A 259,169-nucleotide genomic window follows, 5' to 3' on the forward strand; every position below is an offset into this window, starting at 1 on the left:
AAGTCAAGGAAAAATCACATGGCCTGCAGATCCACACTGAGGAAAGTCTACAGGTACCTCAAGTAATACCTGGCCAAGAATACTTTCCCCATGAAGACTGCAATCGTGCCCAGCACACAAGTACTCACTTCTGTTGACCAAAACAGTTTTGAAGTGTCAAATACTTTGCAACTCTCCAAGACAATTTTGTAACAAAAACAAATCTAAATACTGCAAGTATTTATTATGACAAAACTCAATAGGACTTAAAAACCAGTTCTTATTTAAGAGAGATTCCAGAGAAACTATTATAATGAACTCATTAGAAATAAAAATAAACACAGTGGCTGCCATTTAAAGTAACCATGTGCCAACTGTTCAAACTCAACTGTATCTGGCATGCCAGACCTTTCCTCCTCATTAGGTAATAGTGATATCTGTGCAGTAACTAGGAACCTTTTTTCTTTTAATATTGACCATTAATTTACAATTGCATTGGTTCAGGAGAAAAATTTAACTACAGACAATTCTACTCCATCAATGTATCAAATATGAACAATAGGCCTGATGTTCAGTTGTGTCAAACCTCTTTGTTTAGAGAGCAAAAAGGATGAAAAGCAGCCAGATCTGTGGGGGGAATCTGCAGCTGCTCAGAGCTGGCATAGCTACCCCCTGTGTTCCTCTCTCAGCCATGGCAAAGCACAGTGCATGGGGGACAGTGGAGGCTACATGCTGGCTCTGTTCAGCTGGCATGTAGTCCCTTAGGGACCATCAGACCTGACTTCTCTAATTTATGCTGCGGCCCAGATGGTGGAGATACAACCTGAGAATCAGGAAGGCATAGTCTATTTCCCAAAACTTCTATCCCATGCTATGATGAGAAGCTCAGCATAGCAGAGAACGTCCACCAATAATTCACCTACATGTATATGCTGTGTATGAATTTACTGTTGCTTTTGTGTTTAAGATGTGCATTATTAACCCTTGCAATAAAAACATTGCATTATGCCACTCTAATGATATTATGGATTACAATAATGCTGTTACAGTATTTTGGATTATTCTAGAATCTATAATCATATGTAAACTAAGCACAGCTGTTTTTAAAAAAGCTATTAAGGTTAAAGTCAAGCAGTCAAATTAAGAAATGGCATAATTAAGCTTGCCTATGCAATCTTAATTTGGTCCCATTGTGTATGCATTATGATAGTCTTTAATTACATGGCTGTATCAAATGCACAAGAGGGGAAAAGTAAAGTTTTTACAGGCAACCTTAATTTTAGTATTTCCCAGCTTTTGAGTGCTTGACTTTACAGCCTTAATTTTCTTCACATTGTATGCGATTGCTTATTTAATTTAAATAAAAGCAAGGAAAACTGAAAACAAATCCCAGCATGTGGAATCCTATTGACATTCACATGGGTCATCAGCAGGGTTGGAACCTTTTAAATCCACTACAGATCTCTCCCACATGAGCTAACAGAGTAACTGATAATTGCAGGTTGTCTTCAGTGTGGATTAAAACTCTAGGGAGCTGGGACCCTTTGCCAGTTTTATAGGTATTTCTTGAAAGCAAAGAATCAAGACACTCAGGATTCTTCAGTTCCATTCCAGGATCTGGAGGGCAGTGTATTCTAATGGTCATCAACCTTCTGCCCATTTCCCCCAAACTTGACCCCCTTTTTTTTTTTTTTTTTGCACTGTCCCTATCCCAGTCCTGCTTCTTCCACCCTGGCTCCTTGTCCTAGTTCCATTCTCCTCACCTGGCCAGTCCCAGTCTCCAGTCCTCAAGCTTCTTAGCCCAGTCCTAATCTAGCCACTCACTCATGTCCTAGTCACCCTCACCTGGCTCCCAGTCCCATTCTTTTTCTCCAACCAGTCTCCCTCCCACAACTCCAAGTTCCAATCTACTTGCCCATCCCAGATACCAGTCCCCATTTCCCTCTCCCGACCACTGGCCTCCACTCCCAGGCTCCCATCCCCTCTGCATTTTGAAGTGGGTACCTTCGTCCTCCATGTAGCCTCAGCATAAAGACAGGGTCCTTGCTTTCCACTCCAATACATGGAACTGGAGCAGACCCCAGCATACTGCTACAATTGCAGGGAAAGACCTGATCAGCTTTGTGTTGGAGCATGCCCAGCAAAGAGAAACTTTAAGAAATTTTGCTGTGATGCTCAATAGAAGCTTGCTAGAACATGTGCAAACTGGGATTATTTTAATAATCTGGCCAAACTTTTACAGACATGGCAAAAGGAACATACCTAAAATAAAGGCTTCCCGTCTATCAAATTTCAGTTGCTGCCCTCCAAAGCGTGGGGTGTTGGAGCATTTCAAAAGGTCACCAGAATTTTTAACAAAGGACAAAATTATATTTTACTCTAACCTTGTTCTCAAACACTGAACGGTTTTGGATTCAAAACAAATTTCAACCTGAGGCAGATGCCTGACCTGGAAAACTTCAGCTCAAATAGTTAAAATTTAGCAAAGTTCTAAGCTACTAAAAACAGGGTCTTAAGCTATTAAAGCTGTGCAACACTTACTAGTATATCAGAACTTTCCAAGAAAGTGAGGGAGGGACTGTTAGCCATTTCTTTTTTAATATCAATTTCCAGACTCTGATCTTAAAAGGTTGATTTTGCTTTTAGCATGGGCTGCAAGATTTCTGTATAATTGGTTGATATTTTAAATGTAGTGCCATTTGAGGAAATCCTTGGCTACTCATGAAGGGAAGGTTTTATTTCAAATTTCCAATCTTGACCTCCCAAAACTTGCTAATACAAGACTTGACTAGCTTTATATTAACCTCCACAAATTAAGTTTCCTGATCTTTCAGAAAGAGTAGCTCATCTCTACCTATTTGTTTTTAAAGCATCTTTTTATCACTTGTTTGTGGCTGTTTCATTTTTTCCTCCTCCTCTGTATAAAGCTATTCTAATTAGAACAGTTTTGACAAATACCCTATTCTTGCACTCAGACATAATGCTCTGATTAATCTTTGTCAATAATACTGTACCCATTTGAATTGAATGGACCTTCAAGAATTATATTTAATGAACAGTAAAAGAGCACAAAGTCCCTAATGACCAACAGTACCTGTTAAGTAAATGAAGTGCTGTTTGCTGTTGCCAGGAAGCGGACTGGAGAAAACAGCTGCTGCTTATTAATAAAAACCCATTTCATACAACCTTTTTAAAAAAACTTCTTGCTTGGCTGGAATATCTGAATCTTCTGAGTCTGACTTGCTAGAATTGGGTATTAGGAGCTGGTCTATGTACTTACTATTTTCCACTCTGAGCAAATTCAGTTGCCTAAAATGAAGGAATATTTTAGCTGGTGAGTAAAGTAGTATGTTACAGGCACAGGAAAGAGAATTGATGATCTAAGGAGACTTTGGTCCAGATGCTTATCTGCCCAGTGAGCTCTTAGACCACAGAGTTGTTTCCCAAGGGAAGTAGTAGAAGGCTTATTCTCAGTCACTCACAACTGGATGCAACAAATGAAAGAGTGGAGTGGAAGGGATTGACTACATGACCTAATAGGCTTTTGGAATCTAAAATTTGATAAACAAGTGAACACTTCTCTCAAAGTGATCAGTTTATGTGACCTCTCAATCCTCATCCTCAAAGGAAACCTTCACAACACCTTCAAAAGATGACCCTGGGAGCTTACATTCATAAGCTAGACACTAAAAATCTGGGACTGAATAGACACACTGAATTTATAGTTTATCACAATATATAACCCACTAACAACCCATCCTGATGGCTTCCCCACCCCTTTCCTTTTTCCCCCCTTGTGCTTGAAGGGGTGTTAACAGGTCACTTCACCTTGATTGGTCCCTTGAAATGTGTTAACTACTTATACTAAGCAATCTGTTCCCGGTACTTCTCTGTGAGAGAGTACTTTCAACTAAGCTCTGTGTAAGCTCAAAAGCTTGTCTCTCACCAACAGAAGTTGGTCCAATAAAAGATATTACCTCCCACATTTTGTCTCTCTAATATATTGGGATGGACACACCTACAACACCACTGCAAACAATGCTGTCAAAGCATTTTAGCTGGGTGTGTGAGAAAATTATCCACACTAAAAGAGGAGCTTTCCAAGATTAAGTTTCATAATTGAGGTGCCTAGAGGCAGCTCACATCTCCATGAGACCTTGGCAGCTCAAGTGGAGTATGCTTGTGTACAATGAACCATTGCATCAGTCTAATGCAAGCTCAGACAGTTGTGCATTAGCTCATATTGCAGAGGTTTGGGAGAAGGGGATGTGGGTTTTTTTTTTGTGGGGGGCGGGTTGCGTTATTTTGTGCCTTGTATTGCCATAAGGGCTAGAAACACTTATTTTAAATACAGCAAAACTGGATGTGTCCACCAGAGAAGTGCAGGAACAGCTTTCTTGGGACTGTTTACCTGACATGCTGGAATTACCTCTGAACCAGTTTTCCCTGCCAGCTTGGGACTCCAGAACCCTGCCTTGTTGAGCCAGACACACTAGCCTGCTGCAACACAGACCCAGGGTCTGGGCTCCACCCCCAAAACTGCAGACTTTAACCAAAAACTGCTCAGCAGGTCACCTATCTCCAAACCCCAAATACATCCATTTTACTCTGTATAAAGCTTATACAGGGTAAACATAAAATGTTCACCCTCTATACCACGGATATAGAGATGTACAGCTGTTTGCTCCTCCAGGTATTAATCACTTACTCTGGGTTCAATAATAAACAAAAGTGATTTTATTAAGAATAAAAAGTAGGATTGAAGTGGTTTTTTGTTTTTTTTTCCCTCTCCTGCTGATAATAGCCCACCTTAACTGATTACTCTCATTATGGTGGGTATTGCAACACCCATTTTTTCATGTTCTCTGTGTGTATATATACACATCTTCCTACTGTATTTTCCACTGCATGCATCCGTGGAAGTGGATTTTAGCCCACGAAAGCTTATGCTCAATAAATTTGTTAGTCTCTAAGGTGCCACAAGTACTCCTCGTCTTTTTGCTGATACAGACTAACACAGCTTCCACTCTGAAACCAGACAGAACAAAGTAAGTCACCAAGCAAAAACATGCAACTCTAAGCCTAATACATTAAGAAACTGATCACAGACTAGACTCCTTCCTAGTCTGGGCCTAATCCTTTCCCCTGGTACACTCCTTGTTAGTTTCAGCAGACATCTTAGGTGGAAACTAGACAACTTAGGTGGAAACTTTCTCATGGCTGGTAGCCCCCTTTTATTCTGTTCTACCCCCTTTTATAGCTTTGGCATGATGCGGGAACCTTTTGTCTCTCTGGGTCCACATCCCTCCTTCTAAATGGAAAAGCACCAGGTTTAAGATGGATTCCAGTATCAGGTGCCATGTTCACATGTCCTGTGAGACCCCAGTCCCCATTCTTCCAGGGTTGGCCCACACATACCCAGGAAGGTTTGCAAGTAAACAGTGCCATTTACATCCTAGTCAATGGGAGCCATCAAGATTCTAAACCACCATTAATAGCCCACACTTTGCATAGTTACAATAGGACCTCAGAGTTATACTTAATATTTCTAGCTTCAGATACAAGAATGATACTATTTGTATGCATGTATGAACACACTCAGTAGATTATAAGCTTTGTAGTGATACCTTACAAGAGACCTTTTGCATAAAGCATATGCTAGTTATATCATATTCACGCTCATAAGCATATTTCCATAAAACATTATGGAGTGCAACACCACAGTGATGAAGGAAAAACAGAGGTGGGGTTCATTGGCACAGAAAAGGTGGCTGTTGGGAGAGTAATAAGATGTAAGATCTGAGATGTAGCCAGGGCCACAGTTGTTGGTGAGGACAAGAATCCTGATCTTGAATTGGAAAGCCAGAGGGCTTCAAAATGGAGGAAGATAACATGGATTAAGCATTAGGGCAAGAAATTGATTTCAGCCCCTGTGTTCTGAATCAGCTAGTAGGGAGTGAGATGGGAAGGAGGGAAAACAACAAAGAAGTTGCAGTAGTAAAGGTATAAGAGGTTGGATACTCTGTTCCTCTCTTCTCCCCTCCCCCTCCCCCTTTACCACTCCCCCCTGCAACTCCTCCAGCTTCCAGGCACAAAGAAGAAGATTCCTTCAAAGAAATTGTGCCAGACAAATTTGATCAGACTCCAGAAGTAGTGTATGAAGGGACTGCAGTCCGTGCTGTCTGGACTTGAATAGTGTTTGTTCAGTGCCTTGCAAAATCTTACTGGAAAAATTAATTAAACTTGCTTTAGCTAAAGGCACTGGTAAATGAAAAGAAACTGCCAGCAGGACTCTAACCAAATGGCAATGGTGTAAGGTAATATGTGGAAGTGGCATGGGGATGGGTTTACTGGACTTCTGCAAGGATCAGAGTTAAACCCAATTTAATTTAGCATCTTTATTACTGAGCTGGAAGATGGAGTAAATGTGCAGAAGATACTGACCTGCAAGATGTTGGGAGGACAGAAATATGAAAGGGGAACAGTAAATGTTAAATGGGAGAAGGAAGTAGGAGCAGAATAAATCTGGAAAAGATGTGCTAATACATCTGTGAAAAATAATCTATCACATCAATACTCAATGGCACAGTGATACTTGGAAAGCAGCAGCTATGACAGGAACCTCTTACAAAAGGAATGATATGGAAAGCAAGCTAGATAATCAGCTTGCCACCTAATGTGATGGCAGAAACAAAGGCCAATAGATGGCTGCATTCCCAAACTATCTGCCTGTTGAGGAGAGAAGGATAACTCTCCTCTGGGGGCAGAGGCCTGTAGCTGGGCTGGCTGCCTGACTAGCCCACCCCCCTGCACCTCAGGAAAGAAGTGGGCCTTAATTAGCTAGCTGACTCTTGTAAAATAGGGCATCAGGGATGAGGGTGAGGGGACTGCAACATCATCCAGGAAACAGGCATGCCTGTGTGGTGCTTTCGATGGATTTAACATAGAATTTAACACAATTGCACAGCTTCCCTGGGAGTAGGAGCTGGTACCATGATTCTCTGTTGGCCCTCTGCAGCCACTACTGAAAGCTGAGGCAGGGAATGCAATAGCCAAGAGGGCAATGAAGTGGGCTTGTACAGCTTGTTACACTTGACTAAACTACACATATGTTTATCCAGTATCTAAAGGGTGAATAAACATCAAGGACCTTGTTCTTTATACCTGTCTGTCAATGTAAATGGTAGCCTTACATGGGAATAAATTGTATCTGTACTCACTTCAAGGCCACTTTACTCTATCAGAGTAGTCATGAGTAAAGTCTCATGAGTGTAAGTGAGACTAAGGCTCCAAAAGTATGAAAACAACAAAGGGGTGGAGGATTTTTTTTAGGCTGCTATAAGGTCATAAAAACAAAGTAATCAAAATAGATTGAAAAAAAGGAAGATACAGGGTAGGATTTGCAAATGCACTGACATGAGTTAGAAGACTAGGTCTCATTCCCTGTGTGACTAAGGTGCCCAAGTCCTATTGGCTTCAACCTCACTTAGGCACTTTTTGAAAATGTCACCCTTACCCTGTTAAGAAATATTTCCTAGGAGTTAGGGCTTCTCTAAAATGGTAAGAGATCTATTAGTGTCTATGGAGGTAGTGGAAGAATTGTTGTCAGCAAATAAAACATAGGGAAAAACCTTCTACAGGAAGGTTTCAGAGTAACAGCCGTGTTAGTCTGTATTCGCAAAAAGAAAAGGAGTACTTGTGGCACCTTAGAGACTAACCAATTTATTTGAGCATAAGCTTTCATGAGCTACAGCTCACTTCATCGGAGGATGGTAATGTAATCTAATATGTCTGTCTCTAATTTCTATGATTGCTTGGGGGGAGTGGGAGATAGGGTTATTAAAATGTATTAGATAAATACAAAAAAAGTGGCAAACTTTTATTTAAACAGTATCAATGAAAGTAAAAAGAAAAGGAGTACTTGTGGCACCTTAGAGACTAACAAATTTATATGAGCATAAGCTTTCATGAGCTACAGCTCACTTCATTGGATGCATGCAGAGGAAAATACAGTTCGGAGATTTATATACACAGAGAACATGAAACAGTGGGTGTTACCATACACACTGTAACAAGAGTGATCAGGTAAGGTGAGCTATTACCAGCAGGAGAGCAGGGCGGAGGGGAACCTTTTGTAGTGATAATCAAGGTAGGCCATTTCCAGCAGTTGACAAGAACATGTGAGGAACAGTAGCCGGAGGGAGGGCGGGGGGAAATAAACATGGAGAAATAGTTTTACTTTATGTAATGACACATCCGCTCCCAGTCTTTATTCAAGCCTAAGTTAATTGTATCCAGTTTGCAAATTAATTCCAATTCAGCAGTCTCTCCTTGGAGTCTGTTTTTGAAGGTTTTTTGTTGAAGAATTGCCACTTTTAGGTCTGTATTCAAGTGACCAAACAGATTGAAGTGTTCTCCGACTGGTTTTTGAATGTTATAATTCTTGACGTCTGATTTGTGTCCATTTATTCTTTTACGTAGACACTGTCCAGTTTGGCCAATGTACATGGCAGAGGGGCATTACTGGCACATGATGGCATATATCACATTGGTAGATGCGCAGATGAACAAGCCTCTGATAATGTGGCTGATGTGATTAGGCCCTATGATGGTGTCCCCTGAATAGATATGTGGACACAGTTGGCAACGGGCTTTGTTGCAAGGATAGGTTCCTGCATAAGTGGTTTTGTTGTGTGGTGTGTGTTTGGTGGAGAGTATTTGCTTCAGGTTGGGGTGCTGTCTATAAGCAAGGACTGGCCTGTCTCCCAAGATCTGTGAGAAAGTGATGGGTTGCCCTTCAGGATAGGTTGTAGATCCTTGATGATGCATTAGAGAGGTTTTAGGTGGGAGCTAAAGGGGATGTCTAGTGGCGTTCTGTTATTTTCTTTGTTGGGCCTGTCCTGTAGTAGGCAACTTCTGGGTACTCTTCTGGCTCTGTCAATCTGTTTCTTCACTTCAGCAGGTGGGTATTGTAGTTGTAAGAACGCTTGATAGAGATCTTGTAGGTGTTTGTCTCTGTCTGAGGGGTTGGAACAAATGCGGTTGTATCATAGAGCTTGGCTGTAGACAATGGATCGTGTGATGTGGTCTGGATGAAAGCTGGAGGCATGTAGGTAGGCACAGTGGTCAGTAGGTTTCCGATATAGGGTAGTGTTTATGTGACCATCGCTTATTAGCACAGTAGTGTCCAGGAAGTGGATCTCTTGTGTGGACTGGTCCAGGTTGAGGTTGATGTTGGGATGGAAATTGTTGAAATCATGGTGGAATTCCTCAAGGGCTTCTTTTCCATGGGTCCAGATGATGAAGATGTCATCAATGTAGCGCAAGTAGAGTAGGGGCATTAGGGGACAAGAGCTGAGGAAGCGTTGTTCTAAGTCAGCCATGTGGGTACCCATAGCAGTGCTGCTGATTTGAAGGTATACATTGTCCTCAAATGTGAAATAGTTATGGGTGAGGACAAAGTCCAGCCACCAGGTTTGCCGTGACATTATCGGGGATACTGTTCCTGATGGCTTGTAGTCCATCTTTGTGTGGAATGTTGGTGTAGAGGACTTCTACATCCATAGTGGCTAGGATGATGTTTTCAGGAAGATCACTGATGGATTGTAGTTTCCTCAGGAAGTCAGTGGTGTCTCGAAGATAGCTGGGAGTGCTGGTAGCGTAGGGCCTGAGGCGGGAGTCTACATAGCCAGACGATCCTGCTGTCAGGGAGCCGGTGCCCGAGATGATGGGGCGTCCAGAATTTCCAGGTTTATGAATCTTGGGTAGCAGACAGAATACTCCTGGTCGGGGTTCCAGGGGTGTGTCTGTGTGGATTTGTTCTTGTGCTTTTTCAGGGAGTTTCTTGAGCAGATGGTGTAGTTTCTTTTGGTAACCCACAATGGGATCAGAGGGTAATGGCCTGTAGAAAGTGGTGTTGGAGAGCTGTCTAGCAGCCTCTTGTTCATATTCCGACCTATTCATGACGACAACAGCACCTCCTTTGTCAGCCCTTTTTGATTATGATGTCAGAGTTGTTTCTGAGGCTGTGGATGGCATTGTGTTCTGCACAGCTGAGGTTATGGGGCAAGTGATGCTACTTTTCCACAATTTCAGCCCATGCACATCGGCGGAAGCACTCTATGTAGAAGTCCAGTCTGTTGTTTCGACCTTCAGGAGGAGTCCACCCAGAATCCTTCTTTTTGTAGTCTTGGTAGGAAGGTCTCTGTGGGTTAGTATGTTGTTCAGAGGTGTGTTGGAAATATTCCTTGAGTCGGAGATGTCGAAAATAGGATTCTAGGTCACCACAGAACTGTATCATGTTCGTGGGGATGGAGGGGTAGAAGGAGAGGCCCCGAGAAAGGACAGATTCTTCTGCTGGGCTCAGAGCATAACTGGATAGATTAATAATATTGCTGGGAGGGTTAAGGGAACCACTGTTGTGGCATGTAGTCGTTTAGATAGTTTAGTGTCCTTTTTCTTTTGTAGAGAAGCAAAGTGTGTGTTGTAAATGGCTTGTCTAGTTTTTGTAAAGTCCAGCCACGAGGAAGTTTGTGTGGAAGGTTGTTTTTTTATGAGAGTATCCAGTTTTGAGAGCTCATTCTTAATCTTTCCCTGTTTGCTGCAGAGGATGTTGATCAGGTGGTTCCGCAGTTTCTTTGAGAGCGTGTGGCACAAGCTGTCAGCATAGTTTGTGTGGTATGTAGATTGTAATGGATTTCTTACCTTCAGCCCTTTTGGTATGATGTCCATCTGTTTGCATTTGGAAAAGAAGATGATGTCTGTCTGTATCTGTATGAGTTTTTTCATGAAGTTGAAAGTAAAGAAAAGCATGATTAATGACAATTAAAAGTTAGCTGGAAATGATCATTAGTTATTTGGATTTCTACAAACAGATGGATAAGTAAAGTGGCTCTCATAAGCTCTAGGCTCCCTTTGTGGTTATTTAAAAACAAAATAAAACAAAGACAAACGGGAGTAGCTAATTAAACCTTACAGACCATAAGAAGCGAGTTTAAATGCCTCACCCTCCTTCCCTAAGTAGTTCTCCTCTACACCACCTCTCTCCCAAAAGCCCTCATAAAGAGAACTTTCAATGTAGCCTGAAATTATTTGAAACCTCATAGTCTGATTTGACCCTGTAAGCAGCAATGTCTTCTTTTAAATAAGAACTGTCCTATTAGTGAAATTGGATTCTTTACACTATGGAAAAAGTGATTTAGCAGAAATGAATAAGGTCTTGACAAGGGTCAATATGAGCTAAGAATATTTTACAGTGAAATTTCACAGTCCAAACTATATTGGCCATTTGACCAGAAAGAACTGGAATGCGAAATGACTGTGCAAACAAAATAGGTTAGAACTGTATTTGTTAATCAGGTACAGGGCTACCTTTAAATTGGATATGTGCATCAACTGTTAAGGGAGCCAAAAAAGCTAAACATGGCATGGTCACACAAACAGATAATGCTTGAATATACCTTGCAAAGGTAGAAGATTGAGGGAATTTGTAATCACCATCTTTTTATAATCAGTATTAAAATGAAAATGGAAGTTAAAAGAGAAAAGCAAAAACAAAAACAAAAAAAAACCCAACAAACCCACACTATAACTTGAGTAAGATAAATCAGAATGAGGGAACCAAAGGAAATGGAAGACAATGACTGTATATGCTGTAGCCTGATTTATAGATTATATATTAATTATATTGATTACTTAAGAATCCCCAGTTATCACTTTGAGGGTTGACAGGTGCTTGTCCCAAGATAAGGTCAAATTATTATATAATTGGGAACAGGAGCAGCGGAAATGCCCTAAAAGTGGGGGGATCCCAGGTGCCCAAACTGTGGCCCTGCCTCCCCGCACTGCATCGCCTCTTCCCCCAAGGCCTCGTTCCCATGCCACCTCTTCCCCCCAAGACCCTGCCCCGTGCTTGCTCCTCTCTGCCCCCTCCCCCTGTTGCTCACCCTTATGGCCACTAAAAAGTGGGGAGTTGTGGTCCCCTGGCTCCCCTTGTTCTGGCGCCCTGGTTGGGAACCCCGATATGCACAGTTGCAACAATTCACGCTATAGAAACTCTTCTATATTTACAAATAGTTTATTAATACATTTAACACAGTCACAAACACCCAACTCAGTACGGTAGATAGAGATACAACAGATTGTATCTCTGCACATCCACATACTCACACCGTCCCTTGCAGAACAACCTGAAATGTTAGTCATCATTTTCTTCATCACCATCACCCTCTCCCTAATCACGAGTGGCCATCATTCTGGCACCTCCTATGGACTGCATCTCCTTCTCCTACTGTCCCTAAGCTGGAATGCAACTTTTATAATATGATACACTGACACCACTATGTTTGATGCATATTCAGTAGGGGTATTTCCCCTTTTCCTTATTTGTATTCCCTCACCTTACTACTGTTGGAATATCTTTCTTCTATAGGTTAGTATATCAGTGATTTCAACTTATTATTATATACGTCAATTCATTACCTTGGCCCTCTTGTGGTTAGGAATTTGTGGATGTAGCTCATGTACCTGTTATGCACATCAATTCGTTGTCATGACACTCTTGGGGTTTGGTCATGTGTCTGTAGTCAGAAATTCCCCTTAAACCCTCTATTTTCAGCTCCCCAGTACTTGGGGCTTTCCAATGGGCCATTTATCTGTTCAAAGTTTATCTGTTCAAAGTTCATAGGCCTCAAGCCTTATGCTAATTAGGCGAAGCTAATGTCTTACAGGATACAGGCCTGTAGGTTCCTTGCATTACTGCTGAATATAATAAAAGCGGAATATAATGCAAAGCAGTGAATATAATAAAGGCAAGCTAGCCCACTGGACTACAATGCAAAGATAAAGCATGCTGATTAACAACAAAATATTATACAATTAAGAGATTTATTGTACTTTATAAAGTAAGAGGCAATAGGAAATCTCTGTGAATGAGGAATGTATCGTAGCTTTGGTATGAAATGCTTAACTACAAAGAAAGATAGGTAAGGGTCAGTCTGCCTGGATTCTAGACATGGAAGAAAATAGCTAAAAAAACTTCCTGAATTATCTGAGTAAATGATTTGGCCTAATCCTGAAAACATTCTAGCAGAACAAGTAACCCCACTGAAGTCAATGTATTTCTAGTCAAAGATGATAGACATCAGATGCCAGATCCTCAGCCAGTGTCAATAGCAAAGCTCTGCTGAAGGCAATGCAGCTATATCAGTTTCCACCAGTCGAAGCTCTAGCCCAGTGTATTCAGAGTTCAAACTTTTTGATGTACAACACGAACACTGATGCTGTCCTGAAATAGTCTGCAGGGAATCATTATAAATGATTCAGAATTAGCATTAAAATTATGTCCATCAAACAAGGGCACATTTCTGGGTGTAAACATGCAGCAAACACATGAGATGCTGCAAAAGTTGATCTGTTTAACTTACATTGGAACTCAATGACTTTGAAGACGCTACATTGTCAAAAGAAAATATATTTGCTAATTAGCTAGGGATATACAGTGAAACAGAGCAAATATATTAAAACTGTTTTGGCAAGATTAGGCTTTTGGTTTAGTAAGTGATTAATTCAGTGCAGTGTAAACAAGTTAGGTAATGAGACTATGAGCCAAATATAGTCAGACTAGGGGGGAATGCTTATTCTCCCTTCTATGTATACAGGGATTTATATGCACTAGCTAACTCTTACTAAACCACTGTAAGAGTTAGATATGTAGAATAATCCCTTGTAAAAAGGTCCCTATAGCTTCAAAGGACAAACAATGTAAGGGCAAAGAAAGGCTAACTCTAAAATCCTTGTCAGTGTTGCTCAGAAGTGAGAGAGAAAACAAGTCACGGGTGTGTGTACTGAGGCCCTCTACAGTAGGGGTAAGGTTGCCAGGCATCCAGTTTTCAACCAGAACACCCAGTCAAAAACGGACCCTGGTGGCTCCAGTCAGCACAGATTACAAGTCCGGTTGGCGTAAGTCTGACAGGCTCCCTACCTGGTTCCACATGGCTCCCAGAAGTGGTGACATGTCCCTCCATCTCCTAGGCACAGGGGCTGCCATAGGGGCTCCAGACAATGGCCCTTCCCTGAGCGCTAGCTCCGTAGCTCCCATTGCCTGGGAACCGCAGCCAATGGGAGCTGCAGGGGAGGTGGCTGTGGGTGAGGCAGTGTGCCGAGGCTGTGCCTACGCCTAGGAGCCGGAGAGACATGTCACCGCTTCTGGGAGCCACCTGAGGTAAGTGCCACCCAGAGCGCGCACCCTGAAACCCTTCCCACACCCCAACCCCCTGCCCTAGCCCTGAGCCCCCTTCCCACTCCAAACTCCTCGGCCCCATTCCCCAGCCTGGAGCCCCCTCCTGCACCCCAAATCTGTCATCCCCTGCACCACTCCAAACCCTACAACCCCAGCTGGAGCCCTCACCCCGCTCCTGTACCCCCAACCCCCTGCCCCAGCCCAGTGAAGATGAGCAAGTGAATGAGGGTGAGGGAGAGCGAGTGACAGAGGGAGGGTGGATGGCATGTGGGGAGCCTTGGAGAAGGGGTGTGGTGGGGTGGGGCCTCAGGGAAGGGGTGGGGCAAGGTCTTAGGTTTTCTGCAATCAGAAAGTTGACAACCCTAAGTAGGGGTGAAATCCTGGCTCAGCTGAAGTCAATGGTAAAGCTCCTATTGACCTCAGTGGAGCCAGGATTTCACCCTAAGACTATAAAGCAGTAGTTCTCAAACTTCACTGCACCGCAACCCCCTGTGACAACAAAAATTACTCCAGACCCTAGGAGTGGGGACTGATGGCTGAGCCTGCCTGAGCCCCACCACCCTGGGCAGGGGAACCAAAGTCAAAGCCTTAGCCCCGCTACCCCAGGTGGGGATGAAGGCAAAGCTGAAGCCCGAGGGCTTCAGCCCCAGGTGGAGGGCCTGTAACCTGAGGGCGGTGTGACTGTGGCTTCAGCTTCAGGCCCAGTCCCCAGCAAGCCTAATGCCAGCCCTGGCTACCCCATTAAAATGGGGTCATGATCTATTTTGGGGTCCCGACCCACAGTTTGAGAACCTCTGCTATAGGGTTTTCAATATTAAGTGACAGAGGTAGCTTTCTCACTGTTTCAAGCATTAGTAAAAAGATTTTCAGAATTTCATGTACAGTTTAATTTCCCATATTATAGGAATGACCCTGATGCACTAGAAAAAGTATGTCAAAGGCAGTTGAAGCTCATAATATCTGAAAGCGCTTTATGAAGGCAAAAAAGGACAGACATCCTCAGAACCAATTTTCAGCTAAGTTAAAGATCATACCATATCTGATTCAGAACAATTTCTACCCTACCTGCCCAGAGGAGCCATCACTGGTCAAAGGGCAACCAGCTTAGTGTGAGTTTGGGAAGTGCATTTTCTTTTCTTTAAAATAAAAAAAAAAAAGAAAGAAAGAATTGGTCCATTTAGCTTATGCCATAAGAGGCAAAGATATTGATCTCCTGAAAGTACAGGATAGTATACAAGGTCTTAAAAGAAAAAGGTACAGATTGCTGACCACAACTGGTGCAGCATACTAACTTGAAAAAGGAACATAGGCTGAAAATGAAGAGCAGGTTAGTTTTAAAGCAGTCCAGGCAGATTTCCTTTACTCAGGGAGTATCTGGAATAAAGTGCCAAAGTCTGCACTGGAAGAAAGCACTGTACAGCAGCCCAAGAGGAAACTCAGCATCTTAGCAAAAGAAGAGACAGAAGAGGATCACCGTTGACTAGAGGGATAAGATTAAACTTTCTTACATTTATAAGAGCAAATTCTAGAAAGAATATATAGCAGGCCAAATTCTCTACTGACTTCAGTGGAACTGATTCAATTTGCATCTGCCCCCAGCTTCTCTTATTTTCCTGTTGCATGATCCAATTAGTTGTCCTCAAACTAGCACCACAGAGTCACCTAAAAGAGGTTCAGATCATGAGGCTGAACTGAGGACATGGTCCATAGAAAGTGCTCTGTTTCAAAACATATCCTGGGAAAAGTTACCCATGAGAAGTGTATCCGAAATACAAAATACTGAGTTGTTGGCAGAGAAATAATAATGTCCTCACTCTTTAGCTTGGTGAAGTTTAGTGCAATGCAAATTCATACAAATCTCACAGTGCTCATGAGTCACAATAATAAGCTGTTGCTTCTCATTTCCTACTGACAGAAAGCCTTTTAGGAAGAGGCCTTACAGCTGATGCACCTTTCCTAGCTCTGCACTGCTGCTGCTTCACTTCTTTTCCAGGAAAAACACTGAAGATAATGCTTTCTGGTTTTTCCAGCACCCACAGTAAAGTAAGTGAACTCAACTTTAACTCATCTGTTTGCAGTGTTTTCTGAAAACAATGCTGGGGGGAGTTTCTCAAATTACATTATGGTGACATTAAAGAGATGCATCACTATATTAGTCAGCCCCAATGTGACATCAGCCCTTAGCAGGATTCCAGGAAAGGGCTGACTGGGAGGGAATAATGAGAGTAAGGCCTACCTTCCAGAGTATCCAAAATGCAACCCTTCTGCCAGGTGGTGTTGGTAGCACCAACGGCTGGTTTCAATACCTACAATTTCCTCTTAATATACAGACTGGAACTGGTTCAAGTCCCCAAACAGAAACCTTGGAAAACTACACACCACATCTGGGTGCCTCTGAGAAGCAATACTTCCTCATTCAAAAGCACAGAGTCCCCTAGGCTATGTCTAAACAGCAAAGAAAAACCCACAGCTGGCCCATGCTAGCCAACTCAGGCTCACATGGCTTGGGCTGCAGGGCTGTTTCATTGCTGTGTAGACTTCTAGACTTGGGCTGGAGAGGGTGCTCTAGAGTCCCGCAAGGTGGGAGAGTCCCACATTTCGGGCTCCAGCCCAAGTCTGGAAATCTGCATAGCAATGAAACAGCCCTGCAGCCTGAGTTCCTGAGTCGGCTGGCACAGGCCAGTCACGGGCTTTTCTTTCCTGTGAAGACATCCCCCTAGATCCATAGACTTTTAGGCAAGAAGGTACCATCATGATCATCTAGTCTGACCTCCTGCACATTGCAGGCCACAGAACCTCACCCACCCGCTCCTGTAATAGACCCATAACAGGATATACTGATTAAAAGAGGAGCGAACACAGCATTAAGTGGGGGGAAACACTGCAACAATGAGTCAAAAGTAAACACCCACCCCACACTATCTTGGGCAGCAGTCCTTTGCCTCAGTTTCCCCCCTTGCTGTGTGAAAGTCTGATGGATGAGTGTCTCTTTAACCAACAACTAACCTTTTCCCTCTGCTGCAACCCACTCACTGTTGGTTGCTTGAAGCCAGGGAAGTCCCAGAATCCAGGGATGCGTTGGAGAACGGGGGGCTGAGCAATGCCTCCATTGTTGCTCACCATTGTCACTGCCATCTCTGCTTGCTGCGGCCTCCAGCAGCATTGCTTTGTTCTGAGGTTCCACCACTTGATCCAGTTCTTACTGACTTCAGTGGTCACCAGGAACCTCACTGCTGCAGCCTCTGCATTGCCTTTCACCACAACCCTGTCCCCATGTCAAGTCCTGGGGGCTCAACCCCTTACTTAGACTAACTTATCAGTGATTTCAGCTCTAGTGATCGCTAGACTCAATTTCTTCAGACTTGTTTCTTCTTAATCACCTATGTTTCTAAATACTACATGAGGAGGGTCAAATGGAATCTAGTATCTCTAAACAGAGTCCACACCATGAGGTAGGAACATCTATTCCCACCCACTACGTCCTGCACATACAGTTGACATTACTACCCCCATTTACCAAGTGAGGTGCAGTTTGAGTGACCCACTGAATTACAGTTCAAAACATATGTTTCAAATGTTCATGTCTGACTAGTGAATAATTGTGAAGGAAATCTTAGGGACAAATGATTAACTGCCGCAAATCTATACTTCATATTTTTGAAACTGGATCCAGATCACCTTGTTTTACATTTACAACCAGCTATGAATAATAATATACTAAAATCTGAGGAAACTGATATTGCTTGAAGCAAATTCTGTCTCATGTGTACACAAAGAATAATTCATAAACTGGAAAAAGTTTTTAATATAAACCAACACAATGCTGATTCAAGTAAAACAGAATATTCTAGTCAATGTCATATCTGAGTGTGTCATGGATGGCTTTGCTTTGCCTTTGTTATGAAAGATTAATGGCAATGACTTAATATGTATTAAGAAACATAATGTAACATAAAATATTGTTTTCTAGCATCTTGAATTTCCATGAGCAAATATTATGCTTTGAAGTACTTAATTTATACTAATAACACCATGCTTTGTGTGTTCCCTACAAAAATAAGTTAGAAGAATGTTAATTAGTTTGCAAAGTCGTATACTAGAAAGCTAGGAAACACAAGAATTTAGGTTTTCCATGCAACCCTAATTCTGTCCCCTTATCCCTATGCATTATTATACAGTCTTTATTACATGATCACATACTATGTTTTCCATTATTTTTGCCTCATTCAGTGCACAGGATGCATGGTGCTCAGAGAAGGAGGCAACTATTCAATATTTTTCTCCCCATTACTTAATCAGTTCCCCTCAATCTCATTTAGTACACACTATCCATTGCCTCTTCAATGAACTTCTGCCAGGCCAAGTTGATAGCAGCAAGGGCCGGGTTCAGTACACAGAGGTTCCCTCTCATCAAAGCAAATGCAAAATTGGCTCGAGTCCCCACCCAGTGACCTGGGAATATCTTACACGCACCCCGGGCGCCTCAAAGAGGCAATACTTCCCCTCTCGCAAGCACAGAGTCTCGGAGGAGCAGAGAATCTTTAATAACATGAGGTAAACGACATCAGCATTAAATTGGGGAAACACTACAACTAGTGTTCATTAACCAAACCATGAGCAAAGACCCACCCCAGCAAATTGGGCCACATCCTTTCCCTTGGGTTCTTGAGTCCCAGAACCCAAACATCTCTTGAGTCCAGCAATCCACAAATCACCCAAAGTCCAAAAAGTCCAGCCCCAGAGTTCAAAAATTCATCTGCATAGTGTTACTCCCCAGTCTGGCTAAAATGTGCCTGTGTGTGGGGAAAGAGGTAAGGGGCACCTTATGTGTCCTGAAGCTGACTGCCCCACAGGGCTCCGCTCCACTGTCTCATGAACGGCTCCGCTCTGCACAGCTCGCCTCGCCGTCTCACGAACGCTCCGCCAGCCTATCCACAAACAGCACCACTGCACTCTAAATCTTCCAACTCCCCACTACTTGACACAGTGCTCACTGATTTCAGCTCATAGTAGTGGGAGCCTTAGTGCTGGTGCACCATAAGGCCAAAGTGAATTCAGCACAGTACCTGTCGCAAGACTCTTAATAGACCCAAAATTAGCTCTGATATTCCACAGTAGAGACAGAGGTACAATTGGTGTTTCAGGCCCACACCACCAGGTACTAATACCTGTCTCAAGCCTCTCTCAATTCACAGAGTTTTGGAACCCATGTCCCTTGCCTAGCGAGTGCTACTTAGTTGATGGTGAGTCCCTCCATCATAACAAAAGGCCAAGCACAGTTCCCATAATCAGGGTAATAACAATTTATTCTTCCCGCCCCAATAACAGAGACACTGAGGATCCCACAACAGCCAAAGTGACCATTTGGGCAGTTATGGCCTCATTCTAGGCGGGGTGGGTGTGCCTATGCAAATGAGATCAGCCCCTGAAGTTATTTTCCACAACTTGCCACACCTCACCACCAGATGTCAGGGTGGAGCTCATCCTGACTCTGCTTACAATAGAATTATTAATTTCCTCGTGGTCTTTTTCTAGAGAGCTCCTCACTGTCATAGGAGTGCCTCACAAACATTCATCAGTTCTCTCCTGTGAGATAAGAGCATTATTATTCCTCATTTACAGAAGGGGAAGCTGAGACAAAGACTTCCTGGAGGCCATTAGTAGCAAAGCCAGGGAGTTACTCAACCGAACTTCCAAACCCTGTGCTCATTCTTCCAAAGCACACTGCAGTGCCTGACACTTCAGTTGCCCTTGTGGGTGTTCAGCATTTCTGCAAACCAGGCCCTGATATTTCGAGCTGGGCACCCAGAAAATGTGGACCATAGAACTAGTGGCCACCTGCCACATTTTTGGTTTAAATGACTTGCTTAGCATCTCAGCGGACGACTGTGACAGAGGCAGAACTGGGGTTTCCTGAATGGCATTCATATTCCTTAGCTGCAGCCTATCCATCTTTTCTTGCCTTCATTTGCCCTGATCTCTGCGCACCTTCCAATTTCTAGAGCGCAAGGCAGGCACCTACAAACAGTGTCATTCACTACACAGCACTGTTTCATTCGCTGAGCACTGTCCATCCTGTATTCTAAAGCAGGCTGTCTGCTCCTAGGGTTCCTGTACAAAGTGCCAGGTTTCAGAGTAGCAGCTGTGTTAGTCTATATCCGCAAAAAGAACAGGAGTACTTGTGGCACCTTAGAGACTAACCAATTTATTTGAGCATAAGCTTTCGTGGCCTACAGCAAATACGCTGCATACATCCAATGAAGTAAGCTGTAGCTCACGAAAGCTTATGCTCAAATAAATTTGTTAGTCTTTAAGGTGCCACAAGTACTCCTTTTCTTTGTACAAAGTGTGCGGTTGCTAATGCTGCTTTAGTAGTGATGTGGACCCATCCTTATATGAAAATGTCCATGTTCGGTTATTTTGGCACTTTGCCAGAATTTTGCTGTGACCAAAAGCAACAGAGTGGAAAAGGAGATTTTCTGATTTCTGACTCGGTCACATCTGAATGGATTTTCTTGGGAGAAAAAAAAGCACTTTTTTGTCCTTACTGCTTTCTCCCTGCCAAATTTCAAAGGCCTGTTGCAGTGGAGGAATTACAGATTCTGTAAAAAGGTCACAAGACTCTCTTTTTATAATGGAAAAAATGTAGACAACCTAACTGTAGTTGTTGTTTTTTTCTCTCCTGCTGGTAATAGCTCACCTTAACTGATTACTCTCGTTATAGTGTGTATGGTAACACCCATTGTTTCATGTTCTCTTTGTATATAAAATCTTCCTACTGTATTTTCCACTGCATACATCCGATGAAGTAGGCTGTAGCCCACAAAAGCTTATGATCCAATAAATTGGTTAGTCTCTAAGGTGCCACAAGTCCTCCTGTTCTTTTTGCGGATACAGACTAACATGGCTGCTACTCTGAAATCTAACTATAGTGGCCACTACCAGCTCCCCGCTACAGCGTGTGCGTGTGTGTGTGTGTTCCAGTTGAAACTGTGGAGCAAACTTAAAGTAGACAACAGATAATTAATCAAATTGGGATCTGAGCAAACATTTAAAGTACATATAACATCTCTACTATTGTGAAAAATATGATGGGATTTTAGAGACGTGTCATTACCATTGGTGTTACCTGGTGCATAAGGCCAGGTTTGGGCCCTCTGCTTGAGTCTGAATTTCAGCCTAAGATTCTGAGCACCTGTAACTCCAGGTGAAAATTAATAAGATTTAAGGGGGCTCAGCATCTCACAGCATAGGACCCTTAAATTTAGCACCAAAAAAGCCTACTCTTGATGTCTGCAATGAAACAGGACTAACATCTGAGTAGCCATGGTGATTTGTTTGTAAATATCTAGATCGAATAGAAAACTGAGTAGTGATGCTTTTTTTCTTTTTCTTTTCTTCCTGAGTCATCCATAGCTGAGGATCCCTAAAATAGCTATTAGGTCGCTTCCTGCCACAACAGACTCTTCTAACACAGCTGCACAGCATTCATTTGGAAGTGCTTGGTAAAATCACTCCACTAGCAGTAACGGTATTTCAGTCTTAAAGTGTGTATTAAATGAGAAACAGCAAGCAGAATTCAATTATATTAGCTTTGAATGTGAATATCTTTCCTTGTCATTCACTTTTTAACTGACATCTGCTGTCTGGTCAAATGCATTTTTGTTTAAAGCCACAATTTTATTTTATTTTTCTAACTCTTCTTCTTTCTTTACCTCAGTGTAGCTCCTGGAGGGGGAACATTGAATCTCTAGCAGGAAAACTAGTGACTTTCTGTAGCAGTATTTGATCTAAAGGGGATTTATTCTGTGTGCAAAGTAACTTTTATTCATTATTGGGAGCTGCAGAATAGAACCCTGAGGGGCAAAATCTGCCTTTAAAGGCATCCAGGCAACTCCCATTTATTGCATGGATATGTGACAAACTCTCTAGGGTTCTTTTTTACTGACCAATCTACCATTAAGCAAAAAGTAAATAATAGTCACTGTGGGTAGGAGCCCCTAAAACCCAGTGTTTAGTTCTCCCTCTCTTGGCTCTTCTGCAGAAGTTAACACAGCTGAGCCCACATCAGTGGATTTCTGCTGTGGTCCCATACTAATAATGATGCTGATGCACAAAGGATTTGATAAGGGGAACTGGGTGGTTGTGAGGACTGGTGGGCAATGGAGCCTTCCACCTCTAGGTAATCTGACTGAATATGGTTCAGGTCGGTAGTGACTCATATGATGGCTGTCCAAGACCATGTCAAATGATTTGGCAAAGGCTCACTGCCCTGCACGTCATACCAACCCACATCACAAACACCATCACACATGGCTGAGAAAGCTGTGAGTGAACATGAGGCACAATCTACTTTTTCATACTTGGAAGTGGTCCCTCTAGATTAGGACTGATTTTAGGCTGAGTGGTGTGGAGAAAGCATGGACAGTAGAAGTACCCATTCATTTTTTAAACAGATGCTTTAGGTTTAGAGGACTAGCGCTCTGTATTACAGAGTGGCTGGCCCCTTTAAGTCAAGCAGGTCCAGCTCGGCTGATGACTAGGCAGGTGCATCCAGGTTTGGCCTAAGGAGAGGCTGGGTGACACCTGAGTTAGAGGATAAGAAGAGAGCCGCACAGTGCCAGATGGGATGGAGAAAGTTGTAGAAGTATAGCCCCAGACAGGGCAGGGCAGGACCCGAGCGAGCTCGCTCCTGTAGAGCATACCCTGGGATGGTTGCCAGAAAGAGTAACTGGAAGGTTGCTTGGAACATAGGGGAAGAAGGTAAGCCCAGGGTGGACAGCTGAGGAATATAAAAAGACTGTGATATCCTCCTATCCCAGGCTATCATTCTGGCCAACTATTTCATTTCTGAAGGAACACTGAGGGCCTAAGGAAATGGCGGTGGAGTATCTGAAGAACCTGGGGTAAAAAGGAGGGCTTGTCTGAGAATTTTAAGTTGGGGCATTAAGGCTTGCTTCAGGACTGTGGGCAGTGTTATCTGGAATATAAATAAATCTGCCACAGGGTTGCTTTCTATGTGGAAAAAGGTGTTAGTGGAGTCATTGCTGAGACATCTGGGGTGAGGTTGTCTAGTCATGGCTCTGGCCTGGTGCGCCACAGTTGGCCAGCAGAAGGTATTGTGAGATTGCCCCCCTCTGAAACAGTCTAGCATAAGCAGAGGGCTTGTTACGAGACTTCCATAAGCAATAAATGTAAGCTTTATTTTAAGTACTCTTTTTAATTTGTGGATTTCCTTACTCCTGCCATACATCCTTAAAGCTACATGCACAATTCAAAATGTGGGATTTTTGTTGCATAACTCCCATAATGCTAATGGCCTCTACTTCATGGGGAGGATACATTGCTTAGGCCCTAGTCCCAAACTGTATGCAAATTTAATCACCAAGCTGCCCGTTCACCAACGTAATTGATGTAACTCTAACAACGTCACTAGTCCCATTTAAGCTACTTGCATGATTAAGTACTTGTCTAATATTAAGCACGGGAGCAGTCCTATTGGTTCTGAATGTAAGTACCTTGTTGAATTGGGGTCTTACCCTTCCTCAGAATAGACTCAGACTTTAAGGTCAGAAGGGACCATCATGATCATCTTGTCTGACCTCTTGCACATTGCAGGCCACAGAACCTCACCCACCCACACGTGTAATAGACCCCTAACCTCCGGCTGAGTTACTGTAGGCCTCAAATCACGGTTTAAAGACTTGGAGTTACAAAGAATCCACCATTTACACTAGTTTAAACCTCCAAGTAACCTGTGACAAATGCTGCAGAGGAAGGCGAAAGACCCTTGCCGCTAAGCAGGAGCCAAAGTGCACTCCATTCTCCATATCCTCTTTCAGATATATACCAGGAATAGAGATTCATACGGGTGGGAGTATTCAAGCATTGCTGTGGGTGGGACTCACTAGTTAAAGGCCTCAACAATCCCAGTGTTGGTGAATACACCTATGCACTTGTGAACCACTCCATCAAGCTCCAATACACAAGCTGCAGCCAGTGCTGCATGGCTCAGACATAGGGGCTGGAACTAAGTGTGCTGCCGCATCCCCTGGCTTTAAGTGGTTTACATCATATACAGGAAGAAAAGGAGTACTTGTGGCACCTTAGATTTGTTAGTCTCTAAGGTGCCACAAGTACTCCTTTTCTTTTTACAAATACAGACTAACACGGCTGCTACTCTGAAACCTGTCATATACAGGGTTTACAGTTTGGTTTAATGGCTCTCAACACCCCTACTATATAAATTATTCTAGCACACCTGGGCTCAGGTGCACATATCCAGAGAGTGAAAACCAATGTCCAGGTGTTCCTTTTTCCTTACACACTGGGTAAACCATCACATGTGCTATGGGAGCAGCCAGGAAATGTAGCTGCATCTCTAAGTGCTGTGACCCAGTAGCCATGGCAACTACAGTGTTATGACAAATTACTCCAATGCTTGTTTCAGTCAGAAGCAGGACTCCAATAATTTACACTGTCCCTTCCTGTCCATGGAATCCAGAGCATTGTGCTACATTACTGCTTTATTGGCTCCATAGCTAAACAGGCACAAAAAATAAGGCCCTGAACGTGGTCAAGTTTCTTTGCAACTCCCACAAGATGACCTAAATGCTGCATAGATAGACCATTGACAAAAATGCATCAATTGGCTAATATCCATGCCAGAATTTTGTTCAGTTGTCTGGGTTCCAGTTTGGGTAGTTCTGGGTATAGTCTCGGGGTCCTTCTCAGTGGATGTGTGTCTAGCATGCTGGGATTCATGATTGACAAAACCTAAGCTTTGTCAAGTTTCAATTCCAGATCCGCTGTCAGAAGAGGCAGTGACTGTATTTCAGAGCTGTATCTGGCAATTTGAGATTGTTCTCGATGGGTCGAGTGATTATATGGCAAGAGACTGACCACTAAAAAGAAACCATCCTTGATATCTTTATCTGCTATTTTGTTAGACTAGCAATAACATCACAACTTGTTGGGAACTCTGCATCCTAAGTGTTTTTGTTACCTACTATAATTAAACAAAAATAACTTTAAAAATAAAGCCAAATGAAGCAGGGCCTAATAAACAAATATATTTAAATAAATAGAGCTATGCGGGTAAAAGACAGTTACAAAGATAAAGATTGTACCTAGGTGAAAGACATTTATCTCTTATGATTATTTTCTCTCCAAAGCCCAATTCCAGAATGAGTCAAATGGCAAACAAAAGTGAGAGATAAGGAGAATACTGTGTTCTAAAAGGTCACAGAAAAAAATAACATTAAGGAAGATTGCACTGGAGAAAACGTCGTCAGAATACATGGGTGTTTCAAAATAACTGTTGTTGTATACACAAAAGGAGAGTTAATTTACTTTTTCCTGAAACAGCAAACTTGAAAGGATGCATATGTTGATCAAACTATATTCTGAGAGGAAAGGGGAATAGTGATCTTTATTTAAATGTATTTGTCTTCCTTCCCTCTGCCTTTTACTTTTGCTTTTCTCTTTTCTGTGGTCTTCCCTTATTTGTTGCTTTTAGAGGGTAATCTTTAATTTTAATGTTTTAAAATACATTTGAAACTGATCTTATTGTGTCTTGAGTGCTTCTATTTAGCCTGTGGAGTAAAAGCACATCAGATTTGTATCTCTTTAGTATTTATTATGATCACCAGCAGCATGGTGGCATGTCCAATAGATAAATCAGGGAATAGTCAAGAAGCTGGGGTTCTATTCCCAGCTTTGCTGCAGATTTCCTGTGTAGTGTCACCTTGGACAATTCATGTAGGCAAATAAACTGCATTATAGAGGGTGAAAATCTGTTTTCCTAAGATCTAACTGCTATACATTCAGATAATCAGAACTTACAATTCTATCTGAAGGATAAAGTGCAAATATTAGATTAGCTTTTCTGGTGATATATTCATCAAGGGCTAGACTGAATAATGGTTGCACACAGGAGTAGCCACACAGCCAATAGCATGTTTCTTTGTATAAGAAAGTACTTAACCAGGCGTCTGATCACGCAATCACAGACATGAAGGTCGCTATCTTAAAACAAAAAAACTTCAAATCCAGACTCCAGCGAGAAACTGCTGAATTGGAATTCATTTGCAAATTGGATACTATTAATTTAGGCTTAAATAGAGACTGGGAGTGGCTAAGTCATTATGCAAGGTAGCCTATTTCCCCTTGTTTTTTCCTAACCCTCCTCCTCCCCCCCCCCGGATGTTCTGGTTAAACTTGGATTTAAACTTGGAGAGTGGTCAGTTTGGATGAGCTATTGCCAGCAGGAGAGTGAGTTTGTGTGTGTATGGGGGTGGGGGGGGTGAGAAAACCTGGATTTGTGCTGGAAATGGCCCACCTTGATTATCATGCACATTGTAGGGAGAGTGGTCACTTTGGATGAACTATTACCAGCAGGATAGTGAGTTTGTGTGTGTGTTTTTTGGAGGGGGGTGAGGGGGTGAGAGAACCTGGATTTGTGCAGGAAATGGCCCACCTTGATTATCATGCACATTGTGTAGAGAGTTGTCACTTTGGATGGGCTATTACCAGCAGAAGAGTGAGTTTGTGTGTGTGGGGGGGGGGGGTGGAGGGTGAGAAAACCTGGATTTGTGCTGGAAATAGCCCAACTTGATGATCACTTTAGATAAGCTATTACCAGCAGGACAGTGGGGTGGGAGGAAGTATTGTTTTATGATCTCTGTGTGTATATAAAGTCTGCTGCAGTTTCCACGGTATGCATCCGATGAAGTGAGCTGTAGCTCACGAAAGCTCATTCTCAAATAAATTGGTTAGTCTCTAAGGTGCCACAAGTACTCCTTTTCTTTTAACCAGGCGAGTAAGGGTTGTACAGTCTAGCCCCAAATATATTTGCAATATGCTCTCCACTTCCAGCCCCCCTTTAGCTGACATATCTATCCTTGCCAATTGCTATAAATGTCTCCACCTTTCTCCCCGACCCACAGGTAACTTCCTTCTCTGGATTTTTGGAAACTCTGGAAGCTGAGCTCTTCTTACTGCTTCCTGTATAACAGCAGCTATCAGGGAGATCAGTCACTAATTCTGTGGCTGACAGTTTCTGCTGCCTGACTGCCTTCAAACAGCTGTTCCGCAGCAATGCAGGCTGCAGCCTTCATCATTGAAATTAGATACACATTTCCAGATGAAAAGACTTGTGCTATTTGTCATTAATATTTTATTTGCCAAATTTAGTCTATTTTCATCTGTTCACAAACATGTTTGAATTTCTAAGAACTTGCTCACTTTCTGTAAACATGTGGATCAAATTTATAAACAAACTTCAGGCTTTGAGAAATCTATTAACGGATCCCTTTGACTATTTGCTATTCATTATGGGTGGTGTGCCATTGCTTACCCTTACCTAAATCATGTGGTATTGCTTCTGCTCCCTAATTGCATGACTGGAACTTTTAAAACAGGAGAATAATGAATAGTAAATAATACATAGCAGAGACCCTTGCTTGTATGTGACTGTTCCTATTTGCACAGAGAACAGCCATTTCCCAAACATTGGTATGAACAAATAAGTCATTCATATGAATACTTGCAAATAGCAAATCAAAAGGGGTGTGGTCATAAAGCAACCAGTCACTCAGAATGTGAGTGCATATTCATGACAGTTTTCTCGCATTTGCCCAGCTGTAGCAACTGCTTAAAGGGCTTATATACTGCAATCTGATTCCCTCAGATGATGGCACACAGTATGAAGCCAGCCAATTCATAACAACCTTCTACGCTAAAGGGAGCTTCAGAGACAGTATGCTCCAGAAACATTACTGCATTGTTAACCAGTGATTGGTTATATGTTGTAGTGTCAGATCACCTTCTGGGGCAATGCTTTGTTTTCGAGACTGGAGTGTTGTCAATAGCTTACCACCAGTTCAGCTGGCTGGCCTACAGTTCAAATGTTTAGCTGTTGGTTATGACTATCATTGGGTTATTTAAGTCATCCCATGCCTGCAGACTTTCTCATTCCATCCACACAAGTTCATGAACAAAAAGTGAGCAACATAAAGCAGAACATGAAGGTGCCTGTTGGAAGACATATAATAAACAATACTAAGTGGCAAATCCCACCAATTTGCCCTATGCAAATTTCTTTGGCCCAGCAGTACAAAGGATAATACCTCATTATTGTTCCTAAAAATTTGTATGCCTCTTAAAGAAAGGAAGGAAGGAAGGAAGCAGAACAAATACATGAAAAAAGTTGTTTATGCTGAGATACCATTTTTGTTGCTCAGGATGCAGTGAGGGTCCTTATGTCACTGTTTATTGGAAAACCTAAAATTTTAATGAAAGATCACACGCACAAAATATAAAGACCAAAACATCCTACTTCATATTCTATTGATATAACCCCTTTAGAGAAAACTCTCAGCTAACAGATTGTTGTGAGTCTGTAAACTCTGAAGTAAGTATTAACATATTAAGAAAGTCTCTGTTAGGCTAAATCCAGGAATCTATCAAAACTTTAACCCTTTAATTCTCCAGTATAATGTCTATATGGTGAATTCAGAGTACCTATTTCATAAGAAATTCTAGAATCAAATCTCTGAGCATGCAGTCTGTTTCAAATATGTTTAAGACTTAAAAGTATAACCATGCCCAAATGAGCAGTGTTTTACAAAAAGAAAGAAAGAAAGTGCAATCAGTTTAAGATCCTTGTGACATCATTTTCAAACAACACACAGTCAACCTGTGGAACTCTTTGCCAGAGGATGTTGTGAAGGCCAAGACTATAAAAGAGTTAAAAAAAAACTAGATAAGTTCATGGAGGATAAGTCCATCAATGGCTATTAGCCAGGATGGGCAGTGATGGTGTCCCTCGCCTCTGTTTGTCAGAAGCTGGGAATGAGCAACAGGGAAAGGATCACTTGATGATTACCTGTTCTGTTCATTCCCTCTGGGGCACCTGGCATTGGCCACTGTTGGTAGACAGGATACTGCGCTAGATGGACCTTTGGTCTGACCCAGTATGGCCGCTCTTTTGTTCTTTCCCAAACAAACCTGTAAAAGAATCTTAAAGGAGCCACCAGTGTTAAAATCTCTGTTTTCTCCCGTTGCAGTTGAGCACAAATATAATATACCTTTTTTTGACAGAGAACTGGCTTGCTCTATCTTCTTTCTTGTTAGGCATTTACCTTGAATCAATAAAGAATTTAAATCACAAACATTACAGACTTGGATCCCCCCCTCCACTTTTAAATTTAAGTATTGAATGGGGCCAATATTGCACATATTACAGATTGCATTTATTCTCCTCATGCTTCAAGTGACTGAAAGACAAATGTGAAGTGGTTCATGCAGAAAGAAATAATCAAATACACAAATACACCGCTCTATCATGCCCTTGATAAAAACACTTCACTCCTATTTACATCCCAACATAGTGAAGCTGCTTTGGTCAGTCAGGGAAGAATTTTAAAGGAGCTGTACAGGGTTGAAATGAAATCTCGCAGGCTCAGATATTTTTGTCACTATGTTCTGTATTTAAACCATTTGTCTATAGGTATTGACCACATCTGTAGTGTATAATATACCATATTTGTAGATAGTGAGATCTGTGTGATAAATTGCTGTATTCATATACTTTCTCCATCTCTATGCAACAATGTCTAGCTTTCCAAACTTTTTAGCACCTTCACACTGTTGCCTTTTCCAATGGTATATCTGTTTTGTTTCTCACCTTCAATATATACCAACTCTTAAAATTGTGACATTCGTATGTATAGTGAAGCTGATTAGATGACTTTCAAAAGTTTCTAAAATTAGGTATATTTTCCTCTCCAGCAGAGAACTGATTATTTAGACCCAAGATAATGAACGGTTACGGGCTTTAGAGGCTGCGGGCTCTGAAAAACAATGCCCATAAAAATGTTTTAAATGACCTCTAAAATAAGAAAAATATTTTTTCTGTAACATATGAGGCATATGCAAAATACATGATGAATTGTGTAACATACAGGTTTTATTAGCCTTCATGTGGGATAACCTACGTAAATCATTTGTGACTGAGTTTCACCACTCATGAGTAATTCCAAACACATGCTGTAAAGACCTTTATAACCCACTGTCATAGTCTCTCTCATTCACTCTGTGTGTGCATGTATGTGCATGCCAATATTACAATGGGAAAGGAAAGTGGGTAAAAAGGTTAAAGGAATGGACTTTCAGTAAAAGGAAAGGATCAAAGAAAGACAAATGGAAAATCTGGGGAAGATTGCAATTTTATTATTTGTCTACAGTAGTGCCATAAGACCCCATCTGGGGTCAGGTCCATTATACAAACACATGGTAAGAGACAGGCCCTATCCCAAATAGCTTAAAACAGAAAAGAGAAAAAAGGAGGATTGGGGGACTGAGGCGAAAAGAGTTGCCACAGCAGGTCAATGTCAGAGGCAGGAATAGAACCTTATTCACTGGACATGCTGTCTCTTAAGATGTATATCAGACTTTTAATGTTAAATTCCACTCAGGGTCCTATAGGATTCTAGAAATTTTCTTGCACTAGGTTAGAGTATTCATACGGTGATTCCAGGACATTTAAAGTATTTATATCAATTTCCCAGATTAAGGCCATGATTCACAAAGGGAGTAGTCCCACTGAAGTCATTGCTTTTTTGTGCATGCTTGAAGTTGTGTGCTTAAGTACCTTACTAACTTAGGGCCTGAGATCATGTGCAAACACAGCTTCCCAGGACTGCGAGACTAGTATTTACAAACAGAAAAATGTTTCTCAGAAGCCCCAAGAGTCATCTAGTTGTTCAAGAGTTGGTTGAGAACAACCACTTACCTTCCACACGAGAATAACAGTAGAGAAATACTGCAGAGTTCAATATATAAAACACTTGGGGAAAAAAGCGGAACAGGGAAGAAAACCTGTATTGAATTGTTGTTCAGCTATTTCTCTGCTGACTTACAAAATATAAATGCACTTGCATATAGAAAAACATATCAAATGCAAAAACTAATGCTAGTGCAAGTGCAATGTACTTGAACCTAAAAGTAAGAAATTACAAAAAGTAGTGGAGTTTTAAGTGCAACAATAATTGCCAGTCCAGGACCTTGGTATTCTGAACTTTATAGATAAAGTCAGTACCTTATTAATTAAAGAAATTGGTTACATTTAGTATCAAGCAACTAGGAAGAACAACAAGGAAATAGTGTTCTCCTTTTTCAAATTCAGCCCACCAACCCCAACACTTGAGCCATTGATACTAGGGTGGTAGAAGCATTGGAGAATACTATAGGGACCTGTATTGCGGAGGCAGAGGGTGAGACTAGGATGTAATTATTTCCCTGATCCTATGGCTGTATTTTGTTATGGTGATTAATGCCTGCATTTTATGTAACTTGCGTTGTGTAACTAACCCTGTGGCCTTTCCCTTCCCGTGCTGGTTGGTGGCTCTGAGTTAATGAATGGAAGAGGTGCCTGGAGGTTGGACCTGGGGGGTTGGGCTAATGCGAATTTTGCTGCTGAGCTTCCTAGGAGACGCTTGCTGCTGCTGCCACTTCCTTCCATCGCTGCTGCCTGCCTGAGTGAAAGTCCTCCATCTACACCCTGACCACAGCCCCTCAGCCCCAGCCAGCACTTTCTCCACCGAGTCACGCCTGGCCCACACCCTCTGCCCGTTCTGCCCTGCACCCCTTGCGGGCTGCCCTTGGGAACCACCTTCTCTGGCGTTGCCAATGGAACTGTACGGAAAGGTAAGGCAGAGGGGGCAGCCCCTCCCCACCCATCCAGCGTCTCTCTCCTTAGCCAGTCTGGCCCTCTGTTGTCTTGCCAAGCAAAGTGCCCACCCAAATAACGGAGCTTTGTTTGACAAGCTAGAAGGGGGCGGTTAGACCTCAATCCCCTCAGCCAGCTGAAATGCGGTCACCTTGGGAAACAATGTATAAACGCTCCGGGCTGAACTGGTAACACGGTGGCTTGTAGGGAGATGAGGCGTTCGGGTTGGTTTGGGCGGGGCTGGGGGGGGGTGTAAAACCAAGGTGTCAAGCGTAGCGCTAGGTCCCCGGCACTGCTGGAGACCCCCCCGGCTGCTCTGTGGGGCTGCTGCAGCGGGGCTACTCGTCCCACTCGGCCACTTCCAGCGCGCCAGCTGGGAGCGGAGTTTGCAGCGCTCCGCTCGGCTGGGTGCGCAGCCCCAGCGCCTCTCTGCCCAGCCGCTGGACTGGGCGACACCCGCGCTGGCTTCCCCAGCGCCTCAGCACGCGGGGCTGGAGGAGGAGGAGGAGGAGGAGGAGGAGGTAGGCGGGGCCCGCGCGGAGCTTTCTGGGAGTTGTAGTTCGTGCCCTTCCCAGGTCGCCTTTGCTCCCTGCCGCTGAAGGGAGCAGCGCGGACTACAGCTCCCATGGGCGGGCAGGGCGCGCCCGGCCAGCCGTGGGAGCGGCCGGAGGGACAGCTCCGGTGCTGATCCCGCCGCCGGTTTGTGAGCAGACGCCGGGGGAGCGCGCGGGGCGAGCTGTGGCCGCGCTCGCTGCTCGGCGGGACCCACCCGGCACGGGAGGCAGCTGAAGGGCGCGGGCCGAGGATGAGGCACGAAGCTCCCATGCAGGTACCTCGCTGAAGGGGAGCGAGTGGAGAGCGAGCAGCCGCACGCTGCCGCCCCGGCGCTGAGGACACACACGGGGGGGCGCTTAGGCCAGCCGCAGCCGAGCAATGGCGTTAGCGTTCGCTCACCTTGCGCTGCTGCGCAGAGCGGGGACCGAGCCCTGGTCTTGTGAACGCCGCTGCGGGCTTGGGCTCCGCGCCTGGGAGCGAGTGAGTGTCGCTTCTGAGTTCCTCTGCGGTGGAAGGCACCGCACACCCCACATCGCCCCTTCGGACGGCTCTGCCTGCCTGCCCAGTGCTTGGCCGTTGCCTGGGTCAGTGGCCCGCTCGCCTGAGGGCAACCCGCGCCCAGCCAGGCTTTGCACAGCTTGGGGGGGGGGGGGGGGGGTGACGACTGACTGCAAATAATTCCCGTGCCTAGAGGCGCTGAACTCAAAGAGACGCCTGCTCGCTGCCAGTGCCATTTCCCCCCTCGGACGGCGCTCGCTGCTGGAGAGGCAGGGGGCAGCTGTACGCCTTCTAGCACCCTGGCAGGCACTGATGTCCTTTTGTGCCACTCGCACGCGGGGGTAGGGCACGGGAAAGCCCTCGATATTCAGCCGCCCCCCGTGCTTGTGTTACTTTTTAAGATTTATGATCAGATATGTGTGCTGCATTAGGAAGCGCATCTATCTCTTCAGTTATTAAGCTCCTTTGTGAATGAATCTAAACTCCTCTGCAAGTTAATTAATTATAAGTTGGGTTTTTTTTTTCTTTTTGGTGGGGTGTGTGGGGGAGAAATATGCAATGAGTTCTTCGCTGCATGCAAAGCAAGTTAACTGGAAATGGCTATCTGTTTATCAAATAGGCAGTTATCCATCTGCATCAAAGGATGATGTCTTGTTGATGGAATTTGAGATAAGAATAGGATACCCCTTTCTTAATTGTTTTTATGTAGGGAAAAATCTAACTCTTTGCACAGGAGAAAGAGGTGGATATTCAGGTATTATTAATTGACATTGACATGCACTGTTGTTTTGATAGCCTCAGGGTAGTTGTTGTTTCAAATCCATATACATTAAATTACTTAATTTATTTTAGTTATTTGTATTATTTATTTATATTGCCATAGCACGTAGGAGCTCGAGTCATGGACCAGAACTCCATAGTGTACATCTGAACATAGGATTTTTAATGGAAAATCAATCATGTTTACGTTAGTAGCAATGAATCATATTGATGTTTTATAATTTAACTAACCTCTTTACAGTTGTGCTGTAAGTTATGTTTTGAAGTGCAGCCATGGCAGTATATGTTCTCTTTCAGTATTTATGGTAGTGTTGCTATTATTTTGTGTAGCTTCTGTAACAGTAGAAGAACTTCAACATGAAAGGGGTGAAATATGAATCCTTTTAATATAAATGTACAAAAAGACAGCTAAAATACTGGGTAACACTGCTCTGAATCCCACAATTGAAGCTGGATTTATTTGACTTTGAAAAGTGAATAATAAACCTATAAACCCTTGTTAGATCAACTGTTTATATGTCACATGCTGAAATCTTTCAGCCAAAGAGGCACATTAAAAATAAGCCAATCTGCTGTAAGCATTTCTATCAGTTTTCTGGGTAGAGAGCAGAGTTGGTTAAGATGCTGTTTAAAATACAGAGTTCTATTTGGTTGGTACATGAGTATTTTCACTGTGTTCTTTACTCTTAAGTATATTTACATATTAAAATAATATTTTGAATTAAATGATTTTGGAGATCCTTTTGCAGAAAAATAGGTTTGTATATTACAATGAAAATAGAAGATTTTGCTTGTCAGTGGAAGAAAGTGAATGTTAAGTTCCTATTGGATTAGTTATGTATCACAGATATTGGATTTATTGGGCAAAAGCTTGTTAAAAATATAGAAACAAAATGATTGTACAAAAACTAACTAAAGACAATTATAAAGAAATAAAAATCCAGGATCTATAAACATATATTTGTCATATTATGTTAAAAATCACATCTTGATTTTTATATGAGCAGGCAAATATGAGATTGCTACTGCAAATTATAATTGTCCATTATCAAAATGAGTGGAAAAGAGTGCCTTAGTATAAAAATGACAAAAAGGAGCTATAAACAAGGGTAATTTTTTTCTTAAAGGTTGGTGAAAGGACAAATGTATATTTCAGCATATCTCATCCAAAACTATAATTGCACAGCATCTGGGTTTCTCCAAGATATGAAAATGCAATCAGGCAGATTAATTCAGATTAGTTGTCATTTCCCTTTAGAGGCTTCAATTCAAATGCTTCCTTCCACCACCACCACGTCTAAAAGATTTTTATTAAATTAAATCACAAAGATTTTTATTAAATCTTCAAGCAAAATACAGTTCTGCTGTGGGGTCTTCTCCTAAAGAGACATTTCTTTTTCTAACTCTAATTTAGTACAGTTCACAGTCCTTGTCCAAATGAGATTTTGGATTGACTGAACTAATTGCCCGCTTTACTTATTTTATCTGTAAAGGAAGACTTTGTTACCAGGTTTTGTCTTAAACACATGATCTCTCTTTAAGCTCCACAGTTTTATAAAACAGTCTGTTATAGAGTAAATGTAATTCTCTATTGCTAAAATATCTCAGTTTCAAAGAAACAGGAAGAAAGATGAATTGTGTCTATTGATCAAGAAGAAAACCAAGTCACCAGGCAGCATAAGAACTAGTTTTTCCTTTACAAATCAACTAATAATTAAAAACATAAATCTAAAAATATAATAAAAAAGATGAGATAATGGGCCATCTCAGTGGTACTGATCTTTTTTGCATGCACAAGATCCTGGTTTAAATCCCAAACAGTCTATTTATCTTTGGGCCAACGAGGTCTAAGATGCCTCGAGAGGAAGGATTCTCAATGCTTGTGTATAAAACTATATGCAATATACCTATGGGCACATACATCACTGCCCTCTGCCAGATGGAATCAGATGTACTCAGGAGTTTGTGATGATTTTTTTTATTACCATTTTTGTCACAAGTTTAAAAAGAAAATAGATGTCTTAATATTACTAACAGCTAGGTGGAGGATTGTGGTTTTGGAAGCAATAGTGCTGAATTCTGTTCACTGTGCCACATAAAAGCAGTGTGGCTGGCATGTGAGGTGGCTGTATGCATGCAGACATGGATTCAAGCTGCAGTGGGGGAGGTTTAGATTGGATATTAGGAAAAACTTTTTCACTAAGAGGGTGGTGAAACACTGGAATGCGTTACCTAGGGAGGTGGTAGAATCTCCTTCCTTAGAGGTTTTTAAGGTCAGGCTTGACAAAGCCCTGGCTGGGATGATTTAACTGGGAATTGGTCCTGCTTCGAGCAGGGGGTTGGACTAGATGACCTTCTGGGGTCCCTTCCAACCCTTATATTCTATGATTCTATGATTGTAGGAGGTGAATAAGCATACATTGTTCAATCCCGATTTATATAGCTGGTTAAGGAGTGGGAATAAAGGCTTGAAAAGCAGTTTTGCCTGGTTAGAATCATACTGGCTGAGATTTGGGAATGTGATGCAAGGGGTAGACTGTTATATTAGTGATGAATAAACAGATTTGGAAGAAATAGAAGTGCTAACCTCTTTTCAAATATCATAGAACTGGAAGGGACCTTGAGAGGTCATCTAGTCCAGTCCCCTGCACTCAAGGCAGGACTAAGTATTATGTAGACCATCCCTGACAGGTCTTTGTCTCTGCTCTTAAAAATCCCCAATGGTGGAGATTCCACCATCTCCCTAGGCAGTTTATTCCAGTGCTTAACCACTCTGACAGGAACTTTTTCCTGATGTCCAACCTAAACTGCCCTTGCTGCAATTTAAGCCCATTGCTTCTTGCCCTATCCTCAGACGTTAACAACAATTTTTCTCCCTCTTCCTTGTAACAACCTTTTATGTCCCCTCTCCGTCTTCTCCAGACTAAACAAACCCAGTTTTTTCAATCTTCCCTCACATCTTTCCTGAAATGTGGCTCCCAGAACTGGACACAATATTCCAGTTGAGGCCTAATCAGTGTGGAGTAGAGCAGAAGAATTACTTCTCATGTCTTGCTTACTATACTCCTGCTAATACATCCCAGAATGATGTTTGCTTTTTTTGCAACAGTGTTACACTGTTGACTCATATTTAACTTGTGATCCACTATGACACCCAGATCACTTTCCACAGTACTCCTTCCTAGGCAGTCATTTCCCCATTTTGTATGTGTACCTTCCTAAGCGGAGTACTTTGCATCTGTCCTTATTGAATTTCATCCTATTTACTTCTGACCATTTCTCCAGATCATTCTGATTTTTAATCCTATCTTTCAAAGCACTTGCAACCCCTCCCAGCTTCATGCCATCTGCAAACTTTATAAGTGTACTCTCTATGCCATTATCTAAATCATTCATGAAGACATTGAACAGAACCGGACCCAGAACTGATCCGTGCGGGACCCCACTCATTATGCCCTTCCAGCATGACTGAATCACTGATAACCACTCTCTGGGAATGATTTTGCAACCATTTATGCACCCACCTTATAGTAGCTCCATATAGGTTGTATTTCCCTGGGTTTTTTTATGAGCAGGTCATGCGAGACAGTATCAAAAGCCCTACTAAAGTATTTTCCTCATATCTCCCAACAGTTCTCTCTAGCTTTCCTGATATTCTGCAAATTCAACTGGAAGGTCTCAATAGTTTAGGCTGCTGCATTCAGGGTCTGTATGATCATAGAATCATAGAATATCAGGGTTGGAAAGGACCTCAGGAGGTCATCTAGTCCAACCCCCTGCTCAAAGTAGGACCAATCCCCAATTAAATCATCCCAGCCAGGGCTTTGTCAAGCCTGACCTTAAAAACTTCTAAGGAAGGAGATTCCACCACCTCCCTAGGCAACGCATTCCAGTGTTTCACCACCCTCCTAGTGAAAAAGTTTTTCCTAATATCCAACCTAAACCTCCCCCACTGCAACTTGAGACCATTACTCCTTGTCCTGTCCTCTTCCACCACCTAGAATAGTCTAGAACCATCCTCTCTGGAATCACCTCTCAGGTAGTTGAAAGCAGCTATCAAATCCCCCCTCATTGTTCTCTTCTGCAGACTAAACAATCCCAGTTCCCACAGCCTCTCCTCATAAGTCATGTGTTCCAGACCCCTAATCATTTTTATTGCCCTTTGCTGGACTCTTTCCAATTTATCCACATCCTTCTTGTAGTGTGGGGCCCAAAACTGGACACAGTACTCCAGATGAGGCCTCACCAATGTTGAGTAGAGGGGGACGATCACGTCCCTCAATCTGCTCGCTATGCCCCTACTTATACAATCCTGCACCCTGCTGGAATTAGAGGCATGCAATGCATTCTGGGGCATACCTGATCTCAGGAGGCCTCAGAGCAAGTGAGATCAGAAGATGGCAATTGGCTTAACAGGGAATGCCAGATCTGCTGAGTCCTTACCAGGGACATGGCAGGTCATGAGATCAGAACAATGGACCTGTTGAAGCTGGTTGAGCTGCAGAGAGAAGGGGGTTAAGAGGGAGTCAGTAAAAGCAGTGTGAGTTTATCTCTACTAAGGAAGGAAATAAGCATATTTTCCTCAGAGCTTTTCACATCCTGCTGCCACCAGTGATGGCTGTACTCATACAAAAGCAAACAGAACAAGGCTATGCTGGCTTCTACTGCATTAGAAATACATCAAAATAAAATGGAGAAGGACAACAGCAGAAGGGGAAAGGAAATGCTATTTCCACGCTCTTTTGAGGCTGCTACAAAACTGTGATGAATAAAGCCAAACAAAAGCCATAAAAGTAAAGCAGTTAACATGGCCACATGTCTCTTAGCATTCAGCAAAATTATCCGATCCTTCCAAATTTATTTAACTTTCTGTTAACACAGGAATTGTTGTTCCTGGAGAGATACATGTAAAATTTTCCACACATTTTAAATGACATTGTGGGATCTTGACTGCCTGACTGGCTAGGGGTATGTTCACATATTGTACACAGAATGTTTAGTTGCAAGGGTAGGTTTCTTGCTGAGGATGCAGGCATGCATTTCTGTGCTATGGACTAGACTGCTCCTCAGAATGTGTCTGTCTTAAACAACATTAGTGGAGCCTCTTACAAAGATTGTGAGGCTGCCCCCCATGATTTGTTGACAGGAGGTGCAAACGGAGGCAGGTACTTGCAAACTTGTCTGCTTTGCTGGAGAAAACATATTAAGGTCACCTGTCTAATAGTACTTTGCAGTTCTAATAACGCCTTCCATCTATAGCGGTCACTGTGCTGTACCTACATTAATGAATGAAACCCCAAAACACCTCAGAGGCAGGTAAGCATCCTCTGATATTGCTAAGTATTGTTATCTCCATTTGACCCCTGGGGAAGCAAAGCCACAAAGAGGTTAAGGTCACATAGGCAGTCTGTGTTAGAGTGAGGATAGAACCCAGAACTCCTGATTTCCAGGTCTATGCTTTAAACACAAGACCATCCTTCTCATCATGATTATGCCAGCCCGCCATAGAGGGCATGAAGGGATCTTGTGTATGAGTCTCTTGGTCACATTTTAGCCATTTTAGAAAAGAGATGGAGCTTGCACATCAAGGCCAGATTGAGCAGTGATTTACATTCCATATATTCCCATTAGACTGGGACCGCCCAGACTGTAAGTCATGTCTGAACTTGGCCTATTATTTCTCATTGCTGAAACTGTTTTTACCATTGTTCTAACTATGAATATGCCTGACTATTAATAGAAAAAGTAAAGGAACCACCGCATGCTTTCAGGTGTGAGGAATTATCATGTCAATGGGGTGAGTGGGAGGCTGTTTCTTTGTAGTAAATAGTAGTAGTAATTCTTGAATCATAGGGTGTCATTATATATACACATAGAAAGGAAATGCTGTTCTTTGAAACATTCTGTAAATCATTATAACTGAAGAAACCAACTAGTGTCTGTCCTTGCGAGGGGGAGAAACGGGATTCTTCCTACTCACAATAGTAGGCTTTGCTTTTCTCTTAAGAAAATATTTTTTATAATTATATAAAAGAAAATATTTGTAAAATATATGAAGGAATGAGCCCAGACATGTCCTGGCCAATCAGCAATGTTGGCCTTTTCATCCTATTTTGCATGGGGACTTCATTCTGTATGGCACAAGTGCAGAGTGTTCTGTGCATATAAAGGTTAGATGAAGTGTTAAGCATCACAAAGAGTTCAGGCAAACTCAGTCCTGCCTTAATGAGAACATTGTTGCACAGCCATCAGTTTTGTCTAGGAGTAGGTCCTGTAAGGCCAAACAAAGGAACATGACTAAGTACCTCGTTAGCATAGTGAGTGTCACACATAAATCCATCTCTTCAAGCACCCTCATTCAGGGATTGGTTCTTGACCCTATATTATTTAACATTTTTATCAGAGACCTGGAAGAGAACATAAAATCATCACTGATAAAGTTTGCAGATGACAAAAATTTGGGAAGTGGTAAATAATGAAGAGGACAGGTCATTTGTACAGCATGATCTAGATTGCTTGGTGTGCTGGGCACAAGCAAACAATATGCATTTTAATAAAGCCAAAATGTAAATGTGTGTATCTAGGAACAAACAATGTAAGCTATACTTTCAGAATAGGGGACTCTATTCTGGGAGGCAGTGACTGAAAAATATTTGGGGGTCATGGAAGATAATCAGCTGAACATGAGCTCCCAGTTTGATATGGCCCAAAGCGCTAATGCAATCTTTGGGTGCATAAACAGGGGAATCATTTGGCACTGGTGCGATCGCCTGCTGGAATCTGTGTCTAGTTCTGTTGTCCACAATTCAAGAAGGATGTTGATAAATTGGAGAGGGTTCAGAGAAGAGTCACAAGAATGATTAAAGAATTAGAAAACATGTGTTATAGTAATGGAGTCAAGGAGCTCAATCTGTTAGCTTAAGAAAGAGAAGGCTAAGGAGTGACTTGATTGCAGTCTATAAGTACCAAATGGGAACAAATAGTTGATAATGGGCTTTTCAGTTTGACAGAGAAAGGTACAGAGTAATAAAATCCAAGGTCTAGATGTTGAACTAGACAAATTTAGACTGGAAATAAGGTATAATTTTTTTTCCCTATGGGGGTAATTAAACAAACAATTTACCAAAGCTTGTGGTGGATTCTCCGTCAGTGTATTTTAAAATCAAGGTTGGATTTTTTTTTTTTTTTTTTTTAAGAGAAGCTGTAGTTCAAAAGGAATCATTTTGTGGAAGTTCTATGGCCTGTGTTATACACTTATATAGGAGGTCAGACTAGATGATCACAATGGTCCCTTCTAGCCTTGGAATCTGACTCTGTTCTCAGCCCATGCCATCACACTTTTACTTTGTATTTGTGGGAATAAGAAAACAGATGCCCATATGATTTGAGACTTACTTCCATGCAGTGCATAGGATTATGCCTACTGTTTATGCTTTCTTATGCCCTGTGTATACTGAGATTGTGGCCTCCCTTCAAGCCAGAGGGGAGGAACCACCCTCTCTGCCCAAGTGGGCCTAGCCAGACCTGTGTTGCCCCTCCCACCGGAAGTGGGTAACAGGAAATATAAAGGGCAGGGCCTCCAGCTCAGTTGGGGCTGAGACATCAGGGAGGCAGATGAATTCTGCTAGCTCCTGGCTGCTGACACTGCTGCCAAGCCCAGCGACACCCTACCTGATGGGGAACATGGTGTCTTTCGCGGACCCGCCAGGACTGCCGCTGGCCACCTACCTGAGATGGAAGATGCTCCATGGTTCCAGGTACACCTGGAAGGGAGGGGAGGAGGTGGCTCAGGGACAGCCGACTTCAGTCTAGCTGTAGCACTCCCTGAAGCATGGTCGGCATGTTGCAGATGGATCCCTGTTGATGGACCACTCTGCCACTGTTATGGCCCTGGGTTGGGGCCCGGTGGAGTAGGGTGAGCTCAGGCTCCACCCCACCCCTGGGGTGGCAACTGCCCCTCACCAGGCGAAGAGGCCTGTGTTCGTCAGCTGTCCGCCGGAGCTAGGACGCCTGACCCCTGGGGTTTTTGCGCTATGCCTGCACCAAGGGCCCAGGACTAATTGACTGCTGGATTTGTTCTGCCTCTGCATCCAGAGCTAATTGACTATTGTGTTTGCTCTGTTCCTGCATCAAAGGCTCAGAGCCAGTTGACTCCTGGGTGTTTGCTCTGTCCCCGCATCAAGGACTTGGAGCCTAAATGACTTGTGGGTGTTTGCTCTGCCTCAGCATTCAGAACTCAGAGCTAACTGACTCCTGGGTTTGTTCTGCCCTTGTTCTACAGGCTTCAGAGCTGATTGGCTCCAGAGTTTGCTGTGCCCCTGCTTAAAGAGTCGAGGACCCATAGACTACTGGGTTTACTCAGCCGCTGTTTAAAGGGCCTAGGGACTATAGACTGTTGGCTGCTCTCTGGCCCTTAGCCTGGGGCAGCCTATGGACTCCTGGGAGTCCCTGTTCCTGCCTAAGGGCCGGAGCCAGTTGATTATCAGGGGGTTTAGCCCTGTTGGACCAAAAAAGTACCTAGTGCTCAAGCACCGTTATGCCATTAGTATTTCAATATTTTTAAAAATTGAGAAGCTTAGATGGAAGGTGCCATTTAAGTGCAAAAGAGAAAGTAGCAGATTTTCACTCTTTTACAGAAAGGGAAGCATATGAAGGCACCTTTTTTATTCATGTGCTTCTTACTCTGGTGGATCTAAAAGTATCTGCTGAATATTAAGCTGTTCAGTGAACAGTTAATGGAACCTGTGACAGGGCAGAACTCACCACCACGGCACCTCCTGCTGGCCATCCTGGGAATTAGCTCTCATTTCACTGGAGTGAGTTTGTCTAGTGGTGTCTTGCCCATTGTCATGCTCACATCCACGTCTAGGACCCACATCTCTTCCTGGACCATGGCATCCTCTTCTAGACACAGGCCTCCAGCGGTGTCCCAGTCGGTCCTTTCCCCCCTTCCGAGGAACTGACGTCTTTAGTCCAATTGCTTGCCTCACTGGCAAACTGCAGTCCTGATTCTAGCCGCTTGTTTTAGTAGCAAACTGCAGTCCATTCACCAGCCACTCCCCTTAGTGGCAAGTGGGGGCAAGGGGAACCTGGGCCCACCCCCTACTCCAGGTCCTGACCCAGGGACCCTATAGCTAGCAGCCACATACTGCGCCTCCTCCAACTCTGCCATCTCCTTCCCTGGGCCACTTCCCCACAATCCTAGCACCTTCTCCGCCCTTGTACCAGGGCCTCAGCCTGGAGCTTTCTCCTACGCTGCTGACCCTCCCCTTACCAGCACTACTCTGTCCATGGAACTCTGGCCTTCTAAGCAGTCAGTCAGTCAGTCAGTCAGTCAGTCAGTCAGTCCTCCTCCTCCTCCTCCCCCTTTAGGGAATGACTGCCCCCTCTTCTGCTCAGCATCCCCTTCTTATATGGGCCAGCCTGGCCCTGATTGGCTGTTACAATAAAGCTTCTCCTGATTGGCTGGTACTATAAGCCTTTTCTTCATTGGCTGCCTCCCGCGCAGCCTTCCCAGGGTGGCTTTAACCCCTTACATACCAGTGAGGGACAACCGCCCCATCACAGAACCCTATAGGAAATAACTTATTTTGTACATAGTTGTTGTGAATAACCAAGTGTCGACTTGTGATCATGAGATGCTCTTTATGTGTTGCTAAAAGTAAAATTTATCTGATGTCTGACATCCTTTGAATGGTCTAAGCCCATACTCTAGGAAGAGATGTACCTAAAGGTACCACGTCCCTGCGGCCCACTGCTTCCTGCAGCTCCCATTGGCTGAGAACGGTGAACCGCGGCCACTGGGAGCTGTGGGGGGCCATGCCTGCAGATGGTTAACATCAGCAAAATGTCTCGCGGCCTGCAATCAGATGACCCTGATGGGCCGCATGTGACCTGCGGGCTACAGGTTGCCCACCAATGCATTAGGCTGTTTGGCATGTTGAGGTTTTGAAAACAGACAAATTTGCTACAGCCACTATCTTCTTTGTCTTTTTTTCTTCCTATTGGTGTATTTGGCACTGACTAAACATCCCTGGAAATGGAAGTTCTTTGATTATCCACAGAACAGTGCCCCATGAGCAACACAGGCAGTAGCTATGCCTTCAAACGCCTCTGCTAATGTGTCTGAACCCTAACAGCAAGGGAACCAATTCTAGGAGAGAGAAAATGTATTTCATGGGGTGTAGTCGTACTTCGAGAAATGGGATATTTTGTACTTCAGAGATTTTTGGGAGCATAAATTCCCAGCAGTATGCAGTTAATTAAGGGGAGCACTGTGTATCATTCTCTGTAATCCTCCCATGCTTCCCACAAATTTGCCAAGCTCAGAAGTAGGAAATCAGTCATTTCTTTTGCCTTCCAGATGCATAGCTAGAATAAGTATGCATACGCTTAATCTCCAGAAATAAAAAGAGGGGTGTAATTCTAGTATGGATATGTCCAGTTTGCCCAGTACTCTGTCTGATATATAGTACTTGTACTCCAGGCCATGGGTGGTAGGTATAATAGGCCAGGGGAGGCTCTGCCTCTCCCCATGCTGCCATGGCCGCCGGACCCCCAGTTGCGAGGTTTGGCGGTGAAGTTTTCACTTTATTATGCCCCATGCAGGTTCTGGGGCAGCTGAGGAGGCAAATACTACCTCCTCAGCCACCCTGGAACCTGCATGGGGCATATCAAAAAGCGTCTTCTACAGATGCTTTTCCCTTGGGTGGAAGGGCAGGTTGGGTCCGGGGAGGGGAGGCATAGCTGCAGCCAGCCCCAGGCTCCTCCGCTCGGGGCTTTGGCCACCCCGGCCGGGGAGGGGGGCTCTCTGGCCATGTGTGTGTATCGGGGGCACAGGGGGTCTCGTGGCTGAGGCCATGGATATAAGGGGCGAAGCTGAGGGCTAGCCTTCCCAGAGTGGGGTCCACCTGCCGCCCATGCTCCAGGCTTCTGATTCTCTAGTGGAATGTCGCTCCTCCAGAACTTCTATTACTCAACCACTGTAAGAACCCATGGGCTGAGAACTGGGGTCTGGAGGGTTTGATGGCAGCTCTGCTTCCTTCCAGGGACCCAGGTATGATTGCCACCAAAAGGAATTGAGAGACTAAGCTGTCCAAAAAATCCCATGCAAAGGGGCATGAGCAACAGCCCTCCGTGATTCCCTGATTGGCTGGCACACTGTATATAAACCAGGAAACCATTCCTGGGAGTTGTCTCAGTAATGCAGACCTCTGGTGTGCTTCTGCCTTACACCCTGCTTGCTGCTCCTTGCTGCAACTGCCTTGATCCCTGACTCTGAACCTAGGCTTGGCTCCTGATCCTGGTTTACTGTCTCTGGCTTAAAACCATTGCTGACGCCGGTGAAAGACCCTGTCCCAGCTTGACCCCAGTTCTCGCCTCTTGCTCTCAATTTGTTAATGGACTCTGACTCTGCAGTTTCACCTGGCCTGGCCTCAGATTGATCCCTGACCTTCGGCCCCGATACTGAGCAACTCAACACATCTGTATACCTTTAAGTGGGGATGGGGATGACAACTCTCAGGTGATTAAAGTCAAGAAAGAAAATGCCTCTTCTGTGGATCTAGAATTAGTGACCATTGGGTTCAGATTTATTCCAATTGGTATTCCAGCAATAGATGGAGCCAGATGTGATGCTTTTTTTGGATTTTGTGTGGAACAGAGTACCTAAGGTGAATTGACATCATACAGGCCATATCTTATGCTTTGTCAGATGGTTTTTTCAATGGTGATGGCTTGATGTTCTTGTAAACTACGTACAGCTAAAAGCTGTAAATGAGCATAAAGCTATAATTAAATAGATAAACAACATCTGATTTTCCTTTTTTGCATATGTTTACTAAGAAATCTAGTCGTTTAAGATAAGGTGGAGGCATGAAAGTGTAAAGGTTTTGTTTGTGTTTATTAAAGAAATCAGAAAGATTATTGATGTGTGCTGTTAGTCATAATTACTGCTTTTCATCTTAACGTCATTAAACATTACCTAATTAAGTCTCATCATGACACACCTGCAAACTAAGTTTTATAAGTTTTAAAGCCAGTATTTTCAAACTTACATGCCTAAAGTTAGGTACCGACATTTACATTTACTCAAGAACCTTGGTTAATGGGAGCAGCGGGTGCTCAGCTGCTCTGAAAATCAGGCAGTTAGGTACCTGTGAGCCAGTGGCATTCCCACTGTGCGACAGATCTACACATGCTATATAAGGTCCCTTTGCTGGAGTTTTTTTTTAGTGATAACTTAGGCTGAAATTCATGTTCTGTTTTCTCCCAAAGCCTGGTTAGTAGACGATCCTACAGGAAACGGTAGCCCCGGTGCCCGGGTTGCCTCTTTAATACCCTGGTGAAGTTGACAAGGCATAATTTTCAAAGTGAGTCAGCAGAATTTTCTCAGCAGCTTTGTGCAGGTATCTGACTCCTGCTAACAGGGTGGGTCAACAGAGAGCCCTGCATCTTTAGGCAAGGTTATGGATCCAGCCATCCTACAGAAGTGTCTACATGTGGATTCAAGTGCCTAACGCTAGGCACACAAGTTTGTGAATTTTGACTTGTGTCTTTAAATTTGCCATAAACAGTCAACATCAGGGTTTGCTGACTTTCCTTCCTGTCTGAAATCACAATGTATGTATACTGTAATTTGTATTGTCAAATCCAAGCATTCAAAAATCATACCTGGCCCCCAGAATAATGTGATTGGCTTAAAACTCATCAGATTCTAAATAATCAGGGCTTAAACTCTCATAGAGTATTTCCTGGGGGTCCCTCTTCTCCCCTCCCCACTTCCAATATGCTATGAAAACTCCAGAGGATTTGAAAATATTTACCAGAGCTCCCCTCCAGACAGCTGCGGTTGAATTTAAGCCCTGTAAATAATGATAAATGTATAACAGTGTTTTTCTTTGCTTTTTGGTGTTAGAGCCTCTAGGCTACACTCTGATCATGTTTTTCCAGAAGTGTACCTCTTTATATATGAAAGCTGGATTCTCATGTAATCACCTAACTCCAGGACTTGGGGCCTTAAGAGAAAGACTCAAGACTTTTGATAAAATCATTAGAGTTTTCTATATCCTCTCTTTAGGCCATCCAATAAAGGGGGTGACAATTACAAGTTTTTAAGTAATTCTGATTCTGTCCAGTAGAGGGCACTGGTGCAAACACACATTCAGGCTGATGCATTAAAAGCCAAGGAGGATTTTTCCTTTTTCCAGTCAGTCATTTCAGTGGGAGGTTAAGAACAGGAGTAAAGATAATTCTGAAGTCTTACATGACCCATGTGCAAACCTGTGAATATGTACATCACTTGTGTTCTAGAATGTGGGCAGAGATGTCAGTGGGAGACTGATGCAAGGCATCAGAGTAGTGATTATTGAAAGTGTGTTCTGTAGCATTAGCAATCCTGTCACATTCAAACCACTATATTGAAAACAACTTTTCAAACAAGTATGTTTGGAAGTCAGGAAGCCTGACAGTGTCCCTTTCAAGGTCAGGACAGTAATATCTGAAATATCTTTTGATTCCTCTGTCGAAAGAATTACTATTTGCTGAATTTATTTTACAGAACATTTCCAGAACACTACAGTGGCACATTTGGAAACTGTAGAGTACTGAACTATTACTGTAAAATGCTGTAATATTTTTGTAAAGGTGCTGCAAATAAACAATTTAGTTTAGACTTTCTGCTGATAATACAATGAACTATGTGGTTGCTTCTGAATGTGTAAGTAATTCATTCACATTCTTAACTAAAGATTTAAGATTTTGAGTTTGTCTGAATGGTCATGTAAGCCAAAATTTTTCAAACCTGGATGCCTAATTGTAGGTTCCTAAATCTATAATTAGGCTCATCAATAAAAGTGGACTGATTTTCAGAGGTGCTGATGGTCTGTAACTCCCATTTATTCAGTTGTCTAAATGTGGATTTATGAGCCTAATTTTAGGGACCCCTCTTTGAAAACATAGGCCCTTGTCACCTGTAATATTGTACTGTATGAACACTGTAGTTCATTAATATTGTGTCCAAAATTCTATTACTGCATATAGAAGAAGAGACTGAAAGGGAACAAAAGGAAGAGACACTTTGTCAAAAGTATTTACCGAGTGGGTGAGAGACACTGTGATAATGAAAAGGGTAGTGGCAAAATGCTTTGGGTAGGAATCTAGCTATTACGAAAGACTGTGACCTTTCTACATCAAATGGGTTCTGCAGTTTCTTCGGATCTAAAATAGATTAAGATTATGGCACAAAATGACACAAGCAAGGATTGCAAAATTAAGGAGTGAATATACCCCTGTGTTCTACGTTGCATAGTTACACACAAAAAAAAAAACACAAATTGCTTCCTTATTTTCCCCTCTTATATACAGAAACATATAGTACTTTTCTCCAGGATTAATTTCTGTATTTTTATGGTAATATGTTGTCACATTCTTAACATTCTGTGAAAAGAGTTGTTGGGTTTTTTTTTTTTTTTTTGTACTATATTCAGAAATTGACCTGGTCCTTTTGTTGGGGTTTCTTTTCTTTTCTTTTTGTTTTGTTTTCTTGATACTGATCAACAGTTATATTTAGCCCTGATGTACCATCTTCCTGATACTGTAAGTTTTTTGCCATTATCTTTTGCAGTGGGAATTATTACCATGGATACCAGCATCATAAGAAAGACTTAGGGTCTCTGTGAACTTGTCCTTGAATTCATTGATATCTATTGCCAAGGAATCCAATAAAATATAAAGGTCTCTGATTTATAAAGTACAAAAGACCATAAAAAATCCTTTTTATTTTGATTTACAGATGGCATCTGCTCAAGATTCCAGATATGGCCAGAAAGACACGTCTGACCAGAACTTTGATTACATGTTCAAATTGCTCATCATTGGCAACAGCAGTGTCGGGAAAACCTCCTTTTTGTTCCGTTATGCTGATGATTCCTTTACATCTGCATTTGTAAGCACGGTCGGGATCGATTTCAAAGTCAAAACTGTTTTCAAAAATGAAAAAAGGATTAAGCTACAGATTTGGGTAAGCTGAAAAACATATGTCCTCTGAATGTTGTGTGTAGTCGTGACACAGTATACAGCTATTGTTCTACTTCAGGGTATGCTTCTTTCCATGTTCTCTGATGTAGATTATTTCTAGTACTCTGTATAGTAATATTAATATGTCTGGCATAGTACTGAAAAGCACTAAGGGCCAGATTTATTAAGGGCTAACTCCCACTGTAATCTAAACCTAAATACCTTTATAAATCTGGCCCTAGAGCTCTGCATTATCCAATTGACTAATATATTAAAACGTGTGGTTATTTTTTTGCTCAAATGCAGCAGAATTCCCATTCTGTAGCAGATCCCCTGAGAAATACAACAGGAGACATTCATGGCATATTCATGTGTGTACAAATGAGCTATCTTAGATGTACAGTAAATACTGAGGACTATCCTGAAATACCAGTAAAGGTCTGCCCTTCCCACAAAACGAAGGAAATTCTGAATCCATGAGCTACAGTAGAGGTCGATGGAAAGAATTTTCTTTCCACTTACATGGCTGGAAAGGAGCAAACATGTGGAAAAATAGAAGAGACCATTTGACAGTTCTGCTGCCTGGGAGCTTGCAGACACCCCTCTGTGTAGATGGGATTGTGCAGTTCAGGAATGGGAGGAAGCATGTCAGAAACAGGGAAGTCTGATGCCAGGGGGCAGGTGTTCTCTATGGCAAGCTTCTCTCAGACCCCCCAAGGATATTCCAGTGGCTATTTAAGCAGAAGTTGCTGATGCTCATAGTTACATTAAGTCCTGCTCCAATCCCTTTGCAGAGATTGGCATTGCCCAAGCAGAGGAGACAATGTTAGCAGAGCTCCTAAGGATCCATATTGCCAAGGCTGGGGAAAAATGGCTGGACATCCCCTTAGCATTAATGCTTCCTTTCCATGTAGTTCACGGTGATCTGAGGAGTTTAAAACCTTGCCCCAGGTCTCCTCCATGAACCCTCCCTAGTAAGTCAGGCTCTACTGAGAGGAGCATTGAGGCCTTGTCTATACAAGAAAAATGTCTCATGTTAGAACACATTAACTAACATGGTATTAAACTTGATTTCACCTTTAGGATGGACAAGGACAAGTCATGTTTAAAATCATGTTAGCTGATCATCGCTAACCCTGCAGTGCCCCAGGGTTAACTATGACCTGACCAGCTAACACATTTTTGACATCATTGTAGATAAAGTGTATTAATAGGTTTTCTAACATGATGAAAATCCCTGGGTAGAAATGGTGAATAAAGCCACCCATTGTTCTGTGGTCCCCCTGAGACAGGGCCACATCATCTTTGTCTCTTAATTTCCTTGCTTTTATCAATTTAGGTCATATCCTTAACATGATTATAACATACAGTGCTGACATTAGTTAATTGCTTGCAGTGCATGCTCTTTCACAGTAATGACATGGCAAGCTCACAGCAGCACCTTTGGAAACTATGGTGATTACACGGTAATTCATGTTGACACCACCTCATTATCTCCTGATAATAGAGCAGTAAAATTGCATTTCCATTGTAGTCTTTATACAGTTCTCCTTGATTTTTTTTTTAAATCACAAAGTGGCCTCTACAATAGAAATAATTGGTCATGTCTCTCCGAGCAAAAGCAGCAACATTCGTTTACAACATTATAGTAATGTGTATAGTTTGACACCAACGTATTTCTCATCATACTTCTTCAGTGTAGACTATGAATATGTACTTGGTTTAAAGGAGTCTATTAATCTAAATGAGCTACAAAGTGACATACAGAAGCTGGCTTTTGGAGATGCACTCTAGCCACCTAGAATAAGCCTCCTGTTCTATCAAAACAGGCACCTCCATTGTTGTGGTGGTTTGCATTACAGTATCCTCTAAAGGCCACTATACTGAGATAGGAGCCACCATTGTGCTCAGCACTCTGTGAATACACCATATGAGATAGCCCCTGCTCCAAAAGCTTGTAATCTAAATGGACAAGCCACCCAAAGGGTGGGAGAGGAAACCGAGGGGAAATGACATGCCCAAGGTCACACAGTGGCAGAGCCATAGAACTTAGATCTTCTGATGCCTACTCTAGGGCTCTCTTCACTAGACCATGCTGCCTCTCATCATTTGGTTGTATGAAACTTTTAATACCGTATCTTAGAAAACCTTGTCACTGCACACTGAACTAATATAGTGTCTGCTATTTTAGATTTAGTGTTTTGCAGTATATCATTTGTGTTGCCCTGGGGTATGCTAGAGTAAAACTGTATGGCTGTTGAGCCCCTGAAACCCTCATAAATAATATATATACACACCAAGAATAGTATGGCTGTCAATACAGTTTATGAGAGGAGGTAAAAATAATCCATTTATTTAAAATGTTGCTCCCTGGAATAGTTTTGGAATATTCCAGGGAGAAACATTTTAAATGAATGGATTATTTTTACCTCCTCTCATAAACTGTATTGACAGCCATACTATTCTTGGTATGCAGTATCTAGATATGTAGCATCATACTGTATTGTACTTTGTTACTTTCATTTGACTACAGAATGTCTTTTTGAAATGAATGGTATTCCTGCACCATTCAATTCAGTTTCAAATGGCATGTTAGTAACTTTGTGTTGACTACATGAAGCATGGAGCTGGGTGAATCAGACCAAACCTGATCAGATGTTCTTTCTAGGTAGATACATGTAGTGGCCTACTAATGCTTCCTTGGACATCAGTGGCAAAACACTGACTTTAACTATATGAAATCAAAGTGTGCTGGCAAATCTCACTTATTTTGACCAAATAAACCAAATTGGAAACTAAAAGCAATTTTTAAGTATTGGTTCTGAACAATGAGATGGAGACTAAAATACTTTGCAATGAGTAGCACATGGAGTTGCACTATGCTGTTCTTGCGGGCATCTAAAATGTTATACAAGTCACTAGAGCCACCAAAGTCCCTTCTTGGAGATGTCATTTGTCCCATATGTTCTCATTTATTGTGCTTTAACCATTCATTTTGACATGTTTAGGCCTTAGTTCCTTAAGCTGCTTACACATGTGTAACTTTAAGCATGTTAGAAGTCCCATTGCAGTCAATGGAACTAGAATATTGACTTGATGTAAGTGGGACTAGTCACATGCTTAAAGTTAGGCACATGCGTGAATACTTTGCTGAACAGTGGCCTTAACAGAGCCTAATTGTCTTCCCTATATTCCATCAATGTTCTCTGGTGCCGGTAGGTTTGTATGCCTCTCTTTTACCCAAAAAGAAAAGGAGTACTTGTGGCACCGTAGAGACTAACCAATTTATTTGAGCATGAGCTTTCGTGAGCCACAGCTGAGCTGTGGCTCACGAAAGCTCATGCTCAAATAAATTGGTTAGTCTCTACGGTGCCACAAGTACTCCTTTTCTTTTTGCGAATACAGACTAACACGGCTGTTCCTCTGAAACCTCTCTTTTACCCAGTCTATCAGTGCTCAGAATCCTTTTTAACGAATCTACTCCTCAGTGTTCTAAATGAAACAGACTGTAAATTTCCAACGATAAAAAAACCCCAACACCACAGAAAACACCAACTTACATTAAACTAGAGGTAAAATGTCAAGTGTATATTAGTAACTTGGTGGTAAAATCCATATAATGCTGTAGTCAATAAACAAAACACGTAAACAAATTAACAAAAAACTATTAATTATTGAGAAACTTCATTTGAAGTTTCTGGGACAAATTTATTTCTTGTGCTAAGACATGGCAAAAAAGGATAAGAAATCCTTTAAGGGTATGATTAACACTTAGAAAAAAAATCCCTTTCTTATCAAAACATGAATAACACTTAGGAAAAAAATAAGTCCCTTTTCTTACAAACATCTGATGCAAGCCACCTCACATTTGGTAAAAACAAATTGTCCTCTGGCTAGATTCTGCCCTGTATTATGGCTGGCCTTGCTGGGTGCAAGGCATCAGGTTTAAGGTGCTCGCAATTCCTGCTCAGCCACAAATCCCAGAAGGAGCCAATGCAACCCCATTAGTGGGCAGTGCTGGTTGGTGAAAAACATGACCTGATGGTCAGATGATATATTCATCTAGTGCCTCACCTGTGCAGCTGTAGCATGTGCTGCTACTATGAAACCCTAGTCATAACTTAAAGCTGCCCTCTGTTTGGTGGAATCATTGTGGGAGGGCAGCAGTGCCATCACAACTTGCCTTTGCTGTGGGTGAATCTCCTCTGGGGCCCAGCTGCCCCTGCTACTGCAGGGCAGTGAACCTAAATCAGTGGGACTACTAGCTTGAGTAAGGCTTGTAGAGTTGGGCCTTTTGGACACACTGTCATGCTATTCCATGTTGTGCTCCCTAGGCATTGTCCTGAGCTCCTCCATCTAAGTGCAAGTCACTTAAGGGTCTTTCATTTTGGCATAGTGGATTTCTCAGTGATATTTGAGTTCATGAATCATTGTTTTTCCAAGCTGTTTTTGTAGATCGTGTTTGAGATGTTTGGGGTTTTCAACAACAGATGCTAAGAATTCACACAGGGAAGAAAAGCCCATTAGCTTGCACATTGCATGCTAATAAGATATCCCTAAACAGATAAATATTATGCTTTTATGTTACACAGAGAACTGTCATTATAATCTCCAGGGAATATTTCATCCAAATGTAGCATGGGGGATTTCAGTAACTTCCAGAAATCGTCTATTTCATTTAATTAAGACAGAAGTCCTCATTTTCCACCTGCCTGTTCCAGAATTTGCCCCTTGCCCATCTTCTTTTATTTTATTTCTATTACAGTAGCACCTGGAACACTATAATCAAACTCAGGGACCCACTGTGCTAGGGCCTGTACAGACAAATAGCAAAGAAGTTAGTCCTTCCCCAAGGGTACTCCCCATCGACATGTCAGAGAGGAGGCAATAGATGGGAAAGAAAGACTGTCGAATGTGGGGTGGGTGAGAAGATGAGGTAACAAATGAACAGTTTATCAGTAAAATAGAAGCTTCAGCTAGCCATTCGACACCACATGGTAGCGATTGACAGGCATCCCAGCAGAGGTAGGTGTAAGTGTGCATTTAAAAGGGGATTACGATGGGGGATGGGGTGGCATGGGAGAAAGAACAGAGAAGTTTGAGGAAGAAGAGGATGGCTTTCTCCCATCTCTAGTTTAAACTAAGAGATGGGGGAAAGCCGACCGCTGCAGAGGCGCATGTGGATCGGACAGAGACTTCTCTTAGAGGAGAGTCTATTGATAAAGATTCTCCAGGTTTTAGTCAGGAGGAGGAGATGGAAGAGGATAAAGTATGGGCCAGATCAGATGAGAAAGATTCACATAAAGAATCTGACACATCAGAAACAGGCAGACAAATAAACAGTGACAGGTTTTTAAAGTGCTTGTACACAAATGCTAGAAGTCTAAATAATAAGATGGGTGAACTAGAGTGCCTCGTGTTAAAGGAGAATATTGATATAATAGACATCACAGAAACCTGGTGGAGTGAGGACAGTCAATGGGACACAATCATTCCGGGGTACAAAATATATCGGAAGGACAGAACAGGTCGTGCGGGCAGGGGAGTGGCACTATATGTGAAAGAAAATGTAGAATCAAATGAAATAAAAATCTTAAATGAATCCACATGTTCCATAGAATCTCTATGGATAGTAATTCCATGCTCTAATAAGAATATAACAGTAGGGATCTATTATCGACCACCTGACCAGGACAGTGGTAGTGACAATGAAATGCTAAGGGAGATTAGAGAGGCTATCAAAATAAAAAACTCAGTAATAGTGTGGGATTTCAATTATCCCCATATTCACTGGGTACATGTCACCTCAGGACGAAATGCAGAGACAAAATTTCTTGATACTTTAAATGACCGATTCTCAGAGCAACTGGTACAGGAACCCACAAGGGGAGAGGCAACTCTCGATCTAGTCCTGAGTGGAGCGCAGGATCTGGTCAAAGAGGTAACTATAACAGGACCGCTTGGAAATAATATAACATTTAACATAATATAATAACATTTAACATTCCTGTCGTGGGATGAACACCTCAACAGCCCAACACTGTGGCATTTAATTTGAGAAAGGGGAACTATGCAAAAATGAGGAGGTTAGTTAAACAGAAATTAAAAGGTACAGTGACTAGAGTGAAATCCCTGAAAGCTGCATGGACACTTTTCAAAGACACCATAATAGAGGCTCAACTTAAATGTATACCCCAATTAAAAACACAGTAAAATAACTAAAAAAGAGCCACCGTGGCTTAACAATCCTGTAAAAGAAGCAGTGAGAGATAAAAAGGCATCTTTTAAAAAGTGGAAGTCAAATCATAGTGAGATAAATAGAAAGGAGCATAAACACTGCCAAATTAAAGGTAAAAATGTAATAAGAAGGGCCAAAAAGGAGTTTGAGGAACAGCTAGCCAAAAACTCAAAAGGTAATAAAATGTTTTTTAAGTACATCAGAAGCAGGAAGCCTGCTAAACAACCAGTGGGGCCCCTGGGCGATCGAGATACAAAAGGAGCACTTAAAGATGATAAAGTCATCGCAGAGAAACTAAATGAATTCTTTGCTTCAGTCTTCACGGCTGAGGATGTTAGGGAGATTCTTATGTTCTTAAAAAGAAAAGGAGTACTTGTGGCACCTTAGAGACTAACCAATTCTTAAGCAGGTGATCAGAGCGGATACCATTAGCTAAGAAAATGTGGGAGCGTGCACGTGCTAAATTTTCCTTTTGACAACAAATAATCCGTGCAAATCTGTCTTTGTGCAAATCACACTGAAGAAGAGTTTATGGGTGTGTCCCTGCAATCCAGATAGAGACAAAACAGAAGTCTGTACAGTTTGCCTGTGGAAGAAATGTCAAAATGTGCCCTGTTTTGGGGGTAAAGTATACACAAATCCACTATCCACAGACCATATGTTGTTTCCAAGAACACAAGGCTAGTGTTTTATGCGTGTAGATTCAGGGCCTTATATCCTTGGTGAGGTGCAGAACACTATCAACTTGTGAGGAGCTTAGTGGGAAGAGAGTGTACTTGGCACCTGCAGGAGAGCCTTAGCATCTTTCAAAGTCTGCACCAACACAAGAGACACAAATTATCCATCTGCATTTAAGAATGATTCTGGCTATTCCAATATTTGTATTGCTTTAAAATCTCTTTATTAGAATAAAATGCCTATGTCTTTAACATTCCGTACATCTTCACTAAGGCTAGCACTAGAAGAAATGGTTTCAGCACTCGAATAGTTCTAGCTTTTGCTGCTGAAACTGCCTTTTGTAGTGTAAAGTTAACACTGTTTACATTTCCCTGACATTTCTTCTCTCTCGCTATCAACTTTTCCTGAGATTGAGACACATTGACTCTCCTGATGTGCAAAATGGTAAGACGTGTAAAGCTACTTGGTTGTCTAAAGTCTATTGGAAGACAAGCTTCAGAATGTTCATTTTCTGCTTTATGTAGCTATAAAGAGCATGGTTATTTTTGTTTTCATATCTTTCCATTCTTCCTGCTTTACCTTCAGAATATTCTTATTTGTGTAGATACATATTGAAACTTCTGATTGTCTTCCAGCTGGACCATCCATTACTCCAGCTGAAGTTGTGTTGCTAGGGAGTTGTGTGGCTTCAGGGATTGGTAATAAGTACAGACCCTCTCAGCTCTAGGGTGCTGGTTTAAATCAGCCCAGGCTAGTAGTAATCAAGAGTTGTGTCCACCTGATGGCTGGTTTGGTGGTCTCAATCCAGTCAACATGTGTCCACACTGCAAACACCAGGTTCCACAACTGGTACTAAAGCCCTGATCTTGCAAACACCTATTGCACATGCTTAACTTTAATCATGTAAGCAGGCCACTGATTTCGTTAGTGTTAGCCACGTGCTTAAAGTTAAGCATATGTATAAGCGTTTGAAGGATTGTGGCCTAAGACACTTTGGAGTTGGAGTGTGAGGATGCTGCTGCTATTCTGTAGATAAACATCAAGCCAGCAGCTTTCACAAGTACTAAGTCCCACTTCTTGTCCATATTCATTAGTGTTTTAATGGATTTTGAAATTCTTGTGTGGAAGAAATTTTCCTCATCTGCTGCGTAGTTCTAGATGCATCACATGTGTTTCAGTTCTCCTGTGATTGTGTCATGCTGTATATCATAGCTGCACTTCTTATACTCCATGATAGAGCCCTTCATCATCAACAAAGGGAGAAGTCTGTATTCAGAGGCCAGGACTAATGTGAAATAGAAGGCAGTGCTTAGCATAACTAAACATCTCATTAAGGAGCAGAGACATAGGTCATCTTAAACTTGCTGTTTAAGTGAAAGTGTCCATGGGGGTTCTTCAGTAGAAACTTTACTAATTTAAAGGCATAACGTGGTCATAAATGTAGGCATAGGCACTGACTCTGTGGGTGCGCCGAGGCTGGAGCACACACGGGGAAAAAAATAGTGGGTGCTTAGCACCCACCGGCAGCCTCAATGATCAGTTCTTCCCCATCAGTGCGTCCTTTCCACTGGCGGGTCCCACCAAACAACGCCTCCCCCTCCGTCCCAATGCCTCCTGCCTACCATGATCAGCTGTTCAGCGGCGAGCAAGAGGTGTTGGGTGGGAGGGGGTGGAGCAAGGGTGGGACGCGCTTGGGGGAGGAGGTGGGAAGGGGTGGGGCAGGAGAGGGAAGAGATGGGGTGGGGCCTTGGGGGAAGGGATGGAGTGGGGGTGGGGCCTGGGGCGGAATTGGGGGTCGAGCGCCCCAGAGGAAAGTGGAAAGTCAGTGCCTCTGAATGTAGAGCTGTCAAGGTTCCTTTCCCACTCTGAACTCTAGGGTACTGATGTGGGGACCTGCATGAAAACCTCCTAAGCTTACTTTTACCAGCTTAGGTTAAAACTTCTCCAAGCTACAAACTATTTTACCCTTTGCCATTGGACTTTCACTGCCACCACCATACGTTTAACCGGGTTACTGGGGAAGAGTTGTTTGGAAATGTCTTTCCTCCCAAAATCCTCCCAACCCTTGCACCCCCCTTCCTGGGGAAGGTTTGGTAAAAATCCTCACCAATTTGCATAGGTGACCACAGACCCAAACCCTTGGATCTTAAGAACAATGAAAAAAGTGTTCAGTTTCTTACAAGACGAATTTTAATAGAAGTTAAAAAAAAAGAATCATCTCTGTAAAATCAGGACGGTAAATACCTTACAGGGTAATTAGATTCAAAACATAGAGAATCCCTCTAGGCAAAACCTTAAGTTACAAAAAGACACAAAGACAGGAATATCCATTCCATTCAGCACAGCTTATTTCCTCAGCCATTTAAAGATGTCATAATCTAACGCATATTTAGCTAGATTACTTACTAAATTCTAAGACTCCATTCCTGTTCTATCCCTGGCAAAAGCATCACGCAGGCAGACCCAGACCCTTTGTTTTTTCCCCCACTCCAGCTTTGAAAGTATCTTGTCTCCTCATTGGTCATTGTGGTCAGGTGCCAGTGAGGTTATCCTAGCTTCTTAACCCTTTACAGGTGAAAGGGTTTTTCCTCTGGCCAGGAGGGATTTTAAAGGTATTTATCCTTCCCTTTATATTTATGACAAGAGCTAAAAGGGTCCATGCTGCAGTAAGACTCAGCCAGATTTCCTCACTGGATTTCTGGGAATCAGGGGTAGCTCTGCCAGAATTTTAGGGGATGTCTACACTGCAATTAAAATCCTGCTGCTGGCCAGTGCCAGTTGGCTTAGGCTCAGGGGCTGTTTAATTGGAATGTAGATGTTTGGACTTGGGCTGAAGCCTGGGCTTTAGGACCCTGCGAGGCAGGAGGGTCCCAGGGTTCAGGCTGGAGCCCAAACATCTATACCACAATTAAATAGACCCTTAGCCTGAGCACCGTAAGCCCAAGTCAGCAGGGACGGGTCAGCTGCAGTTGTCTAATTGCAGTTTTAGCATTCACTGTGTCATGACTCCTGCCCCAGCTTTGCCATGACCCCACCCTCAACCTACACCCCTTTGGGGAAGCCAATGGAAGAACCATCATGTACCAGTAACTCTGCCTCCAGTAACTTTCTAGCTTGACCCTATTCATGTACACAACTATCAGGAGAACACTGCACATGCTCTTTGAAAAAAATGTGGCAGCAGGGAGGAACAGGGAAGTGTATCTAGAGCTTAATATGAATAGAAATATTGTAATTAGTTGGTTATATTTCAGCAAGGTAATTGAAGTATATTTAAGATACCTGTACTGCTGCAATGAATGGATAATCTGCAAAGGGAAGGAAAATCCATAACTGTATGCTAATAAGATTTGTGGTGCACAACTAGAACAGAGCATTTCTCTCTCTCTCATTATATATGTAGAGAACTATTTGAAGAATCATTTCCTCTGGGTATTGTTTGGCATAGAGGCTTCTTCAGTTCTCAGTTTAAAAATTAAGGTCCAGAACTTTGGGTGAGGTGAATATTTGCAGAGCATGAGTCAGGGTGGTGTGTAAGGGTTGTTTAAAGCTGTCCTTTGCTTTCTGGTGCAGCTGTGTCAGAGCAGTTTGAGGTCAGCTTTAAATGAAACTGGGTTGAAAGGGGCACAAGTGACCTTAACTACAAGCCAGGATTAGTGTGGCATAAGAGCACCCCCTTTTATCTAACCATGCCCCCTTTTCTCTACTATTCTGGAAACAGGCCAGGGTGCATGGTATATGAGCCACTGAATGCATCTGTTGAAGTGAGCTGTAGCTCTCGAAAGCTTATGCTCAAATATATTTGTTAGTCTCTGAGGTGCCACAAGTACTCCTTTTCTTTTTTGCGAATACAGACTAACACGGCTGGTACTCTGAAACCTATAAGAGCTCTGTGCCACTTCAGGATAATCCTTACACTAGCTGATCCTCCATGGGCCAGGCATTTAGCTTTTATGAACCCAAGCACAATGAAGGACTAGTGCAAAGCAGCCATACTCTAGATTTAGCTCTGTATCTAGACCATTACATCTCCTGATTGATTAGTGGTTACTTAAGAAATATCAGTGAAAATATGAGGTTTGTGAGCACTGCACCTGTTCCTAATAAAGAATTGTTTATTGCCTGTTTCTGCTGCAAGAGAAGATAATTTGCACCGGCTTGACTGCTCTGAATAATAATATTGTGCCATTTTACCAATCCAGCAATAAAGGCAAGTAAATAGAAAGGCAGGGATGACTTGCTTTTTAACCCAATACAATTGTTACTGTATTTGCTGCTTATTAGCACCTTTTTGATTTTTCTCCACAGTTTCTGGCTAGACTGAACTTGTTTATAATTTTATTTGTTTCTCAGGGCATGTCTACACTATAAATTTAAGTCAACCTATGTTAGGTTTCCTGCTAGTGCCATGCATTAGGAGCTCATTAAATCCTGAATGAAGTAAAGGCTTCCAACAACAGCAGAAGCAAAGAAGTGTATGATAGTCCTGCTACTGCTGAATATGGGGTGGGCAGCCTGTCACCACCTCGGAGATATTTCTGAAGGATGGGAGGTAGAGTGGGGTCAACTTGCTAGCCTCATGAAGAGAGAGGCTGGGGGCAGAATCTATCCACTCACTTTCTAACCAGGCAGCAAGTGGAAGAGTGTTAGGTGGGATACAGGTCAATCAGATGCCATGAGGTAAGGGAAGATCAGGAGACCTGTGTTGTAGGTGGGGAAGGAAGGTCTCAGCCAGACTTTTATTGGGAAATTAAATAGGCAGGAATATGTAGCAGTGCAGAGATTCTAATAAAGATTAGAGAAAAAGCCTACAGTGCTGTATTTTATTGTTTAGCAATACACTGAGCATGAATTAATACAGTGCAACTCACCCCCTGCCATGACTTGAAATCTACATATGGTTGTTAAACTGAGTTGCTTTTGTTTAATCAGCATGGAGAGTATAGGGACAATATTGGTTTCATGACCTAATTGTGCATTTAGTTGTTTTTTTTTTTAATGGTAGAGAAGTATCTCTCATGCTGGGAGAATTGAGAGGAGGAAAGTAATACAGAGAGAGGGCCAGATAGATCTGTTGCAGTCAGTGCTAATGTACAGCAGCTGAGGGCAATCTCTCCCATAGCCCATTGCTTGTCTTAGGTGCCCTTGAATTAGATGTTTGTAGGTTTACTTTTTTTGTGTGTGTGCCATGGGAAGAAATTGTAGAGGTGCTTTGGTATTGGGCTGAGATAATGGCAAAGCAAGATGCCCCAGAGTATAGTCAAACCAAGTGCTGACCTAGTGTGGGAATGCAGAAAAAAGACACTGTTAGAAACAAATTTGGTACTTGATATCTGTAACGCTATCTTTTAATTGACTTTCAAATAATATCTGAACTATCTTTTCACCAGTCAAATATGATATGTCCTTGCTGCCTTCTGGGAAAAGCTCCCTTCCTCCAGGACCGAGGAAATGAGACCACTGTAGCTGTCAAAGTCAGGACCATGGGCACCTGTGAACGAGCCATAATCCTTAGAAAACAGTAGAATCACAGGAAATAAGAACGTTTTGACTGCATGGCCCCTCACAACAGCGTTTTTTTGAGAGCTATCTCCGGGTGATGGCACAAACAGGCATGAAGGAGCTGAAGGTGAGGTGTGTCTGGAACAGAACTTTTCTACTCTCATGCATACTGAAGGAAATGGTGTCTCTGAGAAAGGTATCTGACCCATTCTGGGACATGCTTAAGGTGCCTGTCTTGGTGCTGTGTCTCTAGTTCTCAAAGAATTTCAACATGACTTAGCAGGTATACACATATCTCGCAGCTACAGACTGAGTGCTTTCCTGCACTTGCTTGTAATAAGCTGTGAAGTATCTTTATGGTCTCTTATCCCTCTAAAATGACAGGCTTGTAAATCATAGGCTCATGCATTACAGTATTTAGTGTAAATATTACTGATCTCTCTACAGGGCCCCGTTCTCTCACCACAGCATATAAAGTCAATAGGACTTACTCATATCCTGCACTACACGTGGACCCAATCTGATGGCTGGCTCTCGTCAGCAATGTCCATTCTCCACAAAGCCTGCCTCATTTTTTCTGTCTTTCTGAATATAGTGTTCTGAAATGGCATGGCAGCAGTCAAGAGACTAGAGCCCTCAGGGTTTGATTCTCCATCTGCCTACCACCTCGTGTAGCCATTTATAAATCACAGTGGAAGTGTTTTGCATGTGCTTTACGTAAGTACTAAATCATAACTTAACGCAGTAACCTCATTTAATATCAAAGACTAATGAATAATTAAAAATGAGGAATGACGTATCTGGCTGTGTTCATTCTGCCAACTTTGTGATAAATAAGTGGATGGCAGAAGATCTTTGAGGACAACTGTTTGGATTGGTTTTGGATAAGGAGGTGTGTATATTTTGGATATACTGAGTAGATGCTGGAGAAACTGTTGGGGATGGCAAAGGATGATATTTAGAAGTATCTGAGCCCAGCTGCTCTCTTTTCCCTCTAGTGATTATGATTTTGTAAGGTTATCAAATACATTTCTGGCCCTCACCCCAAGCAATAAAGTACTGTTCCTGTGCAAAGCGGAGGTTGCAGCACAAAGTGAACTACCATAGGTGTGGTTACAAACTCAAGGCAAAGGCACAGGAGCATGACACGACAGTTAAAGCACAGCAGAGGGAAGCAGTATATTTTTTCTAAGCCTTGTTTCTCCTTTCTTTCTCAGAGATCATTTTTTTTAAGCTTTAGGGTTTTTAGGTTTTTTTCCCTCTGCCTTCATTTATTTCCCTGTCTTGCAGCAAGGCCATACCACAGCAGGTATGCCTGAGTCAGAGGTAGGTGGGTAAAAAGAAATATTTTCATTTATTTTTAATGCTCAAACATTTCCAGCTAAACTCTGTCTCCTTTTAACTCCTTTTGGACAAAACCAGCCCATAGCTCTGTACAGAGGGCTTCCAAGCAGTGGAATAGTGCAGTTCCTCTGTGCACTATGTGGGTGGCAAAACTTGGGGTGGCTGCACAGAAGTTTTACACTTCCCTGGCTGAATCTTCCTGATCTCACCAGAGGGAGTCAGAGTCCATGCATGGACTCTGAGGTACTGAATTAAAATTGCATGGGGGTAACCATAATTCTCGCATTTTCTGCTTTTTGAGAGCTTGACTTTACAGCCTTCGCAATGTTCTTTTAACAGAGCTGCTTAGTATGGAATATAAATAGGCCAAATTCACCAGTATACTCCAGCACCACAAGGAAATCTGGTTTAGCTTATTGGTGAACGAGGCCCATAGAGCATATGTTGCCTACCTTTTAAAACATTGGACATTATTTTTGTCTTGCTACATACAGCAATTAAAAAAAAGTCACATATAGTAATTTAAAAAGTGCTTCAGGAACAAGTACTTCAGAACATCTTCTGCTTCTTTTGTCTCATTAAAGATAACCACTGTGCCAGTTCTACAAAAGCTGGCTAATCTGGGGCTTTTATGGCAGTCTAACAGTTCATGCCCATATCATAGGTTTGATCAGTGGCACCTCAACAGTGTTTTTAAATATGGGCAGCTGACTCCTTGTTTTCAATCCGATTTAATTCTTCTTTGTAACTGAACCCTCACTGCTCCCTTAGAAACAACCTAAAAGAATAAAGGAACTCCTTCTTGCTCACTGTGACCCATCTTCCTGGGACCCAAATAATATAATATTTCCAGGGGTGCCAGACTTTTGGCATTTTGGAGACCTTTTCTGGAAGGGTGGCTTTGAGTGTGGAGTGCACATATGTAGTTTGTTTTTTACATTAAACATCACTCACCTCCTGAAGGCCTTGATTGGCAATGTTATTTAATTGCCTGTGCATGCAAACAAACAATCACTCTGTCATCTGCTTGTCTTGCACTGAAATAACATCAGAAATTCTAAAAATAAGCAAGAAGTGTAACAACTTGGGAGAGATGTTAGATTTATCTCCAGGTGTAACGGGAGTTGGACAACCCTGCATAAAGTGAAAAGCCTTCCATTTATCAGGTGACATGACCAGTCAGCAGCAACACTGTAGTAGGAAAGACAAGCTTGGAGTACTACAGCAGAAGACATTTCCTTTTCTCCTATATAATTAAACGAAGGGATGTACTCTGATCATGGCCTGAACAGATTTTTGTAAACGCAAGGGACTGTGTCCCACATTCACACTGAACTTCTCGACCTATGGTTTGCTCATCATTAATCATGCCATGAAAGGGACATCAGAAAAGTACATAATAATGACTGTACTGATTTCTGTGTCTATTAAATTGTAAATAACTAATATTCAGGACCAGAGCCTCAGCTGGTGTAAATCCGTGTCATTCATTGCCAGTGGGACTATGCTGATTTACATCAGCTATAGATCTCTCAATGGGAAAACAGGGGGCAGAGTGTAATGGAGAGGTGGACCATAAATTTTGTGAGTTGGGAGCAAAGAGACCAGGGATGTCATTTCAGAAAAATTCTGTGGGAGGAGCAAAGTTTGCTTTCCTAATGACCGTGTCTGAAGTCTGAGACGCAGCGGGAGGGGAGCAGTGGAAGACATAATAGAGCGCACAGATCTATGAAAAATCTGGTGATGGGGGAAAACCAAAGTCTTGCAGGGAGGGGGGGAGGGTGGGCTGCTCCCCCTGCCTCAGAACAAATAATGCCCCTGAAAGGGGCACACATGACTGAGATACAGAAGGGTGAGAGGACGAGAGACAGCTGTTGCTTTTAACATGGGCTGTATGTTTTCTATTTTCTTTCATCACTTGTCTAAAAATCTATAGACTCTAGAATTAATGGCCATCAGAGCACTTGGAGCAGGGCTGAAGTAGCACAAATGATATTAAATGGAAGATGCCCCATGATAGAACAGTATCATCTGTTCAGAAGCCTCTTGTTGCTTGGTGCCACTGTCGAGATGATGCCAATAGCTAATGACATTATGGCAATTTTTTAATTAGACACAGGCTCCTGTGTTCTAACCCTGATTTCCATTCTCTCATGAGGAAAAGGTCTCTGTCAAAGCAATTCAGTGACGGGTCAAATCCCTCCCTAAGCATCGCGGTCATGCTAACTACAACAGCATCAAAACCAACATCATAAATACAGCCTGCTTCAAGATGCTCCTTTTTTGGGGGGGAGGAAGGGAGAAGGGGCTTAATATATCCTTATCCAAATACAGGCCCTGATCCTGCCATGCGTGTGGGTAGTTTCCTGTAGGTGGTCAGACAACCTTTGCTTAAAAAGAATGCCCTGTGGTACCTCATGAGACCCACATGAGTCATTGGGCCAACATAGGTACCAGGGTCAACTCACAGGAATCTGATTGTAAATTCAGGACCATTATCACTCAATGAAAAATCTGTTTAGTCTTTTTTAGTAGGGTTTGTGGAACAGAAAACTCAAGGGAGCCTTCATAACTTTAGTAAACCCTATAAATTAATTATTACTGGCACTTTCCCTGAAAGTTATATATACACATTCTGGGGAAGAGATCTGAATGGGCCTGGTGAAGATTGGTTTTGAGTGAAGAGTACATTCTCCACTATGGACAGGGCATTACTATTAATTTCCTATTGCAGGTTGATACATTTAAGATAACATATAGCTTGTTAATCGTGCCCAAAGATGTTATCCAAGCCGTTTGCTTCCCAACACCTGTATGTCAAAAATATCAATGGGGAGCATTGGCTCCTTCCTGCATTGTCTGTAGACTTGCCAGATTATCCAGCTTTGTTTTGTTTTCAGAACCAGACTCGGTATCTGCTTTTTGGTACAGTCAAGAACCTAGTGTCTGTTAAGGCACTTGCAAATTGGATTAAATATATGCTTTTTCATAGCTTTTTTTCTTGCTTCTTTTTAAATGGTCTAAAACATTTACAAGGTTTTGATGAAGGGATGTCTCCTGCCTCCTCAGCTTTTTGGAAATATGTTTAGATTATGCTTGGTAAAGGACCAAATGGGATTTTTAAATGAGGTATGAGAATCACTTATATCACATCTGCCTAAAGAATCTCCAGGCAATAACTGGAGGAGGAAACTGTGAAACGAACTGGCAAGAGCTTCCTTGTTTTCTTTGGAAGTGAATAGGAATCTATTCTATAACCACGATTTAGGAAAAAGATATGTAATTAACTCCCTCAGTGGTGTATTCTGCTCACCAATCTGTTTTCTATCTGATTTGTTTATATTTGTCAGAGAACACTGTGTAATGCCTGCTGCTGTTCTTTTCTTTGTTAATTAGCTGACCCTTAATTCAATTGTCTCTCTCTCTCTCTCTCTCTATATATATATATTTTACATTCATTAAGATTTAATATATTTAAGATTTAACAGTAATTTTTTTTCTAAAAGCCATTCATTTTTCTTGAGTGCTAGCCAGGATTGTACAACAACTTGATATCCCATATAATTTAAGACTTCAGAAAATGATTGGCAGGTGATACTAATTATTTAAAGTTTCTCTTTTTCAATATGTTTAACAGACCTTGGTTAGTCTACCTTTTTTGCTGCCTCTTTCCTAAATGGTTATAAAGTCTGTTTCAAATTTGAAAGGTTACAGATATTGTTTTTCTGATTCCTCATAAAAACAACTTTTTTCCTGAGTTCCAACTAGGAACGCCTTGTCGAAAAGGGACGTTGCTGACCAGGCCACCAAAAGTCCAGTTAGCAGCGCAGTGGCACTATGGCAGGTTCCTTGCCTGCCCTGGCTTCACACAGCTCCTGAAAGCGGCCGGAATGGCATGCTCCTAGTGCTGGGGCGGCCACAGGGGCTCCACATGCTGCCCCGTCCCTGAGCACTGGCTCCACAGCTCCCAATGGCCAGGAACTGCAGCCACTGGGAGCTGCGTGGGCAGCACCTGCGAGCGCAGGCAGTGCACAGAGCCCCCTGGCCCCTCCACCTAGGCGCCAGACATGCCAGCCACTTCCAGGAGCCGTGCGAAGCCAGGGCAGGCAGGGAGCCTGCCTTAATGCCATTGCGCCACCAACTGGGAGCCGCCTGAGGTAAGTGCCACCCGGCAGGACCCCACATCCTGAACCCCCTCCTACACCCCAACCTGCTGCTCCAGGTCGGAACACCCATCCCACACCCTAAGTCCCTCTCAGAGCCTGCATCCCCTCCTGCATCCCTGCCCCAGACCTGAGCCCACTCCTGCATCCTGAACCCCTCATTTCTGGCCCCACCCCGGAGTCTGCGCCCCAGCTGGAGCCCACACCCCCTCCCACACCCCAACACTCTGCCCGGTGAAAGAGAGTGAGAGCGGGGGAGAGCGAGCAACAGAGGGGTTGGGTGGAGTGAGGGGGGTTGGAGCCTCAGAGAAGGGGTGGGGCAGGGGCAAGGCTTCAAAGAAGGGGAAGGGCAAGGGCTTTCGGTTTTGTGTGATTATAAAGTTGGCATCCCTAGTCCCAACAAGCTCTTACCCACAAGCTTAACCCTGACATCAGTGGGAACAGATGTTAGGAGCTGCATTAAATGGTTTTGGGGTTTTCCATGTCATGCTAATATTTACAGGTAAATCTTCTATTTTTGTGTTTGGTGCTTCTAGCAATAAAAATCTGTTGCAAGTGAAAGCCCTAATTTATATACATGGGTCACAATTCTGTGACCTTTGCATGTGTTAGCTTCAGTCAGGTGAATCATCTCAGTGAAGACATTGGGACTGGTTCAGTGAATGAGGGTTACATAAGTAAAGGTTGGAGGACAGGTTCCTCACTATACACCTCTTTGGAATTATTGTGGGGAAGTTCTATGGCCTATGTTATACGGGAGGTCAGACCAGATGATCACATAGTCCTTGCTGGCTTTGAATCTATGAGTTCAGCATCTGCAATCAGTCAGCTTCAAATTAGTATTACAAATCCAGATTTTGCCATCAATGTGTCTCTTTAGAGGCAGATCTAAATGCATTTCTACCTCTTCAACAATTAATTACTTGTGGCAGCTGCCTTTCTCAAATAACATTATGTACATGTGTGATTATGACACATGCAATTAATTATGACACAGGACTTGGCAATGTTGTTATGATCAGTGAGGGTAGCACAGAATCCTCCTCTAGTTTCATAGAGGGCTACCTGTGATCAATTACAAAGTTTAGTTTGCATGTCCTCTGATGTTACTTACATGACTGAGTTCATGTGGGGAATAATCAGCAGGAGCAGATGAACTATTGACAAACGAACATATTTTCATTAGTGTAAGGAACAAGGGAACATAAGAAATCTCACAAACAGGACTTTTCCTCTTTTATATTGAAATCCAATTTTTTTTGCACTATATAGTTGGTCCCTTCTTTCTGTAGAAACAAATTTAGATTTCTGTTTTACTTGCTTATGTGCATTACTTATGGTCATCTTCTCTAAAAGAAGATTTTGTGACATTATTACCCTTTGCATGAAATATGGTAGTTTTCTTGAAGTTCCCTCTTCATTCCTATTTCCCTCTGTTTTTGAAACCATTAGCACTATAAACCTGGAATGTCTGGCTATATACAGAAAATATGACAAAAGCCTAAGGGTTTAGAAACTGTGCACAGAGACTGTGAGTACAGCTAGTTTGAAAAAAGGAGGTAAATCTCAGTATCTTTATTCTTGTTTTTCCATCAGTTTCATTATCATCAAATATTTCCTTCTAGCTAGGTACCTGCCTAAAAAGTTGGGAGGAGAGAGAGGGGAGAGGCTCTTGAAATTTTCTAACCTTGTTTTAATTTTTCATATGCAGACCAATACACTAAGCTAAGCCCCAAGGAGATGCAGCTGTGCATCATGGGAAATGTATTCCAGTTGAGGAGAATGGGAGCATGTTGAACTCAGAACTATAATTCCCATTAGATACCCATTGCCCCAACCTGAAATGTTTTGATTAGGGAATGACCAAAGTAAACACTTCAGTGTTTCTGAATCAAAAATTTTCTGAACTTTTCTTTCCACAAAATATTTCAATATTTTGACTTTGCATCCTGATTTGGTACCAAGACAAATGTCAAAATATTAGAATTTCACATGGGGTGGACATTCTGATTTTTTAATTTGTGCTACTATTGACTCCTACTCATGGGATTGAATTAAATCAATAGAGCTAGTCCACTTCTGCCAGTGAAGTATTTGGCCCATGGACTTCAACTACAAGACCATCCTTCCTCTTATACAAACAAAATTGATTCCAGCCCATTTGGGCCCCAGGAAGAGCAACTTGTTTGGAATTCTAGAGATAATTGTTCATCCTCCCCCCTCACTTATAGCCAAAATGACATGTTATTTTATAAAATTGGTTAATGCTTCCATGAGTTATGACAGGTTGACTGGGGTGAAGAGGAGTGACAGGGTATGCTGTCAGTTGAGGGATGATGAGAGGGAGTACAAGGAAGGGCTGTCTCAGATGGGAAGACGGATATTGGGACAGGAAGCAGCAGCAGCAGCAGGGGATGCTCAAATAAGGCCCATATATAATATGGTAAATAATAAAAAGTTCAGGTCATTGATACAGAGTGATATGGATCACTTGATAAGCTGGGTGCAAGCAAACAATATATTGTTTAATATGACTAAATGTATACATCTAGGAACAAAGAACATGAGCCATACTTACAGTATGGGGGACACTATCTTGGGAAGCAGTGACTGAAATAGACTTTGGGGTCCTGGCAGATAATCAGCTGAACATGAGCTCCCAATGTGATGCTATGACTAAAAGTATTGATGCGATCTTTGGATGCATAAAGAGGGAACTTTCAAGTAGGAGCGAGAGGTTATTTCACCTCTGTATTTAGCACTGGTACAACCACTGCTGGAATACTGTGTTCCATTCTGGTGTTCACAATTCAAGAAGGATGTTGATAAATTGGAGAGGGTTCAGAGAAGAGCTATGAGAATGATTAAAGAATTAGAAGACATGCCTTATAGTGATAGACTCAAGGAGCTCAGTCTACTTAGCTTAATGTGACAGTCAGGTTCTAGATACCCCAACAAGAAAACAGGGGGCATGAAACCCAAAGAATAAGCAATTAAATAAAATGATTGTATACAATGTTGTCATATTATAAAATTATATCAAGTAAGATCTTTTTTGAAAGCTTGATGGTCATTATGAGATATGTGTACAGACTGTGGCTATGAATTTATGTATTTGTGTATATAAAAACCAGCTCATAATTTGTGCTGCAACATTCAGCTTCACATCACAGCAGGGTGGTGGGCAGTCAGGCAGGGAGGGGCTGCCTCCCCAACCAGATGAGATTAGCTCCAAGCACCTAGCATTGCACAACCTAGGAAAAGACAAATGTTGGGAAAACCATTCCAGTTAATGGGAATATATTGAGACATCCTGGCTATGAAGTTGAGAGGGAATTGCACCTGTCCTGAATCACCATTTGTCAACATATTCTGAGAAGGTGGGGAAAAAAACAAAATGGAAAAAAACACTTTTGAAGAGGAAAAGCAATTTGAAGAGAAATATATCTGGAAACTGAGGGACAGCATCTAGGTGAGAAGCTATCTGTGAAATGCTGTTAGGGGGCATCCTGGGAAATGGTTTAAAGGCAACAGATAAGTTGTCTTAGAAAAGGGATTTTTACCTCATTTGAAAGTGTGAAACCTGAGGTGGTGGTGTTATGTGTATTTTCTGTGTAACTTCTGTATGTTTGCTTCCCTTGCTATTTCATCTTTAAATCTGTGGTTTTTCCATCAGATAAACTTGTTTGTTTATTTTTACCCCCAAGCAGTTCTCTGGCATGCAGACTGTGGAGTGTGTGCGCCAAAGCAAGCTGATGTCTGGGGGGGCTTGTTTCACACCTTCAGAGGTGTCAAACCAGAGGGGGAAAATCCAAGTGTCTGGTAGTTAAGAGCTTGGGGTGGACAGATTTGGGGAGACTCAGGACCGGAAGAGTTGTTGGCATCACACTGAAAGAAGTAACTAGGCTGGTGGAAGCCAGGGTGGGACCTTTGTGCTTGTGGGCTGGCTACTGGCATCAGGGCTCTGAGCCGTAGCAGCATAGATTTAAGGTTTCCAAAGTTACAGGGTAGGCAGTGATAGAACCTGTTACTGTTCTGGGTGATCCTCAAAACGTCACACTTAAAGGGAAGGTTAAGGGCTCACTTGATTACAATCCATACGTGCCTACCTGGGGAACATATGTTTGATAATGGGCTTTTCAGTCTAGCAGACAAAGATCTAACACCATCCAATGGCTGGAAGTTGAAACTAGACAAATTCAGACTGGGAACAAGACAGGTATTATAAACAGTGAGGGTAATTAACCATTTTAACGATTTACCAAGGGTTGTGGTGGATTCTCCATCACCGACAGCTTTTTAAATCTAGGTTGGATGGTTTCTGAGATATGCAGTAGCTCAAAAGGAATTGTTCTGTAGCCTGGATTAGACAGGAGGTCAGATCCAATGACCACAGTGGCCTTGGAATCAATGAATCTTCCTTACCCTACGGTTGAGCAGACTAGGGCACAGAAAGACTGAATGGTTTGCCTAGGATTACAGAGAAACTCTCACTTTCCAGCCTACTCTCTTCCTTCACACACTGTGGAATTAATAGCAATGAAAAAGGACACTAAACTTTCTAAACTACTACATGCTACAAGGGGCCACAGCAATGGTTCCCTCACCCCACCTAGCAATATTGTTAACCTATCCAACTATACTCTCAGCCCAGCAGAAGCAGCTGTCCTATCTCGGGGCCTCTCCTTCTGTCCCTCCACCCCCACGAACATGATACAGTTCTGTGGTGACCTAGAATACTATTTTCGACGTCTCCATCTCAAGGAATATTTCCAAAATACCTCTGAACAACATACTAATCCACAGAGGTCTCCCTGCCAACACTACAGAAAGAGGGATTCTAGATGGACTCCTCCTGAAGGTCGAAACAGCAGACTGGACTTCTACATAGAGTGCTTCCGCCGACGTGCATGGGCTGAAATTGTGGAAAAGCAGCATCACTTGCCCCATAACCTCAGCCATGCGGAACGCAATGCCATCCACAGACTCAGAAACAACTCTGACATCATAATCAAAAAGGCTGACAAAGGAGGTGCTGTTGTCATCATGAATAGGTCGGAATATGAACAAGAGGCTGCTCGGCAGCTCTCCAACACGAGTTTCTACAAGCCATTATCCTATGATCCCACTGAGAGTTACCAAAAGCAACTACAGCATTTGCTCAAGAAACTTCCTGAAAAAGCACAAGATCAAATCCGCACAGACACACCCCTGGAACCCCAACCTGGGATATTCTATCTACTACCCAAGATCCATAAACCTGGAAATCCTGGGCGCCCCATCATCTCAGGCATTGGCACCCTGACAGCAGGATTGTCTGGCTATGTAGACTCCCTCCTTAGGCCCTATGCTACCAGCACTCCCAGCTACCTTCGAGACACCACTGACTTCCTGAGGAAACTTCAATCCATCGGTGATCTTCCTGATAACACCATCCTGGCTACTATGGATGTAGAAGCCCTCTACACCAACATTCCACACAAAGATGGACTACAAGCCGTCAAGAACACTATCCCCGATAATGTCACGGCTAACCTGGTGGCTGAACTTTGTGACTTTGTCCTTACCCATAACTATTTCACATTTGGGGACAATGTATACCTTCAGATCAGCGGCACTGCTATGGGTACCCGCATGGCCCCACAGTATGCCAACATTTTTATGGCTGACTTAGAACAACGCTTCCTCAGCTCTCGTCCCCTAAAGCCCCTACTCTACTTGCGCTATATTGATGACATCTTCATCATCTGGACCCATGGAAAAGAAGCCCTTGAGGAATTCCACCATGATTTCAACAATTTCCATCCCACCACCAACCTCAGCCTGGTCCACTCCACACAAGAGATCCACTTCCTGGACACTACAGTGCTAATAAACAATGGCCACATAAACACCACCCTATACCGGAAACCTACTGACCGCTATTCCTACCTGCATGCCTCCAGCTTTCACCCTGACCACACCACACGATCCATCGTCTACAGCCAAGCTCTGCGATACAACCGCATTTGCTCCAACCCCTCAGACAGAGACAAACACCTACAAGATCTCTGTCAAGCTTTCTTACAACTACAATACCCACCTGCAGAAGTAAAGAAACAGATTGATAGAGCCAGAAGAGTTCCCAGAAGTTACCTACTACAGGACAGGCCTAACAAAGAAAATAACAGAACGCCACTAGCGGTCACCTTCAGCCCCCAACTAAAACCCCTCCAACGCATTATTAAGGATCTACAACCTATCCTAAAGGATGACCCAACACTCTCACAAGTCTTGGGAGACAGGCCAGTCCTTGCCTACAGACAGCCCCGCAACCTGAAGCAAATACTCACCAACAACCACATACCACACAACAGAACCACTAACCCAGGAACTTATCCTTGCAACAAAGCCCGTTGCCAATTGTGCCCACATATCTATTCAGGGGACACCATCACAGGGCCTAATAACATCAGCCACACTATCAGAGGCTCGTTCACCTGCACATCCACCAATGTGATATATGCCATCATGTGCCAGCAATGCCCCTCTGCCATGTACATTGGTCAAACTGGACAGTCTCTACGTAAAAGAATAAATGGACACAAATCAGATGTCAAGAATTATAACATTCATAAACCAGTCGGAGAACACTTCAATCTCTGGTCACGCAATCACAGACATGAAGGTCGCTATCTTAAAACAAAAAAACTTCAAATCCAGACTCCAGCGAGAAACTGCTGAATTGGAATTCATTTGCAAATTGGATACTATTAATTTAGGCTTAAATAGAGACTGGGAGTGGCTAAGTCATTATGCAAGGTAGCCTGTTTCCTCTTGTTTTTTCCTACCCCCCCCCCCCCCCCCAGATGTTCTGGTTTAACTTGGATTTAAACTTGGAGAGTGGTCAGTTTAGATGAGCTATTACCAGCAGGAGAGTGAGTTTGTGTGTGTATGGGGGTGGGGGGGATGTGAGAAAACCTGGATCTATGCAGGAAATAGCCCGACTTGATTATGTAAAGAGTTGTCACTTTGGATGGGCTAGCACCAGCAGGAGAGTGAATTTGTGTGGGGGGGTGGAGGGTGAGAAAACCTGGATTTGTGCTGGAAATGGCCCACCTGTTGATCACTTTAGATAAGCTATTACCAGCAGGACAGTGGGGTGGGAGGAGGTATTGTTTCATATTCTCTGTGTGTATATAAAGTCTGCTGCAGTTTCCACGGTATACATCTGATGAAGTGAGCTGTAGCTCACGAAAGCTCATGCTCAAATAAATTGGTTAGTCTCTAAGGTGCCACAAGTACTCCTTTTCTTTTTGTGAATACAGACTAACACGGCTGTTCCTCTGAAACATAGCACTATGACTCTGTGAAGTAATCACCATATGGCTTTCCTGTGTAATTGCTAATGAGCTTATTAAAAACTACAAGACAAAATTACAATTCTGTGTGATTTTGATTTACATTAGGCAGGGCTTTTAATTAGCTGCAAGCACTTCATAAAATACTGCAGCCTAATAACTTTTGCAGTGTGAAAACTTTCCAGTCTGAATTGAAAATGGTGATTGTAGAGGTACATCCAGCCTTCGCTTGTCTGGGAGTGCTGTAACGCCCTCGCTAGGGCAGAAAACTGCATAGCCTTTCACTCAAGCTGAAATTCACGCCTCTGCAGAAGGCCAGCACAAAGACTATGCACTACTACCCAACTCTCCTGCTGGTAATAGCTTATCTAAAGTGACCACTCTCCTTACAATGTGTATGATAATCAAGGTGGGCCATTTCCAGCACAAATCCAGGGTTTAACAGGAACGTCTAGGGGGGGGGAGTAGGAAAAAACAAGGGGAAATAGGTTACCTTGCATAATGACTTAGCCACTCCCAGTCTCTATTCAAGCCTAAGTTAATTGTATCCAATTTGCAAATGAATTCCAATTCAACAGTTTCTCGCTGGAGTCTGGATTTGAAGTTTTTTTGTTGAAGAATTGCAACTTTCATGTCTGTAATCGTGTGACCAGAGAGATTGAAGTGTTCTCCGACTGGTTTATGAATGTTATAATTCTTGACATCTGATTTGTGTCCATTTATTCTTTTACGTAGAGACTGTCCAGTTTGACCAATGTACATGGCAGAGGGGCATTGCTGGCACATGATGGCATATATCACATTGGTGGATGTGCAGGTGAACGAGCCTCTGATAGTGTGGCTGATGTTATTAGGCCCTGTGATGGTATCCCCTGAATAGATATGTGGGCACAGTTGGCAACGGGCTTTGTTGCAAGGATAGGTTCCTGGGTTAGTGGTTCTGTTGTGTGGTATGCGGTTGCTGGTGAGTATTTGCTTCAGGTTGGGGGGCTGTCTGTAGGCAAGGACTGGCCTGTCTCCCAAGATTTGTGAGAGTGTTGGGTCATCCTTTAGGATAGGTTGTAGATCCTTAATAATGCGTTGGAGGGGTTTTAGTTGGGGGCTGAAGGTGACGGCTAGTGGCGTTCTGTTATTTTCTTTGTTGGGCCTGTCCTGTAGTAGGTGACTTCTGGGAACTCTTCTGGCTCTATCATTCTGTTTCTTCACTTCCGCAGGTGGGTATTGTAGTTGTAAGAATGCTTGATAGAGCTCTTGTAGGTGTTTGTCTCTCTCTGAGGGGTTGGAGCAAATGCGGTTGTATCGCAGAGCTTGGCTGTAGACAATGGATTGTGTGGTGTTGTCAGGGTGAAAGCTGGAGGCATGTAGGTAGGAATAGCGGTCAGTAGGTTTCCGGTATAGGGTGGTGTTTATGTGGCCATTGTTTATTAGCACTGTAGTGTCCAGGAAGTGGATCTCTTGTGTGGACTGGACCAGGCTGAGGTTGATGTTGGGATGGAAATTGTTCAAATCCTGGTGGAATTCCTCAAGGGCTTTTTTTCCATGGGTCCAGATGATGAAGATGTCACCAATATAGCGTAAGTAGAGTAGGGGCGTTAGGGGACGAGAGCTGAGGAAGCGTTGTTCTAAGTCAGCCATAAAAATGTTGGCATACTGTGGGGCCATTCGGGTACCCATAGCAGTGCCGCTGATCTGAAGGTATACATTGTCCCCAAATGTAAAATAGTTATGGGTGAAGACAAAGTCACAAAGTTCAGCCACCAGGATAGCCGTGACATTATCGGGGACAGTGTTCTTGACGGCTTGTAGTCCATCTTTGTGTGGAGTGTTGGTGTAGAGGGCTTCTACATCCATAGTGGCCAGGATGGTGTTATCAGGAAGATCACCGATGGATTGTAGTTTCCTCAGGAAGTCAGTGGTGTCTCGAAGGTAGCTGGGAGTGCTGGTAGCGTAGGGCCTGAGGAGGGAGTCTACATAGCCAGACAATCCTGCTGTCAGGGTGCCAATGCCTGAGATGATGGGGTGCCCAGGATTTCCAGGTTTATGGATCTTGGGTAGTAGATAGAATATCCCAGGTTGGGGTTCCAGGGGTGTGTCTGTGCGGATTTGATCTTGTGCTTTTTCAGGAAGTTTCTTGAGCAAATGGTGTAGTTTCTTTTGGTAACCCTCAGTGGGATCAGAGGGTAATGGCTTGTAGAAAGTGGTGTTGGAGAGCTGCCGAGCAGCCTCTTGTTCATATTCCGACCTATTCATGATGACAACAGCACCTCCTTTTTCAGCCTTTTTGATTATGATGTCAGAGTTGTTTCTGAGGCTCTGGATGGCATTGTGTTCCGCACGGCTGAGGTTATGGGGGCAAGTGATGCTGCTTTTCCACAATTTCAGCCCGTGCATGTCGGCGGAAGCACTCTATGTAGAAGTCCAGTCTGCTGTTTCGACCTTCAGGAGTAGTCCACCTAGAATCCTTCTTTTTGTAGTGTTGGTAGGGAGGTCTCTGTGGATTAGTATGTTGTTCAGAGGTATTTTGGAAATATTCCTTGAGTTGGAGACGTCGAAAATAGGATTCTAGGTCACCACAGAACTGTATCATGTTCGTGGGGGTGGAGGGGCAGAAGGAGAGGCCCCGAGATAGGACAGCTGCTTCTGCTGGGCTGAGAGTATAGTTGGATAGATTAACAATATTGCTAGGTGGGTTGAGGGAACCATTGCTGTGGCCCCTTGTGGCATGTAGTAGTTTAGAAAGTTTAGTGTCCTTTTTCTTTTGTAGAGAAGCAAAGTGTGTGTTGTAAATGGCTTGTCTAGTTTTAGTAAAGTCCAGCCACGAGGAAATTTGTGTGGAAGGTTGGGTTTTTATGAGAGTATCCATTTTTGAGAGCTCATTCTTAATCTTTCCCTGTTTGCTGTAGAGTAGATTCGTGTTTTTTGGAAAATTGGAAGGTGTGTCTGAGGCTTGTTTTGTGCTGTTACTTTCTACCATTGAGACGCTGTAGTAAGTGCACAGTGTTTTTGTTTAGTTCCATTTTTAATTATGAGGCAATTATGGGAGTTTCTCATCGCTCTTGTTTTATTCTTAAAGGGTGAACTTCATAGTGACAGGAACTAAGTGGGACTTAACTGGGGCATAGGTGTTGAGTTGTCCCTCTGCTCGTGATGAGTATTGCCCAAAGTGAGTAAATCTGTTTGTTTATAAGAGTGGTGTAAATCTCAAATGTTAGCAAAGAATTCACCAAATTGTCCACTTGGCCCATTACACAGGAACATATTCTCACAATGGAGGATGTTTATTCCTACCCTGCCTAACAGAATAACTGATTTCTCTGTTCCAGCAGAGCTTAGAATAAAGTATTTATAGTTTTAGTATGAGGATAACTCCTAAAAATTAAAAAAAAAAACAACAAATCTTTAACAAGGGCCAGAATCACTGAAGACCATTGCCATATATTGTTGAACAGACATATGACTAGTTTTATTTTGAGCCCTCAACATTCTTGTTTCTGACTGAAAGGGTTGGTACCTTGCAATTCAGGCAGAGAAAGCAATGACAGCAGTGACCCTTGGTGCTAAGCAGGGGTAGTCAATAATTTTTTTGTCAAGGTCCAAATATCTTGCTCAAGGTATAGTCAAGGTCCAGACTCTAGAGGAACATTTTTTCAAACCGCAATAATAATAATAATAAGTAAATAAAAAGATTTTACGATCAAAAGTGTCTGGTGGTCCGGATTTGGCCTGTGGTCCGCCTATTTACTACCCCTGTGCTAAGGTATTCTACATATTTCATGTTGTAGTCTCTGCAATATGAAGATAGCAAGCAGAGTAATTGATATGGGAGAAGATTAAGTGGACTGACATGTAGGGGTAGATTCAGCACTGTTGTAATCAGGTGTAATTCCTCTGGCGTAAGGGGAACGCTACCCTCTTACCCAAGGGCTGAATTTAGCCCTTAAAGTCAGATTGAAGGCAGTGTTATTAAATCAGCAGTAAAACGGAGAAATAAGATTTCTGATCACAAAGCAAGAACTAACCAAGATTACCAGTGCCTTTGTTTTGTCCAGATACTGCTGAATCACTGGCTATTGAAATCTTTCCTGGCCCCAGTCTGCGACACTTTTTTATATCCACTGATTTTTAAAGGCTTCAGAACTGAATGCTGGCGATCATCACTATGAAAGTGTATAGCATTTCCACAACCCCGCTTTTAAAATAAGAGTTTCAGTAAGGAACATGTTTGGGAAGGTGCATGATATCAGCCAGAAAATCTAATTAACAGAAGGAACTTCCAGCATGTGGGCCCTGATTCAGCAGAGCACTTACACGCATTCTTAAGTGCCTTGCTCAGAGATGTTTTCCTGGGGCCTGGACAAGGAACCCGCCTCTCTGTGTTGAAAGCTGGGGTTGAACTGGGAAGATCAAAGGTTCTCTCCACATTTCAGAGTATCTATAAAAGAATTGGTCTGCTGAACTGACTACAGGAAATAATTGTAGAGGGGATTACCATAGGAAAGGAAAATGTTAATGGCAACCTGCACATGTAAATCTCATGGTTAATGTAGCCCCTGACCAAACAGTGGTACAGAGATGTTCAACAAAGTTATAGGGCTCAAAATGGAACCCAATGGCATGTGAAAAGAAATACAACTACGTAACCAAATCAGCTAGAAAAATAAACTCCTAGAGCTGTAGTAGGAATAATGAAAATACCAGTTGGCAACATTTCAAGGACCCTTACGTTTTAGTTGGTCTCTTGGTGCAATATAATCACTGATGTACATTTCCTTTGACAGAATAAGCATAAATTTACAAGTTCTTTCCAACAGAATAGGGTATTGATGCTTTTCTGCCAAAATAGATCAATGTATACACTTGGATTCTGTATCAATCCAGAGCTGTAAACTGTGGTGTAAACAGTTTGGGAGTAATTACACTAAAAGCTCCCAAGCACAACTTTGCCAGGCCATACCAGATCTCTTTATCAGAGGCATTTTGTAACTATACCAATTTTCTCTTTATGTTAGCAAGTTTCTCTGTCAACTGGCAGAGTGCAGAGTCATCTATTCTATAAAGCAGATCTGTGGTACTTTGTTATTCACAGGTGAGTCAATCCAGCTGAGCACACACTTGTTGAGCAGTGGGCTAGAGCTTCAGCTGGTAGAAATCTGTGTTGCTCCATTGATTGCAATGCTGTTGTTCTGGTTCACACCAGTAGGGGATCTGGCCTGGTACCTGTTTAGCAAATTAGCTAACAAGCTTGGAACACATCTCTCCTCATTCTGGATAAGCCCTGAGGAATCTCAAAAACTATGAATGTGAAAGTTGGCACTTTATTCTGATACAACAACTTTATCCAGAAACTTGATACAATAGACATTGCACAGGTACAATTTTATCATTTAGCCAAATGACTGCTTCAGAGACAAATGGAATTTCCCAAGGGCTGACTTAATTTAAGACATAGTAAATTGACCTGAGAAAAGGGAATACATGGGTAGCAGATGAAAACAATTGCCCACTTCAAATAACTTATATTAGCTAACAAACACTACAAAAATGTAGTAAGTCTACCTAGTTATGACCTCTTGAAAAATATCACGCCATGCACATAATTTCACATTGTTCATCCTGCAGGAGTTTAGTATTTATTAATGTTTTCAGTCATCAGGTTAAGTGCAGTTGACTAACTTCACAATGCAAGGATTTCATGTGCCTGCAGCCTTCAAGCCACAAGTCTGAATTTCCTGAAAAGGATCATATATGTAATTTAAGCACAACTGTTTCAAGTTAAAGGCCTAATCTGGTATATTAAGATGAGATGATAATATATTGTTTATATTAGCAATATTGTTTGTGACCATCATTCTTCATGGCTGATTCTGCGTGCTTTAATATGCGACAGCACTATGCCAAGGGACACTTTAGGAAGAATCACTTTAACTGGATGATCTGGCATGTATTGCCTTGGACAATCAGTTCTTTTGCTGCTCTAAAGCAAGTTGCTGTCATGGGAGCAGGCTAATATTGGAAGCACTGAATGTTATTGACTTGCCCATGTCCTGACACTATTTATGCAATCTGACTCATTAAAATCTGCTCCTGTTAGAAAGCCGCAAATGAACCACAGCTGCCTTTCCTTTTAGAAGCTATCTTTTTCCAGTATGTTAGTGACTCATTCAGAGCCGCAATTTTCTGAGGGAAATATAAGCCAAGCAAGGAATCACTTTTGCCCATTGATGTCCTTGAAAGTTGCACCCATATAATTGAGGGCAACAACTCATAGCTTGATGACACTAGTCCTTCCTGAATTGGTGTTAAGTTTGTTTTCTTGGTTTCTCTCTCAACCACTGCTCCCAAGGTTTCCATTTGCCATAAAACTAAATAAGTTGACTTAAAATATTTGTTTTAAAATTAGGAAAATAATGTATTCCTCTGCTTTAAGCAGCTCTGAACAATGGCTGGTCACAAGAGCTTGAGAAGTCATATTTTTAGCTTGCATAAACAGGACCGATCTACCTGTTGTTCTGTTCTTTTCAGTGTCACCTTCACAGCTGCAGCAATTCAGAGCCTTCTTTGAGGATGGCCTTAGCTGAGAAATCCTCAAAGGAGGCCAGAGTCTGTGGTCAAAAGCCTGAGGTTTGGCAGATATGCTGGCCTTACAGTAAGAGAGGAAGGTTCAGGAGCCATGCTGGGGGATGCTGAATATCTGGGAGAAGGAGCTGAGGCATAAGGAAAGGAGAGGTGAAACTGATAGTTCATGAAACCTTCTTAGCAAATTTTCCCTGACATCTCTAGTTGGGTGGAATGCTAAATGTGCTGTTCTTTCAAAAACTAATGTAATTTGATTGTATTGGACTAGAAGTCTCAACCAGAAGTCTTACCTTTAAAGAGTGTGCATTGTTTGTTTACATGATTATGTATGTATAATATGAAGCCCCAGGCTGTTCAGCATATGGAATATGTGTTTCTGCAATATCAGCCCCGTTCTTGCCAAAGTCTGTGAGCAGGCCCTGCCTTTTGCTCACAACTTAACTTTGCTTTATAGCAGCAAAGCTTTGACCATTATTTTAGTTTAGGCCTCAGGCCTCTAATACAAGGGCTTATGTTTCAGGCCCTCTTCCTGCTACAAATACCATTGAAAATAAGGTAGGATCTGAGGCGAAAAAAGGGAAAGAACAAATTCAAAATTACTTAAGAAGTTAGATGTCTTCTAATCTCCAGGGTCTGATGAAATACATCCTAGAATACTCAAAGGAGCTGACTGAGGAGCTATCCGAGCCATTAGCGATTATCTTCAAAAAGTCATGGTAGACAGGAGAAATTCCAGAGGACTGGATCAGAGCATATATAGTGTCAATCTAAAAAAAGGGGAATAAGGACAACCTGTGGAATTACAGACCAGTCAGTTTAACTTCAGTATCCAGAAAGATAATGGAGCAAATCAAGCAAGCAATTTGCGAACACCTGGTAGATAATAAGGTGATAAGTTACAGTCAGCATGGACTTGTCAAGAACATGTTGTATCAAACCAACCTAATAGCTTTCTTTGACAGCATAACAATAAAAACAATAACAATAGCAGAAAATATGGAAAAGCCTTGTGGATAGGGGGGAAGCAGTAGGTGTGGTATATCTTAACATTAGTAAGGCTTTTGATACTATCTCACATGACCTTCTCATAAACAAACTAGGAAAATACAGCCTAGATGGTGCTTTTTTTAGGTGGGTGCATAACTGGTTGGAAAACCATTCCCAGAGAGTTGTTGTCAGTGGTTCATAGTCAAGCTAAAAGTGCATATCAAGTTGGGTCCCACAGAGATAGGTTCTGGGTTCAGTTCTGTTCAGTATCTTCATGAATGATTTAGATAATGGCATAAAGAGTACACTTATAAAATTTGTGGATGATACCAAGCTGGGAGGTGTTTCAAGTGCTTCGGAAGATAGGATTAAAATTCAAAATGTTCTGGACAAACTGGAGAAATGATCTGAAGTAAATAGGATAAAATTCAATAAGGATAAATGCAAAGTACTCCACTTAGGAAGGAACAATCAATTGCACACATGGGAATTGCAAAATGGGAAATGACTACCTAGGGAAGGAGTACTGCGAAAAGGCATCTGGAGGGGTCATAGTGGATCACAAGCTAAATATGAGTCAAGAGTGTAACACTGTTGCAAAAAAAGCAAACCTCATTCTGGGATGTATTAGCAGGAGTGTTGAAAGCAAGACTCTACTCTGTGCTGATATGGCCTCAGCTGGAATATTGTATCCAGTTGTGAGCACCATATTTCAGGAAAGATGTGGACAAATTGGAGAAAGTCCAGAGGAGAGAAGAGAAGACTGGGGGAGAGGGGCATGATAACAGTTTTCAAGTACATAAAAGTTGTTATAAGGAGGAGGGAGAAAAAAATGTTCTTCTTAACCTCTGAGGATAGGACAGGAAGCAATGGGAGCTTTAAATTGCAGCAAGAGAGATTTAGGTTGGACATTAGGAAAAACTTCCTAACTATCAAGGTAGTTAAGCACTGGAATAAATTGCCTGAGGAGGTTGTGGAGTCTCCGTCACAGGAGGTTTTTTAGGAACAAGTTAGACAATCACCAGTCAGGGGTAGTCTAGATAATAGTTAATCCTGCCTTGAGTGCAGGGGACTGGGCTAGAAGACCTCTCAAGGTCTCATCGAGTCCTACGATTCTGTGATTCTACTTTTAAAATGCATTCCCTGTTTATAGTACTTAAGTGAAAGGAATATTTAACCTATGTTTCTGAAGCTTTGTTCAACATGGTTTACCTTTCTCTATATTTGCAGCTATACTGTGTTCCACATTGGCTCAGCTACACTTTTTATTGACACATGTTGATCACAGGTCATTTTTCTCAGACCAGTTAGTGTGTTGAGACTGAGCAAACACTTCTGGCATAAATATACTTGGTCATACTTGAATACACTAATTTGCCCACACACTCATGTGTCTACCTCAAAGGCTGCTAGCATGGATATTTATGGAAAAGTGAGGGAAAGAGGTACAAAAGCAATCAAATTAAAATTCAGAATTCAAGAACTCGTTCATGAGTAAATTTTCCCACTGTTGTCTCAGCTTTGCTCCCCAGCAGATAACAATTAAGGAAAGTGTTTTTTTTAATATTGTATAAATATGTTTATGTTCTGTTCTCACATCCAGAGCCACGGTCCTACATTTCATACAGTCACAGCCAGTCTGAACTGATGTTATTTCTTTTCAATGGGAAAACAGTAGTGATTTTAGCAGAACAAATCTCTCTGTGCATGGTGAGCTTGCAAAAAATATTGGCCTGGTTCTAGCAGAGAGGAAGCTAAAAGTAATTCACATTCTGTGTGGGTGCAGTGAATGGGAGGCAGTGGTTATTGAAGCTGCCTCTGATACCTGAGAATACAGGTTACGGTGATGACGTGAGTCACTTGATCTAATGTCACAAACAAGCAGAAATGTAGCAAAATGGAGTAAGTGAACAGACCGAGGTTCAGAGGTTTATCTTATTCTGGGGTTCCTATCATTTGGATGATCCAATATTACCAGTGTTTGCCTATTAGTCCTGTTGCCATCTTCTGACAGTGCATCTCTGCCTGTTGTTTCCCTCCTTGTCATGTGAGGGAGGGGAAAGAGTATCCCCACTCCCACCCAGTGGACTTAATTAGAAGATGAGGGAGACTAATCTTCTGGAAAAGAAGCCTTGTTTTTTAACGGGTATAGGGGATATAAGTCTTCCAAATCCAATACCCTTTCCTAGGCAGGGATGCGGGGGGGGGGGGGGGGGAATTCCTAACCATGCTGCTACAAACCCTGTAGGCTCTTCTGTGTCTAACAGGCCACAGGCTCCCCTCACACCCACACATTCCCTTAGTGGATTTCTGGTGAAAACAGCCTGGTGGTCTTCCTCCCCTTCCCCTGACATCTTTCAGATGATGTTGGCTGGTCCTCTCTTTTCTCAGGGATCTTCTGTTATCTTAGGTCTGCTTAGTCTAATTTTCCATCTATGAATCATGGCTGGTGTGAAGTGTTATGACATTGTTGGACTGATAGACAGATCTGGACATCAGAAATCTTAAACAGTTAAGCAATTGCAGAAAAATGTTTGTAGTGATGCATGGATTACTTTGTATATGAATACATTAACCAGCTGTCTTATTTCCTTAGCATGAGAAGTGAGCGGATTTTAAGAAAATATGATTTTTAAATGGATTTCAAGTGTATTAATTACAAGCCTTTGGGATTCTAGTTAACTGTGACCAGAATTACTGAAAATCACACTGATCAAGTGGCTGTAAAGCTAGAATGGTAGTTGCAGCACCATGTTCTCCAGGAGAATAACAATAATACCTATTTCTTAGAGTGCTTTTCATCTATACATGTAATTGATTTACACTCTAATTTATTGATTGTATAATGACGTGCCTAGTTTAAGAAAAATAGAATCATAAGCACAAATGCAATAATTCTGCTTATGATTGATCATCCTGAAATTGTTTATTCTTGTGTGCATGCTCACACTTTCGCTCTTTTTGTCTCTCCCCATCTTTGTGTTTTCTTGTTGTGATGCTTCATGGTGGCTGTACTGCTGAAAAGGATCTGGGGGGTATAGTGGATCACAAATTGAATATGAATCAACAATATGATGCAGTCAACAAGGAGAGGAAACAACAGGCAGAGATGCACTGTCAAAGTATAGCAACAGGGTTAATTGTCAATATCATTCACAGGAGTGTAGTATGTAAGACATGGAAGATAACTGTCCTGTCCTATTGATGAAGCCTCAGCTGGAGTATTGTGTCCAGTTCTTTAGGCACCACACTTTAGGAAAGATGTGGATAAATTGAGGAGTGTCCAGAGGAGAGCAGCAGAAATGATAAATGGTTTAGAAAACCTGACCTATGTGGAAAAAAGAGTCTTGAGAAAAGAAAACTTGAGGGTGGGGGGACCTGATAATGGTCTTCAAATATGTTAAGGGCTGTTATAAAGAGGACAGTGATCAGTTGTTCTCCGTGTCCACTGAAGGTAGGACAAGAAATCATGGGCTTAATCTGAAGCAGGGGAGATTTAGGTTAGACATTAGGGAAAACTTTCTAACTATGAAGGTAGTTATGCCTATTCCAGAGCTTTCTTAGGAGGTTATGAAATCCCCATCGTTGGAGGTTTGTAAGAACAGGTTGGACAAACCCCTGTCAGGGATGGTCTAGGCTTACTTGATCCTGTCTCAGCGCTGGGAACTTGACCTTCATGACCTCTCGAGGTTCCTTCTAGCCCTACCTTTCTGAGATTCTATACACAAAATTAAATCAAGCTCACTTAAACATGTAGGGCCTGATCCAGTGCATACTAAGTTCAGTAGAGTTCCATCGACCACAGCTGGCATTAGATCAAACCTTGGCATTAGATCAAATCCTACCTTATAAATGAGTCCCTTCCATCCCCTTTGGAACATTGTTGATGATAGCACAGCTTCTGCATACCCTGTGCTCAGGGAAACAAACAATAGAGGGGAAATCCTGATCCTATTAAAGTCAATGAGAATTTTGCCATTGATTTTTCTGGGGTGAAAATTCTGTCCCTAGTAAAAATTTTAGCTCCCCGTCCCCCCTAGCATAAGTGCAAAAGGGAGGATGTTGCACCCTTTCCTTTAAACTTGGGACCTAGGCAATATGAGCTACTGTCTGATTTTCCTTCTTTTTAAAGAGCAATAACGTTAGACATTTTTAGGACACCAATATGTGGCACTCAAATGTCCCTGTATGATGACTGCATGATTATCAGTTGATAATGGGAAGTGATGTGCTCTTCCAAAGTGTCCTTATTTTGTGCCTGTAATAAAAAAGAACCTCTCTCAAGAACAAATCCTGACACTTTTCAGGCTGCAAAATATACCCCTAACCATTACAGTTCAGGATTTCCCATCTACAAGAGCTAATATCATTTTTGTTGCTAGTTAGTATTAGGAATTTCCATTCCCAACTCCAGGAGGCACTTAAGTGATTGAGTTAGAAATCAAAGGAAGTTAAAACAAGTAAAAATAGAGCAAGAAGAAAGCAGAGCAAATCTGCTAGAGGAGTTCCATTTCAATGTATACAGTTATGAATTATTCACATACCCTCTTTAAGCCTTTTCTGTGTGTATTGTAGCGAGCCTTCTAGAGTTGTCTGTTTTTCCATTATAATCTTGTGTTCCGGACTCAAGAAGATTTGCACAAACCTTGTCTCAGGTTTTCTTTCAGGTGGGTTCTTACCTACGGAGTTTCTCCTTTGAGTTTTAATTTTGAACAAGCACCTAACTGCAAAGAGAAATTCAGTTGAAACTGTTGTGTTGCAAGCTAAAGTAGACAAAATTATCAAATTCAACTTTGACTATAAATCTACCCAGTCATTTGTAACATGCGGGTAGCTATCCAGGCAGCTTGGTCCTGCCAGAAAAGTTGTCGGTCATATTAAAACTGTTTCTTAGAGTATTTCTGACTGAAGTAGCCTTTACACTAAATACTGATCTACTTCCCCAGCACTCAGAAAGCCCTAGGATTAGGAAAGAGCAAAATGCTCTTTTCTGTTTGCCACTTTTCCTGTCTCTGGGTTGTGCCAGATGCAGAAACATCTTTTTCAACATAGAAATAAAATTCAAAGTGATCTTCAGGGCCATCTTTCCAAACATAACCAATTTATTTGAGCATGAGCTTTCGTGAGCTACAGCTCACTTCATCAGATGCATACCGTGGAAACTGCAGCAGACTTTATATATACACAGAGAATATGAAACAATACCTCCTCCCACCCCACTGTCCTGCTGGTAATAGCTTATCTAAAGTGATCAACAGGTGGGCCATTTCCAGCACAAATCCAGGTTTTCTCACCCTCCACCCCCCACACACAAATTCACTCTCCTGCTGGTGCTAGCCCATCCAAAGTGACAACTCTTTACATAATCAAGTCGGGCTATTTCCTGCATAAATCCAGGTTTTCTCACATCCCCCCCACCCCCATACACACACAGACTCACTCTCCTGCTGGTAATAGCTCATCTAAACTGACCACTCTCCAAGTTTAAATCCAAGTTAAACCAGAACATCTGGGGAGGAGGGGTAGGAAAAAACAAGAGGAAACAGGCTACCTTGCATAATGACTTAGCCACTCCCAGTCTCTATTTAAGTCTAAATTAATAGTATCCAATTTGCAAATGAATTCCAATTCAGCAGTTTCTCGCTGGAGTCTGGATTTGAAGTTTTTTTGTTTTAAGATAGCGACCTTCATGTCTGTGATTGCATGCCAGCAATGCCCCTCTGCCATGTACATTGGTCAAACTGGACAGTCTCTACGTAAAAGAATAAATGGACACAAATCAGATGTCAAGAATTATAACATTCATAAACCAGTCAGAGAACACTTCAATCTCTGGTCACGCAATCACAGACATGAAGGTCGCTATCTTAAAACAAAAAAACTTCAAATCCAGACTCCAGCGAGAAACTGCTGAATTGGAATTCATTTGCAAATTGGATACTATTAATTTAGGCTTAAATAGAGACTGGGAGTGGCTAAGTCATTATGCAAGGTAGCCTGTTTCCTCTTGTTTTTTCCTACCCCCCCCCCCCAGATGTTCTGGTTTAACTTGGATTTAAACTTGGAGAGTGGTCAGTTTAGATGAGCTATTACCAGCAGGAGAGTGAGTTTGTGTGTGTATGGGGGTGGGGGGGATGTGAGAAAACCTGGATCTATGCAGGAAATAGCCCGACTTGATTATGTAAAGAGTTGTCACTTTGGATGGGCTAGCACCAGCAGGAGAGTGAATTTGGGTGTGGGGGGTGGAGGGTGAGAAAACCTGGATTTGTGCTGGAAATGGCCCACCTGTTGATCACTTTAGATAAGCTATTACCAGCAGGACAGTGGGGTGGGAGGAGGTATTGTTTCATATTCTCTGTGTATATATAAAGTCTGCTGCAGTTTCCACGGTATGCATCTGATGAAGTGAGCTGTAGCTCACGAAAGCTCATGCTCAAATAAATTGGTTAGTCTCTAAGGTGCCACAAGTACTCCTTTTCTTTTTGCGAATACAGACTAACACGGCTGTTCCTCTGAAACCATCAGCATAGTAACCTAACTTTTTAATGGAATAAACGTGACTTTTAAGCTGAAAATCTATATGGATGTTTTTTCCAGGAAATCTAAATGTCTCCTAGGTTTTTAATTAAGAGTTTTTGTGGAGGCGCTGATTTGCAATAAATCAGTTATTGTTCAGTGGAGGCTGTCTAGGACACTTCTCCTCCCTACCACCTCCCCCACCTCCCCAGCAGTAGGAAGCTGTAGCTAGGTATATTTTATTGTCAAGAAATCGGTCCTTTACTGTGGTCACCTGAAGAATTTCTAGAACAGAGCCTGTCCTATAAAAGACTGCCAGACTCTGTACAGCCTAATATCACGAAGGCTGTACAATGAGACATGTACCTTTATCGAGTTAGTAACAGAGAGTGTAGGGTACATTTCTTTCATAATTGATATTTTAGGAGTTTGGTGTAAATGCATCTGATTTCTCTGAAATCTGATCTACTGTAGCTAACGCCTGGAGAATCTGAAAATCTGCTTCTCTGACTGTTTGGTGTCAAGATGATTTGTACAGTGATTCCATCCAAAGGGAAATAGAAAAGAACACCATAGCTAAATGAAGAGAAAATCCTTTGCATCATATTAAAACAATTGCTGCTATGTAGCTCTCTTTCCACTAAGGAAATAAACAAATTGAGATAACGGGCATTCCAATGTGCTACTAAAGAAGCTGCATGTGTATGATTTATTTGTAAAAAAAACTTGTTTATAAAATAAGTAAGAAATACAGTAGGAAATTTTACAGTAATAAGTAAGGAAATACAGCAATACAGAGGAATTGCGGTAACATTGGGAATCTTTCATAGTCTGCATTTCTCTGAAGATGTTGTGAGCTTGACCCTGCAACCTTACAAGAAGACCTGTCTCTAATTATGAGGTTTGAAAAGTAGTCCCACTGAAGTCAGTATAAATAGAAAATGCTGCAAAATCTCCACAGAAAAAAATATACATATAACTACCTGAAAACTCACTTCTTCTCCCTCCCCTACAAAAGTGAATATAATAATAAAAAATAACAAATGAACCTCCACATTTACTCTTTAATAAAGCCATCAAGATGTGGACATATTTTTCTCTGTAACCAAACGAAGGGTAAGAGCAAGGTAACAGAAATTAACTCCTCCTTCAGAGGAATTGATTTCACTGTTCTTCTTCAAACAAAGAAACCCAACCAAAACCAAAACTTTTGCAGAGAATCTCTCCAGTCTACAACCAAAATCCTGAAGAAGGAATGTTAACTAGACTTTAGCACTACCTTACATCTTGGATCCTAACCTTAAAAAGGAAAGTTACTTCAGTATTTTCTGTATTCCCTGTATCTGTTCTAGATAATATCTATTTTAGGACTTACCTCTTTAATGTATTTGTTCTCACAGCATCCCTGTGAGGTAGGGAAGTGCTAATATCCCCATTATACGGATGGGGAACTGAGGCACAGAGAGAGCAAGTGACTTGTCCAGGGTCACCTAGGATGTTCTGTAGCAGAGCAAGAGTTAAACCCAGGACCTCTGCAGCACAGGTGTGTGCTCTACCCACTAGACCATCCTTCCTGGAATACAGCAAATGTTGATTTCATGTGGCATAGTTACCTAAGGCACTTGAGCAGGTTTTAAGGGTGACTCTGGTTCTGCTTCTCAAACCCGGTAAATGATACGAGCCAGATGCCGGGGAAAAGCTGATCTTCACAGAACACAGATTAGGAATGGGTGTGCGCAAAACTCACTTTTGCACTCCCCCAGATCTGGTGCTGCCTCTTGACTGGGGTTGAGCTCCAGGTACCAGGGCTGCTCTAATCTATGCTAGTCAAAAATGACACCAAAGTCCAAAACCCACAGTTAGAATTGGGGTGCACAAAAATCTGGCTACCAGCAGCAGAGACTGGAAGTGGCCTAAGAACCTCTAAGCTGCAGGAGGATCACCCTTGCACAGGGGTGATTCACCATGGTCTTATTGCACTACGTTTATCTAGGGCCAGATTGCACTGGTGATACTGTGCAAAGCAGTCACACTTCACTAGAGAATCTGGACAAAATATTTAAAAAATCTTTGTAAATTTTGCTCTCTCTAAAGCATGTATTCACTTCATGCTCACTGCTACATAATGATGAAATTTAGCACTGAGTAGGTCCAAGCTAAAGCTACAGAGTCCTGAGTGCATTTGCAATCTGAACTTTTCCCCTACCCCTTAGGTGGCTCCTTGGAGTTAATGCAAGGATTTTCAGAGTGTCCGCCTACAAAATGATGCAATTTAACAAGCCAACTGGCAGCATGGGGAAGGTTGATTACATAGCTGAAGTTTGGGGACACTGCTTTGAGACATTGGATACATGGAGGGAGGGGGGCTCATGGGAGAGGATATTTACAGAGGTAGATTAGCTAATCCAATGGAGTTTTTGCAAGCTTAGGCAAGGGGTAAAAATGTAATTTAGGATAACGAAGACCTACCCCAAAAAAGGGCAAAAAACCCTAAACTTAAAAGAACTGAGCTAACACATTTTTATCACTGTTACTGATTGACGATGCTATAAGAATTAGTAGGGGAAGCAAAAGTGGATGGGAACCTGGGAGGCAGTGACCATGAGATGGTCGAGTTCAGGATCCTGACACAAGGAAAAAAGGAGAGCAGCAGAATATGGACCCTGGACTTCAGAACAGCAGACTTTTACTCCCTCAGGGAACTGATGGGCAGGATCCCCTGGGAGAATAACATGAGGGGGAAAGGAGTCCAGGAGAGTTGGCTATATTTTAAAGAATCCTTATTGAGATTACAGGGACAAACCATCCCGATGTGTACAAAGAATAATAAATATGGCAGGCGACCAGCTTGGCTTAACAATGAAATCCTTGCTGATCTTAAACACAAAAGAGAAGCTTATAAGAAGTGGAAGATTGGACAAATGACCAGGGAGGAGTATAAAAATATTGCTTGGGCATGCAGGAGTGAATTCAGGAAGGCCAAATCACACTTGGAGTTGCAGCTAGCAAGAGATGTTAAGAGTAACAAGAAGGATTTCTTCAGGTATGTTAGCAACAAGAAGAAAGTCAAGGAAAGTGTGGGCCCCTTACGGAATGAGGGAAGCAACCTAGTGACAGAGGATGTGGAAAAAGATAATGTACTCAATGCTTTTTTTGCCTCTGTCTTCACGAACAAGGTCAGCTCCCAGACTACTGCACTGGGCAGCACAGCACGGGGACGAGGTGGCCAGCCCTCTGTGGAGAAAGAAGTGGTTCGGCACTATTTAGAAAAGCTGGACGAGCACAAATCCATGGGGCCGGATGCGCTGCATCCGAGGGTGCTAAAGGAATTGGTGGATGTGATTGCAGAGTCATTGGCCATTATCTTTGAAAACTCATGGTGATCGGGGAAAGTCCCGGAAGACTGGAAAAAGGCTAATGTAGTGCCCATCTTTAAAAAAGGGAAGAAGGAGGAACCTGAGAACTACAGGCCAGTCAGCTTCACCTCAGTCCCTGGAAAAATCATGGAGCAGGTCCTCAAGGAATCAATTCTGAAGCGCTTAGAGGAGAGGAAAGTGATCAGGAACAGTCAGAATGGATTCATCAAGGGCAAGTCATGCCTGACTAATCTAATTGCCTTCTATGACAAGATAACTGGCTCTGTGGATGAGGGGAAAGCAGTGGACGTGTTGTTCCTTGACTTTAGCAAAGCTTTTGACATGGTCTCCCACAGTATTCTTGCCAGCAAGTTAAAGAAGTATGGGCTGGATGAACGGACTCTAAGGTGTATAGAAAGTTGGCTCGATTGTCGGGCTCAACTGGTAGTGATCAATGGCTCCATGTCTAGTTCGCAGCCAGTATCAAGTGGAGTGCCCCAAGGGTCAGTCCTGGGGCCGGTTTTGTTCAATATCTTCATAAATGATCTGGAGGGTGGTGTGGATTGCACCCTCAGCAAGTTTGCAGATGACACTAAACTGGGAGGAGAGGTAGATACGCTGGAGGGTAGGGATAGGATACTGAGGGCCCTAGACAAATTGGAGGATTGGCCCAGAAGAAATCTGATGAGGTTCAACAAGGACAAGTGCAGAATCACTTTTGTGAGTCTGATGCATATTTTTTTCTTTAAAACCCCACAGGAAACAAATACACTATAAATAAAACAGAATATCAACTGTTTCTTTTTCATAGAATCATAGAAATTTGGGACTGGAAGGGATCTCAGGAGGTCATCTAGCCCCTCCCCCTATGCTGAGACAGGGCCAAGTACTCCTAGACTGTCCCTGTTGTAGCGGGAAAGAGTCCTGTGGCACCTTATAGACTAACAGACGTATTGGAGCAGAAGTGTTCGTGGGTGAATACCCACTTCGTCGGATGCATCCAGACATGCATCTAACGAAGTGGGTATTCACCCACGAACGTTTATTCTCCAATATGTCTGTTAGTCTATAAGGTGCCACAGGACTCTTTGCCACTTTTGCAGATCCAGACTAACACAGCTACCCCTCTGATGCTTGACAGAGTCAGTCACTGATTCGTGAAAGACTAAAACGGAACTAAATCATTTAAATCTTACAGTCCTGATTCGACCTATTCTCACTAACAAAATATCACGTTGGTCTCATTTTACCAGAATCATAGTCAAATTCAATTACTCATGTTGATTTTTGGGGGGTTTAACAGAATTGCTTTATAGTTAATAAATGTTACACAAATTTCCAGTCTTAGTTGAATTATTTGTTTTAACAGTTGTGGGTAATGAAATTAGGTGCAGAGACTTGAATGCAAATCCATATAAATGATTTAGCTCCAAAGAAATCTTTCCCCATCCTTATATTTATGTTCTTGTCCAATAATATAGATCTAATACTATAATGATTTGGCAACTAGTGACTGTGAGAGTCAAGAATTCCTGACCTTGAGATAGCAGCAAGATATGCAAACTTGCCAAAGGCATTTGAAAAAGAGCAGTGTGTTATATTGGATATAAAATATAAATTCTGCACAACTCCTGCATTGTTAATTATACATATATCGTGTAGCCATTGCTATATTTTTCATTCAGAGGGTAGCAGTTGTATTAGCACTAAATCTTTTCTCCCTTTTCCTCTGTATTTCATGGTTCATAGTACGTATTTAGTAGTATGGTTCATAGTATGATATTTTGTAGTATACTTTTTTTGTAAGACAAAGTAAGCTATCTATAAGTCAGTGATTGTCCTGCCACAAATTCATTATGTTGTCTATTGCAGAAGCGATTTCTTATTACTTTGTTTACTATTTGTCTTCAAATAAGCATATTCACCCACACAGTTTTTAATCACTCTCCAAAATTCAGATAGACTGGTGTTCTGTGTTAGTAGTTCCTTGACCCTGCTACAGTTGTGTAGCTACTAAGCTTTTGGACATGAATGTGGATCAGAATTTACTCAAACTTCAGGGGGGTTGATTTTGGGTTTTGGTTCAGACACATTTTTTGTGCAGAGAGAATGAAAAATGACCTTTCTGTGAAATGCAATGTCTTTCCTTTTTTTAAAAAAATAGGCTATAGCTCATATTTGTGTATAAAGCTGTCAGTAAGCTTGTTATTTCATAGCATGATCTTATAGCACAGGGGTGGCCAACTTGAGCCTGAGAAGGGGCCAGAGTTTACCAATGTACATTACCAAAGAGCCACAGTAATATGTCAGCAGCCCCCCATTAGCACCCTCTCCCCCCCACTCCCAGCGCTTCCCGCCCACCGGCAGCCCCGCCAATCAGCACCTCCCCTTCCCTCCCCGCACCTCCCAATCAGCTGTTTTGTGGCGTGCAGGAGGCTTTGGGGAGGGGGGGGGGAAGAGATGGCAGGCTCAGGAGAGGGGGCAGGAAGGGGTGGAGTGGAGGCAGGGCCTGTGGCAGAGCCAGGGGTTGAGCAGTGAGCACGCCCCGGCACATTGGAAAGTTGGCACCTGTAGCTCCAGTCCCGGAGTCGGTGCCTATACAAGGAGCTGCATATTCACTTCTGAAGAGCTGCATGTGGCTCTGGAGCCACAGGTTGGCCACCCCTGTTATAGCAGAAGTAAAAACCGCTACATTCAAAGATTTTGAAAGGGACCATCTGACACTATCATTGGTTAATTTACCCTCATTATATTAAATCAGTATCTGGATCTTCTACAGTATCTGATTTACGGTGCTTTTTCTCACATTCCAGATTCTACTGTGTAGATTTTAAGAGTCATCTTTGAATTATAACAACAATAAAACACCTGATCCAAACCCCATGGAAGTCAACAGAAACACCCCATTGTCCTCAGTGGGCTTTGGATCAGTCCCACAATCCAGGATAAGTATTACAAATGCTAAGTGGATAAACGATAAATATCAATATAGCAGTAGCTTCTATCATTTTTTGTATTGTTGTCAGGTGATGCCTGAGCATCGACACAAGTGTATAGTCTCCAGTAGTCACAATTCCTTGTGGGTGAAATGACTTTCCTCTCTGTCACCCTAAATTCATGACTTGTGACAGAAAGAATGAATTTAGGGCCCAATGCTACAAGGCGCGGAACTCAGCCCAAGCCAGCAAATCACTTAATGTATTTAGCTTTAGTTCTACTGGCTTCATTAGGACGATTCACGTGCTTAACTTTAAGCATATGCTTCAGTATTTTGCTATATTGGAGTAGTGTTTAGTACCTTGTAGGATCGAGTCCTTAATGTGAATACTGACACTTTGCCCAGGAGACTAGCCATCAGACCTCTTTTGAAGTAGAGAAATCTATTTATCATACATAGGTGTTGTGTTTATACAGGGTTTTGAAGATACTGTACCAAATACTGTACTAGAGCTAAGTGTTAATAAGTAATTGCTTTATTATTTATCAGAGGGAAATGAAGTAAGCCAAACATTTATGATCTGCATAGTCTGGTTTACTAAATGGGTTGTCCTTAAATTTTCAACACCTTTAGTAGAGGTGGTCTCTTGGATATTCATCATTTGATAATTGAAACATGCGACAAGCCTGATTCCTGTCCTCACTCAGGAAAAATGCTGTGATGATTTGAGGGATCTTTCTATGTAAAATTTATGAATTCTGTTTGATTTTATGAACCTCATGTATAACCCCAACCCTCTGTGTAAACCCTCAATGTAACTGAGATGATGACTGAGTTTGAAAGAAAAGAAGAGGATGGTCTTGTTAAAATACAGGCCTCGGATTCAGGAAATCTGAGTTTTATTCCCTTCTGTGCCACTGTATATGAGAAAATCACTTAATTTTTCTCTCTCGTTTATTGCATCTGTGAGATGGGAATAACAACACTTGACTACTTAACAGGGCTGTTGCGAGGCTTGGTTCATTAATAAGCCTACGATTTAGTCACGGGTATTTTTAGTAAAAGTCACGGACAGTGACCTGCCTGTGACTTTTACTAAAAATACCCCTAACTAAATCTTAAGTGCTGAGGGAGGGCGGCTCAGGGCCCCGCCGCTGCTGCTCCTCCAGGTGGGGGTGGCCTGGGATAGTTTCTGGGACCAGTTGCCTGGGGTCACCAGAGGAGCAGACAGTGCAGCTGGCCCAAGCTGCTTGTGCAGCCCTGGGATCAGTTGCACCAGCCACTGCAGCTGCGGAAGTTACAGAGGTCCCGGAAAGTCACAGAATCCGTGACTTCCATGACCTCCATGAAAGACTCAGTCTTATTCATTAATGATGACAAAGTGCTTTAAGAGTCTCTCAGAGGGAGGAGAAAGAGAGAGATTCCCATTGACTTTCCTGGGCCTTGTATCATGCTTATGATGGAAAGAATTGCATCATTATTAATTATTTTAGTATTCAACACTGAGATGGAAAGGAAGAGAGACTGAAGTACTGGTGCCTTTTGTCAAAGAGTAAGGCTCGCATTCCTATGCACCCAAAAATTCCAGTTCAGTTTGTTAGAATGAGGAAAAGGAATGTAGTATATGTAGCCTAATGCTAAAACAACAGCATTGAACCAAGAAGTCATGAGCCTTTTAAGGACTTAAGTGATATTCTATATTGCAGTGAATTTCACCCTTTGTGCCTTGTTGGATTTCCCCCTGCATTATTTTTCTACATTTTACCTTCTTTGTGACATTTTTTATTTGGAATTTTAAAATTCCAAATCTTATGAATTGTACATTGAGAGATTTTCATGGGCGATTGAGAGTTATAAAGCCATTTTCCATGATCAGTCAGGACACCGTATTCTATCTACCAACCCTGAGAAATTCCTCCACCCCTTTTTTTTTTTCCTCTCTCTTGGTTTAAGTTTAATGTTCAGATATAAAAACTAGGGTGCCAGTTTTTGTGTTTGAGCCTGTTCAAAATATATATATTTTTGAGAGAGATGACAGTATAGCTGCAGAATCAATCATTCTTCAGAGGAATTATTATTATCTAGCTTATTAGTCAAATGGCCATCTCATGTTCCCAGCAAAAGACTTGTTCATTTACAGCATATTATAAAAATGGGTACCTATGAAGTTCCAGTTGTTCTATTTTAGATAAGCATGTGCAAAGTCTTAATAAAAGAAAAGTTAGAATCCACAATCATTCTGAGGTTAGTGATTTTGCTCAAAGTTAAATTAAACTCTGCTGGGAGATGGGAGTCAGTGCATGGATGTTTGGAAAGACTGAATTGAGTGTGGTATACATGGCATTATTTGTGAAATAAATTCGTAATTAATTATTGAGCTACTCTTGTATTTACCTGTATTTTTATGCTGTTGAATTCTGTGTTCCTTCATTAGGAGGCTCCCAAATTCAAGCCACTTAAACCTCTAGTGCAGTGTGTTAACAGTAATTTTGCTTGTGTAATCTTTCAGTAAATCCTTAAATTGTCATGGCTTCAGGCATTGCTGATTTGGAAAAAGCCAAACACCCATTTAAAACCTGCTTTGAACTCTTTTGGAAAGAGTACTAAAACTAAGGTGAGAGAAACACAGAAATACACATATGTTGTGATCTGTAGGACAAACAAAACAGCTGTTCTCTCTTGCGAATGCAGGCATTACGGTGGGGCGGATACCAGCAGCAATAAAACATCAAGGGCTTTCTTTTGGTAGTTTAAGTGCCTGGATCTCATTGTTTGAATAAGCCTAGCTTTCATGGGACAAAATGTTCACTTTTAGTGACATTTGTGGTGTTACAGATGTAATTTAGAGAAGAATTTGGCCCCACACATTTTATTTATAAAAAGAAAAGGAGTACTTGTGGCACCTTAGAGACTAACCAATTTATTTGAGCATGATGCTCAAATAAATTGGTTAGTCTCTAAGGTGCCACAAGTACTCCTTTTCTTTTTGCGAATACAGACTAACACGGCTGTTCCTCTGAAACCTGTCTTTATTTATAAAGTAGCACTAGTCATAATTTGTTTAGTACCAACACAGTACTCAGCACCATACAATACCCAAATGTAAAGACAGGCCCTGTTCTGAAGAGCTTACAATCTATGTGCAAAATTTTCAAATCTGGGTACCTAAGGTTGGGCTTCTAAATTTGTGTATATGCACCTAAATAGAAGGGAATTGATTTTTTTCCATCCTCAAACTTTGAGAACCTGTAACTACCCCCTGAAGTTAATGAAAGCTTCAGGTGCTCAGTACCAAATAAATATTTGTGAAACAAAGCAACCCAGTAGCATCACTTCAGTAAATGTTGCATATGAATTTACATCACAAACCATATTTTTCATTAGCCTAGAATTTCACCATAAAAGTGGTTTAGGACAAAGGAAGAAATTGGCACGGCCATAAAATGTCCCACATTTAAAGCTCATTTATCCTCTTAGATCAATATTAAAAGTCTGAAAATTAGGGTAGATTTCAATGTTTAAGGGACTGAACACAGTCTCCAGGCTTAACTTTTGAATTGCTAGTATTCTGGCATCCTCCAAAACATATGCATCCCCAGATCCAGCATTACCTTCACATTTGTGATAGCAGGTTTCTGCAAAAAGGCATTGTTTGATTAAAGTCAGGTGGATTTCACAAATATGTGGTCTGTACTTATGCTGCTGTTTTAAGCAAGCATCTCTGGAGTCTATATGGAGATGTCCATAAATAATTCCAGCAAATTCGTCTCCTTTCTTCTCTCTAGAGCAGTCAGTGGGTGAGTGAGGTTGTATGTGTAGTGACTAAAATTCACTATCAGAATTTCACTTTTTTTGTGGTATCTCTGGAAAGCATGTTAGATAAAGGCCCCTTTCTGTGGCTAAATCCTGGTTATGCTCTTCTGGTCAAGATTTCCCTTTGGCTATCAGTCTTTCATACACAGTCACATTTTGTGAGCTGTGGGATGATGATTCAGTTATGTTTACCAGACAAAAGAACATGTCCCACACCTTAATCAAATCATAATAGAAATGGTCCTTAATTTTTATCTAGGCTCAAAGAGCACACGGCTGAGTGTCACATAATGCAATTACTCGTTGATATGCTGGTCTATATTATGTCCACTGAAAAAACAAGTACGAATCCTATTCAGTGACTAGAAAATAAAGTCATGCAGGGGAAATAAACACACGTGCCTCTATAATAGCACTTTTGTACCATGTTGAAGTATGGAAATGCACAGTAGGGCACTCAAACAACCTTAACTCCACTCTGTAGTTCCCCCCACACCTCCCTCAGATTCACTAATGTGCCCTTAAACTTTAGTTGAATCTAAGCTGGAACCACTAATGGTACTTGTTTTCTATGCCTTAACGTGGTTGGATTTCTTTTTAACCCTGAATGTCCTGGATTAATAATGCTTGGTTTGTGGATATTTATGACATCCCTATAACTTATTTTACCCTTTCATTTCTGATACATACTCTCAGGCTAAACTCCATTTTAAATGGAGTTTTTTTGTCTTGTTTATATTTCATCAGCAATTGTGTATGCATGTCTATAAAATACAAATGTTAGTATATATGAACTGGTAGTATGTCTGAATTTTGTTCCTCGGGTTCTCGGAAGAGATCAACCAATACTCTGAGATTATGCGTGGGGATCTTCAAAATGACAGAGTACATCTCTTTCTTTGGCCTGATGAGATAGGTAGATGAACATTCACAGAAGAAAATGCTTTCAAGAAAAAAGGAACATAACATGAACTATTACTGTAGACAAAACAGTAGTAATATGAGGGAAGTGGTCTTTATATAAAATCACAGGGTTTTTTTTGTTGCTATTATTCAAAACAAATATATATTGAAGTTATAAAGCTGGGAACAAGGAGAGGAGTTCCCACAGGCAGTATTGCCAATGGAACATGGAGGCCTGCAGGACTCTGTATTTAGCTTTAATGAAGCTAAATTTTCAGGTTTAGCAAAGAAACTTTACAGCAATATAAAAGTAAGCATGTTTCTCTGAATCAAAATATGAGCTCACAGTTCTGGTTATCAGTTTGTTTCGGACACTTATGTGGCAATGATTTGTAAATCTGTTAAAACTTCTTACAGAAATAGTTATAAAAAAATTAGCTGAAGTATTAACATAACACCTATTACAATTAGGGCCAAATTAAAATACTATAATGTCCCAGGCATAGCACCCCTATGCACCCACCTCCTGCCATAGACCTGTCCCCTGACCCTTAATGGGGTGGCCTCAGGTTCCAAAGTTCAGATTACTGGGTAGTTCATACCTTTTTAGAGCTATTGTTTCATGGTGCCTGCAAACTAAAGCCTAATCTGTACAAAAACTTGCATTGGATTAAACAAACCTATTTACTTAAACCATACGAACTTCTGTGTAGACACTTATTTCAATTTAAGTGTAGCTTATTCCACTTCAGTTTAAATCTGTTCCTAATCCATTTAAAATAAACTGAAATAATGGTTTAAACTGTAAAAAAGCCTCTTACACCAACTAAATCTGTTTAAAGTAACACCTTTGGTTAAACCAGTGCAACTCTGTCTAGACAAGCACTCAGACAGGCTTTTTTTAAAAAAATGTTTTTAAGCTTCTCTTTAATACATGAGGGCTAGAAACTTATTTAAAAACAAAAAAAGCCCAGAAGTTGAGATTCTGATCTCATCCAGGAGCTGGGCTCCTTGGCGTGGGCCTATAGTGCCTAATGCTTTTATCCAGCTCTGATTATAGCCATGCTTCTGTTGGAGCTTACAGTTGGTCATTTTTCTGTTTGCATTAGATTATAGTTTGCCACATCATAAAGTAATGGGAAAGTTTGATTACTTGAAAATACCTGTAGTTTCAAAGTCACAGCTAATGGATAACAGTAATTATTGTGACAGATGCAGTCTTACATCTAAATGCTGGCTTCAAAAATTGTAAACAATCAAGCTGCAACCAATAAATATCACTGAAATACTCTCTCATTTGTTCAAAACTTGTAAAAAACATCTGGTAATCTTTGGTGAATGTATAAAATATGTGAGGTTAGATTGTTCTTGGCAGCAAAAAGTGCTTAAAGTCAGGCCTTCCTACTTCCTGTAATTTCTCAAAAATCTTTTCATATAGCACTTCTTTGCTACCCAATCAGTGTGATCTTTTATGAATGTCATGATTAAGAACAGTAAGAATTCTGTTGATCAACATTTATGCTTTTGGATCCTTGTAAAAGATTGGGTTATTTCTTAATTATAGGTCCTTGGACTCAGTTATTTGTTAAAATACATTTTGGTATAATGGGGAAACAGGCCTGGATATAACACAATTATCAGAGCTACAGAGCCATGAAATCCTCTCTAATTGTCTTCTGCTTGATGTTTCTGTGCGATTTGTATCCCATAATCTACTAGTCCACTGATTGTCTGATAAGAAATGCAACAATACTGTAAAATTAAGGTCTTTGGTAAGAGGGAACTAGGACTGAGAGATGTTCCCACTTGCTTTCTGAAAGGGCCTTCTGTAGTTATAGGAGAGGGGGAAAAAATCTTCAAAATTGAGTAAAATCATATCTTTTTAGTGCTGAGCCCTATAGTTCAGCAGAGCTAAATTGAAAGAGGTATTGGATCTTTTGGTTTCAGGCCCACCAGTGCACTGGCACATTTGTGGAAGGAAAATATTTGCACCTGGGGCATATCCTCAGGTGAGGGAGCTAGCAGTGTTTGGGTGAAAATGACTTACTTGTTGCATAATAGTCCACAGAGCACCATTGGTAGCAAAAGGACAGGAAGTACAGCCATCCTCCCAACTGGAGAATGTTCAAACCCAATTTTATGTTGGAATGGAGATGGGTTAGCACTGCATGTATAATCCCCTCCACCGAATTCCACTTTAGTTTTCTAATTTTCTAATCTGTACTGGTGCATGTTTTCTTGCATCTAAAGCTGATTCAGTAGTAAAAAGGAAAAACAAAATCATAATAAATATGTTAGTGCATAAAAGCAATAGTTTACTTTGATATGATTCCTGGATCATATTCATGAGTAGTCAGAAAACTGTTGGTCATTCGTGAAAACACACAATTAAAAATATGTCGGCATTTATACATTTTAGGATATTAGCAGTTTTACATGCTCACTTTGTGCTCCTGTAGCTCAAAGTCCTTTATCATCTAAACTGTTATCTTCCCTTATCTCTTTCATTGCCTCCGCCTCCCTGGGCAGTTTTCCTACAGGTATGAGAAGGATTTTATTTGTTTGTTCATTTAGAGATCAATCCTGCAAGGCACTGAGCACTTTGACCCTGATCCAGCAAAGAATTGCAGCACAAGTCAATGGTTTAAGTTAAACATGTTTAAGTGCACAGGCTGAGGACTTTGCATGATCGTGCCCATATATACTGATTTTTGTCAATGCCTCTTGACAGTTTCCACAGTTTTAACATATGCTAATGTCATAAAGATACTACTCCTGGGGGAATTCTGCACCACTGTGTATGTGCAGAATTCATGTGCCGCACTGATTTTTTTCCCCCCACACAGAAAATACATTTTGCCGAAAAGATGCTACAGTTATGTCTTTTGCCCACCAGGGGCCACTGTGATGCCAGAACAGAGCAGCCTCTCCTGAGTGAGAGCAAGCCCCAGCTATGGATAGGGAAGAGAAAAAAGCTGCCTTCCTCTCAGCGCCCTGCTTGTGGGGCCAGGTCAAGAGGAATTGGATATGGGGGACGGACAGCGTGGGGCACATGAGGCTGCTGGGGTCCTCAGACTGAGGTTCAGAAGGGCTAATGGGGGGACAGACTGGGGCAGGGGCTGAATGGGAATGGGGTGCAGGGACACACGGGAACAGGGGGATGCCGGAGGGGGTGCAGGGCCAAATAGAGGAGAGTGGCTGAGTGGGGGTGCAGGGATACATGGGAACAGGGGGAGGAAGTGGCTGAATGGGCATGAAGGGCCACATGGAGACAGGGGGAGGGAGTGCAGGGACACTTGGAGATGGGACTATGGGGGGGGCTGAGTGGGGGTGCAGGGACATATGGGGACAGGGCAGATGTGCCTGACTGAACGAGAGAGGCTAGGTGTTAGCCAGGGTCTGCATGGGGGAGGCTCTTACAATCCCTACCTGCCCCAAAATAAAACTGTTCCATACTTCTCCAACGTGCACTTAACAGCCCTCCAAGTTCACACCCAAGCTCTCTCTCAGCAATGGCTTCCCTCTCCCTAAGCTCCTTCGTTACCCCTGACTCCCCCAAGCCTTTGCACGGTTTCTGAAGGATGCGGTAAACATGTTTCCATATTGTAGTTTAAATTATTCAGAGTTCTGTATTAATATGCCTAGTAAGGAACCTATTTGTCAAAAAACATTTGCTGAATCTTTTTTGTTGTCTATATTGTTAGAGACATTTTGTATTTTGAAATAAATTACAAAAACAATTGAAATTGGCATGTTATTTTGACAAATAAAATAGGCAGAATTTTAAAATATTGTTCACATAAATTTTATTTTGGCACGGAATTCCCACAGCAGTAGGGATACCATTTAGAACTTTATATAGTTCAACCTTGCTGTGCAGATCCTCAAACCAAGCCCTGTAACATGGAGAAATCTTGTCTGATGGATAAGAAATGGCCAGGCCATGTTATATTTAGGAATTTACAAATGTCAAGAGATGCTGCTGCAGTCTAAAGGACTGCTAGTCACAGCAGCCTGATGCATCTCACAAGACAATTGCTGTATAAAAAAATGCATATGCCCTCTCGGAGAATGAGCGTCATTCTTCCTTTGGCAAAGATCTTAGATCCTCATAATGCTCCAGTTCTGTGGAGAACTTTCAAATTAAAGGACCTGCTTTCTTAAGCTGTAGTCAAAAGCAGGCCAGCACTTTTCAAGAAACAATATTGTCATCCTCTCTTTGAAAAAGGGACTTCTGTTCAGATTTGACTAGGTTTGGATTCTGAGCTCCCTTCATCTTGGATTTTATATGATGAAAGGCTTATCTTATGGGTTAAACTTCAGTATATCACCTACACTTTGTGCATGCACAGAAATTTGCCTGTGTACACTAGGCACCCAGACTTTGTATATTCAAACACTTGTGCAAACAAGGTGCTTAGAATTTGCACATGAAACCCATTGGGACAGAAATTTTGCAGGTGCCAGTTCTACTATATGCTTGCCCATATGTGACTTCGTGCACAGAGGCCAAGATTTTCAGAACTAAGTGTCCACAGTTATTCAACTAAAATCCTTTAATTGCCTAAATAAATGACTATTTTCAAAAGGGCAGAGAACCCAGCAGATCCCACTGAAGGTAATGGGAATCTTTGTGCACTCACTGATTTGAAAAATCAGGCCCTAACTTTAGGCACCCATTTTGAAAATCTTGGCTAGAGATGGGTGCCCCTAGGTTTATGTGCACAGAGAGTCTTGGCTGAAAGTTTGGCTGCAATGGTGTAATTAGGCACAACTCCTATGATTTCAGTGGGGCTTTGCCATTTACATTAGCTGAAGATTCGGCCCTAGTTTTGGTATAGTTACACAGATCTGGGAGATAAACAAAAACAAACAAAAAAATGCTTCTGTCTCCTTGGAGCTGCTGCAGCTGCTTTTTGCCATCCATTGCCACCAAGCTGCTGCTTTGAAGCTGACACTGGTCAGCTCTTAGGGAGAGATCATGGACATCTTTCAGAGCCGTGTTAGTCTGTATCCGCAAAAAGAACAGGAGTACTTGTGTCACCTTAGCGACTAACAAATATATTTGAGCATAAGCTTTCACGGGCTACAGCCCACTTCATCGGATGCATAGAATGGAACATATAAGAAGATCTATATATACACACACACACAGAGAAGGTGGAAGTTGCCACACAAACTTTAAGAGGCTAATTAGTTAAGATGAGCTATTATCAGCAGGAGAAAAAAAAAGACTTTTGTAGTGATAATCAAGATGGCCCACTTAGACAGTTGACAAGAAGCTGTGAGGATACTTAAGTTAAGGAAATAGATTCAATATGTGTAATGACCCAGCCACTCCCAATCTCTATTCAAACCCAAGTTAATGGTATCTAGTTTGCATATTAATTCAAGCTCAGCAGTTTCTCGTTGGAGTCAGTTTTTGAAGCTTTTCTGTTGCAAAATTGCCACCCTTAAATCTTTTACTGAGTGGCCAGAGGGGTTGAAGTGTTCTCTGTACCGGTTTCTGAATGTTATGATTCCTGATGTGAGATTTGTGTCCATTTATTCTTTTGCGTAGAGACAGTGCGGGTTGGCCAATGTACATGGCAGATGATGGCATATTTCACATTGGTAGATGTGCAGATGAATGAGCCCCTGATGGCGTAGCTAATGTGATTAGGTCCTGTGATGGTGTCACTTGAATAAATATGTGGACAGCATTGGTATCGGGCTTTGTTGCAAGGATAAGTTCCTGGGTTAGTGTTTTTGTTGTGTGGTTGCTGGAGAGTATTTGCTTCAGTATGGGGGGCTTTCTGTAAGTGAGGCCTGATCTGTCTCCCAAGATCTGTGAGAGTGAGGGATCATTTTTCAGGATAGGTTGTAAATCTTTGATGCGGTGGAGAGGTTTTAGTTGGGGGCTGAAGGTGACAGCTAGTGGCGTTCCGTTATTTTCTTTGTTGGGCCTCTCCTGTAGTAGATGACTTCTGGGTACTCTTCTGGCTCTGTCGATCTGTTTTTTCACTTCAGCAGGTGGGTATTGTAGTTTTAAGAATGCTTGATAGAGATCTTGTAGGTGTTTGTCTCTGTCTGAGGGATTGGAGCAAATGTGGTTGTATTAAAGAGCTTGGCTGTAGACAATGGATTGCGTGGTGTGTCCTGGATGGAAGCTGGAGGCATGTAAGTATAGCGGTCAGTAGGTTTCCGGTATAGGGTGGTGTTTATGTGGCCATTGTTTATTAGCACTGTAGTGTCCAGGAAGTGGATCTCTTGTGTGGACTGGACCAGGCTGAGGTTGGTGGTGGGATGGAAATTGTTAAAATCATGGTGGAATTCCTCAAGGGCTTCTTTTCCATGGGTCCAGATGATGTCGTCCTCAATGTAGAGCAAGTAGAGTAGGGGCGTTAGGGGACGAGAGCTAAGGAAGCGTTGTTCTAAGTCAGCCATAAAAATGTTGGCATACTTGGGGCCATGCGGATACCCATAGCAATGCCGCTGACTTGAAGGTATATACTGTCCCCAAATGTGAAATAGTTGTGGGTGAGGACAAAGTCACAAAGGTCAGCCACCAGGTTTGCCGTGACATTATCGGAGATACTGTTCCTGATAGCTTGTAGTCCATCTTTGTGTGGAATGTTGGTGTAGAGGGCTTCTACATCCATAGTGGCCAGGATATCTAAGAGGCTTGATGGAGTCCTCACCATCCAGTACTCTCACCTGTTGGGGAAATGGGGAACAGCAGCCCAGAGCTGCCTAAGAACTGCAGATGCTTAGAGTCTTCACTGGCGAGGGAGGATCTAGTGGAAAGCAAGAGGAATGGACTGAATGGGCCTGGCCTCAGTTTTCTGACAGTATGGGGCACATGGTTGAAATTCAGTTAAGTTTTGAGTGTGGGGGCAGTTGGCTTTGTTGGAAAATAAAAGGACAAGACACTGAATGTGCCTGGGGTCACCCTGACTGACTGCCGTCAGGTACAGTTGGGTAAGGGAGCCTAGACAGAGCTAAGGAAAGGAGAGAGAGCTTCCTTCTCTTTAAAGCTTCAGACGACAGGGCTTATATTTAAATAATTAGGAATAGGAACATGTTTTCATCTTTAAATTAATAGCAGAAGTTGACCAGAAATTTGAACCTTCAAAAATGTTTTCTAGGTTCAGTATTCTGCTGAAGAACACTTAATTCTTTTTTTAATTCTTGAAGTGTTTGTAACAGTAGTTGGTATTTAATATGAACATTCCTAGACTTTGTTCCAAATGAGAGAAACTTAGCTGGGGTTTAAAAAACCAAGGTGTTTGTATAGAGAACATCTGTTTTAAGCCATAAACTAAGCAAAGAGATACATGTACCAGTTCACACCTTTCTCCTAAATTTAGCATTCTCTACCAAACCCTGTTCTTTCTTAACCAAATCTGACTATTTTTTAATGTTTTGAGACAGGTTATGTTTACAGTTTTGCACATGTGGCTGACAAGACCTTAGCTGTTGAGAAAAGACTTTGTTTTGCTTAAATCAGTTTGCATAAAGACAGACAAAATCTGAGTGTGCAATTAAATGTATAATACATGGTTTTCATAAGCCAGCAACACATTAAATACAGTATGAATAACAATGTAAAACATTCCTAAAGCCTGGTATCAACCTAAAATAATGGTCACATCATTGTGAAACAAAGTAGGCCAGGGAGATTCCTAAGGATTTATTTTTTTTTATGAAGTTTAAAGGACTGAAAGGAGAATGTAACCTAATATAATCCATAAGCATAAGGAGTAATAAAAATATGTAATTTGTGTCCATGCCTTGACATTAATTAAAAACAGTCAGCTAGCAACAACGCACCTGATATAAACTGTAACAGACTCATTAGTAACTGATCATTAGTGCATCTGTCTTGAAGGCTTCTCTTTCACTGAAGGCTTCCTTCAGGACTTGCCTGGTGCTTGCAGCTGGTTCATAATTCAGGAGTCTGTTTGCTCACTGATTTTTAGCAGCTGGACATATTATACTCTTCTGGCCTGCTTTAAGCTTGCTGTCTGTAAAATGGCAGATTGGTCCTGTGGGGACTTAAAGCAACTCTTGTACTTTACAGTATAGGTATGATTACATTCAAGACTCTTTGAGAGCCTGATCCCACTGAAGTCAATGGAAACATTGGGAGTACTTCCACTGACTTTACTGGCAGTTGGATCTTCAGACATGGTCTACTTTAAAGGGATCTCACGGTCACACCTGAAACCATCAGTAGATCTTACTTCTGTAGTGGTATCAGGGTGTGGTGCTCAGACCCCCATATTCTCGTTTGCAGGCCTTCCTCTTCATTTTTAATTTACTTCAATAAAGTTATTTTTAGAGGTATTTTTTGACCATTGCTGGCCCCTTATATATTAGCTTCCTCCAATTCCTTTCCATGACGAACCCATTAAAGTTTTTAAAAATACTTTTCTATAGGATTTTCGATCTGTACATCTCAAAGTGCTTTACAAAGGTATGTGGGTATCATTTATCTCCTTTCTACAGTCAATGAAAATGGAACACCTAGGTGAAATTATTTGCTCAAAATCACACACCTGGTCAAAGGCAGAGCCAGAAATAGAATCCAGTTGTTCTGCCCTCTTCACTTTGTTACAAGGAGGAGGAAGGGTGTGTTACAAATAAAATTATACTTAAATTGAATTGTCTCAACCACTCAGCCCAGGTATCCCATTCACTTACTCATCCATAACTGTACATTTATTTCTTATTCAAAATGAAGGGATCGTATAACTGGCTGTGGGGTTCTCTTTTGCCTAATGACTGTACAGTCATTTTTCATTAACCTATACAATATAATGCAAAGCCATGCAGTCTGATAGGCTACTACCATAGAACTCCGCATTAGCATGGCAGCCTTAATTTCTCACCATATTATCAGCCCACTGAACTCTGAAAAATGACATGTTAATTAAAAAGGAAATTTAATATTAGTGGGGGAATCTGGCTTCAGGAAGCAGGAGAGGAGGTATTGAGAAGAATGAGGTAAAGTGGGGTGACAAAGTGAGGAGAGATTCAGAAACTGTCCTATATTATGAGGATATGCATTACGAGTTCTGGAGAGAAGTATGGTAGTTAATCAAAGGTTTATCATAGATAATCATAGAGCAAGAATGAGAGGATGGGATATTTCAGCCTCTATAATATCTTGATGCTCCCTCTTTTATTTGGTAATAATGACCTTGACTTTCAGTCTCTGGGTTAATACTTTAGTTCAATGCATTACTCTTACCTCATAACTAGGAAGCACCTTCAAGTTCTCATCTAATTATCTGGGCAGTCAGCAGACATCCAGCCTCGTGCTCCTAATTTGCATGGAGAAAACAGTTAAGTCTGCCAAATGAAAGTCAAAAGCCTTTGAGGGGAAGGTGAGAAGTCAGTCAAAGAAATGAAAGGTTTATCACAACTTTAAACCAAATACAGGTCTGACAGAGCAAGAACACATCTATTTTTAGGTTATAAATTGCTCTGTGGGCAGAACAGCCAGTTTTAGAAACTCCATTAGATTGCAAGTACCCTTAGAGGTCACCAGAGCCAAGTGTAAGAGAGATGCATTGTTTAGAGTCTGGTTCCACTAGAAACTAAAAGGACTCATTCTAACTGTTTCTTATTTTTCTAATAGGATCATAGAAATGTAGGTCTGTAAAGAACTTTAAGAGGTCATCAAGTCCAGCCCTCTGTGCTGAGTCAGGCCCAAGAAAACTTAGACCATCCCTGACAGGAGTTTGTCTAACCTATTATTAAAAACCCCCAATAATGGGGATTCCACAACCTCCCTTGGAAGCCTATTCCTGAGCTTAGCTACCCTTATAGGCCATGACTACACGTACTGCTGCAGCGCATCGAGTGAAGATGCTCCATGCTAACAGGAGAGAGCTCTCCTGTCAGCATAAAAATCCCACCCCCATAAACGGCATAAGGTATGTCGATGGGAGAAACTTTCCCGTCGACATAACACTGTGCACACGAGCACTTACGTCGCTCAGGAGGGTGGAATAGTCACACCTCTCAGTAACATTAGTTTTGCCATCATACTCGGTAGTGTAGACATAGCCATAGTTAGAAAGGTTTTCCAAATATCTTATCTGAATCTCCCTTGCTGCACATTAAATTCATTACTACTTGTCCTATTCTGTGACTACAGAAAAATTGATCAGTGTCGTCTTTATAGTAGCCTTTAACATACTTGAAGACTTATCAGGTTCCCCCCTCAGTCGTCTTTTCTCCAGACTAAACATGGCCAGTTTTTTTAACCTTTCCTCATAAGTCAGGTTTTCTAAACCGGTTATCATTTTTGTTGCTCTCCTCTGGTTCTCTCCAATTTATCCACATCTTTCCTAAAATCTGTCACGCAGAAATAGGCACAATACTCTAGCTGAGGCCTCACCAGTGCGGAGTAGAATGGGACAGTTGCCTTTCATGTCTTCTATACTGTTGATATACCCTAGAATGATATTAGCCTTTTTTGCAATTACATCATGTTATTGACCTGTATTCAATTTTTAATCCACTATAACTTTTAAGCAGTACTATCACAAAGTCAGATATTTCCCATTTTGTAAGTGTGCATTTGATTTTTTCTCTTTGTAAGAGAAGGTCTTTACACTTTATTGAATTTCATCTCGTTGATTTCAGACCAATTCTCTAATTTGTCAAAGGTCATTTTGAATTCCAGTCCTGTCCTCCAAAGTACTAGAAACCCTTCCTAGGTTGGTATAATTTGCAAATACTAGAAGCATTCTCTCCACTCCATTATCAAAGTCATTAATTAAATCATTGACTAGTACTGGATGCAGGACTGACCCTAACAGGACCCTACTTTGTGACTCTGATGGAGCCAGACACTAGCTCTGGTCCATCTCTAATGATGTCTAATTTAATATTTGTTTAATCTCTCTGTGCCTCAGTTCTCCCATTATAAAATGGGGATGATTCTCTCACCCTTTGTCAGTAAACTGTAAGGCCTTCAGGACTGGCCCTTCCTCTGTGTTTAACCAGTGACTAGTAAAATGGGGAACTGATTTTTTTTGAGCTTCTAGGTATTGTCACAATACAAAAAAAACCAAAACAAAAAAAAACCCAACAACAACTGTGATGTTATATAAAGTTTGGATCTAAATTTGATCAGGTTCACACGCTAGTCCTTAATGAGCTACAGCTGCAAAATTTCTGGTAATATTTATTTGGCTAAGGAACAAAATATGGTGTAATCTTTGGCTGTGTCAGGGTTGCTTTATTTCTAGGGCTGTACCAAATTCACGGTCCACTTCTGGTCAACATTTTGGTGTTGTATTGCCACCCTTACTTCTGTGCTGCTGCTGGCAGGGTTCTGCCTTCCGAGCTAGGCACCAGGCCAACAGCCACCACTCTCTGGCTACCCCGCTCTGAAGACAGTGCAGAAGTAAGGGTGGCAATACCACGACCCCCCTAAAATAACCATGGGGCCCCTTGCAACTCCATTTTGGGTCAGGACGCCAATTTGAAAAACGCTGGTCTTCCCCGTGAAATCTGTATAGTATAGGGTAAAAGCACACAAGAGACATATTTCATGGTGGGAGACCAGATTCCACAGTCCGTGATGTGTTTTTCATGGCAGTGAATTTGGTAGGGCCCTATTTATATCACTGCTGCAGAGCAACTGTGAAGCTAACTAGTTTTCCACTGGAGACTCCTTGAGTGATGTAGGGTCACTGTAGCATCTACTACAGCTGTTCTCATTGGCCACTAGACAGTCTGTGACAGAAGGAACCTAGGACATGGTTGGGACATCTCTGGAAGCCATTATGGCCCCAGCTGCTCCACTTTACACTGTGGCTGGAGCAGAGACCAGATGGGCCAGGTTCAGGGGAGTGCAAAGGACATCTTTGTGCCTCCACCCATTTATCTTGAGCTGCACTAAGTATTTGTCAGCCACAGCTGGGGCTCAGTCCCAGTATTTGCAGGTACTTTGAAAATGCTAACTGTTATAAATATTGGCTATTTCAGTATTAGTCCCCTTCTTTTGGCTATTAAGAAACGAGACCAGTGCTTTATTTCATGCTTCAGTAAGGGCTTGGAGGCTGACAATGGTACACATGATAGAATTTTTTGACCCTGCTTGTTATTCTTCTTGAGTTTTCAAATGCCATGCGTGAGCACATATGTATTTCCCCCCCACTCTTTTGCCTCCTCTCTTTCTTTGCATTAAACCATCCACACCTTTTTTCCTTATGTGGTGTGTGTAATTAGATGTTTCAGCTTTTATTGCTTGTGCACCAGGTCTGAATCTAAAAGCAAGTTGTTTGGGGTGGTGGAGTGGGTGTTCATAATCTGTAAAAACAATGTTACATGCTTTTTTAAAGAGGCCATTTTTAGTTAAAAAATGTTTTAATAACCTATGCTAGACTTTTGGGTTTTTTTTTAAAGCATGGAGTAATATTGCAATATTATACTTGATGGCATTGTATGCCATTAAACATCTATTAGGATTTTCACTATAAAGTTTAATTTTCAGAGATTTATAGCTTATCTAAAAATATGTTGCATGCTGAAATTTGGTATTTTGAAGGGGAAAGATTTCCAAGCTCTCAGTGTATACTATAAATATTAGAGAAGAAATATCATTAAAGCACAGGACTATAAATCGATGGTACGCCCACATCTTGAATACTGCGTACAGATGTGGTCTCCATCTCAAAAAAGATATACGGCGTTAGAAAAGGTTCAGAGAAGGGCAACTAAAATGATTAGGGGTTTGGAACGGGTCCCATATGAGGAGAGATTAAAGAGGCTAGGACTTTTCAGCTTGGAAGAGAGGAGACTAAGGGGGGATATGATAGAGGTATATAAAATCATGAGTGGTGTGGAGAAAGTGAATAAGGAAAAGTTATTTGCTTGTTCCCATAATATAAGAACTAGGGGCCACCACATTAAATTAATGGGCAGCAGCATTTAAAACAAATAAAAGGAAGTTCTTCACACAGCGCACAGTCAGCCTGTGGAACTCCTTGCCTGAGGAGGTTGTGAAGGCTAGGACTATAACAGGGTTTAAAAGAGAACTGGATAAATTCATGGAGGTTAAGTCCATTAATGGCTATTAGCCAGGATGGGTAAGGAATGGTGTCCCTAGCCTGTTTGTCAGAGGGTGGAGATGGATGGCACGAGAGAGATCACTTGATCATTACCCGTTAGGTTCACTCACTTTGGGGCACCTGGCATTGGCCACTGTCAGTAGACAGGATACTGGGCTGGATGGACCTTTGGTCTGACCCAGTACGGCCATTCTTATGTTCTTATGTCTGGGACTTGTGAAGCTATATGCAGTTCCTTCCAAAGACATGATAAATGATCTTGGGCATATCTCCATGCCCTTCCCTTTGCCTAAAGCATTGTTCAAGTGATAGTCCCACAGGAGAGGTGTGTGAATGAAACCTGGCTCACATGGTCACCATAAATGTGAACTAGCAGGTTCCCTTCATTTTGAAGCTTTGTCCATACTGCCATTAGGTTTGCCTTGACTTCCAGATTCACAGGCACTTGAAAAATCCAACTGAACCTCCAGAAAAGTAAAATTCTCTAGTTCCATTGCTTTGATCATGTCTTTTTCACTCCCTGTCCCCCCTCCTTCTCTTTCCATGTCCTGGGAGTCTTTCCTTAAATAGAGAGGTATTCTAGTGCTCGAGTTCGTCTTTCTCGGTCTTTTGAGGTGGCTTGAACTCAACCCAGGTAAAACTGAGATTATGGTGATAGGCAACTCGATGAAATGTTAGTGGTTATTTCAGGGTATTTCCGGTGACGTACCCTCAGCTCTGGAATTTGCCTCCTCTTTGGTTAAAAAGAGCCTGAGTTTGAGCTCAGGGCCCAATACAAGATTATTCTCTTTGGCCAGGTTTTCATAAAAGGATAACTGACAAGGATTTGAGTGGGTTGAGGGGAAAGTGCTAACCCTGAGCAGATGGGTAGGAAGGTCAACTAGCCTAATAAAGGGGAACTAAAATACTTCCTTTCACCTAGACATGGGAACAGGTGATTTTTTATACTTATTATGTGTTTCCTCTGCCCCTCTTCTCAGCCTACATGCATCAACATATGTACAAACACCACTCGGGAATTCTTAATGGGCAGGGTGGATACACTGTCCAACTGGCAAAAAGAACCTCTACAATATGCAAACATATACAACAGCATCCAGACTGTTTGGATGACTGCATATGCTTCAGTCCACATATAGGAGAAGGGATTAACTCCTTTATGTGTTGCAAATCCCATTGATCTTGATTTGGGATATCAGCAGAGGTTCTGCCAGTTAATGTGCAATGCAGAGAAGCTGGGTGATTCCTTGAACCTTGCCTTCACTGGATCTCCGAGTTTGCAGATTAAGCATAGTTGAGCCAACCAGCCAGTAGGACTAAAGCCAATGGGATTACATGAGTATGAGAGTAGAATTTGGAAATGTGAGTTTTACATTGACATCTTTGGTCAGTTAGCAGTTAAAATCTTTTGTTAAACATTTTTAAAGTGCCCTTTTTATTAGTCTTCACAATATTGAACTTTTGACTGAGCACTCACTCACTGTCATTCATTCCCTGCTGTTCCTCTACTCTAGTTCTTTAATGAAGATCATTGTCAGATCTGATAAGATACAACAGACATTACTTTTATAGTCTATCACAAGAGAACTGAAATGGCACCATAGAAGATCTATATATCTAGTTTCTCTGCTCTCCCAGGAAGATGAATTGCCATGGTAACACGGTAATGGAATAATAGGTCAAGTTTTATAATTTTTCCTCAGGCTTACTTTATTACATTTTTGCTTAGAAAAAAGACACCAGTATAAAATGCAGACTTCAGCATTTCACAGTTTAAACAAAACAAGAGATGATCTTCTGAGCAATCCAGTACTCATGAATGAAGGAATCCGACCAAGTAACATCAGTCAGTAGCCATGTTTGAACTGATACAAGGATTGTCTTTGGGTGCAGGTGCACATCAGTACATTAGTATAAAAATTGGGACTGCTTTTAAGATGCAGATGTGATGAAATATGCTCAATCTTTTCTCAAAAACAAAGCATTATAAAAACAAGGGCTGGAAGTTTCATTGTGTTGATGGAATTAACTGTTCCAAGTAAATTCAATCATAGCAAACTGTACTAAAATATAACATTTCACATTAAGATGTTTGATACTTCAAATATGCCATTTGTCTTTGATAACTCAGATTATTTTGAGTATTTTAACAATCACACAGCTGTAACTTTCTCTGTATATTCAAGAAGCTCCTAAATCTTAGGCAGAATAAAATAAGAGGTTTCTGAATGCATTGGACCCCAGGTAACACTGGTATGTTTAACTCTTCTATTTAAATAGAAAATTCTTTGTAACCTCCCTCTCTTTGTAAATATCATATTCATTCCACATGACCATGTCTTTAACATATAACATGTTTCTGATTGGATTTCATATTAATATGAATTTTAATTATGTTACTGCTGATACTGGTAGTGATGCCTGTAGTAAAGGTTGTGTGACGGGGTTGGGACTCACCACCACAGCGCCTCCTGCTGTTGACTCTGGAAATTAGCTCAGTTCATGCGGAGTGCCCTCTGCCGGACGTGTCCCGTCCGTCTCTCACCCTAGATTGGTGTCTCAACCTGCGTTTCTCCCAGATCGCGGCATCCTCTTCAGGACGCTGCCCTCTGGCAGTGCCCACTACTCTGGTCTCACCCCCTTCCAAGGGTTTGGTGTTATCAGCAGTCTTTCTCTTAACCCCAGCCACAGTGGCCAACCACACTCAAAAGTCTAACCCCTTTTGGCAAGGGTCGGTGCAGTCCATGATGGCCACTCCTAACGGCCAGGTGGAAGTGCAAGGGGGGTACCCAGGCCCGCCCTCTACTCTGGGTCCTGACCCAGGGACCCTTTGGCGGCAGCCTTCCTGCCTGCCCTCCTTCTCTCCCTTTGTCCATCTCTCTCCCTGGGCCATTTCCCCCTCAGCCCCTTTGCACCAAGTAGGCCCTTTTTGTCAGGGACTATAGGAAACAAATCAAGTATGAAGTGAATTATTTCAATAGTTCTAAAGAAGTATAAAGGTTGTATATAAGCCTTCCAGTATTGCAGAATTTTTATAATGGCTAAAGTTAATAGCATATTTGTCAAGGTTCCTCCCCCACTCTGAACTCTAGGGTACAGATGTGGGGACCTGCATGAAAAACTTCCTAAGCTTATCTTTACCAGCTTAGGTCAAAACTTCCCCAAGGTACAAAATATTACACCCGTTATCCTTGGAATGGCCGCTACCACCACCAAACTAATACTGGTTACTGGGGAAGAGCTGTTTGGACGCGTCTTTCCCCCCAAAATACTTCCCAAAACCTTGCACCCCACTTCCTGGACAAGGTTTGGTAAAAAGCCTCACCAATTTGCCTAGGTGACTACAGACCCAGACCCTTGGATCTTAAGAACAATGAACAATCCTCCCAACACTTGCACCCCCCCCTCTCCTGGGAAATGTTGGATAAAAAGCCTCACCAATTTGCATAGGTGACCACAGACCCAAACCCTTGGATCTGAGAACAATGAAAAAGCATTCAGTTTTTTACAAGAAGACTTTTAATAAAAAAAAGAAGTAAATAGAAATAAAGAAATCCCCCCTGTAAAATCAGGATGGTAGATATCTTACAGGGTAATTAGATTCCAAAACATAGAGAACCCCTCTAGGCAAAACCTTAAGTTACAAAAAAGATACACAGACAGAAATAGTTATTCTATTCAGCACAATTCTTTTCTCAGCCATTTAAAGAAATCATAATCTAACACATACCTAGCTAGATTACTTACTAAAAGTTCTAAGACTCCATTCCTGGTCTATCCCTGGCAGAAACCAGCATACCGACAGACACAGACCCTTTGTTTCTCTCCCTCCTCCCAGCTTTTGAAAGTATCTTGTCTCCTCATTGGTCATTTTGGTCAGGTGCCAGCGAGGTTACCTTTAGCTTCTTAACCCTTTACAGGTGAGAGGAGCTTTCCCCTGGCCAGGAGGGATTTCAAAGGGGTTTACCCTTCCCTTTATATTTATGACACGCCCCCCAAATCTCAGCTAGGGTGAAACACTGGCTGGGATTTCTTCCTGGAGCTCTAGGAAAACAGAGTTAATAAGACACATGCATCTCTAAATATACTACCAAGTACATAAAGACTAACAATATTTTCCACATCTCAAGGACGATTTTAACCAGTTGATTCTGGGAAACTTTCACGGGAGAGTGCATCAGCCACTTTGTTAGAAGCTCCTGAGATGTGTTGGATGTCGAAATCAAAATCTTGGAGAGCTAAACTCCACCGAAGAAGTTTTTTGTTAGTTTCTTTGACGGTGTGAAGCTACTTCAGTGCAACATGGTCGGTTTGCAGGTGGAAACGCCGTCCCCAAACATATGGGCGTAGCTTTTCCAGAGCGTAGACAATGGCGTAACATTCTTTTTCAGTGACTGACCAGTTGCTTTCCCTCTCAGACAGTTTTTTGCTGAGAAACACTACAGGGTGGAATTCTTGATCAGGTCCTTTCTGCATTAAAACTGCTCCCACACCACGCTCAGATGCATCTGTGGTTACTAGGAACGGTTTGTCAAAGTCTGGGGCCCTTAGTACAGGGTCAGACATGAGTGTCGCTTTAAGCTTGTTAAAGGCCTTCTGACACTTTCCGGTCCACTGAACAGCATTTGGCTGTTTCTTTTTGGTTAGGTCTGTCAGTGGGGCAGCGATTTGGCTGTAGTGTGGTACAAATCGTCTGTAATAACCAGCCAAGCCTAAGAAGGATTGAACCTGTTTCTTTGACTTTGGGACAGGCCACTTTTGGATAGCATCCACTTTGGCCTGTAGGGGGCTGATAGTTCCTTGACCCACCTGGTGTCCAAGGTAAGTCACTCTGTTTAGGCCTATTTGACACTTCTTAGCCTTAACAGTTAGTCCTGCCTCCCTTATGCGCTCAAGGACTTTTTGTAGATGTTCCAGGTGGTCTGCCCAGGAATCCGAAAATATGGCCACATCGTCAAGGTAGGCGACTGCATATTCTCCTAATCCCGCTAGGAGACCATCTACAAGTCTTTGGAAAGTGGCGGGTGCATTTCGCAGCCCGAAAGGGAGTACATTAAATTCATACAGCCCGAGATGTGTGATGCAGGCTGACCTTTCCTTGGCAGATTCATCTAGCGGTACCTGCCAGTACCCCTTGGTTAAGTCCAAGGTAGAGATGAACTGGGCCCGTCCCAGTTTCTCTAATAGTTCATCTGTGCGTGGCATTGGATAGTTGTCTGGGTGAGTTACAGCATTTAGCTTACGGTAGTCTACGCAAAAACGTATTTCCCCATCTGGTTTGGGAACTAGAACCACTGGAGATGCCCATGCACTTTCAGAGGGGCGGATTACACCCATCTGTAACATATCCTGGATCTCCCGTTCTATAGCAGTTTTAGCTTGAGGAGACACCCGGTAAGGTTGGACCCTAATTGGGTGAGCATTACCTGTGTCAATGGAGTGGTATGCCCGTTCAGTCAGTCCTGGGGTGGCTGAGAACGTTGGCGCGTAGCTAGTGCACAGCTCCTGGATCTGCTGTCGCTGCATACGCCCAAGGGTCATGGAGAGGTTCACCTCTTCCACACCACCAGCACATTTCCCTTCGTAGTAAACACCTTCAGGCCACTCAGCGTCGTCTCCTCCCTGGGCTGTAAACTGACAAACCTTTAATTCTCTGGAATAAAAGGGCTTTAGAGAATTAATATGGTACACCTTAGGCTTCCAGTTGGAGATGGGGAATGCTATGAGATAATTAACAGCTCCCAGGCGCTCCTGGACCATGAATGGCCCTTCCCACGATGCTTCCATTTTATGGGCCTGGAGCGCCTTTAAGACCATGACCTGGTCTCCTACTTTGAAGGAATGCTCTCTGGCATGTTTATCATACCAGGCTTTTTGCTCTTTTTGAGCATCCTGTAAGTTTTCTCTAGCAAGGGCTAAAGAGGTTCGGAGGGTGTTTTGTAGGTTGGTTACAAAGTCCAGAATGTTAGTTCCTGGAGACGGTGTAAATCCCTCCCATTGCTGCTTCACCAACTGCAATGGCCCCTTAACCTCACGGCCATATACAAGTTCAAATGGGGAAAACCCTAAACTGGGATGTGGTACAGCTCTGTAGGCAAAGAGCAACTGCTGCAACACTAGGTCCCAATCATTGGAGTGCTCATTTACAAATTTACGTATCATGGCCCCCAAAGTTCCATTAAACTTCTCCACCATGCCATTTGTTTGATGGTGGTAAGGAGTGGCAACCAAGTGATTTACCCCATGAGCTTCCCAAAGGTTTTTCATAGTTCCTGCCAGGAAATTAGTCCCTGCATCTGTGAGGATGTCGGAGGGCCAACCTACCCTGGCAAAAATGTCTGCTAGTGCCTGGCACACACTTTTAGCCCTGGTGTTGCTTAGAGCTACTGCTTCTGGCCATCGGGTGGCAAAATCCATGAAGGTCAGTATGTATTGCTTTCCTCTGGGTGTCTTTTTCGGAAAAGGACCCAGAATATCCACAGCTACTCGCTGAAATGGAACTTCAATGATGGGGAGGGGTTGTAGAGGGGCTTTGACCTGGTCTTGGGGTTTTCCCACTCTTTGGCACACCTCACAAGACTGGACATAGGTAGAAACATCCTTGCCCATTCCCTCCCAGTGGAATGACCCCCCCAAACGGTCTTTGGTCCTGTTCACCCCAGCATGGCCACTAGGGTGATCATGGGCTAAGCTCAAGAGCTTGGCCCGGTATTTAGTTGGAACTACCAACTGTCTCTGAGGATGCCAGTCTTCCTGGTGTCCACCAGAAAGAGTTTCCTTGTATAAAAGTCCTCTTTCTATAACAAACCTGGATCGATTAGAAGAGCTGAGAGGCGGTGGGTTGCTCCGTGCCGCCGTCCAAGCTCTCTGGAGGCTTTCATCTGCTTCCTGTTCGGTCTGGAACTGTTCCCTTGATGCTGGAGACATCAGTTCCTCATGGGATTGTGGACCTAGGCTTGGTCCCTCTGGAAGCGATATAGGGGATGGAGCTGTTTCTGTTGACTGTGAACCGCTCTCCGCTGGTGCACTATGTTGGGATTCAGGCTCCGGCTGAGCCTCTTGTGTAGGGTTATTGGCTGCTGCCAGTTCAGGTTCAGTGGGGCCCTCTGGTGTTGAGGTTGCAAGTACTGGATTCAGTGCTGGCAATGGGTCTGGTGTTGGTTGTTCGGCTGGTTCCGGTTCTAGGACTGGTTCCATCTGGGTCTCTGGGACTGGATCCACTACTGCTGTTGCAGACATTGGCCTGGGGTCCGGGTCCATCACCTCTGACTGGGTCCTGATAGAAGTTTCCGGAACAGAGCTAGGCCTCACGGCTTGTTTAGCCTGGCTGCGGGTGACCATTCCCACCCTCTTGGCCTGCTTCACATGATTGGCCAAGTCTTCCCCCAACAGCATGGGGATGGGATAATCATCATAGACTGCAAAAGTCCACATTCCTGACCAGTCCTTGTACTGGACAGGCAACTTGGCTGTAGGCAAATTGAAAGAGTTGGACTTGAAGGGTTGAATCGTCACTTGGATCTCTGGGTTGATTAAATTGGGGTCCACTAAGGAAGCATGGATAGCTGACACTTGTGCTCCGGTGTCCCTCCACGCGGTGACCTTCTTCCCGCCCACACTCACAGTTTCCCTCCGCTCCAAGGGTATCTGGGAGGTATCTGGGCCTGTGGACCTCTGGTGTGATTCCGGTGCAATGAACTGTAATCTGTTGGGGTTCTTGGGGCAGTTGGCCTTTACATGCCCCAGCTCGTTACATTTAAAACATCGTCCAGCTGACGGGGCACTGGGGCGAGGAGGGTTGCTGGAGAACGGGGTGGTGGGACGATAAGGGGTCTGGAGGGTTCTTTGGGAGGTAGGTGGGGCTTTGGGCGGCCCCCGGTAATAGGGTGTGGTCTGGGGTGGTCCCTTCTGGTCTCCGCTCCAACTGCGACCAGTTTTCTTCTTCTCTGCCACCTCCACCCATCTGGCTCCAATCTCTCCTGCCTCAATTACAGTTTTGGGTTTCCCATCTAGGATGTATCTTTCTATTTCCTCAGGAACACCCTCTAAGAATTGTTCCATTTGCATTAGGAAGGGCAAATTTACTGGAGATTCAACACTTGCTCCTGATATCCAGGCATCCCAATGTTTCACAGTGTGGTAGGCATGTCGGGTAAATGACATGTCTGGTTTCCACCTTAGGGCTCTGAACCTCCAACGAGACTGCTCGGGTGTTATCCCCATTCTGACTCTCGCCTTGGATTTAAACAGTTCATACTTGTTCATGTGTTCTTTAGGCATTTCAGCTGCCACCTCAGCTAAGGGTCCACTGAGCTGCGGCCTCAGCTCTACCATGTATTGGTCAGTAGAGATGTTGTACCCAAGGCAGGCCCTTTCGAAGTTTTCTAAGAAGGCCTCAGTATCATCACCTGCCTTGTAGGTGGGGAACTTTCTGGGATGGGAAGTGGTACCTGGAGAAGGATTGCTAGGGTTTGTTGGTATATTCTGCTGGGCCTTTATCCTCTCCACCTCCTCCACATGCTTCCTCACTTTTTCCTTCTCCTCCTCCACATGCTTCCTCTCTTTTTCCTTCTCCTCCTCCACATGCTTCCTCTCTTTTTCCTTCTCCTCCTCCACATGCTTCCTTGCCTCCATTTCCCTCTTGTGGGCAGCCTCCTGTACCTCCTTCTCCAGCCGCATGAGTTCTATCTGTCTTTCATGTTCCCTTTGTTTTTCCTCAGCCTGAAATTTGGCTAATTCCAGCTGTAGTCGAGCTGAGGATTTGGTCATTCTAACCTCTCTGTTTTTAACTAACTTTACACCCGAGGTTTAGAAATAAACAAACAAAACTTGGCTGTAAAATTTTGCTGTGCTGCAATAGAATACCTATTCTCTGATTGTGTTTGTCAGCCTACAGAAAAAGACAATTCCCTTGTCTCTGCTCTGGGCCCAAATTAAAGCAAAAAACCTCCAACTGCTTGGAAACCTGCTTACCCAGCCCAAAGAAAAAGCAAATGGGTAGAACACACACCCCCTATTTACTTTTAGGAAGAAAAGAAAAAAAAACCTCTGGGTTGGAAGACTGTGAATTTCCCTGCAGGAGTTAAGTACCCTGCCTCCAGGCAAAGAAAACCTGCAATTCACAAGATAATCCCCTTTTGTCTCTGCTTGGCCACAAAGCAGAGAGAAACCAAGCTGCTTTCAGTTTCAAAGCTGCTTTCTGCACTTCCTAAAAATTCCTTTTTAAAATCTGTATTTCTAGTTCAAAAAATCTCAACTGGATCTCAAAGTAATTTCAGGTTAATCCCACCACTATGCCACCATGTCAAGGTTCCTCCCCCACTCTGAACTCTAGGGTACAGATGTGGGGACCTGCATGAAAAACCTCCTAAGCTTATCTTTACCAGCTTAGGTCAAAACTTCCCCAAGGTACAAAATATTACACCCGTTATCCTTGGAATGGCCGCTACCACCACCAAACTAATACTGGTTACTGGGGAAGAGCTGTTTGGACGCGTCTTTCCCCCCAAAATACTTCCCAAAACCTTGCACCCCACTTCCTGGACAAGGTTTGGTAAAAAGCCTCACCAATTTGCCTAGGTGACTACAGACCCAGACCCTTGGATCTTAAGAACAATGAACAATCCTCCCAACACTTGCACCCCCCCTCTCCTGGGAAATGTTGGATAAAAAGCCTCACCAATTTGCATAGGTGACCACAGACCCAAACCCTTGGATCTGAGAACAATGAAAAAGCATTCAGTTTTTTACAAGAAGACTTTTAATAAAAAATAGAAGTAAATAGAAATAAAGAAATCCCCCCTGTAAAATCAGGATGGTAGATATCTTACAGGGTAATTAGATTCCAAAACATAGAGAACCCCTCTAGGCAAAACCTTAAGTTACAAAAAAGATACACAGACAGAAATAGTTATTCTATTCAGCACAATTCTTTTCTCAGCCATTTAAAGAAATCATAATCTAACACATACCTAGCTAGATTACTTACTAAAAGTTCTAAGACTCCATTCCTGGTCTATCCCTGGCAGAAACCAGCATACCGACAGACACAGACCCTTTGTTTCTCTCCCTCCTCCCAGCTTTTGAAAGTATCTTGTCTCCTCATTGGTCATTTTGGTCAGGTGCCAGCGAGGTTACCTTTAGCTTCTTAACCCTTTACAGGTGAGAGGAGCTTTCCCCTGGCCAGGAGGGATTTCAAAGGGGTTTACCCTTCCCTTTATATTTATGACAATATTAAAAACATTTGCAGTATAAATACTGTATGTGCAAATACTGTAAATTTCTGATTTGGAAATGAGCAATGACATTCTTCTAACTAGTGTTAAATGAATTATCTGTTAGAAGACTAAATTATCTTGGTTGCAGAATAAATAGGTAGAAGGATGCTGTAACATAATGTGCATAACAGTACCAGTTATCACATAATATAATCAGAAAGAGTCATTGGTAGGGCAGTTTTGTGCATCTGAATTAGAATCCAGAGTACATTCCACCATAGTAAAGGAGGAAGATTGGAGAAGAGAGACAACCAAATTGCAGTGTAAATATTCCTCCAAATCTTATTCCATGCCTCTTCTGATCAAGGAGGTACCAATGTCAATTTCCAAAGCCAACTGTGGTTTCGTTATGCGGCATATACACTTAAAAGTAAATTGCCTACACATAATGAGGCTACAGGAAGAGGAGACCTCTTTGCTTTCAAGAATTTAAACTGAGGAAATTATGGGAGTCTACTTTATTTACTAGTATTCACTACTACTATTTGCTATTTATTAGTAATAGCAGCAAATATATATTTTATGGTAGTCTCCAGTTTGGACTCGGACTTGATTGTGTTGGGTTCTTGTACTTTGTAAAGGTCTCATAAGCCAGCTAGTTTTCTCAACATGTGCCTGTTAAATAAAAAGTATGAAGGTATAATTGTATTCCTCAGCCAAGCAAGAAAGCCAATGGATCCATCATTATTAGAGGAAGGAATATCACCTTATTTCCTTCATGTTTAAGCAGTTTCCTTATATTTTTTTCATAGAAAAAGTTTTAATTTCCCATAGTTTTATTGGCTTAATACCCTTTCTTTACTGTTAGAGTAAAAGCCTGCCCTATAGCAAGTCTACAGTATTACTGTCCAGAATAGATATGGAATCCAGACACTTTTTGACAGTGACTGTGTATCTGTCTGTTAACCTGAGATTTGTATAGGGGGAAATATATTAGTCTCATAAGCAGGAGAAAATATTATTTTACTTCAGGTGATTCACACTAAAACCTGTCTGCAGATCATACAGTGAAAAATTCTAGTGATAAGTCACCAAGACAGTAAGCTCTATATCCAAGATTTTGATAACTTCATAGCCAGTATTTTAGAGCCTTTCTGTTCATTGGTTTAGGCTTTCTCAGCTATGTCAAAACTGAAATATGTGTAAAAGAAAAAAGGGAGAGAAACAAGTGGACTAAAGTTTGTAGATAATTAATTTTATGTAAAGATGGGCCTCAGCTGCAGATCTGGATTGAAGCTTTGCCAGATTTAAGGTAGAGGATGCTGTTTTGGATCTGGACTTTTTTGTTTAGTCATTTATAGATGTAGGAACCAGTTGCAAAAGTTCATGAAGATCAGAAGTGGCCCAGTGTTTGGGAGTTGTCAGATCTGAGTCTTTGACATGGACCTATCTCTAATTTTTCATTGATGTGTGTTAGGGGGCTTATTCCTTCACCCACTTACTTCCTTGGTCCTTCTCGCATGAACAGAGAGCAACAATACCCGAAGTTCAAAGGTGCAAACAATTTAATGTTTATTGGGGTGAACTTCCAGCAAGGATGATTCCAGTTTCCTTCCTTAGTGTCCTCCTTCCCAGCTCTGACACCCAGGTCTTACACATGTGTCTCTGTTCCCATTCCTGCCCTTAGCCAAACATGATTCCAGTTTCCTTACCCCCATTCTCTGTTCCCATTCCCACCCACCCCCCACTCACTTCCTGATTGACTGCAGACTATATAGTAAAACTTGAGTGCTGCTTAGCTTTACCTTAACCAATCATTTTCCTGAAATATAACGAACCGATCCTAACATATTGTAACATGATTATTTTCAGAGTAACAGCCGTGTTAGTCTGTATTTGCAAAAAGAAAAGGAGTACTTGTGGCACCTTAGAGACTAACCAATTTATTTGAGCATAAGCTTTCGTGAGCTACAGCTCACTTCAATCCGATGAAGTGAGCTGTAGCTCACGAAAGCTTATGCTCAAATAAATTGGTTAGTCTCTAAGGTGCCACAAGTACTCCTTTTCTTTTAACATGATTATGTAACCAATTATATCCCATCACCTTAATTAGTTTACACCCAGCAAAATTAATTATACAGCAGACGGAAACAATCACAGAACCAGACAGAGATTATACAGACAAACAATAACAAAGTGGGAACTATAATGACAAAACAATGCAGAAGGGAGGATTTCACATCACAACTATTGATAAGTGAGTTCTTGCCAGACAGGATGCTATCAAACGAAGTTTCCTTTTACATTTTGTAGGCACTTCCCTTTCTCTGGAGGTGATAGGCATTATCAGGACAGGATTGTATTCCTAACAGCCCAATAGCACCTTCTTTCAATGTGACTAGTTTGGAATGTGAGGCTGTCACCAGTCGTTTCCCAGCTTATGGCTGCCTCTGCTGCTTAGCCAAAGGCCTTAGCCTAAGGACAGGGCCTCAGACTGTCCCAGTAAGAGAAGGACCTTACACCGGCAGACAGTGATTTTTGATTCTTTCTTTTATACCTCTATAACTAGCCAAGTGATAAGAATACACCTAAATTCTTAGAGTACAGGCCTTTACCGACAGGCCTGAATATCTGTATCCTAACAACGTGTTCAGAAAGCAATATTTCTAAAATGAGTTTTCAACGTATGGTAAAGATGGGTGACCATAAATAAAACTGAATTTTCTAGTTTTCAGATGCTTACATGTGGCCCTCTTAATAGTATTCTCATTTCTGTTGAATCTTACAACTCTTTAGGAACCATGAAAAGTTTCATTGGGCTAATGTGGGAATGGTACAGCATTGTGTTTGATTGTGTGACAAATGAATACAAATATCAGTAGAGCTATAAAACAGAGCTCCATGAAACTCCATAGTTTTTGTTTGTGGCAGTTCATGCAAACCTTGTATTAAATTCAGTTCTCATGAGTTCCCAAACCCATGAGTTCATCTCTGAACTTTGAGAACAAACCCCAAACTCCAGGAATTGCAATTTTACACATTGTTCAGACCTCACTGGAGGTACTCCTGATCAGGGCCAGCTCTAGGATTTTTGCCGCCCCAAGCAAAAAAAATTTTGGCCGCCCCCGCCTTTTTTTTTGTGCCCTCCTGCCCCTGGCTCCACCACAACTTCACCCCTTCCCCAAATCCCCGTCCCTGCCTCCTTCCGCGGGCGTGCCGCATTCCCCTCCCCATTGCTTCCTGCGACTCCCCCCCCGCAACCCCCACCCTAGCTCCCCTCTGCTCTGCCTGCTCCCCTGAACATGCTGCTGCTCCGCTTCTCCCCCCTCCCTCTCAGGCGAGGGAGAGACAGCGCGTTCAGGGGAGCAGGCGGAGCAGAGGGGAGCAAGGGTGGGGGGGAGTGCAGGAAGTAATCGGGGGGGGTTACAGGAACCGCTCCCCGTCCCAGATCACCTCCACTCCACCACCACCGCCTCCTCCCCCGAGCACGCCGGTTTCTCCCTCCCTCCTAGGCTTATCAGCTGTTTGGCGCGTGGCAAGCCTGGAAGGGAGGGGGGAGAAGCGGAGCGGCGGCAGCACGCTCAGGGGAGCAGGCGGGGGTGGAGCGGAGGCGAGCTGGGGCGATGGGGGCACATTTCTAGGGGCGGCATGGCCAGCGCCGGAATGCCGCCCCTAGAAATGTGGCGCCCCAAGCACCTGCTTGTTTTGCCGGTGCCTAGAGCCAGCCCGGCTCCTGATTTATGCTGGTGTACTTCTCAGTGGCATACTTTTCCTGTTGCGATGTACACCATGGGAGCTAGTAAGGACTGTGCTCTATGGACACTGCTAGCCTATGATCGATAAATTCTAGTGCATGAAGCCCGCTGGTATGTCTAGAACAATGAAGTATCATGGGAAATTGTATGTCTACATCAAAGGTCTGATTCTCCTCTCATACTGGTGTAAATCAGGAGTAACTCTACTGAAGTTGTGGGGTTACTCTAGTGTAAATCTAGGTAAATAAGAGGTGTATCAGGCTCTAGCTTTCTATGCTTGTTTTCCGTGCAAGGTCATTAAAATTAAACCTAGACTGTAGTGACTGTAATTTGACCTGAATTCCCTCCTAGTGTTCTGCCTAAGAAATTGTTTGTGTATGGTAATCAGATCTGTTACATTTTAAAAAAAAATGATCTTCTTATAATTGATTTATGAAGTGGGTGGAATTTAATTTCTTCTTTATTTGTAGGATGATTGATGTACATGCAGAAAAGAACACTCATTTAAATATATTTTCTCTAATGAGGTGGTACTACTTGTACCATAAGAATTATTTTAGAAAATATTCCAATTAATACATTTGTCGTTTTTGTCAGTTTCTTTTACTAGGGAACAGCTGAAGCAGTCCTTTCCATGTTCTAGCAAAAATAAATTTTTGTACTATTAAAATTTTGCGATGATATAATTCCCTTACAGCATTTGTTTAAAAAACAAACCAGAATTAACTTAAGACCTCTGCAGTTAATGGTACAGTAGGTGTAGTAAAAGTTCATACTAGACGTTGCTTGATGGAATTTCAGTGAAATGTTCTATTTGTGCAAGATTTAAGGATACCTTTGGGGTCTTTAAAAATCCAAATAAGTGTTATTTTGAAACAGAATGATTATATTATTTCCTGTAATATATTTTAATTATTATTGTTAACATTTTTATTAAACTAGAACCTTAAAACCTTAACCAAAATTGGGCACTCTATATTAACATAATAAGTGACGGTCCCTGTCCCAAAGAGCTTGCAATGTAAATGGACAAGATAGACAAAGGCTGTGTGTGAATGGAAGTATTATTATCCCCATTTTACAGGTGGGAGACTGAGACACAGAGATTAATTGACTGGGAAAGCTAGGAATAGTACCAAGATCTCCTAAGTCCCAGTCTAGTGCCTTAACCACAGGACAATCCTTCATCTCTTTAAAAAAAGAGAATGAAAAGCTGCCCAGTGACTTGAATGGAATTTCAAAGGTGTGAAGATGAAAATTTTTCAAAGTTCACTTCTGATTTTCAGAAAGATACAAATCACTTGACAAGGTAACATTTATATAAAAGATTATTTTTGTTGTTTTAGGACACGGCAGGTCAGGAGAGATATAGGACAATTACCACAGCCTATTACCGGGGTGCAATGGGCTTCATTTTAATGTATGACATCACGAATGAAGAATCCTTCAATGCTGTGCAAGACTGGTAAGTAAAACTTGGAACTAAGCACTAGAACTAAGGTGAGAGACAGAGTATTTGATTACCACTTTATTCCTGCTGCTTGCTGTTATGATGTGAACCATTTCAGGAAACAATTCTCCAAGCCCGGTCAACTCAAATACTAATTTACATCTTGTCAATATGGATTTGATTTTGAGGTTTCTCGAGTCACATTGCAGAAACTGGCCCATGAATGATTTGGGGGTCGGAGAGGAGGAGGCTTGTATTTATTACTTAAGTGAAGCATTGCCTTCTGTTTTTCAGACTTGTCATTTCCTTTGCCCAAAAGATAGCTTTTAGTTTTCTGTTTTGAGAAAACACAATGAATGCTGTAGGACTTGTTGCGTAAAATTAAGGCTATGATTTAGTCATGGGTATTTTTAGTAAAAGTCATGGACAGGTCATGGGCAATGAACAAAAATTCACGGCCCGTGACCTGTCCATGACTTGTACTATAAATACTCCTGACTAAATCATAGCCTTAATTTTGTGGAGCTTGTCTTCTGATTTATTTTTCTATCAATGTTCTGTTAATACCGCCAAGGCCAGCTGCCAGGGGCTGCCCACCCACTGCTGCTCCAGCCACACCCGCGACTGCCGCTGGGAGGCTACCGATCTGTGGCTGCTCCCACCGCCCTGGGACTGCTGCTTGGGTGGTCCCCAGACCCAGCCGCACTGGCCACTGCTTGGACAGTCCCTGCGGTTAGCCGCCCAAGCAGTGGCCGGTGCGGCTGGCCCCAGGGGCTGCGGAAAGTCACAGAATCCATGACTTGCGCGACTTCGGTGACAGATATGGAGTCCTACATATAATTTATCACAATCACTACGTTTTCTGGGGGGTTGATTCATATTTTAACACTTGCACTTTTGCTTTCCATAGTCTATTTATAGAACTACGTGAAATAGTGTATTAGCATGTAGGCTAGCTGGTAAGGGCAGCACTTGGACGTTCTACAATGTGAATGCTCTGAAGAAAACGGTGACACCAGTTGTGAAGCTTGTCTTCTGATTTATTTTTCTATCAATGTTCTGTTAACCTCATTTACTCAACACTGCTATCCTAGTGTTATGTCTGAAGAAGGAACAGGACAAGCAAAATTTTCTATTAGTTATGGTACCATCAATGTTAGGCAATTTCTGTGGCATTTCAATGGGGTGTAATTCAATGTAGAATTGGGCTTATGATTATCAAACATTTTGTAGTCTGAACCAAGAATCTATCCTGTTCCCCATCAATAATCATATCTACAACATGTCAGGATATCTCTGGCTCTTTCTTGAACATTCATACCTTTTGTTATTGGATTGTAATGGGAAATTTGTGTAAATCACCTCTAGGGGCATTATGGGGAAAGAATCTCTTTCAGCTCCCTCATGAAAATTGTACCTCTGGTTATCCACTTTAAATCCTCTGAGTTCTAAAAAACTAAAGCAAATTACAATCAGCATCATGGTCATTTCATCTTCTGACAGGTTTCAGAGTAACAGCCGTGTTAGTCTGTATTCGCAAAAAGAAAAGGAGTACTTGTGGCACCTTAGAGACTAACCAATTTATTTGAGCATAAGCTTTCGTGAGCTACAGCTCACTTTATGCTGTAGTTTCTTTTGGTAACTCTCAGTGGGATCAGAGGGTAATGGCTTGTAGAAAGTGGTGTTGAAAATAACAGAACACCACTAGCCGTCACCTTCAGCCCCCAACTAAAACCCCTCCAACGCATTATTAAGGATCTACAACCTATCCTGAAGGATGACCCAACACTTTCACAAACCTTGGGAGACAGGCCAGTCCTTGCCTACAGACAGCCCCCCAACCTGAAGCAAATACTCACCAGCAACCACATACCTCACAACAGAACCACTAACCCAGGAACCTATCCTTGCAACAAAGCCCGTTGCCAACTGTGCCCACATATCTATTCAGGGGACACCATCACAGGGCCTAATAACATCAGCCACACTATCAGAGGCTCGTTCACCTGCACATCCACCAATGTGATATATGCCATCATGTGCCAGCAATGCCCCTCTGCCATGTACATTGGTCAAACTGGACAGTCTCTACGTAAAAGAATAAATGGACACAAATCAGATGTCAAGAATTATAACATTCATAAACCAGTCGGAGAACACTTCAATCTCTCTGGTCACGAGATTACAGACATGAAAGTTGTGATATTACAACAAAAAAACTTCAAATCCAGACTCCAGCGAGAAATTGTTGAATTGGAATTCATTTGCAAATTGGATACAATTAACTTAGGCTTGAATAGAGACTGAGAGTGGCTAAGTCATTATGCAAGGTAACCTACCTCCCCGCCCTCCTCCTCAGACGTTCTTGTTAAACCCTGGATTTGTGCTGGAAATGGCCCACCTTGATTATCATACACATTGTAAGGAGAGTGATCACTTTAGATAAGCTATTAGCTGCAGGAGAGTGGGGTGGGAGGAGGTATTTTTTCATGCTTTGTGTGTATATAAAAAGATCTTCTACACTTTCCACACTATGCCTGCGATGAAGTGAGCTGTAGCTCACGAAAGCTTATGCTCAAATAAATTGGTCAGTCTCTAAGGTGCCACAAGTACTCCTTTTCTTTTTGCGAATACAGACTATCAGGGCTGTTACTCTGAAACTTGTGAAGGTGTGAGGATACTTAACTTGTCAACTGTCTAAATGGGCCATCTTGATTATCACTACAAAAGTTTTTTTCTCCTGCTGATAATAGCTCATCTTAACTAATTAGCCTCTCACAGTTCGTATGGTAACTTCCAACTTATCTGTGTGTGTGTATATATATATACACACACACACACACACACACAGATAAGTTGGAACATGCATAGAATGGAACATTATAATAATGGAACATTATATATATATATATATATATATATATTGTTCCATTCTATGCATCCGATGAAGTGGGCTGTAGCCCATGAAAGCTTATGCTCTAATATATTAATTTGTTAGTCTCTAAGGTGCCACAAGTACTCCTGTTCTTTTTGTGGATACAGACTAACACGGCTGCTACTCTGAAACTATTTATTTTACAGAAGGCAAGGTCAAAGAAGAGCCTCTAGCACTTGCAGTGGTAGGCAGTGAGTGATTTGTGATGGCCCTGAGTTTCTGGGAGAGTTTGTTTCACAGAGAAAGCTCTGTCTGTCACACAAGCAAACTTTACCTTTATGTCAGAAAGTTCCATAGTGCCTGAGTAGTGGAGTTGTCAGTCACAGTCTTTGTCCCAGAGCTTTAGTTTATCTTTTAGAGGTGCTCGGCGCAGGCCAGTGAGCACGTTGAAGGTAAGAACTGAGCTCTTTAACTTGATCTGAGTGGTTTGAGCATTGGCCTGCTAAACCCAGGGTTGTGAGTTCAATCCTTGAAGGGGCCATTTAGGTATCGGGGCAAAAACTGGGGATTGGTCCTGCTTTGATCAGGGGGTTGGACTAGATGACCTCCTGAGGTTCCTTCCAACCCTGATATTCTATGATTCTATGATTAGATATTCTACAGGAAGCCAGCATAGAGTGAAGGACAGGTGTGATGTGCTCATGGTAGCTGTGTTGTTGAGGGGACATTGTTGTGACAATTGAGCCTGCAAAGTGTACTTCTGTTGTAAGCTCAAATGTAAAAAGTATGTGAAAATTTATCAGATATTACAATAACCATGAAAAATAGGTCATGTTGGTTACAAGATTGAATGTTGTAACAAGCGCAAAAGAACCAGACAAAAGAAGCTGGATTAGTCTAAACCAAAAAGGTCATGTTGATATAATCCAAAGACTGTTGAAATTATGACTGGTAAAAACAGAAGATGTGGAATTGGAAGTTAATAGAGCAAAACTGGTCTGATGCATATTAGGCCTAATTGGTAGACAAAATAATGAGCGAGATAAACTGTTATGCCCACTTTTCCCCATTTGGGGTTCCTTAAAAAGAGACTTTGAAAAAGGACATCATCAATTCTGTTCAGATTAATTCAGATCAACTCTCTCTCTCATATCTCCTATCCCACCTTGCATCCCAAAGCATCCCCCAAACTGCCAGCACTGCAACTCACCTCGACACATTTAAAGGACTTTTTACCTGAGGGGAAGGCCATCTGGCCTTAATCTTGTTTAAAGAACTTTGTTTTTACCTGAAATGCTGAAGTCATCATATTATTATGACATCCAATCCTCAGCCCATGAATGGGGTTATCTAACTGCCAGCACTGAAAAGGCACATAAGATCCTCACTGTCTTCCCTTCCCTTATTGTGTTATATCCCTTCCACCCTCAATTTTCTTTCCTTCTGTCCTCTCTCACTTCCCTAGCTTTCAATCAAATACTGAAGTCAACTATGCTGTAGTCATCCAAGCCTGCCTTGTCTACACACTACCACTTAAGTCGATATAAGTTACATTGCTCAGTGGTATGGAAAAAACCACCCCCTTGAGCAACGTAAGTTACATTGACTTAAAGCGGTGTCTACACCATGCTATGATGGCGGGAGACGCTCTCCCGCCAACATAGCTTCTGCCGCTCATTGAGATAGAGTAATTATGTCGACAGGAGAGCGCTCTCCCATCAATGTCATGTGTCTTCGCCAGATGCACAATGTCACTGCCACTAAGAAGAAAAGATCCAATCAGATGACATCCCTGACCAGATCGTAAACCAGGATCCAAGTAGTAGGTGTCATGGTCGACTTGCCAGCCAAAAGCAACCACTTATAACTAATCAGCAGTCCAGTGTTCTAAAAAACATCAACAAAATCCATATTTCAACCATCTGTTCCATCCTGTCTCTCCTCCACTTTGTGTTTGTCTGTCCGTCCATTAAGAACAGGATAAGTAAATGCCCTCTGTACAGCACAGTAAAATCAACCCTTTCCTTTTCATCAAAGAAAGGTTGTTCTGGAAAATTAGATTGACATTTTGCCTCCCAAAGCTGAAGGGCTTTAATGGTTATGACTACGTTTGTTTTGCATAATCACTCAACCACAGTTTCAATATAAATGCCTGTTTTGATTTCTTGTTCTTTCTTTTATTTAATCAATAAACTTTTCATTTGAATGAATGTTTTTGGGTGTTTCCCCAGTAACCGTAAAACCAAGGCCTCTGTTTAAAAGAACCTGGAACCTAGCTCTCACTATTTATAAACGTTCATTGTCCAACATTAAACACCTTTAACTCTTTGGGACTTTGAGATCAACATCCATACAACAGAAACTCCACGGTGTTTTGTACTTAAGTGTTCTTAAAGGCTGAGGGCTTCGTACCCATGTATATTGCACGGCTGTCGTTCAGATGGGAGGTGAGAAAGGAATGTATAACTGAGGCAAGGCCATTGCCCACCAAGATAGAATGGAGTCTCCTAGCCAATCAGAAATGGTAGAAAATATTCAGACATGGATGCTGGTAGACAAGAGCTTAGTATCAGCAAGGAGTCTAGGAGCACTTTTAAATTGTGGACTGAATTGACCAATTGTGGGTATGTACCTTCAGCCAAAGGAGACTCACTGTGGCTGCAAACTCCTTAGAGTGCCTTCCTCTGCTCACCAGCATAACTTCTCTTTTTCTCAGATTCAGCTTCAACCAGCTGTTCTTCATCCATGAGCTGATCTCAGCCAAGCACTGAGCCATCTTGGTGGTAGTGGTATAATTGTATTTGGTGAAGGATAAGTAGTGCTATGGGTTATCTGTAATCTGTGAATCACTTTGCCCTACATGACATGCTGTAAATGCTGTTCCACAGACTCTTAAGGGATCTACTATTTTTAATTGTCTGTAAAGTGCTATGCACCAGTATGATGCTGTACAGGTGACAGAATGTAAACATTAATCACTAAGCATGCTCAAATCTTATTTTACCTTTATGCCATATCCCTCTTGGCTTCTCCTTGCTCTGCCTCCTTCCATTTCCATACTGCCTTGCACATCAAGGGGAGGAAGCATGGCCTTATGGTTAAGACACAAGACTGAAAGTCAAGGGATTTAGGTCATATTCCTAGGTCTGCAACAACTTCCTGTTGACCTTGACCCAGTCACTTTGTAGTTTATGTGCAGCTAGGCTAAGGTCCAACTCCCCTTTTGAAGATGTAATTTTGCAGACATAAAACTTATGTCTGTTTTTGTGCCTGCAGAGAAATTGTAGATAGAAATGTGATTATTCCAGTTTTTAACAAACAGTCTTGTACCTGCAGAAGGGTGCTGCCCAGCTGATTATATGCGCTGTATTTTTCTGTGCTTTGGTTTTACCATGTGTTACATGGAAATACAGGATTTGCCTATCTCTTGGGGTGATATGAAGCTTAAATCACTAATATGTGTAAAGTGCTTTGAGATCCCCAGATAGAAGGGGAACCTCTCTGATTCAAAGCAGTTAGGGGAGAACGCTTATCTGAGTTCCCCAAATAGAAAGCTATTTATACAGTAAGTGAACAGAATAAATTATTTATTATTTATATATTTCCCTGCCTGAATGTTTTCCCACCTTCTGCATCTGGTGTTTGGCACTCTGCCACTTCTAAGATAGCAATACCCAAGCATGCCACTGAAAGACAAGATAAATCGCTGTAGAATGCAGCTAGAAAATAAGTTAAAAGCTGCAGAGTTTAAGGTGTTTGTGGAACACATTTTTCATTGTTTCTTAGCCAGTCTCTCTCCAAACTGTTGGCAGCAACTGTAGAGACTCGGTGGGCATGTGGGGTGAGCATGATAAGGAGCTTGGAAGGGCTGGTCCATGGTCTGGGTGGTGATACCGTGGCAGACTACCAAAGCATCTCGCTTGTCAGGAGGTGGTATGGGCTGGTTTGTCTTCTTTCTTTTGTGAGTATAGCTGCTGTCCTGCTGCTCCTGATCTCAGCGTGATTGCTTCCATTTCACAGCTGATAATTATTGTTGATTAGCCCCAGCTCCCGCTGGGTTCAGTGCTGCAGTAACAAAGTGCAAAAAGCTAAACAAAGAAACCGGTCAAGGCTTGTTGAACTTTGTAAACGCTTTCCAGGGAGGGGGACGAGCTCCAGCCGCAGTACTGCCACTTCATAGGGGTTCTGCAGGCCTTCCGCAGTCCTTGCTCAGGCACAAATGCCACTGACCTCATGATTTTAATTAGAAAAGTCAATACATTAAGGACACCGTCTGTGCCTGAGCTCTTCAGCGTTTGATAAAGGAGTTCCGTGTAAAATTTGGACCTAGATGATGCTGTCTTATGAGCAATCTGTTCTGAGGCTGATGTACTCTGGTAAGATGCTGTTTTTCCTCTCACCTGAAAGTCTGTTTGAACCTTCTCCTGTATAACAACAGACCGACCGCTGTACCCCAACAGATGCAATCCCTAGGACAGAGAGAGTTTTATTTTTTAGAGATGGGATCGTCTTCACAACTGATGTCTTGTAATCTAATACCATACAACACGTGGAACATTTTTGGACTGCAAGTTTAGCTAGAAATCTCATAAGAAATGTAAATTTCAGCTGGATCACACACCCACGCCAAGAATGTATGTATTTACCCTCCTTTCCCAAATTGAATCAGATAGAGGTACATGAAAACTAAGGAGAATATCAAAAGTTTTTTTTAACCTAACTAGAATCTAGTTGGAGGGTCAGAAAGTTTGGTAGAGGTTTGGGAGGAGGGTTAGGTCAATTCTTGTTTTGTTCAGAGCGGTCCTCATATATCTAGTTTAATTCTCAAGAAAAGCGTTGACAACTGTTTGCTTTTTTCAGTTATTTAGTTAATACCTTATTTAAAAAAAGAGTCATGGGTGGATATGTAAAAGGACATGGAGATGCACAAATACAGCGGATGGCATTAAATATTCAACATTTGCCAATAGCCAGAAGACTATGGTTTCAAAGTTACTACATTTATTTCCTATATCATGTAGTACTGAAGCTGTTGATAAGTGTTTTTTTTTTTAATGGCAACCAGTATATCCTATCTATAAAATCTATACAACCACTTTACCGTATTCCAAACTATTTTTGTTTAGTTCATCTAGTCAGAAGCCAAACAGAACATCCTTTCCAGATTCATAAAAACATTGAAAACAACTTATTAGCCCTCCACTCTTTTAGCTATGTAGGCATTTATACCTACATTTATTTCTTGTAAGCTCTTTGTCGCAGGGACCATTTTTTTGTTCTGTGTTTGTACAGCACCTAATACAACGGGATCCCAATCCATAACTATATGTACTACTACTAATAATAATACTGTGTTCATTACAGTGGTATCAGAATACCTCAGTTGTTCCATTTTTGCCCCCCATTTTTAGCATTTTAGCTACTGGCTGACTCTATGGTCAAATTATATCTGTTACATAAAAATAACAGCCACCAAATACAAATCACCCAAATTAAAGTATTTGTGTTGACTTTTTTGGTATTCATACTTTTTTTAAGTCCAGAAGGAACTCTTGTGATTACCTAGTCTAGTCTCTTGCCTAACACAGGCCTGAGAATTTCACCCAGTAATTCCTGCAATAATTGCTAGAGATATTTAGAAAATAAATAAATCTAATCTTGATTTAAATATTTCAAATAATGGAAAAGCCAACTCATCCCTATGTCAGTTTTCCAGTGACTAATTACCTCGCTGCTAAAATTTCTAATCTCAGTTTGTCAAGGTTCAGCTTCCAGCCATTGGATCTTGTTGTACCTCTGTCTGCTAAGTAAAGACAATTCTACTGTCAGAAATCTTCTCCCCATGTAGGTACTTGTAGACTACGATCAAGTCACCACTTAATCTTCTCTTGGGTAAACTAAATAGAATGAGCTTCTTTAGTCTCTCTGTATTAGGCCTTCCACATCTTGAATAATTGTAGCTCTTGTCTGAACCCTTTCCAATTAGTCAGCATTTTTTGAGGCTCTTCTAAACACAGTACTCCAGTAATGGTCTCACTAAAGTGCAATATACGGAGGTAATCCCACCTCCCTACTCCTCTGCATTAGCTGAGCAGTGATCACATTGGCTTTCTTAGCATCACCCTGAGTGAGAGTACATGTTCAGTTATTTGTTCACAACAACTCCTAAATTCTTTTCAGAGTTGTTGCTTTCCAATCGCTGCATATGTGACTTCCATTCTTTGTTTCTAGGGTATGGTAATTCTTTTTGCTATACTAAAACACACATTGCTCCAGTTAATCAAGTGTTCCAAACTGCCCTTATCATTGTTTACCACTCCACCAGTGTTTCTGTCATCTGCAAACTTTAGCCACAATTATTTTATTTCTTCCAGAACGTTGATAAAGATATTGAATAGCACTGGGCCAAGAACAGATCCCTGCAGGACTCCACAAGAAACACTGTCATTGGTTGATGATTCCCCATTTCCAATTACCTTTTGAGATCGATCAAAATAGCTAGTTTTTATTTGGTGTAATATGTATCATGATATATATAAATGTTAGTTTTAAAGATTAAAAATTATCTCTTGACTAACTGTCCCACAAAGAAATCATCCCTCTTCTATTTCCATTGCTTATGCGTCCAATAACCACTCTCTTAATAGACTTTTGTCTGATTATTTTTTCAGTTATTTTAGGGACTGGATGTATTGCTAATACAAATTAAAGCAGTAAAGAGGAGGTAAAATATTGATTTTATTGCTCTGACTCTCAAACATTTTGAACTGCTAGAATCTGAATTGTAGCTAACAGTGTTTGTTTGTTTTTTGTGAGCTCTACTTAATAGAGAGCAGGATGCAACTGTTTGTGCATAAATTTGGTAAAAACATTCAGTACTTTCACACTTTCCGTAAAGGGAAGGAATCAGAATGTGACCTGTAAAGCTCCAAATTTGTCATGGGCCTTAGCAAAATGGAGGTTACCACTTTTCTTTCTCAGTCAGAAATGACAGTCCTTGAAACAGAGTTAAGACTGCTCAGGTCAGAGTGAAGGGGCCAGATCCTGTCGTTGGATTCTGCTAGCTTCTGCTCCTGGCTGCAGAAAGTACATCTATAATTCCCTCTCCTCAGGTGAGCCTGAAGTAGCCAGCCCACTGGAAAGGGAGCGGGGCCAGGTCAGCTGGGAATGCTTTTCTTTTATGGAAAACAACTATGTAAGTACTGAGCGCTTTGTTAGGCACGCTGTCTTCCTGCAGTGAAGTGCTTATCACCCAGACACTCCCAGTTTTCTCAATGATTGCAGCTGAGTGCTGAGCACTTCTGAAAATCTGCCCATGAGTAGAAATTGCAAAGCAAAAACAATTTGATTCAGCAGATCTCCTAGGAAGCCTCTGCCAGAGGATCTCCTCTGGAGCTCTGGCTGGATTTTTAAGCTGTTCTCCCCTGTAGGTGATTTCTCCCCTCTAGCACAGCTGTCCTTGCAAGTGAAGGGTTTGCGGTTAGCATGGCCTTGTGCCAGTGGGGTGGATCTATTTCCTGTGAATGGAAAAACAGCTTGTAAGTCATTTTAATTTGTCTGTGTCGAGCCTACAGTCTAAACTGAAAAAAAACCGTTTAGCTGAACTCTTTTGACAAGGTCCACATGATCGATGTAATTGGCTTAGTGGAATTTGATTTTCTTTAATTAATTTTACTAAATTTGAACAAGATATAAGAGAATGCGGAGAGCAGTATCATGCTCTCTGAGTGCATGTTGTCTGAATAGCTTCGGCCAGTGGTTCTAAAACTTCAGGTCGCAACCACAAAGTGGGTTGTGACCACAGTTTAATGGGGTTGCCAGGTCTGGCTTAGGCTTGCTGGAGCCCGGGGTTCAAGCCCTTGGGCTTCTGCTTTGTTCCCCCTGCCTGTGGGGAAGTACTTGGACTTTGGCCCCCCCACGCAGTGTGGCAGAGCTTGGGCAGATTCAGGCTTCGGTGTCCCCTCCTGGGGTCATATAGTAATTTTTGTTGTTAGAAGGAGGCCACAGTGCAATGAAGTATGAGAATCCATGGCTACGCTTACAAGCTTACAGCGGCATGGGTGTACTGACACGGCCGTGCCTCTGTGAGAGCGCTCGTGTAGTTGCATTATGTTGTCGGGAGAGAATTCTCCCGTTGACATAATAAAACCAGCTCAACGAGCGGCAGTGGCTGTGTCGGCAGGAGAGCATCTCATGCCGACATAGTGCTGTGCACACTAGTGCTAATGCCGGCAAAATGTATGTCGTTCGGCGGGGTGTTTTTTCACACCCCTGAGTGACAAATTTTTGCCGACTTAAGTGCTATTGTAGACATGGCCTTAGTTATAAGATTACAGTGATTGCATTTGTTCTCTCTTTTATGTTGTCAGACAGTATGCATATTTGCATGCTGTTTTGCACCAGCTTGCAGCAGTCAGAAGCAATTTCTTCCATAGAAAACTATGACAACTCAGATATTTTAACTCCCATCTCAGAGTTTGAACATTTCTGCCAAATCATGTTAACACTGGAGCTAGTCAGGAATTTTCCATCGAAATGATTTTCTGGTGGAAAATGCCTTTTTACAATAATAATAATAATAATCAAGAATGAAAATGAAATTGACAGTAGTCTTTCCTGAGGGCATACAGCAATTTGAAAAATTCTGTGTCAGTTCTTCTAAAATAGAATTTTTTAGAATTTATGAAAAATTTTGAGATTTTTAAATTTTTGACTTGAATTAGGACAAAACCTCTTCGTAGGATAGAAATTCTATTTTCTGGACAGCTCTAGTTAACACTATGTTTTTAATGGACATCAGTAGAATTGAGTGGGTTTTTTTTCCCCATAAAGGTTCCAGCCCAGATAGGGGGTTAGTCTGTGTGTTTAATGACTTTGAATGGAGGACTTCTGCCACTGCCTCTCCCTTGCTGCATTACCCTAAAGACAACAGTTCAGAAGTTCTTGCAAAGACAGCACCTCCTGCTCCAGCTCCTCTTCCCGCTCTGTTTTAACAGCTCGCAATCTGCAGCCTCCTTCTGAAGCCTCACACATCCTGTTCTGATTCTTAGGAGACTACTTCTTCCAGAAGTAATCCTTCCTATCTGCTACCCCATGTCCCCTGGGAAGGGCAGGAAACAGCAAGCAGAGTGTGGGGGCTTTAGGAGATGGTCTAGGCTGGCTTATGAAGAGGTGGGAAGCTTGCGACAGCAGGCTGCTGCTGGTCTGTTCTGGGTCTTATACTCTTATTGCATATTTCCGTGAGTCTTGCTGCAGAATTTAGTCCTAATATGCTACACAGTAAAAGGTGCTTTACCCTTAGATGAGGTAAAGCCCTGGTCTACACTAGGACTTTAGGTTGAATTTAGTAGCGTTAAATCGACGTAAACCTGCACCCATCCACACGATGAAGCCCTTTATTTCGACTTAAAGGGCTCTTAAAATCGATTTCCTTACTCCACCCCTGACAAGTGGATTAGCGCTTAAATCAGCCTTGCCGTGTCGAATTTGGGGTACTGTGGACACAATTCAACGGTATTGGCCTCTGGGAGCTATCCCAGAGTGCTCCATTGTGACCGCTCTGGACAGCACTCTCAACTCAGATGCACTGGCCAGGTAGACAGGAAAAGAACCGCGAACTTTTGAATCTCATTTCCTGTTTGGCCAGCGTGGCAAGCTGCAGGTGACCATGATGGAGTCCCAGAATCGCAAAAGAGCTCCAGCATGGACTGAACGGGAGGTACGGGATCTGATCGCTGTATGGGGAGAGGAATCCGTGCTATCAGAACTCCGTACCAGTTTTCAAAATGCCAAAACCTTTGTCAAAATCTCCCAGGGCATGAAGGACCCGAAGCAGTGCCGCGTGAAACTTAAGGAGCTGAGGCAAGCCTACCAGAAAACCAGAGAGACGAACGGCCGCTCCGGGTCAGAGCCCCAAACATGCTGCTTCTATGATGAGCTGCATGCCATTTTAGGGGGTTTAGCCACCACTACCCTAGCCGTGTTGTTTGACTCCTTCAATGGAGATGGAGGCAACACGGAAGCAGGTTTTGGGGACGAAGATGATGATGATGATGATGAGGTTGTAGATAGCTCACAGAAAGCAAGCAGAGAAACCAGTTTTCCCGACAGCCAGGAACTGTTTCTCACCCTGGACCTGGAGCCAGTACCCCCCGAACCCTCCCAAGGCTGCTTCCTGGACTCGGCAGGCGGAGAAGGGACCTCCGGTGAATGTACCTTTTAAAATACTATACATGGTTTAAAAGCAAGCATGTGAAAGGATTACTTTGCCCTGGCATTCGCGGCTCTCCTGGATGTACTCCCAAAGCCTTTGCAAAAGGTTTCTGGGAGGGCAGCCTTATTGCGTCCTCCATGGTAGGACACTTTACCACTCCAGGCCAGTAACACGTACTCGGGAATCATTGTACAACAAAGCATTGCAGTGTATGTTTGCTGGCGTTCAAACAACATCCGTTCTTTATCTCTCTGTGTTATCCTCAGGAGAGTAAGATATCATTCATGGTCACCTGGTTGAAATAGGGTGCTTTTCTTCAGGGGACACTCAGAGGAGCCCGTTCCTGCTGGGCTGTTTATCTGTGGCTGAACAGAAATGTTCCCCGCTGTTAGCCACGGGGAGGGGGGAGGGTTGAGGGGGTAGCCATGCGGTAGGGGGAGGCAAAATGCGACCTTGTAACGAAAGCACATGTGCTATGTATGTAATGTTAACAGCAAGGTTTACCCTGAAAGAGTGTAGCCACTGTTTTATAAAATGTGTCTTTTTAAATACCGCTGTCCCTTTTTTTTTCTCCACCAGCTGCATGTGTTTCAATGATCACAGGATCTTCTCCTTCCCAGAGGCTAGTGAAGATTAGAAAGAAAAAAAAAACGCACTCGTGATGAAATGTTTTCTGAGCTCATGCTGTCCTCCCACACTGACAGAGCACAGACGAATGCGTGGAAGCAAATAATGTCAGAGTGCAGGAAAGCACAAAATGACCGGGAGGAGAGGTGGCGGGCTGAAGAGAGTAAGTGGTGGGCTGAGAGTAAGTGGCGGGCTGAAGACAGGGCTGAAGCTCAAATGTGGCAACAGCGTGATGAGAGGAGGCAGGATTCAATGCTGAGGCTGCTGGAGGACCAAACCAGTATGATCCAGTGTATGGTTGAGCTGCAGCAAAGGCAGCTGGAGCACAGACTGCCACTACAGCCCCTGTGTAACTAACCACCCTCCTCCCCAAGTTCCATAGCCTCCACACCCAGACGCCCAAGAACGCTGTGGGGGGGCCAGCAGCCAACCAGCCACTCCGCCACAGAGGATTGCCCAAAAAAAAGAAGGCTGTCATTCAATAAATTTTAAAGTTGTAAACTTTTAAAGTGCTGTGTGGCATTTTCCTTCCCTCCTCCACCACCCCTCCTGGGCTACCTTGGTAGTCATCCCCCTATTTGTGTGATGAATGAATAAAGAATGCATGAATGTGAAGCAACAATGACTTTATTGCCTCTGCAAGCAATGATTAAAGGGAGGAGGGGAGGGTGGTTAGCTTGCAGGGAAGTAGAGTGAACCAAGGGGCGGGGGGTTTCATCAAGGAGAAACAAAGAGAACTTTCACACCGTAGCCTGGTCAGTCATGAAACTGGTTTTCAAAGCTTCTCTGATGCGTACCGCACCCTCCTGTGCTCTTCTAACCGCCCTGGTGTCTGGCTGCGCATAACCAGCAGCCAGGTGATTTGCCTCAACCTCCCACCCCGCCATAAACATCTCCCCATTACTCTCACAGATATTGTGGAGCACACAGCAAGCAGTAATAACAGTGGGAATATTGGTTTCGCTGAGGTCTAAGCGAGTCAGTAAACTGCGCCAGCGCGCCTTTAAACATCCAAATGCACATTCTACCACCATTCTGCACTTGCTCAGCCTGTAGTTGAACAGCTCCTGACTACTGTCCAGGCTGCCTGTGTACGGCTTCATGAGCCAGGGCATTAAGGGGTAGGCTGGGTCCCCAAGGATACATATAGGCATTTCAACGTCCCCAACAGTTATTTTCTGGTCTGGGAATAAAGTCCTTTCCTGCAGCTTTTGAAACAGACCAGAGTTCCTGAAGATGCGAGCGTCATGTACCTTTCCCAGCCATCCCACATTGATGTTGGTGAAACGTCCCTTGTGATCCACCAGAGCTTGCAGCACTACTGAAAAGTACCCCTCGCGGTTTATGTACTCGCCCGGTTGGTGCTCCGGTGCCAAGATAGGGATATGGGTTCCGTCTATGGCCCCACCACAGTTAGGGAATCCCATTGCAGCAAAGCCATCCACTATGACCTGCACATTTCCCAGGGTCACTACCCTTGATATCAGCAGATCTTTGATTGCATGGGCTACTTGCATCACAGCAGCCCCCACAGTAGATTTGCCCACTCCAAATTGATTCCCAACTGACCGGTAGCTGTCTGGCGTTGCAAGCTTCCACAGGGCTATCGCCACTCGCTTCTCAACTGTGAGGACTGCTCTCATCTTGGTATTCATGCGCTTCAGGGCAGGGGAAAGCAAGTCACAAAGTTCCATGAAAGTGCCCCTGCGCATGCGAAACTTTCGCAGCCACTGGGAATCGTCCCAGACCTGCAACACTATGCGGTCCCACCAGTCTGTGCTTGTTTCCCGAGCCCAGAATCGGCGTTTCACAGCATGAACCTGCCCCATTAGCACCATGATGCATGCATTGGCAGGGCCCATGCTTTCAGAGAAATCTGTGTCCATGTCCTGATCACTCACGTGACCGCGCTGACGTCACCTCCTCGCCCGGTATCGCTTTGCCAGGTTCTGGTGCTGCATATACTGCTGGATAATGCGTGTGGTGTTTAATGTGCTCCTAATTGCCAAAGTGAGCTGAGCGGCCTCCATGCTTGCCTTGGTATGGCGTCCGCACAGAAAAAAGGCGCGGAACGATTGTCTGCCGTTGCTCTGACGGAGGGAGGGGCGACTGACGACACGGCTTACAGGGTTGGCTTCAGGGAGCTAAAGTCAACAAAGGGGGTGGCTTTACATCAGGGAGTATTTCAGGCAGGACTTCACGGAGGGTTCCAATAAGAAATGGTGCACCTAAGTTATTGTTCTTATTGGAACAAGGAGGTTAGTCTGGCCTCTGATTGATACATGGCTAGATTTACCTTGCTGCACCTTCTCTGTGAGTGACTGCAGTGTGACCTAGAGGAATGAGTCCCCTAGACGGGGGAGGGGGGGAAGCAAATGAGTACAAAACAAATCTGGTCTATTTCTTGTTTTGATCCACTCCATCTATCTTTTACATCTTTGGCTGGCAGCAGACGGTGCAGAAGGACTGCATGCCATCCACATCTCATGGCTGCCCGGCAGAAGATGATGCAATAGGACTGCTAGCAATCCGTATTGCCTGCCTGCTCACCATAAGACGGTTCAATAGGACTGACTGCAGGACTAAAGAGAATGACCTGGTCGAGTCACTCCAAATTTAGTCCCTGCGCCCATGTCTGCCCAGGCGCTCCTGGCCGACGTGGCCAGGAGCACCTCGGACATGACGAGGACGGCTACCAGTTGTACTGTACCGTCTGTTGCCACAAGGCAATGGGTTGCTGCTACTGTGTAGCTATGCAGTACCATGTCTGCCAGCACCCAGGAGACATAGGGTTACGGTTACCTGAGCGGGCTCCATGCTTGCCATGGTATGGCGTCTGCACAGGTAACTCAGGAAAAAAGGCGCGAAACGATTGTCTGCCCTTGCTTTCACGGAGGGAGGGAGGAAACGGGGGCTTGACGATATGTACCTAGAACCACCCGCGACAATGTTTTAGCCCCATCAGAGTGCTCCATTGTGACTGCTCTGGACAGTACTCTCAATTCAGATGCACGATTGTTTGCCATTGCTCTGACGCAGGGAGGGGCGACTGAGGACACAGCTTACAGGGTTGGCTTCAGGGAGCTAAAATCAACAAAGGGGGTGGCTGTACATCAAGGAGTATTTCAGGCAGGACTTCACGGAGGGTTCCAATAAGAAATGGTGCACCTAAGTTATTGTTCTTATTGGAACAATGAGGTTAGTCTGGCCTCTGATTGATACATGGCTAGATTTACCTTGCTGCACCTTCTCTGTGAGTGACTGCAGTGTGACCTAGAGGAATGAGTCCCCTAGACAGGGGAGTGGGGGAAGCAAATGAGTACAAAACAAATCTGGTCTATTTCTTGTTTTGATCCACTCCATCTATCTTTTACATCTTTGGCTGGCAGCAGACGGTGCAGAAGGACTGCAAGCCATCCACATCTCATAGCTGCTCGGCAGAAGACGGTGCAATATGACTGCTAGCCATCCTCATCTCTTGCCTGCCCGGCAGAAGATGGTGCAATATGACTGCTAGCCATTCTCATCTCTTGCCTGCCTGGCAGAAGATGGTACAGTATGACTGCTAGCAATCCGTATTGCCTGCCTGCTCACCATAAGACGGTTCAATAGGACTGACTGCAGGACTAAAGAGAATGACCTAGTCAAGTCACTCCAAACGTAGTCCCTGCGCCCATGTCTGCCCAGGCGCTCCCGGCCGACGTGGCCAGGAGCACCTCGGACGTGACAATGACGGCTACCAGTCATATTGCACCGTCTGCTGCGAGAAGGCAATGGGTTGCTGCTACTGTGTAGCAATGCAGTACCGTGTCTGCCAGCACCCAGGAGACATACTGTGACGGTTACCTGAGCGGGCTCCATGCTTGCCGTGGTATGGCATCTGCACAGGTAACTCAGGAAAAAAGGCGCGAAACGATTGTCTGCCCTTGCTTTCACGGAGGGAGGGAGGGAACAGGGGCCTGACGATATGTACTCAGAACCACCCGCGACAATGTTTTAGCCCCATCAGGCATTGGGATCTCAACCCAGAATTCCAATGGGCAGTGGAGACTGCGGGAACTGTGGGATAGCCACCCACAGTGAAACACTCCGGAAGTTGACACTAGCCTCAGTACTGTGGAAGCACTCCGCCGAGTTAATGCACTTAATGCACTTAGAGCATTTTCTGTGGGGACACACACACTCGAGTATATAAAACCGATTTCTAAAAAACCGACTTCTATAAATTCGACCTTATTCCGTAGTGTAGACATACCCTCAGTGAAGGCGAAATCAAGGTCAAGGCAGCCTACATCTAATCACTGTGTCCTTTTATACTTGTCCGTGTGACACAGGAGATGGGTACTAAGAATAGGAGCTGGACAAAGGCAATAGCAATAAGACTCTAGTCTTCACGTGAGACTAGGCTGAATATAGAGCTCTGCTGTGCATGCAAAAATATTAGAAGTTAAACCACTAAAAACTTCATTGTAAATGGATACTTTCTGAGTGTACGTGGGACTGACTGTGAGGGGGTTCCATATAAAGGAACTTTCAGAGTGAGAGAGAGAGAGAGTGTCTCACCTTTTTCTCTCATAGGGATTTAACATTTCTTTCCTCCTTTTTGTTGTTGTTGTTGTCTTTAATCTAAAATAAAAAAAAGCATCTAGATTCTTAGGGTATGTCTACACTGCGCAAGAAAAAAAAAAAAAGACCTGCAGGTGTGGGGCTCAGAGCCTGGGTCAACTGACTCAGGCTCATGGGGCTCATGCTACAGAGCTAAAAATATCAGGGTAGCTATTCCTGCTGAGACTAGAGCTGAGCCCACCCCTCTCGCCAGGTTTCAGAGCCCGAGCAGAAATGTCTACAATACTATTTTCAGCCCTAAAGCACAAGCCCTGTGAGCTTGAATCAGTTGATCGGGGCTCTGAGACTAGCTGCCATAGTTTTGTTTGTTTGCTTTTCAGTACAGATGTAATCTACTGCAATTGGTTCCCCTCCCCAACTACCTGGGTTGCAGGTGTGTGTTTCAGAGAGGCTGGTGGGAATGGACAATGAATTTAAGCATTGTTGATGTGGTTCTACCTGTAGCCAGCTTGAGGGGAACAAGTACTTCTGAATGAGAACTCTGGTTGGATTAAAGGATTTTTGGATTGTAAAACAATGTGGCCTCATCTTTCCCAGTTGGATATCCATGATGTTACAGTACTGTTATCAGCTAGATGAAATTTTGTTATGGATTGAGTTAAAACTCCCATTGAGATTGATGGGTGTGAACTCACCCATCAATTAATATAACTGTAAGGATAAGCTCCCTCTTAAAACAAAAGGTGAGAACCTGCCCAGGAGAATTTGGCTGAATGCAGTTTTGGGTGGGTGTGTGGGATAGGGTGGGAAGAGCGATCACATAGAAATTTAGCATAGACAAAAATAGAAAGAGAGGGAGAGGCAAGAAAGGTAAGCAGAAGCATATAAGCACAGTGTGACCCTGGAAAAAGCTAGCGAGACCCTCTGGGTCTGGTGTTGGCTAAAGAGGCTGGGGGGCTGTAATCTAAGAAATGGCGCCTCTTCTTCTGCATTCAGAAACACAGGACTTTGTACATGTCAGGAATCAGGGCCTGCAACAGCAGTAGTCTCCAGGCAACCTTCTTTAACTCTACTCAGCACTGATAAGGCCTCAGCTGGAGTATTGTATACAGTTCTGGGCACCACACTTCGGGAGAAAGTCAAGAGAAGAGCAACAAAAATGATTAAAGATCTAGAAAACAGGACCTACAAGGAAAGATTGAAAAAATTGGGTTTGTTTAGTCTGGAGAAAAGACGACGGAGGGGGGACATAAAAGTCTTCAAGTACATAAAAGATTCTTATAAAGAGGTTGGTGATAAATTGTTCTCCTTTGCAACTGAGGACAGGACAAGAAGTAATGGGCTTAAATTGCAGCAAGGGAGATTTAGGTTAAACATTAGGAAAAACTTCCTAACTGTCAGGGTGGTTAAGCACTGGAACAAATTACCTAGGGAGGTTTTTAAGAACAAGTTAGACCAGGCATTCCCAAACTTGGTTCGTGGCTTGTTCAGGGTAAGCCCCTGGTGGGCCACGAGATGCTTCGTTTACCTGAGTGTCCGTGGGTACAGCCACTTGCAGCTCCCAGTGGCTGTGGTTCGCCGTTCCCGGCCAATGGGAGCTGCGGGAATTGGTGCGGTGGCCCGCCAGGGGCTTACTCTGAACAAGTCGTGAACCAAATTTTGGAACCCCTGGGTTAGATAAACACCTGTCAGGGATGGTCTTAATACTTAGTCCTGCCTCAGTGCAGGGGATGGGACTAGATGATCTCTCGAGGTCCTTTCTAGTCCTAAATTTCTATGGTTCTATAAATCTCATCGTACAGCTGGCCTGCAGCAGGTTGCCTGATTGGCCACTCCTCCTGCTTGGCTGGAGGACCCAACAGGGCAGCTCTTAAGCCATCAGCAGAAACTGCTTGCTGACTGCTTAATGCTCAAGTCCCCCACTGTGATTGCTTCTGTGTTACTTTGTTCCTGCTGCTCCTGCCTTGCTCCCAGCCTTGCACCCTTCCTTGGCTGTTACCTTGCTCGCTCCAATTCCTGCCCTCCAGCTTGACCTGTGCTTTTGGATTCTAACTGACTCCTGGTTGACCCTCGCCTCTGATCCCAACACTTGGTTCCTGATGCCTGATCCAAGTACTAGATCTGATGTCTGCTTTGAGCATTAGTTTAAACCACCCTCATCCCTATTGCCTGACAGTTCATCCGTTATAAATAATCAAGGTTATATTAATAAATAAAAGACTCCATCAGTTTCTACATCCAACTGGAACATCCCCAGAGCCCTGAGCTAAAAGGGGTAAGAGTACCTATTTTGCCGTTTATTGGTGGGAAACATAAAGATAAAACTTGATATGGTTAGGAGTTTTTTTTATTTGACAAGCTATCTTGCTGTTTGAAGCAGATAACCCACTATTCTGCATCTTAAAAACAGACTCAAACTAGTGTTTACCAACTTTGGTCACTGGAAATCTGGTCAAAGTTCAGCTAATGTCTTCTTTGCCTACATTTATTAGAAAAATATAAGAACGGCCATACAGGGTCAGACCAATGGTCTGTCTAGCCCAGTATCCTGTCTTCCGACGGTGACCAATGCCAGGTGCTTCAGAGAGAATGAACAGAACAAACAATCATCAAGTGATCCATCTCCTTTCATCTACTCCCAGTGTAACCCACACACCTTCTGGGTGTGTGGTGTTCTGTCCCATCTAGTGGTATCGAGACCACTTAGAGATTAATGAGTCCGCTCTACAGCCTTAACTAAGAGCCGTATGGGTTTTAGCTCATGCAGTAGAGGCTCATGCACTAAGCTCCAGAGGTCCCCAGTTCAATCCTGGCCGCCAGTGACCGGGGTTTGTTGGTGTTACAAGTGGGGACTCATCTGGTATTTTAACTGGGAAGTCTCTGAAGCTCGGGACGCATTTCCTCAGCTAGGAGAAGTATGTAACCCACACATCTCCTGAGTGTGGTGTTCTGTCCCATCTAGTGGCACCAAAACAACTTAGAGAGAGATAAATGAGTCTGCTCTATAGCCTTCGCTAACAGCCATGTGGCTTTTAGCTCATGCACTAAGCTCTAGAGGTCCCAGGTTCAATCCCGATTACCAGCGTCTGTCGGTTATGCCAGCTTCTGGCAAACAGAGGATAGGGACTCTCAGAGCATGGTGTTGCATCCCTCCACATCCTGGCTAATAGCCTTTGATGGACCTGTCCTCCAGGAACTTATCTAGTTCTTTTTTGAATGCTGTTTATAGTTTTGGCCTTTACAACATCCCCTGCCAAAGAGTTCCACGCATTGACTGTGCGTTCTATGAAGTTTGAAAAAATTGAAAGAAAAAAAGTTGAAAAGACCTTCCCCTCTCATGGGGTCCCAGAGCTCAGTCTCCAGCCCAGGCCTGAACATCTGCAGTACAATTAAACAGCCCTGTAGCCCGAGCCCCATGTCAGCTGATACAGACAAGCCACAGGTGTTTCATTGTAGAGCAGATGTATCCTAAATGTCATACAAGAAGCGTTTTTCAGAACCGCTAGCATTCCTTGTTGTCCGTCAACTGACAGGCAGACACTAGAATGAACTTATCTAATTTAGCTGTGGACCTGATTGAGCGCTGAGTGAAGTTAATGGAAAGACTCCTACAGACTTCAGTGAGAGCTGGATTGGGCTCAGAGTCTGCATCTGCTAGCTGGACATGCTGGGTGTGTTGCTCTTGTGGACATATTGGATGTGAATGCATAGAGAACAGATCCAGTTGAGCCAAAACTTTAGCTACTCTGGCCACACCAATAATAATATCTGTGCTGGAAATAGCTCTTCACCCATCAACAATGGCTGTCACATTGCATCCCTTAGGAAGGGATGCAGTGGTATCTTTTGAATTGTTGTCAATAGATGAAAGAAAATTAGAAATGAGGTTAGTATATTAATAGAAAAGTCGCACAATGATTAAGACCATTAGGTGAGCTTCTCTCTTGCTACATGCACTGCTGCAGAGTATATGTTTTACCATTCTCTTTGCTTCTGCCTGTCAGTTTAATTTGCAGTTGAATGCTAACAGGCAGCAGGTGTTTGATCTACAAATAGGATGTTTTTCTTTTACCTTTTGATATAGAGCAGTTCCATCATTTAAGAGAAATACGATCATTTTGTTGTGCATTGAAGAGGTATACCCTTGTGGGCAAACACCCCCTCTCCTCCCCAGTCCTCAAGCATGTAAGGCCTGATAGGCAGTATAACTCGGGCAGTTATGCTGCCCAGAGAGCCTTGTGCAGGTTATCCGTACCTCCTGTGTGACATGGAGCTGTGCTCTGTGGGGCTGTATCCAGGGCAGCTTTGGGAGTTGTTGTGGAGGTGAGCTGGATCACGTCAGAGCTGTGGCCAATTTGAGTACACAAATCCACCCCAGACATGAGGCATAGAGGAGTTGTCACGCAGGCTACTGCAGCTTGAGGGAGCAACAAAAACTGTGGAGCAGTCTGGGAGAAGATTCTGTCTCTTGTGGAACATGCCTGCCCCATACCTGTTTACCTGGGCTTGATACAGAGGAGCGGATTTAAACAGATACCTCAGTTTCTCTGCATGGTTCCATTTTGCACACAAACAGCTACAATAAGCTGCACATTTGAAGCTGCTTGTTTTATTTCAATCCTGTGATTTTAAAAATTAAAATGTCAGAGGATCACTGCACGGCTAATATACTGTAAAAGCAAAAAGAAGCATTAAGGGCTGAGTTTTCATAGGAATTTCAATTAAGTATCTATTTTTTTCAGGCTGTGTTGTTTTTATAATAGATGCATATAAAAAGGCATTTGTACCATTTAAAACTATAAAATTAAACAGCCTTTTATCACAAAACTAAAGATACTACTGCTGCTTCACGAACCTGTAAAAAGATTTATTCCATTGGCCTCTTCTTACTATCTTCTTATCAGATGTGGAGCTTGCCAAACCAATTTGGAGTAGCCTTATCAGCAAAGTGCAGAGCCCTCAGTCCACCATCACATCTGGTCAGAGGGTGGTCATCAGTGATGTGTGACACTGTCTGGTTTTGGCCACAGCAGGATATGGGATCCTCTCATTGGCGCTAAGTGTGAAGGCTGACTGCACATTGACCCTGGTCCATTTGAAATCGGTTCAGAAGGGCCCAGGGCCAATGTGGCAGATCAAACCTGGGTACACACCTGGTCAGGTCAGTTACAAGAGACTGGTTTCTGACATCAGCTGCAGACCATTCTTCATGCCACATTGACAAGGCAGAGAAGTCAGCCCATAACAGGTGCCTCAATGACAAGCCTGCTTTTGCATGTTTGAGGAGTTTGTGTACAGTGGTAGGCTCAGGTTTGCCCTGATCTTCTCAACCATTCTGGCAGTAGCATCCTCACAATGGATGTGTGAATGAGTGATATTGCTTAACATAGGGAGCCAGGGTACCGGTGGGGTGAAATCGTTCCAGTTACAATGCACATGGTTAAGTATAGTTGTATGTCAACTAACTTGATGTGAGATTAATTGAACCAGACTGGAGCACAGCATTCTGCTGAAGTTAACGCTTTTCATAGTGTAAGTCCCCTGGCAAACGAGTGACACCTTTTGAAAAGTATATTCTCTCTCATCAAAACTCAACAAAATATTATGAGGAAGCTTTTTATAAATTAATAACTTGATGGAACAAATCTGTTAGAATACAGACTTTTTTATAATTTAAGTGTGCGCTTAGCAGCTTTTCACCTTATTTTGGGTTGAATGCTAGAAATTGTAAACTGCTTATTAATAAATGTGCTGCTCTAGGCTGATATATTAGCCTTTCCGTCAAAAGGCCTTGCTTTGTTTAGGTCATAAGTGATGAGTTGGTTTCAGTTCCCGATACAGGCACACTTGTCAGTTTCAGAGAACCACCACAGAGTCTGGCACAACTGGAAATCTCTTTCTCAAGGAATGGCCAGAATTGATGTAGCCAGGGTGTTACAGGACAAGGGTGAGGTATATCACAAAAGATGTGTGGGGTAGCACACACTGTAACTGCCTCTCAGCATGAACATCCTGTTCATACAAAGGAAAATGTTGCCAAGAAAAATTGATTTCCATTTTTAATTGATGGCTTCCGTAACTTTTAACACAGAACAGTTACTAATAACCACAGAAAAATTAAGTCAGTATAAATTAAAATCTTGGATATGCCAGGAAGATAATCCAGGTGAAATAAAAACATCTTTGAAATTTGTAGCTTTGCTAAAATGGATGGCTATAGGCTTGCCTTGAAGATGACTCTTAGTGAGTTACGGAACAGTAGTGTTTTCCTGTTAGCTTCCGAGGGGCTCTGTCGGTTGCTATATCTGATGTTTGTCTTAAGCAACACAGTAGCTTGGACCGAACTGCTATGATGAAGATATTTCCTTATCTTTTTCTTTTTGTTAATCCTGAATTTAAATATGCATATTACAAATGGAAATTTATGCAAATCCTTATTTGACTGTTTTTGTCTTGGAAATAATAAACCTTTGATTAAAAGTTTTGAACTGCATAGAAAAATGTTTTCAAATAATTTACACTCAATATAGCTATTAAGGCTTCATAGCAGTCTAGTAGTAGTGACTGCTATTGTTAAGTTTGCAAGACAATTTTCGTTATCTCTTGTTTTTTACTCACATAAATTATAGGAAAAAAATCACTTGCAGGACTGAAATTGTCTGTACTTGGTCTCAGCCCAGAGGCGCTGCATCTATATCTGTATAGATATACAAATAATGAAAACCTTATATATAATACATTTTAATTTGAGCAACTTTATTCCTATGGCATTTAATTCTCAGACCACAGAATCATGGGAGGAGAAGAGTCTTTGTTCTTATTCTTGTAACCATTCCTCTCTCCCTTCTGGCTCCCATTCCCTCCAAAACTTGGCATGTAAAATAGTCCTTTCATGGCTGGTAGTCTACTGATATCTCTGACTTCTCCGCAGCTCTGAGCCCCCACCTTTTTAATTCCGGCACCAACTTTCTCCATTCCACACTCTCCTTCAAACTTGACTCTCTTGTTCCTCTCTTTGATTACTCCACTTTTCCCAAAGACCCTCAGCTTTAGCTTACTCCTTCCACTTATGTTCTCCTGGCACCAGGACACTTCTGAAGAAAATCCAGGTCATACCTGAACTTCCTGAACTATAAATGTGTCCTGTTCCTCTTCAGTACTGCCAGCCATCTTCTTTGCTCATAGTTGCCGCCTCATTGTTCTATATCTACAACCTCAACATCTGATTGTATCCTTTTGACTGTCTATCAAGCTGTCTTCTCCTTTCTTTTCCTCATCCGTCCCCCAGCTCCCAACAGCCCGACAATTTTTTGAATGAAGCTTTTTCCATCTCCTTCTTCTCTCCACCTTCTTCCTCTCCCCATGCCTTTTCCTTCTTTACTCCACCCTGTCAGGAGACCAGATAATAGGCAGACAGGCCTTGTGGTGGAGCAGGAGTCAGGCCTACTTGTTGGAATCTGAATGCCAGAGCCAAGAGTCAAGGATCAGAACCAGATGACCTGGAGTCAGGGAAGGCAGGAACAGGGCTGGTTCCAAGGCAGGAGTAAGGCAGGGTCTAGGCTAGAGCAGGGCAGGATCAAGGCTGAGGCAAGCACAGGGAGGCAAAGAATCTGTGGGTGTGTGCACTGAAAAGCTGGTCATTCTCTGCAGCTGCTGGGCTTAAGAACAAGCCACCTGATTGCCTTAGTCAATTAGGTGTTTCTGTAGTGGTCCCACTGAGCTCATTGACTGCTTCAGCTGCAGGCCATCATTCTGACAGTACCCCTCACCCCTTTGATGGCATCTCAGGTGCCCCACGGCCTAGTTTCTAAGGGTAGGTTTGGTGAAAATTTTGTAGCAGATCTGGGGTGTGAATATTTTCCACTGGTTCTCAAGATTTTTCATCAGGGCTATAACCTTCTCAGTCTACTAAGTACTGGAGTTGCCCCCTAATCCATTGAGAGTCCAGGTCTGTCAAGCAAAGTACTCTTCTTGTCCCTGAAGGGTGATAGGCAGGAGCAATGGAGTGGAGCAGGATGGGAGTGGCTTCTCGGTGAACAGCTTTGGGAGGGAGACATGGAACATAGGGTGGATCCTGAGGGATTCAGGTAACTGCAACTAGAATGCCACTAACTTGATTTATTCCAGAATCTAAACAAGTCCAGATACTTGTGGTCTAACTTAGTCGACAGGTGAGTCAACTTAAGATTCTGGGTGGACACCTAAACCTGATTCCCAGTGGCAAGAGTAAGGGTGGCTTGGCGGCTCTGATCGTTGTGATGCTTGTATGCCTCCTTGGTAGACACTGGGTGTTCCTTTAGTTCTAGATGTTCTTGAAGGTGGTGAGCAATTAAGTCTGTGACAGTGGCTACCAGAGATCCCATGTGGATGTCTGGGTGAAATCTGTAGTTGGAGAAAAAAGGACTTTGAGAGGTGGAGGCATGGGTGCCATTATTATATGCAAATTCCACATGGGGAAGAAAGGAAACCCAGTCGTTTTGGTGATAGTTCACAAAACAGCAAAGATATTGCTCAAAGACATGGTTAACCCTTTCTGTTTTCCCATTAGTGTGTGGGTGGTACGCAGATGAGATGGAGCTTTCTATGCCCAGAAGTATTAGAAAGTCCTGCCAGAAATGGGAGATGAACTGAAAGTCTTGGTCTGACATGATATCAGTTGGCAGTCTGTGTTTCCAAAACTGTATTCAAGAAGAGATGGGGAGTCTCTGGAATGGTAGGGATGGCAGGGTCCGGGACAAAGTATGCCATTTGGTAAACAGTTCCACCACCACTAAAATCATTGCATGCTCTTGAGAGCATGGCAGATCCACAATAAAGTCCATGGATGCATTGGACCACAGTTGTTGTAGAGGGGGCAGGGGCTGGAGAAGACAAGCAGCCTCTAATGCAGGCACAGAGGTCACTTAATTTTATGTACCACTTGATTTGATGCATAATTTGATGAAAATGTCCAGTGCCAGCTCGTCCTTGATCTCCGCACCGAGAGCAAGCTGGAAATGGTAATGCTGCTCTGCCTCATGCCACTTGGTGTCAGTCACTAGGTACTGGAATGCTACCAAATACTGAGCAACTGTTTGGCAATTCTACCACAGTTCTCAGAGGGCAGCCTCTGCTGAGTGCGCGCAGTTCAGGTCATCAAAAATTACTGCCATGGCTTGCACCCAAAGTTCTCCAACTAGCCAAGGAGCAGGCTAGATTTCTCTAGGAGTGGGGAAGTCAAGGCCAAAGCCTTCCTGATCAGCAGGTTAATAAGTTCTATTGGGCTTCATCAGTGGGGAAGGCTTGTGGTCATAAGAACATAAGAATGGCCATACTGGGTCAGACCAAAGGTCCATCCAGCCCAGCATCCTGTCCACCAACAGCAGCCAATGCCAGGTGCCCCACAGGGAGGGAACCTAACAGGCAGTGATCTACTGAACTCTCTCCTGCCATCCATCTCCACCCCCTGACAAACAAACACTGGAATGCGTTACCTAGGGAGGTGGTAGAATCTCCTTCCTTAGAGGTTTTTAAGGTCAGGCTTGACAAAGCCCTGGCTGGGATGATTTAACTGGGAATTGGTCCTGCTTCGAGCAGGGGGTTGGACTAGATGACCTTCTGGGGTCCCTTCCAACCCTTATATTCTATGATTCTATGATAAAGGCCTGGGACACCATTCCTTACCCATCCTGGCTAATAGCCATTAATGGACTTAACCTCCATGAATTTATCCAGTTCTCTTTTAAACCCTGTTATAGTCCGAGCCTTCACAACCTCCTCAGGCAAGGAGTTCCACAGATTGATTGTGAGCTGAGTGAAGAAGAACTTCCTTTCACTTCTTTTAAACCTGCTACCTATTAATTTCATGTGGTGGCCCCTAGTTCTTATATTATGGGAACAAGTAAATAACTTTTCCTTATTCACTTTCTCCACACCACTCATGACTTTATATACCTATATCATATCCCCCCCCTTAGTCTCCTCTTTTCCAATCTGAAAAGTCCTAGCCTCTTTAATCTTTCCTCATATGGGACCCATTCCAAACCCCTAATCATTTTAGTTGCCTTTTCTGAACCTTTTCTAATGCCAGTATATCTTTTTTGAGATGGGGGGACCACATCTGTACACAGTATTCAAGATGTGGGCGTACCATGGATTTATATAAGGCCAATAAGATATTCTCCATCTTATTCTCTATCCCTTTTTTAATGATTCCTAACATCCTGTTTCCTTTTTTGACTGCTGCTGCACACTGCGTGAACATCCTCAGAGAACTATCCACGATGACTCCAAGATCTTTCTTCTGATTAGTTGTAGCGAAATTAGCCCCCATCATATTGTATGTATAGTTGGGGTTATTTTTTCCAATGTGCATTACTTTACATTTATCCACATGAAATTTCATTTGCCATTTTGTTGCCCAATCAGTTAGTTTTGTGAGATCTTTTTGAAGTTCTTCACAGTCTGCTTTGGTCTTAGCTCTCTTGAGCAGTTCAGTATCATCGGCAACCTTTGCCACCTCACTGTTTACCCCTTTCTCCAGATCATTTATGAATAAGTTCAATAGGATTGGTCCTAGGACTGACCCTTGGGGAACACCACTAGTTATCCCTCTCCATTCTGAGAATTTACCATTTATTCCTACCCTTTGTTCCCTGTCTTTTAACCAGTTCTCAATCCATAAAAGGATCTTCCCTCTTATCCCATGACAACATAGTAGAAGCAGACACTGACTTGGGAGCTTGCAGAATTTGCTATGGTTGCTGCTGAATTTATCTGGCAGCAGAATCTTTGGTTTGTGAGGGGTCAGGGTCGGGGTGGCAGGTGGTGTGAGTAGGGCTTACAGGACCAGTTTTTGCACCTGCAGGGCAGCAATCTATGCTTACAGATTCTGGGCCTGCAGATTCTATCAACAGGGAGACACTGGTCTTGTTGGGATCCATGCCCCCGGAGCTAGACCCCTATTTCCCTGAATTATTCCTTCCTTTTAGTTGGGGCTGTTCAGACTGTTAGGAGACCAACTCATAGGCAATCAGGCCTAGCAATCAAAGCAGGAGTCAGGCCTAGTGGTCAGAGTCTGAATGCCAGAGCCAAGGGTTGAGACAGAGTCGGAGCCAGGAATCAGAGCCAAGGGTCAGAACCAGATTAACTGCAGTCAGGGAAGGCAGGAGCAGGACTGGAACAAGGCCATGTACATGGCCGGGTTTTGGCTGGAGCAAGGCTGGGTGCAGGGCATGGTCTAGACTGGAACAGTCCTTGGAGTGAGGTGAGCATGGGAAGACAGAGAATCCGTGTGTGTGTATTAAGCAGCCACTGATCCTCTTCAGCTGGTGGGGTTAAAGGTAAGCCACCTGACTGCCTTATTCAATCAGGTGGTTCTGCTGTGGACCAACTGTGCTTATTTGTTGCCTCATGAGTGGGCAGGAGCCGCTGCAGGCCCTAATTCCTGACAACCCCTGTGGCTTCTCACTTTTTACTTCAACCTCTCTACCATTCTCCTTGACCCATCCCTTCACCCAGTCAGTGTTTACTGAACTCTCTTGCTCTTACTCTCACATCATCCCTCTGCCTTGTTTTCAACCCTCTCCTCCAGGGGCCAGTGCAGAGCAGGGACAAGTCTATGGGGCTCACAGAGGAGAAAGCCAGGAGTGTGTCTGGGGTCCTGTTGTACTCTGGGTTTTCTGTCTAGAGATATGGAACCCTGTGATACGTAGATTCTGCAGGACCAGTCTGATGGCATTGTGGCTGACCCGACTGCAGGATCATACTGGTCGCAGTGGGGCTGACCTAACTATATAGAAATGGACCAATAGGAACATTGCAGAGTGCAGAAGGACCTGGTGCTTCTGGACTAAAGCAGACAGACAGGAAGGGCTGCCTCCTAGCACTCACTTGACTACCATTGAATCCAGTCAGGCTTGTGAGTGAAGTTTAAGTGGGTGGAGATTGAGTTCTTGGCCCTAAACCTGCAGGGCAGTTAATTAGCTCTGGGTTTGGCCACACCTCTCATATCCTATTAGAGTTTTGCTAATATTTCATAAACAACAGGTTTTGGTGATTTCATATTACCAAGGACTCGTGTGCTTGCAAGTGGGAAAGAAACATCTGGGAGGGTGGCCAAGGAAGTTACAGTTTTATTTCCTAGAGCTTGGAGTGGAATACAGATTCTGGGAGAGAGCTTGAGCCATACATTTCCTTTATTTTAGAAAGGATCCCCTAATCTCATTGAACTTCTTACTGTCATCTGCACCTGGCAAAAAGTGTTTACAGGTTCATCTAGAGAGCTATTCTATCTAACTATAGCTAGCTTCAATATTAATTCATGGGGATAATTCAAGTAGAATTATCTTACAGTTCATGAATGTTTCTGCATGTTAACCTTCATGATGTCATGTTAGGAAACATGACAAGTCAATTTTGTAATGCACTGTCTCTTAGCTGTTAGGTGAACTGAGCATCAATAATATATTGCAAAAGTGAGCGTCAGTTTGCAAATAATCCTGCTTTCCTGAATTTGAAGTATTGGAATTTCATTATAACACTACTGGGGCAATATAGCTATGCATCTTGTTAAATAGGGATATTTATAGATAGATCAGAATCTGGTGCACTATCTCAGATGTATGTTGTTTTACATGGGTGTAAATGAGATCAAAATCTGAGTAGTTTGAATTAACATTCAAATGCAGCTGTGCTAAATTGATCTTCACTAACCAAATTAAACTGATTTATTTGAGAGATTGGATATCTTACTTGTTTTCTAGGCTAAGTGACCTGCCTTTATTTTTCTACAAGATGAAGTGGCAAAATGACGGATAGGTACTAATAGTAGACTGCCTGGTTTTACTAGAACAGATACACATAAGCATAATAATATGTTAGCATTAAGCATAACATCTGTTAGTCAAAGCATATGAAATACTGATTCCAATATGCCCATCTAGTCTGCCATTTTATTCTACTATGGATCACAGCCAATGGCAAAAAATCTAAATGTTATTGTCCAGTCTCAATATTTATTCTTAGTAAAACACTTTAAAAAATGTCTTGAGATTGATGATAGCTTTTATTGGCTGAATAATAACAAATGCACTCTATCAGCCCATGAGTGTGTGTGCTGACAAAGTTACATTGTCACTCAGCATTCCCAAATGAAATCTCGACTACCAAGATATGGCATGTGACTGTTGACTGATCTGTATTAACAAACAAACTCTGCCAACTGAAATATGAAAACTTTAGAAGATTTAGTTGTTTCCACATTGTAACTTGGAACTTCTTAAGCTTAGAGGAAAATTATACGCCCTGAACCAAGTCCAAGTTTTGAGGATTGGCGAATTCCCCACACAGGGTCTCAGAACTACAATAGCCTTGTACAGAATGGGATGTATAGCATCAGCACTAAATACGGCACCAAGCCCCTAGTGTGGAACTCATAGCCTTTTAATCCAGAAACAAGAGAGTGGTCATTGGAGTCTTATTGATACATATAGCAATATGACCTAATACTATATAGTCACATTTGTTTTCAAAGACCAACTTAACCTTTTGATGGACACGCTAGTAAAGTGACCTGTGGAGTGCCTCTTATTGCTACACTGCAAGACTCTGGTAATTAAAATGATAAATTCATATTGAATTCAACATACTAGACACTTAAAATGTAAAAATCAAAGATACAGGTGCTCTCCCCAAATAAAAAAGGTAGTCTCATGTTGTCAGTTTCATGCCAAATCCACACAAAGAACTTCCTGGCACTGACAGCTAAATGTGACTTTCAGAATTTCTGTCTCTTGGCGGAATCATGAACAATGACAGTAGCCTTGATATGGTGACATATTCCTGTTGGCAGAGAGAAAGCAGATTACAAGATGGTGGAAAATACTGTATACTTCAGTTTCTCAGGGAATCAAAGGACATGCATATTTTCTGGACATGTTATGTTTTGTACAAATCTAGCAGACCTGTCAAAGCAGCACCACATTTGCTCTAATTGCCACAACAAGTTAGTCTCAGAAAGAGTTTCCATTAGGAAATCTATTTTTCTTATGTGAATAGAAGAGGCAAACAAATGTGTGTGACTTGAGAAGTTTGTGAAATAGGCTCAGATATTATAACCTAGAGTATATCCATCTCTGTATGGATTAGAGAAAGTCCCAGACTAAAACCCAGATCTAAACTCCTTCAAGACATTAGAGGAGTTTGGCTTTGAATCCTGATTCAAACTTCACAACTCAGGCCTATCTCCACCGTAAACAGATGAAAACGTTCCTGTAACAGCACGAGACTCGCTCAGCAGTGCCTCCTGCTGGTTGTCTGGGAATTAGCTCTTTTTACCAGCTCCAGAGCACTCTCTGCCAGTGTCCCTCCCAGACCCTGGTGCCCCTTTATCTAGGCATTCTGCCCAGCAGTATCCCCTCACTCTCAGGATCTCCTCTCTCCAGGGAACTCCCAACCCCCTAGTCCCACCTTGCTTCAGCGGCTACTGCCAATCATCGTCTAGCCCCCGCTCCCTGGGGCAGACTGCAGTATAAGAGCCAGTCATCATAGGCAAAAGGGGTAGGACCTGCTGCCCCTTCACAGACCCAGAACCAGTTTCGGGGGGGGGGGGGTTTCCAGGCAGGAGCTCCCCAGCTCTTTTTGCCTTCCCCCAGCACTGCTCTACTCAAGTAGCTTGCTCAGTCCCCAGGCAGCTATAATCAAAGAGAGACTGCCTGAGCTCCTGGCTCCCAGCCTTTTATAGGGTCCAGCTGCGCCCTGATTGGGGCATGGCCCAGCTGTGGCTGCTTCCCAAGTCAGTCAAGGCTTGCTGCTTTCCTCAGTCCCAGCCCTCTTGGAGGGCTGGTTTCAAGCCCTTTCAGCCCCAGAGCGGGTCACCACGATGCTAGAGTTCCATTTCTAGATTCATCTAAAAGTTCTAGGGCTCTGTAACAACAACTAGGGCTTGTATACATGGCAAAGTTAGGGCAGAATAAGTTAGGGTGAGAATTTCAAGTGCAGTAGCTATTCTGCAATAATTTTCCATGTGGAAACTCTCATTCTGCATTAAGAGTGGATTGAGCTAAATGGTACAAAGTCACACTTAATGCAGAATAAGATTGTTCACAGAAGAGCTATTCTGCAATAGCTATTCTGGGGTATTACCCATGTAGACAAGCCCTTGGAGTGAGCTTTACCTCACAACAGAGAGAATAACTCACAGGGCAAAAAACTGAAACAGAAACCAAAGCTGATCTTTCCTTCTTGGGGGTATAAAAAAGAACCAAGTTAAAGCTCTCTTGGCTTACACTCTTAAAAGAGTGTAAACATGGCAAGACAGCCCTCTTCTCTGCTTTTGCCTGAGCTTTCCCACACAACCATTAACTGCCCCTTTCCTCTTTGTTTTTATGTTTTGTATGAATGTTAGCTGAGCCCTTAGTGAACTGTGCCTCAACAGCAGCTGCTGCCTAGCAACTTAATATATGGAAGCCAGGAGGTGCGGCAGAACCCCTAGTTCTAGCACCTATGCCCTACAAAACTGACCGTGAAAATAGGATTGTGGGCCTTGGGCCTACCCTGACCCTGCTGCTTGCACCCACTCCAAGAACAAGTCTCCCAAAAGGGAGCCAGGATGATATTGGAACCATAGCCTGTCCCCTCTCTAATAATGGCCCCCCAGAGAGAGGCTGAGAAGAATCTGCACCAGCCTAGTGGCTGGAGATGTTGTGCTACGCGGTGAATGCCACATCTAGCCCAAGTGTTCAGTGATTTCCTTTGTCATTTCCTGGGCATGAGGGATTTAACAGTGGTATCTTACTCTGGCATAGTCAAAGCCTGCAATGCAAATGTATTAGCTTCTGTTGTAAATTTTAAGTTAGCCCATGTGATGGGGTGGGGGATGAGTAAGGAATAGGAAGGAGAGTTAAAAGACCTGACAGCAGTTCCAGAAAACTTTGTCTAGTAACACATACAGAAGCAGACACTGCTACATGCCACCTCTTCCTACTGGTGTGGAAAAGGGGGAAGACTCCATCCTCATCTCTTGCTATGTCCCTTGGGTTTTCCAAAAATGGAGCTGGTGTTTGACTCAGGGCCTGGAGGGCAAGGCTAAGGCTCCTCCTCCCTTGCACTCACCTCATCTTTGCCCATAGTTAACATTATATAAGAGAGAAACTTTCAAAGTGGGAGTGAAAAATCAAATTATAACACCTTGAAATATCTCCTGCAACATGTACAATAAATCTCTGTTTACTGTGCTTTGTGCACAGCAAGGAAAAGAGATTCATAGATTCATAGATACTAAGGTCAGAAGGGACCATTATGCTCATCTAGTCTGACCTGCACAACGCAGGCCACAGAATTTCACCCACCCACTCTTGTGAAAAACCTCTCACCTATGTCTGAGCTACTGAAGTCCTCAAATCGTGGTTTAAAGACTTCAAGTAGCAGAGAATCCTCCAGCAAGTGATCCGTGCCCCATGCTATAGAGGAAGGCGAAAAACCTCCAGGGCCTCTTCCAATCTGGCCTGGAGGAAAATTCCTTCCCGACCCCAAATATGGCGATCAGCTAAACCCTGAGCATATAGGCAAGATTCACCAGCCAGATACTACAGAAATTAGGAAAATTGGTATGGAGTACTACAGGACTTACAAAACCAATGTCAGGCCCAGTTTCACAAATCTGACAGGTCCACATTTAAAAGAGGCTGAGATCTAGCTGACCGTCTTCACTCATTTTCTCTCCCCCTTTTTAATCCATGCCTTCCAGAAGTATATTAAGCAACATGACCGGAATCTGTCACTTGAGAATTTTTTTTCTTCTCTTCCATCCTACAGGACAAAATTGTGTGGGAAATTTACTTTAATTAAATATTTGTACACTTTGGTCTGTTTGTATTAGGAGTAGTAAGGGGATGGGAAGAGAAAAAGAGTAAATCTGACTACATCAAGACATGAAGAAGGAAAGAACACTGGCTCCTGTAATTTTGGTTGCAAGTCAGTAGGAGACACTCAGATATTAGTGTTGAGGCTCCATTATAAAAACCTACATAGAGGTATTCGAGTCAGACAAGGAGGGACAGGAAAGAATAAAACATAAACTAGATAAAAAGGTTGGGGAAGAAACCTTCTGATACAGTATTTAATATCAGTCACTACTCCTGGAGCAGGTGGAGAGAGTCACAGGAAAGATCATCAGGACTCCAATTTCTCCAGTTCGTGGAAAAATTATTGCAACCTATTTTAAAATGGTATGAATTTAAGCTCTAGAAAAATGTTGAGGCGAAATAAGCATTTTAAATACTTTTATCTTGAAATATGTGTTTCTTTATGTGCATAAATTTAAATTTAGTTAAGAATCTGAAACTCTCTCTTTAGGTTTATCTATTATGGTATGTGTATTAGCACAATTAAAATGTAATTTAAAGCCTAAACTTTCAGTAGTTACATGGGGATGCCTACCAATTTTGTTCAATCTTCAGAAATGTTTTTGTAGTCTGTCTAAAAAAGAATGTAAAAGGTCTGATAGAATCATCAGAAAATTCTTTTATCTTTTGTAGAAACTTAGGGAAATCCATATAATATCTGGAGTGATATGATAATGGTTTTGCGATCTCCATTTTTGGGAGCCCAACTTGAGACATCTTACAGAGCTCAGATTTTTGGAAAATCCCAAGCAAACTTCTGGCCCATTTAAAGTTGTAAAGTTGGGCACTCAAAATTACTAGTCGCTTTTTAAAATCTTGGCCTAAAGCCTTCCTTGCCTACTGGAGCCACACTGAGGAGAAACAGTGCTGGGCTTCCATCTGGCTGGTGAAGAACAAGGTGCTTGAGGGAGCTTGTGGGGAAAGTGTAGTGGGGCTGACTCAGAGAAACAAAATATGGCCTCACCTAGCAAATACTGAACAATCTAGGATATAGTTGAGGGGCACATTTCCTCTTAAAGAGATTGGCAAGATCCTGAGTACACAAAAGGAAGGATAAAAGAAGCAGAGCACCAATCATTATTAGAGAAAACAGTTGTCGGAATCTTCCTACTAAATAGTTTCAAGCAGAGAGTTGAAATAAAGAATAAAGATACTCAGGAGAGCAAAGTGTTGCAGGGTTGGTCCTTAATGCAGCTATTACATAAATGGACATGTTACATTAAAATACTGTTATAACATCCCTTCTTTCACTGGTATAGTATCCTATGATATTGAGTGCCAATCATTGTTCCATTAATTCAGTAGTGTGTTTGTTCATTTAAACTGCATAGCATCCCATTGTAAGGCCCCCTGCATGGCTACAGTAGCACTGTTTTCCTTTCCCTAATAGTTCTGTGACATCATTTTGAGTATTGTAGTCTGCAGTGATACTTGTCAATGTTTTCTTTCCCATTTTTGCAGTGATCTTGCTTAAGCATCAATATCATGTGGGGGGGCTTGTTCCCTCCCTGGTTTATTGTATCCCTATGTTGTTGCACCTCTCCTGATGTTTTCATATTAGCAGAGATTTAAGTTCCTTGAAGTCAGTGACAAAACCCCAATTAGCTTCAGTGGGGCCAAGATTACACCCTCTGTCTTTGTTTTTATTCACTGGCATGTACTTCTGTAGTGCTATATATTCCAAATAATAATATTTATGATATGCAACCATCATGACAAAATATAGTACACTGACACCTATTTCTTGACTATTTTTTCAAATTCAGATGTTAAAGCAAATGAATGTAATGAAGCTTTACATCCTGTGCAACCGAGTGAGAAATTATGGGATGTTGCACTGTATTTAGTAGTATAGCCAAATCATTTAGTGCATTAGGATGCAAATCATGCTATCAATTCACTTCTGCATTTCACTCTGCCATATAACAGAGCAGATATTAGTCTGTCTCCCCTAGACTTTGAATTTGATTGACTGGGAATCAAGATTACAGCGAAGAATGAATTAATAGTGGAAGAACTAAAGTCAGGTGGAAGAAAACATTGTAAAAAAGTAATTGGTAAGATATTTGAATATAATTTTGTTAAAAGCTGTTTTTATTAGAGATAATTGATAAGAGCATTAATTAAAAACCCCAGGAAATTCAGCGTTCCTGTCTCATGTGATGAATATTGAATACAATAGTAAGACCAATATTCTATACGTGAAATCTAGGGAAGAGAATGCTCTTAAACACAAAGTGTTTTGATTCACTTGTAAGCATCATTTTGTCAGTAGATTTCCTTACCATGTTTTTATTGTGGCTTTTTAACCCTGACGTTAATTGTGTTGTCTTTCTGGGTATACTCAACTGAAGGCTATTGATGCATCACAGTGGTGGGTTGATTTCCCCCAGCACTCCAGAACTTTTTACCCATTTTGTAGCTATTGACGTAAAAAGCCTATTGAAGTCAATGGGAGTTGAGATGCTCAGACCCTCTGAAAATCAAGCCCTAAATGGCTTTTGTTTCTTCTTTTCAAATATGGTTAAGTCTATCAAATTCAGCAAGGATGGCTTTAGCAAGTGGTCTCTAATTAAGCATGTGAGAAATATGAATGCTTGGAGTGTAGCCTATTTAACATTCTGCAATTAACTAGTAATTTATGGCAATTTTTTTATTAGCATTTCCTGATTATTTTTGTAGCAGTCTTTTGATTTACACTGCCATAATCAAAAACTGGGAAACTGAGCGGAAAGGAAAGGCAATTTTCGGAAGGAGGTGTGACAGACTGACAATATGCTGGACAAACCTTATTGAATGAAGTTAAACCTTGAATTGAATTAGGTTTAATACCTTTTGCGTCCATTGTATTAAAAATGCAAATGTGTATGTACTACTGTGGAATTCTATGGATTGCTTTATCAGGAAGACAAGATTAATGTGATCTCTGGGAGAAATGAGGAACTTCAAAGGACTTTTTGGAACAATCCATGTAAAGTGGATTTCTTAGGAAATACTTGGGGGTGAGCGGAATGCAAATGACCCACTTTGAATCCATCCTTTTGAAGCTATGCCCTGAGGGGATAAATCAATTGAGCTCCTGGAAACTCCGGATCAAAGAGTCCTGAACTGTATAAAGGGTGGACTAAACATGTCATGAAGGTGCTAGTTCTGAGCTGAAGCTGTGATGAACTTGGGCCCACAAAAGAGATCCCTTTGGTGTGGTTTTGAAGAACTGCTCCTGCTAGAGCCCATGTTAGGATTGGGTTGATCTCTGGTAAGCTTATTATGTGTGTACATTCTTTTATTGTTTTTAGATGTTTTCTCTGTAGTGTTTTTACCTTAAGAATAATATAGGCTTGCTTAGCAAGTGCTGTGTAGTACTATAACAGTGAGCAATGTCAGAAGCTGGGACGACAGGGGATGGATCACTTGATGATTACCCGTTCTGTTCATTCCCTCTGAAGCACCTGGCATTGGCCAGTCGGAAGACAGGATACTGGGCTAGATGGATCATTGGTCTGATCCACTATAGCCATTCTTATGTACTCTGTTATTAGTGTCTGAAGAGAAAGTAAGCTCGCTTGCTCACTCAGACAAAATCTCTTGCTAAGAATACCACAGTGAAGGCAGGGAATTGTTCAGCTGGGAAACACCCTGGTCAGAAGGAAGAGGGATGCGGGTTTCCACCCAAGAAAGGCAATGACTTGAGAGCTGGAAGCCTGAGTGAGAGTGCCCGTGGTGTACCATAGAGTAGGAACACATGTGGTGTTGTCCTGAACTGTAACAGGAGGTTCAAATATTATATCGGGGCAGTATGTCACATTGTATTACTCTGAATCATAGCCAGGCAGTCAGCAATGAGTCCATTTCACATTTCCTTAGGCCTTCAAATGGGATAAAAGAAGCAAAGCACCAATCATTATTAGAGAAAACAGTTGTCAGAATCTTCCTACTAAATAGTCAAAAATCAATTAATTGTTTTCCTGCTTTGGGTTTTTTAAAGTTGTAAATGAGATTTTTTTTTTGTCTGAGATGTTAATTAGGGTGGAAAACAGAATAAGACTGCAAACTGAGACACCTATAATCAAATGGCAAAAGAAGAAAGGTTTGAAGATCTGGCTAATGAAGTGCACTTGTTAAGAAGGGTAGGAGTAAGTTAAACTACTGGGATTTCATTCTGTTAAAGGAAAAGTGGGGAAGAAAGAAATGGCACTGCTAGCATTTGTGTTGTGCCTACCCACGCCCTCCATTATCTCAATCTTTGGGAATGCACACTCTGAGCAAGCACACCAGTAATGTGAGAGAGAATCCCCAGCAGTGCTAGAGTAATGCTGCCAGGCCAAGGACTCCTTAAAACAAGGAGCATTTTATTATATTTAGAATCCTCCAAACCCCAAATTTGGTACAACACACACTGCTGGAGAGTCTTACGGGAGCACACCACCAAACTTTGTGTAGGCCACACCCCACTCCCCACCTAGACCTGTGTCCCCTTCAACATCTTCAGAAAAGCTCCACTTCTTAAAGGCACAGGGCACAGGAAATTAACCTTGGTCTTCCAGCCAGTTTTTAAACAGAGTTAATGTGAATTTAAATTTTCTAACATACATATCAACTTAGGAATGCTACAGTAATGCTGGCAAGGTAAAAATGAAAATAAAAGTGGATAAAATAAAGCCTGTTTCTTCCTTCAGGTGGATCTTAGTTTGTTGGGTGGCTACGTTCATTTCATCAGTTAACTCATAGCATTTTATTTCAGTGTAATGCTATTTAAATGTTTGATAGTATTTAATTAACTTGGCAGCTAGATGGCAAATTCAGTTCAGATCAGACATACAAAAATACTGTTGTATCAAAGAGAAACTATCTGAATATAGAGGTTCTGCAGCACGTTAAATAGGGAAGAGATGTTTGGTGCTAAGGAATCTCTAACATCTTTAGCCTGTGTGTCACTTGTGATGATGACTAACCGAACATTGCTGTTCCTAGAGGAGTAAAATATGACTCAAAGTATGTCATTTATAAATCAAAGGTGCTGATGTATAATTATTCTGGCTGTACCTCACATAAATGCTGCATCCAGAGTTATTTACCATATTTTCAAAAGGATATGGCTGTTAAAGGAATGCCTGGTGAAGCTACTAGTATGATGCAATTTTTCAAAGACTGAAGTTATCAAGAAATACTGGGGTTCAGCTGTTTTATTGAAAAAGTAAGCACCTCTTGCAGCAGCCTGTCCCGTATTAATCTTACTATATGTATTTGAACCTGATTTTTATGCTGCTGTTCTGTACTGAGCTATAACCAAAAGCTGTTTGTTACAAAGAAGAAAAGAGCCATTACTGTGAATGTTAAAAATTTCTGCTCCGGAAAAAATGCAACTTGTGCATCTTGCATCGTTAACAAATTGTCCATCCAAGGATATGTTATAAACAATCTTTAGCTTGATAGAGAGAGCTAATTAGAATAATGGATGGGCATGAACATGAGGACTGTAAAATGTATTCCTGCTGCTCAGATGTCAACAGATGGGTATAACAGGAAAAGAAGGAAATTGGACTTTTGGGTATTATGAACTACAAAAGAGATGATAGCCTCATTGTTGACATTTTGTCAATATAAATGATGCATGCAATGTGTTTTTGAACTGTTATTGTAAGTATGTCTACACTACAAATAAAAGGTGTTTTTGCTAGTTCGCTAAGTTGGGTTAAAATAGCAGTGAAAACACAGTAACTGAGTTTTTAACTTGGGTTAGCAGCTTGAGCTAAAGCCTAGAGGGGAGCTTGGGGTTGAATTGGAACTGCTAACCTGAGGTAACAGCTGAGGTCACATGATGGAAAATAAGGATAAAATAAGGAAAAATAACTGTTAGAAAGAAGTAGTTGACTCTGTTTAGGATATAATAGATACGGAAGAAATACAGGGAAGAGAAAGTGGCCTGCAGAACAGGAAAGGTGGTGGCTTGTTTCATGCATTTCCAGTGTTCAGGTTTCTTTGGTGATACTATTACCACTGTGCAAGCTGGTGGGATTTTCAGGTACAGTAAGTCACCTTTTCTTCATGCTAAACAGTATTGCCAACCACAAGTTGTTCAAAAGTCATGAGTCAGGCCCCGCAAAATCATGGGATTTGCTTAAAAATTACATAATTTAAAAAAACAAAAACGGAGTTCTTATTTGCCTTCTGGTTTTTGAGCCTTAAAGTTCGTGTTTTCCAGTATTTTTCCACATCTGTGAGGGATAAAAACATACTGCTGGGTTTTTTTAAATGAAAGGCCAGATGTAATCACATGATTTCAGGAGCTGGAGCTTTAAGAAAAATGCCAAATACCAGAAGACTCACCATAAAATCACAGGGGACTGTAACATTGTAAACATTAACATCTTTTGGCACCTCTTATGAGAAACTTCCCATAGCACTAGTGAACCAATATTTTTCTTTACTTTGTTCTTCCTAAATGGTACTTTTTAATCGAGCTCACCAGTAGTGCAACCAATGTTGCTATAGACATACAGCGCAATCTTTCTTTCACAATAGTGCTCACTATCACTGTTCAGTCATTTTCTTCCTTGGTCATGTCCAATTGAAATCCACTTAATGGGGTTTTTCCCCTACACTTGCCCATTTCACCAGTGTGTGTGTGTGTGTGAGAGAGAGAGAGAGAGAGAGAGAGACTCTTCCTATATTTTATTTCCATGTGCTCTGATGTCTAATGGAATGGGCTTAGAAATAGGAAATGGATTAATGTACTCAAGTGCAGTTACCATTTTATTTTATTTTATTAAATATTTTTATTGCAGTAGCACCCAAAGGCCGTAATTAGGCATTATGCACAAGTGCGCACACATGCTCACACACACACACACACACACACACGGAAAACGAGAGAGAGGGAAAAAAGGAGAGAGAAGTGTCCAGGGTGTGATCTATTTTTCATATGTTTGTGATATGAGGCTGTGAGAGGGCAGGTTTAGGTTCTGGTAGGACTTTATTTCAGGTTTGCAAGGTCTATGATATGGATGGAAAGTAGCTTCTTTATATATATACAGGTAGATCAGTTGCTTTCTATAGATCAGTTGCTTACTACATTTATTCAGTATTTTCTTTAAGAAAATAAAATGTGGGCCAAAGGGCTATGAATGTTCAAAGATATTTACAACACTACATTGAATACAGATCCCTGTAGGGAACACATTTATCTCATATCTGCACTTTTACCTTGATGTTTTGAAGTTTTTTGTCTCATTTAAAGCACCAGGGCACCACAAGTAATAAAGCAATGCAATTCATAGAATATCAGGGTTGGAAGGGACCTCAGAAGGTCATCTAGTCCAGCCTCCTGCTCAAAGCAGGATCAATCCCCAATTTTTAACCCCAGATCCCTAAATGGCCCCCTCAACGATTGAACTCACAACCCTGGGTTTAGCAGGCCAATGCTCAAACCACTGAGCTATCCCTCCCCCCATTAAGCAATACAAAAGATAAAAATAAACATGAAAAGCTTTTGCATAAACTTTGCAAAAGTTCCACCTTAAATCCATGCACTGTGGTGGAAAATAGGTCAACATTCAGCATCTTGTTATTTGATGAAACAATTCAAATCTGTTTCCAAGGTAACCAATCCCATTCTTTAGAAATCTCTGCCATGCTTCCACCTGTTTCACTTTAGCTGAATGGCTCTTTTCATTTTCTGCCATAAACTCTGAACTTACATACTGCTCTCCCTGTACCAGGACAAAGAGGCAATAAAAGTAAATATGAGGTAGTTAATATTTAAACTGCTTAATGCAGCTGTCTTGGTAGCACGTTTTTAGAGTTATTGTAAATGACAACCAGCACTTGAACAAAAAAATCTATCTTATAGGAAAGATAGATTAATTTTGGATAGATTCCTGGGTATCTGCTCATTAGTTCACAGTAGTTTCTTCTGTACTCTGTTTTTTAGGTAGCTAGAAGAGGTACTGGATTCTAGGAAGAGTAACAAGGCTCTGTCAATACCAGGTTAATGGTGTTCAATAACACCGATTTGTTTGTATGTTCTAGAGTAGATTGCCATCTTTTTTGTTTTTATTAGTTGATTGCTCTGCCATTCTGCTAATTACTCATAAAGGCAGGACATATTTTTATTTCAGAGCCGTTCCTCTGCATATGCTGACCATTTGCACACAGCTGTGCATTGTTTCCTAGAAATGGTTTAAATGCTTATTGTTTTTCTCTTTAATGATTGTTCCTATTCAACCAGTATTCCACTGGATAGGTAGAACACAAGGCTTACTGTGGTGACCACTGAAAAGCCTTAAATGATTCTTTCCTCTTTAACTGGTAAATAAAGAGTATGAGAGTGATACTATATTAAAGCTATTTCATATTTTATCAATATTTCATAGTAATTGTTTCTTTTATAAGTTTATTGATTTGTGTTTGTTTTACTAAAATATTGATATTACAGGCTCTTTTTCAATTTCCTATATGGTACTATCAGTAAAAGTAAAATTACAGAATATAAAACAAGAAGATAAAAACAGAACTAAATAGTGCCTCCTTTGAGAAGACAATTGTCCAATTATATATTGAAACTATAGGTCACTTTAATAGAGGACCTTATCAACGGCATTCATACCTCTGTGATCATCAGTATAACAATCCTATGAAAGATAACTCTAAAGTTAACTACTTGTTAATCATAATCCTCCCAAATATTAATTATAAAGTTGCATAATTTCAATGCTTAAGTTATTCATATACTTCCCTACAGTCTGGACCACACTTTCTAAAAAGTGGTTAAATAGTTCAAAGGAATAAGTGGGATCAATTGATAGGATTCTGTAATAGTCTGTTCAGTTATGTACCCGTGAAACCAGAGTGGTGTTCAGATGTCTGACTCAGCTCTAGTTATATTTCATGGCTAGAACTGCCATCCAAGGATCAGGTGGAACTTCTGTTTAGTTCAAGATGGCATTGTAATTACTTTTCTAATGTCACAGAGTTCTCTTACTAGAAAGAGAGCTACTGTAATCAGTAAATGCCCATACATGATTGGTTTCAGAGTAGCAGCTGTGTTAGTCTATATTCGCAAAAAGAAAAGGAGTACTAGTGGCAGCTTAGAGACTCTCTAAGATGCCACTAGTACTCCTTCTCCATACACGATTGATCTTCTTGATGTTTCCCCCAGAAATGTATTTGAGGGGATTTTCAATTATGCTGGAACTTCTCCAGAATCCCAGCCAGCTGGTGGTGAGTTCAGGAAGAAGCAATTAAATGCACTCATGTTTCTTCTTTTATGAAAGTTCTGATGAGTGGTTTTTTTTTGTTTTGTTTTTTTTGAGAGCCTCTCTCTTGGAGTGATCAATGTAAAAAGCACACTTTGTGGGACATTTTTGCATAAGCCAATGGGAAAAAATGATGTATCCCTGTGGGTTTATTTTGCCACATCACTTACCAAAGGTGCTGATATACAACTATTCTGGCTGGACCTTTGTATAAAATGTTGTTGACAACATGTTCCCAATGGGAGTCCTCAGTTAGGTTATTTTGAAAAATTGCTTATAATCCAGGTCAAACAGAGAGGTTGCAAAATATATGCTTTCATGCTCAATAAATTCACACTTTGGGGGGTTGTTTGCAACCCACCAGTAAGCATTTGTCTTGATAATTGCTCTGTCACTCTAACTTGTTTTTATTCTCTTTTGTCTCTTTTCACTTCTAATCAACAAAATAATTTTACCCCTCTCTTGATGACTATCATCCATAACCTTGATAGAAAGTCAGTTCACTTTCTGTATGTGTTGAGCATTAATCAGTGCTCATTACTTTATCTTGTCCTTCTGTTATATTAAACACATTAGTTAACCCATACACTCAGTCACTTATTGTACATTGTTTTGTAACTATGAGCCTTCACTGTTACATTAGGAAGTCATATAAAATTCACTTTTACATTTAAAATGAAATATTATATTTAGCCAGCTAGCAAAAAAGATGCTTTATTTTGGTTTACTGGTTGCTTATTGACAAAGATGTGAAAGATTTTGGGTGGAAGATAGCGGCAGGATAGATAGCTGAGGATCTTGCCTGGTATGACTGTGATGTTGCACTCCATATGCTTTATAAAAATATGTTTATAAGTGTGAATATGATGTAATTGGAATATGCTTTATGCAAAAGATCTCTTTTAAGGTATCATTACAAAGCTTATGATCTGCTGAGAGTGTTCATCCCATTTGTTTGCATGTATTATTTCTATATCTGGAGTTAAGAGAATAAGATATAAACTTGTATTACTGATGCAGACATATTAAGTAGAAGCTATAAGGCTGCTTCAGAATCAATGACCTGTAAATGGCTCTGTTTACTTGCAAACCTTCCTGGGTATGTGCAGGCCAGCCCTGGAAGAATGGAGAATGAGGTCTTACAGTGACATGTGAACGTGTCACCTGAACTGGAATCCATCTTAAACCTGGTGCTTTGCCATTTAGAAGGAGTGGTGGGAACCCAGAGAGACAAAAGTTTCCTGCCTTGTACCAAAGATATAAAAGGGGGTGGAACAGAACAAAGGGAGCTTCCAGTCATGAGAAAACCTCTAGTTTCCACCTACGATGTCTGCTGGAACTAACAAGGACTGTACCGGGGAAAGGATTGGGCCCAGACTAGGAAGGAGTCTAGTCTGTGAAAGAAGCTTATTGGAACATCCCTGAGAGTGAGATTTGTCTGTAATCAGTTTCTTAATGTATTAGGCTTAGACTTGCATGTTTTGTTTTATTTTGCTTGGTAACTTACTTTGTTCTGTCTGTTATTACTTGGAACCACTTAAATCCTACTTTTTATACTTAATAAAATCACTTTTGTTTATTGATAAACTCAGGGTAAGCGATTAATACCTGGGGGAGCAAACAGCTGTGCATATCTCTCTATCAGTGTTATAGAGGGTGGACAATTTATGAGTTTACCCTGTATAAGCTTTATACAGACTCAAACGGATTTATTTGGGGTTTGGATCCTATTGGGAACTGGGTGTCTGGGTACTGGAGATGGGTGACCTGCTGAGCAGTTTTTGGTTAAAGTCTTCAGCTTTGGGGGCATGGACCAGACCTGGGTATGTGTTTCAGCAGGCTAGCGTGTCTGGCTCAATAGGGCAGGGTTCTGGAGTCCCAAACTAGCAGGGAAAACGGGCTCAGAGGTAATCTCAGCACATCAGGTTACAGTCCCAAGAGGGTCTTTGTGACCGAACCCATCATAATGACATTGTTATGATAGTGAAGATGGAAGGAACATTGCTTCTTGAATTCACAGGGCCAAGTTTGATTTATATATAACTATATATCTATTTTGACTTTGTTTTCTGTGTATTGTACCTTTTAGAGCCTGACTGTCACACACACTAAAGTCCCTTTACACCATAGTTCCTTTATAGTACCAGAATGATGAAAGCCAATCTAGTGTAAATGAGAATTTGGGCCTTAATTTCTGTAGAATCTGCCTGCCTGTCTGCTTTGGTTCCCTACATTTTGGAGAGCAGTTTCAAAAATATATCTGAGAAAGGATCACATATGCTGTATCAAAGTCCTGATTTCAAGTGATCTTAGTCCGGAAGGGGAGGTTTATTTTATTTATTCATTTGTCTATACTTCAACTTGTTTAATAATTAGCAAAAGCTTTTCAGTGTAAAAACTGCAATACATTATAGCAAAATCAGGCCTTGGTGAATCCTGCATTGTCCTATCTATGTAGCCAATGTGAACCAGACACTCCAGCATTCAAAGGGATTGGCATCAAACCAATGTGAATTGCTGTTAGGCTTGCGTTTCTCCTCAGTTCCTGCACCTATTCTACTTAGACTCATAGACTTAAAGGTGAGAAGGGACCATCATGATCATCTAGTCTGACATCCCTCACATTGCAGGCCGTCACCCACCCACTCCTGGTAATAGACCTCTAAACTATGGCTGTGTTACTGAAGTCCCAATGGCATTTTGGGCTGTATAAGTAGGGGCATAGCGAGCAGATCGAGGGACGTGATCGTTCCCCTCTATTCGACATTGGTGAGGCCTCATCTGGAGTACTGTGTCCAGTTTTGGGCCCCACACCTCAAGAAGGATGTGGATAAATTGGAGAGAGTCCAGCGAAGGGCAACAAAAATGATTAGGGGTCTGGAACACATGAGTTATGAGGAGAGGCTGAGGGAGCTGGGATTGTTTAGCCTGCAGAAGAGAAGAATGAGGGGAGATTTGATAGCTGCTTTCAACTACCTGAAAGGGGGTTCCAAAGAGGATGGCTCTAGACTGTTCTCAATGGTAGCAGATGACAGAACGAGGAGTAATGGTCTCAAGCTGCAGTGGGGGAGGTTTAGATTGGATATTAGGAAAAACTTTTTCACTAAGAGGGTGGTGAAACACTGGAATACGTTACCTAGGGAGGTGGTAGAAGCTCCTTCCTTAGAGGTTTTTAAGGTCAGGCTTGACAAAGCCCTGGCTGGGATGATTTAACTGGGAATTGGTCCTGCTTCGAGCAGGGGGTTGGACTGGATGACCTTCTGGGGTCCCTTCCAACCCTTATATTCTATGATTCTATGATTCCTCAAATCATGGTTTAAAGACTTAAAGTTACAGAGAATCCACCATTTACACTAGTTTAAACCTGCAAATGACCCATGCCCCATGCTGCAGAGGAAGGAGAAAACCCCATAGGGTCTTTGCCAATCTAACCCTGGGGAATATTCCTTCTTGACCCCAAATACGGCGATCAGTCAAACCCTGAGCATGTGGGCAAGACCCAACAGGCAGATACCTGGGAAAGAATTATCTGTAGTAACTCAGAGACTTCCTCATCAAGTGTCCCATCACCAGCAGTTGGATATATTTGCTAAAAGCATTCACAGATTGGCTACATGCCATTCTGGGCCGTCATGTGGGCTACAGTCATGTGGGCTACATGCCATTGTGGACAGTCTTATCATGCCATCTTCATCTCCATCTCTCCATCTCATCAGACCAATACTCCAGGTATGGCCTCACCAATGCTGAATAGAGGGGAATAATCACTTCCCTCGATCTACTGGCAATGCTCCTACTAATACAGCCCAATATGCTGTTGGCCTTCTTGGCAACAAAGGCACTCTGCTGACTCATATCCTGCGTCTCGTCCACTGTAATCCCCAGGTCCTTAGAACTGCTGCTTAGCTAGTCGGTCCCCAGCCTTTAGCGGTGCATGGGATTCTTCCGTCCTAAGTGCAGGACTCTGCACTTGTCCTTGTTGAACCTCATCAGATTTCTTTTGGCCCAATCCTCCAATTTGTCTAGGTCACTCTGGACCCTATCCCTCCCCTCCAGCATATCTACCTCTCCTCGCAGTTTAGTGTCATCTACAAACTTGCTGAGGGTGCAATTAATCCCGTCATCCAGATAATTGATAAAGATGTTGAACAAAACCAGCCCCAGGATCGACCCCTGGGGCACTCAGTTTGATACTGGCTGCCAACTAGACATGGAGCTGTTGATCACTACCCGTTGAGCCTGACAATCTAGCTAGCTTTCTATCCACCGTATAGTCCATTCATCCAATCCATACTTTTTTAACTTGCTGGCAAGAATACTGTGGGAGACTGTATCAAAAGATTTGCTAAATTCAAGGTATATCACATCCACTGCTTTCCCCATATCCGCAGAGCCAGTTATCTCACCATAGAAGGCAATCAGGTTGGTGAGGCATGACTTGCCCTTGGTGAATCCATGCTGACTGTTCCTGATCATCTTGCTCTCCTCCAAGTGCTTCAAAATGGATTCCTTGAGGACCTGCCCCATGATTTTGCCTGGGACTGAAGTGAGGCTGACCGGTCTGTAGTTCCCTGGGTTCTCCTTCTTCCCTTTTTAAAATATGGGCACTATATTTGCCTTTTTCCAATCGTTCGGTTTGTGTAAATCCCTCATGCCCCACTTTATTCATCTCCCCTAAAATAAAGAGCTGCAGTCTTTTCAACATCTCCCCATACAGAAGTTTCTCCATGCCTCTCATAAGTTTTTATAACCTTTCTCTGAACCCCTCTATTTCTGCTGTATCTTCCTTGAGAAAGAGTGACCAGAACTCAACACTGTATACCGAGTGAGCACGTACCAGTGATTTATATAACAGCATTATAGAATTGTCATGATGGAGGCTGGGTGAAACCTCATTCAGTCTGGTGAGTGTGATAACCACCCTTCATGCAGGATAAATGTAAGAAGCACGTAAGCTCCAGTTTGGAGTAAGGTAGACTGAAACAGTAGGAGCAGCCACCCAAAACGCTGGCACATGCAAAGCTGGCCAGAAACTGAGCTATTTGTGAAGAGGGGTTTCACTGGGTATCGTTAAGTAAAGGAGTGTGTATCAGGGTGCAGAAGCAGCCAAAGAAGAGGCAGACAAAAGCAGCCAAAAAAGCCAACTAGACAGCTAGAGAAGCACTAGAAATGTGGCCCTGAGAGAAAGGAAATAGAGAGAGCTTTTAGGGCAGAGTGCTGGCTGGAAAAAGCTTGGAACTGTGAGCAAAGAAGCTGCCTCCTGCTGTTTGATCCTACTGTGATATGGGAAACAGTTGTATATGTTCTTTGTAAATAAACAGGACTGCATCAAAGAAATACTTGACTATCATCAGTTTCTCCTCCTATCAGAAACAACCTGCAACCCCGAATATTCCCTAACCACTTAGGCCAAAAGAGGGAACAGTGTTTTCAATATTATTTACTATCCCCTTCTATATGTGTCCAACATTTTATTTACTTATTTGACAGCCACTGCACACTGAACAGAGGTTTTCATTGAGCTGGCCACAATGACACTCCTGAGTGGTTACAGTTAATTTAGAGCCTGTCAAGATGCAGGAGCAGTTCAGATTATTCTTTCAAATCTGGAGTATTTTGCATTTGTCAACACTGAATTTCATCAGCCACTGTACTGCCCATTCCTATGTTAGATCCCACTTAAGTTCCTCTGTCATCTTTAGACTTGACTACCCTAAGAAATTTGTCATCTGTAAATGTTGTCATCTCACTATTCACCCTTTTCAGTTTACTAATGCCTGTGTTAAGAACACTGGTCCTAGTATGGAATTCTGGGGTGTCTTAAGTTTTTGCTATGTTAAATATTTGACTATTTGTTCCCACTCTCTGTTTTGTGTCTCCAAGCCAGTTTCTGATCCATGACAATACTTAAAATCTCACCATATCATTACTTCGTTTCCTTAATAGCCTTTTGCAAAGAACTTGTCAAAGGCTTTTTGATAGTCCAAATAAATTATATCAGCTGGTTGATTTTCAGTTAAAGAAAGCAGTTCTTGGCCATTACAGAAAACCCTTCTTCAGCAATTATTTTAATTTCAAAGTTTGGACTGAGTATACTTATTCCTTTTATTATGTGAATAGGACATTTTATTTTCTTTGACCTTGTAGGAATACACAGACTGCCTCCAAAATATAATAAACAGTAATGTCTCAGTCTGGCATGTAGCATTCTGTTTTTATTTTATTGCCATAACATCAGAATGCTTTTTATTATCAGTTCTTTAAGGCATGGTTCTGGGGTTTTAATTACGTTGGTAAAGTGCCCTTCATCCTTATCATACTATACAATAAAAAATAACAAGAAGAACACTGTTACATATAAATGATATGTATATGTAAAAAGCAGAATAATTATTATTACTTTTGTCCCTTTGGGCTGGTGCTTGCGGAGTTTTGCTATTTGTTAAGATTAAAAATAGATTACACAAATCGTGTATGATCTTGCAGTAATTTTGTTTAGTTACAACGAATTCACATAAAGTCCTGTTTCCCTGAACACAGTAGGAACAAATAGTAGGCAGTTTCCTTGCTCAGAAACCCCCACATGTTCTCTCCTGCAAGCTCTGTACGAGCGCAGTCTTTCTACTTTCGCTACCTCTCCTCCTCCGGGCTTTTCTGCCTCCAAAATGCACGGACTGAAAACCAGTATCCTAGCCCCTGTGTTTGCGACCAGGAAACCCCTGAGTCCAAACACTTAGCTCTGACCTACTATGAACCCTACTCATTGGCTTGGAGCCTCCTTCATTTGCAGCTGTCTTTACTATACAATGGCTCTAGAACCTAGAGGCCACAATCAAAGATCAGGGCTCCTCTGTGCGAGGCACCGTACGTGTATATAACAAAAAGTTCCTGCCTCAAAGTGCTTACAATCTAAGGATAAGAGTGAAGACATCAGGCAGCTAAAGCAAGAACAAGCTAACAGTGAGACAGTTACAATTAGTGTAATAAGCAGTAGTTATGCCACCCCAGTCATTTAATCGTTAAGTGCAGGCATCACTACACAGCTGCTCTTTAAGGAGAGATTTAAAGGAAGCTAGTTGCCTTCCTGATTTTTACAAGGAGTTCCTCCCATTCATAAGGGCGGCATGGGAGAAAGTGCAAAGGTACTTGCTGGACGGTTTAACAAATGGGCAATCCAGGCTGGCATCATGGGCAGTTCAGAGGTGGGAGCTGATCGCAGAACAGCCTCGGAGAAGGGTTAAGTGTTTTGCACAAGAGTATATAAACAAAAAGGCATTCATCAGAAATTTCCAAGATGTGGGGGAAGAATGGATAGGGACTGGGAGTACAGGATTGATTTGGAAATTGAGGGGGCAGGGTACAGGCAGCCATCAGGGTGAGAGCTCCTTCAGCAGGGGCCAACATCACCATACTCTCTAAATTTGGGAGAGTGATCAACACTAATAGTCATGGGGATGGGCAGGGGGAGTTCCAAAATCAAACCAAAAATACAATAGATGTATTTTAAAATCCCATTATTTGGGGGCCAATTTTATGATTTTGATGTGTCTGACTCATGATTTTAGGACCTCTGGGGTTGGCAACAGTGTTCCCTCTAGTTTTTCCCACCCATGTGTGGAATGAATTTTGTTATGGACACCAATATGGAGGTGATGTGTGGACTCCAGCTGGGGGTGTGGGCTCTGGGGTGGGGCTGGAGATGAGGGGCTCAGGGCTGGGGCAAAGGGTCGGGGTGTGTGGGCAGTGAGGGCTCTGGCAGGGGGAGTGGACTCTGGGGTGGGGTTGGGGATGAGGGGCTCGGGGTACAAGCTGCCTCGGGGCTACGGCAGGGAGAGAGGACTCCCCCCAGCTCTCTCTCCCTGCAGCAGCACTTGGACTGAGGGGGAAGGGGTACTTCTCCCCATCGCAGCAGCTGCGGGGTTTGGGCCACGGGATAGGTGCCTCTTCCCCGGCCCTGGTAGGTCCAGGGCTAGGTTGGGGCTGGGGGAGGGGCACCTTTCCCCCGGCCATGCCAGGTCCGGGACTGGGGTGGGGCCAGTGAGGAGAGGCGCCTCTCCCGTCCGCGGAAGGTCCGGGGCTGGGGGAGAGGCATCTCCCCCAGCTGCAGCCCTGAGCACCTGTATGGCTGCGCTAGGTTGGCAATCCTGGAACAGCCACCCGTTCCCAGTGACTTCAGTGGGAGTGCCTGGGTGCTCAGCACCTTTGAAGATCAGACCACTTATTTAGGAGCCCAAGTATAGATTTAGGTCCTAGCTTCAGGCACCCTTTCTCTGAAAACCTTGGTTTCCACGTGTGTCATTTTGAAAGGGTCAATCTTCTGGCTGTTTCAGGGTCTAGTGACTCTGCAAAAATAACCTCTGGGGTTTCATTATTGTCTCCCAGTGGTAGACATATCAAATGTCCACAAAGTATAAGTAAACAAAAAGAAAGTCTTCCTGTTTTGCAATCTCAGTCTGGGATGTGAAAGTCAAGCTCTGTTTTTTCCTTCTTGTGTATCATCACTATTTCTGTAGGCCAAATTATGCTGTATACACCATTGTCTTTGCATTATGTCTTCAGTGGCACTGGTGCAACGGCAGTGTCTTCCAAGGGTTTGCATAGGGATAACAGCAAGTCAGCATCAGAGCCACAATTAGAGCCCATGTTTCTTGCCTCCAACTCCCGTACTCTAACCATTAAGATAACACTTTCTACCATACCACAATTCACTCTCTGAGATGTACACAAAAAACAAGACCCCCTCCACATACCTCAGGTGTAGACCTGTTAGAAAATACCATTTGTGGTCTCTCCTAGTCTGCCTGGGGTGCCCTGAGCTTCCCTTAATTACCATTACAGGTCCCACATCTTTAGTATCTGCCTCGAGATAATAGTGTCCAGTAATTTTTTTCAAGCCATGAACAAAAGTGAAGGAGAGAGGGATATAAAAAGATCAATTTTACCTTGCATGCTGCTTTGCTGCATGAGGGTTTTATGAGCCAGGTTGTCATTTATTTCATTGCCAAGTCTGTTCAAAGTGGTTGGTCGGAAAGCTTTGAACTTAACTGAAGTACAAAAAGCAAGCTGTTCATTTAATCGCACATTTAATTCATCCTGCTTTGCATGCTGCTCCACACTGTCTTCTTTCCATATAAGGATTCTGTGGCATCTTCCTGCAGCACCCCTGCCTCTCTCCTGAAAACAGCCAAAGATGGCTTTGTGCTTATTGCATATATATGCTGTAGGCCCAACTCCTTTTCGGTTTGTAATATAGCAGCTACTTCCTTCTTGCATATCTCTCCTGCCCAGGTGAGTTATCTATATTCAACTTCTTTTCACACAAATTGGGAGGGTGCTCTTAATTTGTTTTTCTTTATATATAGATATATATGTATTTTTTGCTATGATTGAATGAATGAATGAATGAATGAATGAATAGGAAGTAAATCAGCAAACTGAGTTCTGGTTATATTAGAGATCTATATCAGTGACAGATGCATTTTGCCTTTGGATTTCCCTTCTTGTGAAAATGTTGGTCAGATCTCTGTTTAGATATCCATTGTTCAGAATCCACTGAGGGCTTCTTAATGCTGCTCAGGCATTTTAATAAAATCTTTCATAGGCTAAAGAATATACAAATTGATGAGGAGAATGCTTTTCTGATTTAGCCATCATCATACATTTAACAAAAATACTGCACATTTGTTGTAGTTTTTATTGAGGTTACAGATGTTGTTTTTTTCCTACCCACACACTCTGATATACTGTATATAAATATGCAGCATAATATACAATATATTAATGGCACCTTCTGTGTCACCCTCTGTTCAAGTCTGATGTTCTGTGTGTGTTATCTGATTTACCTTACCGTTTTAAACTGGTTAAGGATAATGCAACACCTCAACATTAAGAGATTATTATCAGAAAGGCTAGGAACAGGCACAGTATTATCCCCTATCACCTGCTCCTGGACCACCAAGGTATGTATTACTAGACTTGCTTAGGATAACTCATTACTGGTGTCTCCCCCAGCCACATTCCCTTCCACTCCCATATCCCCACCCTGAATCTTTCCTCTGCCAGCTGTCTTTACAATCATTTTTAAAATGCCTTGTATCAGATGATCTGTTCAATGCACTGTTGAAAATATCAGGAAAAAAAACGATGTATGCAGTGGTGTTGTAGCCATGTCAGTCACAGGATATTGGAGAGACAAGGTGGGTGACCTATCTTTCACTGGAGAGAAAGTTGGTCTAACCTTAATTAATTGGTCTCGTTACAGTGGGTATGGGTATGAACCCGTTGTTTCATGTTCTCTGTGTATATATATATATCTTCCTACTGTATTTTCCACTGCATGCATCCGATGAAGTGGGGTATAGCCCACGAAAGCTTATGCCCAAATACATTTGTTAGTCTCTAAGGTGCCACAAGTCCTCCTCGTTTTTTTTACTGCATACATAGTTTCTTTCCTAGTTTTTTTCATCAGTGTGTTGAATGGACGCTGTAACTCTTACCCTTAAGGGCCAAAAGCTCTTTTGTGCTTTATGTACACAGAAGGGAGACCAGTTTCAGAGTAACAGTCGTGTTAGTCTGTATTCGCAAAAAGAAAAGGAGTACTTGTGGCACCTTGTGGCATCGGATGCATCCGATGAAGTGAGCTGTAGCTCACGAAAGCTTATGCTCAAATAAATTGGTTAGTCTCTAAGGTGCCACAAGTACTCCTTTTCTTTTTGTAGAAGGGAGACCGAATCTGCAGGTCCGAGCTCAAGTGCCATGGAATTGGGAAGTGCCAGTTCCACAACATGAGCACCCTTCTCCCTGGTGGCCTGGAAGCAGTGTTGGGCTGGAAACTATGGTCCTGTCCCAAGAATATTTTTGAGAGTTTGATTTTTGTTTCCCCACCTTCAATTGGGACAAAAAGTCAAAATCTCAAAAAACGTTGCTAATGGAAACATCAAAATGTTTTCCATGTCAGGTTAATTGAAACGTTCTGGTTTGATCATTTCAAAACTTTTGCTTTGATTCTGACCTCTCTTTTTTTTTTAACATTCTAGCTTAAAATTTCTAAATGAAAATTTGTTTCAACCTGGAAAATTGGAATTTTTTGTTTCAAAATGTCAAAACGTTTTTCTTGACATTTTTTTTTTAAGTTGGGAGATTCGATGAACCCAACCCTGGTTTGCGAACACTTTCAATTTCAACAAATCAGCATTCTCCTGCAAGTTGTCTAGGGACTCAATTTCAATGGGCAGTTGGGGAGGGGAAGGGTACCATGCATTCCACTTCATTTGACTCTCTATTCTATGGGTAGAGGAGACTATGGAGGACTGGTGTGAGGTGCTCACGCTAGCCCATGTTGCTGAGGACACATTCTGCTGTGTTCTGCACTAGTTAGAGTTTTCTGAGTGCCAGTGGCTTTACATCCAGGTGGATTGCATTGCTGTAATCCATCTGGGAGCTGACAAAGGTGCATATAATTGAAATCAGGTCATCCTCCATAGGACAGGACAGTCTCCTAGTCAGCAGTAGATGACGGAGCATGTCACTTGCAATGTAAGAACTTGCTGACAGCAAGGAATCTAGGAACATTCCTAAATTTCAGACTGACTTCCCTAAAGAGGGAAATGGATGCTTTGTGGGGTTGACTCCCTTTTGGTGAGACTCAGCTGCACCGTAGGGCTCCGCTCCTCTTCTCTGGCCTTTTGGCTTCACTGATCAGACTCGGGGGGTGGGGGGAGAACAGGGTGATGTCTCAGAAATGCCATCCATTCATGGCAACAAAATGAGATGCCATTAACAGTAGATTGGACAGATCTATGATCCTGTCTCCTTTTGTGACATGTTTTGATGGGGGTATCTGAGTTAACACCTCATTGAGATGAATCAGGCATTCTCCTCCTGTGAGCCAATGTTTCAGACTCTTTGCAAATGCAAATCAGCACCCTGCACACAGTTTACTTCATATTTTCAAGGTTTACTCCCCAGCCATGTGGCCTAGAGAATTACCTTTAAAAAAATAAATGAGAGAGAAAGAGAAAGCTGAGATTATGCAGAACAAAATGACAGCCTCAAAGAAAAAGTGCCAGATTACTGACAGATACAGACTGTCCCAGTGAGAGCTCTGACGGCGCCAGAAAGCAGGGTTAGTGCCATGACCTCTAGCAGATTTAATCCATGTACTCTATTTCTAATGTACCCATTATCATGTGACATAACTGTTGTAAAACAAACAAACAAAATAGAAATCCACGTATTATTCTGAGCACATGCTCTTCCCTTACGCAGTAGCATCCCTAAAAACTTCATCCCAGCACAGTTGCTATGTCTTCACTGATATTGTAACTCTTGTTAAGAACACAACTTTTTTTTGCAGTGTTAGATATACAGCTGTTTTTTCCTAGGAAACAAGATAGGCCATCTAAGATCATGCCTCTGTGATGGCTGCTTCATTGCTTAGCAGAGGGGTTCTCAAAATGGGAGTTGCAACTCCTCAGGGGGGTGGCGAGGTTATTACAGGGGGGTTATGAGAACATGCACGAAACAGAGAGCAACAAATTGGTTAGTCTCTAAGGTGCCACAAGTACTCCTTTTCTTTTTGCTATAAAATATATAATTTAAATCTAGCGTTTTAGAAAATTAAACACACCTTTCCGTCACAGTGTAGCGTATTTACTTCAAAAAGTATTGTATATGTATAATGCAGCAATTGTTGTTCCCAAACAAAATATATTTAAGGAAATTGGACTCTCGGGACTGTAGTATTGTGCGCACAGGTTTGTTGTCTTGAGACTAAAAAGGTCTGAGACAACATTAGAGGGCTTAATTGTTCAACAGCTGAAGAGCTGCATTAAACCACAGACTTGTCAGAACACTGAGATCGCAAAAGAAAGTAATTTATAATTTAACAGTCAGACACACAATCAGGGACAGCACTGTGGTGGGGGGAGAGATTTGTAGGGACTGTAGCCACCCCAAAATTTGCATTAGGCCTCCCATAGCCACCCCTCCCAGCGCAAAGGTGAAGCGTTACGCAGTAATAAGGGTGGCATGGTATGGCATTGCTACCCTTACTTCTGCAGCTCTGTGCTGCTGCTGGCAGCGGTGCTGCCTTCAGAGCTGGGTGCCCGGCCAGCAGCTGTTGCTTTCCAGCCACCCAGCTCTGAATGCAGTGCCTGCCGCCAGCAGTAGCAAAGAAGTAAGGATGGCAATGTGGTACTAAGTCTGCTATAAAAAGTGATATTGACAAAGTTTCTTTGCCCCCCGCCCTTGCCAGTATTAAACAGTAACTATATAAAAAAAATTTCTTCTTATAATAATAAATCAATAAAAATGTGTTTTAGTCTTAATTTAAAAGTGGCGTGAAAAAGTAAATTCATTTTAAACAATAGGGTTATAAATTTACCATTTAAAATAGTGTGAAATATAAAATTGTGTTTTTAATTTATAAGGGGGGGTCATACTCAGAAGCTTGCTGTCTGAAAGGGGTGGCCAATACAAAAAGTTTGAGAACCACTAGAGTTAGACTCATTGGGTATATCTACACTACAATTAAAAACCCTCAGCTGGGTCAGGTCAGCTGACAGGCTCACAGAGTTTACACTAAGGGGCTGTTTAATTCAGCCTTGGTGGTTTGCAATCGCAGGCCTTGTGTTTGTGGGGGAGTGTGTGAAAACTGTTTTCTCCCCCTGACATTCCAAAAGAGTGTTATCAAGCACTTAGTGCTTGTCTCGACTAGGATGGAAGGGGTAATTTTTAAAATGTGTTCACTAATATGTTTTAACTAACACATTTTAAAATCCCAGTATAAACAGGGTGAGTTGTATTTTAACATGTGTTAGCTGGTCAAGGTGAACCTTAGGCAGAACCTAAGTGATAACATATGAAAATACAAATCACCCATTAGGGTTTTAAAATATATTAGTTAAAATGTTTTAGAGAGACAAGGTCGGTGAGGTAATATCTTTTATTGGGCCTACTTCTGTTGATGAGAGAGACATGCTTTTGGGCCACACAGAGCTCTTCTTCAGGTCTGGGAAAGGTACTCAAGAGCACGGGCGGCGGGCGAACCCCGGCTTTTGGAGGCTAGCCCATTGGCACCACCCTTTCTGCCCAAGGTCCCTCCCTCACATGCCAGAGGTCCACACACACACACCCCGCACCGTAAAAGGAAAAGCTCTGAGGGGGCCCTTCGGACTGGAGGAGTCCTGGCCCGCCCGCCCAAGCTGGCCCCCCAGACCCACTGCCCACCCCCAGCGCCAGACCGAGCCGCCACCCCCGCGTGCCAGGCTGAGCCGGCAGCCTCCCCGAGCACCAGGCCAAGCCGCCGGCACCCCCTCCCATGATGGCCCTCTCCCCCCTGCCAGAGTCGGGCCAAGAGCTGCAGGTATCCTCCCCAAGTGCCAGCTCCTCCCGCGGCTGAAGGCCCACCCCCGCCGAGCCACCGGCCCCAGTAGCACCCGAGGGAGCCTCCTCACTCCACCAGCCGCTGGGTCTCCGTATCGCTCCTCATTCCCCCATCCCAAGGAGGAGGAACGCAGGGAGCAGCGGGGATCTTGGGGGTGGGAGGTGCAGTGGAGGAGGCAGTGGAGGTCTCAGGGAAGTGGGAGGACCGCAGCCCAGTTGTCCGGTAGTAGGTAGGCAGCAGCGCCAGGAAAGGCAAAGCCTTCCTTGGCCTATTATACCCGCTGCCCATGCTCAAAAGCATCGCAGCTAAATGCAAGTTGGAACGGATTGTTTAGCATCAGTAGTTAGCACATATTGTAAAGGACTGTTCAAGGTAGAGTGACCTGTTAACACGTCTGCAGTCATAGGACTAAAAGAAGGGGGCTAGTGGGTTACAGATTGTTGTAATAAGCCATAAATACAGGTTTCCTTTGAGGATGAGGACTGATAGGTCAGACACAGAATCATCACTTTGTGAAAAGTGTTCACCCACATGTGATGTGGTGTTTTTGTCTTTTATCCTGTTCCTGTGTGAGTTCATTTGAGAGTGTAGTGGTCATCTGGTTTCACCTATTGTGATGGGCATATGTAAGATCCATGGATCTTCAAACGTGTATTGCGGGTGGGGGAGTCTTGATCATTGAGTCATTCATTGATCATTGTAGCAGTGAAGAGATGTATGCAGGTTTTGCATCTGTTGTTCTGGCAGGGACTGGTGCCGCTTTGAGTTGGTATGTCCTAGTGTGTGAGAAATTTGGTCCTGATGATGAGCTTGGAGAGGCTGGGGGGTTATTTGAAGGCCAGAAGTGTGGGTTCAGGAAATATTTCTTTCAGGTCCACATCAAGTAGGCGTTGTAGTTCTTTGATGATACCCCATATGAGTTCCAGTGTGAGGTGATAGGTGACAGGTAGGGGGGTGTAGTTGGAGGGAGTTTTATTTCTGTATTGAACCAAGTTCTCTCTGGATATTTGTGTGGCCTGTTCCATGATGCAATCTACTTCTCTGATGGAGTGTCCTTGTTTGCTGAAGGTGGTTTTAAGAGTGTTAAGATTTATATCCCGGACTTTCTCCCCAGAGCATATTCTATGTTATCTGAGTGCCTGGCTGTAGATAACAGATTCCTTGGTATGGTTGGGGTGGTTGCTGAATCTGTGAAGGTAGGTGTGCATTTCTTGTGTATGGTTGTCATTAGGGTTCCATTGTTACCTTTCCCAGACCTGAAGAAGAGCTCTGTGTGATTCCAAAGCATTCCTCTCTCACCAACAGAAGTTGGTCCAATAAAAGATATTACCTCACCCAACTTGTATCTCCAATATCCTGGGACTGACACTGACACGGCTACACTGCATACAAAAATGTTTTTAGCTCATTCATTTAAAATGTATATTTTATCTTTTCCATTATACAGTATTGCCAACTCTCATGATATTTGGTGTTTTTTCTTAAAGCCTCAGCTCTTAGAATCGAGTGATTACATAAGAATTTTACTTTTGTATTATTTTATTTATTAATAGATCCTTTCTTTTATCACCGAAATCTTATAAAACTTGTTTTACAACTTAAGTAGGGATCAGTAAGTAATCTAAATTTACTGTCTCTAAACAGTGGCCACATTTTGATATATCTGTAAAGTCCCAAATGTCAAAACTTCCCAGCCTTTTATTGGGATTAAATTCTAATCTACTATGGGTGTTAGAAAAGATGGGTATGCGTTTAGCTTTCTAAATAAACTATCCCAAGTTTCTTTTATTGCTTTCATAAAAGGGTGGTTATCTATTGATTTTTTTGGCCACAGGTTTTCTTTATCCAGGGGATCATGTGGAGTTTGATTTCAGGGGGGATCATGTGGAGTTTGATTTCACAACAATGAGCTTGTTCTGTCTCTACGCTCTGCTTATTAATGTTTTGTGTTATCTAGTACATTAGGTTTCTGATCTAACAATCTTGATAATAGTGCTTAATGTTGCTAAAGCCAATCCTCCCTCTTGCAATGGCCTTTGTAAAGTAGATTAGTTAACCTTGGGTTTCTTATTTTCCCAAATTAATTTGTTCATCATGGATCACCACTGATCTAAGAGACTTCCTTGGACTAAACCCAAGAGTGTTTGGAAAAGGAAGTTAATTCCGGGTAAGACATTAATTTTAAATGCCACAATTTTGCCTATGAAATGTTGTATTTTGACCAATTTTCAAGATCTGTCTTGATTTTCTTAATCAAAGGAGTATAATTAATGTTATATCTCATACCACCTTTTAGAAATGTATATCGCTAGGTGTTTTATTAAAGACCTGGTCTACACCAGATAAGGCATCTTAAGTCAACCTAGTTATGTCAGTTTACATACGATAGCCTTGTCCCACCGATGTAAGTGCCCTACTACACCGACATAATAATTCCACCTCCACGAGAGGCGTAGGGCTTATGTTGGTGTAGTTAGGGTGACAGTGTCTGTGGAGACACTGCGTTACTTACATTGGCGGTTGCTGTCTTGTCAATTTCAGGGCTTCATGCTGGAGCCCTGAAATTGACAAGAAAGCTGGCAGCTGGAGCCCGGCTTCCCCCGACTCCCCGCTCCCAACCAGGCTGTGCCCAACCAGCTCCCCAGTCAGGGAGCCAAGAAACCCGGGCTGCTGCCCCCGACTCCCGGTGGGGAACGGGGAAGCTGGAAGCCCGGGGGAGCTGGCCCCCACTCCTAGCAGGTAGGCAAGAAACCTGGGTAGCTTTCCCACTCCAAACTGGCCCCACCCTGCCCCTCTTCAGTCAGTGGAAGTGCTCCTGGTGAGGATGAGCACCACTGACAGAAGGAGGGTAGTGGGGACATCAGCCATCACAGTAATTACTACTGTGGCTATAAGTCAACCTAATATAGGTCAACTTAAGTCTGTAGTGTAGACATGCCTGAAGTAGTTACCCATTTGTATTTGTCTTTTATATTTTTTTTTTGTAGGTCAGAACCCAAACCTATGTACAGGAGTTCTGACTTACCTTAAATCCTGACACTTTTTGCCAAATTTAATATTTCCTCTTGCAATTCTAATAGTGTGTGAGCTGGATTCGTAATAAATATTGTCTGTATATAAAGCTAATTTGTGTTCCCTGTTTCCTACTGTAATTCCATTTATATTAGGATTATTTCTGAGTGATTGGGCAAATGATTCCATTACCAGGGCAAAAAGAAGAGAACATGAGAACGGCCATACTGGGTCAAAATAAACTAATGATGACACTAAACTGGGAGGAGTGGTAGATACGCTGAAGGGTAGGGATAAGATACAGAGGGACCTACACAGATTAGAGGATTGGGCCAAAAGAAATCTGATGAGGTTCAACAAGGACAAGTGCAGAGTCCTGCACTTAGGACGGAAGAATCCCATGCACTGCTACAGTCTAGGGACCGAATGGCTAGGCAGCAGTTCTGCAGAAAAGGACCGTGGGGTTACAGTGGACGAGAAGCTGGATATGAGTCAACAGTGTGCCCTTGTTGCCAAGAAGGCTAACAGCATTTTGGGCTGTATAAGTAGGGGCATTGCCAGCAGATCGAGGGACGTGATCATTCCCCTCTATTCGACATTGGTGAGGCCACATCTGGAGTACTGTGTCCAGTTTTGGGCCCCACACTACAAGAAGGATGTGGAAAAATTGGAAAGCATCCAGCGGAGGGCAACAAAAATGATTAAGGGGCTGGAGCAAATGACTTACGAGGAGAGGCTGAGGGAACTGGGATGGTTTAGTCTGCAGAAGAGAAGAATGAGGGAGGATTTGATAGCTGCTTTCAACTAGCTGAAAGGGGGTTCCAAAGAGGATGGCTCTAGACTGTTCTCAGTGGTACCAGATGACAGAACAAGGAGCAATGGTCTCAAGTTGCAGTGGGGGAGGTTTAGGTTGGATGTCAGGAACAACTTTTTCACTAGGAGGGTGGTGAAGCACTGGAATGGGTTACCTAGGGAGGTGGTGGAATCTCCTTCCTTAGAGGTTTTTAAGGTCAGGCTTGACAAAGCTCTGGCTGGGATGATTTAGTCAGGGATTGGTCCTGCTTTGAGCAGGGGGTTGGACTAGATGACCTCCTGAGGTCCCTTCCAACCCTGATATTCTATGAAACCAATGGTTCATTTAGCCCAGTTCCTGTCTTCCGACAGTGGCCAATGCCAGGTGCTTTGAAGAAAATGAACAGAACAGGGCAATTATCAAGTGATCCATCCCCAGTCATCCACTCCCAGCTTCCAGCAGTCAGAGACTTAGGGATACCCAGAGCGTGGGGTTGCATCCCTGACCACTTGGCTAATAGCCATTGATGAACCTATCCTCCATGAAGAGTTAATAATGAGTATCCTTAGTATGTGCCTATAAAAGGGCCGGATTTTTTTGATACATATCCATTTACTGTTATAGCAGCATATAAGTTGGAATATAAAACTGAAATCCAATTTTGAAATTTAGGGCCTACCAATTGCATATAGAGTATCTTTTAAGAACTGCCAGTTCACTCTGTCAAAAGGTTTTTCTGCATCTAGCGATCAAAATAGATGAGGCTGCTTGGTGGAGTCTGCAAATAAGATGAGATCCAAAACGCTGAACATTATCCATTAGCCTGTTTGATACAAACCTTGTCTCTTCTCTTTATATATAGGTAATATTTTTTCAAGCTATTTGCTAAGACAACAGCATAAAGTTTTTCATCTTGATTTAATAAGGACATGGTCCCGTAAAACACACCATTGGATGAGTCCTTACCAGATTTTGGAATAACAATGATTTGTACTTCTCTCCAAGTATCTGAGATCTTTTATTCTTTTGATATTTTATTGATGAGATTTGTCAATTGTTGTATTAGTTGCATCCTAAAAATGTATAGAAATCTGGAGAAAATCCATCAGGGCCAGGACATTTACAGTTTTTAAGGGACTTAACCTCCAGGACTTCCTTTGCTTGAATATCTTCCTCAAGGAATTCTAGGTTTGGGTGATCTGGTTTTGGTATGTCAGCTTTAGCTAAATATTCCTTTATTAACTTATGGTCGGCTGACTCTGGGGAGTACAGACATTTGCAAAAGTGTCACATGTATCTTTTAGGCCAGTTGCAAATTCATTTGGCGCTTTCTAGACTGGAGATGTTGTTTTATTTTCTTTTAAATTTTTCTATCACTTTTTTGTTACCTTTTTCATAATGTAATTGTTCTGTATGTCTGATTGCCTGTTCAGCTTCTTCTGTTTGTAGTAAATCTAACTTGCTTCTGGCGCCTATCTTTATACATGTAATGCGATTGATTTGTCCAATGTAATCTTTTAAGTTTTTCAACTTCATTTAGTAATGTTTTCATTTCCCCTTTTCTAACTTTTTGAACACAGGATTCTTTGTTAATTAAACTGCCCCAATCCCGGCTTTGAAGAGATCTCTTAGAGTGCTTATTAAAATATGGTCAGCCTTTCTTTCCTTAAATATTTCTTAATTTCCTCTCTGATATTTTGAACTCTTTTCTGGTCATATAGAGATGGGATGTTTAATCTCCAACTTTTCGTTTTAGGAGTGTCTTCCCAGTTTCTAATAAAAAACCAAACTAGTACATCTGACCAGGAGATGCAACTTTGCTGTGCAGACATTGTTATATGGAGTATTGAAAAGAAGGAGTATTCTCTTTCCTTTAGATTAAGATACTTCCAGGAATCACACAAATCTTGATCATTCATTAGAGAGATTAATTCTGTGCCTGATTTTCTAAACTTTGTTATTCTGACCCATTTAACCTTGGGTTTCAAACACAATTATAATTGCCTCCCATCTCAATAATATCTCCATCTCTAAAATCTTATAATGTCGGAGAGAATTTTTCTAGCAAAAGGCTTTTGACCTTGATTAAGGGTATAAATACTTCCTAATGCTAGCATTCTGTCTCCAATTGTGCCTCTAACCAGGGCCGGCTCCAGGCACCAGCATTCCAAGCAGGTGCCTGGGGCGGCAATCTTAAAGGGGTGGCAGTCCGTGCGACGTTAGGACAGCATGGGTTTTTTCGCTACCGCAGCAATTCGGCATCAGCTTGTATCTTCACAGTCCCGCGGCAATTCGGCTGCAGCTCCCTTCTTCAGGCAGCAATTTGGCATGCTGCTTGGGGCTGCAAAAAGTGTAGAGCCAGCCCTGCCTCTAACTAGTAGACATCTGCCTTCATTATCTAAATATTTATCCTTGAATTGGAAAAAATATATGTTATTCCTCTGTTATTTGATGTTACTGAAGAAATATAAGGAATATGAAACCAGTTCCCTTTTGTATTTATTATGTTCCTTCTTAATGTGCACTTCTTGTAGAAAGCATGCATCTGGGGCTTCAGCTTTGGTAGTTTGAAAAACTTTTTTTCCTTTTAAACCACTGATTAAGACCACTGGTATTTATGCTATAGCACGTAATTGCATTAGCCTTAATAAAAGATATGTAAATTGTTAGCTGGTAGATAAGATTGTATGAAGAAAAAGTAAAGCCAAACATTCTCTAAAGCCCTAATTCTAATTACTGGATTTTTTTACCCGTCTGATTTTTTTACAGTAATATTTTTTAACTGAAAGTGTATGTGTGACTCTGGTAGGTCTCTCCACTTACGTAAGCCAAAAATATTATTCAGCATGAAATATCCATTTTCATTTGCTAATATAAAACTTTGTTTGGATCTAAAGATTTTTATTGTAATCACCCTTACACAACTTTTCTCTCCTGTGATAATTTTTTTAACTTTATCTCACCTCCACCTGTTCCTTTGAGACTAGGTACCAACCAGCCTGTCCACTCCTCCCTCCATTCTACAGTAATGTAAAATTAACACACTCTGCATAAATATCAAGTTAAATATTAGAACATTAGTCTTAGTTTCTCCAATCCCTTCCCCATCTTCTCCCCCCATCCGCCAAAAAATCCCTCAAGCCTCCAGAAACCAGGAAAAAAAGAAAAACCAAAAAACCCTTCCCCTTTTACAATGTGGAGATTCACCAACATCCTAGATGGATCCAGCTAACCTGCCCAGTCCTCCAGTACAATGAACTCCCATTGCGGGGACCTCAATATCCACCACACTTGGAGCTGGGGCACTGTTCTCTTTTAGAAGGACCAATATCAGGGAGGAAGACACTAAGTTCTATGTCAGCCCCCTTCTCCATTTAAGTCCTATTTTTTAGCATGCAGCACACGCCTGCCTTCCTCCACCAAATCAGACAGCTAGCACATCTTTGTAATTCTTGCTTCCATTCCCCACTATATTCTGGTATTTAAATAATATCCTTATTAGGTGGTTCAGAGTTCTTTATAAGCCAAGTGGATACTCTACTTGTTTTTTCACTCTCTTATTACTTTCCTTACTCTTTTTCAGATTCATCTTGGATGTCCATCTCCTGATTAATCAATTTTTTGACTTTACTGTTCCTATTTTTGGTGATCTCTTTCTTCTAGGTTTTACTAATTGCCAATCATCATTCTGGCTTGCTGATTTAATGTCTGTGTCTTCATGGGAGTCTGGGCTGCCTTCTGTTAGCTTTACCTTTCCAAAGGTCCTAATCCTGTCTCCTTTTCCCCCTCTTATATCATATGTCTGTCCCTTAGGGTGAAGAGGTGCTTAAAAATGAACCCAGTCTGTAGCTTATGAACTTCCCTTAATGCTGCTATGACTTCAGCTAGCTCTCTTTTTTTGTTTTTGTTTTTGTTTTGTTTTGTTAGAGTGGTGGCTGCTAAGTCTTGGGAGATCAATACTTTATGATCCCCTAGCATTATTACAGGAAGATCTCTGGCTCTTCTTAAAATTTACTCTTGTTGCACAAAATAGTGCAGTCACCAAAACATGTCTCTTGGTCTGTTGGAATGTAAGAGGGGAGAGCACAGGGCTCTGTGAACTCTGTCTGCCTCAATCTCTCTGTCTTCTCCTGGGTATAAGAAGAGATATACTGCCTGGTTTAGGAATTGCACTGGATCCCCTTTCTTCACTCCTTCAGGTTGACCCCTAATCCTTAAATCCTCTCCTCACACGTTTCTCCATGTCTGCCACATTCTCTGCCAGATCTCCCTCTCCTTTTTTCTGGAATCTGAATTCCGTTCTGCAGCAGACCTCATTGCCTTCACTCTCTCCCCCAGGCCTATTTCCAGACCAGTCACTCCCACCTGTTTCAATGAGATCACTCTTAATTTCATCCACTGTGGCAGTTTGGGGGGATTTTAGGGATCTAATATTGAAAACTAGCTCACCAAAATCTTCTTTAGTGACAGAGAGCCCTCTCTCCTGCTCCCTTCTTCCCCTGAAGGACCTGCCATCTTGGATTTTTCCAGCTCACCCTGCTATGCAGTCTCACTGCTGTGTGAATTCCTTTTCTGGAAATAATTGTTCAGATTGGTCTCTTTATGTGAAGTATCTATCTAAGAATTAGGAGAGACTTTTTGAGAAGTCATGGGGGGTGAAGGGCAGAGAAAAGTGATGTCTGTGGATTGTGCCAGTTTTAACACAGAGCAAAAGGCCCAAACAGCCATTCAGCTCCTGTGATGTCACTTCCCTCTCCCTTAGTGTTTTCTTAAATTACAGACACACAGGCATGTTTTTAGCCCTAATGATTGCAGAAAAAAAGGTTGAAAACATGAATCCTAAAGCCTCAAAAAACATGAAACCTCTCCAAAATGTATTATTTTTAAAAATCTCATGATTCATGGGGGAGGGGGATGTCTGATGTGATTTTTGAATGCTTGGGGTTGACATTACTGCTTACATTCAGGATGTTTAATAAACAACACTTGCCCCAGTGAGTCAACAGAAATTAACTTGCAACTTCCTGCAGAATTCCACCTTCTGCTGACAGGTTGAGGCAACAGGACAATGCTGCCACCCTATGGCAGGCAGTAATATGACAGTAAAAAGACTGGTTTCTGAGTAGCAGCCCTGTTAGTCTGTATTTGCAAAAAGAACAGGAGTACTTGTGGCACCTTAGAGACTAACAAATTTATCTGAGCATAAGCTTTCGTGAGCTACAGCTCACTTCATCGGATGCATTCAGTGGAAAATACAGTGGGGAGATTTATATACAGAGAGAACATGAAATAATGGGTGTTACCATACACACTGTAACCAGAGTGATCACTTAAGGTGAGCTATTACCAGCAGGAGAGCGAGGACAGGGACATCATCTTCCTTTCCAAATGCAAACAGATAGACATCATACCAAAAGGACCGAAGGTAAAAAATCCATTACAATCTACATACCACACAGACTATGCTGACAGCTTGTGCCACACGCTCTCAAAGAAACTGCGGAACCACCTGATCAACATCCTCTACAGCAAACAGGGAAAGATTAAGAATGAGCTCTCAAAACTGCGTACTCTCATAAAAAAACAACCTTCCACACAAACTTCCTCATGGCTGGACTTTACAAAAACTAGACAAGCCATTTACAACACACACTTTGCTTCTCTACAAAAGAAAAAGGACACTAAACTATCTAAACGACTACATGCCACAAGGGGCCACAACAGTGGTTCCCTTAACCCACGCAGCAATATTGTTAATCTATCCAACTATACTCTTAGCCCAGCAGAAAAATCTGTCCTATCTCGGGGCCCCTCCTTCTGCCCCTACACCCCCACGAACATGATACAGTTCTGTGGTGACCTAGAATCCTATTTTCGACATCTCCGACTCAAGGAATATTTCCAACACACCTCTGAACAACATACTAACCCACAGAGACCTTGCTACCAAGACTACAAAAAGAAGGTTTCTGGGTGGACTCCTCCTGAAGGTCGAAATAACAGACTGGACTTCTACATAGAGTGCTTCCGCTGATGTGCACGGGCTGAAATTGTGGAAAAGCAGCATCACTTGCCCCATAACCTCAGCCGTGCAGTACACAATGCCATCCACAGCCTCAGAAACAACTCTGACATAATAATCAAAAAGGCTGACAAAGGAGGTGCTGTTGTCATCATGAATAGGTCGGAATATGAACAAGAGGCTGCTCGGCAGCTCTCCAACACCACTTTCTACAAGCCATTACCCTCTGATCCCACTGAGGGTCACCAAAAGAAACTACACCATCTGCTCAAGAAACTCCCTGAAAAAGCACAAGAACAAATCCGCACAGACACACCCCTGGAACCCTGAACTGGGGTATTCTGTCTGCTACCCAAGATCCATAAACCTGGAAATCCTGGATGCCCCATCATCTCAGTCATCAGCACCCTGACAGCAGGATTGTCTGGCTATGTAGACTCCCTCCTCAGGCCCTACGCTACCAGCACTCCCAGCTACCTTCGAGACACCACTGACTTCCTGAGGAAACTACAATCCATCAGTGATCTTCCTGAAAACAGCATCCCTGCCACTCTACACCAACATTCCACACAAAAATGGACTACAAGCCGTCAGGAACAGTATCCCCGACAATGTCACGGCAAACCCGGTGGCTGAACTTTGTGACTTTGTCCTCACCCATAACTATTTCACATTTGGGGACAATGTATACCTTCAAATCAGCGACACTTCTATGGGTACCTGCATGGCCCCACAGTATGCCAACATTTTTATGGCTGACTTAGAACAACGCTTCCTCAGCTCTCGTCCCCTAATGCCCCTACTCTACTTGCGCTATATTGATGACATCTTCATCATCTGGACCCATGGAAAAGAAGCCCTTGAGGAATTCCACCATGATTTCAACAATTTCCATCCCACCATCAAGCTCAGCCTGGACCAGTCCACACAAGAGATTCACTTCCTGGACACTATGGTGCTCATAAGCGATGGTCACATAAACACCACCTTATACCGGAAACCTACTGACTGCTATACGTACCTGCATGCCTCCAGCTTTCACCCAGACCACACCACACGATCCATTGTCTACAGCCAAGCTCTATGATACAACCGCATTTGTTCCAACCCCTCAGACAGAGACAAACACCTACAGGATCTCTATCAAGCATTCTTACAACTACAGTACCCACCTGCTGAAGTGCAGAAACAGATTGACAGAGCCAGAAGAGTACCCAGAAGTCACCTACTACAGGACAGGCCCAACAAAGAAAATAACAGAACGCCACTAGCCATCACCTTCAGCCCCCAACTAAAACCTCTCCAACGCATCATCAAGGATCTAAAACCTATCCTGAAGGACGAGCCATCACTCTCACAGATCTTGAGACAGGCCAGTCCTTGCGTACAGACAGCCCCCCAACCTGAAGCAAATGCTCACCAGCAACCACACAACAGAACCACTAACCCAGGAACCTGTCCTTGCAACAAAGCCCGTTGCCAACTGTGTCCACATATCTATTCAGGGGACACCATCATAGGACCTAATCACATCAGCCACACTATCAGAGGCTTGTTCACCTGCACATCTACCAATGTGATATATGCCATCATGTGCCAGCAATGCCCCGCTGCCATGTACATTGGTCAAACTGGACAGTCTCTACGTAAAAGAATAAATGGACACAAATCAGACGTCAAGAATTATAACATTCAAAAACCAGTCAGAGGACACTTCAATCTCTTTGGTCACTCGATTACAGACCTAAAAGTGGCAATTCTTCAACAAAAAAACTTCAAAAACAGACTCCAACGAGAGACTGCTGAATTGGAATTAATTTGTAAACTGGATACAATTAACTCAGGCTTGAATAGAGACTGGGAGTGGATGAGTCATTACACAAAGTAAAGCTATTTCCCCATGTTTATTCCCCCCCCACACACACACACTGTTCCTCAGACGTTCTTGTTAACTGCTGGAAATGGCCCACCTTGATTATCACTACAAAAGGTCCTGTTTCCCCCCCACCCCCACCCCCCTGCTCTCCTGGTGGTCATAGCTCATCTTAAGTGATCACTCTCCTTACACAGTGTGTATGGTAACACCCATTTTCTCATGTTCTCTCTGTATATAAATCTCCCCACTGTATTTTCCACTGAATTCATCCGATGAAGTGAGCTGTAGCTCACGAAAGCTTATGCTCAAATAAATTGGTTAGTCTCTAAGGTGCCACAAGTCCTCCTTTTCTTTTTAGTAAAAAGACTGGTGTTACTCCGCAGTTTCCTGCTCCTCGTGTCAGCTGTTGTCCCAAAGAGCCAATTCCAACAATATCCCACATAGCAACGTGCTGCTGTAGTAGCTCCGAGGTTGTCCAGAGGGACCCAAAACAAATACATTACTGATTAATTGTTTAACTCTTATTTCCCTGGTTGATGCTAATCTATATCACCATTGCCTTTATCAGTTACCAGTGTGATCAGGGGAAACACCATCTGGCAAATCTAATTTCAAATATCAAAATAATGGCAAGAATGTGCAGAGAAGAAATATCCACAAATACCTGTGGTCAACATTTCAAAAACTTTGGGCCTTCATTTATGCCCGGAGAAAGTGCACAGTCAGACAGAGAAATTGTACTTCCAAACTAGTATTGGTGCAAGGAAATGTGACAACTGCAAGTTCCATACTACATTTTGGAGTGCTCAAACAAAGCACTGAGCCTGGCCTGATCATAGAATAGGCAACTGTGATTTTAAGAGATCAAATCATGATGGAAAAATGTTGACTCGAATTTCAAAATTAGCATGTAAAGAAATGCAATAGATGTAATCTATCTTGATTTTAATAAAACGTTTGATACCATGTCTGTGTCATTAAAATCTTCCCAACAAAATTCAAATTAACTTAGATAAGAGCTTTGTCACACAGATTGTAAACTGGCTGGATCATGAACAAAATGTAACAAAATAGTACCATATCAAGGGTGGACTAAGATGTCTAGTGGGGTTCTGCAGGGATTAAGGTTCAATATAATTTTACTAACATCTTTGTTAATGAATTGGGAAAGGAGTTACAGAATGTGTTAAATTTGCAGATGAAACTAAATAGGGAGGAGTGAAGAAGTGATAGGGAAATAATACAGAAGGAACTGGCAAGATCAGAAATAGTAGAGGCGATTGCAAAATTAGGTTAAACCTGGAAAAATGAAAGCTAAAACATGTGGGGAAATATAATCCAAAACACAGATATACTAGAAGTTGGAGAGACTTGAAAAGCATTCCTGGCAAAAACAGGCCTAATGAGAGTAGGAGACAGCAAATGTGAGGTGAATTTTTTATGATATGGCAGCAAAAAGTCAGTGTAAATCCTAAATCCTAGAGAAGTTACATTCCTACATCCTTGGGCTTTGTGCAAGGCAGAGTGAATTTCATTCTGCAAACACGTCTGAGGTAGAGAAGAGGCAAAGTAATACTGTTCAGATCTAGATTAGGCTTAGTCTTTCAGACCAAATAAAAACTAAAGTTAGGGTTAGGGTTTGATGGCACCAAATGATAAAAGTTATTCTTAGGAGATTTCAGCCCCAAATGGTGAAATCTCACAGGATCAGCTGTTTTAATGAGATTTGGGCCAGAGCCGAACAGAACTACAAAATGGCCCCATCCCACTGTGTTTAACACCTCTGAGAATTAGGCTGCTTATTTAGATGTTTAATTTTAGGCATCCAAGTTTGAAAATTTTGGTGTAATATGAACGGTGTGAATATTGGATTAAATAAATTGTATTTTTAAGTGATATAAACCTTCATGCATCAGGATATAATCACTGACTGACAGGTTAGTAAGAAACTTCCCATAATGGCAAATTACCCCATATTTGTCTACTCTGGGGTTTCTTGCACCTTTTTCTGAAGTATCTGGTACTGGCCATGGTTACACAGGATATTGGACTAGATGGACAACTGGTTGCACCTGCTTTGACAGTTCCTGTGTTCTGTGCCGCAGAGTTTATCCTGCAACACTGGAACAATGGCTTTAAACAACTAATGTGCAGTTATTGAATAGTTTTAAACAGGTTTTTTATTTCAAAAGAGAGGACAGTTTGATTAAAATGTGTCCCATGATTTTGGGCAGTTTTTAAACTATACATGCACAACTTCTATATGTTTTTCATAACCAGATCATGGCTTTTATATAACTGACTATTACAAACCAGGAGCTGTAATCACAGTGCACTACTGATGCTTCATGTTAGTATAATTGCTGGCCCCTCAGAGCAGCAGTGTTATTTTAACATTAGTTAGTTTAGCCAAGTCTTGAATCTCAGATCTGCGTGATATTTAACTGCTTCATGCTCAAAACGCTTTGATTCGAGTATGTGTTTTCCATGCATAGAGAGAAACCATATACTTTCAGAATGACCTTTGTTTTATATTGAGAGAATAACACACCATGAAAGAACAAAAGTAAGGTCTTCCTGAGAGAGCACACAATGAGTGTATCTTCTCTATCTGCTATGGACAGTAGTATGTTCCTTATATTTGAAGGTGTACACTGAAAACAGATACAACAACTGCTTAGGTAAATACAAGAAGGCTCCTTTTGACATTACTTTACTACTGTGTTTTCCAGTTGTATTGTTCAGACTTCCAAAGACAGTCTCTGCAATCAATGTAAACTGATGATTAACAGGATCATTTATATTGGGGCATCTGGAGAACTAAACAACAGGGATAGTCAAAAGATGTGCAAGAACAAACTGTATTTTAGTCTCAATGTTTTCCATGAATATTATTTTAATCAGAAACACTTCTATTCCCTCTCCTTCCAAACCGTAATCTTTGATGATTGTGCATGCTGTGCGTGTGTAGTAGTAGCTTTGAAGGATCATAATTTAACAGCAAGTTTCTCAGTAGGGTGAAGATGAAAATGTGCAGCCTTTTGGTCTTATAGTGAATTGCTAAATCAGTTTGCATGGTGTGACACAGTTCACAGCCTTGTGCTTGACATGAAAACTCTCCGTTAACATGTATTGTTACTATGCCCCACTGTGAAAAATGTGTTAAATTAGTTGGATGACACATAAGTAATCCTTACGGATTATGGCCACTGCTTTACCTTGTTCCAAGATAGAATTTTGTGTTTCTTCTTTGAGTCAGATAAATATTAATAACTTTAATTGGTACATTTTTATCACTATATGAAAGGTATTTTGACAGACCCAGACCAGTGGGGTACAGAACTCTGATAGAAGGCAAATATACTGGCCACTGGATGAATAGTTTTCTGTTCCCTGAGTAACCAGAGCAGGGACTGCGCTAGAGCAATCAGGAACCTGCTAGAACCAATTAAGACATGCAAGCTAATTAAGACACCTGGAGCAAATTAAGAACATACTAGAATCAATTATGGCAGGCAGACTAATCAGGACACCTGGTTTAAAAAAGGACCTCCCATCAGTTAGTGGAGGGCATGCAAGGAGCAGGGAGTGAGAAGGTGTGCTGCTGGAGGACTGAGGAGTACAAGCATTATCGGGCTTCAGGAAGAAGATCCTGTGGTAAGGATAAAGAAGGTGCTGGGGGGAGGCCATGGGGAAGTAGCCCAGGCAGCTGTAGCTGTCATGCCATTGATACAGGAGATGTAGGCAGCTGTAGCTGTCATGCTGCTGATACAGGAGATGTAGGCAGCTACTATCCACAGGGCCCTGGGCTGGAACCTGGTGTAGAGGGCGTGTCTGGGTTCCCCCTCCATGCCCCCAATTCCTGATTGTACACAGGAGGAGTTGACCTGATCTGTGAGCAATACCAGAAGCGAAGGTCTAATTTGGAAAAGGATCTGGCCTGTCCCCGACTCACTAGATGGGACAACAGAGACTGCAGAGATTGTTCTCCATTTCCCCTATGCTGGCCAGTGATGAGGTTAGCTGAGTAAATGGCAGGTTTGAGCCTCTAGCAGAAGCAGCCAAACTGAGGGCTACTGTGAACCTCTGAGGTGAGCAAATCTGCCAAAAAGTGCAGGACCCACCAAGGCAGAGGAGGAACTTTGTCACTGTGTATATGAAGTAGACTGGACATCTCTTACCCATTGATACTGAGCAAATTATTCATTGTTTTCTCCAAAATGTCTATGTAAACAGTCAGTTAAAGTCTACCAACCAATGAGGTGAAAAGATATGCAAAACAGAAAAGGAATGAAATGCTGTTGACTTTGGCAGATAATTTACTAACTATTTTTAATTATACTATCATCTGACAAGGTTCAGAGTGGTAGCCATGTTAGTCTGTATCAGCAAAAACAATTCGCATAAGCTTTCGTGGGCTAAAACCGACTTCATCAGATGCATTAGTCTCTAAAGTGTTTTAGTCCATGAAAGCTTATGCCCAGATAAATTTGTTAGTCTCTAAAGTGCCACAAGGACTCCTCATTATCATCTGAGTTGATTCACACCTGCGGTCAAGGCCCACATAACCCTGAGGGGATCACAGAGTTTTATATTATAGTTCATAGGCACCTTCCTCTGTGTTATAGAGGAGCAGCCTATAGAGTCCACAGAAAGGAAACTCAGATCACACCAAAGTGTTGCATGCTGGGACCTGTAAAAGTCCCATGCCTCTGTAGTAGTCTTGTTTAAGTGCCAGCTGTAGAGTGCTGACCGCACAAGATGAAGAACACAATTGTGTCCCTATCCTGATGTTCTTCCAGTCTAAACAAATGGACATCACCCATCAGACACAAAATGTATAGTGGGGCATAGAGAATGGCGTATAGGCCTATCTTAGAGCATAGGCATTTTTCTAATGTAAGGCATGGTGACAGCATTTTGAGTGGTAAGTGTTAGTATTGGTGGTGCGCAACAGGGCTCTTGCTAGTGCTATATTGGATAGGGAAAGAGTTTCATGTGTAGGTGAAGGCAGGGAAGAAGGCAGGAAGCACAAGAGTGTTCCAAGTATACAGCAGATCAGAACGTCTGCAGTATGATCCATTTTATGCCAATTAGGTGTGGTGGCAGGCTGCTGAATTGTTGGTCCTAATTCCATCTATAAAACATACATATTAATTTTTTTCAGCATAATGATCTTTTTCAGTAGCATATATCAGCCACCCTGTGAGTTAGCATTTGAGTATCACAAATGATTTCTCATCTGAATATTGCAGATTTTCAGTACATTTATTCAAAAACCTATTATACAGGCATGATGCAAACTGAATTGTAAATCTTAACAAAATTGCTTGTATTATATTAGATTAAATTTTATTCTAATCTAAAATGGTATTCACTGTGGGAAAGAAGTAGTGCATAAAAGCAGTGACATATAATTTCCTGGAGGAAAACAATGCCTTATGTGAGAGTTAAAATTGAAAAACATTCTGTGTCACTAACTTTGGGGGGAAATGCCTTAACATAATATAGTTGTTCTTAAAATTGAAAGACTTGAAATTCCCAGGTAAGAGTGTACCCAAAAAAAAAGTCAAACATTTGAATACAAGGAAATGCACTGTTAACGTCACCCAAACAGTTAGAGGCTACACTTCCACTTCCCTTTCAATCCTGCACAGCTGTGAAATATAGCAGCACCTACCTGACAAGCCATCCACCAGCAGCCCCCCCCCCCCCCCCACACACACACACACGGCGCCCCCCGCCCTCCCATTTAAACACAGGTATAAGTCTTGGACAGGTCACGGGCCATGAATGCTTGTTTATTGCCCATGACCAGTCCATGACTTTTACTAAAAATTCCTGTGACTAAATCATAGCTTTAGTTATGATTTACTGAATGTGTTTATCCAATTTGTATGCATGTATCATTTCTGTATCTGAAGTTAGGAATATTGTCTATGTAACAATTACAGCTGTGTGGGTATGCGCTTAGGAAATGCCCACCAGACAGCAAGCAATCAGCCTTAATGGGCCATTAGGAAAAGACAATCAGTCTTTGAAGATGTGAATCCCCCATCTTCCCAGGAGTTCCTTCCTGTGGACCTTGCAAATAAGCTGTCTCATGGTTGCCCTGACACTGCAAGGTCATGTGATAATGTCACCTGGTACAAAATACCACCTTGGACACTGCTGGTACTTTTCCACTGGAAACAAAGGCTTCCTGCCTTATGTGAATTCTATTTAAGGCAAGGAAGCAAGGCAATCTAGACTCTCCTCCATTGCCTGCCCAGGAAGGAAGACTGCTAAAAACACCTGAGGAGAAAGGCAAGGTTGAGTACAGACTGGACCCCTTTCTCAGCCTGGAAAGAGAAATAACTGGAACTCTAAGCTACAGAAACCCTGCAACTTGCCTAAAACAACATTTGGGGTGAGAAATTACATTTTGTAACCTGTTGAGTGTATTAAGCTTAGTTTGCATGTTTTGTTTTATTTGCTCAGTAAGCTTCCTTCTTCTGTTTGCTATCCGTTATAATCACTTAAAATTTACTCTTTGTAGTTAAACTTATTTCTTGTTCATTTCAAAACCCAGTTTGTGCAGTTCATATTTGGGGGTGGGCAAAAAGCCTGTGCATATCTCTCCTTTTGAGAGAGAGGGTGAATTTTAATGAGCTTGCGCTGTGCAGATCTTTCTATACAGCACAAGACAATATTATTTGGGGTTATTTCCCAAAGGGGGTGTGCACGTGAGTGCTGGGTGAACCCTTGAGCTAATTCCTCTCACACACAGCTGATCTCAGTGTCTGCGTCCATTTGCAGCTGGGTGGGTCCCTACCTGTGTGCTGGAGAAGGCTTGAAGGCCTGGCACAGCTAGGACAGGGTGAGGAAACCTAGGCTGGTGGAACAGGCGGAACCAGTGGGACCCCAACATATCAAGTGTCATCCTAGATTATGGGTCCAACCCATCACATTCTCTGGCCTTCATATTTCTCTGTCTCTCAGCCCTTTCCTGGGCCTCTTTCTTCCCCATCATTAGCCTCCCAATTTCTCTGTGCCTTCTCTGGGTTCTCTTTTTAACCCATTTCTCCTCCACCTCCTGGCCATCCCCTACACATCCCCTGTGTTGTGTTAATTGCACACGCAGATCATTCACAATAGCTGACATTACTGGGCTAGCATATAGCATATACACATACCATATTGGGATAATCAGAGCCGTTTATATACTGGCATGAATATAGATGTCATTTAGGATGTGAGCTTTTTACTTTAATGTTTAGCTCCTTTTTTTTTTTCTGAAGGCACTAAACTCTTTCTGAATTGAGAGGTTAGAAACTAGGGTCACATTTTCTAGTGTGTTGTTACCAAAACAAAATAAATGCATTCTATCAGGAGGTAAGCTTATTGCTACCACCTGAAAGGCTTATAAATATATTTTTATTCTTGTTATCTGAGGACTGGAATATGGCTTGTGGTGTTAATTTATGAATTTGCTGCCACAGAGGCTTATGGCAGATTTTCCTGATAAGGTTTCCTTTCACTCTTGTTCACTGGTAAAAAATAAAGGAATTTGATTTACAGTAGATCCAGTTTCTACTGGAGTAGGGCAAAGCTGTGATTTTTCCTTGTAATGCTCATTTTCTCTTAACTAGTCCGCTAGCAGTAAATGAACCAGAACTTCATTAATGTCACACCTGTCACACAGCTTCTGCATGTTCAATATATCTGCCTCCCAGGGAAGGTAAAAAATTAGCCTGTAGTTGGAACATGCACACAGCAGGACCTTGCACAAGGAAGATAAAGTCTGTCAGTAGGAGGTATTGAGTCATTGATATTCTTCAGCTTCCGTCAGCGTAGGTTTATTTCACAACTAAAGTGCATTTTTAACTACACTTGCCCTTTAATTCAGAAAGAATTGAGTTTGTGGAATGCTGTTTGACCAGCCTGGTCAATATTTATGCATCAAGGCCTGTTGCTGGCAAAATCAGTTTACCAACAACAGAATGTTTGGTATATCCCATTTCTACTACTCCCTCCACTTCTCAGTGGCTCCCATTTTCTTCCCACTCTGTGGTGCTGAAGAAAAAGAATGTTTTATAATTGTTTTGGTTCTTGGCACTCAGTCTCCTCTGCCCCTGTCCCTGCTGGTCCACTATCCCACCGGGGGGACTTAGCCTGCTGTCTGTAACACACTAGTATTTCCTCCTCCGAGATAGAGTAGAATTGGGACTGACAGAGCAGATTCACTCAGCATAGTTGAGTGAGAAAGATGAACATCTCAGCACTAAAATCAGCAGCCATTAAACTAACAGTGACGGGATCCAAAGGGAACATGTTAAGAGATTCTAACATGCCCACTCCCCTTTGAATCTTATGAGCAGGGCGCACTCAAAGTCATTGTCTTCTTTGTGATGACTATTTAAACCTTTGCATGGAGATACAGCGGTTTTATACCAGCCTTTATTCTCAATTGTACAGCGGTTCCGGTTAGGTCGGCCTGCGGCAGGAGAAACAGAATGTTTGAGCCTAGATATTCTGACTAGTGTTCAAAAGTTGAAAACTTAAAGTTTTCTTAGTTAGTAACTGGAAACTGTTTTTTCCAGGGATAATTCTCCAAACTAGTTGTGTTTCTTGCAGCTGTGTACAGTCCTGAGCTGCCACTGGGTTGGGTGCATTCTGGTGAATGTTTGGATATTTTTAATACAATAGGAATATCGAAATGATCCGAGCCATAAGAAGTTTAAGATTCAAATAAGCATCCAAATATTGTATGTTTACCTGAGCCTGCAAAGGCTACCCAGGATTGTGCTTGCCAACAATCCCATTTTGGCCCAGACTGGCCAGGTTTTTAACCTCAATCCTAGGTTTTTGTTGTCCCAGGCAGCTCAGCTAACAGCTGATGTGAAAAAAAAAATGGATATCGTCCTGCCATAATGGGTTGCCATGGGAAACAGGTGGAAGGCCTGAGGCTACCTCAGCTTTCTGTCTCCTTACTCAGCTGCTCTGCCCCCTGCAGGGTGTGAGAGCTAAATATAAAGCAGCCAGAGAGCAGGCAGAATCCAAATGACCACCCAGTCTGAGCACTGAATAGTTCTGTAGTGCCCCTACCCCTGCCCCATCCCAGGGGCTGAGTGGGGGAGAAAGAAGGCTGAAAGGTAAACAGAAAGCTGGTGGATGCATGGGATTGAAGGACATTAAGGGAGATCTGGGAGGACCCAGAGAGACACTGGGTATCACAAAGGTCTAGAAGACAAAGGAGGAGTCTGGGTACCTGGGATTACTCACTAGAGAATAGAGGACATTCAGTAGGGTGGCAAAATCTCCAAACCTGCCTCATCTCCAACAGAGCTGAGAAGAATGCTAGAGCCTCCTCCCTCCCCCCCAGATGAAAAGAAAGGAGGAAATGTTCCCCACTGGAGAGAGAGTAGGGGAGATGCCCCATATCTGTCCAATCACTAATGGAGAGTGATGCCTCCTGAACATGCTGCTGGAAGACCAGGCCTTCTGTCCTTCCTTGAAGACATGGGGGTAGGAGGCTACTTGGCCTTCTCCCTCACAAAGGCTACTGCACATAAAGGAAGGAAGCTTATTTGGAAATAGAGGAGTTGGGTGGGGCCTCCACAGCTTCAGATAAACATCCAAACTTGCAGATGCATAATGCTGAGGCTTCAATCATTGAAAGTGTTCTAGTAAAGCCAACCTCGGATCCACCATAATTCATATAATTTGCAGCAGCTGGCAGCCCAACCAAACTCCTGGCTTTTTGAAGAATTGTTTCTGGGCAGGAGGAAAGAATTGTTAGGAACTCGGCACAGCCTCAGCAGTAGCCTCAGCATATAAATGTTTCTTTGGCAGGATACTGCACTCCAGTTAATTGCATACTTTTGTCTGAAACTAGCCCATCATGAGCCCAATATGTTCCTGAACTTGCTGAAATAAACAATGTGCATGCCTCCCTCTGGAGCATAGTCAATAGGGACTCACTGCCGACAGTACATATGATCGACCAGATATTGGGGAGCATAGCAAGGCACAACTCACTGGTGTGATGCTTCCTGCTGGTCATCCTGGGAATTTGCTCTCCAGCCTCCGGAGCACCTTCTGTAGGCTGGTGTCCCACTTGCCTCAGGCTCCCGTGTCCCTCCCAGTGCCCCTTCCCTCAAGGTTCTGTCCTCTGCAGTCCCCCCACAGTCTCTGGGTCTCCCCGCCCTGGGGAATCGCCACCCTCTATCCCCACCTTGCCTCAACGGCTACTGCCAGTCCTCATCTAGCCCCCGCACACTGGGGCAGACTGCAGTCTATACCACTCATCAGCAAGGAGGGTTTGGGCCTGCTGCCTTTGCCTAACCTTGGGCTGCCCCTCTGCAACCCCAGTACCTGCTTTAGGCCTTCAGCAAGGCCTGCAGGCTGGAGGTTTTCCAGCCTGAAGCTCCCCAGCTCCTCTGGCCTTTCCCCAGCCCTGCTTCACTCTAGGTACCCTGGTGAGCTCCCAAGCAGCCAGGCCCATCTCTCTCCACAGCTAGAGAGAGACTGCCTGAGCTCCTGACTCACAGCCTTTTATAAGGCCAGCTGTGGCTGCCTTCCCCCTCAGCCTAGCCTTTGGCTTTCAGCCCCAGACCTCTCCCAGGGCTGGCTGCAACCCTTTCAGGCCCAGAGCAGGTGACCATCCTGCTACAAGGAGCTTTGGATTAAAAAAAAAAAAGCATGGTTTACAGATGTCTGTAGAAGGAGTTTGTCATTGTTGACAGATGTATTCTTCTTTGGGGTGTGCTCAAGTTGATTCCATTCTAGGTGTGTGTGTACACCCATGTGCACAGCTGGAGATTTTTGCCTTAGCAGTATCCATAGAGTTGACTATGGTGCCCTCTTGAGTGCCGCGCTCATGCGTTGGTATATTAGACGCTGCCAACACTCTTAGTTTCTTCTTACTGACTATGACTTGTCTTGCATTGCAAGAGCATTAGCGGTTCTTCGCAGCCATTGTCTGTCGTCTTTGTATATAGTTTGTAGGTACTTAGTTAGGTTTGTTGGTCATTAGAGTCCTGGCTGGGACTTCGCCCTGGAGCGAGGCATGCCCCGCTCTCCCGGCTTCAAACCATGCTCGTCATGCAGCAGGCCGATGCCTATTAGTGACCCACATGACAGCTATTTGAAGTGTTTGGGGGAGTACCATAGAAAGGACAAGTGCAGAATCTATAAGAACTTTCACCCTACAACCCAGAAGGAGCGAGATATCTGCTTGAGGGCCCTCATTGGAGCCCTCCCACTCGGACCCCACACCGAGCACCTCAGCATTGGTGCAGAGCTCGCCGTCGACACTGGGCTCTTCCTGGCACCATTCCCCCTCACTGGTGCCTAAGAAGCAGCAAAAGAAGAGCCCCAGCACCAGAAGGCGATGTACCTGCCCTGGGACTTCACAGGGGTACTGCTGAGGTCAGACTGCCCAGCCCAGCCAGGGATCTGACTCTGGGGAGTGGCAGGGGACCCCAGCTCCTCCTAGGGCCCTTGTTGCTCAAAGCAGCCCCGGCAGCTAAAGAACAAGCAAGCCGCACCACAGACACCGCGCCAGGTGCCGGACTCAGCTTAAGGGCCCAATACCTAAAGGCAAGCCGGTCATAGGACTGCTCCATAGCGCAGTGGAGCATCCTTGGTTCCCAGACTGCAGGCGTAGATCCCCATCTCTGGGGTCTAGTACCCTGGCACCACGTCTCCAGTCAGAAGACCCAGGTCCCCAACGCCGTGCTCTCCCCCTACAAAACATGGGACACCACAGTTGAGGCACCAGTCCCCGTACCACCAGTACTGGCGAGCTTCCCACCAAAGATCGCCACAGCTCAGGTCACCTTCATCCAGATGGACTTCCAGACATCAGACCTCTCTGAGGCGGGATCACTCCCTATTGCAGCACCAGTTTTCATTCCCCCGGTACCGCTTGTCTGGCAGGCACCAATGCTCACCTCACTGGTCGCCGACCAGGGTCAGTCGGCAAACTCAGGCCTCAACAGCTCCACCTTGGCCCCCGGAAGGGCAATGGTCAGAGTTGGATCAGGAGTTCAGCCCCTCGCTAAGGAGGGGTGAGTCACCGCCGACCCATGAAACTGGCACAGCACCTGTAGCGACAGCAGGGACGGGGCCCGCTCAGTGGCCGTATTGGACCCCGGGGACATGCCCATAATGCCAATCCCATATTCCCACCAGTCCTCCCTTACTGCCTTAGACTAACCGCCGCCGGCACCGGAGTCAGAACACAGTACCAGATCCGATATGGGGGCAGCGCAGGAGCCCGTCCCCGGAGAAGGAATGGGAACCCGCCCCTCCCTAGGCGGTGCAGTTGTCGTCATAGTCTCCAGACAAACGGATGGTGAGTAATTCCCAAATGGGCAACCCCCCCCCCCCCCAACAACTTCATGGAGCACCAGGCCCTTCTTAAGGGTGGCTGCCACCTTGAACTTCAAAACTGAGGAGGTCACAGAGAAGTCCGATGACCTCTTCAACATTATTTCCTCCTCCACCCCAGCCCAGGTCGAACTACCCGGCCACCCAGTGGTCCTTAAGCTTGCCAAATTGCTGTGGCAGACCCCCTTCTTAGATTTCACCTATTTCTAAGAAGGCGGAAAAGAAGTACTACATCCCTGCAAAAGGGTTAGTATATCTGTGAACACAGCTTCCAGCGGCATTACTGGTCATGTCCCCTGTTAATAAAAGGGACAGGCCGGGGCAAGTCAGTGGCATGCTGAAAAACAGAGGCCAAGAGACTGGACTTATTTGGCACAAAGATTTATTTTATTTATTTCAGCTCAGACCTGCACTATGTTTCAATAATTTTCCATTTAAGATGGGGGGGGGGGGGGGGGAGGGAAGACCATAGTTCTCCTCAGTACCCCCCTGAATGAGAATATACCTACCACAGGAGAGAAATACACTAAGGCATTGATGGGTCTTAGGGCTTATTTATGCACAGGTTTCCAAATGTCCATGGGGCCGGACGAGTTGCATCCGAGAGTGCTGAAGGAATTGGCGGCTGTGATTGCAGAGCCATTGGCCATTATCTTTGAAACTTCGTGGCGAACCGGGGAAGTCCCGGATGACTGGAAAAAGGCTAATGTAGTGCCAATCTTTAAAAAAGGGAAGAAGGAGTATCCTGGGAACTACAGGCCAGTCAGCCTCACCTCAGTCCCTGGAAAAATCATGGAGCAGGTCCTCAAAGAATCAATCCTGAAGCACTTGCATGAGAGGAAAGTGATCAGGAACAGCCAGCATGGATTCACCAAGGGAAGGTCATGCCTGACTAATCTAATCGCCTTTTATGATGAGATTACTGGTTCTGTGGATGAAGGGAAAGCAGTGGATGTATTGTTTCTTGACTTTAGCAAAGCTTTTGACACAGTCTCCCACAGTATTCTTGTCAGCAAGTTAAGGAAGTATGGGCTGGATGAATACACTATAAGGTGGGTAGAAAGCTGGCTAGATTGTCGGGCTCAACGGGTAGTGATCAATGGCTCCATGTCTAGTTGGCAGCCGGTATTAAGTGGAGTGCCCCAAGGGTCGGTCCTGGGGCCGGTTTTGTTCAATATCTTCATAAATGATCTGGAGGATGGTGTGGATTGCACTCTCAGCAAATTTGCGGATGATACTAAACTGGGAGGAGTGGTAGATACGCTGGAGGGGAGGGATAGGATACAGAAGGACCTAGACAAATTGGAGGATTGGGCCAAAAGAAATCTGATGAGGTTCAATAAGGATAAGTGCAGGGTCCTGCACTTAGGACGGAAGAACCCAATGCACAGCTACAGACTAGGGACCGAATGGCTAGGCAGCAGTTCTGTGGAAAAGGACCTAGGGGTGACAGTGGACGAGAAGCTGGATATGAGTCAGCAGTGTGCCCTTGTTGCCAAGAAGGCCAATGGCATTTTGGGATGTATAAGTAGGGGCATAGCGAGCAGATCGAGGGACGTGATCGTTCCCCTCTATTCGACATTGGTGAGGCCTCATCTGGAGTACTGTGTCCAGTTTTGGGCCCCACACTTCAAGAAGAATGTGGATAAATTGGAGAGAGTCCAGCGAAGGGCAACAAAAATGATTAGGGGTCTAGAACACATGATTTATGAGGAGAGGCTGAGGGAGCTGGGATTGTTTAGCCTGCAGAAGAGAAGAATGAGGGGGGATTTGATAGCTGCTTTCAACTACCTGAAAGGGGGTTCCAAAGAGGATGGCTCTAGACTGTTCTCAATGGTAGCAGATGACAGAACGAGGAGTAATGGTCTCAAGTTGCAGTGGGGGAGGTTTAGATTGGATATTAGGAAAAACTTTTTCACTAAGAGGGTGGTGAAACACTGGAATGCGTTACCTAGGGAGGTGGTAGAATCTCCTTCCTTAGAGGTTTTTAAGGTCAGGCTTGACAAAACCCTGGCTGGGATGATTTAACTGGGAATTGGTCCTGCTTCAAGCAGGGGGTTGGATTAGATGACCTTCTGGGGTCCCTTCCAACCCTGATATTCTATGATTCTATGTTTCTCTTTGCAAACCTCGCCATGAGTGGATAAGACTATTCTAGAGAATTTTCATGGGTGCAGTAATAAGGTATTTAGGGATTTGTTCCATTTGATAAGGATAGATCTTCTGTGGGTACATTTTCAAAAATGGAATCCCCAGGGAATGCCTGTCCAGATGCTTGTTTGGTCACAATATTTGCACACACAAATACCTACACAAATGGTTATCTGAGCAGATGATTAGCCATTTGCATGCACAAGGATTTGAAGTAGTGCAGCTGTGGAGGAGTTCACTTTTGCACACAGACCAGGTCTTCTGCCTTTTGAAAATGTGGTCCTGTTTTCTAAAGGCCAGATTCTTACTCAGGTAAATCTTCCATTGACCTCAGGGAGAGTTTTACCTGAATAAAGATCTCGGGATATTGGGCCATAGCTGGTAATTTCCCATCGGAGGGAGTGTTAAATACAGGCATTCTAGCAGCTGTGGGGTAGTTCAGAATGCACAGTGCTAATGTCCCATGGTGTTCTGACTCAATCCCTGCAATGGTATGGTCATAAAAGACACCACTAATTCCCCCCTTTGAAAGCTCTGTGTTTGTAAGAGATGATGTAACAGAAAATGACTGTCTAGGCAATGCTGTGATATTATTCCCTGCTTCTGTAAATGGTACTGTAAGGAAACGTATAAAAACATGCCACACCCCATTAATCTAAAGAGCCTGCTTGTTGTTTTGAGAGGTAATAAGAGTTAAATTTAATTATTTTACAGCAGAAATAGGTAGGGTTTGAGCCTTCGAGCAAAACTATGTGTGCGCATATTCATGCACCTGAGCCTTTCTGGACTATTTGTTTTTAAATGTTTATAGTTTTATTGTACACAAAATAGCATTTAAAGGCTGTCTTCCTGAAGAGGCAGCTGCCTGCTACAGAATAGCTTCCGCACAAATGGCTAACACCATCAAACCTAATGGGGGGTGGGGGGGAAGACTCTAGTATTGACAGTGTTCTAAAGCAATGGTCCAAACCACTACAGTAACATTAGTGTGAATTGTAGTGCTTTGAGGCACTACTGCAGAATGGTGAGAAGACAGTGTTGCTTTAGTCAGCATTTTACCAACATGCTCTTGTCTTGCAAGCAATATGGCTGGCTGAATTGCAGTGCAAGACTTGAATTGATCACTGGAAAGAACAAATCATTGAACTGCTGCATTAACGTGTGTCTGTGGTGCCCATTCAATAAAAAAAATTAAAGCATGTTGTGGATTGCATACCTACAATGGAACTAGCGTATGAAAGATTTGCAGGGTAAATTACTATTGCCATACAGTAGGTCAGTCAGACTGGACAACAATTGCTATATTCAACTTGCTGCAAATATCCGCTTTGCCTTTTCATATCTTCAGTTTTCCTGAGGCTAAAGTTCTTTTCAAGGACAAAACTACATAGTTTAGGTCTGTCAGAAGGTTGTGCCATTTTAAAAGTCGTATATGCAAGGAAGGGGAAAAATTGTGTTTTTAATAGATGTTTGTGTTGGCTTTTGTGGTGACTTGTGGATGAAAAGATCTATAGAAGCCATTAGTTGAAATGTATGTCAGAGGAAAACATAATGGTGGTGGCCCTAGTAAATTACTTTGAATCCATTCTTCTATTGATGTGACAGTGTAGTGAGGAGGGGATGGGGAGAAATTTGCACTGAATACTCCCACAGACAATCATTTGCATTTCTGCACAGCAAAGTCATCTCTGAACAGAAGCAGCTCATGTAAGACTAGTGAGAACTTGGGGTCAAATTTTCTTTTTCTGACTCTCCTTCTGTCCTTATTAAGGACAAGATCTCTTAACTTTTAGCTGAAATAAGAAACTCCCTACAACTTCAAAATGAGATCTAGACCAGTCAGATTATCAAAGACTGTTAATTTTTTTTTGTTTGTTTTTTGTGGGAAGAGCTGTGTTTTGTATGCTCAGGTTCTCAAGTACTAGAAGGCACAACAACACTTTTTAATAAAGGGTGTTTCTAATTCTTATGTTCAAAGACACCCAAACCAGTATGTGTGGTGCATACACATGTAAACCAAACAAACTGTTTTACAGTGAAAACCTTTGTATTTCGGATTTCAGCCTTGCATATAAATGCATGACTAATTTACTCATTGACTAGAACTATTTATTTTACTCTCGCTACACTTTTATTTTTAAAAAATCTTCCATTTTCCACTGAAATATAGAATGCCAATGGGCTTGAACTCATGACTGATCACAAATAAGAGTCACTAATGGGTTGATTTGAGTTACTGCCATCTCCAAGTTTACCACAGTGACCACTGTAGCTCTGGTGAAAACTATTAACCACATTCTGATTAACCACAAATTCCATAAGAACTCAGCATGGTTCCAAAAATACATTTCTGCCAAAACTAATTGATGGTGTCCTATTTTCTAAGTGATAGTCTCTTTAAGCAATTATAAATATTAATAAAATTCTGACCGCTATAGACTGCTCTAGTTATAGTACCTGATGATTAAGACTATGATTTTTGTCAGAGGTCATGGTAGTCATGGAGTCTGTGACCTCCAAAGACCTCAATGACTTCAGCTTGCAGTGGCTGGGAGCTGTAGGGTCCCCCCACCGCCCCTCCTGAGCTCCAAAGCCACTGCAGGCAGTGGGGGTACCCCACAGCTCCCAGACACTGCAGGGGCCCCTCCAGAGCAGCGGGGCTACCCTGGGGCTCCAGGGTACCATGGCCAGCGGGGGCTCCCAGAGCTCCAAGCCACTGGGGAACCCCACAACTCCAAGCTGCAGGCACCAGGGGACCCTGGAGCTCTGAGCCCCATGGGCAGTAGGGTCCCCAAGCTCCAAGCCAGGGCCTCACAGCTGCTGCAGGAGGTGTGGGAACCCCACAGCTCCCCATTTTATCACAGATATTTTTAGTAAAAGTCACGGGCTTCCATGAATTTTTCTTCATTGCCTGTGACCTGTCTATGACTTTTATTAAAAATATATCCATGACAAAATAGCCATTTGAGAACTTGCCTTCAAAAATGTGAGGTAGAATTCCCATTTTAATGTTGGAAAAAGCATGTCAGACCAACGAGAACAGTGTATAAACAAATACTTCAGACCACATATATCATCATTAAATACTTCAAATGCCCAATATGTAGGTCTAGATCTTCAGCCCCACTTCATCTGCCTTTTGCTTACTATGGTGGAGCAAAGCCACCCTAAAGCCAGCCTAACCAGCCCCTTGAAAATTCCCATGCAGTGCAAATCCTCAGGTGGTGTAGAGCTGCAGTAGCAAATTCTGTGCAACTCACCCTATGGCCTCAGTGCAGGTGATGTGTCATTGGGAGAGCCGTGAGTGGCTGAGCCCCTCCATGCTCCAGTGATATCCAGCTACTGGAATGAACGTTTGAGGGCTGTGTGTTGGCACTGTAAGCTACAACAGACTGCTCTAACTTGTGCTGGGTGTCTGGACATAGGCAGATTGGCTACAGGATCTAGGGGGTTACAAAGGTGGCATAGTCATTTTTGCACATGTCCATCCTCTGGTCTTGCACTGAGTACAACCAGAGTGGAGGATTTCCCACATCGTGTCTCTGCCATGGTACCTGGGTAAAGTATAACATGGTAGGTATGCACAAAACCTATGGACTTCCAAATATATGCATAGTATAGCTATGTGGTGAAAAAGTGTCACTACTGGGTGTACAACCAGAACTTTGCAGCTTCAAAAGTAACTGAGCACCCCTCAGACAGAGACAAACACCTACAAGATCTCTGTCAAGCTTTCTTACAACTACAATACCCACCTGCAGAAGTAAAGAAACAGATTGATAGAGCCAGAAGAGTTCCCAGAAGTTACCTACTACAGGACAGGCCTAACAAAGAAAATAACAGAACGCCACTAGCAGTCACCTTCAGCCCCCAACTAAAACCCCTCCAACGCATTATTAAGGATCTACAACCTATCCTAAAGGATGACCCAACACTCTCACAAGTCTTGGGAGACAGGCCACTCCTTGCCTACAGACAGCCCCGCAACCTGAAGCAAATACTCACCAACAACCACATACCACACAACAGAACCACTAACCCAGGAACTTATCCTTGCAACAAAGCCCGTTGCCAATTGTGCCCACATATCTATTCAGGGGACACCATCACAGGGCCTAATAACATCAGCCACACTATCAGAGGCTCGTTCACCTGCACATCCACCAATGTGATATATGCTATCATGTGCCAGCAATGCCCCTCTGCCATGTACATTGGTCAAACTGGACAGTCTCTACGTAAAAGAATAAATGGACACAAATCAGATGTCAAGAATTATAACATTCATAAACCAGTCGGAGAACACTTCAATCTCTGGTCACGCAATCACAGACATGAAGGTCGCTATCTTAAAACAAAAAAACTTCAAATCCAGACTCCAGCGAGAAACTGCTGAATTGGAATTCATTTGCAAATTGGATACTATTAATTTAGGCTTAAATAGAGACTGGGAGTGGCTAAGTCATTATGCAAGGTAGCCTGTTTCCTCTTGTTTTTTCCTACCCCCCCCCCCCCAGATGTTCTGGTTTAACTTGGATTTAAACTTGGAGAGTGGTCAGTTTAGATGAGCTATTACCAGCAGGAGAGTGAGTTTGTGTGTGTATGGGGGTGGGGGGATGTGAGAGAACCTGGATTTATGCAGGAAATAGCCCGACTTGATTATGTAAAGAGTTGTCACTTTGGATGGGCTAGCACCAGCAGGAGAGTGAATTTGTGTGGGGGGGTGGAGGGTGAGAAAACCTGGATTTGTGCTGGAAATGGCCCACCTGTCGATCACTTTAGATAAGCTATTACCAGCAGGACAGTGGGGTGGGAGGAGGTATTGTTTCATATTCTCTGTGTATATATAAAGTCTGCTGCAGTTTCCACGGTATGCATCTGATGAAGTGAGCTGTAGCTCACGAAAGCTCATGCTCAAATAAATTGGTTAGTCTCTAAGGTGCCACAAGTACTCCTTTTCTTTTTGCGAATACAGACTAACACGGCTGTTCCTCTGAAACCTAGCATTATGATGCTATTTAATCCTCTCTTATGCCTAACCAGGGCCTCCCTGGACAATGGAACCAAACTCTGCAGCAGCAGCTACTTAGTTCTGTGGATGTATCATAAATAAATTTTTAAAAAAAGAAACAACCATGGTAAGACTGGTTTGCTGCTGCCTAAAGTCAGGAAACAAGATTGTGATATAATGTGAAAAATTATCTAAGACAATATCGTGGTGACACATACTTTTTTTTTGGATAACATAACCCTGTTAGCACAAAGGGCTCCAGGGCAATATGCTGGGAAGAAATAAGAGGAGGAAGCCAGAATGCCTTTGAAGTTTTGCTGTTAAATTTAATTTTGAAAGGTGGAAGATAATATATGAATAAACTGTTCATTTTTTTTCTAAAAAACACTCTGGAAGGTCTTTTGTTACAATGTGAAAATACATCATTTTTATGCTAAGGAGAAGGAGAGGGAAGCATGGCAGTTCCTTTTCAGTAATAAAGGAAGAAAGGCTGCTGGCAGAAGAAACCCTGAAAGGATTCTGTCTTCTGACCAGGGGGATTGTAGACTATACTAATATTACTCCTATGTTTTGTGTCCTACAACCCTATGCTTATTTGAACACCAGGACTGCATAGAACCATTTTAGTCCAGATGTCAGTTTTGTCCTCATTTGTCTTGTTATGATTCTGTTTAAATTTGATTTTGGGGGCAGTTTAATTTGCTTTAACTCTTTTTCTCTCTATCTTTTTAAGGTCAACTCAAATCAAAACATACTCATGGGATAATGCCCAGGTTATTTTGGTCGGTAATAAATGTGACATGGAGGACGAGCGGGTAATCTCCACTGAGAGAGGCAAACATTTAGCAGAGCAACTTGGTAAGAAGAGAAATGATAAGCAGGTTTTGTGATTGATTGTAACATTGCACTGAGTACTATCACTAATTGCTGCAAGAGTTTTAACAAAAAGTTCATCCACCTGCCAGTATAAAGAAATCTATCAATAGCAAGTGATATGCAACACCTGACTTCTACTTTTGCTGGCTGAGATGTGAGCTACTTGTACTGGAATCATTAGGACTGTAATACCAGTAGAATGGGGTACACAGTTAATGCTACATCCTGTGGTGAGTTTAGTCAGTGCTGTGACAGGACACTGCTACCCGCACAGTTTCCTGAAGGAGCCCTTGAGTTTAGAGTAGAGACTTGTTTGGTATAGCATCATAGTCAGTTCTTTATTCTATCCCTTAGAGAGTATGGTAAGGGTTACTAAATACAGAAAATAACATTACACACTACGCACAAACTAGGAAATAAAATAACTGATTCTGCTTAGTTTTTTTATTTATGAGAAAACAGTGAGTGATTAAGAGTAACACAGTAAAATTAGCTTCTCCAGCATGAATTAACTATGAGGCATTCTAACCTTCTAAAGCTCCTACTCTAGGCTTAGGGTAAGGATGGAGGTCTGCCCTTTAGTTCCTTGCTGAATTGTCAGCACAGCAATTGGAGACCACAGACCATGCTACTCACATGTGTATCCCTTTGAAGTTGATGTGCTTCTACCAACCACCTGCGTATACTTGCCCAAAACAACACTATAAGGTGCTTGCAAGCCAGCTACCAGCAATTCCTCTGGGTTCAGGGTGTCTGAGTCTGTAATTTTCTTGTCCCTCCCATTAGAGCCCTGCTAATATTTGTTTCATACGGTGATAAGACCCACTTTCCTAAAATCCCCTATACATTCTTCAGTAAAAGTGGAAAAACTCACTGCTTAAATATTCTCTTTTGTACATATAACTAGTTTAAAAAAAGTCACATCTTTACCCAAAACATCAACTGAAACTTTTTTGCAAATTCAGAAAACTTGGATTATTATTTACAACATCCAGAAAGGCCTTCAGCTCCCACTGAAATCAGTGGAGTTACTCTACATGTACACTGATGTAAATGAGGCAGGATCTGTTAGCCAGATTCTGATTTCTAGGTGGTAGTCCTAACCACAGGGATAATTATTATGCAGCTTTGAGCATCTGTCCTTTGTTCTGCCGAACCGTGGAAGTAGCTTTTCTTGTGGTATGAAAGTAGCTTTGTGGTATTTTGACTGAGCCAGAATCAGAAAATATCAGAATCTCACAAGAACCTGATGTTAAGATTTCCTACCCAATTTAGCAGACTCCACAGATCCCAATATTTTGGATAAGTATCCAGATGTTCAGGGGGTTACCAAAATCCAACCCATAAACCTTTGGAGGTTTACCAGTCACTTCTATAAAAAGATACATTTTTGCCATGCGTTAAAACTCACTGTGGCAGGGCACTTTTTGATTCCTGGTGAACACATGATAAACTTCAGCTCACCTTCTTTGCACAAGAAGCGGTTTTGACATTATTGGAACTCCCCTCCCCTCTCTCCCCCCACCACTACCACCCTTTTTTCTTTGAAACAAAATGTTGGCAAAATCAAAATGATTTTGCAGTGCATTTTAGTTTTGATGGAACTGCATTTTTTGAATGGAAAATGATTCCATCAGAAGTTTTCCAACCATCTCTGTCCTTTGGCAACAGTCAGAGATGTATGTGAGGCAGAATGTCCCATTTTCTTTTTCTTATTTAGCTGCTATTTCATGCTTGTTTAACACATTAATCTAACAACTTAATTTTTTTTATCGTGCTGACATGAAAAGGAATTTTAGGTATGCAACCACAGCTTGCTCACTGCAGAACACACAACCTGGCAAAGGAAATATATAAATGTGGCAAATCGGCCAGTAGAGGGAGCCAATTAATGTCATGTTAATATTGATGTGGTGAAAATAGCTATTGAATTCAAACAAGTTAGTTCATATAAAACTCTGCATACAACAAAAATACTACACATCAATTTATTGTCAGCTTTTTTCAACAAAATTTTTTTTTACAGAAAAGAGCTGTTAAACGTAATATATTGTGTATGGAATATCAGTGCTTTAAAAACATTCATATTAATCTAAATTCTACATCATTGATGAATGAAAAATCTCATTTAAGCCCCAATCCTGACAACACTTTTGCACATGCTTAAAACATTCTGGGACATGTAAAACATTTTGGAAAATTTTGAAAATTGCATATGCCCCATTGTATATGCAAAAACATATGTATATTCAAATACCTAAATTGGTGACATAGTTGCTGTAACCATAGTTGTCATGTGTCTCTCATTTCAAGGGACAGCTCCCATTTTACACAGGACTGGTGTCCCTTCGCTTATACTGTTTAAAATTATTTACATCAGAAATCAAGAGTCAAGAGCTAAGAGTTATTTACACCAAAAGAATCTCTCAGAATTTTAAGTGTCCTGCATGATTTTTTGTTTTAGTTGCCGTTTCCCTCATTTGTGGTCTTTGTGATATACTGTATCCAACAGGTTGAGAGTTGTGACCATTACTATGCACATAAACTAAGTAATTACACATGCAAATTGCCAATTAAACACACTTATAGCCGTTGCAAGCACAGTTACCCAATTAGCATGCACAATCCAGGTAACTGCATATGCAAATTAAGTACACAATTTTGTATGCTTTTTTTGCATAGACAATTATGCAGGTGTCACTTTAAAACTCAGGTTCTCTGTGTATATCATAAATGTATTACAAATGTTGGCAATCTGTGACAGATTGTGCCACTAAGGCCTAGGCCCCCAGGGTTGCTCTGGGAACACAATGCTCCCCAGAATGCCCCCAAAACTCAGTTGAAGTGTTCACACTGCACCGCTCATTAGGACAGCACTACATATCCTACCCCACATGTCTGGTCAACTCTGCCATAGTGTCGTTCCCCCACAGCGTGCGCGCACGTGTGCACACGCGCACACACACTAGAAGGGAGTCTGTCTGAAACTTGGTCTCCTGAGGGGTGGGCAGAAGTAAGGTAGAGGCTCTGATCTAGCTCTGTATCTAGGATCTGGCACCTTTCAGTGTATTATTGAGCAATTCCCCACCACCTCCTTTCTGCAGCCATACCAGAGCCAGGCAGTTTGTCCTTGAATTGTTATTAAATCATACATAACTTTCTATGTCTCCCTTGGTTTTGTTCCTCCTCCTTTCCCCCTCCCTTCCTTTGCCCTATTTTTTCTTTCCTACTGTACATTTTGATTTTTCTGCCTCCATCTTTACCCTCCTTCACTGTGTGTGTTCTCCCCTACCTCTGATGTGTACTCTGGAAATCAGTTTTACCATAGGTGAGAATTGAAGGGAGTTTATCTCCTCCAACCCAAAACAAACAGCTCGCTTATTTTGTTTAATTTTGTTCTTGGCTCAAAAATGTGCATGATGGCAGTGCTGAGAGATTGCTAGAGAAAGACAAGAATGCCACTAGGGATGATGAGGTGTCTTCAGATGAAATCTCATTTAGAATCCAAATGGGTCCTGAAGCAGAGTTTTAGGCACTATCATATGCTTATGCAGTATGTAGTCCAGCACACTGCCCTGTAACCAGGGTCCCATGTATTCTGCAGTACCTCACTGTCATTTTCCCTAATTAGAGAGAGAGAGGATACTGCAGTGTGTAAATAAGCCCACTCGTATTTTGCTTCGACAGCTGGCTGGGGGGTTTAGTGATGATGCTGGTCTAGTCATGAGTTCTAAGAATGCTGATGTAGAGCTGCATTTAACTTCACGTTTAAAAGTGAAATTAATTGGGTTGCACATGAACTCTGTTGTACGCCTCTTTTAATGATTTTTAAGTGTTAATATCATGCCTGTGCAAGGAGCCAGATTGCCAGCACTGGAGAGTGCTCCAGTACTCTCCAGTCACACCGTTTAGTCACAACACACAACAGGCCATTGACAGCATGATTAAAAAGCTCCAAAGCACCTGTCTACATGATGCTTTTCTGGGGGAGAAAGACTTGCCAGACTGTCATTACTTTCATGGACTCAGAGACCTGTGTTATATGAAAGTCATTTGATAAAAAGCAGAACCTGGGACTTTGTTTGCTGAATGTCTCTGATAAGCAGAGGACACTTTTGCTCAGGCCCTGTCGTGAGGCGTTCTTTAAATGTATTTAAACTTTCCAAAGATAGCCCAAAGCCACAACCAAAATCAGTGAAACCAGAATATCTATGGAAGGCATCTGTGCTGAGAGGGTAGAGAAGGAGGGGTTCACTAGATAGCTGCACCCCAAACCTGTGCATGCTGGTATAACCAAGGGGTCCCCTTTTATTTTTTTGAAAAATTGGCCACCATAAGGGAGGGATTAGCATTAACCTGCATTACAATGGCTGCCATGTGACGGATGCTGCTTACAGCATAGCTGTTCCCTGACTCAATGTCAGTGCAGTCTAACGTATAAGATCGAATGGTATTTTAACTCTTGTCCCTAAATTTATCTAAACCCTTGGACCTGTCCCAGTCTTTAGCATGGTTCAGCTAGTGTAGGCCCCATGTACGCTACAAAACAGAAGCATGTTGTAATTGGCTCCCTGATCCAGTTGCAGGGTAGATCACCCTTTGAAGGGTGATGATAATCACTCCACCATTTTAAATGATTCTGTCCCACTGGCTGTAAAGCTTTGTCTGTTGTGCACTGCTTCATAAGAGAGGAAGTCTCTCACAGACCTACCTCTCCAATCCCCCGCTACTCCTCAAAATGTTATTCTGCGGGTCTCCAACAAAGAGCTGTGACAGATCACTGGCTTGTCTTCAGTAGAATGCTAGGTTGGAACAGAACACAACCTTGAGAAGTCATTTTAAGAAAATGCCACATCATCACCAGTGTAGACTGGGATGAGCTGTGTTAACATCACATCAGCTGGTTGTGGGTAAACACTACTGAAACTGTAGAGTTGCTCCTGATGAGCTGATGTGTTAAACACCACTTGCTCCCATGTACACTGACTGCAGAGTTGTGTTCAACATCATGATACTTAGCATGACTCCTTAAGCTCATGTTCTAACCCAATCTTATTGTTAGAGCCCTGCAAATCTGCTTTATATGCCCGGTCCATGTTTACAGATCGCTGACCGGATGCAGATACAAATTTTGTATCTGTACAGGGTTCTACTTATTTTCTCACAAAGACAAACCCCTAGAGACTGTTCTGCCCCTTTCTATAAACTCTTTACGTGCCATTTCCTCCCCCCTCCTCCTCCCTTCTTTTTATTCTTTTGAAAGCGCAGGTAAACAAGTTAATGAGCATCCCAACGAGTCTCTGCAAAACCAATAAAGGCAGAAGGGGGAGAAGGCAGCAGCTCAGGTTGTTTGTGTCTCTGGGCCAGCATTTGCACGGCTTTACAATCGTGGTAGATCTATGCTTGCCAGGACTCTCACAATGTACTCCCAGCTCCTGAGTCCCAGGCTTTGTAATGAGTATTCCAGCTGCTCATGCCAAGTTTTAAATGTAGTGAAACAATAAACATGTTGCTGATTGGAACCAGCAAGGCAGAGAGAGAGATTTACCAGCTCTTCACCCTCTGAAAGTTACAGGGCAGGTGAAGGGTAAAAGGGCCAGTACATCTGGACTTTGGGTCCCCAAGGCTGTAAGGTCTGAAGTCCAGTGTGTGACTTTCCCTTCTGACCTCCAAAAGTGTCATATCAGCTGTGAGGTGGGGAGTTATTTCCTTTTCCTACCCTCCTCCTATGGGATTGTGTCCAGAGCTGGTTGCATTTGTGGAGAGCAGTAAGGAAAGAGTGCATGGAGGTTTCCTCTTAAAGAGGAAGAGGGGAGAACCTGAAGCTTGCCCTAGCCAGGGTATAATGAAGTGGGAAGAGAGCTCAGTTCTGCTAGCACGACTAGTAGTTATCATGCCAGAGCTCTGTCAGTACAAAGCAGCTCATATTACGCAGCACGCTGCCCTGGAGCCTGAGTAACAAACATCACACTAGCATGCTCACTTGTTGGGGTTGACATGGGTGTGGCACCTTGTGGCAGCTACATGTTTGGCCGCCTTGAAGGGGAACAGGGAGAGTCACCAAGAGGTGTAAGAGAGGCAGCAAAGGGAGAGGAGACAGAGAGAAATGGAGGAGGGGGACAGAAAGAGAGAAAATCCTGATGCATCATCCAAACACAACATTCTCACCCAGGTAGCACTTTTGACATTACAGGTTTCCTCAATTCCTTCAGCTTCTGTTCCATTCCACTTAATGCACCCTGCTTGCTCTCCGGCTTTGTCATGTCGTACTCTACTCTGCATTGTGTCCTCCACTTCTACTGCACAGAACATCACAGGTGGTGGGAACAGGGTGTTCTGTGAGCCTCTGCTGTCTTTATAATCACAAGGGAGCTGCCTCACCGCAGACACCTGCTTGCACAGAAAAATCTTTTCTCTGTGTTAACAAGCAGCAATGGAAAGATACCAAACAAGGGATCAAAGCAGATAGATCTGAAGTACAGAAGTGCGGTGTCTCTGGGCCCACATAATGAAATATTTCAAGCAGGAATCAGTAGGGGAGGAGAGGTCTGTGGCACAGATGTCTGCAAAATATTCATAGTGAAATGAAAAACAAACAGGACTGAGGAGTTTGCACTTCTTGAAACCTTTTGTTAAGGTACCTCCCCACACACTTTTCTAGCAAAAATGGGCCAATTTCCAAATGTAAGTGGGATCATTTTTTGTATAAAGATGGCATCTGCCTTAATTATATGAAAATTCACATTTTCAGTGGAAACAAGGCAGCCATTTTGTCTTTGATAGCATTATTGCTGAGTGCAACAGAATATAATTTGGTCCAATTGCTCTGTTCTCTCATTCCCAGCTCTGACGATTTCTTCCCCCCTTTTTCTCCCCTTTGCTCTGTATCACTCTCTTCCTTCCCATTGCTGTTCCTCTGTTTCAAGGTATTTTATCCACCCACATCATTGCCTCATCTACACTCTACAGCTTATACCCTTCTTTTTTCTTGTTCTGTATTTCCCTCCCTAGTTTTCCTGTCCTACCTCTGACCCACCCAATCACGCTCTTCTTTTCTCTGAACCCCACTCCACCCCCAACTTTCCAGGTGCTTTCAGCTTCATTCTCCCAAATTCTGTCCTTTCCCAACCATTCATGTTCCAGTCCTTTTTCCTCTCCTCCTCTTGCTTATTCACCATTCACCACACACCAACTCCCCTCCCTTTCATCAGCCCCTCTTGTTCTGCCTGAAGTACATGGACATAGGGAAAGGAGCAGCTAACAAAAGAACGCTTTTGTGGTATGATAAGCAGAGCGTGAGGCACCCCTCTGACTGGTATTCAGCTTTCAGCTTTGCCTGTTTGGCTCATGGGAAAAGGAGCAGAAAGGTGGATTGAGAGCAACACAAGCCGTGCTCCCACACTACCCAAGGGATCAAGGGAGGTGGCAGAGATGGTTTTTGGGTGGACAAGACTGCTTACATGCCTCCCAAAAAAGTAATGGTATGCTGCTTTTCTATACCACTGCAGTCTTATTTACACCAATGTAAATATGGAATAACTCCCCTGAAATCATTGGAGTGGTTCCTCATTTTATCAGAATCTGGCCTCCAAACAGAGAAGCCTATTTGGAATGGCTTCCTCCTTCTAACTTCCTGCAAAGCAGACAGTAGTAACTGCAAAGATTAATTATTTTAATGGGTTCCCAGTGGCCCAATGCTCAGGAGTGCCCAGGGTTGCACTGCAAACCTTGCAGCTAAGTTCCAGCACATAGTACTGAAACTGTAGAGGATCTTCTTTTCCACCCTGTCCCCAACTGAGCTGAACAGTCATCCACTGCTTGAGACTGCCAGAGAACATTGAAAGCTTCCAGCAAGTGAGGAAATATACTGTGATTTTTGGGGTTCAGCTCAGACTAGTAAGGGGTTGTGTCACCACCTGCCCTGCAACTCTGGGGCCTTCCGTACTCTGCTGTGGTGGCTCACAGCCCTGATGCCAACAGCCAGCATACAAATATGTAGGTCACATCCTGGCTTCCACTGCCCAGTTACTCTTAGTAGGGTGACTCCGACACCCTTCCAGTCCTGAATTCTCCCCAAACCATTTGCCCTGGAGTGTTCAGCCCTCTCCTGGAACATTTACAGAGTTTATTAAATGTGTTGCTCTTTTGAAAAGACAGTACAGTGCAGCCTGTTATCTGGCTTCAGTGCATCCTTCCCTTGAATCAGTGCACTGGGTTGGTTCAGATACAAAGTACAACAAATAGATTTAATCAAAAGAGATATCTAGGGCCCTACCAAATTCAATGTCCATTTTGGTAAGTTTCACAGTAATAGGATTTTAAAAATCTTAAATTTCATGGTTTCAGATATTTAAATCTAAAATCTCACAGTGTTGTAACTGTGGGGGTGGGTCTCAACCTAAAATGGGGTTGTGGGGGAGGTTTGCAAGGCTATCGTGAGGGTTGTGGTATTGCCACCCTTACTTCTGTGCTGCTGCCTTCAGAGCTGGGCAGCTGGAGGGCAACTGCTTGCCCACCAGCAGCACAGAAGTAAGGTGGCAATGCCACACCATGCCACCCTCATTTCTACACTGTGGCTGGTGGCGATACTGCCTTTAGAGCTGGGTTCCAGACAGCAGCCACAGAACTTCCTGCAGCCAGGGGAGGTTCCCGGAGGGGGGTATGACCTGGCCCCAGGAGTGGGGAAGGGGTGGAATGGGGGCAGGGCAAGGTTACTGCAGGGGTGGGAAGAGGTGGGTCAGGGGCGGGGCCGGGGCAGAGAGGGGTCGAGCACTCACCGGGCAGAGGGGAAGTTGGCACCTATGAGCTAAGTAATTGTTTGGAGATCAGAAATTAAATAAGCTCCTAAGGCATGATTTATTTATACAGTGCCTTTTATTATGGTCTCGCTGCTTTCAAGAAAGAAGGGAAAATACTTAAATCAATGCATGAGAGCCACACATCTCTTGTTGATATTATGGAAGTTGTATCGCTAGATTCCAGTGCACTACACTGTACCCCTCAGCTTACATAACCTACACTATTAACAAACATAAGACTGGGTCACACATCTAACCTCACTCCTAGAGATTTAAATAATTTAGGCTTTAGTGCCATCTCTCTCGGTACTAAGCACCTTATATACATTTAAAATATTAAGAATATTCATCATAGCTCGTTCTTACAGTAATTACTGAACTACCATTAAAATATCATACACCTGCCATTATGTCCCAATATATTTCAGCACATCCACCCATCGCCTTTCCATATGCCTGGGGACAATCTTGGACTTGGCAGTGTACCCAAAAGTTAACCAATCTAGGCCAAGCAGACCAGGGATAGAGTGAATTCTAAAGTCAAGGGGTCTTCACAGTGGACAGCCTGCCATCAGTTCCCTGTCATCTAACCTAGGAAGTGTCAGCCCAAACAACTCTGATGATCTCAACAGTGGCAGTACCACAGATAGGCTTTGTCTCCACTACAGAATTGTATCATGTTAGTACATGGTCTGTTTCTGGATGCCCAGGTGACAGGAGTATTCAAACAGGCTTTTTTTATCTGCATTTGGCTAGAAGAGTATGACGTTTTCTTTTGATAATAGACCCTGACCCAGTTCTTCACACAATGCCTTTGACACCTTGAGACAAGACTAATTATAACATGCTCTGACTCCTGCAGAGCACAGTGCTATTCATAAATATGTTAGAACAGATTGCAATGGTATGAGTTTTAAATGGAGGCCTTTTGTCACTACAAAATGTTCCTGTGTTAGAACCCAAGTGTGAGTAGTACAGTTAACTAAATATGATACAGATACTTTGCAGTCTGTAGACGAGGACATATTGTGTCCAGCATTATGTCAGCTAGTCCTGGTTAAATTTTAGTTCCAATAGATGTAGCCAGTGTAACGGGGAGCAGAATGTATTGAAGACATTCTAAATTTCCTAATGTAATGCATTAGCTGAATCAACAACCATGGTTGCCATGGTTAAGTCTTGAAAGACAGGTTGAAGGAAATGCTGTTTCACTACAGTGTTGTTTAGTTGTTTAATTAAGATCTCTTCCTTGCTTATTTTCTCTCTTTTACTGCCTTAAAGTTGTCTTGGTTTAATAGACTTGCTGGGAGTCAGCTGTCTTAGATCAGTGGTTTTCAACCTTTTTTCATTTGTGGACCCCTAAAAAATTTCAAATAGAGGTGCAGACCCCTTTGGAAATTCAACCTGTGGTCCACGGACCCTCTACCATAGAAGTCTTAGACTGAAAACTGACTGAACAGAATTCACCTATAAATGTTGCATGTGCTCAGCACGGCATTTGATGCAGTATGAGAAAGGGTCTTCTATGGTAATAACAGCACATCCAGGTTTTGACCTGTAGGTGGAGGTATTTGCATACTTTTGATCAGAAAAACAATGCTTTTTCTGGGATTTGAAACTTTTATTTTTGTAGTCACCTTCTGCAGAACCCTTAGACATAGTCTGCAGACTACCAATGGTCCGCACACCACAGGTTGAAAACCACTCTCTTAGATCAATGAGCCACAGCACTAATGCAGTCGTAGTGCTGATGCTAAGTAACTTGCTACAAACCCTTTAGTTCCTTGAACATAACCCACAGCATCCAATGCTGATTTTGCAAACAAGCTTTTTTTTACCATTATCATGACATCTTCAGCTGTGCTCAGTATCCTAAAATATACAGTTGCAGCCAGGGCCGGCTCCAGCTTTTTTGCCGCCCCAAGCGGCAAAGAAAAAAAAGAAGCAGGACCTGCCGCCGAATTGCCGCTGAAGAGGGAGAGAGGGAGTGAAGGATCCATCGCCGAATTGCCGCCGAAGATGCGGACATGCTGCCCCAATCATGGACAGAGTGCCGCCCCTTTCTGTTGGCCGGCCCAGGCACCTGCTTCCTTCGCTGGTGCCTGGAGCCGGCCCTGGTTGCAGCTACTTTTCGTGGTCAATAGAGCATAAGAGACAGCGGATGTTTACTTCCTGTCAAATAAGGCCCTGTGCTGGTTGCTTGTATAAATGGAAAAGTCTATGTTGAGAGTTTCTTACTTATGTTAAATATTTGAAAAATTGTGCAGTGAACCTTGAGCTCAGCCATGCCTGTTAGTTGCTAACAAAATCCCAGTCCCATTAAGGTTTCCTAATTCTGTTGTATTAATCAGCCTGGCAGTAAGTGGACATCTGTTAAACAGAATTTCAGATGCACACAGACCTCCCCCAAACTGCTTGGATTGCCTTGTAAAAGGATCTGCTAGCAAGGTTGAAAAGAGAACCAGCTTCAGCTGTCAGAATCCAGAGGAAATAAAACAGCAGATTCTGCAACCTGGAAAGCAGGCAAACATGCAGACAAGGGGCTAAAATGAATAGCACTGAGTTGGGAAGACAGAGTAAATATCAACACGCTCAAGATTGGTAAAAGGAGCGGGAAAGCCGAAGTTGAGGTGACCATATTTGTATATAGATCCAGGAAATGAAAAGCTGTTCACCATGAATGGGAGGAAAACACTGATGGTGGCAAGGTGCTTTTATAAAAAGAAAAACCAAGAATAATATCAGTGAAGCACTGTCTGAAATCTGCCTATTCCTATTTGTTAATTATTTTTAATTGACTATAAAGGCGGTCTCAGGGCATGGAACAACTTGTTGTCCAATGTCAATATTTTAAGATTCTCATGCTCCTTTAAACTATTTATCACCTTTAGCTCCTCTTTTGCCTCAGGCAAAAGCCTAAGTAAAGAGATGGTCTTGGGCTGCAGCTTGAGCTCTGGGACCATCACACCTCACAGGGTCCTATAGCCCAGACTCCAGCCTGAGCCTGAACGTTTACACCACAGTTAAACAGCCCTTTAGTCTAAGCCCTGTGAGCCCAAGTCAGCTGGCACAGGGCAGCCCTGGGTGTCTCGCTGCAGTGTAGATGCCATTTGTGACCCAGAGGTTAACATCAGGCTTGGGATCTGATAATCCATTAGGCGAAGTGAACTACAAAGCCAAGGCCCACCACAGGAAACATCCTAACTCCAGCCTCAGGTACTCAAATCTAGGGACCATCTGTAAACATAGGCCGTTTGATCTTAGCTGTGTGGTAGTCCATGGAGAGGGGCAGATTCTCCAGTAGCCAGAATCCAAACCAGATTGCTTGTTGTACAAAGACAAACACCATAATTGCATCCCGAAGTAAATGAATATGTTCTCTGTGGCTCACATACCAACCAACTGACCTTCAAAGCTAGCCCCACATAGAACACCTTGCATAATCCAGGCTTGAGGTACCAAAAGCATGGAGAACAGTAGCTGTGTCTGCAAAGAAGAAATGGTCACTATCATCTTACCAGATCCAGATGAGGGGGGAAAAAGGGACTTTTGTCTACTGAGGAAACCTGAAAAATCAAAGTTCCAACTGGGAATTCAAAAGCAACCCTAAATTATGAACTTCTTTAAGAAATGTGCAGATACCAGCCCCTTTAGATTCTTACAGCAGCATCACCTCTGTCTTTGACATAGTTGCGGGGGGGAGAAATGGTTCACAAATCTAAGCATTGAAAATAATACATTGGCCATTGACATGATTAGTAAGAATGATTTGCTGAGCACTGACATTGTATTTAGTGTCATATAAAACCTGGTCTCTCCACTGACAATCTTACAGTCTAAGAAAGCAGATGATACAAATGTTCAACTAGAATAGTCATAAGTGTTTTATATGACTTAATTGTTGTGTATTATGGTAATGCTTAGAAGCCTCAACTAGGTCAGGGCCCCATTGTGCTACGCACTGTCCAAACAGATGAAATAGCCGTCCTTGTCCCAAAGCGCTCGGGACAAAATCCAGTCCTGGGCACATTTCTGATTTTATTTGCACCGTTATAAAACTGGGGTAAGTTCAGTGAAGGCAGTAGAATTAGTCTAGATTTACAGTACTGTACAGGAGGGAAGAATGTGTCCCGGCAATTCCAGACGAAACGTACAATCAGTCAGTGGAAAATATAGACTCATCTTACCCTTATAGACAGCCTGGATCCTCCATTGTTGTACAGTAAGTAGCAGTGATATTGCCTGCCGAGCATATGCTGGGACATCACTCCAGGCTAAAGATGACTGTCCACAGCAAGTCTGCACTGGCACTTAGCCCTATAAAAAAAAGAACAGGTAAGCTCTAAACTACTAATTGGCCTGAATAGTTGGTGCATTCAACAAGTTATTAGAGTTGCTGCTTTAAATGTAACCTTTTATATAAAAAAAAAAAGACTAACTCCCTGATTAGAAAATACACTATATATGAAACAAATCTGTCTACTTACACTGCCCCAGAGCAGTGTAAAGGCAACAAAGAACATGAACATAAATATTTCAAAACATAACGATGAATGTTGTTTTAAATTTTCTTCCAGACCTCCAAATACTTTCCCTTCAGTAGCTGTTAACCTTGATACTAGTTAAGAGTAAAATGACAGACATTTTGTTATTGGGTTCCTAACAGTAAAACACAGAGATAGGTGTATGTCATTAACCAAAGTGAATCAAAAAGACGAAGAACGCTTTGTGAATGCCAATTAACTTTTATAATATTACCAGTGAATTTAGTTGTTTTGTGAACCACTTCATTCCAGTTCACAAATTGGAAAGGGGGAAATCAGTAAAAGAAAGGCTGGTGAATTGATGAAGGGCAGTCAGGTGACTAGTGTCGTAGCTGTGGGGGGAAGCTGGAGCAGAGGGGAAAAGTGGGAAGGGAGGAGAGAGGTCAGGCAGGTGAGAGAATGGGACAATCCAGCAGATGGTGTGAACCCAGTGAGGCATCAGGCTGACCAGCAGGTTACTTCCAGCTACGCTGGGAACCAGCCAGCTGGAGAGGGCCTTGGAGGTAAAGATGACCAAGAGGAACGTGCTCATGAGAGCTGGCTGTATTAAAGAATTTCAGTGTAAGCACTCTGCCTCATGGATCATAGTGCTACTTTAGTTGTTGCACAATGGGATGAGAGGGTTACAGTACCCACCCACAATTTTTTGAAGGAAAACAACTTACATTTAGAAATATTTTTGCTTCAAAACTTGTTTTCCATCCCCAGATTACATAACAAATTGGTAAAAGCCTTTCTTGATTTGTTTTCTTTCTTCTTGGTTCCTTCAGTCATCTGTTCTGGCATCAGCAGTACCGGCCCAACTGCAATGCCCGTTACCAGTGGAGCAATGCTCATGGGAACATAGTAATTAGAGCTGGAAAAAGACCAAGAGAGTTATTCTGAGTTATTCCCCTCACAAGAGCCAGATGTAGTTCCATGATATGGGGCATTATTAAAATGATACTGCTCTCAATTTTAGCATAGCACAAAATCAACTATGATTAAATCATCTTTGAATATGATTTATGGAAGAGATCAGATTGATTATTTCAACTACTTTGGTGTAAATAAAATGACTTTTATGTAGTTACTCTGGATTGACACCCATGTTACAGTGGTCAAAATTTAGCTCATACTCTTGATGATATCACTATTTTGCATGTGCTGTCTCTCTTTCTTGTGTCCTGCCCACCTTTCTCTCTGCTTTTTCCCTTCCTCAGGAGGAGTTAATAGTTACCAAAGGATCTAAGAGTGTGTAATGACCAACGTGTGTTTTCTTTATTTTACCAGGTTTTGAATTTTTTGAAACAAGTGCCAAGGACAACATAAATGTCAAGCAGACATTCGAGCGGCTTGTAGATATCATCTGCGACAAAATGTCAGAAAGTCTGGAGACGGATCCTGCCATCGCTGCTGGAAAACAGAACACAAGACTAAAGGACACCCCTCCTCCACAGCAACCCAACTGCGGCTGTTAATACAGTTATCAACAGAGGCAGCTCCAGTGTGTTCTATTGCCAACAGAGTATTTACAGATGGTCTATAAGCCTTTATTTATACTGTCTTTTTAATTTATTTGGGGACAATGTGTTTATTTTACGTCAATGGCTGGTACAATGTGTGCAAACAATTTGTAAGGTCTGCTCATTTCTAAGCATCTTTGCATGTGGCTAATTGTCTGTCTTTTCTTTTTATCCTACGTACATTACACTTGCTTCAGCTGGTTCTGTGACCTCAGAACACAGGTTGTCTACAACTGACATTAACTTAATCAGTTTCGAATTATACCATTTACTCCTTGATGTAATGATCACGGTATTTAGGAATAAGCTTTCTGATGCCATTTAAATTTTCATTGACTGAAAAATCTATTTTAAAGTATTATCTGAATATACTGTCTATTCCCTGTCTTATCCAGATAATTTGTCTGAGGCACACTTCCCTGAAGGTAATGCTCTGGCAAATCCATGTCCATCACCAGAATTCAGTTACCTCTACCCCACACAACATGGCCACTTCGAAATTCAGAGTGACAGCAGCTGCCTAACCTAAAACACAGGCTCCTACCCCTCGATATAAGGAGAAATTCTGTTAGCTGCTGGCAGGATAGGGGCTGGCTGTGTTCCATTTCCATCCACAAGCCAATTCACTACAATACTGATATAGAAGAGAGTTGTGAAATGTCATTTTTCTTTAAGTTACCTGGTTTAGATAATATGCTACAGTTCTTGATATTACCCCAGCAGAGCCAAATCTGTTATGTACATTTATTCATAACCAAAAATAACCTACTCATATCGTTCTGGAGGTTGCATTATTTTGGCCTTTAGGAATTTCATGTTTCATTCTTGAAAATGGTGTCTATATATTAATTTTATAGTCTGAGAGAATCTCCTCTGTATTGATTGCAAAGGCCCATTTCTCTCCTCAGAAGTGCCACTCCTATTGAAGTCAGCAGGACTTGTTTGTGAGGACAGAAATGGATCTGTTCAATTTGAAAAATAGTTTGATCTAGATATATCTTGCTGAGGGCTTTCTTGTGACAGTAAGAAATTGGCAACATTTTTGGAAAATTCACAGAGAAATAAAAAGTTCTCCAATGAGTTCCTCCACTAGACTGTGTCAATCACTTAGAAAATCCACGAAAGGCTGTGAAGACAGCAGAATGTCTGCAGGTTTTTTTTAAAGCTTTTTTTAAAATTGTCATTTCTCACCATGTTAATAAGCTCTTGCTCTACTAATTGGAAGCACTTTGCACTGTTGCCTTATCTGGAATACAGTGATATTCCTCAATGACATCATTGAGGCAACATTAACTTTTTATTGTTCTTACCAGATCAGCTTCAGTACCAGGATGACATTTCTCAAACTAGACATAACACAAAAAAGGGAAGGAAAATAGGAAAATGTGTTAGAGCAGCTGCTAATGCCATACCTGACTGTAAGGCAATACCTATGCAACACATTGCCTTTTTCGTAAGGTAATTTATATAATCTCATCAAACACACTAAGGCCATGTCTACACTAGAGAAAAAGGTGTAGTTAAGACACTAACTATTGTATGTTAAAATCCTAGTTTAGGCAAGATTAACACATTAGTTGGTTGAGGTAAACCCAAGTGTAAACTTCTGTTAAAACTATAAATTGACTTGACTACACTAGGATCTTACACATATCAGTTAACACTCCTAGCTAGCACCTACACTGTTTTTCTTAGTGAAAAATGAGCCATATCATTTGGCTCCATGGAAAAACCTGAGGAAAGGGAAAGGGGATTGGTCCTGCTTTGAGCAGGGGATTGGACTAGATGACCTCCTGAGGTCCCTTCCAACCCTGATATTCTATGATTCTATGGCTATTCACTGCCCTACATTTATCCCTGTTGTGGGCAGATTAGTAGGAAGGGGAAGAGAAAGTGTAATTGAGCAGAGCCAGTTTGCCTAGCTCTTAGCATCCACATGGCATGCCAGTCACTACTCTTCCTGGCCCTCCCTCCCATTTCTAGGCCTCCAGCTTGATAGTTGTACTCCTCCCACTGTGGCTATGCACTCCAAGGTACTTTGAGGATAGAAGTATTTGGCCAAAGATTTGTATTGGTTTTCCAATTAACAAAAAAATTTAAAACATTTTAAGGAAAACAGATGCTTTCCCAGAAAATGTTGGTGTTATTGAACCACCGCCACCACCTGGTCCCTCCCCCCCCACACACACACACCCCTCTTTTTTTAAATTTTTTATGGAAAACAGGCTTGAAGGAAAATTTTCAACCAGTCCTCTCAACTGAACCAGCCCTGGGAACTTCACTACGTAATGTCTGGTGCGATGTCATCAGCAGTGGTCACTCTGGCTAGCACCATGGTCCTCAGTAGACTATGCATGTTTGATGATGATGATGACCTGGTAGAAGGGTAGAAAATAGAAGCTGTAGAGCAAAAAATTAATGCATAGATTCCAAAGCCAGAAAGAACCACTGTGATCATTTAGTCTGACCTTCTCTATAATACAGGGCATAGAACTTCCCCAAAATAATTTCTAGAGCATAGCTATTAGAAAAAACATCCAAACTTGGATTTAAAAACTGTCACTGATGGAGAATCCACCACAACCTTTGGTAAAATGTTCCTGTGCTTAATTACGCTCACTGTTAAAAGTGTCTGCCTTATTTCCAGTTTGAATTTGTCTAGCTTCAACTTCCAGCCCTTGGATCATGTTATATCTTTAATGCTGTTAACTAACTTCCACTGTGTTTCCCTTTGTACAATGCTCTAGGGGAGCATGCCTTCCACTGCAGTGAGCCAGGTCCCTTGTAACTTCTGTGCAGAGTCCCAAGCATTGCTGCCAAACAGGGCTTGCTGCCATTCTCCAGCATGATATGTTCTGTAATGCCTCCTGGGGCAGTGTGGGCTGTAGCTCTTACAGCATCTTCAGACAACGTGCACCTTGGACTACCTCCCACCACCAGCCTCCTTCTGGTGTTTGTTGGTACATGGCAGGTGGGACAGGGGACATTGCCACATCTCACACTAATTCAGACATGCGCTCTGGAATGTGTAGTACACCACAAGTCCTAGCGCTCCCCCAATCTTTGCTCAGGGACACGGGCTGCAGCATGGCTGCAGCCATGCAGCAGCATGAGGAGGAAGAGGAGAAGGCAATTTGCTGTCTCACCCATTCAGTGCACCCAGGCCTTGGTTTTCCCTCATAGAATTTAAGGTCAGAAGGTACCATCATGATCGTCTCACTTAGATTTTAATTCCAGTCCTTTGATCCTCTGTTGACAATGTAGACACTCTGTAGTGCTGTGATCTGAAGGACAGCTGGCAGCACTAGCCTAACTTATTAAGAAGTGTGAGGCAGGTTGAGTGAAAGATGATATTTTTTGTCAATTTAAATTAAATACATTAAAATAAATGGAATGGGGGGATTTTGCAGGGGGATTCTCATCTCCTTCCTGTTGTAAAAAGAAACACTTGCCCTGCCTCGCCCCTGTTTAATACATTATAAGCAATGGGAAGGTAGCAGGGTGCAAGAGCAAACTTGTCCTTAGGAGGCCGACCGTGCTTTATAAGGAAAACATATGCATACAGGAAAACTAGTATGAGAGATGGAGCAAAAAAAAACCCTATCCCTGGATGGGAACTCCCAGTTGCTTTGTAGCTATATACAAACTTTACATTATATGCCCCTCACCAGATAGTGGTCAGAATTAGTATTGGGTGAACTTTAAAGTGTTCTTAGTTTCATTTCTGATCACATCCCAAAAGTCTGGATTCTTAGCCAGATTTTGGCTGAACAGTCCAGACAGCCTGAGACCTGCAAAGATCCTGATCCTTTCAGCAGATGGGTGTAGGTAGACCTTTGCTCTCACAAGTCCAACTCCAAGACTATCGCCTTGTGCTAGATATCTCATGAGGTTCAGGCCAGGAAGCATCATAAAAACCATTTGTGGCATATTAGCTCAGAACTTGGCCTTTCAGTTCTTGGCTGGAATCAGGCTATTACAGAGATTCACACAAGGAAAGTGATCTTTTCAAAACTTACCATCCTTTTTCCAATAGGGGGAAGCATCACAACTGTGTTTTTTAATTTTCCTTCAAATCAGGTTTAATTCCTATTTAATTCCTAAGGTGGGATTTTCGAAAGCACTCGGTGTCAGCCTAATTCTGCTTCTGTTGACTTTACTAGTAAAAATGCCATTGACTGCAATGGGAACAGAGTTAAACCAACACTGAGTGCTTTGGCAAATCCCATCACAAATGGCTTCACACACACATAGTCATTGGATGTGCAAGGTGAAGAAGATAGGAGCAGGGATCAGTCAGATCCACGTGTGTGACCCATAAATTTGTGGCGTGCTCCCGGGACTTAAGGAGAGTATTGCATAGATGCAGAGGTCCAGCCACACAAAACCAATATGAGGGTCAGGACTAATAATAATCACAAAAAGTATTTTAAAAACGTTTAACAGCAGCATTGTTAAACTGGCTACTTGGGGACAGATTTTGAAAAACTAGCTGCCTAGTCTCAGTCCGGTTCCTGGTGGCCACATCATAAAATCCAGGACCAATCATCACTAATTTGTACCTTTGTTGCTAGTCTCAGCAGAGAATTAGGGAACTGAATGGCCCATGGTAACTCACAGACCTTCTCACACCCAGAGGTCAGGGTTTAGGCCCATTTGTGAGGTCGGGCAGTGGAGAGAAAGCTTGCTCTGCTTCTGCCAGTTCTATCTGTTCTATGGATTCAGAGAGCACATCAGCCTCCAGTGTTTTCAGTCCATCAGCACTGAATTTTAAAGAGAATCTTGCCATGTTCACTGTGGCACAGACTATGTAACTACTCAGTCTAAATGTGTAATGGAGGGGGGTGGAGCTTTGCAGTCTTATTTCTCATTGAGGGCTCTGGAGGGGATTTGTCTGGGTAAAATACTATAGTATTATTACTGACATTTATTACCTCGAGTTAATGGCTGTTACGAGGAGGAAAAAGAAACCCTTCTCCTCTATCACAGTTTAATGGGAGAATAGACCTTGAAGTGGACAAAGCCCCCATTGCCTGGGGTCTGAGCCCCGTGGGGCCACCTGAACTACTGCATGACACCACCCTTCCAAAGTGCCAACCAAGAATAACATTAGTGCTACAGTAATTGCATACATGGGTAATACACCAACTTTGTCATGGAGTCACAATGTCTGTCTCAGTGCATGGACAAGCTGTCACTCAGCGTTCCAAATGGAAACAAGTGGAACAAATGTAAGAGACTGGGCCCTGCAGTATTCAAATGCATGAACCGATGGGATTGATCACAATGGCTTGCAAGCCCTTTTGAGTTGAAACTGCAATTGCATGGTCTTAATTCTGACAAAAGTTCATTTTCAGATGTGATAAATGTGCCTGTCCTTACAGATCAATTAACTTGTAACTGTGTTTGTATTTCATTTTGTTTATTTAGACCAATTTCTTTGGTGTCTGAAATACTATGAGCTGGCCTGTCTTTCTCTCTCTCTCTCTTTCTCTCTCCACATATACATATATATATATATATATATAAACCCAACTCATTCTCTTTCTGAACTGCAATGTGCGTGACTGTTAACTGGAACTGTTTGTTCCTTTGTGCTATACTTAATGTAATGCATAGAGAAACTACCTGAGCAACTAGATCTGTGTGGCCTTTCCAGAGCATCAGTCTGAAAGATTCGGTTTTCTTCCCAGGCTGCTCAGCTCTGTAGGTACAGCTGTGCTGCTTGCACCTTTTGTTATTTTAGGAATGAAGTGCTATTTTATGGTGCAAACACTGCTGGAGCTTGCTCCTAACTTTCAGAATTGCTTGAGTTTTAATTGTCTTTTGCTAGGAAATGCATGGCATTCTAAATGTTATGTCCAGTGCTGCCATTGTTCCTTCAATAGCTGAGAAGCCAATGATGCTTTCTACTTAAAAAAACAATTACAGGCTTCATTTTTCAGGAGCATGGTTTGTTGTTATCACTTTTCAATGGCAACAGCTAAATGACTGCTCTGTTGCTTGAATGTTATGAAAGATTCCTCGACCCATTTCATGGACAGACTTGATATACAGCAAATGGACCAAATTCCTCTTGGGTGTAACTCGAGTGGAGTTCCACCATTAATCCTTTGGATCCACAGGGCCCAATCCTCATCTTGTATAAATCAGCATAGTTTCCCTTAAACCAATGGAACTATGCTGTGTGTTCACCAGCTGAGGAACTGATCCATGAGTGGGTTTTTTTTAATACCGATTGGAACTTAGATTCTTCAAGGTTCACTACGTGTAAAGTCTCCATTGAAAAGGCAAAGCATCTGAATAGTCTGAGTATGTGATTGGTTTCATCATTAAATGGGTCAAGTAAATTCATTTCACCCTGTCTGTTAAGCTTTTTTTAGTTATTTACTTTGTTTATTTTTTCCTTAATGTTCATCCAAGCAAAGATTTTTACTGCACGTGTAGAATTTTCAGACACAAACAAATATATCCTGAACACTGGTTCAGTTTGCACAGGTATTTGTTCATTTTTAGTGCAGTGTTTTTTATTGTTATTATTGCAGTGGAACTTACCCAGAAATTCTCATTGTCACTAGAAACTGCTTGGGTTAAATCCACAGGCCATAGGATTACTGTTCATGGTGATGGCAGAAGCGGATGGCACATCACTTGTACACAGACACCTGTTTTGGGTGGGGAGGGGAGAGACCATGTCCGAATCGTCTGACAATTTCATGCTCTTGCATAACATGTGGAAACAAAAGTTAGGGATTGCTCACCACTTCCAGTAATGAATTTACTTGAGTAATCCTGACATGTACCTGCAAATTAGTGTTAAATGAAAACTGTTTGTGCTGTAATCCCGTTTAATATATTGTTGGTAATGTCAGCCGTGTTGTGGTTCAGTTGGACTGTCAGAATGTGTAAACTATTTACTAGTGTTTGTGGAACTGAAGTGTCTTAAATGTTGCATGAAAAACGTTATAAAAATAGATTTGTTTTCTATTTTTGAACACCTCTGAACTGAGGGAACATGGGCCAATAAGTGCAATATTTAATGACTTACTCAGTGTATATAAATTCGTATGAAAGGGAAAAGTGTCATGTATGTGTGATATGGTGTCGATGATGGCTGTGTGGCTTATTTAAAAGATGTCTAGTAGCTGTAAGAGTCTAGTAGTGAAATTTATACAGTAAATACTTTATCAGTGTAGTGTAAGAATAAACTATTCTTAATTCATTTAAACTATTTTTCATATATGAGACAACAGTAACAGACGTCCGTACCTTTACCACAAGTGCATGTCAATTTTACTTTTAGAACTGTGAGTGTCCTTTCCCAAAAAATGATTGTGGTATATCACTAGTAGTGGGGAGACCTTTTCTCAATCAAAAGATACCTTTAGCCATTCCTAAAGAAAAACCCCACATAATATTTTAGAAGCATGTTCTCTGGAAACAGAAAAAGAGACTGTCTTGGAACTCAGCTCTTAAGGAAAAGCCTTCGGTTTTTTTATCTGAAGAGTCAATTACATGCTCTGTCTGCCTGTACAGCATAATATCATGTGGCCACTTTTTAAAAAATATCTATATAATTGCATGGTTCATTCATGATTACACTAAGCCTAGAATATTAAATAGGAGTCTCCAACCGTGTTGAAATGTACTTAGCATCTTCTGTTTGGTGTCTTGAGTTCAGTTTGTTTTTTGAAGGAGCTTGTGTCTCACATCCAATGTGGTCCAAAGCAAAATGTTAACCCTAAATGAACCCATTCTGCTGCTTCTATTTTTAACTTTAAATCAGATACTGAAGTAAGATAGAAGGCACATTCTAGGCCAAATTCTGGTCTCTTAGACTGCTGTAAATTTTGAGTAACTCACCTGGCACCCATCAGCAATGTAAGTGAGAGCAGAATTTTGCACATTATCTTGCCCAGAGATTAGAAGGAGACATCAAATCATTTTTTCCTTTTACTTTAGCCTTGCACAGTCGTACTCAGCCATTCACTCAAGGACCTCAAATGAGGCAGCACATTTAAACACCTGCTTAAGCCCATCCTTATTCAGTAAAGCATTTAAGCACATGCTTCATTGTAGCCACTTGATGGCTGTTCTGCCAGTGGTTCCCCTACTGTGACTGCAAACCTCTGAGCAGAAGTTAATGCTGTTAATTAACTTCTGCTGCATCCCCCTTGTACAATATGCTGGTTGTCTAGAGGAACGTGCCCTTTACTGAATAAGGATGAACTGCTGAATCAGGGCCAAGGTGAGTAACATTTTTTCATGGGTTAGTAACATCACATTCAGTTTTCCCATTAGCATCATGGTAAAAGGTACATTAGTAGATTTTGTGCCTTGGTCTGATACATTGTCATGACAATTTTACAAGGCTGTTTTAGCATATGTCGTAGCTATTTTAGAAAAGCTAGCTCTCATCAAAAAGAGGCAATAGCCAAATAATGCAGGAAACCAATAGCTCTGCTTTCTTTCGCCTCTGCCATGTCATCGCATAGTGCTAGAGAATAAGCAAAGTAGTCAGATTACATTAAACAGTACAGGACAATCCTAGTAAAGGCCTAAGCACCTGTCCTAAACGCTTCCCTGTGTTTTATACCACCTTCTGTTGTGAAACCATCTGCCAAACTATGCAAAATTGCATGAAAATGAAAGTGTGTGATAGGGGAAATTTGGGAACTGCAGAATGAAAGAAAAAATATAAACATCCCTGTAGCCAAGGAACAGACACAGTAAGGCTAAGATACCACTGAAACACAAATATACAGACTGAGGATGCATTGCCTATATTTTACTACTGCTGTTAAGTGACCTGACTGCCCAAGGTTTTGCAAGGGGTTTGTCACCATGACTGGTAATTTTACCTGGTATTTTTACTATCCCTGTACATGTATGAGTACATAAAAAACAAACCCAAATGCCTACTTTGAAAAGTAGCTCCCCATACTAACTTTACTTGCTGAATTGTTCTTAAAGAGATGTTGGAGTACTTGCTTAGAAGATATTTGTGAGGTGGTTAGGATCCAACTCTTCCTCCGCCTCTAACTGCCACTACAATATAGTGACTGTGGTTCCAAAAATGTGAGTTTAAAATGCTGCTGGGTGACAGATGTTGTGACTCTTCAACATATGTCCACAGGAGCTCTTGTTTGGATGTGAAGTACACGTTTTATCCATGTGCAGCGTTTTAATTCTATGTGGAAATAAAGACTGTGTGTATTCCATTGGATATTCTGTTTGTATGTGACTTCTGTATAACAAGTGGATTTTGTTTTGTTTATTTTGGTTTGGGGTATTAATTTTGAGATTACAATAAATATTCAAGTTTCAGAGTAGCAGCCGTGTTAGTCTGTATTCACAAAAAGAACAGGAGGACTTGTGGCACCTTAGAGGCTAACCAATTTATTTGAGCATAAGCTTTTGTGAGCTACAGCTCACTTCATTGGATGCATACGAAAGCTTATGCTCAAATAAATTGGTTAGTCTCTAAGGTGCCACAAGTCCTCCTTTTCTTTTTAATCAATATTCAAGAGACTATATTCATGAAATTGTCTGTTGTGGTGAGGTGCCTCCCGCAGCCCGCCGGTGCTTGTTTAATTCCTTGCAGTTATTAAAGTGGTCTTCAGTTTTGACCAACAGTATGTAGTAACGCAACACGTACAGTAGCTGAGTATCCTGCCAGTAACATTCTTCACTCTGATGTCTGAGCTTCACAAACTATGGGCCTAATAGTGCTCCTACTGAATTCAGTAGAATTTTTGCTACTGACAGGAGCAAGATTTGGCCACTTCTCTAATGTAGGCACAGAAAACCGGCACAATAAGGTACATGGGTGAGACCAAGTTGCTATCTTAGCATTAAGCCTTTGAGAAATACTCAAGCCAAAGAAGGATAAGGTTGTTTTTGCAAAGACACAGACAAAAGAAAATAGCTCTTTAAAGCAAACCACAAGGCCTGTATCTATTAAACTTTTCTGTGGAAAGGCAGTAGGCGTCATCTGTTTATTCTGTTTATTACTCATCTGCCTGGAATTTGCAGGGTAACTATCAGACACTCAGATACCATGGTGATGGGTGCAGAATAAGAAGTAAGCTTTAAAACAGTATTTTTTAAACTAGTAATTTCAATGATAGCTTAGAAACTTAAAATAGCAATAATGTTTCATCTCACATTTGCCTCTCTAATTTTGCAATTTAATTATTTTGGGGGGGTAGAAGGAGGAGCTGGTGGTTAACAGGTTGCCTGACACTAATATTTCTAAAGATGTGGATGCAACTGTCTCGCTCTCAGTACTTTTGACTTGTGCGCACCAGCATGGATTGGCACAGTATAATGCACCTTCGCATTTATGCACAGCTTGGGAAGCCCATGTGCATTATAGGTGGAATTCACCCCACAGCAGAGGGCCAGAACAAGGCCTACACATGACACAAAACAGAGCTTAAGTGACACATCAGCCTTGGTGCTGGACCTCTGCACAGGAGTAAATTTCACCCTCTTTGCTTTCCACTCCTGAAGGGAATAGAACTAGACACAGCCTAACTGCTTCTATTTCTTCAGAAACAAGAAACCTCCTTTGTTGTTGTTATTTAATGTAGTATGTGTGTCTTAATAAAAGGAACAGTTAAGTCTGTACAATCCATCTTCTTTTTTGTTAAGGTATTTTATATACGCATGTCTTTCCACTCATTGTTTCTTCCCAAATCCATGAATAACCTTGCTCTAGGTTGAACCATTCTGTGGCCTACCCCTGGATCTTCCTTCCTCCCATATAAGTTCTGGTCTCATTACCTTCCAAACTCATTTCCTCCCATCAACTCCTCATATTCATGGCTTCTCTTGTGGCCACTCAACAGTTCCCATTCCACTACCTGTCCAATGCCCCAAGATACTCCCGGTTTCAATCACACAACTCCCAGCGTGTTTTAATCAACTCTTATACTCTCATGTTCCTACTTTAATGGGACACATGAAGTCAGATGCTGGAACAATTTGTATAGTGAAGGTACTGAGAGCCATTGAACCAAACTGTAAACCCTGTATCTGATGGACACCACTTCATGCCAGAGGGTGTGGTAGCACCCCTGGTTCCAGCACCCCCACACTAAGTCCCAATCCACCCCTCCAATTTCTCTAGCCCACCCATCAACTATCCAGAGTATTCTGATAAACCCTCCACAGAAATTCCCAGCTCCCCAATACTCAGCACTGCAGCAGGCAGTGCTTCAATTTATCATGCAGGAAGAAGCTTTCGAAGCATTTGCACACATTGCTGGACCCCAAACTTTTGGGTGGGTTTTGGAGAGGGGTTTCCTCGGGCATTTTCACTGCCCTGTTTCTGTGCCTCACTGAGGCATTCTATGGTTCCTCCTTATTGCCTCTGGTGACCTGACTCAGTTCTTTTGCCTCCTACTGGAATTTGGCTTCTCCAGCTACCTCCCTCCAGCTACTACTCTACTGATCCTCTACCCATCTCCTGTCCCCCTCTCTACTGGTTCACCATGCTCCTTTCTACTTCACTGTGCTCCCACGGCTCTGTGCTGAACCAGCACCACCATGGCACCGGACCTAATCTGCTTGCTAACCCACTGAAGACGTGAGGCATCAGGGGAACAGACTGGGGGACAGTGGGAGCAGTGGAGGGATGTTTGTGGGGCAACGAAAAGGCACAATGGTAGAAAAAGAATCTCTCTGTAGTGGGGTGTTGGGAGGTTGTTAGAAGCTCTCTAGCCACTCCCCAGTAGCAGTAGTCTTCCAGGGGCATAGGTGCTGGAACGAGGAGTGATGGCGGTGCTGCTGCACCCCTTTGAAGTGGTTTCCATCATATACAGGGTTTACAGTTTGGTTCAATTGCTCTCAGCTCCCCTGTCTGGGGGAGACTTTCTGGGGCCAGCCCTTCTGCAGAACTGTGCTCCCCTGATTACAGGAACCCTGCTGAGTAGTGCCACACTGTAGAGGAGAGTACTACCCTTTAATGGCCAACCAGGAGCTGCAATCAGAACCACCTGCATTTAAAATCACAGAGGCTCCCTGCTCCACCTGAGGACTGCCCTATTTAAAACAGGAAAAGGAAGCTGAGTGGGCCTGAGCTTGCAGCAGAAACTGACAAGGGATAGTAAGCTCTGGCCAGCTCCCAGAAGGGAGACTTAGAGAATTTTTTTTTTGGTTTTAGATGAACTTTTGGGTAGTCTGAACCTGGCCTCTATGGTAAGGGCTTTTATATTGTTGTCCAAGTGTTCCTTTTGTAGGCTTCATTAATGGGAGACTTATGTTAGTGTGTTTGGCTTCTCTGATCTAAACAAGCCCATTTCTTCACACCCAACCGGTGCAAAGTAAGGCAAGGCACACCTACAGTAGCAAACCTGCCCAAAAGGGGTTGCACAGGGGTGGGACATCCCTTTGCACACACACAGAAGGAGCTTTGAGAGGGCCCCATCAGCGCAGCAAGCGAGGATGATGTGGTCCAAGCTCTAACAATCCACCACAGGTGATAGTCATGCTACTGTGCTTGCTTTGATCTTCAGCAGCGTGAGCATGCCTGTGTAGACGCATAGTCTGGCTAGAGCAATTCTGTTCAATGGCCCATGCTGGGTATGCTGAACAGTATCTTTTTTTAAATTAAATATTTAATTCTTTGGAGGTACAGCATGGGATTTCAGGCCTAGATTTAAAATGAGTGCCTCAAGTTAGCATTCAAAATCCTTACTTAGGCATTAAGGAGCTTAACGCGAGGCACTCATCTTTTAAAATCTTGCCTTCCCTTTTTTGTGAAGTTACATTCTAAGACCGAAGCAGGTTGGCAGCATATTTTTGCCTGTACGATTTGCTTTGATATTCAGCAAGAAAAAAATATATAGTACAACTGCATCCCCTGTATTACAGGACACTACCTAAGAGATTCATTGTTGTACCGCTGCAATAGAAAACCATTTCCTTAAAGAAGAGCAAGCAGCAGTGTGTAATGTTCCACTTATTTCTAAAGAAAAGTTGTACTTGGAGCAGATGGCCAAGATCTTTCCAAGTATGAGTGAAAGGAACTATGGCCTTGTGGGCAGCTACCATTTCCTGATTATGTCCGAGGTTTACTACTGAGCCTCATTTTAAATGCCACCTGTGATGTCTTCACGCTTTGCTCATACCCCTGAGCTCTCTGCAGCCATCTCTGTGCAAGGCTTCCTTATCACAGTCTGTCTTATCCCACATCAAAAATAGGGAGCCATACAGCTCAGCTAGCCATTTCATCACATCACACAGGCTAAGCCGATATGATGCTGGTGTCTGAGGTGAAAGTAAGGCGGTACAGTACAGCATACCAGTAAGGGCCGGTACACAGCTGAATGTACTGGCAGGGGGCAGCTTCCCCAGGGCCTGGCAATTTAAAAGGGCCCAAGCCTCCCATCACCACTACCATGGGGCTCCAGAGGTGATTTAAAGGGCCCAGGGCTCCCAGCCACTGCAGCCGGAGCCCTAGACCCTTTAAATCGCTGCCAAAGCCCTGGGGGAGCGCTGGCAGTGGCAGCTGGGAGCCCTGGGCCCTTTAAATTGTTGCCAGGCTGCGCTGAAGGGCTGGCTGGCTGCGGGAGTCTGGCCCCAGCCCTACCCCTTCTACCTGAGGCCCTGCCCCTTCTGGTTGAGCTGATCCCCTCACGTTGCTCAGGACCCCGGCCACTCCTGCGTACCAATAAGTCTCGTAAGTTACTTTCACCCCTGGTGACTGGCCAGGAAAAACCAAGTTATGGAAAATGTATTCTTGATTACTTGGTGGTAATCATCCTGGTAGATCAGTTCTAAACCAATACCTTTGCCTATCCTAGAGGGTACTGTAGTGTTGAAGGCACTGTACAATAGATGAGAAGTAAATTAAAAGCCCCTGATCATTTTGTAGTCACGGAAGGTCCCCTGGGATTTTTCAGAAGATGGGTGGCCTGGCCAAATTTTGATGTGTCTAAATATTCTCTGCTTATTTAGCTACAGGGGGGATTTTATCACTGTGTTTCAAATCCTAAGCCTAAAGGTGCAAATTACAACGAAGGCCACAATCCTGCAATTGTTAGCATGTGGCCACAGCAGCCCGCTTGCATGCTATCAGTTGACAGACTGGGGTCTGAAATGGCAGCTTCCATTTGTGCATGTAACAGTCAGTGACATACATAACGCTACCTCAGCATAACTATTTCACTCTTTCCCTTACTGCCCCTCGGCTTACCTCTCTGCTGAAGCAGAGGCCAGTATTCCGACTTTTCAGGGTGGGGAAAAGGATTATGCATCATTAAACCTTAGAGTTTTGGTATGCAAAATCCTTTCTAGATGTTAAAATCTGCCAGTCAGCTTCAAGAAGAAAGTGTCATACAATTTTAGTGAACAAACGTTTAATGAACAAACATTAGCAAAGAGTATCTGGAATACTTTAAGAAGTTATTTTTAAAAATAAGTTATTAGGCAGTTAGCATATCGGCATTCTCTATACAGACTGCCTTACTTGGCTGCTGTTTCATATTTCAGCATAGGGTTTCAATAGAGCATATACACTTTTATATGTTTGTGCACTACAGACACATTCCCCTCTGATCTTCTCAGAGAAATTACTTTTAGGTTTCTATAGCGTGGCCTCAAAAAGCAGATGTCACTGAGATTCTCTGAGGAGAATGGCAGCCTCTGAGTTCCCCTCCAGCCACTTCAGAATCTACTCAGCAAACCAACCGGACTATCTTTCCAGTAGCGGTTCCAGGCTCAGAGCTAATAACACTCTGTGCTTGGTTTCTAGCTGTCTCCTCCATTTCTAGCAAGTCAGGAATGCTAACTCCTATCCAGAGTACAAGTATTAGGAAGCAGCCTTCAGCACAGATACACCTCTTGGCTCTGACTCAGTCAGCTGCTGAGTCTCCACAGGGCTGTCTTCAGCCTCTTGCACCTGAGCTCCAACTAGCTACACTCTCAGGTACCCGAACACGTGGAACCTGCAAGGCTGCTTGCCCTCAATCAAAGCTTCCTGTCAGGGGTGCTGGAACACAGGGGGCCAGGGGGCCGTGCCCTCCTCCCCACTTTTAAAAGAGGGAAGGCTATGCCCCTCCACTTTTTATTGGTGCTAAGGATGAGCGATGCAGGAGGGGTTGAGGGGAAGAGGCTGTGTGGGAATGGGACCTCTAGGGAAGGGGTGGTGCGAGGGCCAGGCTTGTGGGGAAGGGGTAGTGTGGGGGTGGGGCCATCGTTCAGGCGCCAGTGGGCGTGCCCCCCCCCATTAGAAAGCTTCTGCTGCCCCTGCTTTCTGTAAGGCTGCAGAAATAGCTATTGATCATGTCTAGTAACCACCATGTCACGCCTCTAGGCATCATTAAGCCCTTCTAAGTTGTCCTGTCCTGCTCTCTACGCTTGTGCTAAGACACAAACAAGTCAACTAAAATCCGTGTCTCATTTCCCCACTGTTTCTCCCTTTCTTTAGGCAAAAGTCAACAGCTGCAGCTGAAGTGTAATCTTGCATCTCCAGACTACTTTAATTTCTCCCAATTGCCACTTTGCTGACAGTGCCAGTTGCTTCTTTTAATCTACCAACATTTTTCATTTGATGTGGAGAATCTTTCTAGTTTCCTTTATAAATGGAATACCCTGTATGAGAAAATCTCCTTTCATTTCAAAGCCAACAGATGCTTGTATTTTTTTCCCTTTGCTCAGTGGTGCTAGAATAATTTTTATAGTGGGAGTGCTAAAGGCAGAAACCATGTATTTGGGTTGCTGTTACTACTTCAATCCAGTACCCCTACTTCCTGTGCCTGTGCCTTTGCTCGAGACCGGGGTAGCCAATAGGCAGACTGTGGGCCAAAGCCGGACCACCAGATGGTTTTGAATGGACCCTGAAATTTTTAGATTTACATTATTTATTTATTATTTTCTCTAGCGTCTGAACAGTGACCAAGAAATTTCGACCTTGACAAAAAATAATTGACTACGCCTGGCGCCACGTAAGGGGAAAGAAAGACGTTTGTCTCCGGTGTGATTTATAATTGCATTAGATAGCCCCCTAAAGTATATGTGCTGTAAATGCATGTTATTTAAACATAAAAAGAAAAGGAGTACTTGTGGCACCTTACAGACTAACCAATTTATTTGCGCATAAGCTTTCGTGAGCTACAGCTCACTTCATCGGATGCATACTGTGGAAAATACAGAAAATGTTTTTATACACACAAACCATGAAAAAATAGGTGTTTATCACTACAAAAGGTTTTCTCTCCCCCCACCCCACTCTCCTGCTGGTAATAGCTTATCTAAAGTGATCACTTTCCTTACAATGTGTATGATCAAGGTGGGCCATTTCCAGCACAAATCCAGGGTTTAACAAGAACGTCGGGGGGTGGGGGGGAGGTAGGTAGGTTACCTTGCATAATGACTTAGCCACTCCCAGTCTCTATTCAAGCCTAAGTTAATTGTATCCAATTTGCAAATGAATTCCAATTCAGCAGTCTCTCTCTGGAGTCTGGTTTTGAAGTTTTTCTGTTGTAATATCGCAACTTTCATGTCTGTAATTGCGTGACCAGAGAGATTGAAATAGCATACAAACAGCACTTACAGTGAGCTTGTGCCCATAGCAAAAGGCTCTGTACTCTCCTGGACATGTCCCTTATATCTGCCAGTAACAGGAGGTATATATGCATACTGAAGGGAGAATGGACCCTTTAATATAGGCTTCCTGAGAGAAACTACTGCCCAGGAATCTAGACAAGAATAATTTTCCTGTCACTGCAGATGGAAGGTAGACATTTGCACTTTTATGATACACTGAGAAGATCTACCTTTTGGACAGGGTGTAGTTATTTATTGTTTTGTATTTGTTATAAGCATTGCTGTGGTCACCAGAGTATCCAATCACCTTTCTTGGTTACTTGACACCCACCTGACTAGAAACCCTGGTAGAAGTGAGTTGACAAATACTGATCTGAATGGCAACAAAGTTAGAAATCTGAGTTTGGATTTCTAGACAAACTGCACCGACAGCCCTGATCCCAATTTGCATCTAGCACCTGTATTAAACTGGAAGAAATCTTGTAAGAAAAAGACTTCTGCCTCCTTTCCTGGCATCCTCCCCTGGATTCCCGCTCACTGTTGCTGTCTTTTGAGACCTCCTTCCCTAACTAATCAGTAAGACACCATCCTATGACTCCTGCTGCCTCTTTGGGTAGCTTCTAAATCATGCACCTCAGCTAAACCAACCAGGATCTTGCAAGTCTGATTCCCCTTTCCTGCTTTCCAGACAGTCTTCTTCCCACTGGTAATGCTGCCTGCTTTGACCACAAATCCCAGAAGCCCCTGCACAGATCATTAGCTAGATCCAAATCAACTATTTCTGTATTGGTCTTGGAGGCCCCTGGTATATCAAAATTGTGTGGGATACATTTAAAACTGACTTTATGGTAACCCGTGAACTATGAAACTATGAACAATCTTTAAAAAACAAAAAACACTTTCTTAGTTTCAGAAGCATATTACACAATACTTGTGCTGGGTCTAACCAACCCCGTGATCAAATATTTTTTTTAAAAAGCTACATACGTATTGTGGTCTAACACATCAGTTCTCAGCCAGGGGTCGGGGGCCCTAGGGTGGGCCATGAGCAGGTTTCAGTAGGTCCACCAAGCAGTGTCAGCATTAGACTTGCTGGAGCCCAGGGCAGAAAGTTCAAGCCCCACGGTTGTTGGGCAGAAGCGTGAGGCCCCGAGACCCACCACCCGGGGCTGAAGCTAAAGCCTGGACAACTTAGCTTTGCCGGGGCCCCATGGTGTGGGTCCCCGAGCAATTGCCCTGCTTGCTGCCCTCCTAATGTAGGCCCTGGCTTTTAATCTACTGGATATGCTGAAAAAGAATTGTTGTGGCATGGGTGGGCCATGAAGCTTGTACAGTATGTTGGGGGGGAGGGGGGCTCAGAAAGAAAAAGGTTGAGAACACCTGGTCTAACTGAGCCCGTGTTTAGACACTGAAAATTGATAAACAGCAATAGCATAAAGGGCACAAAGAAAGCAAAGTGGTAGCAAATGGCCCACTGCTTTGAACAAATAGGTGATATGCTCTCAACATACACAGGTTTTACACTTTGCACATTTTGTACATGAGTTCTGTCTCATTCTCTGGAACAGATTTAACATCTTCCCCATTTCTTAGGCCAGGTCTACACTAGACAATGAGGTTGGTATAATTATGTCGCTCAGGTGTGTGAAAAATCCACAGCCCTGAGCAACGCAGTTAAACCTACCTAATTTCCTAACGTAGACCGTGCTAAGTTGATAGAGGGTGTAGGTCACATCTTCACTGAAGTGCTGCAGCGTTTTAAGTGTAGACCTGCCCTCAGGCTCTGGATCAGCACCCAGCATGCTAGACACTGCTTCCCTAGAAGCCTGAAGTAAGGTACAGGAAAGGAACATTGCAGCCAGTGGTTTCAGCATTTCTGTTCCCAGGTCCCTGCGAAACATTTGTCTCTTACTCAAAGATTTATTTTGCCATGTGCATAATAAACAAAAAAAAAATCCCAACAATATCTGCATTCAGACGTTCATTGTGCAATGCAACGGTGAGACTTTGCCCCAGCAACAGTATCTGGCAAGCATGGGCTTGCCAGAAAATGTATCTGACCGCTGTGGCTTCCCCAGAAACTCTTCCTCGAAAGTGTAGGCTTCCCAGAAAATCAGTTTGACAATGTTCTCTTCAAAGAAACTCGATTTGCTGGACAACTGTGATGATGCATGAGGCGAACGTTATCTGGGGTCTCTCAGACATCCAAGACCCGTTTGGTGATTGGCTTTTGTTTTTTGAAAAACAAAAAAAACCCCACCAAAATGATGCTATTATAACAACTGCCTTAAAATCAAAATGATCTGCTGCTGGAATACCTGCTGTTAGTTTGGGGTCTAACTGGTCACGCTACCACTGAATGACTTTCTTGGCTATAGTGAAACCACAAGAAGTATGTAGACAAAGCCAATCTTAACAGGTTGTCCTCATCCTAGCTGGAGAATATTTAATGTATTAAGAGGCACAGGTTTGGCCTCTGGCACATTTTTCTTTGCATGTGTTGTGGTCATATAGACCCGAAAGCATTAGGAGCATTAAACTCCTCATTCATATGCTGGATTATCCATCTAATAAAACCCAGCATTGCAAAGGCCAAGCACTCAAAAATCATGAGTCCAGCCTACAAAAAGTCATGAGATTGGCTTTAGAAACCCTACCATTTTTTTTAAATAATACAGTTTGGGTTCTTTTGGTTTTATTTCTGGTTCCTGAATCTTTAGGGTGCACTTGCTTCATGTTTTCAAGCGTTTCTCCCCAAGCTTGAAGGCTCAAAACCTATATTAAAAAATAAACCCATGCAATCTCTTGTTTGTGCTAGCTGGAGCTTTAGGGGAAAATATTAACCTGTGCGAGTCGAGATAAAGTTGCAAGTGTTGGCAACAGTACAAACCTCTGCCTCTAAGGATTAGATTTGGGCTTTCCCTCTTCCTCGTAGCTGGTTTGTGTGCAGTTGGGTTAGAAAAAGGCCAAAGGCAAGAAGAAAATGAAGGAAAAAGTGTTTGGGGGCTGGTGTATCCTGCTTTCAGGGAAACAAGCACTACCCTGCGATGGTGTGGACTTCATTAAAGAATTCTTAAGACACTGTCAAAGTTGCCAATACTGAAGTGAGATTTCTGATGGTAGTTTTGTTTTTAAAGCTTCTTATGATCTAGTGATGGCCAGGTACAAACTCACACCGTTTGGTTATTCACAGATAAGGAAAACGGAGGCAGAGAGGGTAAATAACTTTCAGAAAGCCACAGAGGGACTGGGTGGCTAAAACAGTGGTACTACTCAGGAGTTCCTGTACCTCTGTCTTGTATTCATACCTTGTGTCCTTCTCTCTTGGTCTCTTGGCTGAAGCCATGGAGCCCCTGGTATTTGATCCTACTTCTCTTACCCACCCACAACTCCCACTGCCAGCTTTGCACATTTTGGATCAGGTACTGAATGTGAAGTGAAGTTTGGCATTGAAGGCTGACAAGAAGTAGCAGTATTGCTGAGACCAACCATTCAAAAACCATGAGATTTAAAAAATACATTTCGGGGTCATTTTATCTATATTCTGGTGTGAGCCCTTCGGGTGCATTTGGATCATGTTTTTCTGCTTAGGAGTTAGGAATCAGGTCCTCAGGATTTAAAAGCCCAAAGCAATGTTGCCACCTCTCTCAGTGTTATCAGTTTGCAGTATTTTAGGTTTTGTTTCTCTCATGATCTTCCTGTAAAAACCGTCTATCTTGTGAAATTTCTCCTTATAAAATAGCCGCCGTCTCCTATTATTTTTCATGGGACCACTATTTCCCTGCACACCTCTGCATGTGGAAATGAGGCTATCTCCAAAAAGTTGCCTGGCAGCAATGGCCTGGCCTGTTTTCAATAAGACAAGCTGCCCTCAGGAGCATGGATGCCATTCTGTGGTCAGGGAGCTAGACTGCATACTATGCATAGACAGGGGGTTGTAAGGAACAGAATAGAGGTGAACAGATACAGGGGCTCCTCAGGGATGTGTGGGATGAAAGGAGTCGATTGAGGATGTGTAGGAATGGGGGCTGCAGCAGAAGACTGGAGAGACCAGGGTAATGTGGGGGCATAGCATTTTGAGGGACAGAAGAGACAATGATAAGATGTATGGGAATGTGGAAGGCAGAAGATAACTGAAGGATAGTACAAAGCAATGGGATACAGGGTGGGAGAATGAAGGAGACAATGGGTACATGGAAATGAAGAGCAGAGACAGAGAAGCAGAGGAATGGGGAGTAGGGTCAGGGAATGTGGTGTACAGGGGAGAGACTGAAGGTGTTCAGGGAAATGTATAGGTGGAGACCACGTTAAAATGGGGAATATGAAGAACAGGAGGGAAACTGAAGACTTGCAAGAGGAGACTGAAGGGGAAGCACAGAATAGTGATGACTGAGGGGAATAGGCTAGTAGCTCCCTCACCACAGGGGAAAGAAGTGGGTGAGTGCGATCCCTCCCACATAGCCAGTGAGGAGGCCCACATTTCTACATGTGCTATTAAGGTTGAATTTTGACCCTGAGACACATACACACTTTGGGAGCAGGCAGCTTCCCCGTAGAGGCTCAAACACCAGAAGGTAAATTCAAGAAGAAGAAAAATGCCACCAAAATGTATTGTTTTAAAGGTAATTTTTGAATAAGAACAGCCATATTGCATCAGACCAATGGTCCATCTAGCCCTGGATCTGGTCTTCTGAGAGTGGCCAGTGCCAGGTGCATCAGAAGGAATGAACAGAACAGGGCAATTATTGAGAGATCCATCCCTCGTTGTCCAGTCCCAGCTCCTGGCAGTCAGAAGTTCAGGGGCATCAAGAGAGTGGGGTTGCATCCCTGACCATCTTGGCTAATAGCCATTGATGGCCCTTTCCTCCATTAACTTATCTAATTCTTTTTTAAACCCAGTTAGACTTTTGGCCTTCACAACATCCCCCAGGAACAAGTTCCACAGGTTAACTGCACATTGTGTAAAGAAGTACTTCCTTTTGTTCATTTTAAACCTGCTGCCAATTAATTTCATTGGGTGATCCTGGTTCTTGTTTTATGTGAAGGGGTAAATAACACTCCCCTACTCACTTTCTCCACCTCATTCATGATTTTATAGACCTCTATCACATCCAAGCTTAGTAGTCTCTTTTCTAAAATGAACAGTCCAGTCTTTTTAATCTCTCTGTCCTCATAGGGAAGCTGTTCCATACAACTTATTGTTTTTGTTGCTCTTTTCTGTATCTTTTCCAATGCTAAAATATAGCTTTGAGATGGGGAGGTGGGGGAGAGACCAGACTGCACGCTGTATTCAAGGTGTGAGCATACCATGGGTGTATATAGTGGCATTATGATATTTTCTGTCTTCTTATCTGTCCCTTTTCTAATAGTGCCTAACATTCTGTTAGCTTTTTTGATGCTGCTGCACACTGAGCAAACATTTTCAGAGAACTATCCACAATGACTACAAGATCTAACAGTGTACTGTACTTAGATCTAGTTTACCTAACTAAGCTGCTCCAAACTGCTGTGAAAAATCCCCTTTTCCCCAAACCTTCAATCTTTATCTTTCAGTGGCAGGCCAGACTACCAAGAAGGGGCTATATTTTCCCTAGGCAGCATTAAGTCCTTTAATGTTGCCGAAAACTGAAATCATCCAACATCTTTCATTTCATTTAAGAATAATGCCTATAAGTGTTTAATCCTAATAACCATTATTCTGACCAGGGCAAGAGCTGAAATGTTGACTCAGCATGTCATCTACTGACCAGACCCAACAGCCATTTGGCATCATTTTAGCTCTCCTCCTGTGCCTTATTTTAAAGTCCCCATGCCAACTGCGGTAGCACATATTCTGTTGATAAGGATTTCTCTTGCACACCCACACACACCCGGGAATGCAGCAATCCTAACGCTATGCCATAAATGTATATTTGCCCTACAATTTGAATATTCTTCCTGTAGAATGGTATACAGAGCCCATTCAGGTTCTCAGTATATCAAAAGGGGGGGGGGGGGACAAAAACGCACAACCCTTTTTGAGCATGCTTTCGGCAGGTATTTGAAGAAAATACATGAAATAAACACCAGAGGGAGCAGTTGTATAAGACTTCTACAGCTGTGCTTCAGAAGGAAAGCATAGAACAGGGGTCCCCAACGCGGTGCCGACGGGCACCATTGCTCCCGCCGGGGCATTTTTGTGTGCCCGCAGGACACCCCGCCGCTGAAATGCCGCCGAGAAGCGTTGCTGTTTCTTGGCGTCATTTCGGCAGCGACGCCTCTTCCCGCTGCTGCTTCTCGGCGACGGCATTTCGGCGGTGGGGTGACAAGCACCCGCCACAGTCTTCTGTGAAAGATTGGGGACCACTGGCATAGAACATAAGAACAGCCATCCTGGGTCAGACTAAACATCCATCTAGCCCCGTATCCTGTCTTCTGACGGTGGCCAATGCCAGGTGCCGCAGAGCGAATGAACAGAACATGTGATCATCAAGCGATCCATCCCCTGTCACCCATTCCCAGCTTCTGGCAAATAAAGGTTAGTGACACCATCCCTACCCACAGTCACAGTGAAAAAGGGAAATTCATCAAGGTATAGAAGGACTGCCCATTTTTCTTACCCTGTCATGCAGTGTCTGCATAGTGCCTTCCAGAGTTCAGTAGGTAGCATTATTCCCATTGTATACTTGAGGAGACAGACAATGGGGGTCCTAGTCCATGACTAGAACATAGGCACTACTGCATAATAATTATACTTACCTTCCCCAAACACACCTTTATATAATTGATTTAAAATAAAGACTCTAGAATGAATTTCTGGAAAGCATGGCCTTGTCTTTATACCAGGAAGTGGCCTGACACCATTCCTAGTGCAGCCTTCACTTTAGCTCAGGATATTCTCCTATTGTACCTTTCCCAAAGGCATTAACAGACTGAATTTTAGCATGGGCTATGTTAGCTTCCACTTTTCACCTCTGATGATAACCACATGGTGAGACAGATTTCAGTTCCTCTCCTTCTTCCCCGCCCTGACAGCAGGGTCAGGATGGGGCCCATGTCTCCTTCTAAAACCCATTTCAATGGCAGCTAATGATGCAAATCAACTAGCATTGACGGAAAGAAGGGTCCCTCTATGCTTGACTGAATAACAAATACTGCATACATTCACTTTGTTTCAGCTAAACAGCCCAGACAGTGACATTAATTCTCAAAGAAAGAGGGTGAACAGTTTCCCATCTAGCAGTAAATAACCAGACTCCTTTGTGTACAAAGTTAGCAAACGAACCTGACTTCTACTGATAGAACTGGGCAATGAGGAAGGAACCACAGGACAAACAGAAATGGCCAATCCATCCCAAAACAAATGGAGTGATAGGATTTCAGGAGGAAGAGGAATAGAAACAGGGAAAGTCAATCAAGAGTGACTTCATAAGACACACTGAGGAATCTAGACAAATTGGAAAACTGATCTGAGTTCAACAAGGTGAAATTCATTTAGGAGCGCAAATGTCCAACTACAAAATTGGCTAGGTGGGTAGTACTTCTGAAAACAATCTGGGGGTTACAATGGCTCACAAATTGAATTCGAGTCAACAGTGTGATGCACCGTTGTGAAAAGGCTAATATCACTGTGTGGTGTATTAACATGAGTGTTGTATGCAAGACACAGGGTGTAATTTTCCTGTTCTTTTAAGAGGTGAGGCAGCCCCAGCTGGAATACTGTGTCCAATTCTGGGTGCCATGCTTTAAGAAAGATATGGATAAGTAGGGGACAGTCCAGAGGAAAGCAAAAAAGTATTTATATAAAAAAATAGAGAATTAGACCTAGCTATAAGGAAAGGTTAAAAATAACTGGGCATGTTTAGTCTTGAGAAGAGAAGATCATAGAATCATAGAATCATAGAATCATAGAATATAAGGGTTGGAAGGGACCCCAGAAGGTCATCTAGTCCAACCCCCTGCTCGAAGCAGGACCAATTCCCAGTTAAATCATCCCAGCCAGGGCTTTGTCAAGCCTGACCTTAAAAACCTCTAAGGAAGGAGATTCTACCACCTCCCTAGGTAACGCATTCCAGTGTTTCACCACCCTCTTAGTGAAAAAGTTTTTCCTAATATCCAATCTAAACCTCCCCCACTGCAGCTTGAGACCATTACTCCTCGTTCTGTCATCTGATACCATTGAGAACAGTCTAGAGCCATCCTCTTTGGAACCCCCTTTCAGGTAGTTGAAAGCAGCTATCAAATCCCCCCTCATTCTTCTCTTCTGCAGGCTAAACAATCCCAGCTCCCTCAGCCTCTCCTCATAACTCATGTGTTCCAGACCCCTAATCATTTTTGTTGCCCTTCGCTGGACTCTCTCCAATTTATCCACATCCTTCTTGAAGTGTGGGGCCCAAAACTGGACACAGTACTCCAGATGAGGCCTCACCAATGTCGAATAGAGGGGAATGATCACGTCCCTCGATCTGCTCGCTATGCCCCTACTTATACATCCCAAAATGCCATTGGCCTTCTTGGCAACAAGGGCACACTGCTGACTCATATCCAGCTTCTCGTCCACTGTCACCCCTAGGTCCTTTTCTGCAGAACTGCTGCCTAGCCATTCGGTCCCTAGTCTGTAGCTGTGCATTGGGTTCTGCCGTCCTAAGTGCAGGACCCTGCACTTATCCTTATTGAACCTCATCAGATTTCTTTTGGCCCAATCCTCCAATTTGTCTAGGTCCTTCTGTATCCTATCCCTCCCCTCCAGCGTATCTACCACTCCTCCCAGTTTAGTATCATCCGCAAATTTGCTGAGAGTGCAATCCACACCATCCTCCAGATCATTTATGAAGATATTGAACAAAACCGGCCCCAGGACCGACCCTTGGGGCACTCCACTTGATACCGGCTGCCAACTAGACATGGAGCCATTGATCACTACCCGTTGAGCCCGACAATCTAGCCAGCTTTCTACCCACCTTGTAGTGCATTCATCCAGCCCATACTTCCTTAACTTGCTGACAAGAATACTGTGGGAGACCGTGTCAAAAGCTTTGCTAAAGTCAAGAAACAATACATCCACTGCTTTCCCTTCATCCACAGAACCAGTAATCTCATCATAGAAGGCGATTAGATTAGTCAGGCATGACCTTCCCTTGGTGAATCCATGCTGGCTGTTCCTGATCACTTTCCTCTCATGCAAGTGCTTCAGGATTGATTCTTTGAGGACCTGCTCCATGAT

At 42.7% G+C, this 259,169-nt stretch overlaps 1 protein-coding gene across 4 annotated transcripts; it reads left to right on the forward strand.

Moving 5' to 3' along the window:
• The first annotated feature begins 31,748 nt into the window (after positions 1-31,748).
• On the forward strand, positions 31,749-242,745 carry RAB3C (RAB3C, member RAS oncogene family). Of its 4 annotated transcripts, none has more exons than XM_048851550.2 (5): positions 31,749-31,927; positions 48,574-48,801; positions 127,543-127,661; positions 218,424-218,548; positions 233,181-242,745. In XM_048851550.2, the coding sequence occupies exons 1-5, from the start codon at positions 31,910-31,912 to the stop codon at positions 233,366-233,368; spliced, it is 678 nt and encodes a 225-aa protein (XP_048707507.1). In that variant the 5' UTR covers positions 31,749-31,909; the 3' UTR covers positions 233,369-242,745. The 4 variants fall into 4 exon arrangements, with proteins under 4 accessions (XP_048707507.1, XP_048707506.1, XP_074984586.1 ...); XM_048851549.2 differs by lacking the exon at positions 31,749-31,927 and adding an exon at positions 32,529-32,778; XM_075128485.1 differs by lacking the exons at positions 31,749-31,927; positions 48,574-48,801; positions 127,543-127,661 and adding exons at positions 181,130-181,352; positions 204,381-204,562.
• Positions 242,746-259,169: the final 16,424 nt, after the last annotated feature.

This window comes from Caretta caretta, chromosome 5, assembly GCF_965140235.1.
Source record: "Caretta caretta isolate rCarCar2 chromosome 5, rCarCar1.hap1, whole genome shotgun sequence".
In the NCBI taxonomy this organism is placed as follows: Eukaryota; Metazoa; Chordata; order Testudines; family Cheloniidae; genus Caretta; species Caretta caretta.

What these genes read in the sequence shown, in the direction of transcription:
- RAB3C (XM_048851549.2), top strand. Translation starts at nt 32,755, where the DNA reads ATGAGGCACGAAGCTCCCATGCAG. An exon ending in GGATTAAGCTACAGATTTGG is followed by an intron (nt 48,802 to 127,542) that starts GTAAGCTGAAAA and finishes TTGTTGTTTTAG; the next exon opens with GACACGGCAGGTCAGGAGAG. An exon ending in ACATTTAGCAGAGCAACTTG is followed by an intron (nt 218,549 to 233,180) that starts GTAAGAAGAGAA and finishes TTATTTTACCAG; the next exon opens with GTTTTGAATTTTTTGAAACA.